This window comes from Gymnogyps californianus, chromosome 1 (assembly GCF_018139145.2).
Source record: "Gymnogyps californianus isolate 813 chromosome 1, ASM1813914v2, whole genome shotgun sequence".
In the NCBI taxonomy this organism is placed as follows: Eukaryota; Metazoa; Chordata; class Aves; order Accipitriformes; family Cathartidae; genus Gymnogyps; species Gymnogyps californianus.
Genome location: NC_059471.1, coordinates 46,455,992 through 46,744,349, shown reverse-complemented (window position 1 = coordinate 46,744,349; position 288,358 = coordinate 46,455,992). Strand labels below are relative to the sequence as shown.

The 288,358-nt window shown below is 36.8% G+C and overlaps 1 protein-coding gene across 1 annotated transcript; it reads left to right on the top strand.

Moving 5' to 3' along the window:
- The first annotated feature begins 76,367 nt into the window (after positions 1-76,367).
- On the top strand, positions 76,368-285,488 carry MYCBP2 (MYC binding protein 2). The gene is made up of 85 exons (XM_050907348.1): positions 76,368-76,475; positions 104,518-104,593; positions 113,528-113,743; positions 118,643-118,796; positions 120,204-120,400; positions 120,622-120,864; positions 121,142-121,213; positions 124,155-124,251; positions 128,722-128,795; positions 129,965-130,103; positions 130,907-130,983; positions 132,561-132,765; positions 136,057-136,221; positions 136,941-137,099; positions 137,853-138,057; positions 138,768-138,913; positions 140,987-141,088; positions 159,462-159,581; positions 160,027-160,108; positions 166,296-166,413; positions 168,460-168,664; positions 169,020-169,173; positions 171,635-171,807; positions 172,932-173,057; positions 173,156-173,283; positions 175,042-175,133; positions 176,157-176,291; positions 176,378-176,461; positions 177,687-177,783; positions 179,656-179,848; positions 180,472-180,746; positions 181,686-181,907; positions 183,612-183,803; positions 184,966-185,172; positions 185,939-186,070; positions 186,616-186,794; positions 189,689-189,831; positions 190,656-190,756; positions 191,980-192,198; positions 193,619-193,844; positions 194,186-194,304; positions 197,369-197,456; positions 201,154-201,206; positions 202,487-202,659; positions 203,001-203,145; positions 205,119-205,331; positions 208,615-208,670; positions 209,113-209,228; positions 211,787-211,884; positions 216,067-216,183; positions 216,968-217,108; positions 223,342-223,416; positions 225,545-225,769; positions 226,683-226,815; positions 230,882-231,007; positions 234,212-234,397; positions 242,119-242,220; positions 244,992-246,635; positions 247,856-248,025; positions 248,811-249,055; positions 249,763-249,930; positions 251,640-251,797; positions 252,230-252,429; positions 253,653-253,802; positions 256,653-256,813; positions 257,432-257,588; positions 258,259-258,483; positions 259,126-259,191; positions 261,469-261,708; positions 261,847-261,945; positions 262,928-263,008; positions 264,226-264,492; positions 267,300-267,583; positions 267,900-267,996; positions 271,084-271,203; positions 272,982-273,083; positions 274,792-274,920; positions 277,422-277,554; positions 277,825-277,928; positions 279,072-279,260; positions 279,754-279,861; positions 280,888-281,097; positions 283,129-283,236; positions 283,442-283,607; positions 284,686-285,488. Exons 5-85 carry the CDS (start codon positions 120,251-120,253, stop codon positions 284,799-284,801), a joined length of 13,500 nt encoding a protein of 4,499 aa, XP_050763305.1. The 5' UTR covers positions 76,368-76,475; positions 104,518-104,593; positions 113,528-113,743; positions 118,643-118,796; positions 120,204-120,250; the 3' UTR covers positions 284,802-285,488.
- Positions 285,489-288,358: the final 2,870 nt, after the last annotated feature.

Below are 288,358 nucleotides of genomic sequence, written 5' to 3'. Positions count from 1 at the left end.
TTATTGCAGGGGTTTAGAGTCCTAAAGCATCTCATCTCTGGTATAAACCCACAGGCTATTGCAGGCAGAGACCTGTGGTAATATAGCACTAGGTAAGAGCAAAGTGCTTAAAAATGTGCTTAGACAAAAAGACATGTGTGAAAGGAAAATTATTTTGTAATGAAAAAGATTTAATTCCCACTGACATTTCAGTAATCAAACAGAACAAGAGATACATTTTTAGTTTTCAATTTGTCTTTATTCAGACCAATTCATATTGAAATAAAAGAGATACATTGAATTAGATAATTTCCCTTCAAAAGGACTAAATAGGACTGTGTAAGGATATACTCAAGGAGTTGGCCCAGAGCTTTGTAAAATGCAGTGTTGGGAAACTGAGCATCTGTGGTTTTATATTTCAGGGATGATGCAAGATTTTTCAACCTTTAAATTACAGCTTGTGCAAGCAGTACTCTGTTACTTAACTCTAACAGATTTGCAGATGTGTCCATCTCCAAGGTAATGGGCATTGCATTTCTGTCATTCAAAAGGCTGAGATTCAAAATAAATCAAAGAATGAATTAATCCTGTCCTCTCATTCTCTAAAAGCTTCTAAACACAACTTGGAGGGATTCTAGCAGAGATAATAATAGATTTTTATACAGATACTCTTTAAAGAGTTTACAGAAAAAGGTAAGAATTATTCATCTCTATTTTAGAAACAAAAGACACAAGAGGGCTTTACTTGAACCAGTTATACAGGCAATCACTGCCAAAGCTTAGTATAAATCTGGTCCAAGGTCCAGGCCTTGCTATTACACCCTTCCCCCTCTGCCCACCTCCTGAAAAAATCCAATATGAGAGGACAGACAGACAGAAAAAGGAAAGAAGGGAAGAAGGAAGGAAGGAAGGAAGGGAGGAAGAAAAAGGAAGATTGGTTCTGGAAAGTTAGAATTGATATTTTATGGCAAGGTTGATAGGTATTTTTCTTCGACTATTGAACATAAGACTTACAAAAAGCTGCATATGTTTATGACTGATAATATCTGCAGTGATGCAAGCTAAAATAACAGTTCTTTCTCAGGAATAAAGGCTGAGTTCAATGAAAGGACATAATGTTATGTGTGTACAACCACTGGGAAACACCGACTGGCATTTTCCCTTTTGACCTGACACAACAGTGTTACATTCCACTGGAAAACGTTGCCAAGTCTCAGTTCAGCATAAAAACAACATCGAGGAAAATATTCTGTAGCAAACAAACAGAACTAAAAATTGTTTCAATAAAAAAGAGTCATGCTTGGAGCCAACAGCATCTCTGAAAGTCTGTTTATTCTGTTGCCTCAAATCTGACAGGCCCATGATGAATTAAATGAACTACAATTAAAAGAAGTGTTTGGGGTGAACTAGAAACCCTTTGTTTTCTTTTTTCTCACTAGGACTCAGCTGACTTACATATCTCATCACAAGATGCAAGGATGTGACTCTGCCCTTCTTACTGTGTGACAAAACCTTTAAAAAAAAGGCCATGATAAAATTAGAAATAGAAATCTTGGAAGCTTAATATTATGCAAGCTATTCCTTAATACAGTAAAAAGATTTTTTTTACACTTCAGCTTCATGATTTGGAACTTGTGGCTGTCAGTTTACAGGAATAAATTGCAAAGGAGAGTCAGGTTCGTGTGGGGCTGAGATAAACTGCTGCCTCAGCTCTCTTAAGGACCTCTTTGCATTGGGTTAGAAAGATCTGGCTGTTAACCTGCTCTTTCTGAAATAAAGGAAGTAGTATCTCGTACTTGTAAACACGTAAGATTTTGCCAGATTTTCAAAGGTGTTAGTTGAATCTTCTGAAAATGAACCTCTCTGCAGTATTGTTTTCCCTGCTGAATAAAAATTTTCAGACTCTCCTCCGTAAAACTCTGACCCCTGAGAAATTTTTTATTTCCCAAAAAGGACAGACAATAAAACCACTGGCTGTAAAAAAGAAGCACCACTGTCCCTATACAGCAAAAGCCAGACTTCTCTCCCTTTTCCACAGACAGGACAAGGATACCGAAGAAGTGCTTTCTGAGGGGTCTCCTCCTCACTTGTACTGCCACTGCCTGGGCTGGGAGGAGAGAGATGAAGATTCCCCGCTTGGAGGTGCCCCACCAGCTCCAGAGAAGACTGTGGATCCAGAAGGAGATCCAGGAACATCCTTAAAAAGAAATCCGCCTGGCTATGTCTATATTGGCAAACTGACAGACAGACCCTGACACTGCTATTTTGCCATGTCTACTGTTAAAGAGCTGAAACAGGCCCTGGCCCTGACCAGCTAGCAAGTTCCCAAACAAACCCTCAGCATAGATCCAGAGTTAGAAAAGGCCAGGGACTGTTTCCCAATAGGTAGTGTGAATGCAGCAAGCTTGTTTACGAGACTTCGGTAGTATGAACAAGACTAGTCCGTGCCAGGTGACCAGAGGATCGGAGCATGGATCCTGGCACTGCTGAATTTACAAGTACAGGGGTGGCCCTTGTGTCTCGTGTGTTGATGAGACAAAAGCTGTTATGTTCACTGCTGGGAATGGGATGAAATCAAAATGACTCCTAACATTAATAACATTTCTGGAAGGGCCAGGAGACTTAGAGAGGTGAAAAAACAGCTTATATCCTGTAGATCGGTAAGGGCCAATGTTGATTTGAGTAGGGATGAAAGCAGGTGGAGGGAATGGATGTGCTGTTCTGAGGAGAGAGGGGAAACAGGCCCCCCCAGTGCATTTTGGACATTTAAAAGTCCAAGGATTTTTTTTTATCCCACAGTGTTTGCAGATGTGTTCAAAATTTTCAAGATTCAAGGGGGTTTTTTTGTTCCTTTGTATTTTGGTCAATTATTTTCCACGGCTTTGGGAGATGTTTGTATTATAGCAAGCCGAGGTGGGCTTTTCAAGTCATGGGCTTTTGTTATAAATTCAAAACGCTGAGTAAACTCCCCCAAATTTGCTAATTTTTTAGACAAACTATTGTAATGTATCAAGGGCTAATCAAGCAGAATGGAAAGGAGCAAACACACATCTACTATATCATCACTCTTTAAAATCCTTTAGAAAGGATTTACAATCTGTAGACAAAGTTGACCATCAAGTTCAGTAGCAAAAATAAACCCTCTTTAATAATTTGAATTTGCTGGAAAGGTTCACCTCCTCTGAAGCTGCAGTAAGAAGTCAAATGAAATCCCAAGCAGTCAGGCTGGCAAATTTTAATAATTGCTTTTTCTCCGAGGAGAAAGTGGTAATTTTATATCATTACACCTTTTTGAGATTATCCAATTGGCCAGGTTAAAAACCTGTTTCCATTCCCTTCACAATTACTTTGAAACAAATAAGGATTATTTCAATTGCACTTGTAAATGAAAAAAACCCATATTTAGACTCATTAATTTTAAATTCCTTCCCTCTATCATTCTTACCACAACTAAGTCAAAAGAGGCTATTAAACACTGCCCCTTCTTTAGGAATTCATTAAGATAGATGAAATGCTAGGTTTTGACTGTTTCTCTCATTTAATTAGAAGATAAATTTAGTTTTGGTACACACTGAATCACTAAAGCATATTAACAGCTATTTCAGCTAGGTGTTAATTTAAGCCCCAAAACAGAAAACATTTTGCATGTCCCTGAGCCAAAACTGATGTGGATATTTTCCTTTTAAATAGAGTGAGCTAAATTGAATGTTGATTTTATCCTACATCTACTTTCACTGAAGTTTCTTCATTTCCTGTACGAACCTGTTCTGCAATGGCATTTGCACTAATAAATAACACACTAGATTCTAATGAAAGATAAAAGATCTTAAAGCATTTCTTACTGCCGTATGAAATAATTGCTTCACCCATTACCTCCTCACCACATCTTGATTAAAATGCCACACCCATATAACAACTCATAACGACATGATATAGAATAGACAAATTTAGGGAATGTAGGTGCCCCTAAGCAGTTTTTGTTTCCAGCAGGAGTCACAAGAAATGGTCAATCTGATAGAGATATCTTGAATGTGGGTTTAAGATGGTCAGAGGAGAGAAAAATCTATGGCCTAATTTGCTGGTGCCACTTCACGTGGCACCTGCTGTCTTGGTGGCAGCACTGCTCTTGAACTCGGCTCTACAGGGACGCCTTCCCACTGCACCCCGGAGCAGAGCTAATCCTGACAAGTCTGAATCAACTAATGATTTCATACCCCAGGAAGCCAAGGTGTGGAATGACGGCAGACTACAAGGTGCCAAGTACCACAGATACACCAGAGACGTGTATGTGAAGCGAAAGATGAACAAAGAGACATCCTTCAGAATTTATCAGTTTTCTTTCTACCTAAAAGGGGTTGGAGTGGAAGCAGTATTATGACAGAGTGTGTGCCTCTGCACCCAACACTGCAACACCAAATCTTCTGCTTGACTGCCCTCCACCCCTAAAGTCACGTAGACTCACCAGTCACCTTCTTGTTTGGTTTTAACGTCCTTTATATGGGTTCACCTTCCATACATATCCCAAGTGTCACACCAACTATAACCTGATACCTTTCATCTGCTTCACCTCCCCAAAGGCCCCAATCCAGTATTTGGTCTGAAAATAAGACTAACTGCAATAAAGTGAGGTTCCATAAAAACAGCAAGTGAACCTTGTAATTTTTCTTCATGTACCCTCCAAAGGCAAAGATCATGATGGAGTTACCCACTCTGTGTCAAATTATATAAAAATTAGGGCACTCACCAGGACTTGGGACATAGTTCCACCTCTCTCCTGAGCCTGATGGAGGCTCAAATCCACATGTCCCATCTCTGAATAGGTAATCTAACCATTGGGCTACAAGTCATGCAGAGAAATGAACAACTGGTAGCGTTGCACAGTAGCACAGCTCCAAAAAACAGGAGCAAGGAGCATCTGAACCCAGAGTAGCCTGGTAGTGAAAGGATTTATCTAGGAGGTGGAGAAGGTGGGTTTGACCTCTGACTCCCTCAGACCTAAAGCAGAGGAGGGATCTGAATCTCAGTTTCTCAATGCTTGGGCATGTGTTGAAATGATAAAAAAGCAAAGAGAACACCTCCATGTTATGATTTCAACCTTTAAAATGAAGAGTGTGTCCACTCTGAAGCAAATACTCTATCTTCAGGAGGTGAAGTTTAGTGGTGGATCACAAGTAGGTAGAGATACTTATTCCACACAGGATATACCCCACATGGGAGGACTTCAGACTTGCTTCTATGCCAGCAGTGTCTCTGCTGTCTGCTCCCTGCTCAGGCCACTGACTCCTCTGGATCCCATACCAAGGCATTTCACTGTTTAGATAGATTATGCATGTAACATTAAATCCAGCAGTGTGCCTGAAATGCAGGTATTTTGCTGTCTTCATGTCTGGTTCCTAAGACCTGGATTCACCTTATGTCTCTGGGCATTTGAGTGATATGCCTAGCGGGTTTTGGTAGCCTATTAAGAGACCCAGCTCTAGGGAGCGTCTCAAATCTGAATTACTGTCTGGAGGCACCCCTGGGAATCCATTAGAGTTCCCAGACTTAGGTGCATGCCCAACCTCACACATCCCATCTCTAAGACAAGCAAGACATCCAAGCGACTGTCTGCCTTGGTTTGCAGATGAATGAGATACAGGTGCAGAAGCCAGAAGGGAACCACCATGAGCTCCAGCAGCTCTCCCCTATCTGGGCAATCAGGGACACTGGACTGCAGGGCACGCTAACTTATCTCCCACTACTGATTAGGTTGCTGACAGCACCTGGTTCCTGATTTAAGTACTTGTAAGAGGCCAAAGGGAAACGGGATGAATAGGTGCCTTTTAGTTTTTATCAGATTTAGTCCTCTACTGGATTGTATCACTCAATTCTGTATCACTGGAGAATTTTCTGTATTTCCCTGCCTGGTACATGAACAAACATTTCAAGCTGCTGGAAGGACTGTGTTTTGTTCTTTTGCTTATTTAAAATGTAATAATTTATGTATATACATAGATGTGAGTCAGGAATCCATTCTTCTGCTTACAAGCTACAACGTGATTCAAAAAAAAGCATTAATTTCTTTTTCATTATTACGTTCTTGAGCTGAAAGACAAAGGATGAATGAACAAAAAATATTCACTGATTATACGTGACATTAAAAGCGATAGGTTGCAAGCAAGGTTACAGAAATATGCTGCTAACACCTCATTTTTCATTGTTCTTTAAATTCTTATGGGTGGGAAGAGGACTTTCTTAGAAAATAGTTTCTCAATGGTTGAATCATGATGTTCTTGATGTATTACCAGTTTTGAATTGAAGATTCCAGAAGTTATTGCCTTACTAACAGAGAGCTACATTTTGGCCAAAGTTTTGGAAAAATTAAAGAGGTCATCAGCAAGACTTCATCTTACAAAAATTAATTGTAAGGACTTGTTCAAAGATGTAAACTCCGACCAGTTGGATGACCCAAGCCTGCAAATTAAATGACATTCCTGAAAAGCAATTCACTTGCAAAGTTCAGAATGACAAGGAAGCCTAAATAAATATCAGATATCCTACAGTGGCACTAGTGAGAATTTCAGAATTGTAATCAGGTACATTAATGAGGTTGCTGAAATATATGGTGATACGAATAAGACCACAGTGACATGAAAGGCCTTGCACTGCCTCTTTTGTTTTTTAATTTCATGGGAGTATTGTTGAGACTTGTGATTCTGCAGAGAGAAAAAAAATAATAAAACAGGCTTTGCAAAAAGAAGCAAGACACAAAAAGACTCAAAGACCACTTGCTCTGCCAAATCAGATAATGTACTTGGCCTGGTGGTGTCATATCATGAAGTACTAGTCAGTCTTGCTTTAAATGCTTGCTCAATGCAGAACCACTATTACCCTTAGGAAAGTAATGTAAAACCTACAACACCTCAGTTGTCTAGGTAGAGACCTTTGCACAGCTGCCAAAGCATCAAGGATCTCTTGAACTGCAGTGCACAGAGGGATGTTTTTAGTCCATCCTTTGCTTTATGCTCCCTCCTACATTTCCTCCAGCTGAGGCACAAAGAAGGTCCAGAGCCTTGTTCTGCCCCTCACATCTACCTTGACAAACCGTCTGGTGGGCACTTGGGGAACTTGTCCAAGCCACAATGCATGCTGACACTGCAAAGTGTTCTCACCACTCATTTCATTTTTTTCCTTATCTAATTTCATCCCAGAAATTCTGCCTTTTAAAGCATAGATATAATGCCATTGGACAATAAGATAAGGAATATTAATAGCTATTTATTTTTATACTGATATTAAAAAGGCATGTCCTGGGTCTGAATCTTATTAAATGATTTCTCTACAAGTTTGGTGTTTACATATTTAAATTCCATAAGCACGTGGGAAAACATTGTAAATATTTCTGGTCCCTTGGACGAGGAGACCTGGAAATTAGCAGAAAGAAGGTTTCCAGTATTGCAATGAAGACTGTGAACCCTTGCTTTCCTAGATGAAATGTGCTTATTTTCACTTTGAACGCTTGCCAGGTGGTAAGAGTGAGTTAAAGTACCTGGCAAACACAAGTTCTGGGTACATCTGAGCTCTCAGTTGGGCTTGCTCGTATTGCCCATGTGCACATGCTGGATCCTTCATGGGGTGGAACAAGTTGGTATCCGCCCAGCTAAAACCTGGAACTGACTCAATGACAAAACCATCTCAGGGCCTGCTCCAATAAGCATTACGGGTGGAAGCAAGCCAACTCTTACCACCTCCACCTGGCCCAGCCTTCGAACACTGTCCTACCAGGCGGTGAGCTGTCATAATATATAACTCCTTATGCAAACACGCCCTTGGCATCACACATAAATACACCAGAGTTAGAGATGCCTGTGAGTAAGTGGCTGCAAGAGATAGCTGCTGCACCCGTGATATCCAAGTGCTACAGATGGGGCCAGGCTGCTCAAGGGGGAGTGCAGCAAGTTGTAGGGCACAATTCACTGGTTGGAGAACTGGGAATCCATCCCTGGAGCAGGTAGTGGTACCAGCACAGACATAGTCATCCTTTCCCCACTGGATCCTTACAGACAGAGGTTGTGCACAAGCCAACCCCAGAGAACCTGCAACTGAGAGAAGTCTGGTGACGCCAACTACTGAAGTTTATTTGAAGCTCATTTTCTCTTAAGTCTTAGCTTGAGAACTAGTATTAGCTGGTCATGCACTGAATGCCCTGCTTACTTTGCTTACTTGCTTTTTTTGTTTTTTGTTTTGTTTTTATTTTAATCACTGAGATGGCCTGTGCTGAATGCTGTAGATCAGGTTTGGTTAACCATCATTGCTCCAGGGCTTCATGCTGTGTACAGATTCCTGCACTGCACAGCCTACTTCTTCTTGTTTGGTGACTCCTCCCTAATACTTGGTCCACTTTCACCCCAATGCCTGTTTCTATTTTCTGTGCATTTTGTGTTTTTGTCCAAATGCCTTATTACCTGCATTTTCTAGGATCTGAAAACAATTTTGTTATTTTTATCTACTCTTATTTCTAACTGTATTGTGCTCTTCTTTATGTCAGCTCTGTGATTACCTGCAACATCCTATTTCATAAGAACACAAATCTATTGTTCAAGGGTTGGGGTTTTCTTTAGATCATTAACAGCTATGATTAGATGATAACACTGAACTCTACAGAAGACTAGTAGACATCATCTAAATTCAATACATTGCTCAAAACTGGTACTCTTTGTAGTTTTATGAGATTTTTTTCAACCTATGTGACAGAATTTATTGCAAATTGCATTTGGAATACATATTTAAAATAATAATGGATAATTACTCAAATAGTTTATTAAAATCCACATAAGAACTGTGCCACTTTCTTCCTTTCACCCAGTAATTTGTTCCAGCAAACTTTTTCTTGAATCATTAGTGTAATGTAAACTCACTGTGTGCAATACTTTTATTCTCTTTTATCTGTATAATTTTTTCTATATACTAGTTCTATTAGTAATGGAGGTTAAAACAGAATTAATTGAAATTATTTTCAAAATGTCTTGCATCTTTATTTTTTACTGAAAAGTAATTTTTTCTGATTTTGTTAATGAGATGGCTTACCCTTTTGGCCTTTTAATTTAACCCAAATTTATAAGCCCTTCCTGCTTTTACAATATTTGTAAATTTTGGGGGTTTATTTGGAGGCTTTGAGGCAGTCTTTGCCTCTGCCTCAAAACTCTGAGCAGCTCTCTCTAAACTTTTTTGGTTGTCTTTGCCATTTTACTTTGTAGTCCCTGATCTTGGATTTAATGAAGAACTCTTCCAATCACATGCCTTGTGTTGTCTTCCAGAGGAATTGCTTGTGGTTTTTTTTTAATTGGCAATATTTTTCTCCACTCATAAAACCAATTAAGTCCCTGACTTACATATTGCTCACCATATTTCTTTGTTCTGCAGACATATCTGTCTCAAAATTTGATGGCCTTCTAATATCATAGTTGGTAAACTCTTTTCTTCTTATATTATTAAATATAAGCATTTTGCTATAACTGGATACAATTTTTTTCATTTTTTTTTCACTCATTAGCACTATCATAAAGAAGCAGATGAAGATCTTAAGCAGTCAATGGATATTTTATTATCAGTATTCCAGAACTGTTTTCTAATCTGTCTTACAAAGCCCATCCATGATGGTTTGTTATCCGGTGGTGGCCAAATTACCTGAGATTCTCCCACAAGAAAATGATTTTGTTACTAAATCTTTCTTGCTCCTTATGTGCTATAGTCAGTGTCTACTGAAACTTCTCTCATTTCTCATTCATTTTATCTTTCCCAAGACAACTTCCCAGACAGGCTTTACTTTCACTTCACATTTCATCGGTACTGCACATGACCCTGCTATTCTTTCTACCTTGCACCATCTCCTTTCTCTTACATTGTTTAGCCAACTGTAATAAAATGTGAAAGTCCTGGAGTGACAGCAAGCTATTGATGACTTTCTGTATCAGTGGGTTCAAAACTAGGCATTAGTGTTATTAGTTGTGAGCTACACATAAGCCAGTAGTGCACCTTGGCAAAAGATGCCAAAGATGGCCAACAGTATCTGGAGCTGTATTAACAGGAGAACAGCCAGCATTTGTTAGACCACATGAATAATACTGTGTCCAGTTTTGGGCCCCCAGTACAGGAGGCATCAATAGCCTGGGACGAGTTCAGCAAGGGCCACCAGGATGGCTGGGGCTGGAGCTCCATGAAGAGAAGCTGACAGACTGGGGTTTGTTCAGCCTAGAGAAGAGATGGCTCTGGGGGCACCTGACAGCAGTCCCCGGTACCTACAGGGATGTCAGCAAGGAGATGGAGCCAGGTGTTTCACAGTGGTGCGTGGTGGGAGAATGAGAGGCAGCAGGCATAAGTTGATACAAGAGTGGTTCAGGCAGGATATGAGGAAAACCTTTCCTCCCCATGAGGGCAGTCAGGCAGTGGAGCAGGCTGTCCAGAGAGGTTGTGCCATCTCTGTTCATGAAGCAGATGACTGGATAAAGCCCTGAGCATCCTGGTCTGACCTCAAAGCTGGTCATGCTTTGAGCAGGAGGATCGACTAGAGACCTCCCAAGGTCCTTCCCATCTGAATTATACTGTAATTCTATGGTTACAAAGATTGCCCACAGAGCAGCATTAAATATCACATAATATCATTCTCATAAATCCTCTTATTAAAATTGTTCAGATTTACCGTTTACCTGGTTAGCACAAAGACTAAATTTCATCACTTGTAATAGGAATAGCTGATGGTAAGATCTGTAGCTCCGGTTCGTTTCATATACTCTTTGCTATTGTGTAGAGACACTAGAGCACATTCATGCTCTTGTTCTTTGCCTTCCGTCTCCTAGCAACTCCATCTGCTGCCTTATTTTGTATGTTGGAAGTACAAGTCACATTTATTTTTTTTTAGTTAGGGAAAAGCTGCTCCTTCCCTGCTTCCAACCTAGCCTAGCACACAGTTTTATATTTGAGATGCTGGAATGCCTTTTGCACAAGTGAAGTTCATTTCATCCTGCACTCTGTCATGACCAGACCCTCGTTTCCACAGATCTAGGCCAGTTCTTTACCCATGGGTTCTTGGCCACATAGGAATTTCAGAGACAATTGTCAATTGTCTCCAAGACTCATTACTCCACCTTTGGTTTGAGGGAATGTTTCTGTTGTTTTTTACCTTTATTGTTTGGTCTTTCATGAGCTATAATTAGACATCCTCTGGCATCCATAATTCACACAAATCTCTATTACTCATTCCCTGGCACATGACATATTTCCTTGCCAATATTTGTGGAGCTCACTGTGAACTGAGTGGCACTGAGAAGTACGTAATAAAAAGTGCTTATCCTGTACATGCCTGTCAGCTACACACACGTTAAATTTAACTCATCCAGCTCCACTGTGATATTTGTATCCTTGACTACAAGTGATCAACCATCACAGCAACATAATCTTTTATCCATCCAATGGATAAAACATCATAGCATTGGGTGATGGGTAGAAAAAAGGAGGGAAAAATCAGTCTGCACTTGGAGGATGTGAGAGTGCCTCAAAAGAGCACCGAAATATTATGAAACATTTCACCTTTCTTAAAATATTTGATTATTTATACATGGAGGGGTGACTTTTATCTACAAAGTAACAGACTAAAACCTAAGCCTTCTTTGTAGCCTACAGAAAAATCATGATGACTTGCATGTATTTTCAATAGAATTAGAGCTGAACCTTTTGTTTTAGAGGTCACTGGTTCCTTAGTCTAAGTATTCCCCCCTTCAATATCTTCAGTCTTTTTCACAGCATGTAATTTTCATGTTATTTAGTCATCTCTCCAAAGCTCCCACGTTGATCTTTGTCACTGCTTCAGGCATTGTCTTTTCTGATATCAGCAAAAAATATTGTTGGGCTGCTCATTTCTGGAGTGGAGTCTGTGCCTAAAATTTGAAAAGGTGGATTGAGAGGGAAAAATAGTCTGTCTTTATTGCATCCAGGTTAGGTTGTACCCTAAACCAGAATCTAAATGAGGAAAGCAGCAAATGCAACAGCTAGAAAGAATTTTTTTGGTGAACATTCATGAATTTTCAGCTTTACCAATCATCATTCCTAGGACTCTCTCTTTTAAGCTATAGGACTGAGTTGTGACACTGAAGCTAAATTGGTGTATGGATTATAGCAGTTTTAGACCAGATTAGAAGAAAATGCAAACTTCAAAGTGCATAACAATATAGGAAGCTTCCCTTATACCACATACAGACAGTTTAGCTGTAGTCTAGCCAAAATATTTATTTTGACTTCTTTATATATGACTCCTTACAAGAAAGGGCGAATTTCAAGAAAACCCAAATACTAGTGGTGTCCAGGATTTTTATTTTTAAAACATTCCTAAGCAATAGCTAATGGCCAATGGTTAACAATACAAGTGGTCGCTAGGTTGGTATATAGGTGATGTAGTCAACTATAAAAACCCACCTCATTCCAAAATTCCCATGTGGAGATAAGCTAGAATATAGCCCATTGGCCCTTATGTCTTCCTGGGGTCCACTGAGGCTGTCATGTACAGAACCAATAATCCCCTAATTTAACAGAGCAAAATTATGACAATGAGTTAATTCTTCCAAGTGCTTTGCCCATGACACAGTAACAACTAGAAAACAAGCATGGAATACACGGGCTGTTTGTGTTTACTCCTTTTGTGGTTGCCACTGGCAACAACAAATTAACATGTAAAAAAAATATAATAAAATATATATTGATTTTAATTGACAAATAATATATCATTTTGAAAATAAACAAACCTAGCAGGAAAAAAGATGTAATGAAAAATATGACCTTCTTAAGATTTCTTTTTTAATTTGCACAGTTGCAGTCTTCTATCATAGTGAACTAAAAGAACAGTAAATACTAGGCAGCTGACACTTAAATCATTACATATCTTCTAGTTTTCAGCTCAGCATCTGCTGCATCATTTCTCAGACTTCAGTGTCTGGGAAGGGAGACCAAGGATAAGAAAAATGCATCTTTTCAACTGAAAGCATATATTTTTCAATGACAAAGGACTACAGGCCATACTCCATTGCTATTACACAACAGAAGGGCACTCTGAAACTCTCATTTTAGTTTAAAGAAAAAGCTACCTCTACAATAGCAATTTGGAGGGAGAGGGTGGTTATAGGAAAAAGAAACTCGACTAAAACATGCCGAGTTTTCACGTTCAATGAAAAAGATCGTGTCCGTTTTTCCAAAAGAAGTAACGTTGTAGTGCAGACAAGCTGTTTCCGAGTGGGATAACACCCTCAGGTACCTCCAGAAACCAGTTCAGGGAAGTGGTTGTCTTTCCTGTGCTGCACTGATTTTCAGTGCCAGAGGAGAGTTCTGATTTCAAGGATCTCCTCCTTAAAATGGAAGGGTCTGATTCTTCTCTTACACCTATGGAAATCAAGGGAGAAAGACAATAGAGTAATACCAGCATTAAAGCAAGGAGAGGATAAGAGACAAGAGCTTCAATATTGCTTTATTTATCATCCCTTTCATTAAAAGGAATTAGAGTTAATTAGCCCAGCTTGTAGTGAAATTAAGACGTTCCATGCATATCCTATTTAACCTTTCTATTATCTTTCTCTAGGTTTTCTCTATATTTGTCAGAGCTTCTATGAAGGAGCATATTAGATGACTTTGTCCCACATCATTAGAAAAATCAATACGTTTTAGTTTAGAATCAGATCAAAACACTGTAGCTCAAAAAAATCACAACTGTAAAGCCTTATTTAAAGCCTTTCCTCTGTTAGGGGAAGTTATACAATTTTTAAAGCACTTCTTAGAAGCTTCAGTACTATATTTTAAAAAGACTAAAGAACTAAAATCCTATTAAAGCCACACTGCTGACGACTAGACCCCAGCTGTTCGCACTGCCTAAGCTGTGCCTACTCCCTGTCTCTGTTTTGGACGGATTTAGCCAAAACCGTTTTGCCATAGAGACAGCTAACCCTAAGCAGCATGGATTTCAGCCAGTCCGTGCCATTTGAGCCCAAGGCCAGCAATAAATCCCCAAAGCCAGCAATAGGTACTTCACAAAACAGACATATTCAGAGAGACCAGAACTTAGAGACCGGCACTCAGCCCCAAAATGGGATCAAGTGGTGTGATTCCCTTCCTACACAAGTGCTCATGGGCTAAGCATGGGCATGCTGTCAAGCCCTAACTAGTCTGATGTGGTCAGAGTACCAGTTTTCATGGAGTTTTAGGAAAAACTGATGAAGCTACCGAGGCAAAAGAATGGGGATGCTTTTTCTTCCTCCAAACTGCCCGTGAAGAAGGAGAAAGATACCCTTGTGTGGCTGTTCTTCCAGCCAGACAAGGAGAGGTTTGGTCACAGCTGGAGCAAGTGCCTCTCTCCAGTCAGAATTCATCACCGGGAAGCATTTACTGATTCCTACAAATTAAAAGCATATCTCAAAAGTCATTCTTGTTTCTCAAAATATAGCTGGAGGGTAATGAAGCCATGTTAGGTGATTTCGGCTGCATTCTCCATGTTCCTCAAAACCATTTCCATTTTTTAGACAGTAAGAAGGTTGTCCTGGAAAGAGGGAATACCCTCAATCCTTCCTGAATATTTTCTACCTTGAATAAAAGAATTAAAATGTGACAGGGAGTGGCAGACAGCACACAAATGAAGTCTGGTCTCCACTTACTTACATTAATTACTCTGGATCCTAGTTTAATGCAAGTACTTCATGTAACCCCAGGTTAAATTACTGTCTTTTTTAAGATGCCTTTCCCCCTGTATTTCTTACTGACGAGCTATAGTAGCTCTTTATTTGGCTGGCTGGGGTTTTATGCTCCCCATTCATAAGCCCTAATTCTACACGCACATGCACACATACATGCACACACAAACACATACACACATAAATACCTCTCCTGCTGTGCATGGTACTCTCATCCAATGGTGCTATGGAGGGATTTCACTAGGCAGCAATGTCCTTGCAAGGCACATATCGTAACAGCACATTTTTCTGTGAATCTAGCCCTGGTGTAGGAAGCTAGTTAGGTGCTTTTCAAAATGTTAGTCATGTTGCCTGGTTACAACACACAATATTTAAGAACTTGGACACAATAGACCTAAGTAACTTGGTGCGAGAAATCATCTAAAAAAGAAAATCCAGTCCAGCCTACCACAGAACCCGTTCTGGACAAATACTGGCTAAATTCTACAGAAGATGGTATTTTTGCCATTAACTTCAGTAAAACAAGCTTTTCATGTTACACCCTTGTTGACAATTCACCCAGTTTGAACAGTAAACATGAAAAATCATTTCTGAAAAAGGTTAATTTGCACATTGATTTGAAAATTGTGAAGCACGAAGTCCTTTCCAAAAACATCTGAGGGTTTTTGTCCCAGTGTGGCAAGACTTACTATTCCATTTTTCGTGATCTGTCTTCTGCCATTAAAAAAGATGCCTGGGAATCAGAATTCACCCTTGCAGTGCTAAATAAATACCAGTAATAAGGAATCTAAGATCCTCAGTTTTGACAGCTTACTTTTATAGCATTAATTTACTAGGTTTTCCTTATGAAACATCAATATACTACGCACTTAACAAGAATGTTCATAATCATTCAAATATTGATACAAACCTCTGTCTGTTGCTATGATACTGCACTCATTTTATGTTCCCATTTAGGTTATAAGAACATTTGCTCTGTTGTTTACTACAAAAAAGGTAAGACAAAAAAAGGCTAGTTTTATTTCCTCTCCTATTTAAGAAGAACTTAAACTGACTCATTATACCCCTCACACTGCCTTTTGTTAGAATTACAGGGCTGGGACATCACATTGGAACTCAGCATTGGGTGTGCCAGCTTATTGTTTTTAACCTAGTTACTATAACATTGAAAATTAATAAAAAATTTTACATGTAGGCTCATATGATGAGGTATACACGTGCGATAGGGAAACAGCCCAGAAACAGTTAATGATGGTTCTAATTTCCTCTTCCACCTGTGCCCAACCTCACAATCAAAAGCAGCTGGTAGAGGGAAGAGTCATGGGGATGGTATCTGTGAAGTTTGTCTTAGAGATACTTTGTTGGCCTTGCAGATTAAGAGGAAAAAATAATACGGGGAAAATGACTGAGTAGGGAAGCTAAATAAGGGTCAGATAAGGTGCTGCACTTCTTCTTCTTTTCCTTTTTCTTTTTTTTACCGTTTCATTTGGAGTTCTTCCCCTCTGGTTTGAAGTAGGTTCTGGGACTGGCTCTCCTATATATTATCCTGCAGCTATTTTAAGGCAAGATGGACTGTTTTGCCTGTTCCTGAGCTGGTGATGGAGCTGGTTTAGCCTGAAAAAGTGGGTCTCTCCCCATACAGTCTTCTGTTCCTCCTGAGGAGGAAATGTGTATAGGATCATCTACAGCTATATGGTGTAGCTCTGGCTTTGCTGTGCTTTACCTCCTTTCCTTCTTCAATGGGGTAGCCTTGCCTCTTTTGCTCTTTTCTACAATTTGAGAAACTCTGGAGGGTGAAAAGCAGTAAGCAAAATGCTTGTCCAGATCACCACAGGAATGAGAAAGGTCTGAAAGGGAGCAGTGGCCTTGGAGAGGAATGAGGGAGTCTTGCCTTTTCACAGCATCTCAGATCCCTTTTTTCTTGGTATCTATAGGCTCTATCTGTAGCTTCCTTAGAGCCCTACAGATCTTCCCCACCCTCACTTACCCCATGGGATCCCACCAGCTTCCTAGAAACCTGCTTCTCCGCAAAAATTGTCTGCACTGCCAAAAACATTTGAGTTGTTAGTTCTGGTCCTTAGCCAGAAGGGAAGCGGTAGCTTTGGAGATAAGGGAGCAAAGGGCTAACATGCATCACAGTGGAGAGAGGTCAAGGCTGACCATATAATTGCCCAGATTATATGGTGGGCATATGCAACTCCAAATTCCCTGTTGGATGGGGATTAATCCCTGAATCATATTGACAGGAGGCGTTGTGGGTGCCTGTGATAAACCCATCTAGAGGAGATCTCGTGGAGATTGTTGGAGCTCTTTGTGTAAATATAAAATTGAGTATTTCTTCAATAAGAGCACCAGGGGGACACTTAAACTACATAGGAAATAATCCTGGGCAGTGAGGACTTCTGTAGGCATAGCAGTGCAGCCACCTGCCATATGATCATACTTTCAGAACAAAGCTGCTGTCTAAAATGGAGAAATTTATGGTGTAACTATTCTGGCATAACAGTATTAGCAATGGGTTGTTACACTGGTCTGATTATATGCTACTAAAAATGCACTAGTGAATTTTCCTGTGCAAACAAGCCTTATAGAGGAAAGTGCAGTATCTTTTATTGTTCCCTGATGAAAGACTGAAATGTAAAAAGAACAGCGTGCACAATCTGTCCTTTGAAAGGAAAAACAGCAGTTCTGAGTGTCCCTCTTCCTTCTCAGGCAGACACAAAGGACTTGAAGGCAAGCCTGTTGTATGACTGCTTTAGTGCTCTCTGCCCCTCATTTTAATTAATGCATAGCAGTGAGGAGGAACTAAATCCTGCTTGTTTTACTCAAGCAAGTGATCCCATTGACTTGCATTAAGCTACCTGCAGGATTAGAAGTAGAAGGATTAAGACCTCAGTGTAGCAAATTCATTTCACTCTTTTTCAAATGCAAATAGTCGTCTCTCAATTGTCAGCTTGATTCGTCTGTTGGTCTAGCACAATGAGGCCCTGATTCTGCTCCCTGATTGTGTCTCCTAGGCTGCTCTGTACCACAAACATACTCAGCCTCCACAGAATAATTGGGATGGAAGTGGAACAATAGGTGCTCTAACAATTCTTTAATTTTTTTTTTTTTTTGATATATGAACGTATCTCAAAGAAGACAGAAAAACTTTTTCATAGGGAATTTGTTCCATTAATTAGTTGAATCTCTGAGCTTCCAGTTTGTGATGTGGTTTTATATCTATTTTCCCTTTTATGTAGACAAGCTTTTGCTCACCTCTCTACCCCACTGTGATGCTGAGGGAGAGATACTGATACTTGGTATGCAGCATGGGAAGTCTCACGTTATTTTACAACTGATACAACTATCTTGTGAAACCACTTTGTAGCTGCTTTCATTAGAATGTCTTCACTGAGTTACATAAATTACTCAATGTTAACTCAGCTGTAACCAAGAACATATTTTGATCTGAAATGTCATTTTAATTGGTAACCTATCATTTTAACATAGTTAATAGTTATTTTGGGTGGGGACAGCATTGGCAGTTTATTGTTGTTGTTATTTAAATTATTTGAAAAATCCAGTACAAGACAATGTTACTATGTTTATCAGAAGTCTCATAGTGTCTTGAAACTCTGCCAAATTATTCCTAATTGTATGATGCATATCTTTTCTTTACCTTTACAGCAATGCTGAATCTTTCCAGAGCTTCTCTTTGATCATTTATTTGATCTGCCACTAAAGCTAAGTTTTACCTTTCTACTGAAAAAAACCCAAACATTAAGAATTCTCATGAGGTCAATGTTATAACTTTAATTTTTTCAAAAAATATTTAAAATTGATGTTATGTATCACTGAAAATTACTGCAAAAGGAGAACAGTGATATGTTGTGAGGTTATATATCATACCAAGGGGTTGAGTTCCAAAGAGAAACTAAAAAAACAAGGAAAACCAAGAAAAAATGCAACTTAGCAGAGCACAAATAAATGTTGAAACTGTTTCTAAGAAAATATAGTCTGTTGTCATTTAGAGTGTCTCAATTATATTTTTAAATAACATGCTCTATTTTAAGCACTTCTGGCTTTGTAGCTAATATCACTGGATGAGTATCTACTGCCTATATTAAAATGTTCAGCCTTCTGAACCTAGAAATTATTTGAAAAATGGATCTTATTAGAAGCAGCATATTTTGTGTAACCCTCAGAAACTGTAAGTGCTCTGCTGAGTGTTTGGATGTCAGGATTACAGCTGTGTTTGTCTACTCTGATCCTCCAAAAGTCAGTACCCCTGGGTATATGCCATCTATACCTACACAATTCTAACTGAAGAGTAAGAAGTCAAAAGTTGGTATGCTTGCCTGAATCAATACTTCAGGTCTTCTTTCTTGAAGCTTTAATGTTGTTGGTTTTTTTACTGCCTTGCCAGTACAACCCTCCTGGCTTTGGGTTTATCATTGCGTTGTCCTGATTTGGCAGTAAGACTCATTTGAGGGAACGGAGCCAGTGCACCCCTTAGAAGATAGGAATCTAGGATGCCAAATCCTCAGCAAGTTTAATAAAGAATAGGAAAGAACCAATAAATTATCTAGCAACTCTGACTTTGCAGCAAGGAAGATCCTGGAAAAATTTATGGGTCAATTACAAAGTCAAAAATATGATCTGGCTTAAAAAAGTCAGAAGCTCCTGTAAGGAGACAACAAATATGATGAAATCTGCAGTTTAGTGGTGTATTTAACATATCAACCTTTAGAAAGATGTTTGACATAGTAATACAGCAGATTAATAAATAGTCAGGGACAAATTGGACACTTGATATTACTCTTCAAAGCACTGCTTGGACTGAGGCCAGACAGCAGTTAACCACGGTTATTACAAGGTCATGGTGCAGACAAAGGCTTGCAAATGGGGTAATACAGTTAAGAGAAAAATAAATTATCATCCTGTTGATATTTCACCAGGAATGTCACAAATTGCTTGCTAAAAGAATAACATCCTTCCTAGTAAGTCTGTAAGATACCCAAGCAAGTCTTTACTGTATTGTAATAAACATTTTACAGGTAAAATGCACTGTAAATTAAACATTAATTTAAATGCGTTAGTTCTTTAGTCGTAGGACTGCTAGAGATCTGGCATGGCTCAGAGGATTAAAAAAGGTGCTGGGCTTAAATGATACTCAATATTGGCTCAGGCAATTGCCTTTACAAATCTATTGCCAACCTGCACTGCATTTGATAGTAACTAAAATTCTCTCCATTGGTTGTTGAGTGACCAACATAAGGCACATCTGACAGAGTTGTGGAGGACACGTTGGCCATGTTCTCAAACACTTAATGAGTATCATAAGCTCAGAAACCAAATATGTGTGAATAATGGGACAGAGCTTCCTCTGCTCACAAGTTCCTTTTCAGTAGAGAACAGAGCAGGAATAGGATTCATTGCTGAGGTCCTTCAATGATGCTTCATTTAGCCCAGAGCTCACCACCTCTGACAGCAGTGTGATTGCACCTCTGTTCAGCACAGGCTGTGTTGCCTTATAATAAAGCATAAGTGTATGTTTTTAGAAAAAGCTGGGATTTTGTTGCTTTAACTGCTTGTCAAATATAATGACAAAATATACTTGAAATATAATGGCAAATAGCAATATTGTTCCTTTCAGAACAATGCTTAACTTTCATTTTGCATAAAATCAGTCACATAAAAAGGTCAGAGAAGATCAATTTAAGACTAATCCAGAGAAAGAAGTTAGCTGCCTAAAAGTCATGTGAATAATAAAATGTCTCCTGAGAATGATCTGCATTGTCACTGTAAAGGGAGATATCTCAGGATGGAATTCAAAACAGCCAGCATGCTAAGCAGGCAAATGTCTAGACTTAACCAAAAGACGTCTGAAATCCCACCGCTCTCTAGAGCTCAGGGCCTTTTGATCTGCATAATGTTGTCTTGAAAATATAGGTTCACATCCTTTCTTTCAAAGAACTTTGTAGGACTGCAAGTGACTTCTTAAAAACTATTAGGTGATGTCACTACTCAAGAAGACTCATACTTACCTGATTGCTAAAAGTAAAATCGTGTCAGTCAGAGCACAGTAGTCAGATTTTGCATCTCCAGTGATTCTTCTGACCATTTATACATTTTAATGCTCCTTTCTCTGCTATTTTCTTGCTTCTCAATGCTTTGAACTGCTTTTGGGTTTGACTTGGGGCAGCATAGAGCCTGCTGTTAAGACACTGCCCTGAAAATCATAGATTTTAACTCCTTCAGACACGGCATTGAATCAGGGCCACACAGGTTGGGTGGATGGCATCCCTTCTGGATTATTGCAAAAAGAACCACTCCTTCTTCTAGCTCTCTTCTAGAGGAAGAGACATTTTCAGCTACATTTTCTGAGAAGCCTGATTAATTACGTTTGTTGGAACTGCTCCGAAAGCTCCTTTGGGATTTGAGTTCCTCAAAGGACTCAGATGCTGAGAGGAATGCCTAGTTTCTGGTACCCAGTCAGTCTTCAATGGAGGGAAGACGCTGAGCTGCTCAGAAAGGGCAGTTCTCACCAATGGATGAAATTGTGGTGCTTAAGCTTAAATTCTACTAGTACACATGGTATATTGCAACAATCACAGATCACATGCACAGACATTTCAGTTATAGCATGTTGTATTCTTCCACGCTGGTGCAAAAAGCTTTTTCAACATTCAAAGAGAGAAACATCTTTGCTGAAAACTTTTGAACGCTACCAGTGACAAATGTGACAAAGAAAGGAAGTAAATTTTTGGAGGGACAGATAGAGACACCAGAAGTCTACAAAGTCTTGTGTTAGTGGATATTCAAAGGACAAGAGGCCCCACTTTTTTAGGCCCTCTAAGTAAGGTAATAAATTCTGCTTGGTGTAATGCATGCTTAAGTTAAATGGAAACCATTTCTAATCAGCTGGTTTGAGGAAAGTCTAGGGAATAATAAAAAAATACGTGTGGGCATTTAGATATATGCGATAGTACACTTGCATTTTAAAAAAAAGTTGGAAGATTTTCCTTGAAATTGATTTATGGTGGAGGGGTGTGATACATATCTATCACCAAAACAACTAACAAGGTTTCAATTGTAGTTATTTCAGAACAGGGCATCATGAATGCGATGAGATACAAGAAAATTAGATGCAAATGAAAAGAAGAAAAAGGCAAGCACACAAATGTGTGTGTATTATTCTGTGTAGGGTGTATTTGTAGTTATGCTGCCCTAGTATTTGTCTAAATTAGAGTAAAAAATTATAAACATAACATATTTGCATTTATGTATATTTTTCCAGTTCATACCAAGAAAATATTCAATATTCATTCAATTAATTTTGCCACACTTCATGTTTCCTCATATTAGAGTACAAATACAAAGGCAGAGGAAATTAGAGTTTGATTTGAGACTATCAAGGTCAGATGGTTTAAAGTGCTCATGTTTTAAATCGTTTGTTGCTTTGAAAGGCTCCATTACAACTTTTAACATACTATATGGCTCAGTTTTTGTCACAGAACAGACTGGAGAGTTAGTCAGAATTTGAAAATGGGATAGTAATCAGAATGATTTTCTAAAAGTAAAATTTGTGTTGTAGCTATTAGTTCTCTCTTTTCTGTATCTCAAAGCTAATTAAACAAGTGACAATATATATTTTAGCATTGTCATTTTAAAAGACAAAGTTTACTGGCTATCCCTTTTTTCTTTTTTTTTTTTTTTAATTGCAGCAAGGATATGCATATGCAGTGTTTCCAGTTTTTAGAACACAATTTTGAAGACATGTTTTCCCTCAGAAAAAGAGAAGTTGATATTTAATGCCCAACCATCAGCATCTAGTGCCATTTTAGATGCTTTATGACATATGCTACATCCATGTTGGGTTGGTAGATGTGACGCAAGACTTCTGGGAGGCTGCTTCATTTTGAAATGCCTGCTGGAGGACAGCTTGAATGCATACTCTCAGTTTCATACTTTGAAAATGCAATCCTCCCATGGTTTCAGACCTTTTCAACTAAGAACAAAATAAACAACATGGAAAATGGTCATTTTTGTTTTGCGACCAAAGGGGCATCACATGTGACTCAGAGGAGGTGCTCGGTAGGGCTAGTTAGCTGTGGACATCTTCCTGGTTGACGTGGGTGATAACAGTTTTCACCATCATAACCACGAAGTGAGGTATTTTATGCCCATGTGTTTTCTGGGAGAGCATTTTCTGGACCAAGGGAGGAAAGCCAAGCAGTACCGGAGCTGTATTCAGTACAGTGCTGTCACATGCATGGTCAAGTTTCCAGAAATACCATACAGCAATTTCTTTGTTCAGCAGGTGGAAGAGCTGATGTTATGTGGCTGATCATTATTTCCTTCCTTGTGTTCACAGTAGTACATAGACACTATCAAGATTGTCAGCATTTACCAGCTGTGGGGAAAAAAATGCCAAATACCTGGATCATTATTTATTATAATTGTAATTTGTAATGATTTCTGTAATATTTGCAATTCAGAACTCTTGCCCCAGATTTCTGTTTCTTACGACATGAAATAAAGCTATCAATCATAGTATTTATATACCATTTTTCTGGAAGAAAGTCTTGGGACTGTAATATTATTAGCATTTATAACAATTATCATTTATAACAATTTCTGTGACAGATAAATATGAATTTATATTGACAGCATGAGTAGCAACCTGGGAGAATGACTGAGGCTTTCATAGTTAAATTCTAAAATAAATTCCCCAATTCCTGTGTCTTTTCCTGACCTGCTAATGTCAATAACCACTAAAACATTTTTTGTATGGATTATTATTTATAATATTTTATACAGGTATTCTCTGTGCTTTTGTGCTCATTTTTGCTTGAAACAGCACTTAATGTAGACACCTGCTATGATTCATCAGTTTACTCTGTTAAGAAAAGAATAAAGGCTAAGTAATTTTTATTACTTTAAAAATATATATGCTATAATTAACAAAACACAAGCAAAAAGCTTCATGTGATACTCCCTAGAAATTATCTATATTTTAAAATAACTTCAAATGAAAGTACAGAGACCATCTCATTTAACTTCACTGATTTGCAAACAGTCTTTAGGCATCGTGTTACATCCTACACATTAAATTGGTCTTTTAAAATATTCATAGATCTAAATTAAGTATTTGAAATAATTTCCATTCTGAGTCTTAATATGAATATTAAAATCCCAAGGCAACTCAGAAGTTGCATATTTAAAACATATTTTAAATTTACTGATAACTTCTTAAAAGCATGGTAATCTGTTGAGTTAGAGCTTAGAACTTAAAACATAAACAAAACCTGTTTAATAATATGACCTATAGCTTAGAAGAAAAATTATGGATAGATGGTTGATTGGCTTATAGATTAATCCTATGAATGTCCTTCTCTCCCAGTTACAATGACAAAGAAGTTCTGCGTCTGTCTTGCTTATTGTCTGCATTGAATTAAAAAAAAGGAAAATATTTATTGTATTTTACATAAGTTTTAAATTCAAATTACTAGCTGAAAATGAGGAGGAATCACTACGTGGGCTTTATCAAGGCCCACTGAAAACAGGAAAGACAGATCAAGCTACATGGACCAGTTATGGTACCAAACGCAAGTGCACAACAGACCACTTTTGTAAGAATGTCTACTTCAACTATGCAGTTCCACATAACCTCACAGGCCAAGCAGATTTTTAGTTCTATACAGAACATATCAGCTTAGGTTCAAAACTAGTTTTGGCAATCTCAGCAAGAAAATATTTTAAATTGAGCACTCAAATGCCTCGAACTTTTGCTGTAGGACAAAATGCAGAGCACTGACAGAAAGGTGGCTGCAAGTTTTGAAGAAGATGCTGAAAATAATACGGAAATTATTTGTATGTACCTTACCCACATGCCATCATAATTCAAGGTGATTTTCTTCCATAGACATCATGTCAGAAACTTCCCAGAAAAATCTGTTGTGCAGCATTTGTTTTGTTGCTAATGCTGGAAAACTTTGTAACAAACCCACAGGGCAAATTCTGACAAAGTAGATGAGATTAAGGTGACTTCATTTCCCTGAGTGATGGGCAGATGAGTTTTTAGACTGCAATACCTTTCATGAAGATGGATAAGAAAAAGATGTGGCAATTATCTATTTATTAAACTTTAAAAATATGCATATCCATGACTTCTGAAATTCATATCAGCTTTTTGCAGTTTATACCATAATTCTACAGCTATTTGTTGTGACTCTAAAAGGTTAAAGTAAACTTCAGCCTAGTGGCATACACTATACTACAGTTTTGCTGAATTCCACCTACAGTTACAGAAAACCTAAGGACAAGTAAAAAGATTAATAGATATTTCTTATGAGCACACCTGGGTGCTGTTCTGGGCATTGCAATCCTGGGTTCAAAAATAGTATGCAGTATAGTGAGACAGCATCAGTTTTGGCACCCTTTGCTCTAACCATCCTCCAATGCTATTCCAGTAGGTTTTGAACCCTTTTCTTCCCCTCCACTAACCTTTAGGACTCACCATGCCTACCTTAATTTCATTCCATTCAAACATCATGCTGTTGGGCCCCATCACAGCCTTCCCATTATCTCAGACACTTTCAATCAAAGTTGGATGCATTTGGCAGTATAGATGTGGTCATGAAGTCAAGTCTTGCAAACACAATGTGGCAATGAAGGTCAAGAAGAGGGAAGGCAATGGAACTATAACCAGCCGTACTTCACTGCTCCTTTCTCTACAACAGTTGCAAAGTGGTCTGCCTCTGCTCCTCTCTCACCTGTCATTTCCCGTCCCCCTTCAGCAATGCAGGGATAATTGAGCCTTCCCCTCAGTCGAGGCTCTGAAAAATTGGAGAGTCTATCTCTTGCTTAATGCTATAATTTTGCCTCTGCAAGCAGGAAGCCTGCTGCTGTAGGAACAGAAAGCTTTGAAGGACAACCTGCTTGCAAAGAAATGTGTTCTTAGACCAAATCAGCAGCTCTTTTGCTCTTCCAGCAAACAAAAATGTCTGCATATTTTGACCTTCCAGAAGTTAAATATCTGTTGTGTTTTCAGCCCAGCCAGCAACTAAGCACCACGCAGCTGCTCGCTCACTCCCCCCACCCAGTGGGATGGGGGACAGAACAAAAAAAAAAAAACCCAAAAAACTCATGGGTTGAGATAAAGACAGTTTAATAGGACAGAAAGGAAGAGAAATAATAATAATGACAATAATAATAATAAAATTACAATAATAATACTAAAAGAATTAGAATATACAAAACAAGTGATGCACAATGCAATTGCTCACCACTCACCGACCGATGCCCAGTTAGTTCCCGAGCAGTGATCCAATCCTCCCGGCCAACTACCCCCAGTTTATATACTGGGCATGATGTCATATGGAATGGAATATTCCTCTGGCCAGTTTGGGTCAGCTGTCCTGGCTGTGTCCCCTCACAACTTCTTGTGCCCCTCCAGCCTTCTTGCTGGCTGGCCATGAGAAGCTGAAAAATCCTTGATTTAGTATAAACACTACTTAGCAACAACTGAAAATATCAGTGTGTTATCAACATTATTCTCATACTAAATCCAAAACTTAACACTATACCAGCTACTAGGAAGAAAATTAACCCTATCCCAGCTGAAACCAGGACAATATCCCAGGATGGATTCAACAAAGATATGCCCTTTTGTTTTACTTTTTACCCAAAGATCTCATTCCTTGCATTCTTATAGTTTTTGATTGATTAGAATTTAGCAGGGGTCTTTGAAACATCTTGAAAATGTTTTGTAATAAATCTGACTGTAAAAAAGCATCTTGCTTTTTCATTATATCAGAATTACACATTTTCTTGCTCTTACGCTTGTTCTCTCAGCTCTGTCTAAGATGCTTAGCAGGGTGGCCTCTAGTTGCAAGCTTGAATAAAGCACAGATATAGCATGTGCTTATTTACTTATGTTCTAAACTTGAATGGACTGGCAATGAAGTAATTGCTGACAAATGAGCTCAGTATATAGGGATATGGGCATGCTCTCTCAGCTAATGTGGTCCACATTACATGGTCTCAAATAGCAGGGAGTAGTAGTGCTTGCAAATTTTACTTCTCACTCTGGCTGGGACAAGGAATTTTGCAGCAATAGTGCCTTCCCAGAGAAAACCACTGATGCTGCAATTTTTATTCATTTGTCTCCAGGATGCTTTCAGGAATCACCAAGGGAATCATTAACAGATTGCAGAAATCAGCCGTCACTTTAAAAGATCCTTCTTCCTCTTTTTCTCCTCTGTAGGGACCAATTCAGTGATTTCCATTAAAGAAGATCAGCTTTTAGCTGCACTTTATACAAAATTCTCACTAAAAATAAATGAACAGAAATAACATTCATGAACATAAGTTACTATTTGTTTCCTTTCCTTTTTTTCATTGGATTGGGGGATGCCACATGAAGCAATTCTTATTTCAATAACATGATTCTGCTTCTCTATTGAAACTTGGCATCAGATTTTCTGAGATTTGAAACATAACGTGTACCATTTTATGTATGTAATTTCTGCATTTTCTGCATTATTAATCTGTTTCCTAGAGGAAGGTACAAGCTACCCTGCTGCTAAGTCATTAAAGAAGTTCTGCTATCTAATTACTCAGAGGAAGTAGCTATGGGAATGCTGTCTCGTGAAGCTATAAAGGTATACTCTGAAACATGCTCTGTTCCTAAACTTTGGTGTTGGCATGAAACTCCTAATTCGAGTGCAAGTCATTAACCAGCAAGGTAATTCTGACCCAGTGTCAGGGGTTAGATGGCTATGATGGGATACAGATCTGCTCACATCTTCTAGATGGGTGTCGTGAGTCTTATCCTAAGAGGGGCGATGCAGGTTTGAACTCCCTGAGAGACCCTGCAAATCTCCTACCTCAGCACTTCAACACTTTCTCACCCCAGCTGGCTACCTAAGAGCTGCCTCCCACATGTTCTGCTTCTCACTGCCGATGCAGTGATTATTCCAGGAGAACTATTGATGTTATTACTTAACTGCTGATGTTCCTAGCCCAGCAGGAATATGCCCTGTACGTGGAATAACAAAACCCACATATGTTGAGGAGTGATAGTGAGTAACTGTATTCTTTTGTCTATTCAATCACAGTATGTTATAGGAAATAATTTATCTTAACGTTTTTGGATTCTAGTTTTCTTTAATATTTCCTTGTAGCTAGGAGTTATATAAATAAAAGGTGAAAGGGAATTATTTAGCAATATTTAGCACAACAAATTGTTAGGTATTAAGGACCACTCCCATATCTAATCAGAAAAGAGTAGAGAAAGAGCACACATCCAGCTGGATAGACACGTATTTTATAATTTGAGGCTTTCACAGGTAAACAGTAACTCATGAAAAAAATTATCTAGAAAAAAAAATATTTAACCAAAGTTTTAACTTTGCTCAGATCCCCAAAGATAGGCCTATCATCTAGTCCATTCATTCTAATCGGCTACTGAAGAACTGTCTCCTTGTGAGCTCCTTATTAAACTGTAGCCTTATTTACATTTTACAACATTTCTTGCAAATTAGATCTAGCAATGGATGCTTGGTTCAGTCAAATATTTTTCAGGCACCTAGAAGGTGCTTATCAACAGATGTTTTGCTCAGTCAGGCTTGCATCTCGTGGTTCAATGTTCATGATGCTTTTCATGAAGGATTTCTTATTAGAATGGATATTTGTACGTATGATGTCTTCTAATCACAAGTGCAGTAAAGCATGTGTGAGCAAACTAATTTGTGGGCAGCAACTACTTGTTACTTCCAATTTATAAATGTCTGAGACATTTAATTAGGAAACAAAAATGACACCTTATGATTTGAGTTGCCAATACCATAGACATTCATGAATAACAAGTCAGAAAATTTGGCAGTAGCTTGGCTAACCTTGACTGATACACATATGCAAATTATGATACTTACAAATAAGCAACAGAAAAAATTACTCAGTTCATCTAAAATTTAATTGCTAAATGAGAGTTTAAATAAATCTCATCCTAATCAACAATGATCAAGAATAATTAATAAAATAAAACCATTAGAAATAAAAAAGTTCTTTTGTTATGCAACAAAAAATGTTTAACTAAACATACAAACCTTTATTTATAGCAAACAGAAATATCAACTCATTTCACAGTGTGATACTTGGATCATCAGAAGATGTTAATCTGATATCAACATGGCACCTTTCTCCTAACAAACTTTACAAAGCACATATCACACCAGGAATGTGTAAATCTTTTCATGCCAAGAACACCCTGATATGCTATGTCCCATCTCGTAAAACCTTCATGGAAATTATTCTGAGAGTACTGCATGAGAGAATTCAAAGGAATTCAGTCTGGATAGAGACAGAATTATTGCAAATATCAACATATTTTTATGCATACAGTCTTGCAGTCTTTTACCTGCTGTAGTCTCCACAGGATCTTAAAAAATTCCACCTGCTTTGATCAGATTACAAGAGCCAATCAAGCCTCCTTTGCACTACATTCCAGTTAGAGTAACTCAATATCTTATCAACAGAATGTTTCATTTGAACTGATTAAAAACCGTAAGAAAACATCATTAATTTTAAAGGAAAGAAAGTAATGCACCTTCTAGAATACATTAACCATGATTATTTGGTATTACTGAATGATTCCACAAAAAGTTATCTTGTATTAACTAAAGCTAAAATTCCTCTTTCAAAACTGTAGAGGGGAGAATCAAAGGAAGGCATATAATGATAGAAGGTGGCAACATGCCACTACTCTTTTGTTGTCATTGGCAAGAACACAATCATGTGCCCTTTAATCATTGTTATTCAGCCTGCTGCTCATATGGATACCACAATCAACCACTTCTTTCAATCAAAGGAATAGGAACAGAATTGTCTGCATTGAGAGAGGCGCCAGGAATAGACTGAATTTGTGAAATCCAACTACTATGCATCCCAGACTAACATGCAGTTTTAAGCTGCAGAGATAAAAATATTCTGTACTTTGCTGTACACTTAATATCTTCTAGCACATCAAATTGCTTATGAATATGTTAAAACAGTGGAGCAATAGATTAAAATTTTGAGAGATAAAAGATTTCTTCATTTGACTGCTTAATTTAAAAGATATCTGTAGTGTGGCACAAATTAATTTCCTAGGCAATAGCTTTAACTTATTTTATTATTTTATTTCATACCTCACAAACATAGTGCACACATACTGCGTTATTAATAGTATTACTACAAATAGCAATATACTTGATAAATTCCATTTATTCAACTTTGTGGAATTTTTTTTTCTTTGTAGTTTTCCTAATGCTCAGTCCCATTTATGCCTGATGTCTATTTCAAGAGAGCTAAAAACACTTCCACTTCTAAATTCTAGGAAATGTTTTAAGATTCTTTGTCCCTTTTTTAACTCATCTGATTTTTTTTTTTTAAATAGTAACATCTGAGCAATTGATAACTGCCAATGTAAATCCTTGTCAACTTTTAAAAGGCAGTTAGAAATAGTTTCAGACAGTGGAGTGGCCTTGCTGATTCTGTGTTTTTACTATCTCTTTTTAATGTATGATTATATTATATCAGGAAAAGGGGATTAGGGCTAGATTCAGAGAAAGGACTTTGTAGAGCAGAGCCCAGAGCTCCATGCATGAAGAGCTACCTGAATTTAGAGCAGTGAGTAGGCTATCCTAAAAAGAAAGCTGCGTATTTTAAACCCTACTTTTTTGTGCATGAAATCCCATGCATCTGCATAGGATTCACAGTCCAGATCCTTACACTAACAGTGTGTCTCTCCACTCTATGTATTAGCCTCGCAGATGGAGCCTTTGCCTATGATGTGGAAGACCCATGTTTCCTTCCCTTGTGTGCCTGAGATCACAGATGCTTTGGCATGACAATGTCTAATAATTAAGCACCTTGATCTACTGGAATTTTTCAGGGTGCTAGAGGTGCGATGGGTGCTATGCAGCCAGTGGGGAGGTCTAGGTGTCTCTGGAGAGCAACCTACATGCTGAATAAGTAACTAGCCTGGAACAGGAGTGAAAAGACACTCATCTAAAGACACACACAAAAAAGATCCCTTTCACACTGCAGATTACATAGCTATAGCCACTAAGGACCTAGAATATCTGACTCTTCTTATGAAACAGGCAACTAATTAGGTAGGTTTTACTTTTAAAGTATGCCAGTGAAACTCCTCTTTTTCATAAGAACTTAATCAATACAGTTTCCTTTCGATAGGTCTTTGATTAAAAAATTGCACAGGTCCCTCCACATTCTCTCAGCTGAAAACCCCAATCACTAGATTACTGAGTTGTCATCTTCTAGACCTCCATTTTGCATTTTTGGCTGCAATGTATCCCAGTTTCAAGATGAAGAATGGAGACACCACTCCCCAGACAAACTAAGATACTCTGATAGTGGTGAAGGTGTTCTTATGAAAGGAGATCCGTGCATCTGAATCACCTCAGGCTGCAGAAGATATGAACTCAGGTTTCCCATTTCTTTCATACATGTTGCAGTGATGAGGCTACGGTGAAAAAAAAGGCACTGTTGTGCCCATCATGTTTTTTGAGAACGAAAACACTGACCTTTGTGCAGACCTCAGTGCAATTTGCATAGGTTAAGTCTGACTAAAATGCTTGGATGTTTAGGTCCCTCTGAGGGACTTAAGTATAGTTTAGCCACCTCACCATCCAGTATCTCGATTAAATAGTTATAGAGCTTAAAGGCAGAGACATCTTGTAAGTTCTAGGTAGCATGATCTTTAAACAGCTCTTGGATCATCTCTTGAGCCTAAATTTCACCCGATTCCTCTTAGAAGCTGGGCAAGTCATGGGACAATACACAGTCCTGATTGTCCTTGGCACTGATTATTACTTAAAAGTATTATATCTATACTCATAATAGTTATGTTTATATTAAGAATATTTTCCTTGTAAGGAAACCAAACTTATTTTCTCTTCAGACCTTTCACAAAATGCAGTGGCAGAAAGTTCATAAAGAACAAAAAAAACAGTCAATGGCCCATCATTTTTTGTATATGTCATATTCTAAAAATCAGAAGAGTCACTGATCTGTCAAATGCTGAACTTGTGCTTCAGAGACTTTACTAATGAAAGTAGTCTGTAGACCATTTGTCAGTTTTCTTGTTTTATTTTACTAGTTTCAAGTTTATAGGCAAGTGTCAGACAACACAAAAAAAATATTAGTAGCTATACATAGAAGTTAGGTATAAAAAAATGGCAGAATTAAGAGATTACTATGTTGTGCATATGATCCCACTTATGATGCCTTTATTTAAGCAAAGGTCTTGTTCATTTAAAAATCTGCCATTGGTAATTTAGCTAAGACAAATTTACAAAGAAAATCAATGGGACAAAACAGATTTCATGCATGCCATTCAATCATAGATACAAATGCAAATATTTTATACAATCACAATTCAGTATTGTTCCATTTGGATTAACTGTTAATACGAAATCAAGAAATAGTTCATTATTTCGATAGGCCAACCTTTATAGATCTTTATAATAGATCTTTATAACCTAAAAGCCTCAATAACAGCTAAAACAAAGTATAGTCCACCTCACTGAATCCTTGTCTAGACTATATTTTGTTTGAATATCCCCACACTGTCTACTATATCTTCCAATACTAAGGCAGTGCAAACATTTCTGAAAAGGGGTCAGTACAATTTCCCATAGCCTTGTATGAACATTTGTAATCAAGACGAATTATGTAAATACAATCTCTGCTCTAATTAAGAAAATGCGAATACCTCATACTTGCCTTAAAACAATTTAAATAATTTGTGTGCAGAGCACCTTCATATTTATGTCATTGTATACAGAGCTAATCATGCTCATACTAAATATTTCACACTCCCCAGGCTCTTGTGTGACTCACAGTGGAGTAATCTAATTTTTCCAGGAAGAAATCTCACTAGAACATCAACTCAAGGAGTAAAAACACTTACGACAGCAGAGGCCTCACATTTAAATACATAAGAGCATTCATAAGACCAGGCTTTTAATTTCAGAAATAGATAAAAATCTAGCTTTATTTTAAGTCTGCTCATCTGAGATCACAGGCACTCAGTCTTCTTCTGTGAAAGCTCATCTATAGTACAAAACCACTTCCATTCCTTTAACGACAGCTGGGTAACTTCATGGGTCCCTCATACCCTCTCACTAAAGAGTTTTGCCTTACATCTTTATATGTTACGGACTTAACACTGATACTTTCAACACTTCGCTAAAATGTTTTTATTAATACTCTGTCTAGCCTAATTTAAGAATGTCCACTATCTCTACAGTGCAACAGGTCTCGATCCCTAGGCATTTTTCTGGATAATCTTCTTAAATTTCATTAATTTGCTTAGAGTTGCTGAATAACTCTATAGATTTCAATCAGTTCAGATATTTAGAGATACCCAATTCCTTCATTTTGATCACTGCATATGCCACATATATGAAAATGTAAATACATGTATGTCTACAAATTGTACAAATATATAAATTATATGAATAATTACTTAGACATACAGATATTTATTTCTTTATACAAATATATTTTTAAGGGGGGTGGTCTGGAACTTTATATAGGGGTGGGCCCTGGAGCTGACCTCAAGCAACTGCCTAATCCTTTCCTGTGTCACAAGAAATAATCAGCTAAGCCTATTTCATTGCACTACATCTCTGACAAGGGAGTGGCCCCACTGTCCTGGAGACAGAAAGTGGTAATATTCATAGCAGTACTTCAGAAGTATCATCAGTTAAGCAGCCTGAGGATCAAGCAAATATGGTAGCCATCAACTGGAAATAAACACGGACTGAATTTCTGACGCATACTACCTTTCTTGGCTGCTGAAGAAGGGCCATCCAAGACTAAAAGATTTTGCTTCATAGTTTTGGAGAAAAGATAGCTGAAGTTTATGATACTCATCAGATGATAAAAGCCGAGATGGACCATCCACTGCTAAATGAGAAAATAGGTGCAAGGAGAAGAGGAGGTACATCTGACTAAAAGCCTGGGCACAGGAAGATACCTTTCTCCAACCATGGATATCACCCATCCATCCATTGCCTTAAAAATTAATGAACAGATAAAAAACAATTTTAAGTCACATTTGGTTTGTAATCAGGAAACCAGTTCCTTCATAGAAAAATTAAGGTCAAGCCAGCCTTCTCCATCATATACTTCTGCAGTTGATTTTTTCTTCCAATGTGTAAAACCTTTCACTTGTCATGATATAACTAAAATATAACTATTTCAGTCTGACTGACTCCTGTCAGTCAAGATCACTTTGAATTCAAATCCTGCCATCCTTAGTGCTTGTAGCCAGATTTATATTGCTTGCAAATGTAGTAAACATCCTCTCTGTCCTTGATACAGGACATTAATGGTAGCACTTAGTAGTGTCCAGCCTAGGATAGGCCTTTGTGCAACCCTTCTTGATATATCCCTACAGTTTGACAGCAAGCCATTGAAACCATTCTTCTGAGCTTTATTTTTGCACCTAGCTGTGCAGCCATCTTACAGCAGGATCATCTAGATCCCTAGCTTCTGCATTAAACTGTCATGTGAAATGGTGCCTCAAGCCTTTCAGTGGTCAAAATAAATCATATCTGCTGCTTCTTCTTTATCCATCAGCCTGTTACCCTGTCATAAAGAGAAATAATTTGGTTTGACATGATCTGTAATGGACAAATTGATGAAGGCTGTCATTTTTCATCTTGCTTTCAATGAGTTTATTTGTTACGGTACTTTTACAGGAATTTAAGTTAGGCTAAATTGTATATGGTTTCCTGGTCTACTTCCTTCCCCCTGGTTTTCAGGGATTAGTGCTATTTTTGCCCTTTTACAGTCTTTTGGAACTTCATCCATTCTGCATGAGTTCTCAGATATAAATGCTAACGGCTTTGAGATGTTCTCATTCAGTTTGTTGAATCTCCTACTGTGAATTTTACTTGGCTGAGCAGATTTGAAAACGCCTCATGAATCTCTTCCCTCTTCTTTTTCTTATACTACAATGATTCTTACCTCTATTTCCATATGTGTTAATTGTGTTAACCAATTAGGCTTTTTAGTGAAGAATGAAAAAAAAAAGACATTAAACACTCCAGAGTTCTCAGGATATTGCACTATTGGATGTCCTTTCCTTTTGTGTAGAGATCTTTCTTTACTCTTCTAAATACCAGTATGCTTACAGAATATTTTATGCCTCCTAGTAACTGTTTTTCATTTTTTACTTTTGTAGTTTTGTCTCTACAAGTTCATGCTATTCTTTTATATTCATCCTTAATAATTTCTGAGAAATTCCTTTTGGTGTTTGAGGTTGCTGAAGAGTTCATACTCCAGTTAAACTCATTGTTTAGTGTACTTCCTAGCCTTTCTTTGCACTGAGTTTTACATTTGTGACCCGAATATGGCTTTTAAGAATCTATCAGACTTTCTGGTCTTTATTCCTTTAAATCCACTTTCCATGGGTTCTCAATTATCACTTCTCTGAGTTCATTGAAGTCTGCTTTCCTGAAATCAATTCATATTAGTTGTTTTCTCTGTCTTAAGAGTAAAGAACTTTAAACCTCATTATTTCATATTAACCCTTATCCATCTACTTTCACTTTCTCAGTAAGGTCTTCCCAATTGGCCATAACCAAATCCAAAAGAATATTACTCTCCATCACCTTACCTTAACCCATCTGCTCTATTTCTTTGCAAGCTGATGACTGAAGAGCTGGAGGTTTTCCACTGACACAAATTCCTGTTTTCAATTGTTAGTTCCCCTTAAAAAGCCACAATATCTGACACTTACAGTTTTGTTTTCTACAGAGGACCCTGACCACAACAGTAAATAACCTTTTGTCGTTAGCCAAGTAAGTTCAATGTGTCTATCTATGACCATTTGTGCTGGTTTTGGCTGGGGTAGAGTTAATTGTCTTCATAGTAGCTAGCTATGGGGCTATGCTTTGGATTTGTGCTAGAAACGGTGTTGATAATACAGGGACGTTTTCCTTATTGCTGTGCAATGCTTACAGAGTCAAGGCCTTTTCTGCTTCTCACCCCACCCCACCAGCAAGTAGGCTGGGGGTGCGCAAGAAGCTGGGAGGGGACACAGCTGGGACAGCTGACCCCAACTGACCAAAGGGATATTCCATACCATGTGATGTCATGCTCAGCATATAAAGCTGGGGGAAGAAGAAGGAAGCGGGGGATGTTTGGCATTATGGCATTTGTCTTCCCAAGTAATGGTTAAGCGTGATGGAGCCCTGCTTTCCTGGAGATGGCTGAACACCTGCCTGCTGATGGGAAGTGGTGAATGAATTCCTTGTTTTGCTTTGCTTGCATGCGTGGCTTTTGCTTTACCTATTAAACTGTCTTTATCTCAACCCGTGAGTTTTCTCAGTTTACTCTTCCGATTCTCTCCCCCATCCCACTGCGGGGGAGTGAGCGAGCGGCTGTGTGGTGCTTAATTGCCGAGTGGGGTTAATCCACAACACCATTTTGGGGGCTTGAATGCCTTTCTATATATTTTTTATGTGAAAGGCAACATCTTCTTTCTTTTCCATTCACAATTAAACTGTACTTTCCTATATCAATATTCTAATCCTGTGAACCAAGTTTCTGTAATGCAAGTTAAATCATTATTTCACTTGTGTACTAAGACATCAAGCCCATCATTTGCATTACTCATCTAAGTCTAATCTACTGTATTAGATTATACACCTAAAATGTTTACTATACAGTTTTATTCTTTCTATCACCATTACGGTGTAGAAACTTTTCTCTTTTCTGTTTTAGGCCTTTAATGCTGACCTGTAAACTTATGCTGCCATCATTTGTTAATTGAATCTAAAATCCTCCTCTTCCATAGTATAGACAATGTTCCTTCATCTTCAGTATCACCTCATTGAAAACCCCAGTGGAAGAAATGAACCCTACCTCTGTTCAGTTGTCCTCCTTAGAACATTACCCATCGGCAATGAAGACAAAGTCACCGTGCTTACAAGTCTGCTGTCACATGTTTTTATTTAATTTATCTATACCTATCATCTGGACTGTTATCAATAGCTAGGGGCATGGAAGGGAACTCCAGCTGAGCTTCCACTTTTGCTTCAAGAGCTATGTAGTCACTTACCTGCCTAAGATCACTCCTGGCAGCATCCTTACAGCCTATGACCCATGGTAATCACAGTCACATGAGTGTCATAACCTTTTTCTTAGCTTCACAAGTTCTGTCTCCTGGAAGGCAACACACTTCATAGCTGTTAAGTCAACTGAGCAAATGGATACCTTCAGTATCTTCAAAAGTGTGTCACTGAATACCCCCAATATTTTTCCTCTTGAAAGTGGTAATCATTAACTTCTAAACCTTTTGGACATGCAGTTGGTCAGCATTCATGATTGAGGCTAGTTCCTCACTCATTCACAGGGCAGTGGATCAGTTTTTGATCTAGGAAAATGCCTAATTGGTTGCAGGGCAACACAGAGAGAACCAGCAGCCAGTTTCCACCCCAAAGTCATCCCAGTCCAACTATCTTGGTCAGCACTGCTACTATCCCTTCTATTCCTTTCTGTATTCTCCACCATTGGATGTTTCTATGGCTATCCCATTGATCAAGGCTTCACAATAGTGGATGCACCTTTATCTGCTTCCTAGCAGGTCTCCAAGCAGATGCATCCACCCTGGCTGCAAGTCCTGCAAATCAAGGCCAGGACCTTGGGTAAAGGAATTAATCTGCTTTCCCACCACTATTATTCTGTGGTTCCTGCACATTATCTTCTCCCTTCTCTCTTGCAAAAGCACTATTTCCTACTGAATTTGAAAAATTTTACCTACCTGACTGCTGCATCCCACTCTTAAGCACATTTATTCTCTTCATTTTATCTGATGCACATAAATGTACTCAGCATCCCAAATGGGATTTAACAACTTCCCTGTTCTGTTATGATTGTAACCACTCATAGTACATGATTTATTCAAGAACTCTTACCTCAAGATAGTGCCTCTTTTTCCCAGCTGATCAAAACTAGCCCTTGATTTTTTGTGACTTTCTTCCGTCAGAATTACTGGAGTGACATATACTCATTCAGATTTTCAGCTGATGTTCATCAGTCTTATTTCTTTAAAGTCTCTATTTTTAGAGTACTGTCTTGTTAATATCATTAGCAAACCCACAAAAAGCTCTCAGGATGACCACATAAATACTCAGTCCAAAGACTGTCATGGTTAGATTTTTGCATGATATATGTCCATAGCATTTTTCTTTCCAAATGCATTTCTGACAGATTCTATCCATTCATATAATGCTAACAGAAATGAATGAAAAAACCCACACTTAAACAAATTAGCATTTCTTGATTATAAGAATGGAAACATGTTTTTATAGAGTTTATTTGTCCAGCTCCTTTCAAAACATTTGTTTTTGTAGAGTTTATTTGTCCAACTCCTTGCATTAGCTTTCTCTGTTAGCAACTCAAACTCAAAGTATGCTTTTTTCCCTACTGTATTTTTAAAATAGCTCACTTCTCTTATGGTCACAATCATCCATGATCTTTTCACAAATTCAAGTCACTCTCAGAAATTATTTTGCACTATTTCACAATTATTTTACTTGGGTTTACACCTCTTACTATGTTATCCAGGTACATGTTTCCAAAGCTGCTGAGGTCAATAGAGGCATCAATCTTAAATAGCAGATCAGCAGCCTTATTAAAATATTTTTCTTGTTTCTCTGCTGCTGCAATATACTGTCATCTGAAAATTTTGTTAAGGAAGAGAGCAAAGAGGAAGATATAAACCAGCAATGGTTGTAGAGGAGGCACAAAAAGAAAACTAGATAGAAAATTAAGAATTAATGTGTGAAAAATAAAAATATTCAAGAGACGGATTTCTTTTCTCACATGGCTCAATTTATATTGAGTACATCCACACTAAGACACGTACGCAGTCACAGCTTCTAAGCTGTATACACATGAGCAATATTGACACCAAAAAGCAATCAGATACTTCTTGATAACTTGTTAAGAAACCGTAAGAAAAGGAAAATTAGAAAAAAATTAGGAAGGGATAAAGAAAGTGAATAATTTCAAAGCTAGTAACTTTTGTATATTCACCTTTTATATAGTTCCCTGCGAAATGTCAGTAAGCCCCCTCTAGAAGGTCATGCAAATTCAAAAGGTGCCTAAACAATTTTTTGTGTTAAGGAAAAAGCCCACTAAATGGTAACAAATTGAGCATATTTCCATTTGCAAGCATGATTAAGAAAAACAGCTGAAACTGAAGAGTAGCAGTGACAGTGAAAGTCATGAAAAACTCCTTGGTAGGAAATACATGTTGTCCTATTAATTTAATTGGTATTATATGTGTAAATAAAACAAGCAGTATCAGGCCCAATGAAATCTCTCAGACTATGAAATAATTCCCCAAGGGAGCCAGGTATAAGCTCCTTCACTTAACACACTAAAATGCTGCAACATAAAATACTAAAAAAATGTTCTAATGGACAGCAAACTATACTAGATGATTCATCATGAAAAGTCTTTTCCATCTCTAATTTCTATGAGTCAAGGATCTACAAAACTGATTCATTTCCAGGGGCTGTCACCCCCATTTTATTCACCAGTAATTTCTATTATCACTGCAAAAACAAAGTGACTAATAAAGACACCAGTGACATTTCACTAGTTATCTGTAATTAAAATGCAGATCTTTTATTCTAATGCTGCTATGACATAGAACATTTTCTGAAAAACACTGATTTGCATGTAATTTTATCTAAGTGAAAATGTGTTGCAATTTCCATGTTTGTCTGTAGAAATAAAAATAGAATTGAAAGTTAATACACTTTGATTATTTTATGTCTTATCCTCATCTAGTATGAGAATACAGACCTGATGCAATTCTATCGTATAATTAGATGATGGAAGACCAAACGTCTTCTGTTGCATTATTATAAAAACCCTAGGGAATATGTTAACTACCAATGGTTCAATGTCACGTTCCTGTGAATGGGCTTTATAGCTGCATCTACAGAATGAATGTAGAATTTGAAAGTAAAAAAAGAATTTGTAGTAAAAAAATGAAAACATGGAATATAAGTTTTTTTCAGGCACTTCGGTTGCTCTTAATTTTATCTAGTTTACTATATTTATCTAGTTAAAGGGGGTTTCTTTAGAGTTCTGCTTAAGTTCTGCACAACAACTTTATTCTTCTATTATCCATGAAAAGAACAAAAATACAGTAGTATGTCAACTTCCCACAAATTGTGAGGAAACAAAAGTATTAATTTAAAAATAAACCAAATCTTTGAGGCTGCAGGACACAGATATCTAAGTCTTACTTATGATAACATTATGACCTAGTTCCACTCAGAACATGGGTAGGCAAGTGAAAAAATAAGTGGGAACATCTATTATATTCCATACATAAAATCAGTATTTGTTAACTTGAATTTATCAACATGTGCACAAGATTTTGTGAGGCTTACTTAGATGTGAGAAAATATAAAGAATAAGATGAAACTGATGAAAACAGAGGCAATAGAAATGAAAAACTAATTTCCATGTGAAAGTTCAAAAAGATATGCTAACAATAAAACATCCATTTTAGGTGGTATTCCAATCGGAACTAGCATCTTGTAGAATACCAGTTATCAGAAACACACAATTAAAAAATAAGTATTAAAGAGGGGGAAATTTCCTTTTTTATATAACATAAAGGTTATGTAAGGTTTCTCATAATTCTCATGAATGCAAACTCTTTCAAGCAGGTCAAATTTTTGTCTAGCTTGACAAACTTTCAAATTAATTTTATGGCTGTGTATTAAATACATAAAATGTTCAATTCTATAGGTATCTCTTTAGGAATTATAAAAATGTAACAATAATTTAAAAAGTGACGAACAATATTTCTTTTCTGTAATGAAATTGCTGTTCTCTAGTTCTCACAGGAACACTTTCTTCTAATTATCTTTGCTGCACTAAACACCTTTTTTTTAAAAATATATCCTTCTACTGACTTAAAGAATGAGAAATGTGTATTTCACCTTCTGTTTTGTTTTGAGCTTGTTTTTTTTTCTTCTACCTTTCCCTGCTAGTGCTGCCGACCACACTCATTCATTGCTATTCTCAGCCACAAGTTTTATTCTGTACTTTCCCAGTGTCCCAGGTTGCCTGTGCTATTCTTTATATTTTTGATTGTAGGAACTGATCTTGCACATACCTAGGTCATCGGGAGTTTGGAACTGAACTGAGTAACAACAGAGTCAGGACCTTACTTAGAAAACTGGGCAATAGTCTTGCATTAAAAATGTTAAATGACACTAAAAGGTACTCTCATAAACTCATTTGGAGTTGAGGGGTTGGCAGGAAGACATACACGGTCAAAAATAGACTCTGAATGGGGAAATGAGACAAGTCAGAAACAGTAATGGAGAGCAAAAAGAAAAAAAATCACAAAGCAAGGAAGGAAAGGAAAGGAAAAAGAGAAAGTAAATAGAACTGCAGGGAAAAGGAGAAGAACGTATATAAAGCATTCTATTAAATGAGTTAACACTAAAAGTAAGCAAGCTGTTTTATTTATAACCAATGCATTTTTAATTTTTACATAATTTGGTTTAATTAAAATGTATGAATCCTAAACCAGCAGCTTTAATTAGTTCTGACCGATGAAGGAATTTTGAGAAAGAATTTTTTTGTTTCCTGCTTTTTTTAAAATCTGAAATACTGATATTGTTTGTATAAAATGTTCTGATTTGATAATGTTCAGAACCCAAAATTTAATATCAGTGAATTTAATACTGACCTTTAAACATATTTTATAATGAAGGCAAAGTTTCTTATCATATGGAATCTACAATTTTTTGTATTTTCTTTTGCTTTACCATGCATATTATTTATCTCTTTGTGACCTATGAAGAACTTAAAAAGAACTTGTTAATACTTTTATTCTGGAAAGTATGTTGATATTAGTACACAGTGTCGCCAAGGCAGCCAAGCTAGCTGTAACGAATGAATCAATCACATTGAATGAAAATTGAAGAAGGCAATTGTTCCAAATGAAAAAACTTAATTTGCCTAACACAAGGGTGGCTGTACAACCAAAGAAAAAGATCACTTTCCAATATCTGGATTAGGAGAGATGTTTTGAATAACTCTTTGATAGTACTCTTTGCTATTAACTGTTTGTTATGAATAATTCTTTGATAATAATGATGCAATAAAAGTTCACTGACTGTCAGGTGCAATCCTACAGGAAAAAATCCAATGGTTTAAGAAGTTACCACCTTCAGCTGTTACTTTAAGGCTATATGAAAATACACTTGAATTATAGTTTCTTGATTACTCGAGCTAGCCTGCCTTAGTTCACTTTAAGAAATCTTAGGAGAATACACTGCTGCTAACATGGCTCAGTACTAACTTTTTAAACTGCTTGAGTTCAATTCACAATAGGCTGTCTCTCCATACCTCTATCTTCAGTCTGAAAAAGTGAATAAAATAATGCTTTTTCTTAAGCAGTACCATCTCCCACCTCAGAAGACTATTAGACGTGCATAAACACCAAGGACTAGTCCATAGCTATTTAACACCCATAAGCAATTCAGTAACTGGAATACCAGTCTCTGCCCTCTGGGGTCCTAGCCAGTCTGCTAGGTTCAAAATCCCTCTTTAATTTATTTCTCAGCAGCATAATAAATCTTAAATTACTTTCTGCCAAGCAAACAGTGCAGCTTTGAAAGAGACGCTTTTTGCCACCATCCTCCTCACATCCTGACAGTGAGGTCACTCTTCAGAAATAGGAGCTCTTGGTTTGAATCAGTGAGTCAGTGAACATGAAATTTGAGACACCAGTACCAGCTAAGATAGTGAAATCTGATGATGATTCTTTAAGACAGACACGCCTATAACTTTTGCTCAGATGTGATAATACTAGCTTCTGAATGACTCACCTTCCTATCTGGTGGCAGATATATATCTCTCTCTCTCTAATGATATAAACATGTATTTGCAATACAACATATTTTATGTATTTCTTGGTGAAGAGATTTATCCTATAAGTCGAAAACTGAAAAATAGAGATGTAATGTACCATAAAGAAATATCATAATTTTCTATTTATGACAGTACATTATATGTACTATAAGGCCTTTGTAGTAAGATTCGGCCCCATTTCAAATCTCACCTATCTTTAATTAAGGTAAATGAGTTGCCAATTCTCCACCTAAAATTCATCTTAGCTTTCTTATCTCAACTAGCTTGGTTTTTAGCTTATAACATAGATGGTTTTTGACTCATTCTTTAGCAGTTCACTTCCATATGACTCCAAAGCAGCTTTGTTTTGCTGTAAGGTCAGTCCATGTTATCACTTCCAGATAAACTAAGAGATCATTTCTGATGACTGCAACCATTCATAGCACGCAGCACTTTCTATTTCAAAACGAGTGACTAACGAACAATCCTTTAACATCATTATTTTTCCCCCTAAATGGTAACGTTTACTTGATAATGAGCTTTTGCGGCCTCACTGACAACGGGAGGATCCTGCCACCCATCTCTTCCTTGCAACACTTTATGTTTTATATTTGCAAGTAGTTTATTTACCTTTCAACTTTCTCAACAGGTATTTTACCCTTGTTCAAGTTCCAACAGCATCCCGAATTGGAATATGACTGCAGATCCAGACAGCTCCCAGAAAAGCCTATCAGGAATCTAGAGTAACACTTGGACCTTCAGAAGTTGTATAAATTAAATGTCTTCTGCACTCATCTGAAATGGTATATACTCGCTCCTCCTTCTTTGGTTAGCCTCTTGGATATGACATATATGCTCAAAACCACAACAAAATACTATCATAAATTGCAAATAAACAAACAAAAAATCAGTATCATCTTGTAAGCAAGAACATGAATTGCTGTGCATGGATTATAGAAACTGTGCAACTGTGACAACAAAACTGGTACTGCAACATTTGGTTTTCATTTTGGTGGTCATTTCAAAACCCACGCAGTTTTACCATATTACACCATATATAAAAAGACACTAATTAAACTATGAAGATAAATCCATCCAACTTAAATCTTCCTGTTTCAGCTGGCCTTGGATATCATCCCAAATCATGGTTTAAAAGACAATAGAGTAAAATAATTCAGCCTACACCTCTTTTTAAATAGAACATGACTTTTACTTGATTGTTAGAAAAAAAAGATATAAACATTGTCTTTTACGTGGAATTCAAGCGTGTACACATCTAGCATAAGAAGACATTTCTATGCAGCCTGTGCAGGGCAGCAAAGCTTCAGAGAAGAGCAGAATTCAGATACATTTCTGAATTGTAATTTCTAAATGCCTTTTACTCTGTAGTGGCATGCTCCATGAAGTCAGATACACTGGTTCCCATTCTGAAGCTCCAAATTCCTTCCTTTCACAGCACAGGAAGTTCAGGTCACTAGCCCAGCTTTCTTGTACACCACTTATAGGCACAGATGCCTGAAAGCATCTAAGACCTCTAACTTTAAACAGCTAAGTTGTTTATTGCCTACAGCCTTTGCCTGTAACAGCATTTCCTTTCAAAGCCCATACAGCCTTAACATTGGAAGCTGTTTTGTGAGCTTCACATAATCCTGTTTTTGCCATTTTCTCCTTCAGGAACAGTGCCAAAATGCTTACTTTTCTGGAAACCAACTTGTCTAAGGAAATGCATGTTTTGATTTATAGCTTATGTTTTCTATTTTTGATTTATATCTTATGTGTTAACACTGATAATTAATAGGCTACGGCTGGTCCTTTCACACTCTCAGGGATTATAGAAAGTATATTAAATCTTGGAAGCTTCCAGAGGTTAGCAGCTCTTCCTCCTGTTACTGTCAGATCTGTTCATCCGAGAAATCAATAAAGGTTTGAAAAATGTATTTACCCTGAACATACACGTGAAAGTTTATGAATGAGAAACATCTCTAATTTAAAACTGTGGCTGCAGACAGATGCCATGGATTATTTTTAGTAGTTGTGATAACATCTTGGGCAGAGGCCTAAAAAGCACTTACACATATACTTGTACATATAAATCCAAAACTGAGATTCTCAAGATCTTCCCTCAGTTTCTGCGTAACTGTTTCAACTCTGCAGGTTCCTCACATGTTTTGAGTTTAAATGTGTGCCTAGAAGTGCAACAGTTTTAAACAGCTAAGTAATTTGGCCCAAGCCTGACTGTGATCAGCAATTAAGCACTCCTCTGCCTTTGTCCATGACAGGGTCAGTCTCATAGGCAGTGAAAGCTAGGTTCAGGCACAAAATGCAGGTGTGGCAATTCCTTTCTTCCTGTCAGTGGAAGTGGCAGGCTATCGGATGTTACATCAGGGAATAGCTAATTGATAAAAATACCTGCCCAGTGATAAATGATGGGATCAGGTTCCTCACAAAACGGAATGACATTTCTTGTAAAACAATCTAATGGTCATATGCTTCTCCCAGGAAGAAACTCAATTACCTTTTTATGGTGCAATAAACTTTGAAGTTCTTGCTGCAATAGCTGGCACCTGTCTGGGAAATGAGATGGAAAGCATCTGCTCTCAAAACAGACCATCCACTGTTTAGGCTGACTCTTTAGAGATATAGATTTGAATCCCTCAGGGAGAGGATGGTATTCAACCCAACCACCTATTTCTTTCCCAAATGCTCCAACATCTACGCTAGTGAGTGAAAGGGTAACATTGCATGGCACACTCTGCCAGAACAGTAAGGAAAGGCATCACTAACAACTCTCTGTCTCATTAAAGTCCTTCTATCGCACTTTGAGAAGGGGTTAATTCTACTCATGTGTGTTAGGCTTGCTCAGTGCAATTGTAATTGATTAGGCCAATGGGGACATTTAACATAAACACACCTGATGCACACAGGTGGGATTCAACCTGCCCAAGTCTAAGTTTCTGTAATGTAGATGGTCTACACGTAAGAGAAATTTGAGGGCTTCTATTACTTTAGTAGAGAGATAATTGGTCCAGTCAATGGACTCTAGAAAGCTATTAATCTCATCCTGGGGTGGACACCCACATTTCATCATCTGAATATCTCTCCAGCTCTGGATAGGTATTTATTATATCTAGCTCTAGATATAATATAGTTAGATCTATACCTGGTTCACACATAGACAACAGCCCTAAAATTAAGATAGGCTGTATCCTACCCTATCTGCATAAAAAAAATATGATGGAAAAGAGACATCTATACCCATGCAACTGGAGTCGCATGAGAACATGTTCAACATTTCCAGTTGAAAAATATCCTCAGCAGGCGTATACGTCTATAATGATAGAGGCAGAGTACAGAAGCCAGGGAATCAATCATACCTACTGAACAGACTCACTAGGTATAGATCCTGGAAAGGACAACCTTTGATTTCATAGAATGGTACAAGTTATGAGTCTGGCCCTATTATATTTGTTTAACGATTACTTTCTTGGCTTGGAGAATGGTCCCAAATTAAAGGCCAGCCTCTGATTCACCTGACACTGAATTTACTCTGATTGGAGTCAGATAAACCCAGAGCTGTTCACTGGCTTTACATCAATGCTTTCCAGCTCTCACTTTCTGTTTGTGAGAAAAAGGTTTTCAAGTTTTCCAGAAGATTGCTAACAACCCTTTTAAGACTTGAAAAACCAGTCAGTGAGTCAAGTTTGGTGTGATGCTAATTAGTAATGATAATTAGTGCTTTATATTGCCTTTTATCTTCAAAGTACTTAAGAAATGCTGACTTGGCGTTAATTCTCACAACATCTTCTCTAACCTTGCTGAGTATACTAACAATTGAGCAGCTGATTTAAAAAAAAAAAAGAGAGAGAGAGCAAACAATTTCTAGTGTTTAGTTTTAGTGTTTCAATTTCTAGTTTCTACCTGTGCTCTGTAATATTTACATAGACACACAGCTCCTGGAATAGGTTCCTACTGTGAACAAAGACTGTCCATATCAGAAGTTCAGAAAAAGGTAGATAAATTCCCTAAGCTTAAAAGCTGATACACCTCTCATGTACACATTTATGTTGTGTTTACATTTCACAGTGTCCATCCACACACTAATTTTTGTGACTCCCTTTCTTAGGTGCCTGAATACTCCAGAACTCCAGACAAAGCATAGGCACCTTATTCACAGGCATAAAATCCAGTACTTATCAAAGAACCCAACAGCTAGATGCTGCAAAACACAATTTATTTTTTATAGATACAGCTTTAAGAGATTCATAGAAGTAAAGCTCTGGAAAGAACCTCAAAGATCTCTCTTGTGCTCCTAGGGAAGATCAGATTTTATTTTTTAAACCAAAAACTTATTGACCAATTTGTCCTTCTAGAAGCATTAACAGCAGAGCGAACCTCAAAGTTAGATCAGGTTGTTCAGGAAAACTTCCAAGGATGGAAATTTCATTACTTCTTTTGGCAATCTGTTCCAGCACTTAACAATTTTCACCCTGAAATTTTATTCTTTATATTCAGTTACAATTTTCATTATTGCAACCTGTGACCAATACCTCTTGTCCTTTTGCTGTGCACCTCCTACAAGAGTCTGGCTCTATAAGGCCCTTTTAGGTCACTGAGGACAGCAATTTGATCCCCTTTTAACTTTCTCTTCTCCAGACCGAGCAAATCCAGTTCACTCAGCCTCATACATTATATGCTCCAGCCACTCAATCCTCTTAATGATGCTTTGCTGGACTAACTTTCTCTAGAACTGGGATGCACAAAGCTGGACACAATACACCAGATGTGGCCTTCAGAGTGCCAGGTAAAGGGGAATAAATACTTTCTTTGACCTGCTGGCTACACTCTTATTAATGTACCTTCGTATGAGATTGGCCTTCATGACCACCAGGGCACACTGGTGATGCGCATTCAATTGGTTGTCCACTCGCACCCCAAGGTCCTTTTCTGCACTGCTGCTATCTCAGCAGCCTGTTTTGCTGCATGTTGTTGTTCTCTCTCAGATGCAGGACTTTGCATTTGCCTTTGCTAAACTCCATGAGGTTCCTGTCAGTCCATTTCTCCAAGATGTCAAGGCTGCTCCAAATGGCAAGCCTTTCCCTCCAGTGTATTGACCAGTGTTGTCCGCCTCATTCGCTGCCCTCCCTGCCCCCTGCCCTTTTGGTGTCATTCATAAACTTGTACTGTTAAAGGCTTCATCATGCAGGTCATTGATGAAAGTATTAAGTAGAATCAATCCCAATACTGGCCCCTGAGGAATATCACTGCGAGTTAGACTTCAAGCTGTTGACCACTACCCATTAAGTCTGGTGTTCCAGACAGTTTTTCATCCAGTTTGAAGTCTATCCAGTCTGTATCTCCTCTTCCAGGCTACATGTTTCTTGTGGGAGACTATGTCAAAGGCCTTGCTTAATTCAAGGCAAATGACACATATCACTCGCTCCACCCGCTACAAAGAGTCAGTAATATCATAGAAGGCAATCAGTCAAGAATACTTTGGCCTTGGTAAATCCATGCTGCCTGTTCCCAAACATATTCTTGCCCTTCACATGCTTGAAAATGGCTTCCATGAGGTCTTTCTCCATAATCTTCCGAGAGACTGAAGGGAGGCTGACTGACCTACAGTTCACTGTATCATTCCTCCTGCCCTTTTTGAAATGGACATAACATCTGCTTCTTCCCGGTCATCAGGGACCTCCTTCAATCACCATGACCATTCAAAGATAACTAAGAGTGGCCTTACAGTGGTATCAGTAAGCTCTTCAACCTTTCCTCATAGATAAACTTTTCTAACCCTCTTATCATTCTTTTGATTTCTTCTGAATTCTTTCCAGTTCATCTAAAGCTTTAGAAGAACGTAGTGACCAAAACAGGACGTGGTGTTCCTACTACTACATACCAGTACACTCTAAAATGAAAAGCAACATTGCATTGTTGACAAATGCTCCATTTTTGATTCATGATAGCTCCCACACTAGCTAATTGGAGACTGCACTGAAGTCTGGTAAGGCAAAACAAAGATATTTCTGATTCATAATATAGAGCTCAGATTACCAGGCAATGCCTTTCTCTCAGGAGAGATTCAGGTTTCTAAGATATTGAGTTCAGTGAGATCTGATGATTTATAGCATCCATCATGATCAGAATTATAAGATTCAGTGTCCTTGACCAAGAATCTTGTGACACAGAATTACTACAGATGGGCTAATAAAAATAATTCACTTGTTATATTAGACTCATTATATATGTCTGCCCTACCATAAAATGTGAAAATATTCTACTTCTTCCCCAAATTAGGTCACAAAAGTATTTCAGCAGTTCTGTTCTAGTTAATTTTGCACCTGATGTTAAACACTTACTCTGAACTCCAAAGTCTCTCCATTTATTGAATATAAATTTTAAATGCTCAACACAAAACAAAACCATATCAATTAATTAATAATAATGATCCTTGGACAATAAAACAGAGAACACAACTAGCATTGACCATCATAATGATTGCTGAAATATGCATTTAAAAATAATTTGTTTTGATTCAAAACACTGTGGTGGGTTAACCTTGGCTAAGGGCCAAACACCCTCCCAGTTGCTCACTCACTCCCCCTCCTCAGTGGGACAGGGGGAGAAAGTGGAATGTGAGAACTCATGGGTCAAGAGAGAGACAGGGAGATCACTTACCAGTTACTGTCGTGGGTAAACCAGACTCAACCTGGGGAAAATTGCTTTCATTTATTGACAATTAAAATAGATTCAGGTAGTGAGAAACAAAGATAAACATTAAAGCTAAGCCCTTCCTCCTCCCTTTCTCAGGCCCAGCTTCACTTCCAACACCTCTACCTCCCCCCACCCCAAGCAGTGCAGGGGGTGTGGTGGGATGGTCAGTACATAGTGGTTTCTCTCTGCTACTACTTCCCCCTCACACATTTCCCCTGATCCAGTGTGGGCTCTCCATGGGCTGCAGTCCCTCAGGAATATCCACCTGCTCCATCACAGTCCCCACCACGGCTGAAGGGGGATCTCTGCTCCGGCGCCTGGAGCACCTCCTCCTCTCCTCTGAGCTTGGGTTCCCTCTGTTGCTTCTCACTCTTTTTGTTCCCTTCTCCACTCTCTGTCTTGTGTTCTTTTGCCTTTTCTTAAACACATTTTCCCTGGGGCACTACAATCTGGGCTGATGGGCTCAGCTGTGCCCTGCAGTGGGTCTGTTAGAGCTCGCTGGAACTGGCGGTGTCTGACACAGGGTTTCTTCTCACAGAGGCCACGCCTGTGATCACCCACTGCTGATACCTTGCCATGGACACCCAACACAAACTTGTACACATTCAGTTAGAAGGAACATTTAATCCTGTCCCATCACTCAGCAGGTGACTACTTCAGATGTTCATCTGACCATCTAGTTAAAACAGCATTTCAATTTCTCCCAGAAACATACTATCAATGACAATATATCCAAGAAATTATTTGACATGGTCTTTGTACAAGACAACTAAACAAGCAGGCCGTCATAATCTTCAGGAAAGGACCTCGAAAGATCACATGGTCCAACCTTTCATGGGAAAGGGAGCCTAAATGAAATTATCCAGAACCTTGTCCAATTGCATCTTGAAAACCTCCAGTGATGGGGACTTTACCACATCCCTGGAGAGGTTGTTCCAGTGAATGATTGTTCTCACTGTAAAAAATTTCTTTCCCATATCAAGATGAAACCTCTCCTGGTGCAACTTGTACCCATTACCCCTTGTCTTCTCCATGTGGCTCCTCATGAAGAGAGATCCTCCATCCTCTTTGTAGTCACCCTTTAGGTACTGGAATACTATGATGAGGTCCCCCCTGAGCCTTCTCTTCTCCAGGGTGAAAAGACCTAACTCCTTCAGTCTTTCCTCACAGGACAGGTTCTCCAACCCTTTGATCATCTTCATGGCCTTCCTTTGGACTCTCTCCAGTCTGTCCGCATCTTTCTTGAATTGTGGGGACCAGACCTGGACACAGTACTCCTGGTGGGGCCTAACACATGCTGAGTATAGTGGGGTGATCACATCTCTATCTCTGCTAGTAATACCCCTGCGGACGCAGCCCAGGACCTGATTTGCCTTTGGTGCTGCAGCAGTACACTGTTGACTTGCATTCAGCTCGCTGTCCACCAGGACCCCCAGGCCCCTTGCAGCAAGGCTGCTCCCCAGCCACACAGATCCTATCCTGCACTGGGCTCTGTTGTCATGCCATCCCAGGTGCAGGACTTTGCACTTTTCTTTGTTAAACTTCATACAGTTCTTGCTAGCCCACTCTCCCAGCTTGTCCAGGTCTCTCTGTCAGATGGCTCTCCCTTCTGACTTGTCCACCTCACCACCCAGTTCGGTGTCATCAGCGTACTTGGTGAGGGTGCTTTCAATCCCACCATCCAGATCATTTATGAAGATGTTGAACAGCGTGGGGCCCAGTATCAATCCCTAGGGGACCCCACTTGTGACAGGCTGCCAGCCTGAGTAAAAACCATTGATCACCACCGTCTGAATGCAGCCTGTTAGCCAGTTTCCTACTCATCTCACAGACCACCCATCCAATCTGTATCATCTTGCCAGTTTGTCTAGGAGAAGGCTGTGGGAAACAGTGTCAAATGCTTTGCATTTGTTGTCCAGGTAAACAACATCCACTCCTCTCCCCATGTCGACAGAAGATGTTATTTTGTTGTAGAAGGTGATCGGGTTAGTCTGGCATGATTCACCTTTGGTAAATCTGTGCTGACTTCTCCCAATCCCCTGCTTCATTTGGACAGTAATAGTTGCTAGGAGGACTAATTCCATTGTTTTCCCAGGGACTGAAGTAAGACTAATGGGCCTGTAGTTTCCTGGGTCTTCTCTTGGGCCGTTCCTGTAGATGGGTATGACAATGCATTTTAAAATGCTTACACTAAAATCAAACTTATACTGACAAATAAAAATTTTGATTTATCTTACACTTTCTAATATTATTGATTCTTCCCCAATTATGGCTACTGATAAGTGCTTTTTCATTGAATTCTTCTCTCCTTACCTGCCTCAAATGTTAAATTTGGGGAATTAGGTTTTGACTGTGTTTATTAGTTAGAAATTGTTTCACAAGCATTTATGAAGAAATTTCAGTGTTTTGACAGTTATTTTTAGTATGATCTACATTGTATTGTAATGAGTTTCATGCTAATGTCAGATATTAACACTTTCATGTTTATTTTTAAGTAATGAATTTATAAATGTACTACTGGTTGCAAACGAAAATGAAATTTAAACAGATCTTATTCAATAAAATGATCCTTATAAAATCTCTCTAAGATGTAGAAGCAAACTCTACAGTGGTTTATTCCTCCAACCTTCTACTCTCATACAGTTTCTAAGGCAGTAATATAAGAAATAATCGGTATCATATTTTGTGTGATATTGAAGTAGACTGATATGAGATCACCACTTTTTATCTATTCTCCCATTTGCAGGTGAGATAAACTTGATAAAGAGCTGCCATCTGAAGGATTGCCTGCACATTTGGATCATCCTGGGTCTATATCCTCCATAATCATATAAAAGCCCATCTAGAATTTTCAGAATTGTCTAAATAGTTAAAATGCTTTGAAAAATCTCAAACTTTAATTCTAAACAGTCTCTCCAATTACACACTATTGTATCTGTCTTTGATAACATCAGAAAGACCTCTAGTATCATCTTACCAGAAATTAGCAAGAACTGGAAACAGTTCTTTCACTATTCAATAGCAAATTGGCAAATCCTTTCACATATCCATAGCATAAGATTGGAACCTCTAAACTACAGGTAGATCAGTTTCTGAGGCAACTTAGATCAATTAAAATAGTTTCAAAAACATAGCTGGGTTTTGGTTTTTTTTTTTTTTCTAGGGCGTTCTTCATTTATACTAAATTATTTTTCAGCCATAGGTTTACAGTGGGAAGATTCAGGAGAAGAAACAACCATCTCTATAGCCACTGAGTTGACAATTTACACACCCCCTCTCCTGTACAGCACCAAAGTGTCTCTTTGGCTTCGCCAAAGCTGAGAAATAATTAAAAAAACCCAAAGTATTGCCATGCAGCTGCCAAGAACATATTTGTGGCATACACACATACCCTAGTCCTCTCTGTATCATAGGGTTGTTTCATTACTTTGATACGACAGAGAAACATGCCTGATGAGCAAAGTGGAGAGTGGCTGAGATCCCATTTACACGATGGATGCCTCTGCCCTGCTACACTGGTTTTTTTTAAAGTCATTTTCTCCTGAGCTCCAAATGAACTATCTTTATCATAAACTGATTTATTCTCTGTGTTTTTTTATTTCTAAACAATGAGTCACAGTGGAACCTGAAAAATTAAGTGATATTTCGTACTGCTTCATTATTCACAGCTACGCTCGGCCTTAATATTTAGAACAGTTAGTAATACTGTTTTTTTTGCTTGTAATGTAACTTTTGCTGTATTGAAAACAAATGTATTACTATTACTATTACTGGAAGCCTTTCCTGGCAGGGACTGAAGGCATCAGTCACAGGTAAGCAATAAAAAACGCATCTTTTTCAGACATAGAAAGGATTCCATTTCTTTGCTCTGTGAGAAAAAGTCAATACATTATCACCATAGCAATGCTTGCTCTGAGCTTAACTGTTTCTGTGAGGAGAGGAAATGCATGCAGTGGTTTGTTATGGACAAAAAATTATTTCAAATGGGTCCCCTAAGAAATTTAGCACCCAATGCTACATCTTTCCTTGTTCCTCATGATGTTAACCAGAGAATAGCAGATTGTTGAAACTTGCCAGGGTGCTAAAATTCACTGAAATCTTGTGCGTTATTTAAATATCTAAATACTACAGGTGATAAATTTTTCTTTCTCTTTTCATATATTTAGTTTCTCCTTTAACACAGATGGAGGAAAAATATCCCCCAGACAATGAATTCACTGAAGAACCTGTTCTTTAGGAATTTCTGTGTTCTTTTGTGCTGAATAGGAATGACATGAAGGTTATTTTAGCAAAAAGACAGCCATTTCCTTCATTCCACTACTATGCTCCAGTTCCAAAAGGGGAAAGACCTGCCGTTTTACCTAAGAACAAGTTTTCATTTTGTGCTCTTGGAACTATGGAAAGCAAAAACCCTTCCCAAAAGGAACATTCCTTCATGAAATTTTCTGAAAAACACTCACTGCAATTTTTAGATGTTCTGTTTAATTAAAACTCACTGGAATCTAGGGCATATAATGCATGTGAATAAAATTGGACTGTAATTAGGCAATGTTTGCAACAAATACTCCACTCCCATTGTTCATGATTATATGGATTACAAAAATACTCTGAAAACATGTTCCTGTTAACTGTTAACATTGTAGCATTGTCAGTGTTGTCTTTTCTAGTTATCAGACAACAATTTTCTTCATAACTGTTGGCAAGTATTATAGGATAGATATTACTCACTGATAAACCTAGTCTCTTAGCTATTTTGGACCCAAGTTGCTGAGTTCTGGACACAGTCTAAAGCTTCAAACTGAACACAAAGGCTGAAAAGGTTGTGATATTATGTGACATTATGTAACTCTTCACTGTAATAGTGAATTTTATGTGCAGGAAGCCCAGAGCTTTTGGGTCACTGAGACTGTGGGTTGACTTCCCATAGGGACTGAGATCCATCAAAGTCCTCCTCATTTTCCACCCAAGACATGAGACAAAGAGAAAGAAATCAAGAGACTATCACAGCAAGGGAAATGATAAATCAAGGGATTTTGAGGCTTAAGCAATATGTTCAAAACTCAAAGAATAAATTTTTAGTTAGCTAAACTGTTTCAGTAGGCTTAATATATTCTAGGAATAATTTGGGAAAAAAAAATCCACAAACTGCCAGTTCTATTAAAAGAAAGACATACAGCACCAGTGAAACACTCATTAAAGAAAATACAGAAACTATCCTGTGACTTGGACTGTGGTATTCTGCCATACAAGTGGGTGCCTTACACCTTACGCTTCAAAATTAAATATCCTTCTGCTATTTTTACTTGGCTTTTAAGAAAGAGGATGCTTTTCCTCTGTAATTTTGAAGAGTATCCCCATATCCTGTCTTTTGATATATTCTCCCGGGAAGTTTTGGTTTTCAGCCCTTTCAGCTAGAGGAGGTAATAGGATATAAGTCTCTCATTTCCTTGGCAACTGTGCTAACCATTAGGTTATTCTATGAAAGAAAAGTGTGAGCCCAGCTGAGTTCTCTAAGGAAGAGACTGTTGGTTCTTACTTTCAAGTAAAAGCTTTCTCAGGCACTCTGCGCTGCTCTGTAAGCTTTCAGTCTGCTAAATACATTTTGCTGCAAGTGGATAAGATGATAAGATAAAGGAATCCATAAAAAAAGCCACAAAATATATATAATGTATTTGGCCTGGTCACTAACAAACAGAAGAGCATTTAACACTGCTGTTAACAGCATTTAAATAAATATATTTAAACAATAACTTGGCCCATACTGTTAACCTACATAAAGGGCCAGGAATCCAAGGGCAAATGGCACTAACCACCTCGAATCTGCACTGCTTAGTGCTGGCCCCTTGATGAGCAGATATGTCTTGGATGGAGGTAATCCAACACAGAGACAGCGACTGAGCTAACATTTAAGTAGCATGCTCAAGATCACTCTACGGTCCTCTTTTATTTCACCACAGGTGTACAAGAACACAGATACATTAGTGCTTATGTTTTCTCAAAGTTTTCAAAATCTTATAAAGGCTTCAAAAAATATTTAGTTAAGAGTTAAAGTTAGAAATTTCTTAGATTTTACTTTAATCCTTGTCTTTTTAAATTTTGAATCCAGCAGTCCTACCTGGAATAAACTCAGAGCATTCTGGTTCATAAAAGGGCTTCACACTCAAAGGATGACCTTGTAACAGAATACAGCTACACCAAAGACAGTATCAGTTCAAATGTTGCCACAATGATAAGCTACAGTACTAGAGATGTGGTTTGCAACCTTTTCTACTTTTGGAAGCTTAGCCATTTTTCATTAGCATATAGAACAATTTAAGCTTACTGACAAATAATCATCCCGCCTTTTTTAATTACCTGGGGTTTTTTATTCTTTAGAAGGAATTTACAGTCCCCAGAAGTCTAGGTATCACAGGTTAAAACCCATTATGCTGGACAAACATCTCTACATCTCATCCTGCAGTCCTTTCTCATACACAATTTTCACTTGCCTTTCTTCTTGATTTAAATGAGACTTCTGCTTGATGTGGTTTGGGGTTCAGTTGGCCTCCTGTTTCCTAATTATTTTTTTTTACAGAGAAGGTGCTTCCTCACAGCTTGTTTCCAGATGGTGGCTGAATATTTGTCTCTTCTTTCCACGGCGAAAACTTTCCTAAAGTCTGTAAGAGGAAAGCCAACTGACAGATGTGTGTAAGATAAAAGCATTCTTCTCTCACAAACATAGCAAATTAAAATTATACAGGAACCTATACTCACCTAGATTCACTCCACCTATAAAATATTCTCTTTTGTATTTGATTTACTCTCAAGGTACCATAAAATTACAATTACATTTATTCTGAAAAGCAACTGAATAATGAGCTAATATGAACTACACTGAACTATCCCATGACACTTATTCCATCATTTTCACTAGTTTTAAATCTAATACAGTCTTCAGCATAACAATTTCTTCCCAGTCTTTTAAGAGCAAAAGCTGAGATTTTTCTATGGCTAAGGGATGTCACTTTTTCACAGGAAAAAAAAGTAATAGGCATAATAGAATATGAAATCTACCTGACAGTTCTTTTAGGGAACAAAGCTGTAGATAAATTTTAAAAATATGACCTGTTCTTCAAAAAAAAGTGACAGTGGTTGCTCATTTGTCTTTCTGGGAGGTATTACCAAGGAATCCAGTCATGAGGGAGATACATTCAGCAGCAGTGAGTTAATGAATCCTAAAGGGAAACAGGAAAAGGGCAAACTCCAAAGAACCTACCACCCTGAGAAACTTGTCCTAAATAAGTTTATCTTCCAATGAACAAGGGAAACTTTTTTTAAAGAATTCTTCTTCTCAGCCTGTAGGACATTTTTATTGTCTTTTTTGATCATGCACAGATTTTTTTTTGAAATTTATTACAAAGTATTGACTTGTAAAAGTCCTTGAAAAGTTATTTAATTTCTGGAGTTTAAACCAAATCAGAAGTACAGAGTCAACATTTGACTCCTCAGTGCAGAAAGAAGAGCCACCTACCAGGCTTCAAACTGTAATCTATGCATATCCTCTAAATTAAATATCCAAGTTTAGGCTCAGCTTCTGAATAGAGCTGAAGCCAAGCTAGAACCACAAAGACTGGACTTGCAAGGTGCTCACTTTCACAGAAATTGACATCAACTGCTCTTGTTTCCTATTTACATTCTTATGAAGAAATAGCTATTTGCGCCCAGCTCACTTCCAGCTATCTGGCTTTAATTCTGCCTTCCAAGTAGGGCACACAGAATAAGTGTATTGCACAACAGCAGTTTTAGTAGTTTCCTATAGTCTCTCTGCTCTTAACATTGCATGCAGAGCCCAAACCATTCCTTGCTCTCCTGTTTCAAATGCCCACATAGTCTAACAGCTGTCTCCAACAGTATGTGCAATTGTGTGTCCAATACTTGGTATGCTTCCAGTAGCAGTCCTAATACCACCTATTAATCTGGTCATTAATGTCCTAATTGCATTTGGTCATTTCAGGAAAGGGAGAGGTCATTTTGAATGAGAGTTTACATCTTCAGTGAATAATATTTTACCAATTTTGTTCCCATTTAATGGCTAAACACTCCTTCAGTAAATATTCTCCCATGGGAACAGCCTGGCTCACAAACAGATCGGGTGCCCTTCTCCATTAACCTTCTGGGATAACATGCGCTGTTCCCTATCTCTAAAGTGACTAAGACAAAACTAATCTGGAAAGCTATACACAGCTGTGGACAGAACAGTGTTTCAAAGGTTTCTAAGGCTTTGTTGCAGACTTCCCTCTATATTACTTGCCTGAAACCATCAAGGTCAGTCAAAGAAACAATGAGGATGTAAATACAACAATTTCTTTTATCAAGAGGTTAGTTATGTACTTTTCAAGTCTTTCAGAGAGATCTCCCTTAAGATATGAGCAGAACTGAAAAGTCCAGTGGGATGATTTGAACTTTACCACTGAGCTGAGCTTCATGGTGTTTGTCTGGGTTAGAGAGCAATGCAGATGATTGATTGCCAAGCCAGGAACAGTTGGCTTGCAGCAGTTGCAAGATGCATGACTTGCCACTGAGCATCCTGACTCAGCAGGAAAAGTAGAAACAGGACATGCATCCACGTGACCAAACTCAGCCTGGGGTTTTGTGGGGATGTGGAGTGAGAAGTCAGTGGTTCCCTTTCTTCTTTGCATTCCTGGACAGCTGTTGCACAATTTGAGCTGTGGTGAAATTATCAGATTGACCTTTTCAGCTTGCTAAGTGGAATGAAGATATTGAGTAAACTGCTTTCAGTCTACTAAACCCCACCACTGAGCAGTGCTGAGATGACTAGTTTCAGACAGCCCCAGGCAGAGTCTCAGAAACTCCGTGTTAAATTTGCGTGGGACTAGACAAAGACATTGCCCACAAAGGACTGTCATGAGTATCATTAGTATCCAAATAGTCTAACCTTTCAGTTTTTAACTGACCAAAATCCATTAAAACAGTCTGCTCTGGGACCATAGGCAACTTGTGTTTTTCTCTCAACTATGGAGCAACCCGCAGAGTATACAAGTTCATAAGTCCAATTACATTACTAAGGCCTCTTATCTCACGGTCTGTTATCACCTTTGGGATGACAGTTGCAGGGAGAATCACTTGAAGCATAGTTATCCCAGTGCCAGCCACTCAGCCAGACTTTTGCTTCCCCATCTCTGACGTATTCTGAATGATCTGCTGGGTCCAGAAAGCATTTCAAGAGACCATTTCTGCTTATGACAGAAATCTGCCACGTCAGCCCACTGATTTGAGATCCATCCTGAACATGTATTCATTTCAATGGTCAACATGGGCCTGATTCAGCTGCCTAAACAAAGGCACCAAGGGTACCGCCCTGCCTCCAGCTGCCATGGAAGAAAGGTGCAGGTCTCTCACAGAACTTGTGTCATAACCTGCTGGTCCTCTGTATAGGATATCAAAGGTATCCTGAATTCTCTAGGGCACCTCAAATGACACTTATCAGTTATGTTTGGGTGATCTGTTTCTGCCATGAGACCAGAGCCAGATAATTTCACTCCTAGCAAAGGCTGTCAGTTCTTTCAGTACTTCTGCAGCAGAAGGGCTGGTCTCCAGTCAGATCTTGAGCCAGTAGCATCTCAGGCTATCACTTGAAACATCTAAATTAAGATTAAAGCTGAAACCATGACAAAAGCCTGGAGAATATGTTATGAACAGGATACAGGACAATATGTGGAGCCAAGCACATTCATTGTTTTATAATTTTGCTGTTTCCTCTCATGTTTCTTACACAGGGGACACAGTTAGATGAACTCATCCCCTTCCCTCCAAATGGAGCATTAGGCACAAAAAATAGTGCTGGGGAGAATCTGGTCTTTACACCTCTATATGGGACTACAGAGTTCAGATCATAGGACTCTTTAGTGATGTAGCTGAATCCAGTTTATATACGGTGTGAGAAGCTGTATCCAGTTGCAACAATTATTGTGTGTTTCAGCAAGAATTCCCCATGTGTATAATCTGTTTCGGAAAATAGATTCATCATGCGGATTTCCTCATCAACTCAAACTCTGATTGGAAAGACAGGAAGAAACCTACTTTCATGGGAAGTATTCCAGCAAGATGATTTTTATTGTGATACTAATTGAAAGGCAGCCTCTCTTATCAGACTAAAATTTTATATTTCTACTGTTGAAAACTGAAGATCCTGTAGTCTGAATGACACCAGAAACAGTCTCTGGATTTACCCTATCTAATACCAGACTTGTAATTTACGTCATCATAGCCTCCATTTAAAGACATGGGAGAGGAGACAGAGGACTCATGCAAGTCCTCATGTACTCTCAATAGCAGCTCCAGATGGCAAACTAGCCCACCTATCATCTGAGTCACCCACTGACTGTTGAAAATCAAAGGCAATTACATTCCTGATGTTGGATCTTTGGTTATTTGCCTAAAATTAGTTTGGAAAAATCTGGACTCTAAAATGTTTCAATGTACTGGCTGATTAAACTACTGTTGACTCTTACAGAATGAACTGCAATCTGCAGAGCAGAAAGCAGAGTTGGAAAAAACCACAAATATCTATATTTCTTCTGTATAAGTAAACCAAATAGTCAGATGAAGCACTGTTTCAAGTTCAGCAGTCCTAAAAAAGTTTTCCATTCTTTTCATCACCATCAATCTTAGAATCTCAAAAATTTTTTTAAACAAAATTGCCTTAGATTTTGCTCAAAGCAGTTGAGCTAATCTAGTTTGCAACTAATTTCTTTGGTTAATTTTATCAGACTGACTGGCTGATCTCTCTTTAATTTGCTAATATTCTTAACATTTTACTAATCCGTTTCTCTATCCTTAATCATTGTTTCTGGTTGAGTGTCCTTGTTTCTTATTATCTCCTGATAGACTATGTTGCAAGACATGTTTTCATGCTTTCTAAAAAAATTCCCCCATGCCAGTATTTGTGAGCGCTAGCTGTATGATTGATACACAAATAAGTCACTTCCTGTTCCCTAAGCTTTCATAAACAAACAAGAGGGGGAAAGGGAGGGTGATGAAGGCTTGCTCTCCATCTGACATGAAGCTGGAATGCAGCTGGAGTTTGTAGCTGGACCCAGACATTGGGACACACGCCCATGTTCTACACTGTAGATTGCCTTAAGTGCAGAATTGCCTTAAGTATAGCAGAAAGGAAGTAAAATAAGAAAATAAAGAGTATAAATTTGTTTTTCTTATGAGGCTTCCTGTGACCTATCTTTCCAAAGTGTAGTAATGGCTGATCCATCTCCTCCCAGAACCAACGTTTAAAGCTCTAAAATTTTGGCTGTCTGTTCAGATTTTGACTAGATAGGGCTCAGTCAACACTTGTTTCTTTTGCTGCATTCATCCTGGACTAGTCACTTTAGGATTATTAAAGGAAGTTATAAGTTTAATTCAGTAGAAATCAAGAATCAAGGTTAAATTTATTTAATTACTAGAATCAAAGCTCCAGCCTGGTTGCTTGTTTACCTCTAAAATGACCTAACAGAAAGCATAGCTTCATGTTCATAAAAAATTATGGGGAAATCTTCAAAGAAATATGTTTCTTTTCCTTCATACCTTTTAGACTTCCTAAACTACCCAACATATTCATTTCCAAAGCATTTCTAAAACATTAGATTATCTACTGTTAGCTACACTCATTTAAACTGAATTTATATTAGCTTCTATTACCAAATCGCCATAGCTAAGCTACTAATATAACTTAACTTGGAACCTGAGTGCTTTCAAAAACAAATTACTAAGCATCCAAGACATTCTAACTTCATAAAGATATAGCTTTGTTTTCCTTACTTGACATCAAGAAAGATTTTTAAATGGTAACTAGAGTCCTTCTGCTAGTAAACTAACTTCTATTTATCAGCATGCCCATAATTCAGTTCATTTTATCCAAATAAAGCAAACTTCTTAAACCTAAATTTTCCCTCATTGCATTTCTGCAAAGCCAAATAGCCTTAGTAGCTTCATCATAATTCTTATACAGAGCTGTTGCTAAGTAAAAAAAATTCAGGACGCCTTGAATTTTTAAGAGCTACTCCTGGGCTGTTCTTTAATATTAGGGAAAAGTCTACTCCACGAGAGGGATCACCTTATCTTCGCATATATCTAAAAATTGCATGGGGCTATATGGCCTACAGCCTCAGCATAAACATGTTAACTGAGGTTCAGACAAGAATAAATTAAGTCTCAGTTTTCTATTTTTGTCAGAACATAGCAGAAGTAAAATTCTGGAAATTCATGAGCTAAAAAGATCTAGCAAAATCAAAATTATAAATTTGAGAAGCAAAGGAAACTTGTTGCAGAACTTCCTAAAACTGGGACAAGTTAAGGGATCAGCTGACCCAGCAACTTAAAGCAGCAGTCAAAAGCAGTTCCTATATAAAAAAAAAACAAGTGGCTTAAATGCAATGGAAAATTAATAAGATGAGCAGCAGCTAGGAGCTTTCTAATAATTAAGGTCTGAGGACTACACTGGCATATAGCTTTAGCTAAAGGTGAACTGGTGTGGAAAATAAAATGACAGTAGGTGGTTAGCAAGATTCTTGAACTTTGAAATACAACTTTTTCTGTTGTGGAGGTCAAGGAATGAGGTTGGTAGGGCTTGCTGGAAGACCTTCAGTGAAAATGACTAAGCAACAGTTTAAGAGCTAAAGAGAATGAATATATTTTGAATTTACTTGCTGTTACAACAGATCAGAGCTATAGCCAAAGGTAAATTGCATTCAATGCTCACCTATAATCAAAGTAAATGGCCTTCTAACAGCAGAAATCAAAAGCATGGCTCCATCACCCCATTCTAGAAAGACTTGCACCATAAGCCATATCTGCTTTCATATTTTGCTACTTTGCATTGCATCAAGATGAGCAAAAAAACTGGAAAAGCATCATAACTGCCTGATTAAAAGATGTCTAAAGCTTTTATGTACTATTTATCTGTTTCAAGCTCTAATTAAAATATGGTGGGCACCTCTGGAGGGCAATTCATTCCACCATAAAAACAGATGCCTAAGACAGGCGGGATGAATTGCTCTTTGGAGATACTTGTCTCTTTTCATTTACAATGGAAAGAGCTTGTCTAGTGTAGGCAACACAGCTAATACCTACATGGGTAGTTAAAATGAGTGAATCCTGCCTGGAGGATATTAATTATTAGCTGCTAGTGATAGACTGAGATATGTTATGTGCTTAGTTAAATTTCAAGCCAGATTAGTCTGAGATGCCTAACCTTTAGATGACTAAAATTAGATAAAATAAGCCTTCCCTTTTTATGACAAGAACGGCTACCCTAGAGAAGGGGTTGTAAGTCATCTTCCAGCTTATTCCAAGTGTGAATGTTGTGAGCAGGAAGTACTTGAAAATTTCATCAAAATGTAGCTAACTAAATTTATATTATACTTCATTGCTTTAAAATCATTATTCCAATAACTGTTTTGAATGGAGGGAGGTGCTAAGAGGCTTGTCAGGTTATCCTAAATTCAACAGTTACACATGGCGCTTCCAGATTATTTCTGAGCACTATGTTGCAAACAGTCCTAGTCTCACATCACCTGTAAGTGGCTCTGGAAGAAAGGAGTGGAGATAGTCCATCTGTATATTACTACTTATTTCGTATGTTTCTCCAAATACCTGTATCTGTATGGCTTTATACAGACATAAGGATATAGCATTCACAAAGCTGATGACTCATTTCTGGGTAAAACTTCACTGAATATCATTCTTGTATTTCTGTTCTTTGGGGGTTTTTTAGTTGGTAAATGTGCTACACCAGTTTTAAAAAAGGAGAGCATTCAAAATTCAAAATTAAACCAATTAGCTAATAATCTACCTGCTCTATAGGTACTCAGTAGTCAATCAATCATAAATTAAGAAGTTAGTTTAAAAAAATATAGAAGAGGAATATACCAATATTAAACTTTATAACATAAAAATTCATTCTACTTTTTGCTCTGTAGACTATAAAAATATAGGGTATGTAAACAGATACAGATGTAACCCAAATAGATACATTTCTACTTAAAAAGCATGGCTGCTCCTTCACCTGATGTCTAATGATTTCTACAACACAGAATATTAGCCTGGCATTAAATTTATATAACAAGAATGTAATTTAGTGAACACTTTTTCACAGAATATTTGAGAAGTCATCATCTTTGATTCCTAATTGCGTTAATGCAACAAACATTATAATGTAGTTTACGCACTTATTACTTTAAAAGTTGTTATTTTTAAAACCTTAAATTTTGTGACCAGAGCTTATAGTTGCCCATATTGATGCTTGCTGATGAATCATTTGTTTCTAAATACTTCTTTAATGTCTTCATCAAAAACATATAAAATATATACACAAATAGTGTTTTTGATATACTGACAAATACACAATATTATAGTCTTCACTGATCTTTGGGGTACGGACAATGGATAGGATCAGATGTATTCCTTGTTCCAGCTAAGTACCTTTCTATTGCAACCTGAAAGATGTTTATATCTTGCTAGCAGGTATCCAAACTTTTTTCTGGCAATCTAAACTCAGTAAGGAGTACTTCTACTAAGTGCAATAGCAGGAGGAATAGGTATAACTCAACAACATGGTATACAAAGACAGAATCGCTTCACTTCTCCTCTTCACTTCTCCATTCTGTAATCAAGGATTACATTAAGTCCTTTTCGATAGAACACTGTGCTTAGATGTTATGGTAACAGAGTATGGATTCTTTAAGCACTTAGGAAAATAGCCTGCCTGCCTTTGTGAAAAAAATAATACACAGCTGTGAATCAGCTAAGGTATATGATTCCCAGCTAATAACCTTAAAGGCAGTCCAAGCTCAGAGAGAATGATGTTATTGGGGGTGAGAAGAGGAAGGAAAAGAAGGTGATAGATGGTGTGTGAAATGAAGGCTAGCAGTAGGCTTTTTGTCTGTTTGATGTGACTGAATAATACTTTCTTTTTGAGTTTGTTTGAAAAATAAAGCCTGTATGTTTAATTGCAGCAGATGTACAGGGCTGGAAGCTATCACAACTATGCTACTTTTGTGGTCTTGTTTCTCTTTTTTAAAAAAAAAAAAGTGTAACAGAGGTAATTTTTTTTTTTTAATATTGGTATTGAAATGCATATTCTTTTGGGGAAAAAAACCCTACTAAATAACTTGATTGTAAAAATGAAAACATTATGTAGCTTTGTGGGGCTTTTTTGGTTGTTTTTTCTTTTTTTTCTACAGCACTAATTTTTGAGTTACTGTATAGCATAAGAGTGGAATTGGAATCTAGTCAATGGTAGAAGCATTCTTTGTGGTAGAAGTAAATGCTATTAAAGGATAAATCACATATACTGATACATTTTAAGAAGTACTTGTTAATTAGCTAGTTAATAATGTATTTATTTTATGGTTATTATATGGTGTTGATGTCTGAGTTGGAATGTTGTGCAGTACTAACCTGGAAGCCTATACCTGCAGTTCTGTCAAAGAGAGAAAGAAGATTTATTTAATGAGACCTACTTTTATATAAGAGCATAACTAATGCTATTTCATCTCTGGTTGTCTAGCACTGCAGTCCTTTCTGTTACCGAAGGAGTGACATTAAAATAATTACAGAGTAATTATTGTTGTCATTCTGTTTGTACTTGTGATACTAGCACAAATTTAGTATTCTAGTTCTCTTCTTTTAAAAAATCTTTAAGGACCAGGACAGTTCGGGGCGGGGGGGAGGAAATCTTTGAATCTTGAGCCAGGGCTTTTAGCGTTCTCATTGTGGCTCATCTCTATGATCAGTTATTTTTAAAAAGCTTAGTCTTGTAGATCTTCCTAACATCTGTTTTAAGTGTTAATGGAATGAAAAGTGCCTGGCTGCTTCAAGGTAATGCAAGTACTCCAAGAAAATAACTTTATGTAGGTGGGTCAGTGGCATCTGAGTCATAAGTAAGAAATGTTGATGGATGCAGACATTTTTTTGAGTGTATGTATATGTATACCATCATGCTCTGGTGTGACCTTACTTTTTCTTGCTTGTCATAGCTCTGTGTACTGTACTATCATTTATTCCTTGTGATTTTTATCCATTTGTAGGAATGTTGGTTTTTCTTTTCCTGTGTCATCCCTCTCTTGGTCAGTTTCTTGTTTTTTCCATCTTCAGGTGTTCCTCCCTCTAAAACAGAAGCTATTTCAAAAGGAATAGCAAAATTGAGGACTGTTTAGCAGGTTGTAACTGTTGTTAGGGCACTTTTTCAAGAAGTTGCATTTAGTTCTCAGACATCCAAATTACGATGAATGTTTCCAAAGATTGATCATGTTACCTCTGTGCTTTCATAATTATTCTTTATCTTAAAACTCTTAATGACATTTGAAATACACATTAAAATGTCCATTAGAATTAAGCATGTGTTCCATTCATATTCAGAGTAAAATTTCAGTCACTGGCTGTAGCTGTTTCTTGAACAAGCCACTTTTAATTTTTTCTATAGCTACAACTCTGGTCCAAAGAGGATTTTAGTATGTTCTAAGAAGATGCATGGTTTGTTTAGGGCATTGTCTAAATTTCTTCAATGTGGTTTTTGGTTCTCCCAAATGCAGAGGCTCTGTTCAAATGCAGAATGGTTCACAGGTCTGCTTCTTCTCACACTATATGCTCTACTTCTTGCAAAGGTGTTTCTGTTTGTATTTTTTACTCTTGGTGTACGAATTTCGCTTAATCCCTGCACGTATCTTTGTAGTTTGCTAGCTAGGTCTGCTGTGATATCACTTTATTTTCTTGTCAGAGCTTGTAATCTAAGATATAGATGTGCTTGGGTAACTGAAGTCCATGCTTTCCCTAAGTCTGATGGAGAATCCTGACAGTTTTCTTCTCTGTTTGTTGGTTTTTCATTCATATTACAATCTGGTCCCAAATTAGAGATTTCATGGTCCTCCAAAAGCATATCTCTGGCTGAACTCTCATTTCTTAAATAAATGCTTCAAAAAAATTCTCCTTTGGGTTTCTCATATGAATCTAGTAACTTTCAAAAGCAGCTTTTCTTAAAACATGACACTATTCAAATAATTATCCTGTTCTTCCTCATGAGCAATTGAAGTTGAATGCTTCAGATTGTACAGTTTTACATCAAAACTGACAAAAAAATCCAACTATTCTTTTGATCCTTGGGGTTTGGGGTATTTTTTTGTTTGGGTTGGGTGTTTTTAGTGTTTTTTTCTTGTTGTTTTATTAGTGTGATACCTATATGAAGGTGAATGTAACTAGATTCTTGTTTGAATCTCTCCTGTTGTAGTAAGTTTTAGGAGAATTCTAGTTAGACCGGGTTCCTGAACTACTGTCTTCTCAATCCCTCCTCCCTTTTTAAATTTTTTTCCTCCCCTGTTACAGTACACACCCTTCATATCCTTGTGTTTCTTCCTTTTCTTATATTGCCACAGAGAACTTTTTTTGAAGGAACTAATGAGATGATAGATGTTTGGCAGGTTTTTGGGGGTGGGAAGGCAGAGGTGGTTTCTTTGTTTGCTCATCTGTTGTTCTAAACTCCTTTGGGGTTAGAAGGAAAGAAACACATCTTAGTCTATTAACTCTACCTCTGCAAATGATTTCACTAGTCACACTACAACATGCTGAAATACGGTGTACCTAGAATTAGCTCAGTGTAAATGTTCCTTCATTACAGATCCACTAGCCTAGTGATTATAGCATTCTTCCAAATATGAAATACTGAAGGACACGGAAATTCACTCTGATTCAAATCCTCAATTTTAACCAAGAGCTTATATTTCTTGTATTTCTTCAAGCAGGTGAATGAAGAGGCTGTGGAAGTTTGGTATTTTTTTTTTATTTTTTTTTTTTTTTTAATATCCTGCCCTCTCACATCTCAGGCATGGCTATACATTTAAATAGTCCATGAAAAAATAGAACAAATTCAGCAACAAATCAGAGGAAAAAACAAACAAACATGAAGATAACCTTTCATTTAACACAATCAGAACAATTTCCTGGAAAGTGGAAGGTGTGGCATAGGATGCAATGATCTATTCTCAAGTTCATCCACAGGGAGCACGAGCATTAAACTAATCTTGCGAAGCAGTACCAGTTTCTTTGTAGGCTGCTACAAATGACTGGATAACAAAACATTATTTTTTAGTTGAGAACATATGGGGTTTTTTTCCACCCCTTATAGAGGTAAGAGAACTTTAAAAATCACCTCCACCTAATGTGAGTGGACTTTACTCTTGCACAGCTTCTAAACTACAGAGCCACATAGCTCTGCTTTAACTCAGGTCTATGTGTGCGCATGCACGTGATGGAGGGAAGTAAGTGAAAGATCCTATCTATTTCACTCATTACTTGGTCCCTTCATTGGGCCTAATAAGTCACACAGGTCAATTTAGTTGTATTACCTAGGACTTCCCAATGGAGAGGAATTTTTCTTCAGTGGGCCTAAGCTGGTAGTAAAGAGAGAGAAGACACTTTCCCAGCATGGGCTTTAAAGTTAATGTGTTATTAAATGTGACAGTAGTCTTATCAGGGAGGATCTGTGCCCTGTTTGCTTTGTAAAAAGGCTAGCAAAGAAGATGAACAAGGAATGGTGGAGTTATGCTCCATCTCAGAGACAAAGAAACAGAAAACTCTGACTCGAGAAAACAAAGATGCAAGAAAACAGCACATTGCCATGCACTCAGATTGCTAGCTCTGAAATGCACCTCTTGCAGAGGAAAGGAGACTTTGCAGAAGTTTTCCTGACATCATTTGAGAGATCATGTAACACACTGGCTATGAGAATACCCACAGGTTTTTTCTCCTAATTTTTCAACTAAAGGAAGAGATCCTGATAATCTATCCATAGCAGATGCTACATGTTATAAACAGTTCATGGATCCTGCACCTGTAGATGTCAAATTACGCTAAACCATAAGATCTGAGATTTCAGAGTCTCCAGAAGTCTTGCCTCTTGTGGTGGGTTGACCCTGGCTGGATGCCAGGTGCCCACCAAGCCGCTCTATCACTCCTCTCCTCAGCTGGACAGGGGAGAGAAAATATAATGAAAGGCTCATGGGTCAAGATAAGGACAGGGAGAGATCACTCACCAATTACTGTCACGGGCAAAACAGACTCAACTTGGGGAAATCAGTTTAATTTATTACCAATCAAATCAGAGTAGAGTAATGAGAAATAAAACCAAATCTTAAAACACCTTCCCCCCACCCCTCCCTTCTTCCTGGGCTTAACTTTACTCTTGAATTCTCTGCTTCCTCCCCTCGAGTGGCGCAGGTGAATGGGGGTTGAGGTCAGTTCATGACACATTTTCTCTGCTGCTCCTTCCTCCTCCTCAGGGGGAGGACTCCTCACACTCTTCCCCCGCTCCAGCGTGGGGTCCCTCCCATGGGAGGCAGTCCTCCATGAACTTCTCCAGCATGGGTCCCTTCCACGGGGTGCAGTCCTTCAGGAACAGACTGCTCCAGCATGGGTCCCCCACCAGGTCACAAGTCCTGCCAGCAAACCTGCTCCAGCGTGGGTTCTTCTCTCTCCACAGGTCCACAGGTCCTGCCAGGAGCCTGCTCCACTGCAGGCTTCCCACGGGGTCACAGCCTCCTTCAGGCATCCACCTGCTCCATTGCGGGGTCCTCCATGGGCTGCAGGTGGATATCTGCTCCACCATTAACCTCCATGGGCTGCAGGGGGACAGCCTGCCTCACCATGGTCTTCACCACGGGCTGCAGGGGAATCTCTGCTCCGGTGCCTGGAGCACCTCCTCCCCCTCCTTCTTCCCTGACCTTGGTGTCTGCAGAGTTGGTTCTCACATATTCTCACTCCTCTCTCTGGCTGCAGTTGCCGTTGCCCAGGTTTTTTTTCCCCCTTCTTAAGTATGCTATCCCAGAGGTGCTACCACCGTCACTGATGGGCTCAGCCTTGGCCAGCAGTGGGTCCGTCTTGGAGCTGGCTGGTATTGACTCTATCGGACATAGGGGAAGCTTCTAGCAGCTTCTCACAGAAGCAACCTCTGCAGCCCCCCTGCTACCAAAACCTTGCCATGCAAACGCAATACACCTCTATATAAATCATCCTAAAGCTTTAAGACAAAGTAAATAAAAGGAAAGAAGGTAAAAACATACAACAGCAATAGGACTTGGATTAATCTATAGTAGATGGTGATCTGAGGGTAATGCTTCAAAACAAAGCCTTCAAAAAACGTTGTGGGCACCGCATCTGATGCTTCTAAATACAGGTGAGCAAAGCCACTTGTAGCACAAGAATTTGGGGGAGAAAAGAGAAGAATTAAATGAACTCCTAATTCAGAGTTAGAGGAATGGGAGCAGAAGGGAAAGCAAGGATTGAGGAAACCAGTTGGGTAAGATCAATTCCCTGTCTTATCAGGTCAGTCACAAGCCTCCAGAACAAACACCCAATTCCCAATATACTATAAGCATGTGACGAAACTGTGTGAGAAACTGCAGTATCTCACAGCAGACCAGCAAAATGCATACCTTCAGATGCAGAGTCTAGCATGGGAAGCAGTAGAGATGGAGGATGTCTCACAAATAATGGCCAAGTAGGCTTTGTCCAAATGCTTTGAAATACATTAAAATCTAAGTAGAATAATAAATTGTGGGTTGCCTGCTTGCCTCTTGGTTTAACCGTTTACTATATGCTCCTAGAAATATCAGGAACAGTGCATGTTCTCGGGACCAGTTGAAATGGGAAGTTCCTTTTGGCTGCCCTACTGATACATATTGGTAAGAACATCATCTGCCAAGTGACTAATGTAGTAGTCCTTAGTAATTATAAGTCTACAGGGAAAAAAAAAAAAAAAAATCCCGCAGGGAATAATGTGGCTAGCGCAGCAACAGGTATGTGCATAGACCTCAGAGTTCAGTAAATGCAATGTGATGATTCATGTGTAGAAAGTCTCTGTGTGCTTGAACTTACAGCTGAGAAAGTTCACTGAGCTATTAATTTAACTGAACCCTGGTACTCTTCATTCTAAAAACAACACAAAGCCTGAAATGGCTTAATTTAATTTACAGTTGCTCAAGAAAACTGTTTTAAGTAACTTACAGTTACTAAAAATATGTTCGTGGATAACTGTGTGGGTTGTTAAGCAGTTGCACCCTAGACTGCTTTTTTCTGTGATCACAGCACCATCCCTTCAGTTTCATAGCTAGACTTCCAAAGCTTTCACTGACAACACAATTGTCCTAAATATATCCCTGGCATCCTGCTCTGAGTCTGGAATTTGAATTTAAAATTGACCTGTTTTATCCATTTGAGAAGTCTCAATAATGTGATTTCAGTCTTGTGTGAAAACACAGTAGAAATGGAAACATAATCTCATCCCATTTTTCTTTTTGGGATACACAAGATTATTGCTTGCAGATTAGCATGTTTGAACTGCTACGGGTTTTTTTTTCTGCCAAGCCAATTTGGTTTCCAATAGAGTTCAGGTGTTTCATGCCTTGTAAAGGATGCAGGATTTATACTTCTCACGTATATTGCATCATTTCTGGCACAAGACTGGTCTTGATGACCCAAGTGGATTTTTCCAGTCCTGCATTTCTATGGTAGGACTTTTCAATGGGATAGCATCCTAGTCTGTATTTTATTTCTTCATCCTATGCGACAATCCAATAAACATTATTCCATATGTTATATTGGAGAGGACTTGAGGTTTCCAAGTTTCAGTCCAAGGTCTAGTTTCAAAGCTTACTGGCATATGTAGATTTGAATGTCAAACCACACTATATCTTCCTTTTAACCTATAGTATATTTTCAAAGCAATAATATCTTATAAAATATTGTTAATATATTTTCTTTGTGGGTTTCTAATACTTATTTTGGTTCTTTGAATTTTTTCTACTTCATTCACACACTACAGTGCTGTTGGTTAAAATGTTCCGGGTAACTTTTCTTGCTCTTCAGGATGATTGCAGATTATGCCCTGGTACTATTTCTTCAACTGTGTTTGTCTTCACGTAATGCATAGCTGGTTTAGACAAATATATGTAGAAAAAGTCTGAATTTCTATGTAAGGGGAAATCTGGTGGACTACGGTTAAATAATTAATTACTACAGTCTTTAAAGGAAAAAGTTACTCATGAATACCACATTTACTTGAATGTGTACCTATTTTTATTTATTCTAATGCCAGTCACATCACTTTGGTAGAAGTAAGTTGTTGGCGTTTTCTTTGTTGATCTCCCCACCTAAAAGAAGTCATTATCTTAACTTAAGAGCTGATATATATGGTTCAGCATTATGAAACGCTGGAGCTGTAAGCTTTTACTTTGCACAATTTTTTTTGGTGTGTACTAAGTGAGTTTTAAAGAAAGCATTTACAGGAGAAGACAACAGAGTTTGGCTAAGGTAGAATTAATTCTAAATTAATTAAGTCTAAACATCAGCACAATAGAAAGTATAAAGAAAAAAGTGGGTGAAGGGGTACACAGAGGGACCTTTTGGTTAGCCAGCTCTTTGGGATTTGTGACAGCTGGCATAAAAAATAAAGTGGGTTTTTTTGTTTGTTTTCCTTTAGCATGTCTCTACAATTAAGATTGGGAAAACGACTTGCAAAAAACATGACAAAGCAAATAAATTTGGAGAGTTGAATTTTTTCATTTTTTTAAAAATTATTTTTATTTTTTAAATATGTGAGCTTTGTTTTCCTTCATTTATGCTGTATATAGAAACTAAATGTGAGTAAGCATAAGTTGGTGTTGCTATTTGACCTGGAAAACAATTGGATAGGGAGGAACAAGCATCTCCATTGTAGGAATGGAGAAGGCGGCCTTGTCTCTAATATGGAGGTAGTATAGTGCCTGTCCTGTGCTTTTTATCATTAAAGAACTCTTTGTAATAGAAAAGCACAGGATTAGAATTATGTTGTAAAATTTTGTGGTTTTGGTCCCCCCCCAATAATAATGAAGTCTCAAAATAAATGCTGACAACTTAAAATAAAGATAGCTGTACATTACAGAGTAAGAACGCCAAAATAGACTTTAGCTTTGTTGGAACTCTATGATGAAAAATGGTCCCTTTAATCATATTAACAGCCTCACAACACATCTTGACAGTGACAGAAGCTTAGTGACCAAGAGATTATTAATTTTTTTCCCCCCATTATTACTGGTTTAAGTCCTATTTGTGGAGAAAATGTGATGGTAAGAGCTAGTTGCTTCAGGTGAACAAAGAACTCCTAACATGACCTGATGGTAGTAAATTGCAAGTTTTATTGCAGAAGTACTGAATTCTGTGGTTCATAACTCCTTGGCTGCAATTTGATACGTAAAATGTCTAGTTTACATATTTTGAAGTTATCTTATTCCAGACTCCCTGCTTGCTTGTGAAGAAATTACTACACTGGTTTGTATCATATTTTGAAAGCTTAAAAAAACAAGGCCTGGAAATATAATTGAAAACTATAAGGGTTAGGTTACAAAATCATGGAACTTTCTCCTTTATGTTCAGTCATGCAGGATATGGGAGCTTTCAAATCACCCGGTGGAAATTCTTGTTCTGCTGTGTTGAAACTCACGTTTGTACAATGCTGATCCATGTGAGCAGTGATAGTGAACAAGATAGACTGTCAGACTCTGATTCTGGATGACTTCTGAACAATTTGTTCCGCTAAAACTTATTTATAAAGGTGCCAAGTGAATGAACGCAACTGCTGAAAACCCCACCTTAAAGTAAAAGGGAGTGGCTGACTGGCAGAGTGCTTCATTCTGTAACGGCAAGCAGATGTTAGCAAACAGGAAAAGAATCGAATATTGTCAGAAGTAAGACACATTCTGGTTGCAAAGCACTTAATAGTAGCTTTCACTTGACTGAGTTTGTTTTGATGGTATAATAAATCCATCTTTCAAACATGTACTGCTAGATCAAAAACTGCAGCTACATAAAGCAAAGGGCTAATCTGGTGGGTGCAAACAGTCTCCAAAACTATGCTACCACTTTTTCCTTTTTTTTTTTTTTTTTAAAAATCCAACAAACAAAAAAAATTTGAACCTGTAATAATTTTATGCCAACTACAGGAGTATAGTCAATATCAGATCTAGCATAAGGCTGGTCCGGATGAAATGTGTACTCCTGAATGTTCTTACATGGCACAGTATTGGTATTATTGCTCAGAATCAGTCTCAGAGAAAGAATATGAAATATGAGTACCACAGTCATATTAAAAAAAACAAAAAGGAAAAAGGAAAGGTGGCTTCCTCTGAGGACCGAACAAGAAGTGAAAATACGGCTGTGAATGAGGACTGAACATCCAGCTCCCAACTGGTGCCATTAACAGCCTCACAAGTTGGACACTACTTTGTATTTTGAGTGAAGAGAAAGAGAGCTTGGAGGTGGACCATAAGAAGGTCCAGAGTTATTCTTGCTTGGCAAATCCTAATTACGTTGTCAAACACTATTGCTCATCACAGGCTGAAGCTTATGGAAGCTGGACTCTGCACTGTGGACGCTTAGCAAGATTACCCCCAAAAGCAAAAAGACTTGAGATAAAAAGAGATGCGGAGTAGCAGTTGCAGCTTGCAAAGAATAATGCTCACCACACTGTGTGTGGCTCTGTACAACACAAGCCCAGACAAATTCTAGAGTTTGGAGCAATATGCAAGAATTGCAATAAATTGCATCACTTTCATAAAAGTTTGCCAGCACTTAGCTTTTATGGCACGCACATTAAGATGGCTACAACGGCATTAGTGCAGAACAATAATCTTGAGATGTGACAATGTTAGACCAGAAGATAGCCCATTTGTCAGGCAGTGTGTGTTTGATGAAGGAACAATTACTATCTGGATATAAGGTAGCAGCTTACAACAAAACACAAAAATGAGCTAAAAAGGTGGGTTGTTTTTTGGTTGGTTTTTTTTTTTTTCCCCTGGTTCTTGCCTGTAGGAATGATTTTAGGTAATCCCTGAAAGAGGAGATAGATAGAAACACTTATTACTCTGATTCTCAGAGGGAATGCAATTTGGTGGTGGTTAGCACCATAAGACATGGCGCTTGTTTTCTTGTGGCTCCTTTTATCACTGCTGGCTTATCCTTTTCTTTTTCTTTTTTCCCCCCACCCACTACGGTATAAGAATTATAACTGAAAGCTTTTTATGTAGTTAGTATTTTAAATACTTCTTGGATGGTCTCTGGTGCTTCTAACTGCATTCAGAAAGTAGCTTTTTCTTCAGTGATGGCACTAATATGGCTGTCTTTCTGCTACCTGGACAGCTACCTTTGAGAAAACCTGTGTGAATTTACTGGTTTTGACATCTCCAGTTCTCTGCAAAAAAGTACTTGAAATTTGGCTTGAATGCTTAAGCATTGGTGGGCGATACACAAGCTTAAGAAAGATGACAGTTGCATAGTTCTATTTGCTGTTATGCAGAAAGAAATTGTTTGCAAAATTATTTATCTGTATTCAGAATCAGCAGAATTCCAGGCTTTATTCAGGCCCTCTTTTGGAAGGGAGAAGAAAAAAGAAGAAAATATGACAACAAACACGTTCTTTGGATGACAGTTTTCTGCAGACAGCAATCCAAGCCACATTTGGCATGCAGACTTCTTTTTTTTTAATAACGTACTCTGGTCCGTACACCTGAAGTTTGCCGCTGCGTAAAGCAGTCGGAAGTGTGGCAAAACTGCAGGACTAAATTCCAACAGATAAAAAGTAACAATTATGTAGGAGACATGAAAATAAGAAAGTAGTCTGGGTGAAAGGAGGTAATGTAACAAGATATACTCTAAGAGTGCCTACTGCCATGCCTCCCTTATCCTCTAAAAGCAAGTAAGGTATCCTGGAGCCAGCGAAAACAACTTAAGGAAATCTTGGCCTAATGTGGCAACTGGATTTAGTGAACTCTGCATTAAGTGAGAGAGAGAGGCTACTGCTCCTGGAAAAGATCCTGCCTAGCTAGCATTACAAAGCACAGAAACAGGGCGTGGGGCACTAGTGCATCGGGGCTCAGCTGCTGCAGTTGGTCACACCAGACTTCTTGCACCCAAGCCGTACGCTGAGGCTCTGGTGTGGGGCCTCAAGGCGATGCAACGAGGCTGCAACGCCTGTCCTCGTTAAAACCGGGAGTTTCTGCGTCTCGTCCAAATACAGCAGGACACCGAAACAAAATAAGGCAGGCAGAGACGCACTCTCAACAGGGCGAAGGACGAGCTCCATGCGAAGACCTACGGGGCCCGCGAAGCCCGACCCCACTGCTGGCGTGATTTCGGGGTTCTCCGCAGGTACCTGCGGGCCCCGGGACCCGCCCGCTCCCCCGCCGGCACCGCGCAGCAGGTGCGGCCACTCGCTCGGCCCCGGATTTCCCGGGGGCCGCGCGGGGGGGGGCGGGGCTGGGCGGCGCATGCGCCCGCCGGCCGGGCTGAGCCACGGGAGGGAGGTGGGGCCGGGGCGGCTGTGCGGAGAGAGGGCGGCGGCACCGCCGAAGAGAAACTCCGGAGGGGAAGCGGCAGCCGCCGGCCTCCACCCCCCACCGCCCCCCCCGCTTCTACCTTCCCACCCCGTAGCGGGAAGGGGGAAGCGAGCGGCCGGCCCTCCCCCCCCCCACGTCCCCGTCCCGGAGGCACACGGTCCTGCCCAGAGCTCGGCGCGCCCGCCGGCGGGAGGGCGCAGGGCGGGCAGCCGGGGCCCCGAGCCGCCGCTTGAGGGGAGGAGAGGGGTGTTCCCGCACCCCCGGCCCCGGCCCGGGTGGATGAGCAGCCTCGAGGGCGGCGGCGGCGGCTTTTGCGGCCTCTCCATGGCTGGGCCCCGGCGGTGAAGGCAGCGGGAGCCGCCTGTGTCCGCGTCGCGCCGGGAGGCAGCGCAGCCACCAGGGGGCGGGCGGGGAGGGGGATGAGCGCCGCAGCAGCCGCCGCCGCCTCTGCGGGAGCCGCCGTCGCCGCCTGCACCGGGGCCGAGGGCGGCTTCGTCTTCTTTTCCAGCGGCTCTGGTCCGGCGGGGCCCATGGGGCCCGAAGAGGGCTCAGCCGGCGGGCTGGGAGCCCTGCCTGGCGCCCTGGCGCCGCCGTCGGTGGGCTGCCGGAGTCGCTACCAGCTGCTGCTCTCCGGGAAGGCCCTGGCCGACAGATACCGGAAGATTTACACGGCGGCACTGAGCGACCGGGAGCTGGGGAGCCACCCGGGCAGGTAACGCGCGCCGAGCTCCCTTCTGGGCGAGACGGGTAGCCCCCGGCGGCAGCCGCCGCCGCCACCCCTCCCGTCGCCGGCTAGGAGCGGCCCTTCCCCCGGCGGCTCCCCCCGACCCCTTCCTCCCGGCAGCGGCACGCCTCTCCTCTCCCGGCCGCCGCCCTCCTCATCCACCCTCCTCGCCCCCTTGTCAGGCAGCGCGGTTGCCCCCGCTGTCTCTACCATGTGGCCGCCGCCGGGCCCCGGGGGATGGAGGGGGCGGTGATGTAACCCGGCGGCTGCCCAGGTGCCACCCCCTCCCCGCCGCCCGGGCCCTGCCGCTAGCTTGGCCGGCGTTACCGTGCAGATGGCGCTGCCACCCCCCTTTGCCGGGGCCCGGGCGGGGAGTTACCTGTGCCCGCTCCCCTCCCCCAGCGCGGAGGCCGGGGGCTCCGTCACGCCCTTGTGGCGGAGGGTAGCGGTGTAAAGCCCCGCTCCGCCCGTCCGTCCGCGGCCGCCTGGGGGGATGGAGCGTTTCCTCACGGTGTCCATGTTGAGACCTCGGGCAGACCTCGCTCCGGCCGGGGCCTGTCGTGCCACTGAAACGGGCTGAACCCCGCGGTTTCTCCCGAGACACGCCGCTGCCTGCTGTGCAGGGCATCCGCGGATCCCGCTGGCGGGGTCGCCCGAGCGAGGGACCTTGGTGCTTTGCCGTGTGTCGGAGCAGCCTTTAGCTGCCCTGCCTTATTTTTCCTCCTCCTCTTTCGGTGATCTCTTCCTCTGCCGCCTTGTAGGCGGCCTCGGTATCTGGAGGGAGGCTGCATCCGAGGCAGCGCTTTCCAGGGGGAGCCGGGGGGTTGGGAGGGGTGTGCCGCCCCCGCCCGGTTCCTGAGTCCCCCCGCCGGCGGATGGTGCCCCTCGGGGGCTTCCTTTCACTCCGGCAGCTGCCGGTCCTGCCAGCCGGCTCTCGGGCTCCGTCCCCGGCCCGCAGCAGGGTGCCTGTTGCTCCTGCCGCTTTTAGTCCGGGGTGCCTCGCCGCCCTCCCCTCAACCTGGGCGCGCACAGGCCGTGTGACAGGCGGGGCGGAGGGCACCGTACGGTGCCGGCTTGCCGGCGGGGAGGAGGAGGCTGCGGGCTGAGGCGATGAGGGGCCGCAGGGGAGGGAGGGGCGGCGGGCGTCGCGCGTGGCCGCCGCGGCCGTTACCCCGCAGCCCCGGCCTGGGCGGCCTCTCCGGCCGGCAGAGGCCGAGCGGCGGAGGCGAGGGCGGGGAGCCCGGCCGGAGCCCCGGCCTGGCGGCTGCTCTGTGTGAGGAGGGCGAGGGGCGGGCTCCCCTGTGGTGCCCGGGCGCTCCCCATTGTTTCCCTCCGGAGGTCGCTGAGGATGCGGATGACACGAAACCGGCACCTTCCTGTGTTCTCAGCCTCTGCTGGCCTTAAGCTGTGATGTGGGTGGCCTGGTCCTAAGGAGAGCTTTGAGTCACCGTTGTTTCAAGTTTGTAAACGGTTGTAAAGCACTAGGTGGTTGGCTTCTTCGGTTTGGGTTTTTTTTTCAGTCTGACTTGGAACAGCAGGGCTTATTCCTCCCCCACCCCACCCCCCCAAGGCTGTGTCTAGGACTGGAATTAACATAAGAAACTGAAAGAATAACATAACTTTCCCAATTTGCATATGGCAACTGCTGGAAACGTGGACTGTTAACATTGGCATTTGACATGTTTGCAATTACTGAGCTCTCTTCAGAGTGTATGACAGGGAAACTATAGTTCTTTTTTTCCCTGTGTAGACCTGTGAGTGTTTTCTTACCCCATATATTCATTAGTTCAGTGCTCATGCTTTTTCCTTTAAATCTAACCTTCCTGCTTTTGAGCTTTATATTGTTTAATCCTGGGACTGCAAGTGCTAAGTGTAAGGAAACTACTAAATGTAAGGAAATCAGCCATGCGATTGCTCCATGGTGTTCAGATATTTGTCTGAATTTTGCTTTAAGGTGTCTGTATTTTTTAAAGCTAGAGTTTTGAATTCGTTGTGTCCTCCATGTTTTTTGCTTTCATGATAATTCACCTGGTATATCTTGTACTCACAATTGTAGAAAATCCTAGCTTTAGGTGGGTGTAAATGTTAACGTTTCTTTTAATTGACCTTCTTAAAATAATTACTTTTAACTCCAAGATACCATAGATTGCATTCTTTTGGGTTCTATTTCTTATTAGCAGATTCTTATGAGAATGCCAGTTAAAAGAAACAGTGACATTTGCAATTACTGTATGTCTTTATTCTTGAAGGCTAGATTTAGTCATATATCTTTGCTACATTGTGTCATCTTAGGGCAAATCAAAGAAGCCAGACTCCTGGTGCAGAGGAAACAGGTTATGTTAAGCTATTGGTAAGTAACAGCTAGTTAGTACTGGTGAATACAGCCAATGTGTATTGCAGGACTTTTGAGAGGAGGAATATTTAATAATCAGCTAGTTGCCCGCTATCTCTTGGTGCTCACCCCCAACATCTCATGTAGCAGACTGATGGCAGCCAAGGTACTGCTCATGGTCTCCACCTTTACTCCATATTAGTGTCAAAATATTGCAATTTAAGGTTTGAGAACTTCAGCCACCTGGTAGTCTTAAACAGAAATGGTCGAAAATGCTTCTTTACAAAAATGGTGAAAATCCCAAACATTTTCTAAAGAGATGCTTTGAAGTGATTTGTGACTGCATCTAGTTGCTACAGTACATAACAGTGCCAGATAAATTAATTGGAGGTTAAGATAATATAGGTTATAACAAGAGTCTTAACTTGATTTTTGTCTATGTGGAAAATCTGAAGCCTCCTAATCTGTCAATAAGAGGGTTTGTGACTAGAAAAATATCTTGAAGTAGCTTAAAAACCGAAATAAGTTGGCTTATCAACAGTAATAAAATTCTTCCTGTGCTCCAAGAAGACTAATTTGAAGAATGATAGTGCAACCTACTTGCAGTATATCGACGTAGAATTTTTGCTTCAAGTCTGCAAAATTGTACTCTGCACTTCACATGGTGTGATCAACGCCTGCCTCAGTGAGTGCTTTTATTCCAAACCTGACTTTAATGTTTATGAAGAACTAGAAAGCAGTATGAAAATGCTTGTGCATAGATAAGGAAATTAAACATTGTGGAGATTATCTGAAAGTCACAGGTAAGATTAATATCACATTTGCAAGGTGTTTGTGCTGGCTGTCATCTGAAAATGAATATCATGTGTTGAGTAGGATGCGGTAATTGACTTTGAAGCAGAACTAGCAGTACTTTGCATTTCCTCATGTGATACTGGCTGCGGTGTCATGAACACTTCGGTCTCTAAAGGAGATGGTTCGGTCAGTGTGCTTGTTCCCCCTGCCATGTTGACATAATTATTTATACAGTCTCTTGCAGTAACAGATTAGAGACTCACTCTGGGTTAAAATTAACTTGGCAAAAATGGTTTGTTGTAATCCAGACTAATTCCCTGATCTGGCTCACCTTGTGATTGTGCTTGTGACAGCGTGAGGTGAAGGGTTGCACAAAGATCTATGTACAGAGTGGCAGTAGCAGAGAAACTGCTGGTTTTTTCACTAGTGCCAGCCTAATAATTTTATGAAAGGAAACAGAAAAAAGTATCTAATCCTGCAATTTAACGTACAACCGTCTTTGCTCAGATAACAATGTTGAGAATCTGTTACAGTACTACTAGCAGTGGGAAATTTACTTGTCAAGTCAAGATTGGTTTGAAAGATAAATCTACTCTGTGTGTGCCTAGTTTGTAGTCTCTGCTTTGTGGCTACTGAAAAATATGCAAATGACTAGTAATGGTATGATGGCTAGTGTAGCCATGAAAGTCTGTAAAACACTAGTAGGAAGTATGACCCTCTTCAGAGGGCAAGTAAAAACTTCATGTTGTTGGAGTGTTGTCTCATACGCTGGGTTCTGAGTGGATGAAACTGGAAGTCTGCTTTCTGTTACTGAAGTAATGTAAGTTGTTAACTGCTTTCAGTCCTGAAGGTTTTGCAAAGTAAGATATTTCTGATTTTTCACATTTTTGCTGTATTCAAATGTACAGTTTTTCTGTTGTATAACTTAATCCTAACAAACATCCCTATCCAGCTGAACTGCTGCTATTATCTCTTGTGCATCTCAGGACTTTCCCTGAACTGTCAGTCCCTTTACTCTTCTTTTACCTATGTATGTACTACCACAAGTATCAGGCTCAGTGTGTTCTTTGAGACTTTTTGTCAAATATGGATAGATGTACAAATTTGTAATGGCTTTAGTGTGGCCTGTTTTGTGATGAAAATGTTACTACGTAACTACTACAGTAGTAGTAAAATTTCTTCTTTGTATTTTATTTGTCCCTTGCGTAGACAACAGGCCCCTTTCTTTCCAAATGGCTCTGTGCACGTGTACCACTCCAAAGGCATATTTTGAATCTGTCCAGATGTTCACTCTTTTCCCTTTGCTTAATTCTAAAGCTAGAGTCAGAACAATCGGCTCTGCTTTCTGAGCTGAGGTTTTAGCAGGTAGGGCATGAGCTTCTGTCACTGATCTAACAGTGGTCACCGCATATCCAGATAATCTTGTCCCTTCTTTCACAAAACTACTGCTATCTGTATACAATTCCCAATCAGGATCTTGTAAAGGTGTATCCTTTAAATCAGGTCGGCTGGAATATGCTTCTTCAATCGTTTGTAAACAATCATGTTCAGGCTTTCCTTCTTCTTGCTGGGTTGAAAGAAACGTAGCTGGGTTGATGGCAGTGGTGGTTTTCAAGGTGATGTCATCTTGCTCAACTAACGTTACCTGGTACTTTAACATCCGGCTAGGAGACAACCAGTGTCCTCCTTTTTGTTCCAAAACTGTAGCAACCATATGGGGAACATAAACAGTAACTTTTTGTCCCAATGTGAACTTTTGAGCTTCTTGAATTAACAATACTGTGGCTGCTACTGCCCTTAAACATCCAGGCCATCCTTGGCTTACTGTGTCCAATTGTTTGGAGAAATAAGCAACTGCACGCTTATATTGTCTCAGTCTGTGTGTTAAGACTCCAAGAGGAAGTATTATGTTACTACATAATTGCTACATAATTTTGAATAACTTGAAATTTTAATATTACAATGACAATATACTCTAAAATGGCGGGAACTTCATACTCATGTCAAAGTGTTTTTCGTCTGTTTTACAGCTTATCAAGTGATCTTTACTAAAAAGATCATATCTTTTTTTTTTTTGTCTGTAGGACATCAACTCAGCAACTGTAAAAGTAACATCATGCAGATCCAAGAATAGTTTCTGAATAGGCTCTTCTTTGGTTCCATTTGCACTTTAAATTACTACTGAGGACTGTGTCTGGATTTCTGTAGTAACATTAGGTATCAGAGATGCAGCAGTATTTATTGAATAATATTCAGTATTGAAAATTTCTTATGCTCCTTACTAAAGGGAGACATCCTGCTGAGCTTGTCAGGTGCTTAATTTGTTTGCTGTATAAAGTTCAATATACACATTCTATCAGTTAGTTTAAAAACATTAACCATTTGAAAATACAAATGCTTTTTGAGGGTTACTTTTTTTGTCCGTTACTTAGTTGCTAAAGTTGCCTCTTTTAACAGATCCTTCAGAGGAGAAAAGCTTCTGTTTGTATTGTGGGGACAAAAACTCCAAAGTGGCTTGATTGAGATCAAGGAAAATTTCAGTGATGACTGGAATGTAAGATTTCTGCTATTAACCAGAAATCAGATGGCTGTTTTTCTGGCCATTTTGGCTGAAGAAGAGGCAGCCAACTTTCTTTCATTTTATGGTGATTCTTTCTACTGGATGATAAAAGAAATTTTTGGAAGTAGGCCAGCTCATCCACACTCATGGTTGTAAATTATATATCCTCTGGAGGAAGTTGATCATTAGGTTAGTCTTTAGGCTTTTCAAAGTTGACACAAAGTCTTCCCTTATGCCCCTTCTTATGTTCAGTAATGCAATGCTTATTTGGCCCTGGGATGTTTTAAGTATATATTTTTCAAAATTTATTGGAGAAACACTACTGAAACACTTCACCTTTGCACTGCCAAGTTATTAAAGAATTTGTAGAACCCATGTTTAGTAAATTTAGATATGTGAAATTTGTGTAACTTGATCATTGGTACACCAGAAACCCTTAATTTCTTCAGATCTAAAGCCTTTACAAAAGCTGTAAGCTGTTTTTCATTTGGGACTTTTTAAAAATGAAATTATAATTGCAGAAAGTATGGAAGCATTCATTTGATTGAAAAAATAAAAGTTATATACATAAAGACTAACAAAATGATAATGGTGTTTCTTGTGAAGTATTATGCATTACATATTACATTTTCCTGCTTATTCCTGTGAAAAGGTTTGCTCCATAGGTCCCTTCCAACTGAAATAGTCTAGTCTATTCTATTGTCCTCTGTTTTTCAATTCTTATGTTTTGTAAGTGTCATTTTACAAAAAAAAAAAAATGTTTAAGTCCTTATGTAAACTTAAAACTTTATTTCATTGGAAAATCAATATGCTGTTGAGTCTTATATTAAGCTAACCTGTGCATTAGAAAAGCTGATAAGAGTTCCTGTCTGCTGTAGGGTTTTTAGCTGCAATGTAGTAATGTTTTAATACTATATTGTGCTATTGGTTAATAGGGCTTAACTAATGACTAAAACCGTGTATTTTTACTTATCTTCTTTAGCTTATATTCTGATAAGGAAAACAGTTTTACATAGTAGCTTTTTTAAAAATCTGTAGTAGTTGCTTAGTCTAACGTGATTTGTGTTTGTGCAGTGTTAGCGTAGAAAACATAATAGAACCTGGAGAGAAGCTAATATTATGTTGAGAGACTTAAGATGTTTATTTTAATTGTGTATATATAAAAAATAATGTATCATAATTTCTATAAATGATTTGAAAAATTTAAAAAACTGGAATCCATGAGAATATTCAGGTTTTGTGGGCTGATAGAAATGCATTTCCTTTTCACAGAAATAGAGGCTGAAGCAGCCCTAGAAGTCTAGTGGTGCTAAAAGACACCTTTGTCTTTTGTAGTCATGCGTCCTTCTGCTTCTTCGTTTAGAAGGAAAGTGTGTAGTTTGGAAAGGAATTAGTGCATGTGATAGAATCACATTGTGTAATTTTTTTTTTCTTTTCCCTGTTATTTGTTTTGGATTACAAAATAATACTATGTGGAACCTTTTGCTCTTCAGCTAAAAGTTCAATTATAGGCCAAACTGGAATCGAACAGAAGTTACAAAAAACTGTTAAGCTATTTTTTTTTAGCTATGAGAGTGTGCTTGTGTGAGAGTGTGTCAAGTAGCAGCAGCTACAGTGTTTGTACTGTTAAATAGTGACATTCTGAATGTTCACCTGTGGAGGAGATAGACATGTTCTCCACATAATCAGTTTGTTACTGAATCATTTGTATTGGGGGCCTAACTATTTAGCTGTAATATTTCGGTCAGTATTGGTTAAGCCTTTTTAGTGTTCGTATGACCATTGTCTCAGGAAGTATCTTTTTAGTAAGGTAAATAATAATGACGGCAGATTATTGCCTCTTTTTCAATTCCCATTGCCTGCTCTTGGGTTTCAGCATTCTTGCAGATGCTTTTCAAGCATAGGTAAAGCCTTACATCATTTTCCTTTATTGCTACATTAATGCTTGATGTTTGGTGATCTCTTGATATTGTTGCCGCCTTTGAGGATCTTGGCTGCTCAGCCATGTTCCAAAATACCGTATTTAATGTGTTTTAAACTTTTAAAATAATTTATCCTTTCTGAATATCAGGTTGGGGATCACTGATGAGAATATTTGTGGGAACATGATTGTAGGTGTTGGTATCTATACAGTGGCAAAGTTCTTAACAGTGGCAACACGCCTGGCTCAAGTATTAGCATTATACTTTTAGTAATTAAATCCATATGAGCTCATTGCATGAATTTTGTGGGGTTTTTTTCCTGTGGATAATGAAGTCTCTTCCACTGTAAACCAGCAAACATTGCCTGAATATTCTGCTGAATTCACAAGAATTTGGAATTCTAATATGCAAACATAAGTAAATACAAATCCTAAGTGAGACAGGAGAGGAATCAGCATATTAGATTTGCAACGATTGTGGTTTAGTCTACTTAATATTTTAACCAGTGACTGATATTTTTTCTAATTTATTTCAAAATGGCTACAGCTGGCAATTCAAGAAATAATCAAGGAGTTATTTTTGCTTAACTGAAATTGGACTTAGCTTCCATTTTTTTTTGAAGACTTATGAGTTCTGTTGGCAATTTTCATATAAAGTCTGATTTCCTGTTCTCAGTAATCTTCAGACTTTCTAATCTGTGTCCCTCGGATTCTTACACCTACTGATTTGAAACCATCTGTGTGTATGTTGGTGTTTTTTTTTTTTCCTGTTATGTTGTTGGTTTGTGGTGGGGTTTTTGGGTGCCTTTTTTTTTGTTTTTAAACTGAGAGGAAATGCCAGTTAAAGTTTCAGTTTCAATTATGCTATCTGCTCTGGCATGCTGATGGTCTGTTAGGTGGCAAATATAAGCAGTTAAAGTTAGGCTGGAGCTGGAGCAATTTGTTACGTAAAAACTTGATGTTGAGTTTGTGTTTCTGCTATGTTAACCATCAGTTGTGGGGGTTTGGTTTTGTTTTTCCTCCCATCTTATGATCTTCCTCCTGGCCAAAATATTTTGAAGATGTTTCTTTAGTAAATTCTTCTCCTGACGTATGACTACGTATATTTCACCAAACCCATAATTTAAAGACTATTTGTGTCTTCCTATAAAGCACATATGACATACCAGTAATACAGTCTTTGGTAGTGAAGTACTTTGTGCAAACTGTTTTCCACATCCTTAGTTTACTTTGGAAACTTGATCCCTTGCAGCATCTCTTAAATACATCGTTGCATTTGTGTGTTTTTCTTTCTTACCTTGCTTGCCATAAACACTGCTTCACACTGAGGTGCTGATTGGAATAGTAGTTTTATAATTAACTAAAGTTTTTTATATTGTAAATATACTTTTTCACGGCTAATCTTTCCCAGTGGTCTTTCACAGCCAATTCCTACCATTGTGCCCCTCCAAAGGATTAATGCTAGAAATTGGCACAGGAGAATGGGCTCCTTGTGCCATAAGTGGCTACATTAAGGTATATGGTTTCTGTACATTTAGATTTAATGTTTCATATGTTATGAAGCATATTAATATGCTTAATAGCTTTTTTCTTAGTAGCAAGTATTTCGTAGTAAATAGCATGTTACAGCTCACTGCCTCCCTTCAGACTGATAAATATGTTGATGGACTTAATTAGTTTTTATTGTTATAACTGAATGATACTTCTTTCTTTGCATCTAGTATATCTATGACTACTTTGGCCTGAGAATACTGTGAGGATTTTTCTTTTGTTATTAATTTAATAAATCTAAATCTATACCAGTTGTACACCTCAGAAAAGAAACAAAAATTCAGCTTCCTTGTCCCCACATAAAACTGGAGCCCTGTGGTTACATTAGTGCCATTCCTTATTTTCATTTTCTTCCCTTAACTTTCCTTGATTTGTGTTCCCAAGCATAACTGTCTAAGGTAATGGATTTTGAACTGAGGTTTTTGAACTCTTGGAAAATACTTCATAGATTCTATGAAAAGGGTGTTGTGGTTTAACCCCAATAGGCAGCTAAGCACCACACAGCTGCTCAGTCACTCACCCTGCCCTGTCCTGTCCTGTGTCTGTCCATGCCCCCTTCCCCCCACCCCGTGGGATGTGGGAGACAGTTGGAGGGATAAAAGTGTGAAAACTCATGGGTTGAGATAAAGACAGTTTAATAGGTAAAGCAAAAGCTGTGTGCACAAGCAAAAAAAAAAAAAAAGAATTCATTCAGTGCTTCCCATTGGCAGGCCGATGTTTAGCCATCTCCAGGAAAGTAGGGCTCCATCACGTGTAATGGTTACTTGGGAAGACAAGCCCCATAACTGTGAATGTTCCCCCCTTCCTCCTTCTTCCCCCTGCCTTTTAATTGTTGGGCGTGACATCATAATGGTATGGAATATCCCTTTAGTCAGTTGGGGTCAGCTGTCCCGGCTGTGTCCCCTCCCAGCTTCTTGTGCACCCCCAGGCTATGCGCTGGTGGGGCAGTGTGAGAAACAAAAAAAGCCTTGACTCTGTGTAAGCACTGCTCAGCAACAGCTAAAGCATAGGTGTGTTGTCAACACTTTTCAGCACAAATCCAAAACACACAAGCACCATACAAGCTACTCTGAAGAAAATTAACTTTATCCTAGCTAAAGCCAATACAAAGAGAAAGTAAGATAAGGTCAGAAAGTATAAGCCTGTTGTTCATAGTTTAAATTCATTGGAATGATCCAAACCGCTACTGAAAAATTTTATAAGTTTGCAAATGAAAATAATTGGAAGCCTCTTCTCTAACTTGTGCTGCAGTGCCATAGTATTTAGATTATTTTGGTCATGATCTCTGTCAGTCTGGAAAGATGTCTAGCTAAGAGTTTTAACCTTAACAGGGTCAAACCCTGAACTCATTTTTTCTCCACTGTTCTCCTTGTTGCAGTTGATAACATCACTCATCTTTTTTATTGCTGAGCCTTTAAGCCAATGACTGTCTTTATACAGATCTACAGTCAGTCATTTACATTACATTGACATGAGCTTGTTCTTCAATGAATACCTTATTCTCCTGTTTTTATTATATCAGTCTCTTCTTTCTTATTTTGATTGTTTCACCATGAGTTACGTGTATTGTTACTTATGACTCACCTCTTACCTGGTTTTTGCCTTTCCTTTCTCTCCTACTAGCCAATGCATTGTTCTTTCTAACAGATGTGCTCATACATCTTCATTACACTTGTATGTTTTCAGAGTAGTCACATCTCTATTCCGTTTCTCTTCAAACCAATCAATTCTCTATCCCATTTTATTTCTAGAATATACTGTTATACAGGGCAGACCATTGACAGCTGTAAACTGGTGAGTTTTCAGTTGTTTGCACTAGGTGGTTGCGTCTTCTGCTATTCGGTGAAGACAATGTAGAATTTACTTGGTTTACTTGCGATAGTAATCACTTTAAGGATGTTATACTGTCATTAACCATTGGTACTGTGCTTTTTTCTTAATAAGTACAGTTCTTCCTAAACTTCATGGAGCATCTTCCCTAAATTAAAATTCTGCTAGTATGATTCTGTGTAAGATAGCTTTATATGCACTTTGGTGTTGGTGGTTGCGTTTAGATAGGAAAGTGGCCAAAGGTGCGGATATTGTCATCTTTGCTGTGGTTGAATGACTTTATTTATAAAAAAAAAAAAAAGTCTTAAAACTGTTTAAGGGTAAGAGATATAGAAGTATTTTCCTCTACACTGAAAAACTTGAGGTAGAATATTTTCCTTGCATGTGTTCTTACAGATCTAATTTCATAGATAACATTGCAGTGAAGAAAGAAAAATCAGATAATTACAGAAAAGAAACTACAACTGTCAGTGGTTGTACTGAGAGACCATTCTCTTTGTGTGGAGAACACTTTGTAGGGGTGCTTTCTTGTGTGTTTTCTTTGCTTATATGAGATAGATTTATGCTGTTTCAGAAGCCTTTTCAGTCATAAAAGGGATCCAGATACTGTTTTGTACTTTTGCACTTTTGTAATGGTTAAATGAAAATCAGATCCATTTTACTTGTGTAGTTGGGTTTTAATTTCATTTATAGAACCTGCAGTATTTATATTTCAGACTGGATTGGAGAGGCCTTAGAAAGGATATTCTAGCATCTGGAATAAGCCCTTTCTTTCTTAAGCCTCCAAAATTTTGGTTTTCAAAAAAAAAAAAAAAAGCTAGTTGTTTAAAAAATTAGTGCGATAGTAAAATAGTTCTGAGTTATGAAACTAAAGTCATGATTAAAAAGATGTGCGATTTCACAAACAGTAGCACACTGAAGTCCCAACTGAACAATCAAGTAGTAAGATGGCCTTTTTCTTCTGGATCAGAGTGTGCAGGGAGGAGTTCCAGACTATAGTAACTTGGCTATTGGTCTTACCCATCTTCTAGATGTTTGATGTCTTAACTATACATAGCTCTGTATTCCTCCCCAGGCAGTGTTCTCTCAAATCCATCAGTCTCCTTTTGTTTTGAGTTTTCTTAAGCTTTTCTTTTCAGATGCCTTAGAAGCCCAATATAGCCTGTCCTACTAGTCTGCCTCTGTTTTCCTCTAAGCCTGTCTTAATTGGATTGCAGTTGATGTTCCTTACCCTGATTTACAGACTTAGGTGACAGGATTTTGATGATTTTTCCATTTGTAGTTACACTGCTTAAGCCCTGACTTTCCTTTTGTATTGGCATGGATGAAAATTCATGTCAGAATGCTTGATTAATAGTTCAAAGAAGATAGCGCATAAGCTGGTAATGATTTGGAGGGCATACACATGGCTGTTAGAATGACAGTTGAGCTATTGGCCACTTTACTGAAAATTGGAGTTCCTCAAGCATTAGATCTTAGGCTTACTAAATGAAGATGATATCAATAATTTTAAATATTTGAGGTCATCTGAGGATAATATTGTCATTTTTGACAATCAAAGAATACCAAGCTTTTATTATTTGGGGAAAAAATTGATTGTTCTCTCTAGTGTTGTTTTGAGATCTGCCTATCAAGCTGAGCAGTTTTCCTCTTCAGTGATTCTCGCTGCTGAGTTCCTTAAAAAATCTGTAGCCCTTGAAAAGTAATAGTACTCCCAGTAGTTTTTGGTAACAGCAGCTAATCTACAGATACCTTCAGGGCAGGGGGAGCAGTGGACGTTCTTTACCTCAACTTGAGTAAGGCTTTTGACAGTCTCCCATAGCATTCCCCGGCTGACAAAGTATGGGTTAGATCTAAGTGGACAGTGAAGTAGATTGAGAACTGGCTGAATGACTGGGCCCGGAGGTTTGTGATCAGTGACGCAAAGTCCAGCTGGAGGCAAGTCATCAGTAGTGTACCCTAGGAGCTTATACTGGGGCCAGTACTGTTTAGCATCTTCCCTAATGACCTGGATGCTGGGACAGAGTGCAGCCCCAGCAAGTTCACAGATGGTACAAAACTGGGAGGAGTTGCTCATCCATCACGTGGTTGTGTTTCCATTCAGAGGGATCTGGACAGGCTGGAGAATTGGGCTGAGAGGAATCTCATGAAGTGCAACAAGGGGAGATGCAGAATCCTGCATCAGGGGAGGAATAACCCCAGGGGCACCAACCAGCTGGAAGACAGCTCTGCAGAGAAGTAGCTTGGCGTACTGGTGGACAACAATCTGACCACGCACCAGTAATGCACCGCCATGGCAAAGAAGGTAGGCAGCCTCCTGGGCTGGGTTAGGAAGAGTGTTGCCAGCAGGTTGAAGGAGGTGCTCTCTGCTCAGCACTGGTGAGGCTGCATCTGGAGTGTCCAGTTCTGGACTTCCCAGTACAGGAGAGACAGACATACTGGAGAGAGTCCAGTGCGGAAGCACAAAGGTGATTAAGGGTCTGGAGCATTTCTTCTATAAGGAAAAGGCTGAGAGAGCTGGGACTGTTCAGTCTGGAGAAGAGAAGGCTCAGGGGGGTCTTATCAATGTAGGGAGAGAATGAAGAAGAGGGAGCCAGACTATTCTCAGTAGTGTCCACTGACAGGACAAGGGGTAATGGGCACAAATTAAAAATCATGAGAATCAAGAAAGCAATTCTTCACTGTGGGAGAGGTCAAGCACTGGCACATGTTGTCCGGAGAGATTTAATATCTCCTTGGAGATACTAAGAATCCAGCTGCACGTGGTACTGGGCAACCTACTCTATCTGACCCGGCTTGAGCAGGAGGTTTTGTAGAATCAGTCACAGAATCACAGAATGGTTGAGATTGGAAGGGACTTCTGGACTTTATCTGGTCCACTGCCACTGCTCAAGCAGGGCCACCTGGAGCCAGTTGCCCAGGATCATGTCCAGATGGTTTTGAATATCGCCAAGGATGGAGACTCCACAATCTTGCTGTGCAGCCTGTGCCAGTGCTCAGTTACCCTCACAGTAAAAAAAGTGTTACCTCAAGAGATGCCTTCTAACCTGAATGATTCTGTGATTCTATAATTCTTAGGAAAATAGACCACAAGGAGAAAGGATCTATATGAGGTTTATCTGTCTGTCTTCTGACAGGAAGTGTCACAGGGAACAAACACACAGAGTGCTGAACAATCAGTTCTTGCAGCAGAGCTGTGTTGCAAGATGTGGTCTTCGTGTTACTGGAAACATAGAATCATAGAATCATTTAGGTTAGAAAAGACCTTTAAGATCATAGAGTCCAACCATAAACCTACCACTGCCAAGTCTACCACTAAACCATGTCCCTAAGTGCCATGTCTACATGTCTTTTAAATACCTCCAGGGATGGTGACTCAACCACTTCCCTGGGCAGCCTGTTCCAATGCTTGACAACCATTTCGGTGAAGAAATTTTTCCTAATATCCAATCTAAACCTCCCCTGGCGCAACTTCGAGGCTGTTTCCTCTTGTCCTATCACTTGTTACTTGGGAGAAGAGACTAACACCCACCTCGCTACAACCTCCTTTCAGGTAGTTGTAGAGAGCGATAAGGTCTCCCCTGAGCCTCCTTTTCTCCAGGCTGAACAACCCCAGTTCCCTCAGCCGCTCCTCATAAGATTTGTTCTCTAGACCCTTCACCAGCTTTGTTGCTCTTCTTTGGACACACTGCAGCACCTCAATGTCTTTCTTGTAGTGCGGGGCCCAAAACTGAACACAGTATTCAAGGTGCAACCTCACCAGTGCCCAGTACAGGGGGACAATCACTTCCCTAGTCCTGCTGGCCATGCTATTTCTGATACAAGCCAGGATGCTATTGGCCTTCTTGGCCACCTGGGCACACTGCTGGCTCATATTCAGCCAGCTGTTGACCAACACCCCCAGGTCCTTTTCCACCGGGCAGCTTTTCAGCCACTCTTCCCCAAGCCTGTCGTGTTGCATGGGGTTGTTGTAACCCAGGTGCAGGACCTGGCACTTAGCCTTGTTGAACCTCATACAGTTGGCCTCAGCCCATCGATCCAGCCTGTCCAGATCCCTGTGTAGAGCCTTCCTACCCTCAAGCAGATCAACACTCCTGCCCATCTTGGTGTTGTCTGCAAACCTACTGAGGGTGCACTCCATCCCCTGGTCCACATCATTGATAAAGATATTAAACAGAACTGGCCCCAGCACTGAGCCCTGGGGAATACTGCTTGTGACCGGCTGCCAACTGGTTTTAACTCCATTCACCACCACGCTTCAGGCCCAGACATCCAGCCAGTCTTTTACCCAGCGAAAAGAACACCCGTCCAAGCCATGAGCAGCCAGTTTCTCTGGGAGAATGCTGTGGGAAACAGTGTCAATAGCTTTACTAAAGTCTAGGTAGACAACATCCACAGCCTTTCCCTCATCCACTAAGCGTGACACCCTGTCATAGAAGGAGATCAGGTTAGTCAAGCAGGACCTGCCTTTCATAAACCCATGCTGACTGGGCCTGATCACCTGGTTGTCCTGTACATGCCGTGTGACAGCACTCAAAAGGATCTGCTTCATAACCTTCCCGGCACGGAGGTCAGACTGACAGGCCTGTAGTTCCCCAGATCCTCCTTCTGGCCCTTCTTGTAGACGGGCATCACATTTGCTAACCTCCAGTCAACTGGGACCTCCCCGGTTAGCCAGGACTGCTGATAAATGGTTGGAAGTGGCTTGGTGAGCACTTCCACCAGCTCCCTCTACCCTTGTGTAGATCCCATCCGGCCCCATACACTTGTGTGTGTCTAAGTGGTGTAACAGGTCATTAACTGTTTCCCCTTGGATTATGGAGGCTTCATTCGGCTCCCTGTCTTCCAGCTCAGGGGGCTGAGTACCCAGAGTACCCTTGTTAAAGACTGAGGCAAAGGCGGCACTAAGTACCTCAGCCTTTTCCTCAGCCTTTGTCACTATGTTTCCTCCCGCATCCAATAAGGGATGCAGATTCTCCTTAGCCCTCCTTTTGTTGTTAATGTATTTATAGAAACATGTATTGGACCTCCATGCTATAGCTCAATAGAAGTAAAGGGAATACGAGGGAAACTGAAAAGGTAGCAACAGTTGCAGTTTTAAATAAGTTAAAGCTACATATTTGTCCTAACATTCTGATAGAAAGAGCTGCATGGTAACAAGATCCAAATGTAAGTCATTTATTACTTAGAGTATTTTTAAGCTGTTTTAAGGTCTTTTGTGTATTAGAGTCTTGCTAGGGTATTGGGCAGGTGTCTAGTGGCAATTAGTTTGGGTATATTACTCCAAAAATCCAAACTTTCCTCTTCTGCAACCTGTCTTCCACTTTTTTTTTGTTTTGCTAGCAAATATCATATTCAAACTTCTAATGTGTCACAACAGGCAAAAATATGGTCTGCAAGCCAACTGCCATGCAACTGAGCTACTTTGGCTGTGATTTTGGCAGAAGCAGTAACTGTTATTTTACCTACCCTGCCTGCAACTGTGCAAAGAGGAAGGGAAGGTCAAGCAACCGCTTCATGGAGGTATTTTTCATGAACTACTTCACAGAGCAAGTGTTCCCTTGTCAGAGATATTCTCAAACCCAGGGATACTTACCAGTGTTAGCAAAAGGCATTTTTTCTGAAGAGTTCTGTAGATTTTGTTGCCAAGTTACAGTGAAAGGATTTAGATGAATGTATTTATTTCTTCAGAAATGTAAATTTTTTCCATTTTTTTCTATTTCTGTTTGTGATTTGTAAGGTAAAATTTTGGGTCAGTTTGTGATGAACGTATATGGCATAATATATACTCTGTGTGTGCATGGATATTTCATAAAGCTTGCTAATACTTAGTTTTTTATTACACTGAGAGAGTTTATGTGTATTTCTATGATACATATTTGTGTGCCAGGTTTCAGTTCATATATGTGTATTTTGTTCCCTGTCAACTATATTGTGGCAAGTCCTTTTGGAAACTTGATAGGTATTATTGTAGGTGATATGAAAGATGAAGCGTTAAAAAGCTTTTGGAACTATTGTTTGTAAGCAGACCTTTTGTTTATCAAGACAAGAACAGATTGGGTTTTTTGCATGGTATTTATTTTCCTTAATTCTTGCAGTCTACTGACACTGTCCCCATGGTTGAAAGCATATAAGATATTTCAGTAGAAGGAATGATTAGCTGTGGCTACTTAGTCATCGAAGGGAGGTATCTGCAAAAGCAAAAAGTAAAGCAGGGAAAGCCTTAGGAAAGTTCAGTTGTAGGGTACTTTAGGGCAATCTCTAAACATTTTGAAACATTTGGTGGGTCCAGTTGACTCGAACCACTTTCACACTAATTGGTAGATTTGTGTTGGAGGGAGTTAGATGGAGTAACCCACAAGCGAGCTAAGGACAGAATGAGGAGTTAAGTAGTATAGATTGGACCTAGTACTTGAGCCATTTTCTGAGCATCTCTCATTTTACAGTTATAGATGTAATCTTAAAGCACCTACCCTTAAGTGACACATTCTGTATGCCAACTTTGTAGAAGGTATATATCGTTTTGATTACACGAGTTGTTTATTTTGGGTTGCTTTATGGGGCGTGTTGTAAGGCAGTTTCTCATTGGAGATACTTAGGATTCTTGGCAGCTGAAACAACAGTAGTGCAGAGATCACATTGAGTTTGGAGAAATCAAAGGGGATTTTCATTGGAAGGACATTTAATGCATACCTAAATATGGGAGGTTTCGTACGTGGAGGCTCTTAAGAGAAGTAGTTGCTTTTAAGAAAAAGTATTCCTCCAGTTCATAGAAGTAAGGCTGCTGAAGATTCTAGCTTCTGTAAAGGTGGAGGGGTGCCAAAATAGGGAGCATGCAAGACAAGCAGCCACTTTGATATGTTTTACAACAATATTCAGTGCTTGCATTTTGTCACTGGTACCTCTTCATCTCCTTGCAAACATCCAGACTCCACATACTTGTCTTGCTATTTAGTTCTCTGGTCATAAAACCTCTTCTCCATCTATTGATTAGGCCATTAAAGCTCTGTCCACTTCCTTTGTTTTGTTTCTTATCATTGTCAACTCCCTTATGTGAGCCATTGCTTGTTTGTCCCGAACTTCTGTTGAACTTTCTCTTTCCTTTTTTTTTCCTTTGGCTTTGTTTGCCAGATGCTTTTCAGTTGTTAACAGCAAGTCTGGATGCCCTGTAAACTAAGATTAAAAAGCAACTTATTTCTTGCAATAAGGGAGGAAATATGGTCCCACAATTTTGAGATCTCTTCGGATCTTGTGATCAGCCTTGATAACTCTTTGTTCTTTAGCATTCCCTTTCCTATATTTTGAAGCCCTTATAGTTGAACTTCTGTAGCAACAAGACAGTGAATAGTAAGTTTCTTGCTGACAAGTGCACTGGTATTTATCAGCTGTGGTTCTCCATTATTGTATTTGATATTAAGATGCTTTGAAGCTAGATTAGAAATTAATGGCTGTTTTGGAGCACTTTGGAGGATGGAGTAAATGGCATGGGAGATGGGGAAGCCCAGCAGAGGCTGTGATTGCTTTCATGTCTCTCCATAATGGCTCTGCCCTTCATCTGTGTGATCACATGTCAGAGAGATTATCTGCTTACAGAAGATAAGGAAAAAAAACCTCAAAATGCACATTGTTGTAGTTCATCAGAAGAGTGTGATGAGTACCTGGTACCAAGAGTACCTTCTGGTTTTCTGTGTGGCTGAAAATTCTAATGCAGATCTGATAGAAAAAATATCTCTGCCTTGTAGTAAGTTAAAACAATTGCAATCAGCAATGAAGGCAAGAATAGAGAAAGAACAGGCTAGAAAGTAGTTAGGTATTTTCACAAGTATGATTGAAATTCCCCCTTAGAGTAGTTGGAAAAACTGGCTGAGGCAATTTCAGACCTAATTATTACCTTGGAGAATTTATAGAAGATATATAAGATTCTAGAAGACTAGAATAAAGTCTTATAAAGACTAGTATAAAGCAAATTGGTAAATAGTGCCTGACTAAAAATGGATAAAGAAAGACTCAAAGTACTCTAGTACAGTTTCTGTTGACTACATTTCTAAAAGTACTGGAAAAATTACATACTATATAAATGAAGGTGATAAATTAGACACAAAAAGGATTTATGATGAGCCCTGTCTGGGAAATTTAATACTTAGCCACTATTAACAGTTGTGTAAAACTAATTTTTCAAAAATTATGGAAAATAATTAGCATTTCATGAAAAGAAATCTTAATTTTAAGTGCTAAGCTTGTTCTAAAATCGGATGATGATTGAGTTTAGACCCACTGGCACATAGCCTGTATTTTAACTCAACTTGGTCTGAACTGAAGCAAACCTTAGAATATCTTGTTATAGCAGATCAGCTAGGAGTATACCAGAGCTCTGTTTCTAGCCTTGGGCCTAAACCAAGAAGCATGGGCTGATCTTCAAGCAGATGCAAGTGAGAAAAGCTGATGTTGCCCCTTTCGTCTCATTGGCTGGACTGTAGCCTTCCTCAAGTGGAATTTTTGGGTGTGTTGCCTTCCACCTGTCAATTTGGCTACCCCTGTTCTAGATGGAACTACTGTAAGGTGGATTTAAAACTACACAGAAGCCCACCCTGGAGAGGAGCTGCAGAATGGCTAGCTGTCAAGGGGAAAGCATGTGAGAAGAGGTAGTAGCTCTTGTCCTGCATCTGGATCTGTCCTAGGTCCTGAACTGTTCAGTCTCATCACTGGCAATTTCAGTGTTGGAATTGAGATTGTAGAGGAAAAAGTTCATAGGGGATGCAAAACTGGGAAGGATTACAGATATACGGAAGATAATAACCTCAGCAAATGCTTAGCTTCAAAAAAAAAAAAAAAAAACCCAAAACAAAACCAAACCAAAACACAACCAGTAAGCACAAATGTAAAACCAACAGTGAATAAAAGGTAAGGTAGAAGTTCGTCATGACAGGTTCTACACATTGTATAGAATTATAAAGTAAATGTGATTCAGCAGTGTCGTGCTGTTGGAGTGTTTCAGATTTTTTCCAAAATGCATGACAGAGATTCTTTTCTGTAGGACACTTGAAGTAATTCTTGACCTTTTCTTTGCACTTCAGGATTGTGGGGCTTATTTTGTCTCTTTTTATCTTTTTTTTTTAATTTCTTTTTTGTTTTCTCAACGAGAAGGACTAGTTACGAGTATGAGAGAATAGTGAAATTAGATGTCAGTGATATAAATGACTTGTGGTTTAGGCTGAAGGAACTGAGACTGCTTAATTGACAGAAGACTTATTTCTTCTCAGACTTGAAATAAATTCAAGCTAGCCATGGAAAAAGAGGAAAATAAACTGATTTTTCTACAATAAAGACATAAAAAAAATAGCATTTAATTGCCATAAGGGTGATTTAGAAAAGACGTCACGAAGAGCTTTCTAGTAGGATTACTTAGGACATGGTTGAAGTGTGGTCATTGGCAGTGTTCAGTATCTTCACAGGGAAAACACCTGTCAGGAATGAAGTGGAATTTGTCTAGTCCTGTGCTGGACCAGGGAATGGAAAGACTGACATTTCAGGGTCCTTTCCAGACACTGTTTTTAATGATTCTAGAGTACCTTCCACTTGTCAAATTATATTTTAGATTGCCTGGGGACATGCACAAGTTTTCTGTACCACTGAAGTTTGGAAAAGTCTTGTTAAAGATCATGTACATAGTGTCCATGTTGATCCATCTGCACAGAGAAACTCTTGATTGTTGCATGTAAGCATGTTCTTTTTCATGCACTTCTTAGTATACCCTTGGGCATCAGTTCTATCCAAGAAAGTGTGAATTGATTCAGGTGACTGGCTTGTCTTAATGCAGGCATATATTTTAAGTGTGGTAGAGTGGTTTTCATCCCTTGTTCTCTTGTTAGTTTTGCGTAGTGTTGTAGGTTTGATTATGCTGACTAATTCCCATAGAAGTCTGCTCTTATGCCTGAATTTGCTGTATGTTTGCTGATCCAGATGGTGAACAGATGAAAAGCTCAGTATGTCTCTACTTGGAAGCGTAATCAGAAACATGGCATGACACCAGGAAAAATGCTAAAGTCAGAATGAGCAAAAAATGTACTCTTTCCACAATGTACAAGCACATATATTGTGCAGTCAAATTTTACTTTAGTATGTAAAGAAACAGTGAGGATCACAGAATAGTTGAGATTAGAAGGGACCTCTGGAGACTGTCTAGTCCAACCTTCCTGCTCAAAGTAGGATCAACTAGAGCAGGTTGCTCTGGACATTGTCCAGTTGGATTTTGAATATCTTCAAGGATGGAGAATCTATAGCCTCTCAGGGCAACCTGTTCCAGTGTTTGAGCACTCTCACAGTTCTTATGTTTAAATGGAACTTCCTGTATTTCACTTTTGTCCACATTGTCTCTCGGCCTGTCACTGGATATTGCTCAGAAGAATCTGGCTCCGTCATCTTTACTCTCTCCCATCAGGTATATATCCACGTTGAGAAAATTCCACCCCCCCCCCCCCCCCCCCCCCCCCCCCCCCCCCCCAAGTTTTCTCTTTTCCCACCTGAACAATCTCTGGTTGCTTGATTTCTCCTCATATGACAGGTGCTCTGGTCCCGTAAGCATCTTAGTGGCCCTTCTCAGGACTCGCTCCAGTGAGTGAGTTTCTCTTGTACTGGGGAGCCCAAAACTGGTGACAGTACTCCAGATGTGATGTTGCCAGTGAGTAGAGCGTAAGAGCCAACTCCCTCAACCTGCTGGCAACACTTTTCCTAACCCAGCCCTGGAGGCTGTGTGCCTTCCTGGCTTCAGGACCTATAGGTCCTTTTCTGTAAAGCTACTTTCCAGTCAGTTGGCTGACGGTATGTATAGGTGCTTGGGGGTTGTTCCGCCCTGGAGGCTGTGTGCCTTCCTGGCTTCAGGACCTATAGGTCCTTTTCTGTAAAGCTACTTTCCAGTCAGTTGGCTGACAGTATGTATAGGTGCTTGGGGGTTGTTCCTCCCTGGATGCAGGATTTTGCATTTCCCTTTGTTAAACTTGATGAGATTACTGGTGGCTCATTTCTTCCGTCTGTTGAGGTCCCTTTGAATGGCAGCACAACCCTCTGGTTTATCAACCACTCCTACAAGTTTTGTGCTATCTGCAAACTGGCTTGAAGGTGCACTCTGTCCTATCATTCACAACCCTTTGACCCTAGCAATTTGGCCTGTTTTCAGTCCACGTTTATCTAGCTTGTACTTCATCAGTTTGTGTGTGTGGATGTTGTGACTGACAGTGTCAAAAGCCGTACTAAACTTGAAATAAACAAAATCTACTGCTCTCCAGTCACACACTAAGCCAGCCTTCTCATTGTAGAAGGCCACCAGGTTGGTCAAGCATGATTTCCTCTTCATAAATCCAAGCTGACTATTGGCTATCACCATCTTGTCCTTTGTATGTTTGGATCCCCCGATCTTCCCTCTTACCCTTCTTGAAGATAGGAGTGACATTTGTTTTCTTCCAGTTCTCAGGAACCTATGCTAATCGCTGTGACCTCTCAAAGACTGAGAGTGGCCTTGCAGTATCATCGGCCACCTCCCTCGGCACTTGCGGGTGCATTCTGTCAGGTCCCATTGACTTATTTAAATGTTCCGTGACCTGAACTTCCTTCACTGAGGGTAAGACATCATTACTCAGACTTTCCCTCTGGTCTCAGGGACATGGCATTGCTGAAGGCTAGTTTTACGAGTAAACATGTAGGTGACCAGTGTCCCTTGTGACCAGGCTCTTACTCATTCAGCATTGGGCTTAAATTTTTCCCTAGTCTTCATTTTGCTACTGATACACCTGTAGAAGCCAACCTTGTCCTTCATGTCCTTGCCAGATTGAACTCCAGGTGGGCTTTGGCTTTTATAACCCCATCCCTGAACACTCAGACAGTGTCTCTATATTTCTCCTCGGTGATGTGACCCTACTTCCACCTCTTGTATGCTTCCTTTTTATGCTTGGGCTTTGTCAGGAGCTCCTTGTTCATCCATGCAGGCCTCCTGTCTCTCTTGTTTCACTTTCTGCGTGTGTGAACAGACCATTTTTGAGCTTGGAAGTGATCCTTGAAAATCAGCCAGCTCTTCTGCACCCCTTTGTCTCCAGGGGACTGTATCCCATGAGACTCTTCAAAGTAGGTTGCTGAACAGGCCAAAGTTTGTTCTTCTGAAGTCTAGAGTTGTGATCCTGCTTTTGCCTTGCTCCCTTTCAGTTTCCTGAACTTCACCTGCATTGTCACTACATCCATGACTGCCCCAGCCTTCATGCACCCGACCGGTTCTTCCTTGTTTAAGTGTCAAGTCCAGCAAAGTGCCTTCCTTCATTGACTCCTTGATCACCTGTGTCGTGAAATTATCATCCATGCGCTCCAGAAACCTCCTGCATTGCTTGTGCCCTGCTGTGTTCCTTTCCAGCAGATATTGGGATAGTTAACATCCCCCCATAAGGACCACGGCCTGTGAATGTGAATTTTCTTGCAGGCCTCGTCTACTTCTTCCTGATCAGACTGTGTGTAACAGACACCCAAACCAATATTGGTCATATTGGTCTGCTCTCTAATCCTAACCTTTAAGCTCTCAATTGGCTCACCATCAACTGTTTCATCTTCTATCTGAATCACAGAAAGGACAAGGACAATCCAGTTGGTGTTCTGCAACAACTATGATAAAAGTTCTAGTGAAGCTTGGATGTGGGAAGGTAAAGGAAAACCATCAAACTGAATGGTGGAAAGTGAAAATTACTGTTTGCTACTTTCTTTGAAGTATAATTTCTATCTTCCAGAGACTAAAAGAAGAGAGTAATGAAGTCATTGCATTTTCTGGGCGGTCATTCTATGTTGATACGGCTTTATTTACTCAAAATAGTCTTTTCTTCCCCATCTCCCTTTTGTAAATAAGTCTGTAGTACTTCAGTTCTACAGCGGTGACTTAGGAGTAGTGGTGCCTCTGTGTGCTATTGGGTGATGGTAAAGAAAAGTCTTTGAAAAATTGTGGGAATCAGATGATGTAATACGCTTATTCAAAAAGAAAATCACAAAGGCATATAGACTTTTGCAAGTCAGATACTCCTCCGACAGTTTGTTGGGCAGGACTTAAGGTAGATAAGATAGGGCACTGTGGCTGATGTCTAACTGCTTTGGACCAATTAGTCTTCCTGTAGTCCCACTGCCTTCATGGCAAACATGATATTCCATCGTGTAGTGACAACCTCTGGATAATGTGTTTTGTAATTTGTAGGTCCTTTATGGCAGTAATATACCTGTACAAAGAAAGCTGCCAAACGGCACTAGTTATTATGTGATTTCTGCATCTAAAAATGAGTATTGCTGATATTGCACTGTTGTTATTCAGTATGGGGCAGCTGAGGGAAACAGTGGAGGAAACATCAGTTCATTACTTTTCAACCAGTGTCCACGTGTCGGTACTTGCATTTCACTGCCCTATAGTAAAGTGTGTTGGTAGATTTAGAGCTTTTTAAGGAACTCAATGCTGTGATGAAAGACCCTGAGACATGATGGTGACTACATGAGTGATAATAGCTTGCAGTTACGGGCTACTTGACAATTTCAGCTTGGGATTTCACTTTGGGCTGTTCAGAAGCAAATGCTTGCTGCTTCTTGTCCAACGAAATTGACCACCAGCAGTAATTCACCAAGTGGAGGGAACAAAAGAATTATTTGATATCACAGATCTGACAGTGTTTCATTTCAGTATTACTGAGTGGTTGCTGCCTCTTAAGAGCATTTCCGCTAGCCCTTGAATGCTTAAGCTAACTGCAGAGTAAGCACCTATGGAAGCAAAATAATACAGTATATTTGTCATTTGTCTGAGCACAGCATGACTTTGATAGACCTCTCCTGTCAACAGTGTACTTCTTCCTGAAGATGCTTAGCCATCGAACCAGAGCAAGCGAGTTTAGACAAATACAATGAGTGAAAGTCAGTTGGAAGTTTTAAAAATTTTAGCATGTGTTAGCACGCGCCTTACTAAATTCAGTCATTTTTCAAAAGTGTACTCAAAGATTTAATTAACAGTAGAATGACTGGGTCTAATGCTGTACTAGCTACCGTGACCTTTGGTAACACATTGCAGATAGAAGCAGAGGTTTTAGGTCAGACAGCAGTTGAATAACACATTTGTTGTTCCTGTTCTGCCTGAGCAGCAGACACAGAATAATATTTGTTCCACTCATCAGTGACATAAGGTTAACATAACATTAACTCATATTGAGTAATTCAGTAACAACATTGAATGGGGGGACACTCAACACATAAAGCTTCCTTCTCAAATTTAAGCTTATGAATTGCAATTCAGGACTATTGTGACTTTGAGGGAAGATGCTCTGTTTGCATTTTCTCAGCTCTTTTGAACAGAGTAAGAGCAATGGTGTTGAGACAACTGAAGAGCGTCCCCCTAATAATGCAGCAAATATTGCAAGTACTAGCTAATTCTACTTCTGGTTTGAAAACAAATAAACTAAGCATGGTTTTGCTTCCTTCTACTACAGGTGCCACAAAGCTGAATAGAAGTTGCAATCATGTCATTTAACAGCTATTTTACCTATTTTAAATTGTCCGGCAATTGGTTGTTGCCCACCCTCCCCTTTTTTTTTTCCCCCTTTGGTTTGAGACAATTGTTCCATATTCCAGGGTTGAACATTTTAGGTCTTCGCTTTTATTCTCAACAGATCTTTCTGTGAAGGCTCTAATAGCACCATTCACTTTTTCTTTGGGTCCGTTTGCCACAAGTATTTTCTTGTCAAGGTATCTTCATGTTCTGCACTCATTTGACTTGCACTTCCTTTGTGGTCCAATTCAAAACTGCTAACTTAGTCTTAAATGTTAAAATGGCTTGAAGCAGTTTGCAGAAAACCTGCCTAAGATTTGCTGATGATCAGTGTTTGGTTTGTGTGAACTAAACAGTATCGGCAGGTGAGTTAAAAGTTAAAGGCTAAAGGCCTTCTGCCACTGGAAGCAGATTGTCAGCATAGAGTTTCAGGACCTTTACAAATGACAGCTTACAGCAATTTACAATGGTTAATTAAAAACATAATTAATAATTTAGCTAAAAAATCCAACCAAGCCATATCAGGTCTTGTTAATCTTTAGGCAGTAGAAGAGTCAGGCTTATAATTAACGTATGTGGTTTCCAACAGGAAATTACTCGTAATCTGCTTAATGCTGTTTTTCATGAATGTACTTGCCCATATTCTATCATTTCTATCTGAATATTAAAACCTCTTGCCATAATGGTATATAACAGTAGAACTGTGGACAGTCATATATCTTTATATGTTATATGCAGATACATTATAACCATATCAGTATTATGCATAGCAATGATAGGTTGCTCAGAACTGTTTATAAAATTAGTGTTGATGAGGGGTTTTTTTGTTTTTTAATTAATCACTTACTAGTTCTGAAGTTTCGTTTGGATACAGGGGGGAAGTGTACTTCCCAACAAAAATGCTGGGATTTCAGTATCGTTGAGGTTTTGTTTTAAGAAAAAATAGGGAGATAAATGTGGATTCTCAACTTGGCATTTCTATAACCAAGTTGTTTCCAAGTAAAAAATTTTTCAGGCCTAAAACTTGCTGAAGATAATGACTGCTACAGTGGAGTGGCTAGGAGAAGTTCACTTGCAGCATCTTTAATGGTTGATGTAGGAACCTTAGGAGGTCATCTAGGTTCTCTTTATAAACTTTAATTTACTGGGGAGGGTGGGGGGTTTCCCCTCACTGAATCAGTTCTCTTAACTCCAGGATAATGGTGGTGGTTCCATATAAGAAAAGTGGTAAGCTGATTTGTTTCTGCAGGAAGTGCCTTGATGAGGAATGTATCTCCCTCTTTCTTAATAGGTGAAGATGGGAAAGGTGATGAAATTTCTAACAGGCAGCTTTCTTGGGATACTCTGTAGGGGTTCTTTGTTTGAGCTTGTGTTCTGACTGGTGGCCATTGGTCAGACTTTAGTTTCCAGCTTTTGACTGCTGGACCATGAGACTTGTATACTCTTGCAGTCTGAATGCTGTACAGGAGAGAATAGTAAGTAATATGTTTTTAGTCTCTCAAAATTTTTATTTAGAACAAAGTCGTTTGAATAAAATACTAAGATTCTCCTGATTCTCAGTCTCTTTCCAATTTGTTACCTGAAAGTGCAACTTCTTACTGCCTGTGATTTTCAGATTCCATAGTTTTATTTTTCCAACTAATCTGAACTGTAAACTGTTTGAGTAATGTTTAAGTGGCACAGAGGAATGGTAGTAGCTGTTGCTTAAAGTCCTGTATAGGATGAGCTGTATGCTGCACAGATAACATCCACCTTTTTTTGCAGAGGGCTTGTAATCTGAACAGACCAGAGAAATGTAGAGTAGGTTAAAAAGCATGCATCTCAGAGTAATCTCAGTGATGGTGACAAAACAATTGTGTGTGTGTATGATGTGGGTTTTTTCTTTTTTCTTCTTTTTTTTTTTTTTTTTTAACTGGGTAGTAAAATGGAGGAGAAAAAGAATGTGATAGGAATGAGGTGTGGGCAGAAGAGGATTAGAGGAGCATGTGTTACCTAGAGCTGTAATGTAAAGGGATGGAAATGAAAAGTCTGTAAGCTGAGGGTGGGAAAAGTCCAGACAAAAATTAAGAAAAGCTGTGTTCAAATGTTGCAGTTTCTTCCACCAACAGAATTTTCTGTCAAATGATACATTTTTAAAGCTTCCTTTTTGTCTTGGAAGGCTTGAATCTTTATCTGGTAAAGACTTCACAAAACATATGTGTTCTGTACTAACAATGTTACTGAGAATTGTCAATAATGCTTCTAGCATTGGTGTGGCACTAATAGGGTTGTAATAGAAACAGTAGGGTAAACCAGTATAAAATATAGGGATTTTTTGTCTGATTCATATTTTTAATTTATACTCTGAAATTCTGCCTGTCTTGGTTCCCTTTGCTTAGGAGAAAAAAATTTAGAGGACTTCTGACATTTTTTTCCTCTGCTGGTGCTGCTGTTTACCATGGGGTGTAGAAGGGAGTTTAATTCTTTTGTTCTCATGGCTTTTCTGCTCTTTTTCAGAAGTAAGAAACTTTTTAGCAAGAAAAAATTGAAAAGGAAACAGAAGACTAAATTGAAAGTAAAAACACGCAACAAGGTAAGTCTGTAACTAACTTTACAAAGTTCTGACTCAAAAATAAAAGTAATTTCAATTGAGAGAAATATAAGAAAAAATAAGTGTAAATAGCAACTTATTTGTTTAGAAAAGATAATAATAGGCTAGTATTGTTTGTCTGTTTACTGTATTCTACATGACTATGATACCAATGTTAACCTTATTCAACTGTGTTTGCTGCTAATGTTCAACATGAAATAATATGATCAGCATTTTTGGTTTTGCAGTTCCTAAACTGTAAATGTAGCTAAATGTTGGTCTTGTAGTTGAATTTTAAGAGATGCATGGCTAGCCAACATGATAGCTGCAAAGAGTTCTGTCCATATTGGCTAAAGGAGAAGGGGAGCATTCAGTGTCTAAGGAATCCAGTTACCTCTGAAAATTCCTCCATAATGGAATAGTTGATACTTATCTGTTTCTGTTAATGTTTTCTCCCCGTGTAACCCCTGCCCCCATCACTTTAAATGCATGGGAGCAGTACAGTGAACTTCATAAAAATGTTTACATGTTTACTTGTTGCAGAGAAGAAAACTAGGCAGAAGCAACAGTATTTTAAAATACTGCTCTGCTGCATTCTTTCTCTATTAGAGAGCTATTATTTCTCTGTTTAAACTAGAGTCTTGGAGGGATTTTCATGAAGGCTCACTGCAGGCATGGAGGCTTCTTCCGAGGTTCCCACTGTAGTCAGTAAAGTAGCTCGTTTCTGGAATGGTTCTGAAAGACAGAACCACTGAAGCATCCAGTGAAAACACTTCCTAGTCAGTTGAATGCCCTTATAGTACAAATACACTGTAGATCAAATTGGCCATCTTATCCCTATTTGCCAAACCTCATGTAGTTACTCTATCTCAAGACAGATGCCTTTGGGAGGGTGAAGTAAGCCCTATATCTCTTCATTTGGTATTGCCTTTTTGGATACTTACCAGATTGTTCTGCTTATCTCAAGTAGTGCAGCTTCAGACTATGGTATAGAAGGGGCTTATCTTCATTTCTGTTCTCAGTACTGTACAGTGAAATATTTCTGGTCCAAACTGAATTTTTCAGCCCTTTCTTCAGTTGCTATGATATTAGAAGTTTTAGCCGTGTTCCCTTCATGATTTTATCAGATCCACTGTCAGCACAGAAAACCAAGTTAGAAATTTGAAGAAGTTTTGCAGAATGTAGTTAGTCTGTGTGTGTTCTGCCTGGTGACAGAAACTTATGCTTTTAAAATAAGATAACTCTTTAGCTTTGATCATTGTTACTATATAAAGGGAACCTTGTCTTTCTGGATAGTGGTGCCCTAGTTGAACTGCCAAGTAGGAAGCTAAATCCAGAACTGCTGTTCTTCACAAGCTTGACAGTCAAATGTTCTTCTTGGATTTAGTTGCATTGGATAAATGGATTGGCAGGATCCCTTCTGAATGGCCAAAGACATTGTGAGCATATTAAAGGCTGTTTTTTGTCAGTAGTTATAGATTTGGCACTAACTGATCATCTCTGCACCTCATGCCTATGGAGAGTTGTTTTCAAGATTTTTCTTGGGTTTAAAACAGTGTATACTTGATGCATTAAGTGAGATTTATCTGCCTTTGAAAGGCATAATGGGTTTTTGCATGTCTTTTACTGATGCCTGTATTCTAGACAGTCTTTCAGGCAGGCCAGGGTTGACCGGCAGAGCATTGGTGTTCATTCTGAGTCACTGAGGTACAGAAAAGCACTCCAGCTTATTCCTGCATGATAGCAGGAAATTGTGTATTTCCTGAAAAATGTAGCTGAAAAGGGAAAGATAATATATGAGCTTCATATCTTTAGGTTATCAGACTTTGTTTACTGACAAAGTGGGGTGGTTTTGTTTTTTGGTTTTGGTTGTTTCCTTGGGTTTTTTTTGTTGATGGTCTGTTGTTGTTTGTTTGTCCATGTGTGTGTCCCATCCCCCGTCCCCCCCCCCCCCAATATGCTTTTCAATTCATCCCCATGCTTACTGGTGCAGAATAAGCACAATGATCATTTTTGCACTGGAATGTCTGAAAACAGATGTGTGTATTGTCAGGAAAATGTGAGTTTCCATTTGAAGCCTTTTAATAGGGCAGATGGAAAAGCCCATCACTACTGGACTTTCTGAGCAGGAGAGCTTGTGTGCGTCAGTATATTTTTAAGAATCAGGGTCTTTTAGTCTGAACAGAGATGGGAGCTTTCTCTTAATATGCTTGATAGAGGCAGGGAGGGTCTTAAATTAAGAATAAGCTGAAGGAACCCAAAAATTTGTTATTTACACTCTGCACTTACTAAAAATGATAACTGAGTTATTGAAGAGGAGAGAACATTAAAAAAAAATCATTGTTAAGCAACTGGAAGAAAATTATTTCCACCATGTAAGCATTAAATTTTATAACATTTTAAGTATAAAACATTAATTGGTGTTTAATGCAGCCCAGTAGTTTGAGCCTTATTCTGTTTCTAAGCTGGAGTCATGTTATGATCGCTTGTATTTGAACTACTGTTAACTTTTGGTTTTGTGGTATAGTATCTTTTTTTTTAAATGGAGGTATAAAAGTTTTCCATGTGGGTGCAGTGTATTTTGGCTTTAGAAATTCAGTGCTGAATAGAGTGACTTTTTTACATAGAAAACAAATATGTGATTATTAGATGTGGGTGTAGCACCTTGGATCCCTGGCCCCCCATTCCCCTCCCCCCTCTTCACCCCCTGGAGTTTTCCCACTTTACTGTTAACTCATGAAAGTGCTGCTTAGGACACTTAGCTGAGAGACTGGATGGAAAGCCAGAGTTCACCATCTTCTGTTCTCATAACGCTATTGGAAGAATACTGAAAAATTAGAGTCTGCCAGAGACAGAGAATGTACTTCCAATGATCGGCATCCACCTGTTCAGTTTATGCAGAAGTTTTAAACTATGACTTGTTTAGCTTTATACAAATGGAAGATATAAAACCTTGGGAAAGGACGGTTCATGTAGTAGATAAATTTTATTGTAAGCTAATGATTAGATGTATAAGGTGGATCAACTGGGATAAATACGTGTCTCATGAAAAACACACATAGCTTCTCAAATAATTTGGCAGTGTTTTCAATGGCTTTTGTATTATGTGGTGTTTCAACCTCAAGAGGGCATCCCTTTCTAAGAGATGTTTGAACTGTTCAAAGAAGAATTTGGTGAGGTTCTATTCTCTGTGTTATGCAGAGGTTAGATCAGATGGTTATTATAACCTTACCTATCTTTAACAACAGATTAGCTTTCCTCTCCTGGATTCTAGTCTATTTCTATCACATCTGAGAAGAACCAGATGACTGCAATAATGGTTTAAAGAGGAAGGAAATAAATTGGTCGAAAATAAGCTATGTATGGATTTCATCTTTTGGGAAATCAGTTTGTTTAGGTGTGAGACAAGTGTAAAGGAGACCAGAGGGTTTTGTTTTTCCCACTTCTTTCCGTGAGTGTACTGGAACATTACAAAAAGTTAACTGAGAAGAGCACTTGTGAGTCTGGTTGCTCTATTTTGTGAACCAAACCTGTGCTGTTTAACCTCTCCTACATAATGCATCCTTCTATTTAGCAGGGACTATATGTTTACAAGGACAAGTCACACATCTGGGTATGGGCATCTGTGCTTCAGTTTCTCTCTCATAAGATAGCCTCTTACCTTTTAGGAAAAAAAATAGCACACAAGAAATAAAATTTTATCTTCATGTATTAAAACTATGTTCATGATTCTTTACTTACACTGGCAAGAGAAAGGCTTTTCTAATTTGGAGAACATCATCTGCTTCTGTTTTGTCTACCTAAAGTACAGAAAACTTTTGTGAGGGATTTAATTAGGTTTATTGCCTTTACAGATTCTCTATCTATTCTTCTTGACAAAGATGCCTTAGTCCTTCTGACCATTGAAATGACACCTTTCATCACTGCTACCTCACCTTGTATGGTTTCAGTTGAGAATCTCCTTTTTGAAGTTTAATATTGCACATTTTGTAAGAATGACATCAGGTTTAAAAATTGCTCTTCCTTTCCACCAGAATTTAATTTTAGATGTTCTGTCTAGCACAAATAATTTTTTTCAGCACTCAAGACAGAAGATGTGATGAATACTGGGTATCTGTTAAGTTTTATGATGTATCGTGTATCTTGATTTAAGAAGGTGCATTTTCAATTTATGATGATACCAAATGAAACAATAAAGATTTCAGAATGTCCCACTTTCTTACAGCTCATCCAAAAATCACTAAATCAAAAAGCATAATTCTGTTTTCCAGTCTTGAAGCTCTGTTCTTTTTGAAGGTGATAGCAATTTCATATTCCGAGAAACCAATTGGGAGAAAAAAAATGTAGAACCTATCATCTCATCTTCTATCAGACATCCTAGAAGCTGGGCTTGTAGTCATTCTTATACTTAGTGAGTGCTTTGGATTGCAGTATTCCAGTAGCCATTGAGGAAAGGACATTTAGAGGTGCAGAAAAAGTGATTGTTGCTCTTCACATCCACAGAGTCATGAAAAGATGTTTCATACATCTGTGGATCTCGATACACTTAACACCAAGAAAACAAGCTATTAGGGTCAGTTTTTTTCTTGAAATAAAGTATCCCATAGCTCAAGAGCAGTCTGATTGGATTGTTAATAATCCTAGATCTGCACAAAATTAGTAAGTTGCTTCACTGAGTTCTTAGAAGTTGATTAACGTTTTGGCTTAATGTTCCTTGGCAATGTAGAAGTATTTTGTGTCAACATGAAATGCAGTATCATTAAGAGAATTGTTGTAAATTAAAATAGACTTTGTTAGTTTGATATAAGAATTACTAAGTGTGGTTCTGTAGGCACAGTTAGTGGTTAGATTTTCATAGTAATCTGTTCTACCTCAAAATCTATGAGCCAGTAGCAAGATTGTACAGGTGGTAACACAAATCTCATACTATCGGGGAAGTTTGTACGGCTGTGTAGAAGAGCGACCCAATGCCACGGCTCTCATTAGTTGCAGAAAAGGAAACTTCCAGTTGATGATGGGATGAACTTAAATCCCAGTTTCCTAACTTGATCAGTTCATCTGACCTCAGTGAAGTTAGGAATCTGTCATATTCTGGAAAGAAAAAAACTTGTCTCATATGGAAAAAAACTCCTGAATGTCTGTTTTGAATACTTTCCACTACCACTGTTGAAGAAAAGAAAAAAGGGAATTGAAAAGAAAAAAAAAAAGCTGCTCACTGAATGAGCATTTGCATCAGAGGGGCAGGAAGTTTTCCTGTTTCTTTTTTTTTTTATCACTTCCATCTGTGCCTTTTGTAAAAGAAATCTAAGTGATCTTTATACAACCTGCTCATATACCTCCACTTTTGAACAGATGTTTGTTTTGAAGACCTGAAAACTATAGATATTATAGTTAAAGCCCCTCAGAGACTTGAGCAAATTGATCACGAATAAATCGTCAGTGGTTTTTACTTTATGGTTAAGTTTGGGGGGGGGGGGGGGGGGGGGGGGCGGGAAGAGAGAGAGAATAAGGTGATGATCAGAAGTTCTCTTCCGACTCTTCAACCAGAAACAATTTGTCTTGTCATTCAGCACCTTTCTTTTCCCTTGAGACTTGCTAAGCATTTGTATGCTTATACATTTAATGTTAATTCAATTGAGGGTTTTTTTCCCCTCAAATGAAAGACAGGAAAGAATGCAAGTCATAATTATCCTTAAGTTTTAACCTGTTTTTACAACCCAATAACTTATTGTTCAAAAAAGGATTTATTTAGTACAATCATAAGGCCAGTGTTTTTAAACGGACAAAACCAGGTAGTGAATTTCAAAATTATTCTTAAGGGACATTGTTAGGATTGCTACTATATTTGTCAAGTGTATAACAGAATGGAGTATAAGATACTTCTAGTTTCAAACTATTTACAGTTCTCAGAGGTAAGGTATTGTGAAGGGAAAATGGAGGTATGAACTAAGAAATGTAAACAGTGGGTTAACATTACAGCTAGGAATTAAACTCTAGTTCTGAGTTGTATATTCTAGTGCTACACTGTTCAGATAGAGCAGGGTTTTCTGGAGAATGTTGTGCTATAGTGAAGTCTGGGTAGGAAATTATTGTATATAGTTTGTGCACTGTTGTAGAAGAGTGAGACACTAAACAGAGAATGGTTAAAGTGCTTACTGTTTAAAAGCTAAAGCATTAGGTAAGGGACGACTTAATAGTTGCAAAGTATTGAGAATAAGGAAGGAGTTTATTTCTGAAAATTAGTCAGCTTATTAATAGGCAAGAAAACATACATTGATATTTCATCTAGCACTGCAATGTCTAAAATTATCTGTGCTGGCTAAACAATTTGGCCAGCCTATTTCAAAAGAGGCTACATGAGCTACAGAACTTAGGCGGTTCTGGAACAAAGACTAAGCTGAGCTCCTGACAAGAAAGAACTGGAATGGAAACTCTTCACAGAAGTTATAATTACAATACATGGTACTGATTAGATAAGTGAACTTCAGATAGAGATATTTCAGAGGATCCAGATATTTTTCTCTTCCTGTAAGTGTCAGTAAACTAGGAAATGCATAGTAAATTTACTAAATAATTTTTTTAACCTGTGCAGTTCAACTGAGTTAGCTTTCAAGCTGAAAGCTGATATTGTGTGTTTGTCTTAACAGCAGCTGCAAAAACTCTTGGGGTATGTGTATGGATATGTGACATACAGAAGGGTCATATGTTATAACCGTTTAGTTTTCTGGTGCCAAATACATTTTAAAGTATGTAGTAGCTCATTATCATTGGTGTCAGTCCAAATCTATTTTGATGCAGTTGGATACTGGAATAATATACAAAGTTGTATCTTGAGTTCTTGCACTGATTAATATTGTGGGTTTTTAACAGCAGCTTATTATTTCAAAGATATTCATATTGAACAAGGACTAAACTTATGTTGTCTTTCAGTCTCTAATGGCAGAAGTTCTGTTGTGCTAAAAAAAAAAAAAAGGAAAAAAACCCAGACTTTCAATATGTATGTAGGGAACTTTTTCCAGCTTTGCTTTTTTGTTTTTTTAATTATCTTTGTATTTTTGTGCTTACTGCTAACACTGATGTGGGTAAGAAAAACTACTAACACACTGTGTTGGACAAAATAGGCTACAGAGTAAGCTATTGCTTCTTAATGTTTTAGCTTGCAGTAATTTTGTACTAATAATGGAAAGGAAGGATATGCAAATATGTACCAGTACAGTTAGAATAATACTGTAGTCAAAAATAAAAGGAAATATGTAAACCATGAAATATTTTGAAGTTATTTTGAATTTTTTTGTTGAGTTTTGTAACATATGGTATTAAATGGTCTAATTTAGAAGTCTGTGTTATTTCTGGTAATAATAAAAAGATAAGTGCAGATAAAAATATGTTGTGAACCATTGCTGTGTTTTGATGTAGAAAGTTGTGGCTACCATATTGCAGAAAAATAAATCACCCCATTAAAACATTATCCAGTTCACTGGTTCTCATACTTCTTTTCCTCTCTTCTCTGCTAGTTTAAAGTCCCCTTTCCCATTGCTGCTGTCACAGATGTATGAGTGTTTCCACTCTGATCTGTTCCAAATCACTGTAATATAATTCACTGTGTACTCTCCTGCCAAACGAACGTGGTCATTCACAGTATCTATCCCCCTTAAATAAAAAGAAAGAAAAAGACAAAAAGCCTCCACCCTCACCGCCCACCAAGAATACAAGAAACAAACCACAATGACCTTGTGAAGTTAGTTAGACCCTGACTTAGTCTAGCCTAATGCTCCTCCAAATTTTGCCTTGCATGTTCAAGAAAATTTGTCCTGCGCTCTTAACCTAGGCCTTCTCTCCTTATGTAGTCTCTGTGCCCTCTGTCTACACCGAGATATTATAGGGAATTGCTTCCTCCCATATGCCTGAAGTCCAGTTTTTCATATCCTGTGCTCAGACCAGCCTAGTCTTTGGTAGTACACAACCGAAGAGAAAGTATAACCCTGCCTGGGGATTTTTTTTTGTTGTGGGATTTTGTTTGTTTGTTAAATTTTACGTCTGTCATTCCTGTCCAATCTTACTGTTGCAGAAAGAGAGAGTATGGGGCAGAATTTAAAAGATGTTTTTTTCAAAAAATGTTTTTTCTTAATATTTTTCCAAGTCTAATGACAGCCTCATGAAGGCTCTTCTGTGTCTTGGCAGTGGCTGACATACATCAGTCATATCTGTAGTCATATCAGATACATCAGTAATATATTAGTAGTAGATACCAAGGAAAGGGTGGGGCAGGGTAGTGGTAGTTTCTCAGAACAGTTTTCCAACTCTTACTTTGTGGCTCAGGGCTTCTGAAAACAAGATGGTGTCCTGTTACTTCATAGGCCTTAATAGATTTTTGTATTCAGTAGTTTGTCCATTAGGTTTTTATTATCCACAGCATCCTGCTGGGGGAGTTTTTGAACTTGCCATCTGTTTTCATTTAATGACAAAACAACTAATGGTATTTTTAATTTCTAATATATATTTAGCTTAAATTTTTATTATTTACCAATAGATTAAAATTAACAATTAGAATAACAAATAATGCATTTTAAAATCCAATAATAATAATTTTTAAAAAAACAACTGACCCCTGTTAAGAAGATAAATCCTGAATTCTGCTAGTCTTTTGACTGTGGCACAGGTTTGGACCATTCTGTAGCCTGAGCTACTTTCATTTTCCGTCCCAGTGTCCTCATCAAGTTACGAGAGGTAGAGGCTAAAGCTAGGTGGAATATATTGAAATTTATTCCTCTTCCTCCTTTCTTCTCTGCCTGAAATATAATTGGTACTTCAACAGGAAAGTTCAGTCTCCAGTTTGAGGATCATTTGATCGGCCAAAATTATTGAGACTGTTGAGATTACTTGTATTTAACAAAGCTTGAAACTTCTAATAAACTTAAAACTAATCTTGTTTTTCAGACTGAAAACCTAGAGAGTACAATAACCATACCAGATATCAGATTACATAGCAACCCTTCAGCTTTTAATGTTTACTGCAATGTCCGCCATTGTGTGTTGGAGTGGCAAAAAAAGGAAGCATCTGTATCTTTGGCTTCAAAGAACAGTGTACAGAGTGGGGATTCAGACAGTGATGAAGAAGAGGAATCCAAAGAGCCACCTATTAAACTTCCAAAGGCAAGTAACTGTATACTGTTTAAAGTATGCCAAGTATGTGATCTAAAGTTGCTGTGTTCTTTGTGGGGAATAAAGAACAGCATTAAAGCCAGCTGCTCGGAAAATAGCTATAGTTTTATCTGTAGTCCATCTAGTTTAGAATCATCTGATTTGATGAATTAGGAAGATCTATGTGCCTGCCCAATAATTAATTTTAAAGTCAATTAAATGTCAAGTGAACATTCAACTTGCACTCCTTTTTAAGTACCGGTACTTGAAAATATCTACAGCCTCAAAAGTCTACGCAAAATGCAAATAAGACAGCTCTTGTATATGTCAGAGGCTACTAGCTGGTAGTGATACAGGGTACTTTCTCTTGCTTTACCCCCAAAAGAGAATAAATCTTTTTGCTATTGGAATTCAGTTGGTGGAGTGTTTTCTAAGATGGTTTGCCAGGTATACGTGTAATTGCAGTAACTGTCAATTACTCTTACTATCTTAGTTTTTTAATCTTTCCTTTTTTTGGCTTTAGTGCCTTTTGGCACTGATAACTGTAGGTAGTTAGTAATGCACATTAAGATTTTGGACACTGTAGTTCAACAGTTAGGGTAAGTTTTTTACTATTTATTACTTCTATGCTTGTAGTAGGCTTAATGGTGAAAAGTCAGACATCATCTATATAGGAGTTACTAATTTTTTTCTTAATTTTTTTAATTTGCTGATTCACTTGTTTTGTACTACGTAACTTCTGTGGATTCAGTTGTGTTCATTGCTAGCTTACTGAGTCTAAAAACCATATTCAGAGTAACTTTCCTTGTTTGTATTTGCTCTAAAAACAATGCAAATACTGAATTTAAAAGGTTGTTGCAGCAGTGATTATGTAGAATGTTCTAGGTGCTTAGAAAATTAGAATTTTATGGATGATTGTGTTTAGGTAGTATTATCTGAAGAGCAAAGTTGGCACTGGAAAATAGTGGTAGAGAATTGCAGAGCAACATAACCAAGCAGGTAACTGCAACTCGGTAACTGAAATTTCACGGTTGATAGTTGCAAAATAATGCGTGGTCAGTAGAAATAAAGTTAGCGTTGTTTATGAACTGCATCTGACTCCTTGTGGATTATATTAAATGAATCGGCAAGTTCTTGTAGATGCTTAATTTGAAATTTTAAGTAAAAGGCAATGTAGCTATTAGCATTTATAAAGAACGGAATGGAGTTTTAAAGAGATTTTGAAATTAAAAGAGGTTCCAAGAAGGATGAGATTTACCAGTGATATGGACAGACCACTTGCATGTGGAAACTAAAACATTGGTATTGTTAAAGGTGTTGGAGAGTTTATCAAAAAGAGACTTGGAAAAGTGGTGCAGTTTTAAAAAGATGGTGTCTTAGAAAAAATGGTAGAGAAACTGTAGGTAGGAAAGTTTACTTTTCCTTTCTCAAAACAAAAAATCAGTGAGCTATTTTGTTACATTTAATACAGCAAATATAAAATTGATGAAAATCAGTATACTTTCAAACTATTCATTTTTAGCAAATAATCTACAAAATATCAAAGAATTCAAGAATTTTTACTGATTCAACAATGGCTTAGATGCTTGGTACAACCTCAGTATTTTTAGTAATTATATAGCTAATATTGGGTTGTTTAGGTCACTCTGAGGTGAGACACTTTTTATTATTATTTTCGCTTGCATCCATGCATTTGAAAAAGACATCCACTTGGAGCTGTCTCACAAGTAGTAAAACTTTTAGAGGCTAACTATGTAAATGTCTTTGTATCCTGAATATAGGTGTCTGTCTCATGCTTTGAGTATATTATTGTCTGGTTCTTATGTACAATGAACAATATTGGGTAGGGCTTAGTTTGTTAAACATAAAGAAGAAAGTTTATTGATGTTTCTCAGGTTTACAATATTTACTAGACTAGTTTCTGAAAGTAATTATTAAAAAGAATACTGATGTATTTTGAGTTTGACAGTGAGGTGAAAGTCAGATTCAAAAAAAAGTGTAGCCAGGATTTGTGCTTTTCCAGATTCCCCAGAGTTAAACTGGTGAAGTTAGTCCTTGGTGATTTTTTTTTTCTTCCCCCTTTGTTTGTGAAAATTCTTTGTTTAATTGAGAATAAGTTGAAAACATTTTACTTTTTATGCAGCTTAGGTTGATTTAAGGTGTTCTATTGAAGTATCTTTTTTTTTTTTTAAATCTTAAACTTGAGGAAGTCAGGTTTGTTAGAGCTTTTATTTAGAATACATTTCAGAATTAGAAGTTGTCCTGTGCAATTTCTATAATAAGATTGAGAACAATTGTTTTTAACAATTGTTAAAAGAGGCAGAGAGACACAATTTGCTGATCTTCAGATACTAGCACAATAAAGTTTGTGTTTTGGTTGTGTTTGGACAGTTTAGTAACTTGCTTTGATAGCTTTAAGTTTTTGGATTTACAAGAAATATTTGCCTTTGCCTGACTTATTTATTTAGTACCTTAATGATGATGGGGAATTCCCTCTACTTGAAATAGGGCAGATTCAGCTCTACTGATTTGATTTGTAATTGTTAGAGTTAAAAGGAGGTGCTTCCCCCCCAGTATTAAACTTCACGCTGGGTTATGGATGATCCACAAAAGCCCTGTACTAAAAGGAACAAATGCTGGATTAAGGTGATTAAGGTGGAATTAACTGACTTAAATATTCTTTGTTCCTGCAGTGGCATACATTGTGCTGTTTAGCTAATAAGCAAAAATGAAAATTTTCAAGTTGTAACAAAAAATAAAAGAAAAATAATTACTCTCTTCAGAAACTGACTTTAAGTCTCTTAAAATTCATTAGGAGAATGTGTTACCTGTGTAAAGTATTGTTTTTGTATGTATATAATATACATATAAATTAATGCAGAGTATTAAATTTACAGAGTATTATGTATTCTTAAATAAACATAGAAATGCGAGTATTGGGCGGTTATGAGAGAGGGAAGACAAAGGAAATAAAACAATAGTGTAGATAAGACTTCTTGGGGTTTTTTTAGGAATTAATTATGGGTCATAAAATCTGCATCCAGGCGAGAATTTTGTGTACCCTTCATAAGGTGGGCTTATGCTTTTGATCTGAAGTCTCAAAGATATTGCAAAGGGAACAGGAGGATGGCTGTGTGGAGAGCATCAGTAAGAGCTGGCAGGCTGTCACACAGAGCGTGAGGCTGCAGCAGTGCTTGTTTTGGCTTAGAGACCCTTCAGAAAGCAGCGAGAACAAGCTTAAGATGTCTTGAAAACAACTGTTTATTCTGTCCTTCAGTGCACAGTTTGGAGGAGTTGAGAGAGATACACACATTATATATATGTATATATAATATACATACATTTATTAAGATGAAGAGACCTGTTTTAAGAAGCCTACCCAGTCTTTTGATCTCAGAGACTAAAAAAACCAACCCAAAACCTGTGCAGATCAGGCAAAATCCCAGCAGAACTATCCATTGTTGATCCCTACTGTAGTGGAAGTTCATCAAATTATTTTCTCCACTGTGTTAGGTTCTCAGCTTTCTCCAGCTGCCTCTGTCAGCTGCTAGATGACGTCTTCTGTCTGAAAACTGGGAAAAATACAATCAACTTCTCAGTTTCTCTCAAAGATACTATCACTGAAAAGACAGGGTATTTCTGAAAATGTACTACAGTGTATTTTATTCTTTAGCTTGCAAGATGATACTGAGTTTTGGATCCTGGAAAAACCATCTGTGCTGTGATTTTGTTGACAGTTTTTCCCTGTAGATTCCATGCATGTGTTTTCCCCCACTCCGTTGAAGATACGAAATGTAAGGTGTAATTTGCAGGAAAATTGCTGTTGCACTTTGAAGACTTGGTTTGATTATGTTTCTATTCTTCCTCCAAAAATCAAACAGGTGGTAAAATAACTTCTGAAAGACAGGAATAGAAATAAATTGAATGACAGCAAAGACAGTTACAAGGCATCCAGTAGAACTTACAGCTGTCCGTCAGAATAGATCTGTTTTAATCATGAGTGGCAGTTCCGTTAACAATTTTATTTATTTTCACATTTCAGTCTTTTTCCTTAGATTTTACTCACGGGTGAATCTATATTGAACACTCTAAACATTGGGGCTCTGCTCCTGACAGAAACACATAGTGAAGTTCTGAAGATATGGTTGCTTATTTGTAATGAGTTAACCCTGCTGACTTTTCTTTCATTCTCATCATTATTACATACTGAGTTTGAGAAGAAAGTGAAAGGGAACAGTCAGTGGAGAGAAGCATAATTGTTATCTCAGAATATTCAGGAATTCTAAAAGGGAAAGTTAGGAATGGCTGTAAGCACTCTTACAGATGTTGTATTAGTTGGCATAATGTATGTCTGTGATGAGTACACAGTTAGTAGAGTTTTAGTGGCAAGCAATTAATCTTTATTTTTTGTATTGTCACAAAAACAATCTCAGAGGCTTTGGAGGGGAAAATACTAGTGCTGCCATGTTCAGCTGTCAAATGTGTCATTACACAAGATGGGAAGTCAGGTTGCAAGCCAATTCTACCTTGCTGGTTCATGTTAATGAGCAAGGAAAAAGGAAAAAGAGGTCTGTCAAAGTGTGAACTTGATAGAAATTAGAAGGGCTCAGAGGCACAGTTTGTCTTACATTGTTAAAAAAATTTTAAGTGTCCTTATTTTTTCAGGGAACTATGACTCTGCTTAGATATGCTCTTTCATATAATGACATTACTTCTGTGTAATATTTGCTAGTACAGTTGTGTACATGGGTTCTTGATATTGATTCTCTTTTGAATTACCATTGTTTTCTGTATTACATTTTTGTTATTCGAGTAACTGTCTTGTTCTGTGAACATTGGGATATACCTTTATTGATGAAGATCCAAAAATATTGTATTAACAGATTTTCTGAAATATCTGTACTTCTTTAGATCATTGAAGTTGGATTATGTGAAGTCTTTGAACTGATAAAGGAGACGAGATTTTCTCATCCATCCTTGTGTCTCAGGAGTCTACAAGCCCTACTTAATGTGCTCCAGGGCCAGCAACCAGAAGGCCTGCAATCAGAGCCTCCTGAAGTCCTAGGTAATATCTCATCTGTTACTGTATTTGTATTAACATACATCTGTTATTGTGTTGGACAGAAGAAAATGGTTACTAGCAAGTATTTGTGAGATAGTAACATGCTTGTTCTCAACTGACTGACTTTATTCTGGAGTGTAAACTCCTTATGGTGTATGTAACCAGTGCTTTCTCAGCATTCATCTTTTGTAGAACAGGAATTTTGGCATGTAAAGGTGTGTGTGTGTGTGTGTATATATATAAAGTCATGTTTTGTTGCTGTGTAAAGCAGAGTTTCACTGAAACACAGTGAACTTTACAACCTTACAAATTGTGATTCATTTGTCTTACTGAAGCTATAAAATGCTTGGTCTTATTGGAAAGAAGATAGTTCTACAGTGAACTTCTCTTGCGATCTGCTGTTGTAATCTATAGCTTAGCTATTTAATGTTGTAATTTATATGAAGCTGCTAAACAAAGTGTCAGAATTCTTGCTTTTATTTCCTCTGGCCATCCAAAAGCTTCCCTGAAAATTAATTTTACTTTTAATGACATTGAAAATAAAAGTTGAACTCCTGATGGCTTTGAGTGTATGAATGAGTATGTCCTTTAAGTTAAAATCCAATTATCTTTTGTTAATTCATAGTTTTTACTGGTTTATAGAAATGCAAGGAAGGGTAGGCTGTAGCATCTGTTGTTTCAAAATAAATAAAATATATCTTCAGACTTTCTATGTATGTTTTCCTGTGTTATGGCTCAACAGTATTCCATTTCCAAAGATGATAGTAATTTGCTACAGAAAGCTTTTATTTTGTGTTGATGCACAGAGTATTAAAAAGCTACAAAGAAGGCTTTGTTTTGATTACTGCCTTAGTGATTATTTGTGTATACTATCAAAAAAATTGAGGTGGATTTCTGTTCACACCTTGATTGTTACAGATGCTCGGCCGCTAAATAGTGCTTGAAAAGAGGCACATGATCAAAGTAATTTTCAAGCTTTGATTTGAAATGCTGGTTTCTGAGAAATGGGATGTGCTTCAACATGGGTAATGGTCATAAAGATTAGACAAGTTTGGTCAAGACCTACACATCATCTCAGTGATGAGGTAGACTGAATAGGCAGGTAAAGTAACTCCTTCTGGCCCATTTCTTATTAGTGTTCCACTGTAACAGAAGGACTTAGTTTTTCTTGTTCTGTGGCCATTGTGATTATCAAGACTCGACATTTTCTGGCTGAAAAAGAAAGAAAAGTTAAGGATGTTTTAGGCCTATTTAAACGGGATGCTTTCTTTTCTGTCTGGAAAGAGGGCTAAACTTAATGGCTGAGGAAAGATGTGTCATGTATTTTGTAAGTTTATTTTCCCATTGACTGGCAAATTGCTTGGTATGATTTTGTGACTTGTCTATGTAATTACTGTGTTTTATCTGCAGAATCCCTGTTCCAGCTTCTTCTGGAGATAACTGTCCGTAGCACGGGAATGAATGACAGTACAGGACAGTCCTTGACAGCACTTTCCTGCGCTTGCCTCTTCAGTTTGGTAGCTGCATGGGGAGAGACAGGAAGAACGTTGCAAGCAATCTCTGCTATCCTCACCAATAATGGCAGCCATGCTTGTCAGACTATTCAGGTCTTGCACTAAAACTTCTCTGTATCTGGGAATTTATGTAAATGATGTGTACATGAGTTCTGAGAAGATCTATTGTGTAAATTCAGTTAACTGTTTTCCCCTCACTATTTTTGAGATAAGAGTAGGTATTTCTTTGTCTCTTTTGAGTTGGAGGTAGAACAGAAAATACAACATTTGAAAAATAGTCATGTTTTTCACTTGCTATTTCTTTTGCTGTTCAGGTGCCAACCATTTTAAACTCTCTTCAGCGGAGTGTACAGGCAGTTCTGGTGGGCAAAATCCAAATCCAAGACTGGTTCAGTAATGGGATAAAGAAGGCAGCCTTGATGCACAAATGGCCATTGAAAGAAATATCTGTAGATGAAGATGACCAGTGCCTACTTCAGAGCGATGGTTTTTTCCTGTATCTCTTATGTAAAGATGGACTTTACAAAATCGGCTCTGGATATAGCGGGACAGTGAGGGTAATGTGATTTCTTCTTGTCTGATGAATGATAGTTAATATTTTAACTTAACTTTTATGATGTCCTGTTTCCATTGAGGATCTTTTGTAGCTTACTAATGATCAGTTCTTTTACAGTTTGTCTAAATTTTTCTAATGATTTCTATGAGAATTTTACAGCATTTTCTTACAATTTTCACTTCTCAGTATGGTTGAAGACGTTATTTAGGTGGTAAATGATTATGTGTAAAATTGTCACTCTGGTATTCGTTAAATGATTGGAGTTTTTTGCTTTTCAGGGCCATATATACAATTCTACATCCCGCATCAAAAACAGAAAGGAAAAAAAGTCTTGGTTAGGCTATGCTCAGGTAGGTGAATACTTAAAACATAAAATGTGCACCCCATCCCTCATGAGTAATTTAAGTAGACCTTGGCTTAGAGTAAGCTTACATGGATATTGTATTGTTCCTTTGGCTTTAGTTATAAAAATTGTTTTTTTAGTACTGACTTCTAAATTGTGGAAGATGAGGAACATCTGATGGTACTGGCATATAGAAAGGAGTGATGAAAAGTGTCATTGATTTGTGTTGTCACTGTAAAGACTTTCTCAAGATATGATGGTTTAACACATAAATTTATGAATTGTACAGTCAATGGATGTGTGCTTCTTTAATAAAGAAGTCAGTGGATGTAAAAATGTACTGTTGCAACCAAGTAGTGTAAAAAAATACTTGAAATACCTGTTTATGAAAATAAATTGATTGTAAAACATTTGCAGAAAAATAAGGAGGTGCTGTTTTGGTTGGGGGAGGATTGAGGGTGTGTAAACCGTAAGTAGAGATAATTGCTGACGTTGCCACTGCAGAGTTAACTATATTTGGATGTTTTGGTTTTTTAGAGTTAGTCAGTTTCTGGAATACCAACCACCTTTTCTTATACCTTTGCCATTCATTATAAAAATAGTGCATCCTGTTATTACTACTGAGTGCGTGCGCTCTCTCTCTCAAAAAAAACAAAAACAAAACAACCCAAAAGCAAACCCCCACAACAAATCAAAAATTAAATTTCAGAGAACAATGAATTTACTTCATTTTTTAACTACTGAGCAATTTTTATTGTATATTTACTATTAACTGCGTGATCTCATTGTCCCAGCGTGAAATTAAGTGTACTCCTTGCCACGCTTTTGAAGTGAAATTGTTCATTACAAATATATATTCTATTATTACAGTTATATATATATGTGAAATCTAGTTTTGTTTAGTATTAAATCATCACCAAAAGGTATACTGGCGCAATACAAATGTGTGCGGATGCATTCATTCAGGAGCCTGTTTTATCACTTTGGAAAGGAATAGGATCCGTACAGTTTCACTATATAGAGTTACACATTTGGACATTCTCTACATAGCTATAAATATATTTGATGTTCTTATTTGAGTGTTTGTACAGGTGTATGCACTCATACAGTGACTGTACCCAAAGGCACCGCTAGTTGAAAAAATGTCACTCTAGGGCTATATTTATAAGAAAGTGTAAGTTGCACTTATTGCTAAGTATGTGTCCCTAAAAGAGGTAAGATGTGCCCTCAGTCTCATTTCCCTTCAGGTGCTTGGTTAAGTCAGCTCAAATTCAAGTGATTTTTCTTATTTCATCATATAAGTTATTTTAGACTGAAACTTTTCTATCTACTTTAATGGTCTTTACTTATTTTTCCTAGTTTGTGTGGGTTTGTTTTTCCTCATTTCACAGAGATTGATTCATCCAGGAGAATTCAGGTAGTTTAGATGGAAGGAAAAGGGTCAGTTGGATTTTTCTGTTGTTGTTAGATGATTGTAATTAGGGTCTGTGACTCTTTGACAGATGAAGATATTCTGGGTTAAGCCTTAGCGACCTTCATGTGAAACGCATCCATTCTTAAATGTGTAGGATCCCCACCTGAGGCCAATCATGCGTCAAGCCAAGTGCAAGCCATTGTCATATCTCTTGCTATGACACTGCTGTTGTCAGAATCATTACTTAGTCATTATTCATATTGGCCTCTGCAATCCTCCTGTAGGTGAATACTACTTTGCTTGGCCTCAGTCACCTTGAATGAGTATGTTCATAAGTGCCCTTAAGTAATCTTTTTCCTTTCATGTAGCTGCTTTTATAGCAGAAGTGCTTTCTAAGTGTAAATTCCCTAACTGTGTTTCTACCCTGCTCCCTCAAAATTTTTGAAGGGTTCACAGGCATTGTAGAATCGAAAAAGATACGAGAGCAAGGTTGCCATATTGCCTCTCTTAAGGATCTGTGCACATTATGCAAAGGTGGGGGCTTGTGCAACCTTTCTAGTTTAAGCTAAAGCAAAACTTATTTGACTGTGTTTGTTTAAAAGTGCACTCAAAGTTACAGGTATAAACAATAAACCTCAAATGTGAGTTTTAGGTAGGCAAATCTTTTTACAGAGAAACCTTCTAAACTGGGGGCTGAATCAAACCTTTAAAAAATATGTACATATGAACAGAGAGAAGATACTATTTTGGTATACCAAAGGAGACTTCTTGATGCGGGCTGCTGACCAGAATAGGTAATTTTGGGGAAATAAAGGTATTCTGCACATGGAGAAACAGAAAGAGGAAATCGTTAGTCCTGAATATCTCCCTTCCCCTAGGTCTGGTTTGGAGTTGGGAGGTGAGCAGTATAAGACCTCATTGTATATAACCTTGTGTCATGGCTGCTGTCACCAAAGTCACCATATCCTTTGCAGGAATTTCTTTGATGAGGAGCTCAGAAAGAATAAATACATGGAATCTTGTTGGTGTGGGAGTCGAAGTAGTTAATTAACATTTTTGAAAAATTCTCTGGTTTTTAATGCACATATTAATATCCATTAATAATCACTCTTCTATATAGGGCAACATATGTATCTCCTTTCTGGAATTCCTGTGAATCTTTCGTTGATTTGGAAAGTGGGGACAGGAACATTCATTTTTACTGTGGCTGTGGCTTTTAACTGTAATTGTATATACGTATGAACAGAATTACTACATGTGGCTTCAAAAGCTGTATAAGACCTTCAGCACGCTGATCTACAGCATGCAGAAAGTGTGGAGGAAGGGGGTCAAATTTCCAGTTTTTATTGTAGGATTTTATTAGTGGAAAAAAGTTGATTGTCAAAATGAAGCACATTTGATGTAAAACTAAAAGATTTCCAAAATTTTTACACAATACCTAAAATAATGATTGCATTTTTTTCACTTCTGACAATATCCTTTGATGTATTTAAGAATATTTTCATACCAATATATATATTCTTACTCTTACCAGGGTTATTTATTATATAGAGATGCAAATAATCACAGTATGACAGCCATAAGAATAAACCCTGAAACTTTGGAACAAGACGGTACAGTTGCTTTGCCAGGTAAGAACCTCCAGATATTTGAAGATGGTTATAGTTTACTGTTTACATGCGATGTGTTTTCAGGTAAGCAGAAGAGAAATTGAGACAGATTTTGAGATCACAAAGAGACTACTTTTTTTATGACTTTGGTTTGCTGCATTAGACCAGCTGCAGTGTTTCATTCAGAGGTCTTGCATCTTACTCCAACTACTGGAAGAATATTGCAATATTTTAGAATGTATGATCATCTTAATTTAAAGACTCCAAGACCTTAACTTCCTTCTTAAAGAATTTTTATTTCTTCCTTGTTTGAACTTCGAGCATTTGGCTCAGATATGACTTTGTTTCCAGTACCTCTTATGTGTAGGTAGTTACAAACTATGACCAAAACCATTTGGTTTTTAATATAGGTAGAAATGTATCAAAAAAACAAAGGAGGCTAATGAACACTGATGGACCATGCTTCTGATGTTTAAATTGGTGGTAGGTTTTTGTTTATTTGTTCTGGGAAATTTTTTTGTAGTTTTGTTTTTGTTTGGGTGTTTTTGTTTGTTTTTTTGCAGAGGAGCCTCATAATTTGGGTCTCTGTTTAGAAAATGAGGATGTTCCAGGAACATGCTTTAATGGCCTCCTGGTGAAACACATCTGTTCTTAGCCACTCATGTAAACAGTAGAAGGGTGCAAGAATATCTTTCGATCGAACAATGACAGGCTTATTCTATAGATCAGAAGAAAGATTTTGTGTTGCATCCTGACATAAATAAGAAGGCACTGACTGAATCCTCAGAAAAATTCTCTAAGCTTTTTGTATTTCAAACACAAACAGTAATTTTGTGTAACTCAAACACAAGTTGAAAGTAATTCAACAAACCATGAATGTAGAATCTAGTCTATGCAACTTTCTGCAAGTCTTTAAAATGTGGATGTCTATTTAAGCTGTTTGGTCTTTGTGGGGCTGTATGAGAAATTTGAGTAAGAGCACATTCAAGGACCTGACAAATTGCCTTGTAGGATTGTTTTTCCACTTTCTTCCCCTCAAGGCAGCTTCTTCAACCGGTAGGGTCCTTTGAGGTCCTTAATTATGTTACCATTGGTAAACAAATTGGTGATCTTTATGCAAGTCTTGAGAGACACTGGAGCACAAAGTCTACACCTCTGAGCTGTTAGCTTTCTTTTGCAAATCTTAGAGACAAGTGTTGTTCTGCAAGACAGCCTTGTGTTTATACTATAAAAAGGCACAAGTTAAACAAGAGTATGCCTTCTAAAGAAAAATGTATTAATCTTTTAGTGCAAAAGCAAATCTTATATCTGTGGGAATAAGTCCCTCAAACTATTTCACACAATTGCATTTCGTATGGTTTGTGATGGTGCCAAAGTGGATGCTGGATGTTCATCATAACTCCTACCCTTTGTATTTTAGCCCTTGAACTTTGCTGTTTTACTTTCTGCACTTCTACACATTTCTCTGTGTTATATTGTGAGCAGATATGGCCTTGTTCTTTTGGCTAGGACAAATTCAAAGGGGTCCACTTCTGGTTATTTCTATTTCCCATTAGAAGGAAAGAAATGAAGGTGAGGGGAGGGTATGCGACCTATCCTGAGGAAGCCTGAGTAGGTACATGACTCTAAATAGTAATGACTGCCCCACTGTAATCTTAATAATGACTTGCAGCACATTGTAGTTCTGAAAAGCCACACCGGATAGAACTAGAGAGCAGTAACCTTGCTAACAGCTGAACACTGATATGACTCCAACTATTTGCTCCTAATTGGTATGGTATTCAGACATGGTTCTGTCTGGAGTTAATCTCTTTCAAATGCCTGGGTTGGTGATAATGCATTTAAATAAGGTATTCATATTTATTCGTACAGGGATGCATAGGAGATTAGGAGTTCATTAGGAGATGTGATTAGGAGTTGATCCTAGCTAGAAGTCATGTGACCATAGAAAACTCAGTGAACTATGGAACATTATCTTCTCCTTTCCTAGACAGTAGGATCCACCAGCTTCTTGAAACCGTCAACTTCTATTTCAAAGGGCAGCCTTTCCACTCTGATAGATGGTCTAGCAAATCTGACAATGTATCAGACTGTGTGTCAACATTCTTGTCTCTAATGCCTTTGCCAGGCTTCATACACTGTCCTTGAGCTGTGGATCTGTCTTCCCAGTCCAAATATCATAAAAGAATCCCTGAGTTCTATGAGATTTTCTGGGTGATTGGACCTGAATTTACAGAGGAGGTTTTCGTCTTGACCGTTTCTTTAACAGTAATGCTTACTACGTACCTTAGAGAAAAGTTGCTATGTTCAGCTGACAAAGTTGAAGTTATATGGTACATGGTTTCATTGTTCTTTGAAATTACACATTAATATCTTGGAGCTCAGGACTATTCACTTAGTCTGAAAAGTACTGCTAACTGAGGGTAGCCTGGAGGAGCTCGAGTACTTATTAGCATGCACAGGATGCACTATATAAATACAGAAGGTGTTGCTAGGCAGTCATCTTCTATTGAATCCTCAAAGGAGGCTGTGATTAACAGATGTCTGTAGTTATGTCCTTTAAGTAAAACATAAGCCCTTTCTGTTACAGTAATCTCCAGACAGAAACCTTGGATATCTTCGTCCCCAGACTAATTTCCAAAGTCAGATTGAATAAGACTACAATTGATCATAAGAGCTCCTTGCTAGCTGAGACACTATACTATCCTACTTTTTGCAGATATTCCATTTGCCTTCCATTTTCTACTCTCCCCATTAATTTGATATTTAATGCTGGGCCTGGATGTTATCTAATCAAGCGCTAATTTTTAGGAAGTGTTCTGAAGAACATATATTAAAAAAAAAAGCATCCCTGTTCCAGATTTCCTGTATGAACACACCTACCAAACATATAAACAACCCTAAAAAACGTTTACTGGGAGGCTCGCCTCTTCTTGAAATTACTCAAGAAATAGGCCAAACAGTGTAATATGGACCCACTGGTGGCCAGAATATCCTGTTTCCTTGACTGTTATGCTTATGTAAGCATGTAATTTTCAGCCATTCAAGGGATCTTAATACTTACCAACTTCCTATAACCTTTCAGAAATGTCATTTAGATTATTTTTGGAACTTCTCTTCAAGTTATTGACAACTCTTTGTTTTATAACTTATATCACTTTGCAGCATAGAGAATTAGTAACATGAACTGAATTTGGTCATTAAATCAGAGATTGTTTTTGAGAGCAATATTTCAAACTTCAGTGTATCTGCCATTCTTCATCCTGCTTGCTGCTTACTCTCTTTGTGATTCATACCTGTGTGTGCTCTTAAGGGGGAGGTTGTCTACTTTAGGTCTGTTACTTCAAGATGTGAGAATTAGAGAATGCCACCTAATGCATATTCTCTTCCTGGTAAGATACCGTATTGGACTGGGCAGTACAGCAGGAGAAAGTAAACACATTTATGGGTTTGTGAATACTGTGGGTTTTTTTCAGTTGTATTATTTTTAATAAAAAACTCCAGCTAGCTAGCAAAAAATAGCAAACTTTCTGGTTATGCCAGAAGGATATTATATGTGCTTCATTTAGCATTAAATTTGTTAGATAAAATGACTGACACTGGATTTTTGTTCCAGTGTTATGAAGCAGATATTTAGAGTGTAAAGTAGCTCTCCTGTAGTATTTTTGGAAGAGGTCTCTTTCCTGTGTGTAATCAATGAAACAAGCATCTCACAAGCCATATAATATCATTCTCTTTGTTAGTAGCTCCATCAGCAGAGCAGGAAGGGAAGAAGAGATGGTGTAGGGTCATACTTTTAAACTTGTAGAGGAAGCAGTCTTTTTCTTTTTTCCCCTAATATGGGCAGAATTCTTTCCCTACCTTTTTTTCTTGGAAATAGCTGGCCTGTTTTCAATAAATGTATGATGCATTCAAGTATATGCTTTATAGTTTTAAAAAAACCCTAGATTTTCAGTTAATAGTTTGGCAAAATCTATAAACAGTCGAAAAATGAGATGAATAATGAAAAGTTTGATTCTGTTTAATTTATTTCTGTAGGTTTTATATGCTGGACTGAGGAAACTTTTCTTTAAAGATAATGGCCCTTATTTTAAAAAAAAAAAAAAAAAAAAAGAAAAAAGAAGTCTTTGGGGAAGGAGAAAGACTAACACTCCCAGAAAATTAGAATTTAGTTGTGTTATAATAGTTAGAATGCCCCTCACAGGTGAATACTAAATGCTTTTGCAGTTAAATATTGGGGTAACCCCTTACATTTCATACAATGGAAAGTGCTTTAATACCTCTTAAAGGGACAAAGGACTATAATATGTTTTTGGTGAAAGAGGGAGATCCTAGCGTAAAATAACATGTTATCAGAACAGTATGATCTCTCTTTAGACAAACTAGAACTCTTGTAGTCTGATTGTAGTGAGAATGAATTAGACAGAAGCAGAGAACAGTGTGTGTATGTTAATATAAACTGATGCAGTGCACTTTGTCTTTCTTTCACAGATTGTCATACTGAAGGACAGAATATCCTTTTCACTGATGGAGAATACATTAATCAAATAGCAGCATCTAGAGATGTAAGTGTTACATATGATGGGTAAACTATTTTTCTCTCAACTGAATTGTTTTATTTTACAATACTTATAGCTTCCTTTTTGCTTAATGTTTGGCTTTTTCTTCGTTAACACAGCTAAGGAAGAAATTCATGTAACTAGAGATAATGAGAAACTGCCATATTTGTGCATAAAGGAGCGGTATTTTGGTATTTATCCACACAATTTTGATTTGTGATGGATTTTTCAGATGTTTTTGATTTTTCAGATAAGTTTTAAGAAAAACTTTGTTGCTCTTTCTGAGAAAAAAATCTTATACATGGAAAATGGCTTTTTAACATGTTATTCTACAGGGTCTCTGTGGGATAAGCTTCTTAGAGCTTAATTATAATTTTGTTTCTAATTTAATTTCCTGTTATTGCTTTGGTACTTTTTGGGGAATTTCAGTCAGATTTAATGGAAGGGGTATGAAAGATACTACATTCCAATAGATTTTTATATGAAAATTGCCTATTGGCTAAAGCTGTGGAAACCCACTTAAGTGTGTCTACTAGGGGCAAAACAGTTTTAGCTGTTCTATGTTTTGTTTGGCAGACAGTTATTACATTCTTAGTTCTGGACTGGTTACTGTTTTTTGACAGTGAGAAAGCTGTAAAACAGGGATGGGGCAGGGGTGGGGTGAGACAGGGTTGGCAAGAGATGCCAGATACGCAACTATAAGAAAACCAGGATTAATGCATTTCCCTGTTAACAGAACAACTTGTTTTTTAACGTGGCCAGATGAAGATACGTCATCTGCACTTGTAAACAGAAACCTGTTTGAGCTACTCTTTAAAGCAGTCACTCTTAAACTGCATGCAGAATTTTGGGTTCTAAATCAGGAGAAGTGGAGGGCTTAAAAGATAGATGTAAACAGCTATAAAAGCAAGATTTCTATAGTGAGATTCAGAGTTAATTATTTCTATAGCAATTCACTATTTTCATAGTCTTCATAGTGTTTTCATAGAATTCAATATATGTTTAAGGTCTGTCAGATGCTTATCTTCTTTTCTCCTCTATAATAAACGTTACTTTATCAATGTGTCCTCTGATAATTTACTCTGAAATAGTATTATACTGATGTACTTAGGTCATGAAAAGTAAATTAATGCATTTATTATACAGTATAAAGTAGATTTTTTTATTTATTGCAGGACGGCTTTGTAGTGCGAATATTTGCAACAAGTACTGAGCCAGTACTGCAACAAGAACTGCAGCTTAAGCTTGCAAGAAAATGCTTACATGCCTGTGGCATCTCATTGTTTGATCTGGAGAAAGACTTGCACATTATCAGTAAGTCCTCCTCTTTGAAGGTTAATAACAAGCCTAGTAATTCAAATAATAAAACTGAAACACTGCCCTTCCCTTTGTTTGCCTTTATTATGTGCAGGAAGGTATAGCTCCATTATAAACACGTGGAGAAGTACAAGGGTTTTGAAACTGCTTTAAGCATTATTTAACTCACAATAATCGCATACATTCATTTTGAATCACCTTTCTGTCTATAGCACTACCCATGGTTTTCCAGCATTTTCCTCTAGCTGTATGATAAATATATAATTGTTTGAAGCTTGGACTTCATAATAGTGCTCATATAACATGTAGTTAAGCTATAGAACTCCTTGCTGTGGGTCAAAGTCAACAAAAGTTTAAAGGGCTGCTGGCTGGATTAATGGAAAAGAAATGCATTGAAAGATACTAAATATTTGGAAAGCACCTTTGCATGAGAATTTGAGATGCAAAATTGTTGGTGTCTACAAAGATATTTTAGAGAAATATCACTTGGCCTTTGCTTTAGGTTTTTTTGCTCTGTTAGATGTCTGGTTTTGCAGCTGTCAGAACAAAAGCATATTTGCCTCCATGGACCTTTTGTCTGACCAAGTGCAGTTGCTCTTATGCTAGTGCTTTTTTCCTCTTTGAACAACTCTGCCAGGTCTAGCCCAGTAAGCCTTCCTGTGGCAGCAAAACTGTGTTTCACTTGTAACTTTCGCAGAACCTTTGTTACGACAAACTCTCCCTGGCAGAGTTAGGTCCGTAAACCGGTCTGTGAAACTGCCTGGTTAAACTGTCCAGTTAATGCAATCTTACTTGCGCAGGTACAGGGTTTGATGAGGAATCAGCTGTCCTTGGTGCTGGAAGAGAGTTTGCACTGATGAAAACTGCTAGTGGAAAGGTACTGAAAGTGTTCTGTAGTAAATAGCAAATTGCATCAATGTATTTCGACATGTTTTTAATTTAACTATTATTTTCCACGATTCCTTTTTGCCTTTTTAGTATGTTAGAATGAATTTATATGACTGTATTTAAATACATTTTCAGAGCACACTTTAAAGGGAAAAAGGCAAATGGTTATTTGAAAACATAAACAAAACAGATGGTGCTGGAACCATTGAGAAATCTGTGGCTTGAATTTATAGGAATTTCTATAGTTAATCTTACTTAGAGACAGCGTGGGGCTTTGTTTTAGATTTAGGGGACAAAATTACCTTTTGTCTATAAACTATGTATTAGCACATTTGCAAAATTTTTTACCACATAACTTTTCATAAACAGTCTGACCGTAGTAATTTATTAAAATCCCAGCCTGATTTTTCTGATCCTTCAGAGAATTATTGACTCCCCCTATGCAAAGTTTTCAATTGATTTCTTTAAACCTGTTTTTAATGATTTGATATGTTTGTTCTGCTCAGTGGAGACTGTTTTTCAGAGGCATTTGCGTATTCATTGAAATGTAGAAATAATTTTGCATACTGTCAGTATGACTTTTTACATTATTTACTGTGTTTCTGTTTCAGTTTGGGAAACTAATATTATTTTACTCGTATAAGCATAGTTGTTTGTTTTCCTGTGTTCAGAATTGTGTTGCTTTATTGTAATGAAGGCCTTGCTCTGCTGCTATCAAAACAGTGAGATAGGTGAAAATGTTCATAAATAAACTTAACTATTTTTTCCTAATAAAATTTAATAGTACGAAGCAGAATTTGATCAAGCAGAACTCTTCAGACATTAGAAAAGACAGATTAATTTGATCTTCAGACTAACAAATGCCTCTTCGATATAAAATTAACAGATTTCCTAGTTTTGGTCTCTGAAGTTGTGTGTTTAGGTATGAAATACACTGTATAAGACAATGAAAGATAGCTTTAGGTGCCCACATAGGTTAACACACCCATTTTGTAGTACTGTTGAGTAGCATGGTTCTAGAAGAAACTTTTTAGTCCATTTCAGTAGTTTTGTGTTTGTTCATGTGAAATATTTTATTCTATGTTATTTATGTACTCAGTAGCCACTGTGCATTTACTGAAAATAAGTTTTAAAAATATATTGAAAAACATTAAAATTTATAGTAATTTGGTATTTTTAATTATTTTCTTTGTTATACCATCTTGTTTTTACACAGAGCAGACATTTCTCTTAAGTGTTTTAAATGTTTAGTTTCCTCCGAGTAGTTTCTTCTGAACAGTTCTTTCTTGTGTATTCAACTTATCTAGCCAAACAATTATATATGAAAACTAACTCTGTGGCACAGTAGAAAGCACATTTCAAAACAAGCAGAATCTAATCAGATTGTTTCCCCCATTGAGTCAAAATTCATGGGTTTAGGGTAGAGATATTGAAATAGTGTAAACAATGTCAGGCAAAGTTCTGTATGGTTTGAAATGACAGGATTTAAAAACAATGCAACTTTAAAAATGATGCAAGTTTAAAGTGCTGTGGCATAACTGAAAATGATAAAATGTTTTCTTCCAGATTTATTATACTGGCAAATATCAGAGCCTTGGAATCAAACAAGGTGGTCCTTCAGCAGGAAAATGGGTTGAACTCCCAATCACAAAATCTCCAAAGATTATTCAGTTCTCTGTTGGACATGATGGCTCACATGCCTTACTTGTTGCTGAGGATGGAAGCATATTCTTCACAGGTTCTGCTAGTAAAGGAGAGGATGGCGAATCAAGTACGTATTATGCTTGCTTGACCAATGGTTGATAAAAGCCTGTTAACGACCTTTTAATTTGAAAAGAAGAGTTTTAACATTTTCCAAGAACATGTAAGCATGCCATTGGGTTTGAGTTTTATGCCAGCCACAGGTCTTGACAACCAGTGCCACCACCTCTCCCGGCTAGAGATGTTGATCTCAGTTTTACCACAGTTTGGATTGTGTGGTGGGAGTGCTATTTTAGAGTTGTTCTGAGAAAAGGCAGTCATAAGCTTGGTCACAAGGCCATGCTGTCTTCCTGGGACTTTGTCTGAAAAACTGAAGAGCCAAACTTTTGCCTCTTCACTGTTGTTTTAGAGAACTTTGGAAACGGGTGTTTTGCCAGCTAACGCCTCTCCATAATGGAGAGGTACATTGATTAGAAATTGTGGAAGCATGGTGTTCTGTGCTTGATCAAGCAGAACTCTTCAGACATTAGAGAAGACAGATTAATTTGATCTTGAGACTAACAAATGCCTCTTCAATATAAAATTAACAAATTTCCTAGGTTTGGTCTCTGAAGTTGTGTGTTTAGGTTGAAATATGCTTTATAAGGCAATGAAAGATAGCTTTAGGTGCCCTAAAGCTGTGATCTGCTGTGATATTACATTAAATATTTCACTTTAGGAAACAGACTGTTCTGTTACGTTGTGTTAGATTACTTAAAAAAAAGTAAAGAATGTGTTTTGAAAAATACCTAGCTCCTGAGGATCTTAAAGCTGATATTTTTGAGTTGTTAGCCTCACGATGTGTACATTTTAATAGGATAAAGTTATATATATTTCATAGATAGCATTTTCATATAGTATTGAAGCCTAACTCAAATTCAAATTAATCTCTCAATAACGTTCTGTTTTAATAGTGTAGTTTGACGTTACCATTAAAATTAATATATTTTTCACAAAGCAGGTTTGTGGAAAAGTTCGGTCTGCTAGCCAAGGAATTTGAACGCAGATTTAATAAGCCTGAAATTTTTGTGCCTCAGTGCAGTCAGTTAGAAATATGATAAATAACACTCAAATATTGGTGTAAAATTCAAGACTTCAGGTAGTAGTAGATGGTTAGAATTTAAAAATTGATTTAAAATAGAATTTGAAAATCTTGATAAACAGCAGCAGTAGAGTCCAGCTTTGTCTCAATCAACTGTGTAGGAATTTTACCTTTCAAGGAAGTTGTTAACAAAAACTCAGTGGGCTGCATATGTGAGGTATGGCATAGCTCATGCAGAAACAAATCATATTTAACTTATTGTTCCTGTGAAAGATTAACTACACTAACAGTGTTCCCCAAGGATGTGTGGGTTTTCCCATGTAATATAACTAAAATACAGGCAAGAACATATTTTAAGGTTTGATAATGCATATAGAGTGGATTCTTGCATGCGTTCAGGGGAGAGGAAGTTAATAGTAGTACTCCTGTGTAAAAGTCTTTGGATAACAAATTTGGTATGTGCTATAGTAACTTTGTAGAGTCTTCTTAAATGCAAATCTACTGAAAACTGTGTGGGACAAAATCATACTACTTTCTCCAGTAAATGTAGAGTAAATTTAAGATATTCAAACAAAAATATTTCGGGAAATACATTTAAAATCACAAATTTCAAGATTTCTTTGCGCAGTTATTGGGAAGTTATCCAAAATACAATTAAACTGATGCTTTTTGTTGTATATTTAATTAATCTACAATTTCAGATGAAACAGAAGTTTAGTACTTTGAAGTAAATTGCTGTCACTGCTCTTGTTTAAACGAGCAAAATTTAGGTGAGAAGATTTAGGTGAGAAGATTTAGTGCTTACTAGATCTTCTTACTGAAGAATCTGCTCAAGGACCTGATCAAGGTCTTTCTGAGTTCTTTTAAAAGAAGTTGTTCAACTCTCTTCTGACTCATCTGGTTCTCTTTGTCACACTCTAATTTGGCTCAGAGTGGATATGCACAAGTTTTAATTTTTTCCTGTATTGGGTCTAGCTGAGATGGAGTTAATTTTCCCCACAGCAGCCCTCGTAGTGCTGTGCTCTGTATCGGTAGCTAGAACAGTGTTGATAACACACCAGTGTTTTGGCTACTGCTGAGCAGTGCTCACACAGCATCAAGGCTGTCTCTCCAACATTGCCCCCCCCACCAGTAGGCTGGGGGTGGGCAAGATCTTGGGAGGGGACATAGCCAGGACAGCTGACCCAAACTGACCAAAGGGATATTCCATACCATATGACGTCTGCTCAGTATAAAAGCTAGGGGGAGGAGGAGGAAGTGGGGGGCATTAGTTTGTTTACGTTTGTCTTCCGGAGCAACCACTACGCGTACTGAAGCCCTGCTTCCCAGGAAGTGGCCAAACATCGCCTGCTGATGGGAAGTAGAGAATAAAATCTTTTGTTTTCCTTTGCTTTCATGCGCGACCTTTGATTCTGCTTTATTAAACTGCCCTTATCTCGACCTGCGAGCCTTTCGTTTTATTTTCTCCCCCTGTCCAGTTGAGGAGGGGGAGTGATAGAGCGGCTTTGGTGGGCACCTGGCATCTGGCCAGGGTCAACCCACTACATTTCCCCTGATTTCTTTTAAACCTGGGCAGGGAGACTGGGTTTCTGTCAGCAGAGTGTGTGTGTGTGTTCTTTGTACAAAGTTGGTAAATGTCAGCAAGTGAAAGTAGCTGGCAGTTCTCTGACTTGGGCAAAAATTCACAGGCAGTAATGGTAGCTGTTAGTTGTTTTATCCAGTCTTTAGCTATGTTGTTACTGTTTTGTTTGAGGCCAGATTGCAAACAATGATTTTGAGGTGGGGGTTTTTTAGTACTTTTTCTTCCCTTTTTCCTCTTGTGGGAATCTGTTGTGACTCAAAGGTTTTCTAAACATGGTTTTAATAAATAGAGAATTTAATATTTTTCTTAAAAAAAAAAAAGAACTTGTGTAACGTTTCTCTGTGAACTTATTGTGCATATATTGTCATATATATTCTTCTCAAATGGTAATGAGGACTTTTTTTACTCTGTGCTGCTTTGTAAAGTTCATAAAGTTAGTTCAGTATATATATAAAAGAAAAACTTGAAGAATCATTCCTGAAAGATAGCTATCTAATCATGGCTTTGCTTGCCATTGAATTTTTTGAGAGAAACCGGTGTATTCCAATAAAAATTAGACCAGGAGATCACGCAGATGGATTTTTTTTTTTTTCAGTAGCAGTCTGAAAACTAACCTGTAATTATAAAACAAATGTTATTGTGCCTTTGAAGGTTTTTTGGTAGAATGAGTTGCAATTTATTTATTTATTTATTTAAAGCTAAAAGCAGACGGCAGTCAAAACCATATAAACCTAAAAAGATTATTAAAATGGAAGGAAAGATTGTCATATCTACAGCGTGCAATAATGGAAGCAGTTCTGTAATTTCAAAAGATGGAGAACTCTACATGTTTGGAAAAGATGCCATTTACTCTGATAGTACAAGTAAGTTAATATTTGTCTTTTAAGTGATTTCTCAACTAGAATAGTTGAAATTAGTCTGGAAGTTTTTAGCCTGTGGAAGTGATGTTTGTGTGTTTCTTACTCTCCTAATAGATTTCTGAATTTCTGCTGATTCAGCCAAATATGACAGAGGGATAGAAAGAGAAGACAGTTGCCTTAAGTTCTGTAAAAATATATAGCAGCACTGGTGACAAATACCTGAATGAATGCTTCCACTAAGGAGGAAAAAAATCATTTGTTGTATTAGTCTGACACTAGAAGGCCACACAGGGAAAAGTCACAGAAATGAGACATGTTTTGTTATGAACAAAGGCTGCAGGAAAATAGGCCTTATACGTTTCTCTGCTCACAAGACAGCCTGTTTTGAATTTGCAGGTGATCCAGTACATCTCAATTTAAATAAAATATTAAAGAAATAAACTCCAATGGTGTTACGACTCCTTTAGAATTGTTTTTCAGAACAAGTGATTTGCAGCAGAGTTTGGTTTGGTTTTGGTTTTCCTTTCTTGGCAGGACAAATGGCCTAGGCGTAATTCTCCTTTCACTTCTTATTCTAGCACTTGTTTTTTATATCTGCTGGTTTTCTCCCTTGCTGTTAATTTAAAAATTGTCAGTATCCACTGGCAATTTTGTTATATCACTGAAGTTTCCTTCTCAGGTGGAAAGTGCAATTTACCACTCAACTGTTTTATGCCTTACAGGTTTAGTAACAGATTTGAAAGGCCATTTTGTGACTCAAGTAGCCATGGGAAAAGCTCACACCTGTGTGTTAATGAAGAATGGAGAAGTTTGGACGTTTGGCGTAAATAATAAAGGACAGTGTGGCCGAGACACAGGCTCCATGAGCCAGGGAGGAAAAGGTGAGGGACCTAGATTTTTCCTTTTGTTTTGTGTGCTGGAAAATGTCACAAGTGAAAACATAGCTAAGCATTTTATTATAAAATATAATTCCGATACTAAAGCTTAAGTACATGCAACGTGCTCTAAAAAAAACTAGGTATGGATGCTTTCACTTCAACTGTCAGGTATTTGGTGTTCTGCGCATACTAACAAACTTAGTTATGTTAAAAAAAAAAATCTCAATTACTTTTCTTTTGTTGGTGAAAAACCTTTTCTTTAAAAGAAATGAATAAAACCAAACCTCATCACTCCTTGTCTTACTATGTGCCATTGTCCTAGTAAGAAAAAATTTTTTATCTTTCCTTGTTTGCATTCAGTCTTGAGGCTGTTGTTTGCCTAAACAGGGCATGAATGCAAGCCTACATCTTTCTACACACAACTGAATGTTTCCATTACTGCTGAATATAGGTATGAAAAATCATACCTATTCACCTTTGCTGGATTGGAATACTCTATAGGTGACAAGTAAATGACCTGTTCCTAGTATACTGAATATAAATGTTTCATTTGCCATTTAGTTGTGAAACCTAGCTCTATACCCCAGCCCATGCTCACAGAGGTTTCAGAAGTGTCATTGTGCTGGCTGAGCATGCAAATCAGGCATGCCTAGTAATTTCTTTTAAAATCTGATCTGCGAGTGTTCTTCAGAGCTTCCTCAGTAGCCACTGTTGGCCTCAGAAAACAGCTATTTCTTGTTTCAATATCTTAATTAGGTTTTGGAGTTGAGAACATGGCAACAGCAATGGATGAAGACCTAGAAGAGGAACTGGATGAAAAAGATGAGAAGTCCATGATGTGTCCTCCAGGCATGCATAAATGGAAGCTGGAGCAGTGTATGGTGTGCACTGTATGTGGCGATTGCACAGGCTATGGAGCTAGCTGTGTTAGTAGTGGGCGTCCTGACAGAGTACCTGGAGGGTAAGCAAATGTGTGGAAATATACTTGCTATAGTGTGTTAAATGGCTAAAGCATGTGTTGAATGTAAATTGAGATGATGTGTTCTTAAACTTTAATCTAAGGCAACATTGTATCTAAAAAGACTGTGCTTTTAAAATCAGAAGTAGGTTAAAATTTTTGTAAATAGCTTGCAATGGTTGCAGGTGATTTAGTTTTAAGTGCATTTTTTTACATTTCTTTACCGTATTGTTCTTTACTAGAAGCTGTTGAATTAATTAACTAATATAATCATTCTCTTGATGGAGCTGCTGGCTTTGGGATGACCTTTCTTCGTCTTATGATGGAAGTTTTTTTTATCTTGCTGTTCCAGTTGCTTTTATCTGTTACTTCAGGGTTGAGCTGCATAACGGGCTACTGCTTTACATATTGCCATTACTATTTCTGCAGCATTGCATGTACTCGTTTCCTTGTTCATGTTTTCATGTGGTGTATGTTTAATTAAATGAAGAAAAGTTAATGCTGAGAAGTCAGTTCAGATATGTACGGTCAGTGTATGCTCCCTGGCACCATGCAACAGCAGCTGGGCTTTAAACTAGCTATACTTTCTGTTTATCTCAGGAAAAATTACATGTCCGCAGATAGCACAAACTAATATTGTATGTTTTAATTACTAAGGCATCAATAATGCATGAAAATAAAAGATAGTGATGAAGCAACTCTGTTTGCTGCAGAATCTGTGGCTGTGGCTCAGGTGAGTCAGGCTGTGCTGTATGTGGCTGCTGCAAGGCGTGCGCTAGAGAACTGGATGGCCAGGAAGCAAGGCAAAGAGGAATCCTTGATGCTGTAAAAGAGATGATACCTTTAGATCTCTTGCTGGGTAAGTGATATGAAATTAGCAAGATGGCTTTTAATTTTCTTACTGCACCTTTTTTTTCCTCAGTATATCTGTTTACACTCTTTAATAAACTCAATCCCACTGCTGACTTTTGAAACTTGAACTGGAATAACAGGTTAGTTTAGAAATAGGTTTGTTCTTTTCAGTTAATATTTCAGTTAGTATTTTGATTCTTCTGTATGATAAAACTTTGTATCTTAAATAATGCAGTTCTTTCTTTCCAATCAAATTACTGAACTTTTAGACTTACAGGACAGTTTTAGTATAATATTGTTAAAATGGATAAAATGTTGCTTATTAGGCAGATTTATTTATCGGTGTATATAGCAAAGTGGGATCATTCTGGTAAGTGAAATATTTTAAACTTGCCCTTACTATAGACATGTGTGCCATTTTGACCTGTGCAGTTAAGATACTAATGCTGATACTACAAAGTTGTTCTTGTCCTTTTTTGATAGCCTGAAATTTTTTCTATAATCTTTTTATCAGGGTTTTTTGCAGTCACATAAAAGATGGGCAGTATTGTTTCTTGAAAACGTTTTTCTTTTCTCTCTTAGAAATTTTCAGAGAGAAAGAGCTGCCAGGAATGTAGAAATTACTTTTAAAAAAACCCAAAACACCTCCCATCCCACCACCCCCCAAAAACACCCACCTTAGGGGAAAAAATACCAACTGGTGTGATGATTGGAAAATATAGTTTGGGATCTTGTCTTGTAAGATCTGTTACCACAGCATTTTTAATATTGTATTCTCTGTACTTAAAACTGGGCAATTACAGGTTTTTGGAGTTCAGACTTTCCTTCCTTACTTTTTTTTTTTGTATTTAGATTTACATAGAGCCCTTAATCCTGCATGGATGTATGGATATAGTATCTGGTATAGAAAAGGACCATAAAATAATCAGATGCGTGACTTAAAATATTTATACATCTCACCAATTTGGGGGGGAGGGAATAGTAATGATAGAAAATTATATGCTATACTTTGAGTGTGGGATTTTTTTTTTCCCCAAGCAAAAGTTAAATAGAAAGTAGAAGTGGTTCTCTTTATAAGTAAACACTAAGGACCCCAAATAACCTCACTGTGCAGTCCTGATACTTCTATACAGATATTTCTAAATATAATTTGCTTGTATATGTCTATCACAGAAGTAGGTTTATACTGATGGTGAATGTGGCAATAGCAGCTCTGCTTCACAGCTTTATTCTCATGCATGACCAGGGAGGAGTTACGGTTTTTGTGCTAACCTCCACTTTGCTAACTCCTCTCCTAGCAGGATAGACAACAGCTCTTGGTCCTGTGTTGGGCTTGACATAGTTGGAGATGAGGGCATTGATCACATTTGTCTGGAGAAAAGTGACAGTGCTTCCAAGTGGAGTTTTTGTTTGATACTGGGAGCAAGGTATATTTTTTCTAGGTTGTTGCAGTTGGCTGAAAAAACATTGGAAAAAGGTAGTGCTTACAGTAGTTTTATTGTTACATTCATTGAAGTCATGTTTTCTGTTTTAAAAAGTGCTTATCAGTTTGTTTCAAATTCCTATTAAATTAGCTAGTTTGGTAAATAAGTCAGATTTACATACAGACATATATGTGCATTAAAGTAATTGCATGCTTCTTAGTAAGCACAGAGCATATAGTGGTAAAGCATTCTTAAACTAAAAAGTATCTAATCTATTTAAAACGTTTTTAAAATATAAGCAATTTTATGCTTGTTTTAATAATAATCCTTTCTGAAACTTTTTGGGGAAAATTTGAGATAACCGTGACAACACATAACTAAATATAAATATGTATGTGCTTAACAGAAAGAAAGTACTAAATAGTATTCAGTGATGTTGGAATTGTGGCAGATTCATGAAAACCAGGAAACTCAGCGATAAGGCCTAAAACTCTTCTCCAAATTTACTCAACTTCTTTTTTTATTTCTAAATATTGTGTCAGAGGCATATAAAGAGCAGGTAGTAAGTAGGCTCCAGTTTTCATTTACTTAACTTCTTCTGAGGGTTATTACCATCATAACAATTTTTACATATTTTATTTTCTTAATCTATGTAGCTGTTCCTGTTCCTGGAGTTAATATTGAAGAACACCTTCAGTTACGGCAAGAAGAAAAGCGGCAACGTGTAAATAGGAGACATAGATTGGAAGAAGGAAGAGGTAAGTGACTTTCTTATTGATGAGAGGCTTGAATAGTTTAAGCAAACTTCTTAGTCTGTTTTCTAAGAATGGAAGTTAATTAGTTTTGCTCCAGTGAGCCAATACAGTAACCAAGCAAAAATTGCAACCTAAATAGCTAGCTTATGTTATTTAGCGTGCTTTTGGAAAATTATGGAAAATCTGTATGTTTAACAAAGTCTACTCATAAGACTCAGAATTTAATGGTGAGGAGTAGCATTTTATATCACTTTCATATAGTCAATTTTCATTTGTTGCCGTTTCCTAGTTGAATAATAGTTTTTTAAAATGTAGATGCTAAAACTTTTTTTATATTAAGAGTTTATATGCCTTTTTATATGACGAGTTGAAATGACTGCAAGCCTGTCCAGTGCTAGTTACCTATAATATGAATTATTTATTATTATTATTATTATAAATTATTTAATTTCTGTTGTATAATAGTAAGCAGAATTTCTTGTTTTATAAAATGAACATTTCTATATTTGAATAGCATGAAAAAATTGACACACTGACTGAATTAAAAAACAAAACACTGCATCATTTCAAAATTTTCTTGCCTTGTGTATTATCTACCTTGGGAATTATTGTTGATTTTTCCACACAAACGATATGTACCTTAACAGATTTTCAGTACTCTTCTTGTTTTAAAATACCTCAGTGTCTTAATCTGGTAAATAATTAAAGTTGAGAGGTTTAGACTGATTTAAATCATAATATTTTAGTGAAGCATGATGATGTGGTTGGTAAGATTATTGTGTGTTGAGAAGAGGAACAACTTTATTGGAAAGTTTTGCTCTTCCCGTTCCTGCTGTGTTAGTGAATACCATTTTGATTCTCCTTTTAGGAATTAGGTACTGTTTTTACTCAGATACAAAATGCGCATTGTGATCAAGCTTAGTTCCTAGACTCCATGCCAGTGAACCTTGTGGGGCAAACTGTGGCTTTATTTCACTTGCATGTGAGAAGTTACTGGTCTTACCACAAATAAGGAGCAACAAGGAAGAGAAAGCTTCCTATGCGTGTGGAGAAGGATGGAATATTTATTTTTCTTTGAATCTTTGTGGTTAATTTTAGCTGTGAGGTGGAGAGAGGAAGGCTTTTTTCTTCCTTTGTCTAGGTCATGTTGGAGCTGTATTGCATACTGCTGGCAAATACTAGGTACAGCTAACAATCGTTTTTTCTTAAATCCTCATTGAATGCCCAGATATTATTGAAAGCTGCTGCTGTTCAGCCCAGAAGGGTAATGATGACAGAACTGGGAGGTGAATTTCAGTTGGGGGGGGGGGAAGAGCAGCAAAGAAACATTTCAGTTTGCTTCCATTCTGTGGTTAGAACTAGAACCAGAGCAGCTTATCCCTTTTGTATGCCATCTGTCTCTTAAAAAAAAAAAAAATGAAATAAAATGTTTCAGATCTAACAGAGTCTCAGGTGATCAATATCAGGAATGTGGTGTTATTGTTGGTTTGGTAGGTGTATAGGGACTGTAGCTAAAAAGATATTGCTGGCCAGCTTGTTGCACACATCCATATTGTATTCTGTATCAAAAGAACATTGAAATTCCATACCTGTGTGGCTACTGGAGGTAGTGGGTATGTCTGGCTGGAAGGGTTGGAGATTAGTCTCCTGTTTCAGTTCAGAATGACTTATGTGATAAAGCTGGGAATAGTGTTTCACAAATACTTAGAGATCTTAATTTACATAATCAGATATGAAAATTTGTTTTGATAATCAATCTTGATTTACATAATCAGATGAAAAAGTTGGAGTTTTTTTGCTTCTCCATCCAAATGCTGCAGTTTTCCATGAGTTGGTGGAAAGAATAGCACCATTCTTGAGAACTCTTATGATGCTGCTCTTTTCATGAGAGAGACCAAGAACATTTAAGTGATCTACTAGATTTTCATTTTGCTGTGCAAAAGGTTTTGCAGCCTGAAAAAACTTAGTTATGCTAATGTTAAAAAGAATAGGCAGACTGCTTAGTTTGCAAAAAAAGTCCTAGTATTTGTGCATACATAACTGAACAAATCCTTGCTAATGAAGTAGCTATTTAGAGATCCAAAGAAAGGTTTCAACCTTTCACTTCTCTGAAAACATTGCTTAGTCAGTTAAAGGCCAGATTAGCTATGTTAGGGTCTTTCCTTCATGTACACAGTGTTTTGTTTGTCGGGATTATGATTTCTGGGTTGTAGTGTGTTAATGTGTGCCTTTTGTTCTTTTATGCCTGATCAGTGAGAAACAAAGCATGTGTAATTTTTGATAGCCAAGAATAGGATCCATCACTGAATGTTACTGATCATTCTTTAGTTACAGTTAGTGACCTTTATTCAATACAAATATTTTCAGTAGATCTTGAATGTCTTATAAACAAGAGGACTACGAAAGCTTTTTAAGTAAATGTAGGAATATTTCATTCCTGAAACAAGCAAGCAAAAAAACCAAACCAAACCAAAAATCACAAAGAAACCTCTCACTCATTTGCCCACTGAATGTGTTGAAATAGGAGCAAATTTTAGGACAGAGGTGTAAGAGCACATCCAGAGCTGGACGTATACTGATTTCCACATTGCAGGTTTTTAAGTGGTCTAATTGTTTGTGCTTCTTTACCAAAGGTCCAGATTTAGTCCTGTTACAGTGGCCTCTGATTTAAAAATATGTTCCAGTGGTCCATTTGAATTAAGGGAGAAAGTGATGGTTATGTCTATAGGTATGACAATCATTTAACTCCTTCATGAAGTCAGTTGTGGTCTCTTGTATGGAAGAAGATGAGTATGCTCATCTTTATTTGCATTTTTCTGCAAATATAAAGTATGAATTTCAATATTCTGGGAAGAAGTAGTTGTCATTAATAGCTACAATATCAATGACCTAGTTAAATGTTACTATATTTTCAATCAAGAGCAGTTAACTCATCTCTCAAGCATCTTCCAAGTCAAAGTAGCCTGCTGCTGCTGTAAGGGACCTGTATGTACGCTGTTCAGCAGCACCATGCTGAGTGGTAAGTAACTTCAGAAATTTTAGGTGCTTATGCTGAAGATTTCTTTGTTTTTTATCTTGAAATGAGTCATAGCAGTTTAGATTATACTTGCTATGATCAAATTGTAACCAGTAAATAATTTTTACATTCAGAACCAGTTATTTGTGTTGCTTCACTCAACAAAGAAATTTTATTTTAGTGACGAATTAGATCCTTAAAATTAACAGTGGAAAAAAGTGTTTTGGTTTGGAATAATAAATCTATTATTTAAAAAAACTTAGAGTTTCTTAATATTGGCTATATTTCTTTGTTCTTTTCAGTGCAACAAGTATGTACCGTGTGTTCAGGTGACCAGTTTTGCTTCTCTTCTGTGACGGTGGTAGAGCTACTTCACTCAGCTGCTTCTTTCTGCTTCTAGCTTAATGGGTGTGACAAGAGCAATGGAGAGGGCTCAAAATCAATTCCACATTTTTGAGTCTGGTGTATGACCTTTTGAGAAATAAAGCCAGCTGTATTCATCACAGCTTTTATGCTAAATCATAATATCTCAGCATAACTATTGATGGATGTTTCTCAGCTTTTCAGTGTCCCTTTTGTTCTGGTGAGAAGTGAAGGAGCTGATCTACCATGTGAAAAGTTTGTTGGTTTTGAAACTGGTTTAGGGCTTGGTGGGAATGGTGGGAGGTTGAGCGTAGAAGTAGTTGTGCTTTATTGTTTTCTGTGGTAATGAGGAAGTTTTGTATGTTAGAATGTTCAGAACATGGTTAGATTATTTTTCCTTTCCTATAAAACACCGATTTTTTTAGTCTTGGGGGCATTAAATTATGCGTTAATGGATTACAGAAATCCCTGGGCCGCATTGTGCAATTAATGTAATGAACCTAAGATTACCATTTACTGAGTGAGCTAATCTTGAAAGCTGTTCCTGTGACTTTTTTGGATTGATATTTGAAATAACAGAATTTGGAAGTAGTCAAAGATTTCAATTTATCGCTTAAAGATAATTCTGCTTTTTTCAGAAGGCTGTGAGAACATGAAAATAGCTTTTTAAACAAACTGTATTTAACTAATAAGCTAAAAAATACAGAAATAGCTCTTAATATGGTGATAATAAACCGTCTCGTGCTTCACTGGTATTTCACTACTCTTTCTCAGCCTATGATGTAAAAACCTTTAGATGATCATTACTGAGATACAGATTTGGCGTGTAGTTAACCAGGGTTTAGCTTTTGATGCCCTTACGGAAAGGGAAAATTATTTTCCATCAGTCTTATTCTACTTGGAACAACAAAAGAACCTGCAGGAGATTGATTAATTTTAGTCAAAGCTGCTGTGTTTTGAGACAATATTACCTGAGGCTGCCTATATTTGGGCAATTTCTGATTTTTCTGAAGTGTAACTGATTCAGTTAATTTAGAAATTAGTTTTACTGTGGTAGGCTGAGTATCATATAAATCTGTTTAACATCTGCCCAAGCCACTATGAGCTTGGAATCAGTTTGTCAGTAACACTATTCTCGGTTCATTGCTGAACATATACCTAAATGTACAGCAGAACTATCTATTCAGATACAATATTTTTCATTAAATATTAGTGCAGCTTCTTTATATAGTTTTAGTTAAATATTTATTTTCATGTTTTCAGGACCTGGAGGTTATATTTATTTTAAAGTTCTTTAAACAAACCAAAACCAATCAAAAAACCCCCTTTTTACTTGAAACAATATCAAACCCGTATATGACTTTCTGTTTAAGAATGCTTTCAAGAGAAAGCTGTAGGTGTTTGTCCTTAATGACCAGCAGGTATGGTTCTGTGAAATTACATTGTTGTACTTGAGTTTGTGATTACTTTCTGAAGGAGGTCATTATTGTTAATAAAACTGATTTTTAAAGTAGAAATATTTATATTTCTGTTGTAGTTTTAGAACTCAGATTTGCGGTAGACTCAATGAGAACAGTTCTGGTTTATTTTTGCTGTTTTAATTTACCTTATGTGTTTATGTACAGAAATGCATCTTTCACATTTATTTAACAATATGTACAAAGTCAAGTATTCAGAAGGGAGAAAGTGTCAAAATTAAGATTATCATAAATCTTACTTCTATCTCATTCTCTCTCACCCCCAAATTGCCCTGCATGCTTGTATTGGCTAGACTGCATCTCTCTTTCCTCTATAAAAAGCCCTAATAATTTTTCTTCCACATCTGATTTATACAATTTAAGTGACAGTAGAAAAGAGCTTTAAGAACACAGGAAGAGGCATGTATCCTGTTTTTATTTTCAGTGTTTTGAACAAAAAAAGCAAACTGCAATTAACCTTAGTGCCTGCACAGCACAGTGACATTCTCAGTGAATATTTCTGCCATAATAATAAATTGCTACTCATAGTCTGAAAAATACAGTTTTAAAGAACATGCACCTTAACTATTTTCCCTGCCTCATAGGAATACTGAGTTTTGTTTCCCTTAAGGCTATAGAGGTAGGACGTTATTGCAGTATAATGTTTTCCACTTTTAGTGGAACTGAAACTAAGCATTTGTCCCCAATTTCATTTTCTGAAATATTTTTCTTTAAAATTTACCACCTGTTGACCTATTAGATAACTATTTTTCTATATGAGCATTTTGCCTACCTATTTTATTATTTTAAAAACCCACCAAAACCCTGTTTTTTCTCTTACAAGTATTCAAGAAGCCAAAAATAGGTTTTTACAACAGAAAGTGCCGTCCAACCTAGGACTTTCCTGTGCAACTTTAATTTATACTGCTTGTGTATATTCCTGATGATACAATCTTCAATTGTGTGGTCGTGTACTATTTTTTCAGGTAGCCTGCTACATTCAGTGCACTGGTGTAGAAGTCACCATTTGGGATGATTAATTTCAGTCTTATGTAATTACAGCTTGCCATATAGCGTTTGTTTAGGGAAAGGTACTAGAAGAAATCAAAATATGTGTAATATAAATTCAAATCAAATAGTAAACTCTTTGATAGTTCTGCCTAAGTGCTTAGATGGCCAAGAATGCAAAAGCACGCAAGTGCATGTGGGATGATATTAATTGTGTACGTTTTCATGTAGTCCACTGTGTTACTTAATAAATGCATTCTGTTTTGCTAGAAAATGAAAGGATTTCTGTGGATAAATATTTTTTCCTTTACACTCTTAATTCACTGCCAGACAAAGTCCATTTTGAAAGGCCTGGATCCTGCAGGACCAAGAAAGAAAAGCTAATCTTGACGTTTCCTAGGCCAGGGATGTTTAACCTCGCAGCTTAGCTATGGGAAAACATTCTATAAAAAAATAAAGGGAGAGAGTGAATGTCATTATGCATCATATAGCAACTGATTTAAAATAGCAGCACTACAGTCTACCAGTGACTCTCCTTTGCTTATCTCTCTGACTTGAGCTACTAAAATAGCTGAGAACAGTAATAGGTTGTTATTCCCCCTGTAGATCTATGTTAGAGGCTTCTAGAAGAGTTTTTCGAATAATACTCTGCAGGCATTTTTTAACAAAATAAAGGAAGTGTCTAATGCATGGCTGAATTGTTCCACCAGAATAATTCATAATACCTAAACTCTGCTCCCTTTGTACAGGCAACCTCAGATGTAAGCAGAGAGCAGATATGGTCTGTATGAATTGTTCTAGTGTTTTGTTTCCTGTGGTGTTATTTTGGAGGGAGAGGGGGTACTTTACATCTTGCCAGCACATGACTGAACATGCAGGCAGCACAATGTAATCAAAATGCAGATACTTCCTATCATATTGTGATCGTGTTACAGATTTAGCATGCATAAAAGCCAAAGAGGATGACAGACTTGCACGTCCTGTTACATGGATTGGATACAAATTATTATGAAACAGAGATATATTGCGTTTAACTTTATTTTGGATTCAAGTTCTTTGCATAACGGATGGGAACGTAGAGTATATAGGAATATCCAGAACAAAGATAAATCCTGCTTTGGTCAGAAGGTTAGAAACTGTTACAGAATTGTCATCTTGACTAGGGGAGTGTAATTCAGACAAGTAACTTGGCAGCTAAAGGCACCTGTGTGCTAGCACCATGCTGGAGCTGACAGCCTTTTATGCTTCCTAAACATTCTTTATCTCCCAAATCTCCTATAGTTCTTTTACTCTCCCTAATGTACTTCGCTTCCTTCTGTCCTCTTGAAATTCTCTCTTTTTTTGCCATCTTTGCTCTTAGCACTAAAATGCCAAAGGCTGCCTTTGGGGCTGTCTCTTGTCCTCTGGGTTGTTTGTTGTGCAGGCGTTTTCTGGAACTTCAGAATTTTTTGCCAAAGTTATCTAGATACCAGTTCTGTTTGGTCACCCACAAATATGTTAGATCCACACGCTTCAAGCTGCGCTCTTTGCAGTCCTTGCGTCTCTTTTTGCAACTTTTCTAATCTGAGTTTCACTTTTGTCATATTGTCCTGTCCATTCTCTATTTCTTGGGCTGTTCATTTCATTAGGAACTTCTCAGTAAGCAAGTCCCTTTACTTTTTTTTAAATTTTTTTCCCCTTATTTTCTCCTGTTCTTCATCCAGCTTTCCTCTGTATCTTTCATCCTTCAAACATTTTTAGCTTTCATAATCTGCTTGTCATTCGTCTCTCTCCCCTTTCTTGCCTTTTCCTGCTCTGCCTCGGTATACTTCTCAGTATCTCCCCTCCAACTTGGAAAGAGGGAAGGCATGGTATAATTTTTTGTGTAAGTCTAAACTCTGGGAAGTAAGATATTAAACACAGCAAGTGGCCTGGCAGAAAGTAATCTCTACCAAAAATGTATCTATTAAATGGAAGCTCCAATTGAGAGGAGACTGTGAAAAGTGGGAGCAATAGCAAGACAACTAAAGGAAGAATCTGCAAGATGAAGGTAAAGCAAAAGCAAATGATCTTCATCATTAGAAGGAGTTCTTAATTAACAAGGGGACCTATTCTGGGATAAAGAGAGTCCAGATAAATACAGTAGAACCAAAACAAAAAAATCTACGCTGTGTGTAGAAACATACATGATTAATGAGGTTTTGGGCCATTATATTAGCTAACACATGTATGAATCTCAAAGCTAGGGGGAAAGGCAGTAGTGGATTTTTAAAACATTTTTAATTTTCTTTTTTAAGTTAATGCTAAAATTTGGGAACTTCTGTGTGTGAAGACAAGTTTCTTCAGTTGAAGGTTCTAAGGCTAGGTAGATTTGGCCTAACTTCCACTTAAATTTCTTTCCGTACTGTTTACTGTTAGTGAAGGAACTGATGGACTAAAGCTGACAGCAGGAAACCTGAGACAATGGGCATTTATGAAAAGTTAGCCTACATTAGTTTGTTAATAAAGTTCAGCTAAGGAAATAGAGCATCAATGATTTTGGGAAGGAGGAGGAATACTTGTTTTCAACGTTTCGCATAAGCTGTTTATAACATGACACAAAGCCTGATTTGGGGTGATTTAGTTTTTTGGATTTGTTTTTTTTGTGTGTGTGTTTTGGGGTTTTTTTTGTTTGGGTTGTTTGTTTGTTTGTTTTTTGATTTTTTTTGAAAGTCCGTGTAAGACTGGTCTGGGAACCCGTGGAATGGCGAGAGTGGCACTTGGCAGAATTAGCTGCTCCTGATTCATGGTTTCCCTTGAATGTGAGACTTCTGGAAGAAGGAGATGCCTCCAAAGAAATTCTTAGTGGCATGCTTTACCTTTAAAATAGAGGAAAAATACAGATTTAAGGAAAAAAGTGCTGGTCCATGATCTACATATAATCAACCTCAATTAAGCTTAATACAGCACTGCTTGGGTCTAGATTTTAAAAAGAAAAAGTAGTCTGGAGAAAATTTTAAATACATACATCATTGCTTTCTTCAAATACAAATCTTTTTTTGAAGATCTTTACATAGATGGGAAATATTTTAAAAATAAATAGATTTCAAAATTAGTAAGTAAATAAGAAAAAAAATCATATGATTTGAATAATTTTCTTCATGGAACAGGTATTTTTGGGTAGCTATTTTCTTTATAAGTGATAACTCTGCATTTTAAATATGATAATTACGAACAGTTGAATGGTTATGTTTTTTAAATTTAGCATTGATATGATGATATTGTTCCAAATTAATATTTTGAATGTAATATTGTAGGATGTAAGGCATGATAATTAATCTTTTTAACTATTAAAGACAGTAATGGTAAAATTTGCTATCCAATTTTACTCCAGTGGAGTCTGTTTTATTTCCATTGCTTGGAGTACGGTTGCATACTTGAAAGTTCAGATAAAATTGTCACTATGGGATATTTATTGTTTCTTTGCATAATATTTTGGTCTTATTATCAAGAAATGGCAACTTTCTTTTATTTAGGGCCTTTTGAATTTAGGAAAACAAGATTACTATATAATTATTATTCTTTTTTTTTCATTGCTTTTAATTTGAATTTTAACGCACTGTTTCCATTTTGTGAGCTTTCCTATGCATGTGCAAAATGTTTCTCCTCAGGCCCCCTTGTATTTCCTGGTCCTATTTTTATGAACCATCGAGAACAGGCTCTAGCCAGAATCAGACCCCATCCAGCACAGCTAAAGCATAAACGGGACAAGCACAAAGGTATTTGGTCTTCCTTATCGGCTAGGGTGGAAATAAGCCCATCCTCCCAGTCACTTCTTCATGCGCTGAATCTGTCTTTTCAAAGAACTGCACAAAATGGGTTCTGCCTTTCTTCTTGTTAGTATCTTGTTACCTGAGGAGAAAGAAAATGCATTTAAATGTTGACCTTTTTTTAAAAGTGTAAATGTTTGGTAGTCTGCATCATCTTTGTTTTTCTTTCCTTTTTTTTTTGATGAAATATGGATTGTCTTTCTTTGTGTCTTTTCTCATTTCTAATGCTGTCTCATTCCTAAGGTTCTTTAATTTTACTGTAGGAAACTTTAACACCTTCCAGTGACTCAGACTGCTGCATTGCATTTGCATTGGTTTTTTGAACCTTTGTGTTTTATATCTGGGGTGATTGCTTTAACGTACCAATTTCAGACTTCTTAATTCTAGCATAAAATTTTTCATAGGTATGTTATCTTTAACAAACCTTTTTTAGAAATGAAATATTTAAAATAATGTAAACAACACTTTTTACTAGCTTTGAATGGGGAGAATACAAATCAAAGTAGAGGTTTTAGGCTGCAATATTCTTGAGTTAAATGTTCTTTTGCAGAATATAAGTAAGGAGGTGTCTTTGATATTTCTGATGTTTTTGTATGTCTGGAAAGCCAATTCATTAAACCTTGAATTTCTAAATGTGTAATTTGTTCAGACATAAGTGATTTATTTTTTTTTAGGAAGAGGTAGTGTATTACTAAAAGTTTCAACTGAATTTATTAAAGTTGAGCTGTATCAAATCTGATTGTAGTTTGTATATATCTGTATATAGATGTGTCTGTACATATGTATTTCTATATAAAGGATAAGTATGTAAAATGTAGATTACAGACCTGATCAAAGAAAGTAGAAAACTCCTGAAATGGTGAGGGCCCGGAATGCTTCAACTAGTTTCTAAAGAATAGCTAAATATGAAAAGAATTGTTAGAATGGCATTTCAGTTGAATTAATGGAAGTTAGTGATAGTATTTGGCATGTATGAAAACAAATTGTATGACAGTTTGAAGCCTTTTGGGATATGATTTCAGTGTGTGTGGGTGATAGGCCTACCTGGTTATAAACATACTGGATCATGAAATCATCTTAAGTTTATTTTACAGAAATGAAAGCAGAATCTGGTCCTTTGTATTTGTATAAGTTATATTCAATCTATTTGGAAAACATATCATCTGAGCTTTAAGTATTGATGGATTAAATAGAATAACCTATCATAACCTCCCTGGGAGAGATTGCATGCTGAAAGACAGAACATATAGAACCTAAATGCTGTCATTTGAGTGACAATTTGCTGATGACCAGTATTCTTGAGCTGCATACTACTGGTAGTTGTACTGCTTGCAAGCCCTTGGCCTCATAGGCAAGTACATAAAGGAGTATGCTCATCCTGCCTACATTTGTACTTTTTCGGCATGTGTTAGTAGTTGGAACTCACTTCAGCTCAAGTATCTCCTTACAAGAGGTATATTCATTAGTGTCAGTTTGAGGATTACATTGCTTCTTGGAGTTGTAAGAACAATGCAAAGGTCTGTATTGCGCTGAAAGATTTTGTCAGATATGCTCTGTAGAACTGAACATTTATTTTTCCTTGAGGAAGGCTATATGCGAAGAAACGTTCAGTTTCTTTTAGTTCTTTGTGTGTCATGCTAAACAGATAAGAAAGACTCTAACATCTTTACAAGTAAACTTTGAGACCCTTCTCTGCCTCAGAAGATTGCTTCTCAAAAGATGACCATAAATTCCACTAGAAACGCCCCTTAACCTCTGGAATAGCTTCCAAGGGAAAAAGAAAACTGGTGAAGAGGGTTGTTATCAAAGTAATGGGGAAGGTGGGAATGGTGAAAAAGATTATTAGTGTACCTCATTTTAAAAGGCATGCCTCTTTTACTGTACATAGAATGTAAAAGCAATAATCAAGCAATCTGAGGTAGGGATGTTGACTTCAGTAAAAGGACGCTATAACATTGAAATCAGCATGTTCTTTTATTTTACTTTTGAATGTGATACTTTCCAAAACGGCATTCTTACTTCAGATGTTTCTGCTAAAGTAGTCTTGTAACTCTTCACACCAACCAGACCTTCAAGATCTTCAGGCAAGGAAAATTTATTTTGACTGGTAGTACTGATAAGGCATGTACTAAACTTGCTGGTACCTGTTCCTGCTTCTCCGTTTGCAGCTGCAGAACTTGTCTTGATAAAGATATTTAAACTTGAATGTGAACAGCTTCTTCAGGACTGACAGTTATGGCCTAATTTAAAAAGTATATTTGATATGTACTTCTGCATATCAAATCTGCATGTTTTTCACTTGTGGAATTCTTCTGTTGAATTGCCCAGTTGAAAACTCCTTCAACTTCATCAAAATACCCTTTTTCTGGAAAGTTTGCCATTGTCACCTACTCATTTCACATTTATAGGATCTGCGTATCAAGATCCTTGTTATTACAAAAAATGCATATTAAGCATAATCATAATTTTTCTGATCTATGTCTGTGTCTCCATCACAAGTATAGATAGAAAGGAGTAGGTACCACCTTCTTGGTATTCATGGAGTACTTTGACACTAAGAAGAAAAATGAGCTTGTGTTTCATCCTTGTTCTTTAATGAGGTAGTGAGTTCCCAGTCTGCATCTCCAGTCTCTGTGGACTTCATCACTGGGGATCTGAGTAAAAAAGATTAATGAAAGTCTGTAGAATTTTCTCAACTGTAGAAATGAACTGAGTAGCAATTAAAAACAAAGTAAGCTCCTTGAGTCAGTTAAGATTCTGCAAGCAAATGCCACCTTTTTCCTGTATTTGGGAGTAGTGGCAATGAAAAAAAGTTCTAAACAATATGAAACAAAATACCCTCAAAAGGACAAAGGCTAGATGAAGCTGAACCTGCATGGATGGAACAAGCTATATATCAACCATTTTGCAAATGCTAATACAAAATTATGAGATGTTCAAGAAAATTTACTTGTAGTTTACTTTTTAACTGTAAAATACACCGTCTGAAGGGTAGTTTGAAGTACTCATTGGAGAAAGACAGCTGACAATGAAAATCTACATCTAAGACTTAATAGAAGTGAATGATACTGGAGTCTTTATATGTTCCGTATTGACATTTCCATACTCTGATAGTCTTGTTTTCATGCGCTAAGTGTTCCTAAAGAAGTTCAAAACACAACTGAAGACGTGTTGCTTAAGACTTTCGCTCTTTGCTTAAGAAGATAAAAGTTGCACCAAAAACGTTTCAGAGCCACTTTTTCTTTACTAGGTTTTTACACACTGCCATCAATAAGGCGACACTTCAGACAGGGACTTTCTTGGAATTTGAGGCTTGAAGAATGTGAGAGCATGTCAGTCCTCACAAGCATATATAATCAGCAGCTGTTGTCATGTGTTATCATGACAACAAATATTAATTTGTTAATAACAATTATTAATGACAAAGTTGACTTTCTTTGTAACATACCTATTATGAGTTCTGTCTCTCTATTCAGACTTCCTTATCATCTTTCATACCAGCCCCTCTCTTCACCATCATTCAGTAATTCTTTTTGCAGGGTTAAATTTCATTAGATGAAGTTGCCCAGAATTTTGAAGATGTTAGGAATAACTTTTCATGTCATATACTGCAAATGGGCACTTGTGCTTGTGAAACATTGCAAATCATAAACAAAACGGGACCAGCAGTGGCTGATAGAGGGAGAAGAAACTGCTGAAGAAATTCCCTCTATTGAATAGGCAGATGAGGTATAGCGTTGATATGAGCTTTGATTCATTCTTCAGAGTTTAGAAATTGTTGCTTCTTTGTTGTCTCTCGCAGAAACCCACCGCTTAAATTACTTACTCCAGAGGTTACACTTGTTAAATGATTTGAAAAGTTATTCTTGTCATTTTGTAAGATCCTTTTGGTATCTGTGGCGAATAAGGTAACTCATAAATGTATGCCTTTTTGTCCACCTGTGAATTAAAGCTGAATACCTAATTCAAGAAGCCAACATTGAAAGTAGCTTTCCTGGTTTCTGTCCTCCATTGGAAAGAGGATAGAGGTGAATCTTTACTCCTCCAAAGCATACATTTCTATTTGGCAAGCTATTCGGGTCATAGAAAATACCTAAGAATTCTCACTCTCAGTCAAATACACTTCTTTTGCTTTGTATTCATATAGCATAGAAAAATAAGTACATGGAGATGATGAATGTGCTTTGCCATTGCTCACTATTGCAGTTTCACTTGCATCCAGGTCAGATAGTGGAATAAATTACTTAGCCAGTAAATTCCTGTTTGCATTTACTTTTTGACTGAGCTGAACAGGTAAGCCAATACTGGTACAAAAATTCAGGACGCAGTTATTACTGAGTTTGTAATTAGAATGCAAGTTTATTATCACATTATCATAAGTGTTATGCACTTGTGATTTTGCATATCAGATTTCACCTGTAAGCTCAAGTAAGCTCTGTAGCAACCTCTCAAGCATCCAATGGACTTACTTTTTTTTCTGCCCTCGTAGGATGGATGATTTTCACAACCAGAGGTAGGTTGGTTTCCCCCCCTGCACTGTAGCTATAATATTGGTTACAGATATTTCAGCTGAAGCCTGTGGTGGACAGCCAAGAAACTGCAGTCACAGGCTGATTTGTTCAAGTAATGTCGTTGTATATAAAACCTATAGAAGATATTAAGGCATTCAGAATACCCTGTAAGGATTCAACATCACAGATGCTAACCAGTAACTTGGCTGATATGCTTTATTTGGGTTATCGCTGCTGAACTGAACAAAGATTTGTTGGCAAATGATGTGGTCTAAAGAGACAGTTGTTCTAAGATCTTTTTTTTTTTTGGGTACGGTCATATTGCATTAAAGCTTTTCATCTGTGGGGAGAAGAAATGCATTTAACATCTTTAGAAGCACTTTTTCCCTCCTCCAAAGATGGTCATGAGAAATGAAATATCATCACCCTTACTGCAGCTGGGGAGCACTGACAAAATGTTTTTCCTCGGGTCTGGACCAAGGGTCTGAGATGCCGTTCGGTAACAATGTTGGGGATTTTTTTGCCAGCAGAACTCTGATTTATAGCTTACGACTTCACTTGCTGTTGAGACTGAATGAGCATGTTCTTCGTTCCTGGAAAGTAGCTTTTTTTTGTGGTAGCAGTATCAGCCAAGAGAACTTTTGAGCATGTTTCACAGAGGGAAAAATTGTCTTCAGGAGTTAAGAATTTTCTAAGGAAAAAGGAGTGGTTGGGGGGGGGGTGTATTTCCAGTTATCTCGCTTTATTTCCCCAAGTGTATAAGATAACCAAGATGAAAACGCATAATTGTGAAGTTGTGCATGGAGCCCACCCCTCAGTGTTGACAGCAGGAAGCACTGTGGAGCTTTTCCTTGGTGCTTTCTTCTCTCTGAGAGAGATGAAAGAGTCAAAGTTTCTGTTCAGTGGTAGTTCAGTTGGATAACACTGGAAGTAGTAACTTGCTCTGCTTGCAAGGTTCCGTTCATTCAACTGGAAGAGTCTCTGCCTCAGTAGTCTTTGTGTCCTTCCCTTTTAGGAACAGGTGTTTTGATATTACTTCTAATGAACTGAATATGTGCACAATTGTTTGAAGAAAAGCAAGCTTGTGTCTCCATAGTTACAATTGTTCCTTGAGACACGTGCAAATAAGCTTTCTGCATCCACCTTTCACTGACATATCTAAAAAAATTTTGACTCTGTGAAAGTACTGAAAGGCAAAGGGATGACCCAGTTATTTGCAGCCTTATCTCTAAGTGTAAGAGCCCAAAAGTATTGCTCCAAAAGTAGTGATACTCTATATAGCTTTGTATATTTTAGTCAGAAGATTTTTTTTTTCCCTAAACAAGACTAGCTGAATCTTACTTTTTTTAGTTACAAAGGTTTTGTACTTACCACACATAAATTATTTTAGAGTGCTTATCAAGTTCTGAAGATCCAGCTGACTCAAAACTCATGAGACAGTTACTAACCACACAAAGAAGAGGAGTTCCATTTTCAGTTTGCAAATTTCACGCTTAAGCAAAGTAAGATATGTATGGAAGACAGTTGCTTCCATTCCTGCATTCTTAAAGGCTTTGAGAAGTTATCTTTGGAATTTGAAAATGCCAACTCTGTGAAACTTTTTCCTTTAAAAGGAAATTTTAAAATAAATTTCTTGGATAAGGAATTGCAGAATTAGTTTCATGTGAATGTACTTGTCTCTACATCTTGCACTGTAGTATTTAGCGTTTCCTTAAGGGTAACACAGTGTTATGATTTCATTTGCAACTTCGGGAAAAATGGGGTTATATCTAGAATCGTCTTTTATTTAAAGGCAGTATCACATATTTATCATTTGGGAAAACATCAGTCCTCAACTATTTACTAGTAGTTGTTGAAGCACTTAAGAGCAGTAGTTTTTCTTGCAATGAGGCAGGAAATGCACATGTACCTGTTCAGGTGGCTGCAGATCACTTCATATGCTACTGTTACATGACCAGAATACAACTTCTGCTAAATTTTGTTAATATGATTGTGCATAGGTGACATTGTTGCTGTGTGTCTAGTTCATTTCATTGTAGGAAGTGCATGCAGCCATGACACATACTTACTGGACATGTGCATTCCTGGCAGATGACTGTTCAAGTGCATTTGCGCAGTGGGAGAGCTTACATTTTTCATTACAGTCATCAATGATTGAGGGGATGAGGGGAGACAGGAGCCACAGGTAGACTGCCAGAGCAATTAGCTTTTTTCTGCTCCTGTCCGAAAAGCTTGTGTGAAAGAGTGAAGCAGTAAGTAGGCTGCTTGCTGAATAAATAATTCTGGTGGCAATATTAGTCCTTAGAACCATCTCTTGATTACTTTGGCGTGTAGAGTGTAATGTGAAAGTAGGCATAAAAAGTTCAAAGGTACTGTATTTGAGAAATAGCCAAATTGTTAACTAAAATACTAGAAGCATGTTAAGGCAGAATTACATGACTAGGAGGAAAAATTCTGTATTTTCAGGGGGTTTTGTTGTTGTTAAATAGGGGTTCTGTCTCTTTGTATTTGCTTTAGCTGTTAATACAAAAAAAGCTGCAGACAGACCTTCAGAAACATTTCTTCTGATGCACATGCAGTCTGGTAGTACACAACTGACACTGTTGGAAAACCCTCAAAAATCCCATGGCAATTTTGAGAGCCAGACAATTTCTTTACCATGTCTCCATTTCACACATATCCAACATGCAGTGCAAGTGTAATTCTTTTTGATGAAGGGCACCCACATTTTCAAAGGGATACTTCATCTATGCTATTAAACCTGGTTCTTCAAAAGCATTACTTAGTACCTATACGCACTGTTCCTTTACAGATGTAAACTACATGGAGATTCATATAATTTCTGTACTCAGTCATCACTAGAAAATAGCTTTATTTCCAGAACAGTAAGACTTTTTAAAACTGGTTTGTAATAAAAGTGCTGAAATGACTTTACTGTATCAGCAGTTTCCATGCAATAAAAAGGAAAGAAAGTTTGAGCAATATGTATAAATACAGAATTATATTTTAAAAGATTTGTAAGTCTGTAAGTGCTATGCTGCACACAGTGAATAATGAAGTCTCAGAGTTCAGACTTCCACTAATAATTATTCAGGAAAACGTGTAGAAATTATAAATATAGAACTAAATTAACAACACCTTGAATGCTTTGAGCAGCAATTGTTTCCCTGTATCAATTTTGTTAATAAAGCAGTAATCAGTCAGAATTATCACAGAAAGAATGTGGCATCTTCTTTGTGCAGTTATTTTTCACTTCATGTATTTTCTGTCATTTCTCTATGCTAGAGACAGTGTGACTAAAGTCATGTATGAAATTTTTCATTGTGAAAATGCACTTTCTTTAGAGCTTTTATTGCCCGCTTTCTACACAGGTATAGGAGTTTTAATGGTGATGAGCATGTTGTCTGTTTCTCTGTCATGTTGGGTTTGCTGCTAGTATTATGAAACCACCTTCCTTTGTGACCCTGTGACAATATAGTTTAATTATAGCGTAATTGTTAGATGACATAAACATTCTGATTTCTGGAGAAGATGGTGGCTTTCAAGATGTTTATAGATAATGCACTTATTTGTCACTTCAGTGCTTTTATGTGATGCAAGGGCAGTTTGACTTTAGGAACCAATAATGGACTTCATACTTACTAAAAGAAATCACAGAAACAATGTCTAAAAATGCATCTTAAACGGACGGGAAACAGATGTGCTAGTAGTGAGTATGTTGACATTGTTAGAAATGAGCTGCATAAGTAATTTTTATGTAAAACAAGGGCTATATGGCCAAGTTGGAGTCAAGTAAAGTCCTTAACAAGTAGTAATTGAAAAAACCAGACCAGGCTATGCCTATTGAGTTCAACTACAGTGCTTTCTGTCTACTTTATAATGCTATTTTGTTGAAGAATGAAAGTGATGGTTATTAAGCAAAACTTCTGAAGTTGTTTGAATTTCCTGTTTTGCTGGTCATTTTTGTCTGCTCTTTGGAAGTTTCTGCTTTAGAGGATGTGATATTTTCCAGTGTGTAACTTTGTATTAGGTTGTTTAGAAGTAGAGTTTCTGTCATCTTTTGCATCTACTTTGATGCCACATTTTGAGCTGTCTCTCTTACTATTCTGTGAGTTCTTTCTCCTACCTTTACAAATGGTGGGGTGGGGAGTTATTTACTATTCTTGTTCTATTCGTTCTTCTAATATAATTCTTTTAGAAGACATGGGATATAATTATAAGTTTTGTTTATAGATGGAAGTGGAGAAAGAGGTGAGAAGGATGCCAGCAAAATCACAACCTATCCACCAGGGGCTGTCCGCTTTGACTGTGAACTGCGAGCCGTACAAGTCAGTTGTGGATTTCACCATTCAGGTAAAAACAAATAAATCAATGTTAATTATAGTGTAGAATTTTTGTTGTTTTTTTCTTAATGTTGTCGTATGTGTTTTCACTGCTTTGTGTTTAATTTTCAATAAGGATGTACATGGAAGTGTTAAAGGTTGAAAAGGTTGCAGTATCATTTTGTAGCCTACTACACTGTCCTTCAACAGTGAAAAGGACTATAAGTGGCATATATTGAGTTACATCAGAGCTTGTAAGCAATTTTTGAGTCATTTGAAAACATCTGCATGGCACAGCTCTAGCCCTGCATAGGGATGCTAGCTGTGATTGGTTGTGGAATCTGGTATAGATCTTTTAGTGCTTCAGTAGGGATTGTTAACTGTGCTGCTCAGAAAGGCTAACCAGCACTGGTGCAGTACCATGTTAACATGTGCATACGTCAGAAAAATGTTCTTCTTTTTTGTTTGTTTTTCAGTGGTTTTGATGGAGAATGGTGATGTTTACACATTTGGATATGGGCAGCATGGGCAACTTGGACATGGTGATGTTAATTCCAGGTGAGCTGGTAATTAAAGGACGTGATTGTGTATTGCTGTACTGCTGCATAAAAAGTGGCTAAATTTCTGTTTCTCTGTAGCTAGCAAGTGTGAAAACTCAAGTATTGTCCAAATAAAGTTCATAAGCTCTTGTTCTGCACTTATTCCTCATAACCCCCTTGATATAGAGACAGTAACAATACTGGTTTACTGTATAAGTAATTTGTTTAATACACAAAGGCTTCTGTGCATAGTTATTAGCATAGCTTTGATAATTGAGTTTGAAATGCTTGTCCCTTCAATTCTCCCTACATATATGAGAGAATGACATTGAAATCTCATTAAGATTTCATTATTTCTGTAAAATACTACATATGCAATAATTCAAATAGTATGATGTTGTAAACCTAGATTAGCCTGTTTCTGTTACACCGTCGACAGTAGTTCAGTTATGATAAAATCTCATTTTTGTTTATTATTAATGTCCAAAATTAAGTCACTAAGCTTGGGTCTCAGCTGCATTTTGTAGACACTTATTTTGGAAGTCAGCATGAGAGTGATGTGTGCTTTCTTTGCGGTCAATGGAAATAGAGAAGTCAACAGAGTGTGGAGAGCTATTTGACTAACCACCCACTGCTTATCTACTTCCAGTATGCTGAGTAGCTCTGTAAACTTTATGGGCTTGATCTCCATTGACTACAGTGAGAGCATAGACAATTAAATATAGGTGTCTAATGTGAAGCTCAATCTCATCCTTAGTGTCTTACCTACTCACTAAGTAAAAAATCAGTGTCCTACCATAAAAGGAAATGTAATAATGTTATTCTTTGGGCATGTACATATACCATATAACATACAGGAGAGGGGATTTTGAATAGTAGGAATCATTGAGGCTTTGTGTATGTCCAGTAATGCCCAGTATCCTTATGTAAAAGGCATACAGAATGGAGCATCTATGACCTGTCTTCAGTTCTGTCATTTCTCTTGTAGCAGTGAGATGAAAATTACTGAACATCTATCCTCCTAATCTCTTTGGAGACTTCCAAATCGTTTCTTTTGTCAAGTTTCTGAAGAAATCTTCATCATCTTAAAACTTTCATTGGATTCACTAAACAAGAGGGGGAGAGGGAAGGAAGAAAGAACATTTACTGGAAGTGTTACTTTGTATTGGCTGCTGTGCCTAATGGTAGTCCCTAAACTGTTACCCCTACTCAGTTTGCACTGGACTGGTGAATGCAGTCTGTGTTTCTGCCTATGGTAGAGCCATATCACAGATAAGTACTCTATTTTTCATTCCTGGAAATTCTTGGATACTTGTTCGAAGCTACAACTGCTTTAGCTGGCAATTCAAGTCACTACTAGAATAAGGCCAATTTCTGTCTTAAAGACTGAAGAGGTACAAACAGCAGTGGCATTTGTACTGGTAACTTACTGTCTCCTATTTCCAACTTTGATGAAATCACTTGGCTTTTCTGAAGGCATCGGAGCTATCTGCTGTATCTGTCAGAATTTCAGGCAGTAAACCCCATATCTGTTGCTTATTTAGACAGAAACTGGATGGAGACCAAATGTAGTTCCAAGTGAGATCCTAGAAGAGAACATGAAACATCCTGTGCCAAAGGATAGTGCTTGACCAGGCCTAGAAGCTGAGGAGGTACAAGCAACTTGGCACTGACCTTTGTATCATTCTACAACAGACCCTAGAGAGTGTCTGGAAAAAGCCTTGAAGAAATTTGGAGTATGTCCTGTGCATGAGAACTGGCTATAGTACTATATTGCTGTTTAGCACCATCATTCAAATGATAATTTCCTCATTGATGTACTTCTTTTTCCAGCTTTAAGTAGAGATCTCTCCTCTGTCCTCACAGTAAGGGATTCAGAGAAGGAAACAGGGAATCCTTATGCAGAGTTCCACCTCAGTTGGGACGCAGTGGTGCTCAGATGGCCAGCTCCAGCCAGGTCAGTGGTATGTCAGTCATGCAGTGTGTCACATTGCCTGTATTGACCTCAGGAAGACCATCATCTTCTGAATCCAGGAACTGATACTCTACTGTGTTTCTGGGAGAGAGAGAGAGAGAGGGGAGGAAAAAAAAAGGAAGTAATATTTAGGCAGCCTAGCTAGTATATGTAAATATGGGGGCCCCTGAGAACAAGAACTGTCAGGGAAAATGTAGGAACTCTCATTTTCATCTGAGGGAGCCATCTTCATTGCCAGATGAAGCAATGATGGAAGTTCCTTGGCAGCGATTGATGACTTATCCTTTCAGAGACTTCTGTCTTGCAGTGTAAAGATTTAGTAGTGAGACAATATTTCAAAAGTCTTGAAAATGCTTAACTGTTTTGAATTCCATGCACCTGTCCAGACATGTCTTTCTCCTTAATTAAGGGGATTCTGGACTCCTCTGTTAGAGGACGGTAAACACCACAAATTCTTCTTCCTACTTCAGTAGGAATGAGGCATATTACATGCCCTAGAAAGACTTCAGACTATTTTTTATGCACACAAGCAAACAAAACAGCAGATGAACAGGACGATGTGATTCTCAGTAAATCATTAATAGAACTAGATGGTGTGGAGGAACAAGCAATATGCACAAGGTGGTGTTATTTTTTTCTCCAGCAAAGACTTCAGCCATTCACAGATGGACCTCTTAAAAGTGCAAGTAATCTGGTTCCTGGGAGGCCATTTTTTCCATGTCAGTATGCTGGAGCCATTAAACTAGCCTGCGTAGGCTTTCTGTTGTAAAATCTACAGTGGCAGATGTTGATGAGCTATTCACTACATGAAGGATTTATCAGTCTGCTTATATTCTCCTCAAATTAAATGCTGGTGGATAGAAACTCACTGGAAGCAAGAAATGCTTTGCAGAAAAATAAGCAAAGGCCTGTTTGTTGCTGATGCTTCTCTCAAGAAGCTGGGACTTAAAACTCCAGGATCTTTCTGTTACTGTTCAAAATTTGCCTGCATTTCTTGTACAAACTGTTGACTTCAGCACTATGTTAGCAAGCACATGATCTGGCAGTCAAGCTCCAGAAATGGAACGAGTGAAGTAGGACAATCCTCATGTGATTTTGCTTCCAAAGGTTCAACAATAACATGGAAGAAAACTGAGCAGACCTTCCATGGACAGTCAGCTGTGTTCTATTAGAAGACAAAGCGTAGAGACTATATCCTATTAATATTGCTAGGAAAAAAATGTGTTCCATCATCTCTTTTTGATAGGACCGTTTTTCTAGGTGCATTGTCTGATTATTTTATTTCAACCGTGGAGTGCTAGTCTTATTTACATCTCTTCACCAAACTTCCAGTTACCTCTAAAATCTAAAAATTTCCATTTTCTTTTTAACTCCATACTGTCCAACTCTGCCTGCAACTGAGAGAAGTTACTACTGGTTTCCTTTTACCCACTACACAGTAACAGCCCATGGTGAACCTGAATGTACAGCACCACGGTCAGCTGCCTCAAGTGACATCTTCCTGGACCTGGCAGCCAGCTGTTGGCTGGATAAGTACCACGGACAGCGACTGCTCAAACAGTTAATGCAGGACGAGTTTTCAAAGACCACATCTGCTCCCAGAAATGCTTACCCTTCAGGATGGAAGAGGGTTTCGGTGCGGACTGCCAAAATACATTTGAACCTTCCGCAGGATCCTGAGTTAGCTGATGCATGTATATCTGCTGCTTTTCATTCAGCAATCTTATGTTTTCCCAAGGGATCTCAGGTTACTTTCTGTATAGTTGAGGTTGATCTTTTGTGATTGACCTGTGTCAAGTACTTGTGTCATATCCAGAAGCCAAAGAATCTGTGAGTTTGACACCAATGTGTCCTTCAGCTCCATCCCAGAAGAATACTTCTTGCTTTCTCCCATTCAAATGGAGAAACCCTGGTTATCAAAACTTTGTCAAAGAGTCTCTCAGACTCTTAAGTGTCTATGCTGAGCTTTTCAGTATTGAGTTTCAGAGGGATAAGGAAATACTCAGTAGTATCACAGGTTTTACATTTCATATACATCAGTCAAACTAGCTTACTGTATTTTTCCAAATCCCTCCTTTTATGAAGTGAAAACTATTTTTCTGTGATTTTATTTTATTTTTTTGATGTAGTTAAGTGTCTTAAGCTTTTTCCTGTTCATTTCTTTAGTTGATACACTGTAGTTGGCCATTCCGAAAGCTGGGTGATCTTAATAAAAGAGCTATTTAAAAGGATACCGTATTACATCTCTACATTAGTTGCTTGTTCCGATTTTGCTCTGCTGCTGCCAAGGGAATATCATACACAGCATTCAGATAACATTGCTGGTAGATTCAGTTGGCAAAACAGAGAGATAAATAGTTTTGGTGATAATAGCTTAGCTTTTATGCATCAAAGAGATGAAACGTTCACTTTTTTTTGTACAAACATAGGATTGATAATTCCGTGCCAGCAGCTATCATAATTTTGAGGGAGAGAAAGAAAACTTTAATACAAATATTTCCCTTTAACAGGAATGCTTTTGGATTAGTTCTTAACTATGTTTTGTTTCTGCTTCAGTGCCTTTTCGAGCTTCCTTAAAGTTAATGGGAGGCAAATGTAATGTTTCTTCTGTTTTTAAAATGTTTCATCATTGGTGCTGCTAAACTTTGCTCTATGTGTCTGTGTATAGTCTTACTGATGTCCAAACCCATGTGCCTATAGACCAACAAAGGCTTCTAAATTTATGAATGTCAAGTTGTGCATCCTCTACCAAATTTTATGCTGCCCTTCAGTCTCTCCATCTCCACTAGAATCACCCACTGGAAGCTACATTCACCACAAAGGAATAATTTCTTTCTGTATACCTGTGTTCCCCCTCCTTCAGGTCATCAACCTATCTTCATGCTGCATTCCTCTGTTCCACATTTCCATATGTTCACATCTTCCCATCTACCCTTCCGCTTTCCCTACTGAACACAAGGTGCCTCTCCTTCCTCCTACTTTCTCAACTTCTGTTTTACCTGCAATTCAGCCAAAATCAGAACATGCAGACAACCCATCTTCTTGCACTACACAGCTGCTAAACAATCGCTAGGTAACTGTGGGCTGACACTTTTTTTTTTTTTTTAATTCTAGCATAAGACAACCTGTTCTTATTTTAGATTAACCTACTTTTGAAAGTACATGTTTAAAATTAAGTTTAAATAGTGCTGCTGTTCTCTGGGGTCAGAGTTCCCAACCATAGAATTATTTCGGAATAACTTGTTCTTCAAATTCACAGTCTTTCTAAGTCCACAATAAATTTGAAGTCTAGGTAGACATTCATTATGGGATTCAAAGTCTGGTACAGTTCTTGCAGGCTCCTGTTCAATTTGTTGGGATTGAGATAAAAATTTTAGTTTGAGTATCTCATACTTCTTTCTTTTTAACTTTTCTGATATTTCTATTCCAAGTCATCACTTAAAGTTTTCCTTTTTTGCTTCTTGATCATCCTGTTGGGGTTTTTTTCCTTCATTTTTACTGGAATAGGAAATTTATTTTCTTATACCTGTCCATATTTGGGAGGCACATGGATTAGACTTTTTCAGATCTTTCTGGAAAACAGTTAGCAGAGGTTTGTTCTTTCTTGAGTCTGTAAGTTTGATGGAGAGCAGTTTTTTATTGCCTTATTCTCCATAAGAAAGCTGATGGAGGTGGGTAGACCCTCTCTTTCTTTTATAATTCCTTAGACAGTGATCTCAGGAGGGCAGTATCAATATTGCTTCTGGTAATTGTACTAGGGTACCAACCATATAAGGCTTTGATTGCTTCATAATGCAAACAGGTTTTTTTAAGTGCTTAACCAGCATCCTTGCAACAGAATTTTTTTACTGCTACAGTTCATAGCAATATATTTTATATACATGCATATATACACACACATATTTATTAGTGTAACTACAGTAACATTAATGTAATCCTACAATTATACATTAAATTAACCATTTTTATTCTATGCTAATTTCTGAGTTTAACTGAAGAGAGAGTACTTGATCTGATCGCTGTAACAAGAGGGCATAAACTTAAATATCTGGTACAGTCTTTCAGACCTCTGTTCATTTAATATGTAAGATGTTGCTTGATTCTGATTCCATATAGTATGTGAACATAGTGAATATATTTCACTATGTGATTGAAATCCTTATAATACTAATGTATGTGTTAAATGTTGCATAAGCATATTTTGATACAAAATTAATTTATTTTGATATAGGGGATGTCCCACTTTGGTGCAAGCATTACCAGGTCCTAGTACACAAGTTACTGCTGGGAGCAACCATACAGCTATTCTCTTAATGGATGGCCAGGTTTTCACATTTGGAAGTTTCTCAGTAAGGAAATCATAATATTTACTTACAGGAATAAGCTAGTAGTTAATGTATTGTTCAAAGACCTTTCAGAACTTGTTATACTTGCTCATATAGAATTACTCATGACTTCTGCATGTCTTTTGTGTCTGCTATGTTTAAAAATGTGGCCTCTAATATTGTTGTGGTTAGAAAAGCATGATGCCAGAAATTCTTGATGGTTTTTATATTTTAATGAAGATGGTGATTTAAAACTGGGTTATTTTATAAGGTGCACCAGTTTTCTCAAACTTACTGTTATAAGCTCGGTTGCAAATAAGTACCTATTGCATATTCTATTACCTATCTGCATTCATTAGAAAAAATAAGTGTCCTGTTTTCTTTCATAGAAATGGCAATGAGTTGCAGAAGTTATGCTTATACTTGAGGGGAGATTATTGCTCAGTATAACACAGCATAACTCTGCTACTCTTCTTCAATATCTTCATGGCGTATATTCTCCTATGTCCATGTGGAATCCATTCTTATATTCACTGAATAAGCACTTCAACATCGTTTAGTTCCTCTTCATCCTGACTTTAGGCCTTTGTGCCTCCTTGTCTTTGCAAATACCCCGCTCACTGCAATCTCTCCAGAGTCATCTGTTGTTTGTGAGTTCCCACTAATGTCCTTTTGGCAAAAGCTAGAGTATAGGTATTGAGCTATTTTTATATGCTTTAAAAACTATGTACTGCCAAACACAACAGGAGAGAAATTGCACCTTTTGAAATCTTTTTACAAAAAATAAAAAAAAAAAAAGGCGAAGACTGAAATTTTAGAAGTGGAAAATCATGTTTTGAATTAAAAGTGTGCCACAAGATGGCTCTTCGATTAGGTAATATTTTGTTGTTTTTCAGACTTTTAAGAGCTTTGATGTCCATGTATTTGTCAAAAGTGACTTGGGCACATAAAAGTTTAAGCTTTGTTGACTTGCAGTGAAACTTGGCTCCTGAAAAAACAAGTTCACTCTTAGAAATAGGATTTAAAAGCCTGTCTGTTGACTGAGGTTTTTTTCTTTTTCTAAAAGAAAAAATAAATTTAGACCATATTTAGACCCACCTGTTCTATGCATCTGGTTTTAATATTGTAATGCTTGAAAGTTTGTTGAAAGCTTCGTAAAGTCAAGACAGGCTCAAAAGCAAGCATGTTTCTTGAAAATGTCTTCACTAAGTTTACTTAACATACAGTATTATGTAGAAAGAGAGATGAGTAACATGCTGGACAGAGGGTATTTGCTGTACATGCCTGTTTTTTGTCCCTTACCATTTTAAATAAAAAGTTACCTTGACTTCATTAGCCTGCAATGAATTTCCTTTGCCTGAGTGAGATAGATGCAGTCTGAACAGGTTTATTGCAGCAGTTCTTACTACATACTTAGGTACAGTATAAGAACTGTTGGTTCATCTCTCAGTAACCTAGTACATAGGAGATAAGGCTTAGGTCTCCAGGTCAGGTTGTTAATGAGCATATGCAGAGGTGCTTGCTTAGGCACTTTATGCTCTTTTTAGCTCAAGTTTGATGTGCTAATCGATTTCTAGGTACTTTTAAGAGGTATTTGCTCTGTAAGACTTACAGTCCATATAGGTTCAGAAATGAGTGGAATTTAGACTGTCTGAATCTGAACGTAGATCCTTCATCCCCGCCCCGCCCCCCCCCCCCTTAATTCATTCCTTGTTTAGCACTGAAGTTATTCGGATATTGAGTATTGAAGAGGAATAATACTTTTATATTTGATTCTGAAGATGGAAAGGAGGGTTATCCATCATGGAGAGTTTGAGTTGTGTTAAAAAAAAAAAAAAGTTCACTCAAAAACCTAACCGAATAGGGAGGAAAATATCTGTCAATAACTTGTTCCTTGTATTTAAATGTGTAATGCTTCACTTAGAGTAGCCATTGCTTTTTGAAGTTAATTTTGTGGTAAACTATCTCTTCCAGATTACTGATTTTGTATGTTGAAACTATCGAAGTAACTTGTTCATCTTTGAGACTTATTGTTACTGTTACTTACTAATTCTTGCATTCTCTCTATAGAAAGGTCAGCTTGGTAGACCAATTCTGGATATGCCCTACTGGAATGCAAAACCAGCACCTATGCCTAATATAGGCTCTAAATATGGACGCAAAGCAACATGGATTGGAGCGAGTGGAGACCAGACTTTTCTCCGGATCGATGAAGCTCTCATTAATTCTCATGTGCTTGCTACATCAGAGATATTTGCAAGCAGGCATATAATAGGCAAGAACTCTTCTATAATATTTTAAATGCTTATAGAAGTATTGGAGAAAAAATAGCTTTGGTAACGCGAACAATAGAGGAGCAACAAGTCAAAAATGTGAATGGAGGGAATTAAAATATTTTGACTTTCTAGTTATACTGCAGATGGTGATCCTAGCTCCTTTAGAAATTAACTTTATTAAAAATAAGAATGTAAAAGTCTAAATTTTTCTTGCACTTAAATCTTACTACGGTTTATTTTTTGCTGTAGCAGTATATCTGTTCTTCCCTACTACATTAATGCTTCATGCATAGAAAATGCTATGTAATGAGTGGAGTCTTCATGTTTTTCTGCTCTTTTTGCTCCTTGATCTAGGTTTGGTACCAGCTTCAATATCAGAACCTCCTCCTTTTAAATGTCTTCTGATAAACAAAGTAGATGGCAGTTGCAAAACATTCAATGATTCTGAGCAGGAAGACCTTCAAGGTTCTGGTGTGTGTCTGGATCCTGTCTATGATGTTATTTGGAGGCAAGTGTGGATTATAGATATTAAAGTCATAGTATAGAAATCTTTTTTAAAATATTTTGGGAGGCTGGAGATTTGATTATGCTCATTTCTCTCATAAATGAAAAACAATTTTTAGTCATCCATGTATCTTTTTTCACATTTTTTGGATGATTTCTTCAAGTAAGCCCAAAACAAACATTTCTTGCCCGATTTTTTTTAATTTCTTTTCTTTTTTGCATCATTCTCGTTCCAGTCTCATGATGTTTGGGGGACCCCAATCTATTCTGCTTATTTACTCTTTTTATCCTTCCCTTACTTTTCTCCATCTACTTAACACTTCATTGAATAATTTTCTTGCCATATCCAGCTTCCACAACCTTGTGTCTTAAATCTTCATCCTTCTCTCAGGTATTAGTGGTTAAGACTTGAATAGGAGAAGGGGTGGAGTATTCTTTTCAGTTCTCACATGTTGGGAGGTCAAAATAAAGATACTTATTTAGATGACAGACATTCAAATTACGGTTGTATTTATTTCACATTCCTTGGGTGGTTGCTTTCAGTGGAGTCTTTGAGCAGGCGTTCTAAAACAGAATCGTAACGTATAATTCTTCTATAATGATTTAAAAGCTATGTTAGCCAGGATTTGGGAGAGAAATTTGAACTGTCATGTGAGTGCAAGTGATGGATGATGTTTAAACTGTTTGAAGACTTAGGCAAAACAAGAATAATCACTTACAGTTAGAATAAAGCAGGGAACCAGCTAGTCTGCATTCATCTGGAAAGATAGTATCATGTAGGATCATATCTTTAAAAGATCATTGTGTCCATAGGCTACTTGCATCCTACTTTGAATGTCTTCATCCAAAATTGAGATTCAAGAACTTAATAGCCGCTTAACATTAAAGTATGCGTATTTGCTAGGCGTGTTCCTGTATGACGTCTGAAGTTCCTTGGATGGCTGTAGTTCTGCATTGTGCACATCCCCAGGATTGTTTGAGTCTCATTAGCTAGGTACCAGTTCTTACTTAAATTATGCCGAGATTTGAAATAAGGAGTACTAGCACCCACATCCCTTAAAGCTCTCGGTCATGTTATTATCAGCATGATTAAACACACTGAAAGACTCAATTTGTGAAAAATGCAGTTATCGATGGCCATGGGAAAGCAGCAAGTTGCAGGGGAGAAAAGGTGATGACACTCAAATTGAAGTAGCACGCTAAAATGGTTATTCAGCTTGAGGAATTTCAAAGTCACATGTTAAAGATATTGTTATGGGTAAAAATGGGTTGAGGAGTTTTATTGTCTTGCAAAATTTTGGGGACTGTAGAACTAAACCTAGAGCTTAAATACTTAACTGAAGAATGGATTCTTGGTGTCTTTGCAGATTTACTTCTGTATTCCATTCTTATATCCCATTCTTGTTTACTAGAAAATATTAAAACAGTCTAAAGAAGAGACATGTTAAAGAATATGCATATTAGTAGTGAAGTATTTGGTATATTAATTATTATTTCTGGGCATTTTTATTCATGCCTATTTAAATGAAGGGGGCAGTTTCTCTGTACAGAGAGACAGCGTTCTTGATTACATAGATTTTAAAAATTTTCTTCACAGCTTTGTGACTTTTTCAGGTAGTAGTGAAATTCAAGTGGTTAAATAATTTTGTGTGTGTGTGTATAAACTGGCACATTGCTAACTCGTTGAAATCCTGAATACATATGGTGTCCTAAAATATTTTTAGTTAAAACTATTTCTTTCTCTGTTAGTTAGACCATCTTAGCCCCATTTGGATTTTTAGTACAGTGTACCAAGTGAAAATTCCTTTTGTGCCTATTCAGGTCACTCCCATAGGCCTATGTCTTCTAACTGTTTCTTCCTTTCACATCGTAATATCAAAGACTTCATTTTGTTCGTTTTCTTTTTCTCCATGTTAATCTATAGTATAGAAGGTCTTTGTATTCCCTTGTTTATGCTGCCCTTTTCTATAATCCCTTAAAAACTCATAAGGTGATGTTATCCATTTTTAAAAGCCCAAACAAAATATGTTGGATTTCTCAAGATCTTTTTGCTCTTATTTGAAGGTGAGTAACCCTTTTACTTTCACTTGGCTTCTTTATAATTTTTGAGCACATCTGCCATTATATCTAGTACTTTGCTAGTTACTTCATGCTTCTTAATAGATTATACCGTTTTAATATTTATAGGCTTTGAAAAGTGTCTAACATTTTCTGAAATTTGTAAACCTATGACTGTTTGACTTGAAGTACAATATGAATGTTTTTGTATCTTTCCATTTGCTAGTGTGTTAAGCTAGTAAAGTTTATATGTATTTGGTGTAACGATGTTCAATTTTAAGAGTTTGTACTAGCAGATCTACATTTTACATTAAATAGCTTATAAAATTTAATTATCAGTTAGATTTTTGTATTTTTTTTAGTAGGTAAAAAGGTTTTTTTTTTTACTCTGTTTTGTCTTGCTCTAGGTTTCGACCAAATGCTAGGGAACTGTGGAGTTACAATGCAGTAGTTGCCGATTCCAGACTTCCCTCAGCTCCAGACATGCAATCCCGGTGTAGTATTTTGAGTCCAGAACTTGCTCTACCAACAGGTTCCAAAGCTCTAACCACCAGATCTCATGCAGCTTTGCACATTCTAGGTATACATTTATAGTTGATGAGTCAGAAGCTTAGATGAAATAAAGAAACATTACTTAATGTATAAATGAAATGTAATCTAACAGCTTTCTGACTTTTTTGAGTTAAAATTCTATTTTGTAATCTTTCACCATTGCTCTTAACACTTATGATCTGGCTGATATGCATTAATTTTAATCAAAATAGTTATCTTCTGCCATCTTAATGATGCTAGAGGATTTTAGAGTTCTGATGGAACCTGCTACTAGAGGTCAGCATAATAAAGTAAGAGACCTTCCTAGATGATCTTTTTGGACAGTCTGCAGAATAAAGTCAGTACTGTTAAGTTAACCTGGAGTCTCCAAAAGACAGGACAAAAGTGCTCTTAAATAAGCTATTTTTATTTTAAAGTAAATGCAATATCTAAAATTAGAATTTACTCTTTGCAGTTTTGTATAATGGAGCACTAAGAGTAATATGATTTCCTTTTGTACTCTAAAAAGCCTACCAAAACAAAAAATAATCCCACTGTGTTCATGTATAAACTGGCCATATGCAACTATACCCAATGCTTCAAAGCACAGCTTTGGAAGTTATTTTAGCTCGCTTACTCACTGATCGTGATGAGTGATCAGTTCCTTGTCCTGCTCCCTTCATTGTGTGTTAGAGATGTGATAAATTTTAACTTGAACGGTATTTTTTTGTGTCAGAGTAAGGCATGTTAGGTACCCATGTATGTGAAACAAAATGCCTTTTGTGAAGGCTCTCAAATCTGCGCATAATTCAGTTACTGCTTCAACTCTTTATTGGTAATACAGGAAATGTAAAAAGGGGAAAAAAAAAAAAAGGAAGGCGTTGATGGCAATTTATTTACCATTGGAAAAGTTGCAAAGCAGATTTAATCACATTTCTTGGTTATTCTGGAAAATGAATAAATTAAATGAAATCAATTTTCAATAGCGAACTTTGAGATTCTACAGCAGTGACCCCTGACCTAATCAAAGCTATAATGATATTCAATAGCGTGTGTGTGGTTTAGGGACAAGACAGGTTGCTTTGATCTTTTTAACTAGTATTCATTTCCATTTCACTGATTATAATCAACAGTAAGAAATTTTGAGTTCTTTTTGGTTTTGCTTTCTTTTAGGTTGTCTTGATACTTTGGCTGCTATGCAGGACTTAAAAATGGGCGTGGCGAATACAGAAGAAGAGACTCAAGCAGTAATGAAAGTTTATTCTAAAGAAGACTATAGTGTTGTTAACAGATTTGAAAGTATGTGCACAGTAAAATTTTATAGCACAAGCTGATCAGGCTTGTGGAATAACGACTAAGATAGATTAACTGTATTTTTGTTGGGTTTTTTTCTGCAGGTCATGGAGGAGGCTGGGGTTATTCAGCCCACTCAGTAGAAGCTATTCGCTTCTGTGCTGATACGGATATTTTGTTAGGTGGTCTTGGTCTTTTTGGAGGTAGGGGTGAATACACTGCTAAAATAAAGGTAAGTTTTTTGGTTTTGTTTTAAACAATGTTATGTCTCAAAATCAGAACTTTAGAAATGCCACCTAAAACCATGATTACTTTTATTTCTTGATGAATAAGTGGTTTACTGTATATTAAAAGCATTAGTAGTAGAACTAGAAGAAGGCTTCTCAGTCAGAAGTAATGAACCTTATGCAGGTAAGGTGGGTTAAGTACAGATCTGAGAATTACTACTCTGAATTGTCAAGAATTGGCCCATTCTTACCTTCACTAAATGCTATGCCATCTTACAGGTGTCTTGAGCAGATATGGTAGTGGGTCGAATGGTTCTGTGATCTATTTACGCAAAGCTCAGAGGTCCAGCTGCAGAAAGTTAGTGTTGTGGGCTTCAAGTTAGAATCACGTCCTGTGTCAGGATACGTGAGGGACTGCTTCTTAAAAACAGAAAAAGAGTGCTTATCAGTAGCTGGAATTCCTTTGGGACCAGCTGAGCAATTTACTTCCCACTGTCCCTGCTACTTCTTTCTCAGGCTGCTCTCTGGATAGCTTCTCAGCTGGGATTCTTCAGCTGAGAGTGAATGGCACCAAACATACTTAACTGCGCTTTGTGCCAAATGTAAGGATGGTTAGGGCTGGAGCCTGTGCGCTGATTTTGAATAAATAAATAAATAAACCTGGCTTTGGATAAAAAAGCTTACATAAACACACAGTGTGATGACAGAACTCTGGTTTCTGATAAGTAGCTTCTATTCCTGCATTTAATAAAGATTTCAGAAACTCCCTGAAAGACATTGTAAATGAAGGATCTAATATCTGTCTGAGATTTATGTTAGATGTGTATATTCGGAATATGTTATTGTTGTTACTTGTCATTTAGTGGGTTATTGAGTTTTCTTTTTCTATTTTCAGATAAGTAGGTATTAAGGTTTGTTTTAGGGAAATGGATGGCATGTGCTTAGCAGTAACATTTGCATAAGACAACAGGAGATCCAAAATAAGTAATTGTACTTTATTCTAGTTTAACACGACTGAGAATTGCAAATGATTAAGGAAAGCCAAGAAACTTAACAAAAAAAAAGCATGACTAATGTTTAAATACTAAAGGTAGTAACGCCATGAAAGCACTGTAGTGTAATTTTTTCAGTTTGTTTCTGGTTGTCTAGGATTAGCTTATAGCCAAGATAAGATTTGCCAGTCCTACCACAGATAAACTGTGTATTAAATAGGTGTTTGCAAGAGTCATAGACATGTATTGTAGTCCTTTTTCAAACTCATCAAACTGTAGAAATTATTTTTGACTGAGTAAGAAACCCAAGTTCTTTTGAAAAAGTTATCATCTGTCCTAGTCACCAAATGTTTATGACGCTATTGACTAGCTCTGCTAAACAGTCAAGCTGTCCCTTTCCAGAGAAGTTGAGTATATCTTCAGTGCATTTCGATCTGTGACAGAAAGTGTGCACCTTCTGCCCAACTTTGCCTTTTTAGATGGTCTGCATTTGACTTGCCTGCAAGATTTAGGGAGTTTCTCCACTTAAGAATATATCTGGGCATAAGGCTGGGAGGTCAGTGTCAATTGCTATTTTTTAACAGTTAATGATATTACAAAATCCTGATTTCCAGATGGGAATTTGCCTGTCAGTGGTAGTAACTAGCTATTATTTTTGGGAAGGGGAAAGAATAGTAATAGACAGTTTCCAGATTGCCAGGCAGGAAAAAGCGGTATTCTGAGGTTTCTGACACCTAAGACGTATTTTTACCTTTTTTCTTACTCCACCAGTTGTTTGAATTGGGTCCAGATGGGGGAGACCATGAGACTGATGGAGACCTTCTTGCTGAAACAGATGTCTTAGCATATGATTGTGCTGCTAGGTAAGATGTTTTCCTTACCTACTTCTTGATCTTTATTTTTACTTTCTTCATACACATTTTAAAATCACTTTACATATCAACAGAGATGATCTGCGTCATTAGAAGTTTGTAGCAAGTGATGTAAAACTTACACTCAAACAAAGTGTGTTGGATAAAGTAGTAAAACACCAAAGATCTCACCAAGCCATTATGGTACTAAATTAAAAGAAGGAAAAATCATCTCACACTTGCTCTTGTATAAATCAAGGACAAATCCCATATTCCTGAGATGAGAAGACAAAACGTTCAAGCAGCTCTTTTGAATACTTCTATACGAAGGATGCTTTCAAGCACAAATGGGTATTTGCATTAAACAACTCATCATTAAACTTATTGCAAAACGAAATTATCATAACCAAAAGAAGGGTTATTGTGCTTCAGCTTGTTAGAATACAAGCAGTTATTGCTTGAAAGATTTTGTACATATGGATGGGGTTAGACATGTTTTAGCTGCTTTTTCATTCCCTTTTATGAAATAATTTAGCATTCAAATCATCCATGACTAATTCTTTTAGGGTAAATTCTTATGTATCTATACCCCTAAATATATATTCTATTACTTTCTTAAATATTCCTGTGTAATTCTTAAGAATTTCTGCATAAGGTCTTGGCATTTACAAAAAATTTCTGAAATTGAGTTAAAAGAATATAATTAATATTTGCAGTATTTTGTATTAAATGTAATTGGGTTTGTGCATGTTAATTTAACTTAATCTATCCTTACTCTGTTTGGCATTTGATACCTGATTGTTTCAAAATGCAAGATCAAGCTAGACTTAGGCATTTGTAAGTCCTTCTGAATTATTTTCTTAATTACTACAATATTTTTCAATGAAATATTCTAAAATTTTGAATATAGATACTTGAGATTAATAATTTAATTCCATTAATTTTTTATTTTCTTTTATAAGCAGGGTGTAATTTGTTAAAGATTAATGTAAAAACTAATTCACACCTATCTTTTTCAAAATTTACTTCTCCCAGAGAGAAGTATGCAATGATGTTTGATGAACCAGTACTCCTACAAGCTGGCTGGTGGTATGTAGCCTGGGCAAGAGTGTCAGGACCTAGCAGTGATTGTGGATCTCATGGACAGGCCTCTATTACTACAGATGATGGGTATATTTTTTTTTTTCTGTATTTTTTTAATGCAAAAGAAGAGATCTAATATTACTTGAATAATAATTGGATTATTTCTCTTTCAGTGTTGTATTTCAGTTTAAAAGTTCCAAGAAATCAAATAATGGTACAGATGTTAATGCAGGGCAGATCCCGCAGTTACTATACAGGTAATATTTTGCCCTTTATTTGGAACAATTTATTGACATGTTTTTTAAACAGAAGCACTGTTGAAGTAAGCATATGTGTCATGAAATTATTATTGTATTAAGCTAAGGAAATCAGTACCTGAAAAATGTAGGGAAAACTTAGTGTCTTTGAAAAAAGTAATAAATCCATTATACCAACATTTATTTCTTTGCAGTTTTTCTTGCAGTCATTCTTCACATATTATGTTCTGAGACTCTCATTGAGTTCTGTAGAGCCTCATGATTTCATCTAACAAGCTTCATTTTTTTTTGCTAGTTGGGAAGTATTCTATTTACTTCCTCAGTTTAGGAGCAGTGTACTATCAAACAGATTATTTTAATGAAGAAAAAAACCACAACAAATTGTGCTTTACAATAAGTTACCATAAATTTATTATTCCCATGATAATTGTTATTTAACTGTTTTAAAAAGCAAGAACTCTTTCACTGTATTGCTAATATATTTTTCAGATTTCCTCAGATGTATACAAGATATGATTTTTATTTTTTTTAATATATATATATATTTCCCCCCCGCCCCCACGTTGATTCTGAAGCTTGGAATTTCTTCATACCAATTCTCTTGCTATGTCCTTTCTAAGCATGTCCTTTTCAGGGTCCCTTATTAGAACAGCTCCCTCATGCCGGTAAGCTTTGTGTCCATAGACCCCTATCTCTCCAGAGGAAGGTTTCACTTTGACTGATGCACATAAAGTCCTGGCATTAACCTGTTAATCGTTTGGGTGATTTCTATGGAGAGATAGCCAAAGACAAACAAGCCTTGGGGCCTCTGAAGGAAGGATATGGCTGAAGAACCATGAGTGGCACAAAAGGAGAGGTGCTGCAGTAACAGATGCTGCCTGTTTTTTACCTCCACAAAACTAGTGTTCTTTAAGGAATAACATTTCTAGTCTTAAAAATGTCATCTGACGAAATACAGTAAGTACTTGTAATAATTTCATATGTAATTAAATCTTGACTTTATTATCAATTGTTACAATTCGGGCAGTTGAACAGAGTTCAAGATATTTGATTACTGGTCTAGAATGATTAGGAACTGGAGGAAGTTATGCTGAAATTGAACATTTTTCGGATAATTACCTTAAACTTTTCTTCCGCTTTTGTTCCACTTGAACAATACAAACAGTAAAAACTGCTAAAAGTAAAAAGTGCAGATTTCAAGTCAGTTCTTAAATTGTTCTTCCAGGCTGCCAACAAGTGATGGCAGTGCATCCAAAGGAAAACAGCAAACCAGTGAACCTGTGCATATTTTAAAGAGATCTTTTGCCAGAACTGTCTCAGTGGTGAGTATTATCAAGAATCTTCTGTGTTTCCTGCAAGTTCACTCATACTTAGAAAACTGAAAGACATACATGTGGAAATAACTAATGATTTTTTTTTTCTGTCTGCTTTATCAAGCAGAAGTTAGGTGCACTGATATATAGAATATTGTATTTTTTTACTTTTTCTGAAGATTTCAGATGTAAACTTAAAGCTAAGCTAAGGTTGGTATTGACCTGAGGATGAGGGCCTAGAAATGCATTTGTTTACAAGGTTGAGCTACTTAGTTTTGGGATTTTTTAGGGGGGTGTGGGGTTGAGTTCGTACTTACTGGTTGTGTTCAACATACAAGCCTTAGTCCCTGACAAGAAATTAATATTAGCAGGCTTTTTAGAGTTTTGAGGGAGCTTTACTATATGCTCTCTTCCATGGCTTTTAAATTACTGTTCTTAATTAGTCATTGGTGAGATTCATCTTCCCCTTGGATGTATTCCAATATACATTGAGGACCAGATAGCATTTAATTAAACTTTGATAAGCTGAAGTAAGGAGTATTAATAGGCACAGTGAACTGCAACTATTAATAGAAGATACTCTGCAGTTCTTCACACTACAAGGAGATTAGTCAAATTTTGAGGAATACTGCATTAAGTTGAAATGCAATATTACCATGCAGGATAAGGCCAATTGCATCTTCATGTTTTTGAAGTACAGTCCCCTCCTTATCTGTTACAAGCAATGATTATTTTATTTTCAGTTCCGTCCTGGTTTATATTTTATACTGCATTACATGTACCATCAGTGTTCTCAACTGATAGTTACATTGAAGTTATTGCCTCCATATGGACACTGGCAGTCCAATTTTCTTTACCAGCTTGCTTTCTCTCATTTATGTATTCTCCATTTCTTCAGTATTCTCTAATGATCAGGATGATCTTCTCCTGTTCAGGTTTCTTCTAGAAATGTATTGTCTCCATGATTTGCATTTTTAGTAATCATATTATCAACGTATTAATAGCTACTCTTAATATATGTTTGCTTAAAAATACTTGTATTAAGCTATGAACTCCTATGGCTTTTAATATTTCACATTGTATCCTCCCTCTTTGTTATCTTGCTGCTGTTATCCCTCACCATGAATCTGAATTGGGATAAGAGGAGAGTTTTGGCTTTCTGGAGCATTAGGCATTTTATAACTAACTTTGAACAATCAGCTTGATTGTTGCAGCTTGAAGGTATACCTGCAGCTTGAAGGTATTTGATACCAAATACTTGTAGTTTGCCTTCTGAGGTGCAACTTTATGAAACTATCAACCACATTTAATAATAGTAGAAACAAATTTTTGGACAAACAAAACTTTTTAAATCCTCAAATTTCTTGTGGACTATTATGTGCTTCTGTTGAACTTTGAAATACTGTAAATGTGATATGGTTCCCATGATCTTGCAGATCATAACTGTTTAAAAACAAAGCAAAGACAGCCCTGATAAGTCTTGACTATTATGACATGAATGTATTCTGTTAAAAGTGTAGGTATTATGCTATTGATAAGCAGAGGAAGCAAGTAAAATTTACTGAAAAATCTGTATTACAGGTGAATACAGTTGTTTTTAAATAACTGAGGCTTCCACACACATAATATTATAACATATGTTATAAACTGCTTTTAGCATGGTATTACAGTGAAGTGTTCCCTAAATTCTCAGTGCTCTTTTTTATTCTCAAGCAAATAGGATTTGTGTGTTGTATGGTAGATGTGTATAGACATAAATATGTTTTCATAATAAACGTGGGTATGGATGCTATTTGCTTTTCATCTTATACTGATGCTGAAAGTTCATTTTTTGTTTCTAACACAAAATCTGTCTTCTGTATCCTTCATACCCTGAAATAGGAATGCTTTGAATCTTTATTGAGCATTCTTCACTGGAGCTGGACAACACTGGTGCTGGGAGTTGAAGAACTTCGTGGACTTAAAGGATTCCAATACACTGCTACTCTTTTGGATTTAGAAAGGTTACGTTTTGTGGGCACTTGCTGCCTGAGGTTGCTGAGGGTCTACACCTGTGAAATATATCCAATATCAGGTATTCCTCTTAATTCACTTGTTCCGTATTTATCAGCAAATAATAATCTACAGGACATTCAAAATTTGATTTAAGTATTCATGTAGGATATGCTGTAAGATGAAATTGTTTATACAGGTGGTTTTATTGGAGCAATTAAAAGACTTTCTGTCAGAAATGGGATATTTGCAATTATCTGCATAACCAAGCATCCAACACCACATGTTTACGCTGTAACTTGTGTGTATTTTAAAGTTAATCTCTTGTTTGGCTTGACAGTTGAGGAGTTCTGGACTATTTGTATCTTCTTTTTTCCCATTTCTGTACATAGTAGCTGCTTTGGTGTTGAGCACAATTTAAATTTGAAAGACAGTATCTGTTTCTCATGCCTGTAGTTTAACAACGCTCATATTAAAATGCAGTATATATTATGAAAGACCAGAAAATTGGAAGTTTCCTGATGTTCAGGTTTCTTCGCTGTAGTTTAACACCTTTCACTGTTTTCCTTTTGAAATTAACTTCTCTGAATATAGATGCATCAATGTTGCTAAATTCTAGTTGTTTTATTTGCATGTAAAATGTGCATTTTAATATGAAAATGTTCCATTTATTGTACATTTGACACTCCTCTTTGTGTAACCTAGCTACAGCTAAGGCAGTTGTAGAAGAAACCAGCAAACTAGCAGATTGCATTGGAAAAACTAGGACCTTGCTGAGAAAAATTTTATCTGAAGGAGTTGATCATTGCATGGTGAAGTTGGACAACGATCCACAAGGATATCTCAGTCAGCCTCTCAGTCTTTTAGAAGCTGTTCTTCAGGAGTGCCACAATACATTCACAGCTTGCTTTCATTCGTTTTATCCAACACCGGCTCTCCAGTGGGCATGTCTTTGTGACTTGCTGAATTGTTTGGACCAGGTACATTAAAATGGCACAAGTAAATATTACACCTTAGCTTGCCCTTTTGCTCAAAGAGAAGCCAAGCAGTATTTAAAACCTTTATTCCTTTTTTGTGTTTATCCTGGTTTGCAACTTGAATTCTGCTGTGGGTTGTTTTTTTTAATAATTGGGTTTTGGTTTAGTTGTTTTTTTTAAAAAGTGTCCAAGTTCAACAAGAGCCTAGGAACTTCTGTCTCTCTCTGGGACAGTGAAGAAAATGTGTGGTGCTGGTAACTGTCAGCACCTGCTTTTTCAGTGTTGAGGCCATGCCTTATATCTGATTACTCTTGCTGCACGTTGCTTAGGAGCATACATGTGGCATTTTTTGTACTCATCACTAATACTTGAGTAATTTCTCATTATTAAATATTACAACAGTGCTCTGATCCAGCAAAGTACATGGGAAACTGGCAATATTATTCTATAATCAACAACTTTCTTCTAAGTATCTTGCTTATTGTGAATGAGCATCCCACATCTAAACAGTGTAGTTGCTTGCTTTGATTGCAGTGAGATGTAAACAATTTGCTTCTTTGCATGAAAAGTCATTTAGCATATAAAAATTGAAAGAAGAATCAGTTCTTTACTATATAATTCTAATTAAATTGGTTGATTAATTATAATAAGTGCTTTGTCTTCAAAGGGTGCCATGATTTCAAAAGTAATTTTAAATGGGTTTATTATTTTAAAACATGTCAACCAACAAGATTTAATTACTCCAATTTAAAAGATCTAAATGGAAGCTCCTGAGAGAAGATAATGTAAAATTCACAGGAAAGCTAACAGTAAATGAAATTCTTTCTCTAAATTAATTTTATAATTACTATAAAACTGGAAAGTTCCTTTCAAAAGTAGTTTCTCCCTCATTTACTCTGAATGCAACGGTGCCATTCTATTAATTTCTTTTTATGTTTTTAGGACATTCAGGAAGCAAACTTCAAAACCTCCAGTAGCCGGCTTCTTGCTGCTGTTATGTCTGCTCTCTGCCATACTTCAGTAAAACTGACCTCTATCTTTCCGATTGCTTATGATGGAGAGGCGTTGCTGCGATCAATGGTTAAACAAGTCAGCACTGAGAATGACTCTGCTCTGGCCCATCGTTTTCCTCTTTTGGTTGCACACATGGAAAAACTTAGTCAGGTTAGGATATATTCTAAAAATCTCACAACTTGTTTTACTTTACAACAAAAAGCAGTTATGTAAGTTGAAGTTTTAGCTTTATAAGGATGTAGCTGAATTTGCCTGAGTGTTTTCTTTCTAAAAGGCTTTTTTCAGAAACTTATTATTTTATCCAGTTTTCATCTTTTGGTCTGAAATATTCCAATTATTTCTTGTTTGGAGAATGTCTGAGCAAAAGTTATTCTTATTTATTTTGGAATATTAAATTGGCAGAAATACAGTTTGGAATTGTCTTCCGTTGCATAGTGTTTCCTGCAACAGTTTTTCAGCTTTTCACATCATCACAAGAATGAACATGTGGATAGATTCAGTGTTTCAAGGAAGAGTCAACACAGCTTTGGTAATAAAAAGTCATGTCTCAAACTGGAGTTTTTAAAGGAGTCAACAAGCAGGTGGACAAGGGAAGCCTAGTTCATATAGTTCTATCAAAGGTTATTAAACAATTTCCTAATCAAGGGCTCTCAAATGCTGTGTTTTTGCAGTTCTGTTATTCCAGAATAGATTTACAGGAATGAAAAAGGTAAAGATGATAATCAAAGATATGGCACTACTAAACGGTATTCTTCACTTTAGAAGGCAAGAGGGGTATGATCTTATGAAATTATGAATGATGCATGAAAGGTAAATAAAGGATAATTGTTGAGTCTTCCAATACCAAAAGTTTTGAGCAACCAGAGACCTTGGCAAAAGGTAAGTTCAGCAATCAGAAGATTGCTGTTCTTCATAAAATACACAGTTAAGCTGTGCAACATATTCCTGCAGGCCATTATTATGCTAAAAGCTTTCACAGACTTAGAAAGCATCTGCACAAATCAATGAAGAAAAAAAATCACCAAAAGCTATTAAATGCAAAGATAATATTTCTGTCTTGGGTACAGCTGCCTCTTAACTGCTAAAGATAGAAAGAGTTCTGTGCAGGTATCTGTACAGGTTTGCTTGACCTGATTGTCTTCCCTATCTGTTCACTACTTGGATATTTTGGGGAGACAAAATGGTGAGAAAGACAACCCTTTGATTTGCATCAGTAGAGCTGATTTTATTTTTCCTTATTGGGAATGACTTTCAGTATGGATAACTGTTTTGAAAAATAGTGGGTGTCACTGCTAAGTAGAAGACACAGTAGATGTCTAAGCTTAGATTTGTTTCACAGTCTTCATTCAGTAAAGAACAACTGGTTTTATTAGAATCCCACCACTGGTTTTACCTTACCTGTTTGCATAGAAAATTCTCTTTGCTAACATGAAAGCCAAAAAGCTTCTGAGTTTCCTTTTAGACAACGGAGAAGAAAATGACCTGAAGAGTTCCATAGGTAGCTATATATCTGTTGTATTCTAACATATGCTTATAGATAGTATTGGCAAGGAGGGCTGTAAGAAAAGCTCTCTCCTTATAAGGATACCTATATATCATTCCAATGCAATAAACAAAGTCGATGCCACCTCATTCTGGAAATTAAAAATATTAATCAGGTTTTGACAAAGGAATATATACTATGATAGCTTTGAGAATTTTTAATTTTATTTTTTTTTACCCTCTAGACGTTTCTTATTTTTAAGAAGTCACAGATTTTTCAATTACCTAATGCTTATAATGTGTGAAAATCAATGTGGGGTTTTTTTTTAAGTAAGAACAATGTCATTTGTCATTTTTCTCTTCATAATGCAGAGCGAAGAAAATGTTTCAGGGATGACAAGCTTTCGGGAGGTGCTGGAAAAGATGTTGGTCATTGTTGTTTTACCAGTACGGAACAGCCTTAGAAGAGAAAATGAACTTTTCTCTTCACATCTGGTTTCTAATACCTGTGGGTTGCTTGCTAGTATTGTGAGTGAGCTTACAGCATCGGCATTAGGATCTGAGGTAAAGCTTCTGTCATTACTAGAAGTCTTTCAGGACAAGTATATTATGAATGTGATAGAGGCTGTGGCAGGAATTGTATAGGTGTGCAGATCTTTCACAGATGCTGGAATTCTCAGTCCTCAGTAGCTTTCAGATATTTAACATAAATTTAAAAGCATGTATTCACTGTATTAGGGAAGTACTGTTGATAATTAGCTACTTCATTATGGCTGCAGAATACTTCAAATTGTTTACAAAATGGCAATTTTTTTTGAGTGCTTCTCTTTTTCCATGCATGTCTCTGCATGTATACACTCAAAATATATTTGTTTGATGCTCACTGGAGGCAGGGCCACATACCTGAGCATCTCTGTGTCTCTCATGGTATCATGGGTGCCTCATGTTCTAATCCTATCTGCTTTTGATTATGGGTCAGAATTTATAACGTTTTTTGTTTATGCATTGTGTCTTCCTCCTTTATATGTAAGATAATCCTTACACATACCTTCCTTTATATATTCAATATTATATATGTACTATATTTGTCTATATCATTAGACTTTTTCCAGTTTATTTGCTTTGCATTTGAAATTCAGAGTGGTACTGCGTTCAACTTCTCAAAATCCAGAGATTCATAATCACACACAGAAGTTCCCTTTCATGAGGCTATAACATCGTTAAATGATGGAAATGTATTTGATTTTATTAAAGAGAAGTCACTGTCTCTGTACTATCAGCAGACTTTTTTCACAGAAAGAACTGAGCTTTTGATAGCATCTTGATTAAAGATGTTTTTACTATTACGTAAGATCTGTATCTGTCCTCTCTTACTCTTGACCTTACCTAAGGCAGAAATACCTAGCTCTTCTTGAAGCACAGTTAAGCTATATGTTGTGCTAATTCATCCTATAAAATATATATTTAAATACTTGAAAAAAATAGGAATCGGATTCCTAATTATTCCTAGTTAATTCCCAGTTACCAGAAATTATATTTACTTTTTTCTTTTTAGTTGATACTGAATAGAAGACCCAGTAGTGGCATCTTCTATGTTTTATCAGTTGACTTTTAAAATTTACCCAGTTGAAAATCTGGTAATTTAATTCACTTAACTTTAATTAAGCAAAGTTGTCTAACATTTAGCGGTTAATTTTTTCTGGTGATTGTATTTAACTTTCTACAGGTTGATGGGCTGAACTCTCTCCACTCTGTCAAATCCACTCCAAACCGATTCACTAAAACAAGTCAGGGAAGAAGCTGGAATACTGGGAATGGATCCCCTGATGCAATATGTTTCTCTGTCGACAAACCTGGTGTAGTTGTAGTAGGATTTTCTGTTTATGGTGGAGGAGGAATTCATGAATATGAGTTGGAGGTATTAGTTGATGATGTAAGTACTGCATTTGAGAAAACAATTTGAACAAAAGTAACCTCAGAGTTTTTCATAATATGTTTTACAAAGTAATATTGTAATATTGTTATAAAGTCCAGGCTACCAGTAAAACAGTGCACTGGTAGTAGGGTTTTTTGGTTTGCTTGTGGTGGTGATTTTTGTGGTATTGCAAGCTACATACCATATCCAGTAGTGTCCTTATCTTGGTTATGGTCTTGAAGTCTTACTTTATTACAAATAATATTTGAAGTATAGTGGGCTTTTCACTTCCTGGAGCTAAATAGTACCAGTTATCTCTCTGCAAACTGTGAAGGAAATAGTGAAATAAAGGAGACCAAGTTAAAACATTTTAAACCAAAAATTGAAGACAGAGGTAGCCTACCAGCGTGGTCAGGCTGTAGCTACAGATGTTTCATGTGTTGTTGAAGTACTCTCTTAGAAGAAGCATAAAACTGTATTGTGTGTTCTTGTAATGAATAAAAACCTCTGTTCTTTTACACCCAGTTGTTTACTTTAACCAACTGTTCTAATCCCTTCCAAAGGGCAAGCATAGGTTGCTATGGGAAATTAACCTCTCTGCTCACTAATTTCCTTTTTAGCAGAAAGGCTTTGCTGTTGACTCTGAACAGGTGTTTCAGCTTTGTTTTATTTGTAATGCTGTGTGTAACAATTTATGCAGGAAAACATAACTTGCACAATTGTGTGAATGTGTCATGTATTTACATTATAAATGTATTAAAATGACTTTGTTTCTTTGAATCAGAGTGATCATACTGGAGATTCAACTCATTCTCATAGATGGACATCTTTAGAGTTGGTTAAAGGGACTTACACCACAGATGATTCTCCCAGTGACATAGCTGAAATCAGACTTGACAAAGTCGTGCCACTGAAGGTAAATAAAAGAAGTGCACATCTGTAGGTTTCATATGACTTCTTTAGATAACAAAAATCAGAACGTTCAATGTAAATTGTTTTTTGTGTACACATTTACAAGTTGATCTTGATATGTTTGCTTTATAAAGTCTCAGTTTCACCCTGTAACTGAAAAGTTCAAATCCTGGCAGCAAAAAGAAATTAAATCTTAATTTTTGTAACAGCATAAGATAGATTGTGATTGCTTAGTAATTTTAGAATATTATTGAATGTGAAACGTTTTTGTGTGCAATTTGGTAGCTAATTTTCTTGGGTACCTGGTCACTCTTCAAGTAATTAGTAGTAATATTTTACTTAAGTTATGGTCCATAATTTGGGAATACGGAACAGCTTTGACTTTTGTTCAATGCTGGATCTTTTTCAGTTAATTTCTTTTGTAAAGTGTTTTGAAGGACTTTTCAGACTCTCCAGTATTAATGTAAAATAATAGCTTTCGTAATACCATGAAGCCTAACTTACAAACTTGTTTTATACTGTGTACTATTTTTGGCTCTCCTTTTTAAGGAAAATGTGAAATACGCAGTTCGTTTGAGGAATTATGGAAGCCGGACTGCCAATGGAGATGGAGGAATGACCACAGTTCAGTGTCCAGATGGTGTAACATTTACATTTAGTACATGTAGTCTGAGCAGTAATGGCACAAACCAAACGCGAGGACAAATTCCACAGATTCTTTATTACAGGTTCGTGTGTTGTCATGATCCATTTCTAAGAAAAGTGAATAAAACCCTCATAGTGCTATTATACCACATCTGTTTTTGAGAAGTAACAGAAATAAATACATCTGGAGTGTGTTTAAGGAAAGAGCTTCTTTAACAGTGGTATTGTGTTCTTCCAGTGTAGTTTCAGACTTAAGTTGTTTAGTGAAGACAGTTTTTGGGACACCAGTTGTTACTGGTGCCTCCTCCAGTCTTGTTTTAGGTTCTCTTTCTTTTGACTTGGCAAATAATGTGATGGTTGACCTCTATTACAAGGTCCATTGTCTACTACTTTAAAGCTGTAATATGGGGGACTGGTAAGATGCACTACTTCAATCTCTGTTTTTTTCTATAACCTAAGAGATTTTTGAGAGACTACTCACTGGAATGTTTCTCTCTCTGATTTCGTTCAGTTCCTTCCTCTGCTGCCAGAAAGGATTGCATCATGTAGTGAAGCAAGGTCTGTTTATATAGGAACTGTCTCCTCTCTTACTGTAGAGTTCAAAGGTATAAAAAGAGAAATTGCAACTGCCCGAAGAAAATCAGCTGAAACATCTGACTGTCCTGCAGGGAAGCTTTATTTTAGCTTTTCAGGATGATAGTAGGAATTCACTTAAGGTAATGCTTTTGCAGAAAGCATTGCTTTCCTTTTTGAGGTGCTTACCCTGATATGTATGAAGACATGATTCTCAAAATGTGTCACGCCTTTTACTCAAATCTCAATTTTTGTCATAAAAGGCTGATCAACAGTAGATCCAAGGAATAAAAGGAGCAAGGAATAGTAATTTACTTTGATATTTAATTATGTGTGAGATATACCTACCTAATAAAAGATGAAGAGGATAAAATAAGTAATGCTACAACAAGTGATGTATTTTGGACTAATAGTCACAAGAACATGTTGCTCTTAAGAAAGTTTTAAAGGAGCTAAAATATGAAGAAATAAAGTTGCCAGCAAAATTATTGTAACAGTATATTTCAAGATACAGGCTAGTTCTAAACTTTTTTAAAACATGAGATTGGCTGTACTCGAAGACCCAGCTTGTCAGTAGTAACAGTAATTGTTTATCAAAGAATGGAATTACAGTGGTGCATATCATGATACTTTTGTTGATTTAGTCTCCTGGAATCTTGGACAACTGTGTTTAGGGAATTCCTCCAGCATTAGGAGGGATTTTATTATGAAGTGTCATAATCATGAAGTATCATATTATATAAAAAGGAGGAAAGAAGACAAGGAAGACATTTATTCCCACTCCTGTTTCTGCTTCTATATAAGCAAAAGAGGGAATAAAGGACAAATAACAATTTCTTTGATTTCAGAAAAGCAAAATACATAAAACTTCAGTAAATGGAAGCTGTAAGGCATTCTAACTTAATGATAAGCTAATGTATGGCAAAAAACCACACCAAAGTGCTGTCTTCAGATCCGAACAGTCTCAGTTTTTTTTGTTTCAACTGTGATAAAATTCTAAGAAGCTTTTGAAGGACCATAATGGCACAACTCAGAACTGCTACAGAATAAATTAAGTTTTGTTTGGAAAATTTGCAGACTGCTGCCTGTAATCACAATGTCTTTTGAAGTTTGCTTGGACAACAGAAACTTAAATGTTATCTGATGGATGACTATAGTTATGGACCTGGTCAATTTGAGGGTTCCCAGTTTGATATATAATGACTTCAGGTTTTGATTTGTCTACAGTAAAGGAACAAATGTTCAGTCAGCTATTATAGAACAGAGGTTGTAAGATTCACGCTCGATTTTGTTTGAAGAATGCTCAAATACAAGTAGAATTATTGCTTATGCAAATGCCAAGAAAGGCCATACCAAAAGAAGTGTGTTAATGCACTTCTGATAAGGGCAGAAATGTTTTGGAAGGATTTGTTGGAAAAGTACCCAGTTGCAATTGCACCCACTGTCAGTCATTAATAGATTCCAATTAAAAAGGCTTGAGGCTGACAGTAAAACTGCAATTCTAGGACACATTGACAAAAAAAAAAAAAAAAATCTTTTTGTAAGAGTGGTTAATTTAAGTCATAGAGAAGGATAGGTATCCTTGTTGTGCACTGAACTGCTCCCAGTAAAGTTTTTGAGCATTCTGAGGTGCCAGTTCTGGAATCTTAATGTTCTGGAATAATGTTTTGAAAGATCAGATCTTTCTGGACAAACATAAGAAATCCAGAAGAGGATGGGAAATTTTGTTTTACATGTAGACTAAGTGATTTCGGTTGTCTATGCCAAGGCTTAATCACCATCATATTGAGGGCTTGAATTAGTTTATAATTATCATTTGACTGCTTTGAAAAAGCAAATCAAACCAGAATTTTTATATACCTTATTGAAATAGTTTTGTGCATAATGTTGTTTAGGAGAACCTAATTTGACATACAGACTGGATTTCAAAGAAAAAATTGTTTGTCAAGGGTAAGTCTAAGATTGTATTTCAAAACCAAAATTAATCTTTAGAATAGGGAGGGAGAATATTTTTCCCTGTTATGATACAGCAGAAATATCCATTGAAAGAGTTTTACTTGTTTCTGTGACGCATTTAGTATTATTCTGTTTTTATCAAGATAGGTGATTGGGCTTGGAAGAGCATAGGAATTAATAACATTTCTGTGATTTGAAAGGCATCTAGTCAAAAGAAACGTTTCAGAAAAATGCTTTTCATATTTTCTACCAGATAAAAATAAAATGATTGCAAAGGGCTAACACTGAGACATTGCCTCCAAAATATCCTCTGTGGTTTCTTTGTTTCCTTTATTGCTGTATCATAAATTAATTGTTTTACTTATTCTATGCCAAAAATCAGTCGGTCATGTTTTTTGAATATAATTTTGTATTTTGTGAACTTATTTTGACTTAATCCACCATCCAGGAGTGAGTATGATGGAGATCTGCAATCACAGCTTTTGAACAAAGCTAATGAAGAAGATAAAAATTGTAGCAGGGCTCTTTCTGTCGTGAGCGCTGTTGTACGAGCAGCCAAAGACCTGTTGCACAGGGCTCTTGCTGTAGATGGTAAGGCTTTTGAAAAATTACTTTCAAAATTTACTTTTCAAAACTTCTTTCTTTGATAGCAAGCGATAATAGTATAATATCAGTGATACAAAAATTGTGATATTTCTCTTTTGCTTTCCAAAGAATATTTTTCTAACCTTTCATTCCTGTAGGTATCAAACTGTGAGTAACTTTCTAAGTCAGAGTTGCACTTGAGATATCATAGGCAGATACCTTGTATAAATTTGCTCATCAATTTAGCAAGTATCATATTAAAGCTGATAAGTTCTTTATTTCCAAAAGATATGCTATGATCGGTCAGTTCCAAATTTTATTGCATGTTTTGCACAGTGGTGGTAATCAGGAAGACTGGTGAATGTAATGCATTTATAAGCACTTAAACATCCATTTTTGAGAAATGTAGACATTAGCCTTAAAACTGAATGGTTTTAAGCTACCATCTTCAGCCATTTTAGTCAAAATGTCCAGAATATTACACAGTGCTATAGAAATTGATTTGGAGGGCCGGGAAGAGCTTGTTGTGCTAGCTTTTATACCATAGAAAGTATGAACACAGCTTCACAAAATGACAAAGAATGGAATAAAATTATGCTCTAAGAGGAGGAAATTTTTTAACAGAGAAGTGTATATAATGGCATGTTTATCTCAGGTGAACTTTGCACGTTTAGAATTTGACAATGCCTAGATAATGAAAATAATTCAAAGTAAAAACTAGTGTAGAAACTAGAAGTTTAACTCATAAGAAGCAAACCAGAAGAATAAGGTGTGTTTTGAACCATGGTGCATTTATTAATAATACCTGTGTTGTAATTATCTTTGTTTAGCTGAAGACATTCCAGAACTACTCAGCTCTTCCAGTCTGTTTTCAATGCTGCTTCCCCTCATAATAGCCTACATAGGACCAGTAGCAGCAGCTATTCCCAAGGTATGCTCCTCAACAGAAATTACTGAAGAAATTTAAGAATGTTATACAAGGAAAAGGTTTACTCTGAAAATCTGAACATCTTGATTTCTTATGATTTTATGAATTAGTGGTTTATATTTGACCACATGACCCATTATGAATTTTCCAAGAGTCAAAAATTCTAAAAACATGTCATGTTTTTAAAATTACTTTTTTTTTTTAACTTAAATTTAAGACATTATGAAAAAAATACCTTAAGGAAGCAGAGGGAAGGATGACAGGCTTTAACAGTAGGAAAAGACAAGAAGTTAGAAGGATCTGCATTTATGACTCATTGATGAATATTGGTGGGATGAAATGTTTTTTATACTACGTAAATTCTATTTTTACAGTAAACATCCAAAGCAGTGGTAGCTGCTCATTAAATTCAGATTATTTCTATCAAATTTAGAGATGGGAAGATGTCAGCTATAAATAAAAATAACCTTACTTTTCAGTGGCATAGCATTCTTCCATGTGCTTGGTCTGGAACACTCTTGAAATCTGTTATCAGATTTACAAATGTCACTAATCCGTAGGTAGTGGATGCTATTACCTTTTACTGCTTTTTCACGAACTGTAAGCTCTCTTCTGACTTCTCTTCCAAGGGGAAGTAAAGAGGAGTGGCCATTTAAAATCTAGCAGATTCATTTCATTAAAAATAGTTTCAAATTTCAGTTACCTTGTTACTGTGATTAACTGGTGTTTAGAACCAAGTGTTTTGCTTTAGAAGTGTTCCTCTCCTTTGAAAACATCATAAAGACTACAGGGAACAATGCGATGCTTAACACTACATGCATTAAAATATGTTGAATATTTGGAAACAACAATATTACTTTGTTTTATAACAACATTATAACTGGACTATGACTTCGGTATGGTATTTGCTTTCTGTAAACTCATGCTTATTGTTTGTTAATGTTACAGCTTTTTAGTAGAAGGTGTTTTAGTGCAGGTATCTCGCAGATGTGTACAGATTTTTGTTTCAGCTTTCGCAAGTCTCCAAGAGGAGTATTTGAGATTAATGTAGTGATGCTTTTTCTGTCAGGATTGTGTAGATGCAGAATTGGAAAATGAGTGAATGAATTGTAGTAGTGATATTCTGAGAATATCCAGAACGCCTATTGTAGAGAACTGTAAGTTTGTGAGTATTGTTTTCATCCAGTCATAAGTAATACTTTATTGCATGTGGTGTTATGTTACAGGTTGCTGTTGAGGTCTTTGGCCTAGTACAACAATTACTTCCTTCTGTGGCAGTTCTGAATCAGAAATATGCCCCTCCAGCTTTTAACCCAAATCAGTCTACAGACAGCACCACCGGAAACCAACCGGAGCAAGGGCTTTCAGCTTGTACTACCTCCAATCACTATGCTGTTGTAGAAAGTGAGCATCCCTATAAACCTGCCTGTGTTACGCACTATAAGGTAAGCACCATTTCTAAGTGTGCATGGAGTTTCTTAAAAGCTTTTGACATGTGGGTTTTGTTTCGTCAACATTTACTATCTGAAAAATTGTTGCTATGGATGACAATTCATATTGTCTAATATAGGAGACAGTTTCCTATATTATTACTGTACTGCTTTGTGGAGAAACCTCTGTTTGTCCAGTAAGTGTAGCGGAAACTAGTGTAATTTTAACCCTCTAATGCAGGTATGTACTGTAAGTCCCTAAATTTGCTCAGTCTTAGATTTTCCTACTGTCATGCACAGTTTCTTTGCTCCAACTTCTACAATCTGTACAGTTAGAAGTCTTTATGTTTACATTATCTAATCATATCTCAGACTTTCTTATCTAATGCTAAAACAATGCTTTGTAAAAATACCCAACGTCAATTCTAGTCAAATTAATATGCATTATAGTGTAGGGATCCCTATGCTGGCTATTGTTGGTCTGCCAATTTAAATTCTTCATTAATTACTTTCACTTGGACCATGATTTGGCATTGCAGAAGTCTCTGAAGTCTTAACTGTGTTAAGTCACTCTGAGTAGGATTTATTCCGCCTTACATGGATGACTATTGCAGTAAAACTAGATTTTCCTCAATGTCAATAGAGAAAGGGTGTTTTTTCTAGTTGAGTAGAGCGCTGAGGCATAAATGACATGCCTGAGAGATAAATCCCGTATTTCAGTTCTTGAAATAGTGAGTTCTGCAGTCTCATTGATTCCACGACTGTAAATCCAGAGGTAGCAAACCTGGAATCAAGTAAGAGCTGGAGTAGGTCATTAATTACTATTCCACTTGCTTGTCCTGTGAGACATCCACTGCAGAAAATGTAGTTGTCATATGATCTTCCTGATGCAATGATGCTTATTATTGTTCTAAAAGTTTATGGAGCTCATCTGAAGCCTTAGGCTTAGTTGTTACTGCTTTTGAATTTCTGTAGCTATATGCTACCATACTGCAGGCCATCTTCACAAGTGTGATTCAGCTGCTGTGTACTTTTCTAGGATTGCACAAAACAGATATTGAATGTGTTTGTTGAGGTTTGCATTTTAAAAGGTATTTGAAAGTTAAATGTTTGTAGTAGTCTGTGGTTGTTTTGTTTAATGATCCTGTGCAGAGTTCTTAAAAACAATCACAAATGGTATCGTAAGTGCACATATTTAATCTGAACATAAGTTATAATACATGTAAGGTGTAAAGCATTTCAGGTATATCTGAATTTCAAAGAATAAATTAGGTTAATGTTAATCTAAAGCATATCAAAACAACTGTACAGAATTACATAATTGAATCATTCATAGCCTAAAGAGTTAAAACCAAATAGAAATGAAGAAATAAATGTAAAAAAACCACAACAACCCCCAAAACTTGCACATAATTAGGCTATTGTTTTGTTTTAGGTGACTTTTCCTGAATGTGTCAGGTGGATAACAATAGAGTTTGACACTCAGTGTGGCACTGCTCAATCAGAGGATGTTCTTCGTTTACTAATTCCTGTCAGAATTGCACAGAGTCTGGGATTTGGACCAAAGCATACTTCTGTTCATGAAAACCTTAATTCATGGATAGAACTGAAAAAATTCTCTGGATCTTCAGGATGGCCTACCATGGTATTAGTATTGCCAGGTAATAAATAGATACTGCAATAATTTCTAGTGATGTGAATTATTACAATAATGAAAGAAAGTTTGAATTTTGTGCAAAATTATCTTAGAAAACAAAGTTGGAAAACTGTCTTCATCCAAGCTGTTAAGAGTTCATTATGAGCCATTGGTTGTATATCAATTGGTTATGTTTATATTAGGTTTCTTGTTTGAAGTGTTGATCTGTGTTATTCATGGTTTTACTTTATTTGTTACATATAAAGCCTGGGTTTCATATATGCTCATGTAGAAGAAATGTACAAAAATAGAAATATTAATTTTTTTTTTTTTTTTAAATTTATGTATCCTTTTACTTCCTATAAGGAAATGAAGCTCTTTTTTCTCTGGAGACTGCATCAGACTATGTGAAAGATGAAAAGGCTTGTTTTTATGGTTTCAAATGTTACGCAATTGGATATGAATTTAGTCCAGGATCTGATGAGGTAAGGAAAAACTGAAATGGCTACAATTGCTGCACTTATTAATTCTCTCCTATAAGGCCAGGTTTTTTGGTAAAAATATTTGTATTTCCACTGCTGACTAAATAACATTAGCAAAATATTTTTAAATTAATTTCATATAAGTTTTGAACATTTTTTGTTACAGACATTATTTGTTTGGAATTCTTTAATCTGAATATTATTGGAATGGCTTTTTGTTTGGTTTGGTTTTTTAATAACTGTGACAGTCTGCAAATACATAGTATGATTTTATCTAGTATGTCAGTGGGATATGAAATTTCCTAAAATTCTGACCTAGTCTTCCATCAGAAATCCAAAGGATTCGAGCTTTCAGATACACAGGGATTAGTATTTTACTGTCATGCCAATTATGGGATGGCAAACTTGCATTATTTTTCCAGTATTCACTCATACCAGAACTCTCAGACTCCCTGGAAATGCTGTGCTCATTTAGGCTACCTGTGATTTTGTGCAGTGGTCACCTCATCTTGCCTTTAACGACATGAGTCGTTTCCACCACTGTTTCTTTGTTGCAAAGGGAAGATAAAATTTCACGTCCTTGGGTCAGTGCTTTATTTTGGCTTATTTTAAGAGATTACTGAAAATACTTAGTATGCGTTATAATAATTCCAGAAAAATAGCCCTTCCCTGATCTTGGGAGTCTTTGGGCCTTTTGCTTCACATGAACTTCACAAGGTCTGCATCTTGCTTACACTACAACCCTCACAGAAGATTTACATCATCTTATTCCTGGATTCTGCTCAAGCTGAATCATGTCTTCAGGTTTTGAAAACGTGAGATTCTTTGGAATTTCGTAACATATCAGATAAGAAAACATACCATAAGATTATTAGCTATGATGGTCTCATTGGCTTGCAGCAAATCAGATTTATAAATCCTATAAATAATCTAACTAGTCGGTGTTTGAGTAACCGACTCAAAATTTATAATTATTTTATATATATTATATAATTATAATATATGATTATCAAATTAATAATAATTTTTGCTTAAGCAGAAAAAAAGATGCAGATTCATATATGTCATTCATTTTTTAAAAACATTTACAAACAAAGCTGCTGGCATGTTTTTAACACTCAGTGCTAAAACGTGCTAGCCGGTATGTTAACTATATCATCTAAAGAAAAGTTGCAAGTAATTGTTTTCAAACATACCTTTTCATAGCCCAAACACTCTAATTTAAAGTTCTACAAATAGAAAAGCAAGTTTTACGGTGTTTAAGCTACCTTGCATCTCAGGACTAAAGCCTCCATAAGTAACTTAAATTAAGTAGTTGGACGCACAATGCAAGTTTCTCATTCTTTTGGGAACTTTGTGATGACAGTTTTCTGAAGTGTTACCACTGGTAGAAGCAGCAGCGTATGTTCTGCTGACCACTGTGTTTTCTCTAGCTTAAAGGAACAAAGTATCAGTAAGACCTAATTTAAGTCAGTGGGATTAATTTTTGCACATCTAGTTCTCTCTCCTTCCAAAGGACAAGCTTCTGGTACTGTTACCTAACTATAGTATATTGCATGACATTCATTGTTAGGGAAGTCTCTGTAAAAACTGAAAGATATTGAGTGTGAGCAAGTGCATCAAGGAATCGGGTGTAGTTGAACTACTAAACTTTGTTTAAACCTAGAATTTTTGCAAAAATTGTGGTTATGCTTTGATGAATGAAAAGGAAGGCTTTTTGCTGGTCATTATTAAATCTACAAAATATATGCAAAAACTGCCATCTGCATAAAGGGTGTTCACACGGCAGGGAACTGTCCGGTGGGTTGATCCACATTTCACATCTTTACTTGCTTGCTATTTCAGAACCTGCTGTTTTGAGTTTATCAAGAGTTTAGTTTAAAATGCATTTTGGAGATTTTTCAGTCTGCTTGGGAGTCTCAGAGAATACAAGGCAAGTCTGGGGTTACTGATTTTGAAGGCTCTTTCCAAAAGAAGGATTTTTTTACCTACTTTATATATTGCCAGTTTCTCTAAGTCTGCCTAGAAGATCCATCAGATGGAGGTTTCCCATCTCCCCCACTGTTTTTTTGGTGATGAGTTGGGTTTGGTTTTTTTTTCCCCCTCCGTGAGAGGTATCTGTCAGAGGTATGCTGAACTACCCACAGATTTCTTTAAAGTTTAAAATTGATGTTAGTGTCAACACCTTTTTGTGAGCAAAGTTATAGAGGTTGTGCCTGCATGTAGCTGGGACAAGTTGAAGGGAAAATATCAGGTACATTTCTTTATGGTTTAAAAAGTAGCTACAACCTCCCTAGCCATACTGCTCTCCCCCCATTCCTTGCACCCAGCCCCCTTCCCTCCATGTATTTGAAAACCGTGTGGGTGGTGTGTTCTTTTTTTTTCTTGCGAACAAGGTTGAAAGATACTGATGGAGAGACTCGTGTTTTCAGTGACAAGTCTGGTGGGAGGGAGGGAGTCTTCTCATGCCCTAGAACAGCAATGTCAATGGGAAGAAGTAACTTCCAGTGCAAATAGAAGGGAGAAACTGTCAAGGGCATCTCCCAGGATTTATAATGGAGAAAGGGAAATTATGGAATCTTCTTCCCATCCTTGCCTCTCCAACTAGAGAAAGGGAAGAGGAAAAAAAGTTATGAACAGTACTACCTTTAAACAAGATGGGAATATGAGCTTGTGTAGTATGTATATATGTACATCTTAGAAGAGGTATTGCTTTGCAATTGGAATATGTATCGGTAAGTTCTTTGTATTAGGAAGTTTCCTTTCTCTTTAACATTACAGAAAAAAGACAATTATCATCTTCAGATGTTCTTACTAGGCTTCCAGAAGTGTGGTAACCCTTTTATTAATACTTACCTCGTTGAAATTGTTCTAAAAATTTTGGTACACTGGCCCATGTCACAGCAAAACATGACGGTAGCTGTATGGCAAGAAGTACATCACTGAGAAACTTCCAACTGGAACACACAATTAATATCTCTTAGGATAAAGCAGTGTCAGGGAAACGTATTCATTGTCCTATTTTCCAAGACGCTATTTTTGTTTTAAAATTTGTTTCAATTTGAAGGGTATTATTCAGCTGGAGAAAGAATTGGCAAATTTAGGAGGATCATGTGCAGCAGCTTTGATGAAGAAAGATCTAGCACTTCCTATTGGTAAGTCATACTCAAAGAACATACTTTGTTATTTCATCATTGTTTCGGGTTTTCTGAATTAATACTACCTTTAAGTCTTAATGTTGCTTTTAGCTAGAGATAATCATACGAAATTGATTCTTAAAACTGAATTAATCAAACAAGATAATAAAGTGGTGGTGTTTTCTGCTTACACTGTTCCCTTCATGTGTGTATGAGGGAGGAGGGAGATCTGGTCATTTAAATCTGAACTGACTCACCCCATCCACAGGTAGTGTATCAGTATACGAGCTATGTCCTACAGTTCCCTCGTGGTACTTCACAAATGTGCAGGTATCTTATTTGTATTTCTCTTTCACTGTTTTTTCTCCCTGCACTCCACACCTTTCTGAATGAAAAATACCTGCAGCATTGAATTGCAAGATTTAAAATTACTTGTTTAAAATTCAAAGTGACCATTGCATCTGTAGACCTTATAGCCTAAAATATTTCTGCTGTAGGTTTTTTTTTTTACAATTACAAAAAAAATTACATACTTTTACAGCAGATGTAGCAAATACAAGTTTATAGTAACCCAAATGCAATTTAAAATTAAAGGAAAAATATGAGTTTATGAAAATTAATGGATATGGAGATTGAATTAGAACTTCTAATGATGCAGCCATATTCTGTGTGATAGCATTTCTCCAAATTAACATTACTGTATAGGAAAAACAGGCTCATAATCTATAATAGGATATCTTTTTCATCATTTCAATTTAGAAGCACAAACAAGAGCTCAAATATTGCTAATGAGACTGAAAGCGTGTATTAATGAGCAGGAGGGCATTGATCAGTGTGCCGTTATAACCACAAAACCTAATTTGAATTTTTTAACCCAGTATCTTGCTTGTGTATTTGAATGTGCAAATTTCTTACTTTATGTTGTAAATAGGCACCTCAATTGCACTGGTAGATCTGTATTTCTCTCTCAAAAGTACAGGCAATTCGATAGTTTAAATAGTGCCCTCTTCTCTTGTCCTCCAAATGCCCCCATTAACTCCCTAGTTTTGTTGACTTCCCTAGCACCCATTTATCCTGTTGTTCTCCTATGCAAAAAAAAAGAAGCTGAAATTGAAATGCTTCAAACTTCATCTCCCAGGTTTTCTAATACTTCGTACTTGTCTCTAAAGAGGTTTTTTCGTTTGTTCTAATTTTGAATGTCTAAAACAAGAAGGGAAAGTAGGTGGTACATAGATTGGCTTTATATGTTTTCAGATAGAAGGAATTTGAAATAAAACATGCGGTTAAGTTACCTATGTAGTCTCAGCCACCTATAAAAGTGGTTGTGTATGATCTGCAAGAGAGGAGGGATAGGTGTATTGCCTGTAAAGAGTTTTCTGATTACTGACATAGTTGCAATTGATTCATCTGACTGTTTGCCTAACACCAACTCAAGGACTTCGGCCAAGTCTGTTAGTGTTGCTGATAACATTACAATGCTAATGACATACGTGTGTATTGTTTCTCTACAAGACCACTGGACCCTGTGAATAAACAAAACTGATGAATTACAGGCAGCAGTGGTCGTATTTGCAAATGGAAACCACTGTGCAGCCTTTTTAAGATGGTTTTCAGCTGTCTGTAATTTTGCTTTAAGTGTTTTGCTTGGTGTCTCAGAAAAACACTGTGGCAGAAAAAGAGGTAAAAATGTGGTTTTCTAGAGCAACATTTAAATGCCTTAGTATCAGACTATTTTTTCTTTTTCTACATTCTAGATTATGTATCTTCTACCTTTTGCTGCAAGTGAAATGGTGTCTTAAAAAATACTGTTATTACTGCCATTGCTCATCTGCAGAGCAGTATCATCTTATTCGTGGAATGGGGTGTCCTATAGAATAACCTATATAAAACGTATATAGTCATATAAAAGACTGTCTTGTAATGCATACACACAGGAAGGCCCTTTTTATTAGACTTTTCTTACTTTATTTTGTATTTTCTACAGTTTTACCTTTGTTCTGTGTATCAATGTATACAGGCTAAAGAAAGTAACCCAAGAAAAAGGCTCACTCCACAAAATAATTAGCAACTTAACTTAAATGCCTGAACTTTGGCATTTAGAAGTTAGACATCTATATCTAAGCTAGTAGCTCTAACCTTCTTTTAGAGTTAATTTAGACATCTTCAGAGAAAGGTGCATGTTGTCCTAAGATGAAGATATAAGAAAAATTAAATTCATCACCCAAAGGAGGAGCCTGTTTCTCCTCCATTTGCTATAAAGCTGTCTTGTAATGCCTAAGTCTGAGCTCATTATCTCATGCTTCACTGCCCAAAACTAGGTGAAGTAAATCCTGCTCCATTTCTCAGATACTCTTTAGACCTCTGGATCCAACTACATGCTCTTAAAACCTGGCGATTTTAATGAAGACAGTAAGAAACTTCATGAACTTTCTGTCAAGTAAAATAGGATGATTTAAATGACTTCAAATCAGAGTTACTAGTTGTTACTGGCATCCTTGTAGAACCCTTCCATCTTCAGCTTTATTTGCATGATTTATCTTGGTGTATTGACTTTAATGAGGTTGACCTTCACAAAGAGGTACCTTGCTTTTTAGTAACTGTTGTAGTGGGTATATTCTGTATACAAGTAGCCAAATACTTGTATAAGTATTCCTCTAGAGCCATTAGGAAAAAAAGTGTTTTGAAAGAACGTCAAAGAAGGTTTAGCCTTTTTTGCTCCAAAGCAAGATGGACCAGACAGTGATTCCTTCATGTATTAGGAAGACTTTATCTTTGAGAGTACACTCAAATACTGTTTGAGTTACCATGTTCAAAAGGTCACACTTCCTCCCTGCCAGTTCTCCAAGATTTAAATTTAAGATACTTCTTCCCAAGAGAGAGATCTGGTCTGTGACAAAGACCTAACTTAAACAGCAACGTGGAATTGATCGATGTATTTAACATTATTACTTACTTAATTGTTTCAAATTTGGTAGAAGTTATTTCTGAGAGCAGAGTTTTTATATATCTTTATTTCTTTGAATTTTAAAAATGCCTTAGGACTTGATTCTTCTCATTTCTCTTTCTCTCTTCTGACTAGTAGAATTGCCTGACATGTTTTTGAGAGAGAGAAGAAATATGGTAACCTTATCTGTTTTACTTTTCTGTTAAAAGACTGTATTTGGCAATTCTGGTCACCCTGGAATCAGACTTTTGAGTTGTATTTATGAGAAAGAAATATTGTATAATAGAACGTATTTGAGTTTTATGTTTTAGGAGGAATCATAATTTACAAAATTGTGCAGAGTTTATCAGGAGTAGCAAATACTGTTACTAGGGTAAGCTTTTAAAAGGGAGCAGCTGGTGCATACTCATAGGTACTGCTTCCCAGAAACCCTCTTGACCTCCCGAAATCTTTTTCTGAAAGTATCTACTCACATCCGAAGATTTGCCATACATACTGTCTTGGAGATAAGATAAGTACCAAATTTTTGTTTTGTGTAACGTATATTGTTTATTTGCTTGTGCACTGCACTACACAGAACTGCATGTTTACTATGTGACTTGAAAATATTAATCTTTCAGCTGCTGGTTAAACAATATTAGACATCATTATGCAAACTTAAATTTTGTAATATAAAAGGCTTCACTAAATAGAATTGAATTTCACATTCTAAAATATGTAGATAAATGTCAGTATTATTGTTATGAAAAATATGTGTTTATATTTTTACAGCAGGTAATGAATTTGAAGAAGATCTTGAGATACTTGAAGAGGCTGCCTTACAGGTATACTGCGGCTTCTTATCCATTGCAACATACTTAAGCACATAATTGCATTGAAACTTTTTGACTACTACAGAAGAAAATCACTTATAAGTTTTTTTTTGTAATAGAAGGGAATCCAGCTTGTTATAAAACAGTTTAAGAAAGTCTTACAGAAGTTTAGTATTTACATTAAATCTTTTTCATAATAAATCCGCTTAAAAAAAATGCATAAAATGTCACACAGGAAGTTAGATGACCAAGTATATTTCAAAATATCTAAGTGTTTGGCTTAAGTTGCACTATTTAGCAAATTTTAAATGTTACCAAAATTAATCCTTCACATGTCTTTGTAATTGCAGAAATAAAATCACTTTTTCAGTTGAGTGGTAACATTTATCAAATCCCAAATAATATGATTGCAGTTGTTCTGGTTTGATGATGATATTTTGTTTATTGTGATGGTAGCTAATGCTGGCCTGTAACTCCGTATTTATAGCCCCTAGTGAACAGTGAAAAAGGCGTTTTCACATTCTCTTTCTTTCCTAATTATCTTCAGAGCAACTGTTTTGAAATTCAGTTGTCACAGTACTTGCTGGAAAAACATCAGTGCTACAGTATGACACCATTGCATAGGCCTTAGATAACAGAATAGTAAACAGAAACTCTCTAGGAGGAATCAGATGTTCCTTGGAAGAAATATTTTTCAGCAATCTGTTCTTGGACCTACCGTGTTCTAATTCAAAATGTGAGCTAGGAGTGTGCATGCAAGTAATGGATTCATTTTTGCTTTTAGTCCTGTCTGTTCAGTATTTTATGCATCTTTCCACCTTCCATTTCTTTTACTTTGTCTCACCCAAAAGTATCTTCCTTTAAGAGATCTGCCTTTCTATAAGTTACATCTCTAGCCTTTTATTTTCTTTTGGAACATGCTCATTGGTCACGTTTTCAGAACGGCTTTCTTCATTCTTCTCTTGGTCGCAGTTCAGCAATTTAGGATACTCTTAACATGAAAGTTCATGTTACCTTATTCTTTCCTCCAGAAATTCTCCCTCAACTCAAGCTCATTTAATCTCTTTTGACATAAATTATTGTTTTATGGACTGAGCTGACTTTTTTTTTTTAAACTTTCATTAGAGTAAAGTTTATCCACTCTTCTCCTCCTTGAATGGTTTTCAATGCCCAAAATGTCTGTAGCAATTGTGTCATATTATGGGAAAGTGTCTACATGTAAGATACTGAAAAGCTGTTTTATGTCTCCATGCTTTCAACCTCATCTCAACCTCTGCAAAAAAAAAAAAAAGGTGTGCAAATCTCACTCCGGCATCCTTGGGAAAGGCTTGGCACTATCTCACTCACCAACCATTTTGGAAGCTCTCGAAGGAAATCTTCCACTGCAGGTACAAAGCAATGAGCAGTCATTTCTGGAGGATTTCATTGCTTGTGTACCAGGATCAAGTGGTGGACGACTTGCAAGGTAAAAGTTTGTGTGCTGCATGAATAAACCCTTTACTTCATAGTTGCAATGTTTAAGTTTTGCAGCAAAGTAGAACATGGTTAGTTATCTGCTAAATTTTAAAATCTGTGCACTGTTACTTGTCTATACAACTAGCTATAGAACTTTAATAGGTATATCAAATACTAGTTAAATAAAACTATTTGGCTGTATTGTTTCTATTAATATATTAGGTAAAAGCATTTATGTATTCAGACCTTCTGCATCCTTTCTTAGCTGGAAGACATGTTTGTACAGAGTAAGAATTTATCTTTTGAGGGGTTATAAGAGATTTTAATGTTGGGTGTTTTTCTTTGCTGTAGGTGGCTTCAGCCAGATTCATATGCTGATCCTCAAAAAACATCATTGATTTTGAATAAGGATGACATTCGATGTGGTTGGCCAACTGTTATTACAGTACAAACAAAAGACCAGTATGGGGATGTTGTTCATGTTCCTAATATGAAGGTAATTATTGTAATCTTGGCTGTTCTTGTACTTCATCGTACTGTCTTTTAGCACTTGTAGATATTCCACAGAATACTCTTGTATAGGGCAGAAAGTGGCATTCATAAATTCAGTGTAGTCAGACTTTCTTACCTCTAAATCCACAAAATTATCAAATTCTGTATTATGCCAATGCCATTTCATGCAATTTATTTCTTGTCTGTAATGAGCTACCCACGTGTAGTTGTGGAAATAATCAGTTGTAGGTGATGTTTGATGTGTAAGGTGATGATGTGTAAGGTGACAAGAATCCATTTTTCAACTTGTAAGCCAGAAAAGAGTATTATAAATTGTAGACCGAATAAATGTGATGGAAAAAAGAATTAGAAGCACATTGATGGACCATTTTATAGTCACTTTATTTTAGACTAGAACAGCATTTCCCCCTTTTCTGTTTCTAATATTTGGAAGTTCCTGTAGTGTTTGAAAGTAATAAAATAACTGGCAAGGTCTGGGATTCTTGGGTTTTGCTTCAGCCTCTTCAGTTAGTCTTTGTGGTTTTGTTTTGGTTTTTTGGTTGTTTTTTTTGGGGGGGGGGGGGGGGGGGGGGGGGGGGGGGGGGGGGGGGGGGGGGGGTCTTTTTTTGGTTCTTGAAGTACTGGAAAGGAAGTGTTCGTGACAGCCTCAGGCAGAATTAGAAAAACTATGCACACTTTGGAGTAAAACCTATGTGATATGTATGAAAGTGGGCTGCTTGATTTGAAGTAGTGAAGCATACAAATGAAACAAATTGAACACAAAATGGTTTTCACGTAGTTCTAATAAATAAGGTTACATCTATGTTTTAAAGCCCACTATTACTGTGGAGTAGTTGATTTTGTTCAAGCCCAAAAGTAGATGAAGTACCTTTTACAAAGGCATAACTCCTGTGATAAGAGCTCTCAGATCTATTCTTTGTATAGGATGTAATAATTGAGAGTTATCTTACAGTGAGCTGTAAACTCATTAATGAACAGCGAGTCTACAACAGTAACACAAGAATCAGCTTAGTCACAAACACAGCTTGAGTGAAATTTATGTGTGGTTACTGACTTAAATTTGTGACAGAGGAAGTAGAAAACTCTTTAAGTAGTGATTTTATTCTATCAATCAGGAAAAGAATATGTCAAAATATCATCAAAACTATTGCTGGATTTCTTATTTAATTATTGTTTTTCTTCACACATGTATTAAAGTAACAGAAATCTTAATTCAATTTAATCATTTTGTTGGACTCATTCAGTGTGCAATGCACTCATGTAACTTCCAGTAAATTAAGTCAAATTTTGATAAAACAGTACATGAAATCTGCAGTATTTAAACATACTTTATTGCAGATTTAGGATGAGTAATGCATGAACTTATCTTCCAGATAGTCTGTTCTCCTTCAGAAAACTGTGTACAGCTGACTGTTACCTGCACTAATGGAGGTCTGTGGTACCACTGGGGAAAAAAAAAAAATCAGTTAAAATATGCGTTAAAGAGCACAGTATAAACGTACAGTGCTGATGTAGTAGGGTGGCAGAGCTAGCCGAGATCCAATCTGGCCACTGCTGATCCAGATCTAGCAGGCCCTGATGATTCATTCTGAAATCTGTGCACTCATTTGGAAGGCTCTCTTCCTACTTCGTAGCATTTTCTGTTGTGGGAAAACTTAGCTAGGCATACCAGACTTCGTGCTGCTTCCCAGGGAGTGCTCTGGGACTGGCAGAACTAACACTGGCACTTACTGATCATGTGCCAAGTCAGTTGGGTGTTTCTCTCCTGTCCATTTACATTTTTCAGAGATGCTCTGCTTGGCTTTGCAAATTAAATGTAGACACATAGGTTTTTGACACAGCTGGATTTATAGTGAGTGCTTTAAGCACTTTGTCACTGTACCTTATCAGATCTAAAAGAACACATGTGTGTGTTTTCTCCTTAAATCATCTTCTGTATTCCACGTCTTACTGCAGGTAGAAGTCAAAGCTATTCCTGTTTCTCAGAAAAAAACATCTTTGCAACAAGAACAAGTTAAAAAGGTGCAACGGATACCAGGGAGTCCTGCAACAGCTGCTTCCCCTAGCAGTGATATGACCTTTGGAGGACTTCCTTCACCAAAGCTTGATTCTTCCTATGAGCCAATGATAGTAAAAGAAGCTCGATATATTGCTATTACAATGATGAAGGTAAATTACTGTCATTTTAGCAATATAGCTATAAAATTCAGCATTCAAAGTGTGTAAAGGTATGCAAAGGAGAAGGAAAAAAGTATATTTCAGTTTGGTCACAATCTAAAAATACATTAATTACAAATTACTTTGATTATATTTAAGTTCAGCGGAAAACTAGGTGCATCAAAAGGGCCAATTGCTTGATCTCTAAAGCAGTTATAAACTGGATTAGCATTTGAAAAGAAAAGTTGTCTTTGATTTTGATTACACTGATTAACAAACTAGTCGGAGTCACTCAGGAGAAATGAAAACAGCTATTGAAATGGTGGAGGGGAAGTCAAACCGATGTATCCATATAGAGTTGGAGTGGTGCAGTGAATCTATATTAAAAACTAGAACTGGTGAACATAGAAAACAAATCAAAGCTCAGCATAGTAAAAAGGTCATACATATGATTTGTGTATCAATGCCTAAATATTAAACAGCATCTGTTGAAATTAGCCATTGTGAGATGGACCAGCTCAGAGACTTTGCCAGGAACAGTTTTTAAAGAGGTGAAAACTGAGCAGTTAGTATTGATTTGAGTATATTTTAGCACCTGTGATAAATTTACGTGTATGTAATATATTGACCCAGTTAAGAGATGTGACATGATGTGTATAACTAGCGGTTGGACAACTTAATAAGACATGAATAATCAGGAGTTAGAGAAGGGTAATAGTGTAATCAGTATGGGTTTACGGAGGGGAAAAATCAGCAAACTAGCATCTTTTAGAGGGTACAGGGTTGTCTTCTGTAGAGGATAGTGCTAGAGTAGCTATGTGTAAATAGTGCAACTGGCTGCTAAATAGTGTCTTAATGGATCAATGAAAGAACTGTGAAATCAATATGGTGTACAATAAATGGTTTAAAAATCTTGTTAAATCATATGTCTGAAAAGATATTTACAACCAGGGAGTGTATATCAAGGAGACGAGTGTGATTGGCTTGTTTGGTTTTTTTTATTTGGGGTACTGCAAAGATCACTTCTTGGCTTGATGCTACTTGGTAATTTTACCAGTGACTTGAGCAGGAAAAAAAAATACGTTATTTATTCAAAGTTGGAACCCAGATGGGATTTCTGATAACCATTGTCCACAGGTACCTGCTGCTGCTTTTCCAGTAATAGGTGTCAAATCTACTCACACAACTGTTATGATGGCACATCTTGCAATGCATTAGATACTCTGGACTAAATGATGGTGGAGCAAGTGCAGGGTGTCCAGAAATTCATTTTTTAGATTTGGTGGACCCTTTGAGTGAGGAATGCTTGATGTTAGCTAGTTAATGTGTGTCATGGTTTAACCCCAGCCAGCAATTAAGCACCACATAGCTGCTCCCCCCTCTCAGTGGGATGGGGAGGAGAATCAGGAAAAAAAAATAAAACTCGTAGATTGAGACAAGAACAGTTTAATAACTAAAGTAAAATAAAATAAAATATAATATTAACTAATAATAATAATATAATAATAATTGTAATGAAAAGGAATATAACCAAAAAAAGAGAGAGAGAGAGAAATAAAACCCAAGAAAAGACAAGTGATGCACAATGCAGTTGCTCACCACACGCTGACCGATGCCCAAGCAGCGATCCTCACCTCCTGGCCAGCTCCCCCCTGTTTATCTACTGGGCATGACGTTCTGTGGTATAGAATATCCTTTTGGCTAGTTCAGGTCAGCTGTCCTGGCTATGCTCCCTCCCAGCTTCTTGCACACCTGCTTGCTGGCAGAGCATGGGAAACTGCAAAATCCTTAATTTAGGATAAGCGCTACTTAGCAACAACTAAAACATCAGAGTGTTATCCAACAGTATTCTCACACTAAATTCAGAACATAGCACTGTACCAGCTACTAAGAAGAAAATTAACTCTATCCCAGCCAAAACCAGGACAACGTGTAATCATTTTTTAATTGAATCAGGCTAAGATAAAACGAAAACACAAGTATTCATTTAAAGTCATCTTAGTAGATAAATAACAGTACAAATCTTCATAAAGATAAAAGTAAAAAAGTAAAAGACACACACCAAGGTAAAATACAAAAAGTGTCTCTCTCTTCTTATTGAAACATGCTTGACTTCTATATTTAACACCTTTCTGGGGAATCTTCCAGAAGTTCCTTTCAGATTAAGTCTTTTCCATCCAAAACTTTAATTTTTTTTTTTTTTTTTTTTTTTTTTTTTAATTCAGAAGAGAGCTGATATTTTGCTGCTTAAATTAAGGACTGTGTGACTTTCTGGAAAATGCAAAAGTGTTACCTGCTGTATTTGATTAGCTTATTAACAACTTTACTGATTCAAGAACGTGTAAATATTCTCTTCTACTTCCCTCCCTGCATTACTGAGCACACTCATTTCAGTGTAAAATGCACATGTCCCCTCTCCTTTTCATTTTATACCAGCCTGCATGTTGTATCAGTACTTGATAGAAACATACAAGTATGATTAGAAACTCTAGCTTCTCACTTCGTGACAATAAATTATGACATGTTTGGAGGACTGATACTTGAAAATATATCCTTGTATAGAGACCCCAAATGGCTGATCTGCATATATGTTCAAATGTTCTTATCCCACCTCTTCTCCCCCATTTTTGATTTAACATGGGAATCTGGTAACTCAGCAACCATTGCAGCCCAGAGGGATTCTTGCTGACGTACTTCGTGCAGTTCTAGGACTACCATTATTTACTACTTATGGGGCTTTTCAGTGCAGTGATTTCACAAGAAACTGTGAGAGGGAACCAGGGTTTTTTTGTAGTGGGAATCATTGGAAATATCACCTCAATACAGAGGGAATTTCTTCCTCACTTTGAGTAGAAAGAAAGAGGATCCAAAATTCCATTAATAAATCCACTGAGCTGGTTTGCAGTTTTTGACCTGCAACGTATTTGCTTTCTTATCTTCATATGGTCTTCAATGTACTACCTGCATTCAAAGGCTCTTTGTACAAGTGAGATTAGAAGAGATTCAAAGACCTGACTGTGAACAAAGGTTTTTGTTAGCAATAGCTATCTTTATTATCTAAATAATGGCAATTTAAAAAGAAAGTGAAGATACTTTTTTCATATGTGTATATATATGTCTCTGTTTCTCTTTCTGTGTTTTGGAATTTGTTTCTCGTTCCCTGATCAATGCTTCTGGTGAGTGTAAAGTTAGATTAGTGTGTTCGTTGAGAAAATACTCTGCTTTCTTTTATTCATGACTGTAATATAACTGATAAATGTTGATTTTATGTTTGTTGAATTTAATCTGTTTATAGGCATATGAAAGTTACTCTTTTGAAGAACTACGCTTTGCTTCACCAACACCAAAGAGGTAAACATAAAAAAAATTACTTTTTTATAGGAACTTAAATTAACGTGTCCTGTCACTTCTGCTTACACCCAGACTCACAAGCCTTGACTGCCAGGTAATCTTGTGTAAGGGTAGAAACACTACAAAAATCGCGTATTATTATATTTTTTTTCTTTAAATTTAGTGATTTTGTTTAAAATCCTTCATTCTTAATTGTTCTAATGTTGATTCCTTATTTGTATTATCTACTCTCTGAATGTGTTCTTTCATCATTTGCTATAAATAAATGTGGCATAGAGGGTCATAACTTCATAATAAATAATACGGGGTTAGTACATTGGACGGGAAAAATTGGTATTTAGATGATCTGATAAGAAAAAATAGTTTCCAAACTAAGTATTACAGATGATTTCCGAGAAGACAATAATTGTTTGATGGTTTCAATTGTTTTTTTTATGCCTAGACCCAGTGAAAACATGTTGATCAGAGTCAATAATGATGGTACATACTGTGCAAACTGGACTCCTGGAGCTGTTGGTCTCTATACCATTCATGTTACTATAGATGGCATTGAAATAGGTACTTAATTTTCGCTATACTTAAGCATAAATTTATATAATATCCACTTTGTATACTGATAACTGTATGTCTTCGTGCTCATAAGATTTATTATTACAGTTCATAGCAAAACTTAGCACCCAAGTTTTCGTTCAGAAGCCTTCTATCTAATTCACTCTTCTATCTCAAAAGAAAAAAAAGACTACAGGTATTCTCTCATGGAAATAGGGACATATGTGGCAAATTATGTATTTATAATGTGGTTAGACTACCAGATTAATAGAGTATTGTATTCTCTACTCTCAACATTGCAAGAAAAATGTCTTGTTTCAGCTGAGAGTGACAGAGATGTATAGTTAAAGGGAAAAAAAAAAAACCAAAACCCAACACTGAAGAACCTAAGGAAAGGCGAAACTGTTCCTGACCATGCAGGAGTAAATTATATCATTTCTTCCGTGGAAAATTGAGAAAGTGTGGTCTTAACTTGAGACTCTACCCTAAGTCTCAATTATTTTTACTAATTTTTAAATGCTTTGGGTTTCTTCCTTGCTGAAAATCTTTTAGTTGTCTTGCTGGTCCTAGGGACTATAGTATGAGATACTATAGCATGTGGTGGAAAGATTCCCCCTCCAAAAAAAGTCTTTATCTTGAATACTTCTTGTTAGTCTTACTGGTGGTATGGTGTGAAGATGGTAGTAGAGATATTGAAGGCATTGTAGTTAGGCCCAGATCTGAAAGGAGGGTTTAAGTGAGTTCGCCAGCACCAGCAATTCCTGTCTCCCAATATTGTACAGCACCTTTTGTAAATACATAAAGTGATACTCATAAATACAAATACACATAATTCACATAGGATTGGAATGAGACGCTCGGTTTTGTCTGTTACTTACAGAAGATAAGCTTTATGAAAGATCATTATTAATGGTTATCTTTGTTCCTCAAACAAGAACATTTTCCTTCATAGGAGCCTCCAGTGCACTCAGTTGTAATTCTTCCAGTCTGCCATCCTTGGAGACAGAATTTACACTACAGTTTAAGTCAGCTGCTGTTATATGTTTACATGGGTTCTACCATCCTCAGTCATTGTGTAGGGTTAACTTTTAGAAATGCTAGAATACAGTTGTTAACCTTGGTTATTAAACAGGTGTGAGTATACTCTAATAATTATCTATGCCATTTTTCTTCAATGTAACTTCTGTTCTGGTTCAATCATAATATCTTACCATCCCTTCTCAAGCTTTCATGTACCCATGCTTGACCCATGATTCTGTCAGCTTTTAACTGCTTAAGTACTGGTAGCACTTAGTTTCTTCACTGTTTCAAACGTTTTATGTTCTTGATACTTCTAGATTCCTTCTGTTACTTACACTCTTGTTTAAAAGAATGTTACTGAAACCAACAGTTTTATCACTAGGTCTGGCTGCTTCTTTTCAAGTTGTTGCTCTTCAAAGGGTTACCCTGTAAAATGAAGCAAAAAACCCCAAAAGATCTACTGAGGCCATTAATTTGTAGTTTGGCTTTAACAGTGATTGCTGAGACAATTTCTTTTAAGATTATTACTCAAGGTTATATCCATCTATTACTTAAGTTTGCACTGTTTCTTTACATGTATTTTTCTTCATAGTCAGAGAGTGTTACTGTGTTGAAATATTTTCCAGTGCTTTCTGATTTTATAACAGTGTTGGTAATTAAAGATGCTGGCTGTTTAGATTATAGGCCTGTTGTGCTTTAACCCCAGCCAGCAACTAAGCACCACTCAGCTGCTCACTCACTCCTCCCCCCTCCCAGTGGGATGGGGAGGGGAATTGAAAAAGAGAAGTAAAACTCGTGGGTTGAGATAAGAACGGTTTAATAACTAAAGTATAATAATAAAATAATAATAATAATTGTAATGAAAAGGAATATAACAAAAAAAAGAGAGAGAGAAATAAAACCCAAGAAAAGACAAGTGATGCACAATGCAGTTACTCACCACCCACTGACCCATGCCTGAGCAGTGATCCACCCCTCCCAGCCAACTCTCCCCAGTTTATATACTGAGCATGACGTTCCATGTATGGAGTACCCCTTTGGCTAGTTCAGGTCAGCTGCCCCGGCTATGCTCCCTCCCAGCTTCTTGCACACCTGCTTGCTGGCAGAGCATGGGAAACTGAAAAGTCCTTGGCTTAAGATAAGCGCTACTTAGCAACAACTAAAACATCAACATTATTCTCACACCAAATCCAAAACACAGCACTGTACCAGCTACTATGAAGAGAGTTAACTCTATCCCAGCTGAAACCAGGACACACTATTAGGATACAAAATTACCTAATAGTGCTGTGTACACAAGGTGTGACAGATATCTAATAACAACATGAAATTATATATCTGTAAATTTCCACATATGAAGATACAAATGTTGAGAAAGTAATACTTTGCACCATGAAGCAACTGCAAGTGTTGTTTATGGCAGACAGATAAGTGAGGGGTTATTTTGCCTACTCTGAGTTGTAGCACAGATAAACTGTAGTTACTGTTTGACTGATATATCCCCTTATATTTATTTCTTGTTAAACTTAGTCTTTGTTTGCTTATAGATGCTGGACTAGAAGTGAAAGTAAAGGATCCTCCAAAGGGAATGATACCTCCTGGAACCCAACTTATTAAACCAAAAGCAGAGCCTCAGCCAAACAAGGTTTGGAGAACTGAAAAAAAAAAAAACCCCAGATAGTTATATTTGGGTGGGATTTTATTGTTGTTTAATACATACTTTATCATGTTATAGTGGTGCAGAACTTCAGGATATTTGCAAATCACTTTAATGTGCTGAATGAAATGAAATGAATATACTGGATAAAATGAGAGATATTCATTCCATTTTCTTTGTGTCTATCCATTAATAAAACTGTTAGAAGCTCTGCAGATACTGCCTTAGTCTTGGCTTGTCACACAAACATTGTGCAACTGTTACGAAAGCCACCGACTGCATTCTGCACTTTTATTATTTCTTTTTCTTTGATATTGTGCTATGAAATTAATTGTACAAAGGGCTTTACAAAGATTTTGTTTCGTGATAAGGCTCTTTCTTCAGTCGATATAAAATTCAAAATAAGTTTCTTTAGTGTTATCTTCCTTTCTTAGAATATCATGACTTTATTTTTAAAAGTTATCCTTTCTGTAGCTTTTGACTTCCCCATTTCACCTTATCCTTCCACTCTGAAGGACTAAAGTAGACACAAATAATGGAGGAAGGCTGAAATGTGGTGTGGCAGTGCTATAAGGAAAATGCCCAGATGAGGGAACCATCTTCCACTTCGTCTTAGATGCAAAGGAAGGGATATTAAATGAGGCGCTGAATCTTTTTTTCATGGAATAAACGTGTATCAAAAGATGTGGAATTCTGAAATACCACAAGGTTATCCTTCCCTGTCTTACTACAACTGCAAAGGTGGCTAAGAAATACATGGTTACAAAAAGAATTAGGTGTTTGCCAACTTCTTACCTCTACAGCACGTCCTGATTTAGTTGTTTTCCAACTTTCTGAATAATCTAGAGAGAGTAACTTTGTTGTACAGTTCCCCAGTCTGTAAATGCATCCAGTGTCTGCTGCTGCCATTAACAAGATTCTTTTCCCTGCACCCACACCTCAAAATAAAAATAATAAATTTACCTTTAGTTTCCACACAATTTTTTATCCCTCGTTGCATTTTTTTTTTTTCCCCTTCAAAAAATACTTCTAGGCTTTCTCCCTTCTCTTGGAAGGAAGACTTCCTGGTTACTTCATTATCTTAATTAAAACTCCCAGTTCCTACTGGGTGAGATTCATCTCACAGAACTTAATGATATCTCCGTCCATACTGATCATCATATGTGTTGTTCGCTGTCACCAAAGTGAGAGACGCATCTGGCCTAAGATGAGATAAATTGCTGGATGGAAGTGCTGTTTTTCTTTTCAGTTATTACAGTGGAAATTGAGGTGACTGGTTCATACATAATAGCTACATTTTGTCAAGTAACAGTCTTCATGACAGTTAAAAATACTTGACAAAAGTTAGGACTCTGATGTCCTGAGGCATTACCTAGTGCTTAATCATCTCCCTCTGTTGTTCTGCTTGCATGCCTTGTTTCTTGTTCCAAGTTGTAGTCTCTTTGAAAGAGGAGCCATCTTTCTGTTGTGTATATAGTGTCTGTAGAGCTTGCTGCAAAAATAGCTTTCATGGTAAATCATTTTATCAGTCTTCTTTCTTCTGCGTTGTAATAAATCACATAACAAACCAGGTTAGAATAATTCTTTGTGTGTGAACAGCAGTATTATAAATAATACAGGAAGGTAATTACTGCACTGTGCTCCATGCTTCTGACGCCAAGAATGCAGATTAGATGTATCAGTCAGAGACAGTCCAATATACCGAGTCATGTTTCGCTGAGAGAAAGGGTTTAGTTGAGCTCTAGAAGCTTCTTCCTATTCTTTGTCAGCCCGAAATTTCAGATAGTTATAACCAAAGGACACTAACAGTGCATTCTCAGTGGTGATCTGTTCTCAACTAGAAACACCAAAATATTTTCATTGAGGCAGTGGAATATTCCAATTTTGTAGTCAAACCTTACTTGAATCGCAAGTTGAAAATGGGTACTGTATTATGATTTTGTATTGATTTCTTCATTCTCTGTTATTTGAAGTCAGATGAAAATCTGGTTTTCCTGTCCATCCAAGTTGGTAAAGGAGATTATCATAGTGATCTGTACTCAGCCTGGAGTATATGACCCATAAGTACTCCTGCCTCCGCATTGGCTGTGAACCTTAGATTAAGTGATTTGCAGGAAATTCTGTTCCACATCCTATTGGGGGAAACATTATCTTTCAAGCTATGTAATGTAATTCAGGGTAGTTGGAACTAGCTAGAAGAAAGCAGTCCTAATTTAGCTGAATTGGAAGGGGCAAGACTGGTACCAGAATGACTGGTCACCAACATGTTTTGACTCTTTCTACTGTCCTCACATGACTGAACAAGTAGCTAGCATCAATTGCAAAAAAACCCACCAAACCCAAAAGCTCTGAGTAGGGGGTGGTTTTTTGCATCCCTTCATGGAAGGTTAACCCCCTTGTTAAGGTTGCTTTATCTTATCCTATACAACACACCTTTCTGTGCTGCGAGGTGTACCTCTTTTCAGATTCACCAAACAAGAAGGCACAGCAGCAAAGCTCTTGAAAACTGCTGTGCACTGTAAGGGAGATGTACATGTTAATTGCTAAGCCTTTCTGCATTAGTCACTTCTTTTAGTAGGAATCCAGTTTGTGTATGCTCCATGGAAGAACTGACTATGGGGGTGTTACAAGACAGTTACTGAACTGTTGTGCCATAGAGCAGTATTCCAAGCAAAGAGGTGCTATAGCAGAATGAAGACTCAAGTTTTTCACGATGGTCAGAAATGAGCATAAGAGAACTTTTGTTTTATTGTCTGTCAGTGGATCTGATACCTGAACAGTTTGTAGTTACAGCTTCAAGTTTTCTGTTAACTGGTTAGCTACTGCAAAGGGGGAAAATGCTCTTTCCAGGCCTGTGCGTATCCAAATCTTGAGTGAGTTGTTCTTCCTCTAAATTCAAGTTTTTAATCCAAGTTCTAGCCAACTCGTCATATGATTTTCTGAAGTAACATTTTGAGGTAATGATGCAGGGACCCCTCATTTGCAAGGCTTTGTTTATAGGCTTGTCTATGCTGAGAATGCTGTCAGTAGTGATTCAGCCTTGTATTTTTACAATGACCTTGGAAGTCTTAGTTTTGCCTGTTGAGAGAAATCTAAATTCTTGGAGTAACAGGATTGTTAGTAAACAAAACCTTGCACATTTTGGAGTAAGTTACATTTGAAATTCTTTACATGCTTCTGTTTTTTTTTTTAATTAGCCTTAAAATAAATACCATTCCTTAAAATAAATAATTTCTTTAGGAAAAAGGAAAATTACTTCATGCACTTAGCTGTTACCTTTCATTACCTTTTCCTGAGTTTATTCTTTCCATATCATTCTGTGCTTTATGTTAAGTTTAAGATTGAGTCCATACTTCAGTTGATACTTTTTTCAGTTTTACGCGTGGAGTTTGAAAACCTTCCAAGAAAAAGGGTTTTTACCACGTGCATAGAATATATGCACTTCTTAAAACCAGACACCAAAAGGTTGGCTTATGTTTGTTCTCTATGGGATAGGTGCCTGATAATGTGTTCGAATGGTAAAAAATGATAGTGAATAACAACTGGGAGATTTTGGAGGCTGTAGTAAATCAAACTAGTAACAAGGAGCATCTGATCTAACCTCCTTGTGAAAAAGGGAGAAATTATTGAAATAGCTATTTGAAAAATACAATAAAAAAGTAGAAAGATCTGTTCTTTTTCTATTTTTAAATGGCTATTTAAACTCTTTAGCTAAGGAAAATACCCAGATTTTGGCCAAAAAGCTGACTAAACAGAATGACTAAATTTGCGATAGTGCAAATGAGAACCAGTAATCCCAGGTTGATCAGTTACTGGAAGTATTAAATTTGAAAAGGCAAACCCACTTGAAACTTGCAAGAATGAATAAAATGGAGGGGGGAGCAGTTAAAAGAATCAGAAGCTTGTACTGAATGTTGTGTGATATAACAGAGATGTTTCCAAGACTGAGTCAATGCACTTTTAGGGGTTTTTTGCACATTATGATTTTATTGGTTATAGTAAAAAAATGAAGTTATACACAGCAGCCATGGGAAACTCGCAACAAACTGTAACTCTAAGACTGCCATCTTGTCACTAGCATTTCAGAATCTGTTAAACCTGTTTCTTTTTACTCTTTGAGAGCTCTGTTCCAATTTTTTCTTCCTTACTGTCTTCCTTTGCTTCTCTTAGGTTCGCAAATTTGTGGCCAAGGACAGTGCAGGGCTTCGTATCCGTAGCCACCCTTCCCTTCAGAGTGAGCAAATAGGCATAGTGAAAGTCAATGGATCCATCACTTTCATTGACGAGGTAATTAATAAGACATTTCTGTTGAAAATTGGGCTAAGATGTGAAGTTAACTCATGCAAATAATGTTTTTTTTCATGTTTAGATGTTGACATATACAACTTCAGAACATAAGAGTATAAATTGCAAAAATCTAAATATTTACTAATTCAGTTTTTCAGGCTGTCATTTCCTTTTAATTTACTTACTTGAAAATCTGTGTAACAAACTCTTGAGACTCTGATATGAGGAAACAAAATTCCTAGAATTCATCTTATAATAATATCTCTTAAGGATTTAGCTGTTCATGACTTACTATTTCAACTCTACACAAAAATTCAGATGTAGGTGTCATTTTTCATTACATCTTTCACTTATACTTCTGAAAGATCACTAGTGTGTTAGACTACTATGCATGTATTTTTCTTAAAATATAACTTCATATAGAAGGAATATTTTTGCAATTTACTAAGTTATATCAGCAGTGGAAAAATGGAAAGTGGGGAACTTTTGAGGCTTATGAAGGCTTGGCTTTCTTTCCTCTTTTCTGTCAAAGCAACTCTTATTATTGCATGATCTGATTTAAATTTATCTTTGCACCTTGCCTTCTAAAAGGATATACCTCCCATTGCTTTGAAATTCTGATTTTGTTGATACTCCTCTTTACCTCTTCTTACATTCTGTCAGCATAGTGAAGATCATTACTTCCTTGCTACTATTGTCTGTTTGTCTGAAGTCTGTTAATCCTTACTAGCTACAGAACAGTTACAGGAGGGCATGGCTCGTTTTTGTTGCTTGTTTCCCATAGATCCACAATGATGATGGTGTTTGGCTGAGGCTGAATGATGAGACAATAAAGAAGTATGTTCCTAACATGAATGGTTACACTGAAGCCTGGTGTCTCTCTTTTAACCAACATCTTGGCAAGAGCCTTCTGGTACCTGTTGACGTAAGTAAAAGGTGCCTTTGAAAAATATCCAAAAGTACACTCTATCCTCATTACAAGACTTTCTTTAATTAAGGCTGCAAATGAGTCCTGAGGTAAACAATATTTTAATTACCAAATACTACCTTATATCTGTTTGCATTTTTGAGGGCTGTTGTGTAATGAGGGTGGAGTGTAGAAAGGTATGAGGCTTTTTATGTTGAAGCCTCTTCTCCTAGAAGAAAAACAGAAGTGCAAGGACCGCTGTAACGATGTACAAAAGTATAATCATATTAGATTATGGTCTGCACCAGGTGTTTCTGATGCAAGAAGTCATTCTCTGTAAAGTGGTCCACTGATGCCGTGATTTCAGAAGAGGCTTGGAGCCTCCAGTGAATCAATGTAATTGAGGCTTTTTTTAAAAACTTGAAAAGTTCTTTAGGCTCTGTTGGTTTTTGTGTATATTTTTTGTGAGTTTTACACCTGAATCCTTGAGTTATCCATTTATTAGCTAATCAAAGAATCCCAGAGCATTGAGACTGAGTAAAAAATTGAATTTATAATAACAGTAAGCATAATTTATCTGGATAACTTTAATGGTGATCACCATCACTACAATTCAAAGGTTACACCTTTTCTGGAAACAAGATACAGTTTAAAAAAAATTTAAAGAGACAGAAAGAAAAAAGTATATTAGCCTAACCAATGTTTCTCAAAAAATTTATGAAAGTGCAGGCCTTTCAGGCTCATCTGGTTTTGTGCATTCCCCAGAGTGGGCAGTACCTTGGTTTCTTCAGGGCAGAATGAGAACCAGATCTAATTGCAAATACTGCTATTTAGATTTGATTTGTTTTCTTATATGAGTGAGCTGCTGCTGCAGCTGAAGACAGTTAACAAATATTTGGCCAAATTAAACACCTGCAGCCAGTAATGTCATCCTGTTCATGTTTTCTGATCGTAGAAGAACTGAGATATTCCCAGTTCCAGTGAAACTGGGCTGTTTGCTAGTAGCCAAATCTGGCAATTCATAAATCCCTTGTGGCTGCAGCCCGTATTCTGACAAACACTGTAATATGGTGTGACTAGATTGTCTTCCTATTCACCTTCTCGTCTATAAATTATTTGTTGATATAATTCAATTTGGAGATTTCTTTCAATAAAATCATTATTTTGGGAATTACTTTAATACTGCATTTGCGAAGCAAATTATTTCTGTACTCAGTCATCAGTCACTCAAACGCTGTGATGACAGGCATATTTATGTAGTTTTTTGTAGAATATATGAAAACATGGAAAAAATTTAAGCCTTGCTTAAAATCTTGCTTGTATTTTTGGCATTAGAAATTGATACTCGTTAGAAAATTGCTATATTGTACTTTCATGAAACATTAATATTCATATGCAGCAGTTGAATTTTACCTGTTCACCCATGATAAAAGTGAATTCACCTGACTAAGTAGTTAACTTCAGTAAATATTGTAAGTCTGAATGGTTATTATATTGTTAGATTTTTGTTTGTTTGTTTTGGTTTCTAGTTTAACTATTTCTAATACTTTTTTACTTGCTGAAGGGAATAGTTTTGAGCTCAGCAGTCATGTATGTGGTTAGCAAGAACTTACTGGTTGGTATATTTCAAATGGCTCTAGCACACACTTATTTCTTGAGTAGAATATACCCTGTGCTCCCTGAGAAAAGCCTGAAAGGAAATGGCTGTCATAAATAAATAACTGAACATTCAATCTTGATAATATAATCTTGAGAATTCAAATTTCATTTGAATAAGTAGGTCAGGTATAATGAAATGTGAAAAACAGCATTTAATTATCATACATTTCATTCTCTGATTCTTAAAGTTCAGATAAAATATTATCTTTTTTTTTCCTTAAACAGTGCTGTGAATTAGTTTTGATACCATTTAGACTATTAGGAGCTGGTAGATATGCCTAATTTTCTTTCAAGTAACCAGTTACATTACCTCTTTAATGACACAACGTAAGCGTCGCATGCTTTCTTATCTTCTGATCAGTAAGCAGACAGTGGCCAACGTAGCAAAAGTCTTAAAAAAGCAACCATTATAACCATGTAACTATGTATAATAAGAGAAGTGTTTTGAGGTAGTTTCAGATGGAAGGTTTCTTTGCATCTCTCATATTTTCAGATTTTTGAAAGGACTTAGCATGTCCTGAAACTACTTAATTTCATTATGACCTTATTTAAGCATTAAGATTTGTTGGTTTGATTCATAATGATAAGAGGAAAAAGGAAAAAATGTTCTCTAACATTTTCTTTCTTTCTTAAAGGCCACAAAACAAAAGTCAAGGTTCAGTGGCCTACTTTTGAATGCCTTAGTCTTTACTGCATGCTATTCTAGCATTATGCACCACATAACTTGATGAAATTCAATAAACTCTTTTGTAAGCTCCTGATTTTTGTCACTCAGCTTAAAACACTTTTTCCTGCTAAATCTTGATCGCATAAAGTGATACTGCTTTCTTGGTAGAAAGTTTTAAAATAAAATCTCTTTTAAGGTGATTACTAATTTGAGAATATTCAAAAATATCTTTTTTCTCTGAATTGTCCAAGAAAAGAACTGTATTTGTAAGTTGTCAAATTTGATCAGTGCAGTCCTCTAGAGGTGAATGACTCATATGGCAAAAGATGTTCAATTAAGTAATAAATGCTAAAGGTTCTGTAGATTAAACTGTGAAACAATCCATATCTGCTCATCCTGTTCTATTGATTTGGGTAACTGAATGACATGATGAGCAGAATGTAGTAAAAAAATCTGTTAATATACAAGATTTTTGGAATCCAAAGCAGTTCTACCAGTATTGGTTTCAGAAGAAGGGAACGGACTGGAAAAGCTCTCTCATGTGACTAAAAATACAAATGGATAATCAAGTGGCTGAATTAGTCATTGTATTCCCTGTTCAAATTAATGTCACATTATTTTTATTAGACTCGGTTTTTATTCAGCTCATGAGTGTGCAGACTTGTCAACTCCAATTACATTACTTTGTCACATTTAAATATACCAGCTTTTTGTAATCATCCCTTAAGTAAATAAAATCTCTCAGTACATTTTGTAAAATATGTAAAAAGTGTATTTTTAAAAGAAAGCTTTAATTATTCTGTTTCATCACTGTATTAATTGAACAGTGAACAAAGAAAAACCAGAGTTTTTCAGCAGCGTTAGTTTTGGCCTCTTGTCCTCTTGACATATATATTGTATCTACATTTTATGTTTATTGACATTAACTAGATATTTTATGATAAAGCAGACATTGAGTATCTTAGATCTCCTAAATACAGTTTCTGTATATTTTGATCAAAGCTATTATATTTAAAGATAAATGATCATAGGAAAGCAGAGATCCGTTGTAGTTACCAGACTTTTATTTAGTTGAGCTGTGGTCATTTACCTTTTTAGAAAATCTGTGTAGTCGAATCTGTTCCTTTTGTTGCTCTTGTCCTTTCATGAGGAACTGCTGTGTAGCTATTGATCTAAAATTGTGCATCCAATCCATTGTAGGTAATATGATTATGAGACTATGAATTTAATAGATGGCGATTTTGTATAAGACTATGAGTCTTAATAGATTGCAAGTTTGGATAAGCTGCTTTCATCCCTGGTAGTTATTTTTCCTTCTGTCTTGTGACATTCAGTTAACTGTTTTTGAAAAAATACTTGTTAAGTTCCTTACACGAACAGTTATGTATTCATGCTTACACACAGTACTTAGTAGAAAGGTACATACGACATAAAACAGTACACAGTAGGAAGAAATAGAATTTCATCTTGGTTAAGCTCTGGAACTTGACTTTTTAAAAATCATATTCTAAATATGTTTTTGTTACTTCATTTTAAATTTAAAACTTTATTATAAGGAATATTGTACCCTGCTGCACAGTTATATTATTACATTCCCCAACAGCCATAGGCAAACAGGGTTGAGAAACTGCAAGTTTTTCAAACCAGTATTGCAGTGGAAGAAAGAACCAAAATTAGTACGTAGACTGCAGTGTTTGATCACAGAGCCTCAGAAAGCTGAATGTTCTGTGGAAACATTCAAGGACGTTCACAAGAGATTGCTACTGTCATTTTAGGCAGGATGGAAGGCAACTGTAGAGTAAGACTATTTTGGGTAAAATGTCAAGATGGTTTAAGATAAGCCTTAGCTTTGAAAAATAATATTAATTGAAATTTTAAATGCTTCTTAATGGTCTGCTAATTTTTGGTGGCAAAATGAAGTACTTTTTAAATTTTTATTTCTGAAACTTAAACTTTATTGGAAAAAAGTATGAATTCCTGAAATTATTTTTAGTTTTTGGAAGGGAAAGCTTGAAAGGAAAAAATGAACTAAATCTACAGATGGTAGCATAAGGACTAAATATAAAGCTTGGATTGTAGTAGTTTCTTCAGAATGAAAACTTAATTCTCAAATACATGCCTGATCTATTCATCTAAACTGGCATAGAGTGTGCTAATAGCCAGGAAGCATTAAAGCTCCCAGAGCAAAGGAGAGCTTCTAGTTTGATCTTCTCGGTGTTGCTAAGCCAGCATGGTCCCACTTCACTGCTGTTGGTTTCTTTTGTATGTTTTACACACATAGCTTTATAATGTACAAAAATAGATTTTTGAAAAGATACTTAAATATTTTAGGTACGGATAGTCCATGTTTCTCTGTACAGTAGAAGTCCATCACAAAATATGAGATATGCTGCAAAATAATAGAATCAGTCAGTTAAACTACGTTGGATGCCTATGAAGTACACTCTCATTAGGCAAATGTAGGCTTTTTATAGTTGTCATAGTTTTATGTCAAATTGATAAGCCTTTACTCTGCCAGTCTTCCTATCTAACACCCTCCCCACCTTCCCCAATGCCCCAAAACATATCTCACTAGTGCATTGGTACCTCTTTCAATTTTGGGTAGAGGTACTAAATTCTAAAGAAGTGCTGGTGTTTGACAATTTCCCTGTTTTTGTCAAAATTGCAAATCGTTTGTATTACTGAAACTTGATGTAAGCAGAAGTTTTGCAAACAGTATATAGTTAGATGATTTGCTTCTATCATGAGACAGAAGCATGGATTTACTTACTTTTAACATGTTAATGTTTTTTCAAGGAATACAGAGGAGGCATGCGCAAGAGTGTTTTGTACCTGTTTCTGCTTAAAGTAATTCATTGCCTTTTCTTTAACTACTGTTAAATTTTGATGTGACTGCTGTCCAGGGGTTTCACTTGATTCCCGTATCAGGATGGGGATAGGAAATAAGGTTTTGATACCTCTGTTCATATAGATAAAATGGTTGCTTTACCAAAGGGATTCTGTCATAAATACCGATTATTACTACTACTATATATGTACTATTAATTCTTTCATTTGACAGGAACAGTGAAAATTTCTTTGAAATGAGTAGAAACCAATTTATGGAGAAAAGATGGCTTCTTTTTCATGTTTTCCAGTGATTAAAAAAATGCTGTCCTAGCTGTTCTGTGGGAGGGAAAAATATACAGAACAGCAGTGCTCAGTTCTATAGTACAGGCAATTGGTTATAAAATTAGTGAAGTCTCTCTGGCAGCTCTATTTGGTTTATGGTAATTCATAACTAACTAGTAAATGCATTGTATATTTTATAAAACTAATGAAATCTTAGTGATCGTTCTCCTTACAGCACTCTGTGAAATTTTTGGCTCTGGTAAAGAGTACGATTTTGATTGCAAACTGGTGAAATCATTCTGTGCAAGTGAATTGCTTTCAACAATAGTGAGCTTAACCTTTCTGCATCTTTTCAGTTCTGACTTGGTGACTCAAAGTCCATGTGCAGTTGTCTTGCAGTAGTTGAAATTATCTTTCAGAACAGCAGACCATCTTGCTATAAAACTGTGGTTTGTAGTGGGACCAACTACTGTTTCATTGTAACAGAAGTGTGGGATTTTTCTGTACATGAAGTCTCAAGCTTTATAAGAAATGTCTGGCTCTTAATTTCAGTAAATGGCATGACACACTACATCCATTTCGAGCTTTTGACATACTAAACTGGTTTTGTTTAATGGATGATTTGCCATGGTGAGCAATGGACTCAGGTGACTTGACTAGGAAAACAAAACTTTCCCCTTTTGCAAAACATTCTACCAGTAAATATACTTGTGGAGAAAGTTTGCATTATAGTACCTCGAGCTTCTTCCTCCAATGTTTCTTTGTTCCCATTTCTTTGTTGATATATGTCTTTTTTTTAAACTTTGTTGCTCAGAATGTCTTTAATGCTAGCCAAGGAGTAAGGGATTTGGACTTTTTTTCATGGACTTCCAAAGCTTTACCCCCTAAGGTGAGTTAAATGACAGGAACAGTCACACTGTATCTCATGTTTTCAGATTGTACCTTATGACTCAACTTTATGCTAAATATTCTTTGACGTCCATTTTACTTTGAATTATTTTTACAGGAAATAGCAGATTTGCATAGTATGCTGTATCTGTGTCTCTTCCTTTAGGATGAGAAAAAAATACCACAGCAGATTATTGAATTTTCATTAATTCATAAGTAGCACTCTCTTTTTTTAACAAACCAAATTAGAAATTCAGGGTGATGGCTTTCATTCTCTTTTTGATGCAGAATGTACTAGTAAATTTCTTTCTGTTATTGGAGGGTACGCATTAAGTTGCAGCATCTAATAAGATGATATTTGTATGAGTAAAGCCACAAATATTTAATAAATACTCAGTCCATTCTTAATTTTTTTACAGTTATAGGAACAAGTTATGTTATGTACAGTTAAGCAGTTTAAATTATCTACAGAAGTGCTTGTCTAAATCTCTTTGCAGCCCTGTAGTGATTTTGAGATCGAGTTTTTTTCATATGAACTTGGTATTGAAGATGACACTCAGTGTTGTACATATTAGAGATTTAAAAACTTGTTTTTCCACTGAATCTTTTTCCCCAAAATAGCAAACTTCTTTATTATTATATCAAGATCTAGACAATGTTTAAACTATCTTTAAAATGTACAGATTTTTTTTTTCCTTGAACCAATTTACCTCAGTTTGCATTAAATTGCTTTGAAAGTTACGTATTTACAGAACAGATTCATTTTTGTATAAAGGCTTCTTGGAAAGACAGCTGTATTAGTCTGGACATAGTGCACAGGCTTCCATACCAAAAAGCTGAAAATATGATAATTAAAGACATCAGAGGAAACTGCATTAATTAAAAAGGAAAGAACATAAGCAGAAGTTTGGTTTAAAACTGATAAAGTATTCTTTTACAGAGCAGGAGGTGAACTCCTGGAAGGTGTTGTTACAGGAGATTGTGGAGGCAGAAAGTATCAGCACATTCAGAAGAAATTAAACAAATTTCTAGAAATCAGATTCATAAATAAACACTAAAGAAAAGAGGGTATACCCTCCAACATCCATAATAAAAAGATTTTAAATGCTGTTGGTATATAAGGGACAGACCACTAATAAAGACTTGTATGCTACTTCTAAAGAGCATCTCCTGTTGCCATTGCTGAACACAATATACTGGACTAGGTGAACCACTGGCTTCATCCCGTAAGGCATTACTCAGTTCTTAACTTTCAGGTGTTCTTTTAAAAGCACCTATGACTTGCATTATAAGCATAATAGAGCTCAGTCCTGCTTCTCACTTGCTTTCTTCTGATATAAATGTGCGTTATGTTACTCCCATCCCTCATATTTTTCTGTACAATAGCCTTTTTATTAAGCTATGGCTGGCTGAAAAATCTATGCTAATATTTCTGTTCTTTTAGAAACTACCAATTTTTCTTGGTAGGAAACTCAAAAAGTGTTTTCTCATTTCAGATTTGGGTATATATTTCATCTGTAATTGGTACCAAGTGAAATAAATTTGCAGGCCATTTTTATTGTCATAGGGAAAATAATAAATATGCACTAATATTTACATATGCATTTAAGAATCTATGGTGTTGCTGTTACTCTTTGTCATCATTTTACCTTTACTCTAAATTAACAATGTATTCTAAATGTGAAATCAAAAAAGAAGCATATCATTTGGAAAGAGACAATATTCAAATTCCCTTTACATAGCCCCACACTTTTTCACAGAATTTCACAAATACAGCAGGAGGAATGAGTGTGTATCCTGATAAATGTCAGTGTGAAACAAGGTTTAGTGAAAGCAGTTAGAGTAAATAATTTGTCTCTAATGGTAGATATGAGATACTCCTTTTGTATAAATGGTTACATTTATATCACTTTTGTTTCAAGAGTAATATGGTGACTTTTGAATTAATGTGCAATTTACTAGTAGTTTATCATTGCACGCTAAAATTAGCAATGTAACTAGTATCTCTTTTAGCTTTGAAATTTAGCTATTGTAGTCTTGAAATAAGTATTTCTTATCTAAAGAGTTCAAAGGTATTATTAATAGGTTTTATTCTGTTCTGTTTTGTTTGCCTTTTTTTAATTTCTCAGGAATCTAGGTCTAATACTGATGATTTTTTCAAAGACCTAAATTCACACTGCCCACAGGAAGCAGTGATGCAAGAACAAGATATGCCATTCCTTCGAGGTGGACCTGGAGTGTACAAGGTAGTGAAGACTGGCCCATCAGGTCACAACATCAGAAGCTGCCCTAACCTTAGAGGTATCCCAATTGGAATGTTAGTTCTGGGAAACAAAGTCAAGGCAGTGGGCGAGGTATGGATCCTTGTAGCTTCAGTTCATGTCTTCATAGATACCAGTATATAACAGTAGTAAACGCAACAAAAGAATCTGCCCCTCTACAGGTTTGCTTTTCCAACCCTTATGATAAATACTAACCTTTGAACTTGGTTTATATTATAAATGCTAATGCAATTATGTCTTCTGCCTTTTAGATGTGTGCATTGATTGGAATAATGTTAAAATTGTACTGCAGTTACATATGCTTGCTTATGTATTTCTGTTACAGTATTCCTTACAAAATTATGTTTCTTGTTCTACTTTTTTGTCATATTCTTTGAAAGAATTTTGTTTCATTGAAAAAATGTTTCTCTAGGACCTAACCAATTAACACATTATTCTGTTTCTCTGTATTGATTGTATTCATTTGTTCAGATGCTGAACTGTTATTACTGTTCCCAGTTGTCCAGCTGTGGTGTTTCATGGTTAAGAAGGGCTTAAGGATGAAGTGTGTCATGCTATTTCCTAAATATAATGTCAGGAACAAAATTAGTACTCATACAAACTTTTTGTATATAACTTGGTATTATAATTCTACTGTTGCAGCCACCAATCAAAAAGCATATTTTGGTGAATATCTCCTTCAAGTTTTTATTTAGGCTTGTTTGGATGTTCTAAAGTTGTGGTGTTGGTGTTTTGCTTCTTCTGAACGTAAACAGGTCTAAGACTTTTGGAAACACTCCTAACTGTAAATGTGCCATAAATAGTTTTGGTACTTCAATCTGCCTCAGTCTGTGGCCTTAATTTAAGAAACTTTTTTTCTTACATTTGCTTAATAATATAAAGATTGGAATGAGTGTGTTTTTCAGATACTATATAAGTTGCTGAATCATGCTACTGAATTATGTGAAAAGTCAATAAATTGTGCTTTTTTATGTGTGTGCATCAGGTGACTAATTCAGAAGGTACGTGGGTGCAAATGGATAAGAACAGCATGGTAGAGTTCTGTGAAAGTGATGAAGGCGAGGCATGGTCGTTAGCTAGAGACAGAGGTGGAAACCAGTACCTCCGACACGAAGATGGCAAGTTGTTGTTTTGTTTTGTTTTTTAAATTAACTTAGAAAAAAATTAAGCAATCTAAACAGGACAAATAAATAAAGAAGGAACTGAGTTTTAAACAGGTATACATTAATTTACTCTTTTTCATTTGAGTTACTTTACATAGTTGGACTTCAAAGTTGTCTATAAACATTCTTTAACTGTTTTTTAAAAGAACAGTTAAAGTATTTCCCCATGTTTTCTTCTGTACCAGTTATGGATGATAATTTTAACTGTCCTTCTTTTAGCTACGAGGATCACTTTTAAATAAGTAATTGTGCGTTTTTGTTAGCTTTCTTTGGTCTACTTTTTGTCTCTGTGAAAAGCAGAGCAGAATGAATTATTTACGTTCCTTTTGATTTTAAGTTTGTTAATTCTGTCATACAGCATCCTGTTAAAAACCTGTTCACATGTTTTTTAACACTGTATTTAAAATTAACATCAAATTAGTTAATTATTCTAGTTAGCAAAGTATGATTGCATTCTCCTAAAATGCAGAATTTCTGTCCTGATAATTCATGTTCAGATTGGGTAAGACCTAGAAATAATAAAAGAAAACATAAACAAAATGTTAGTACACAAAGTTTTTTATTGCCCTCCCCCCCCGCCCCAATCATCCTTCTTGTTGATCTCCTTCCAAACAGGCTATCATTGCTGATTTAAAATATCTTTTTTTCACCCTGAATGCTTCATATGAATACCTTGAGGTACTTGGAAACTGTTATTTCCTTAACAGATAGTCCCAGCCCATCTGGCTGAGTTCTCCCGTGCAAGATTATGGGCTACTTATATTCCCTTAAAAGACGAGACGGGGAGTGATCTGTCAGTATTTATACTTCTGGAGGAGATCATCTATCCAACCTTCCTGTCAGTGCAGATTCAGCTAGATCAGGGTGCTCAGGCCCTTGTCTAGTCAACTTCTAACTATCTCCAGCCTCTCTGGACAACCTATACCAGTGTTGACTCACCGTCATGGTGAAAAATTTTCCTAATACCTAATCAGTTTCCCATGCTGCAACTTTTTGTTTATTGTCTCTTGTCCTGTCACTGTGAACCTCTGAGATGAGTCTGGCTTCATCTTCCCTGAACCCTTCGATTAGGTCGTCAAAGGGAGCAACAAGATCTCGCCTTAGCTTTCTCTTTTTAAGATTGAACAAACCCAGATCTCTCAGCCTCTCCTTAGATACTGTGTACTCTACTGCCCTGACAGTCTTGGTGGCCTCCGCTGAACTCATTTCAGTCTGTCTTCTGATGGAGAGCCTGAAACTGGACACAGCACCCCAGCTGTCCAGTGTGTCCCTCTTGTCTTTCCAATGTCTAGTAAAAATTACTATGGATCTTCATTAGCATGATTTTGTTACGGGTGTTCTCAGAGAGAAACATTTAAGGTTCTCCTGTTGATAATAAAATTTTGGTAGAGTTCCCTAGAGGCTGGTTTGTTTCAACTCACTTGAAGAGTTAGTTTCTTCAAACCTTCTTTTTTTTTTTCTTCAACATATATTTCTCTGTTTTCTGAATAAATCTGGACATTCTCAATTTATAATCTTCCCACTCCGTTTATGGGATCTAATGCATCCATTTTCCAAAACACGTCTTCATGAAAAACTTCCACCTCAGCAGTCATATTCTGCTTCTGGTTTTAGGTAGTACTTATTGTCAGCCTTTTATTTGTTCATTATAACAGACTGTTTGCCCTTTTTCTGGTTTTGACATTTTGTGCTGGAAATTATTTCACACCTAGATACTCTGATAATTATCATCACGTTACCATATTAAAACAAAGTAATTCCTTGCTAATACGTATTTGTTGTAGGCTGTTGCTGCTTGACTTTAAGGTATAAAACATTCTGCAAAGAAGGGGAATAACCAAGAGTTTTTCATAGAATGTATAAATTGGGGGGGGGGAGTGTTTACTTAGCACAATATCTTTTTTGAAGTCATAGATTCTCCATTTTTAGTTATGTCTGATAATGTCAAGTTCTGAGGTGCTCCAAGAGCCCAAGTAGATTCTAGAAACTAAGTATTTGTGAATTGGAACAATACCTTACTGTTGAAAGCACACGTATTCAATAATAGGGTTAACTTCATCATTTTCTATCCTAATATGAGGCTGTTTGCTTTTCCAGTAGAAGATCATTTCTTTGACGTTAATAAATTAAGCAGTGTGCAAAAATTTCCATTCAAGAGTACTTATTTTGAGGAATAGATATAACCTACATTTAAGTCACTTGACAGTATTTTGCGTGTTTTAAGTAGTCTTTTCCAGTTTCAGTAATTTAGCTATCATTTCATCTTTTCTGTAATTTCTCAAGGTATATCTGTGCTTTAAGAAAGAATTCCCAATTTTGGAAGAATTTAAACAAGACCCTTGTTTGAAGGTTTATCTTCTGATTCTTGATACTTATGTACTGTTACTGAAGGATGTCTTCAAGTATATTGTTGTTCTCACAGAAAAACAGAAATGCAAGCTCCAGGCTTTGAGGACAAAACTCTGTAGTAGGATTTTTACAATCCAGTGCATAGGGATCCCATCTTAGAAAATTTCTGATGCGAGTCCTATGCCTTGACATGCCTGTTTTATTCTTTTCTAGATGAGTGTATGTTTTTATAAGTAGGGTGAAAATAGATGTCTCTTGTGCCTCTAGCTAAAGCAGTTTAATTAGTTATCAGTGCAATTACTGAGATATTTCAACCTATTCTATGTTCCTAGTCCATCTCAGTACCAAGTAAAACTAATGCACTTAAGCCACATCTGAAAATTATTTTAACTAATTGCTTTTATTTGCCATGAAATTAATTGGGAGTAGTCTTTGTCATCAGTTTCAATGCTTTTGCTGGAGGGAAATAATTAGGATTTGGAGGAGCTCCAACTAGATTTGCAACTCTCTGTATCTTTATCCATAAAGAATACCATCTTTCAGATTGCTTTTGTATTTTCATTATTTAATAAAATGATAATGAAATTCTCAGAAAGAAGTAGGATTTCTGTCAGAGACAAAGCGAAAGTCATACTGAATGCCCAAGTCTGTAGACAGGTATCCAGGTACTTTAGCTGAAACACTACAACAAGATCTAGAGTTGCCTCTAATTGAGAAAATTCTAGATCCTTTCTTTTTTAAACCGAGTTTAAATGTCCAACCTTCTCCCTGATAATTTTTTTTTTAAATTTGAATATGTGTGTTATGTAATAGTTTGTACTCTGAAATGCAGTTTTGGCCTGAAATGCACTTTTCTAAAAATGGCTCTTAGAAGAGTTGTATTTTTTTTTTAGTTGAATCCACATTAATTTTAGTCCATTTACAAGAGAAAAAGTTGTTCAAGGTGCCAACCTGAGCTTTTAACCTGCATTTGGGAGATTTCTTTTGAATTTTTTCTCATAGATAATCACTTGGAATGATACTTCCGACCACATTAAGTCAGTAATGTCTCCCTATATCTAAATAGTCAAGTGGATTCTGTCTCTCATTTATCTTGGCTCTTATGTTGTTATGGATATTCTGAAAGACCCCAGGTTTGTTTTGGTTGGAGGTTTTTTTAGTATCATACAGAAACCAAAACTGTGGTACTCAGTAACAGATATGAATAAATCTGTCAGGGGAAAAAATGTCATATGTCCAGTGAACTATTAGGGGGTAGCCAGGATTAACAGTTTATTGGCTGAGTTTGCCACTCTGAAAACTGTCCTTTCTCCACCCTGCTTTGTCAAATGAATTTAACAATTGCTGTCCAAAGAATAAACATTGAATGGTGTAATGTTACTGAAAAACAAAGTGTCAAGCCTGTTCCTAAGTTGGATATGACAGCAAAGCTGGCAGCAACTCAGTCAAACATAAAAACTGTCTGCATGGTATTAAGTCCTCTGTCTTTATATTTTTAGAGCATGAGCTCTAAAGAAGAGAGATGTGCTTTTCTTTTTGAAGAGAATTGAGTAGAGTGGAAGAGTGCTATCTGTGGAAAAAAAATATCACTCCTTTGCCTTGTGACTCATCTTTCCAATGTAAATCAGTTACTAAGAAGGTCTAATTCTGAAGTGATGTGTTTTTTTTACAGAGCAAGTTCTCCTAGATCAAAATGTTCAGACTCCTCCCCCAAGTCCTTTTTCAATACAAGCTTTCAGTAAGGGGACAAGCTGTAGTAATGGACAAGGGTTTGATTATGGCCTTGGAAATAACAAAGGTATGTTTTCACACTCACGTTTTTAAAAATTATATTTTCCTTAACTTTGCTTATATTTTTATTACTCATTTCCTACTCTTTTAGGCACCATCGAATGTTCTCCAAAAGATATAAGCAGTAGTGCAATGAATTGCAAGGTGTTTTACAAAATATGTAGTTAATGTTATAACTGCTTTTTTTCTCTGCTTTAATTTGACTCAGTCTAAGTACTCTGTATAAAAAAGATCATCAAAGATTTGTAAGTTACAGTTGAGGCTTTCTATAGTGGTAGGCACAAAACTATAATGCAGAAATGAAAAATACATACTTGTAAAAAAAGATATGAAAGTTATTGGATTTAGAAGGCATGTGTTTTAAAATGATCAGAAACATTTGTAAACACTTCTCACCTGTCTTGACATTTTTTAAGTGCCTTTAATGGTAACAAGGTAAAAGATACCATTTGAGATTTAAGTTGTAAAACTGAAGTTACCTTTCAATCACATAGATACCAGTTACAAATGCTGGGAAATAAATAAAACCTTGTTAATTTTACTGACATAAAATAATTGTTTCTTTTAACCATGGTTTATTTCGTTGGCAAGATGTAAATATATATAAGCCATCACAATAAACTCAAACTGCATGCCTTCTGTTCATTCATTGATTAGATCTAGAAGATTTAATAATACAGAAGGGACTTTTGCTGAGGCAGATGTCCTTGCGAAATATTACTGAAACAGAGCTTTGTCATTCTGCTCTTACATCACTGTACTCTGTCCATGCCACTGCAAACATGGGCCTAAGGTGTCCTATGTGTTTTTAACACCAGCATATATTCTTAGTGGTCTCCTAAATAAAATAACTTGATTTAAGACTTGTTTTAAAGGAGAAGAGATGAGGGAAAAAATTATTCCCAAATGCTCTAGTCTGTTATTTTCATAACATGAAATAATTTTATATCATTTCACAGTGTTTTACTGCATAAATAAGCAGTTCATACTTGTCCATGAATTGCTATAGGAAACCCTTTTTTTGGACAAAGGCTGGAAAAGTTGAAGCGTTCTCCTTTTGTTTTATAGGGCCTTCTATACAGAACTGCTTTTCCCAGTTCAGCCATACTCATTTCAAAGTAATGGTTGAATCACAAAAGTGGAAGTGTTTAAGATGTTCAGCGTGTGAGGCAGTATTACAGCTTGTCTGTCAGTGTCAATTGTGCAGTAGTGCAAAAGTATTATCTATTCTTTTTCTTCAGAAGCATATTAGGAAAGGATTTTTTTTTTCCCTGTGTTGTCCAAAGATAAAATCTTGGAGATCAATATGCTATATTAACAGGCATCCTAGTTTCTGAAGACATTGTGGTTCTTTTTACTATATCCTATCTTAAACAGTTTCTAAGGTGTTTCTTTGGGATATTACAGTTACAGAAAGTTTGGAAGCTACCCCTGGCATTGAATTCCATATCATTTTGTATGCATTATTCTCTCAACATACCCTCAAGCTGTGATGTTTAGTGTGAGTGCGCAACTCAGCCAGATGACTTTGTTCATTCCGTGTACTGTAATTCCTTCTGAATTGCCCAAGAGTGGAGAGTTGTTGGCAACTATATTGAAAGAATAATGATATTACTTTCCCAAAAATAGAATTCTTCAGCTGTATCATTACTTTATATACAGTCTTTTTGCATTCTCAGGTCTAAGAAGCTTTGAGTTTTGAGGAAAATAAAAAACTGAAGGCACAAGCACGATCTCTTAGGGGAATTTCTGAATAAAGCAGTTCTTTTGGAGGTGCTTGTTTGTTAAAAGAACTTCTGTAGGGATGCACTAGTTTCAATGAAAATTCAGTCACCATCTATGAGTGTTTCAAACTGCTGGTCAAATGTAAAGATACCCATGTAATAGGTCTGTGTTTACAATATTACCTGCGAGGCAGAAGACATAACTCCCACAATCATTGTGTTTGATTTAGCTATGTCTTCTCTATTCCAGCCTTCTCCATTGTAGGCAAGCCTTTAATATTTCTCGTGAATGGCCCTACCCACTTCCATATTTAATTAGTGTGGGCAGATGACTTTCAACCTCTTCTCAGATGTTCTTCCCTTTAAAATAATTACTCATTTTAGGAAATAGGCCTGTCGTATTTAAGAATAATAGTGGTTTGTCAAACATGTTAATCACTTCTGTGTTATTAAGGTAGGAATGATTGCTGCCACAGTACTGATTCCAATATTTTTTAGGTATACTACTTCCAAAACAGTGGAATAAAATTGATTTAGTGATACCTGTAGATGATTATTGAGAAAGGCATTCCAGCTATTTTCTGGTATTTTTGTTCTCTCAATTTTGAAACCAAAATATCAAGAAAATAAGTGCAAAATTTAATTTTGGAGTTCTTAGATAATACAGGGTTCCATACACCCACCGGTCTTTCTCTAATTCCATGAAAAGACAATGGTTCAGATCTGAGATGCTCTCAAACTCTTGGTATCTCCCAGCTCGTATTACTAAGTGTACTTCAGGTTATAACATCATGTGATAAACTCTGCCTTTGTACTGTAGGCTTCATGTATTTCTAATGCTCACATAGAGCTTTTTGAGAACTGGCATTCAGAAATTAAAACTCTATTTTTAACATGCTAGGTTTTTTTAAGGCCTTCGTTTGCCTCACAACAAATGTATGTAGTTCTTCAGAAAACCAGTTCCAGTTCCTAAGTGGTAGTTATTTCTTTAAAATTATCTTCAATCTGATCTTGAAAAACAGCATGACAGAATACTTTTAAAGATATTTGCAGAAACAAGCAAATATTTACCAAAGCCTTGGCACAGAAATACACTTGCCAAAGCCTAATTACATGTTATCTATCCCTTCTCATCAGTTTTTCTAATCTTTTTCTGCATGTTCTGTTGCATGTGTGTATTATTGTAAATGCTAGGGGTTTCTGTTTTTTCTTTGGCTGCTTTTCATTTTTTAGCAAGGCAAATGTAAATCTCTATTTTGAAATGTTTTAAATAATTGCAGTAAAATATCCATGATCCTTAAAAACCCTGCTTGTACTTTTCAGTAATTTTATTGCCATGCATGGGGTGAGATTTTTATGTTTAGCCACAACCAGAGTTGTATGTGGCTAAATAAGATTTATGAGCTTTCTCTATTATCATCATTTAAACTTTAATTGAGCACGATTTTACTCTGCCTTTCTGGAGAATGACAAGTAACAGGTTGTAGTTTTGACTGTTTTGCCCACTACAGGTGACCAACTGAGTGCCATACTGAATTCCATTCAGTCACGGCCAAATCTCCCAGCTCCTTCCATCTTTGATCAAGCTGCAAAACCTCCCTCTTCCCTAGTCCACAGTCCATTTGTGTTCGGACAGCCCCTTTCCTTCCAGCAGCCTCAGCCACAGCTTCAGAGTAAGTTTGTCAGCCTTACCTGCCTCATCAGTCCATTTCTGCAGCTTTGACATTGCTCTTCTCAGTTGCTTACCAGCTACTAATCATCCCTCAGTGCACCCTTCTGGTTTTGTTTTGTTAAGTTTTTCATGATTCAGAAGCATGTGAGGTAATGCTCCTAAAGAAGTATACTTGTTCAACTTTAATTTCTATATTGACAATATTTTGCTTTTGTATGTGTTCTGCAGTGTAGATAAGTCATGAAAGTGCATTTCCAATATTGTATGCAACTCTGGGTTTATAATTAAGGTAAATATTTTATATGGTACAAAATGTTGATAATTCTTTTAACATCAAAAATGGACTGCAGTAAATTCATAGGTATTAAATTTTCTTACCTCCTAAATTCGTATTTTTGTCATCACTGCTAACTTTAGGAATGTAGCTGGACAGTGCGAACAACTTGGCACTGCTCATAAGAAAGGCTTTGGTAGTCTTCTGTTGGGTGCTCGTAGGATTGGCACGGACATGAAAGTTTGCACCTAGAGGTGAATAGCAGTTAACCTGATTACTGATGGGAGGACAGGAAACTGTTTAGTTTTTGATTAATGAAAAATAAAAGCTCAGCATTTATGATGGACAGCAGATATTGCAGTAATTTCTTCCTTATGTAAAGAACAGGTATAGCATGGGTCACAGGAATACTAGTCTTCTCCTGTCTCACATAAACTGTCCTTCAGAAGTGCCTCAGTTCTTTCTTGTGGGACCCTGTCAGTCAGTTCAGTCTCTATGTCTATGTAGTCCTGGAGCTATCCAGCTCAGGTTATTGAAGTGGCAGTGAACTAGAGAAACTAGTGACAGTGAACAGAGAACTAGATTAAAATCTCTAATTCACTTTTATAAAGACTATCAGAAATATTCTGACAGTGATCTTCTGTAATTATGCTGGACTTAAACCAATATCCTGAAAGCAGAATATTCCAAAACCTACTCAGATAAAACAGCTGATTGCCAGTGGCATCAGCGCACCGTCATTGAGAATTTGTCAATTATATATTCTTTCCCATCACTTTTAGTTTTCTTCTCTTGTTCAGAGTAGTAAAGTCAGAGTTTCTTATTCAACTTTGCATCAAAAATAACCCTAATTGTCTTATTTCAAATTTCAGAAGATTTGTCCTTTAGCATTTTGTCGTGGTTTAACCCCAGCCAGCAATTAAGCACCACGCAGCCGCTCACTCACTCCTCCCCCCTCCCAGTGGGATGGGGAGGAGAATTGGGGAAGAAAAAAAAAAAAAAAAAGGTAAAACTCATGGGTTGAGATAAGAACAGTTTAATAACTAAAGTAAAATATAATACTAACAATAATAATAAAATATAATAATAATAATAATTGTAATGAAAAGGAATATAACCAAAAAACGGGGGGGGGGGGGAATAAAACCCAAGGAAAAAACAACAGTGATGCACAATGCAGTTACCACCCACTGGCCAATGCCCAAGCAGAGATCTGCCCCTCCCAGCCAACTCCCCCCAGTTTATATACTGGGCATGACACTCTATGGTATGGAATATCCCTTTGGCTAGTTCGGGTCAGCTGTCCTGGCTATGCTCCCTCCCAGCTTCTTGCACACCTGCTTGCTGGCAGAGCACGGGAAGCTGAAAAGTCCTTGGCTTAAGATAAGTGCTACTTAGCAACAACTAAAACATCGGAGTGTTATCAACATTATTCTCACACTAAATCCAAAACACAGCACTGTGCCAGCTACTAAGAAGAGAGTTAACTCTGTCCCAGCTGAAACCAGGACAGCATTTAGACATGTATTGTATGAAAAGAAAAGCTGTCAACATTTTTTATTGGCTGCCCAACACGATCTTGCTCAATGGATTTGCCTATCCAACAGATGTAGATAAACTGTGTTCAGTAAGCTACATCCATGGTTTGTGTTTTAATAAGGATCCCTGATTCAAAAGGAAGCCTTTTTTGTCAGATAGGGGGAGCACTGATAGTCTACCAAATAAAATAATAATGAAAATGGAAAAATTTTTCAAGTTTGTGTCTGATTTGGAATCTTAGCTTAGTATAAAATCTCAATCGAGATGGTTATGTGCCCTTCCAGCAGGGCAAAAATCATCAACCAGAACTGGTATGCTGTTGCACTAACTGTGATTTGATACAAGGACTTTCTTCCAGTTTATTATCTAATTTAAGATTTGATGCAGATAGTGTAAATTTTACATAAAGGAGAGAAATAGTAAAATTTTTGTTTTCACTATAAAATTTAAGTATGATATGGGGCAAAATTTCCTGTTTGAACTTCCTTAGTCTTTTGCAAATTTGCTAATCCTCCATTTACAAGTTCATCCAAATTCAGAATATTGTCAGGGAGGCCTGTAAGTCTGTGTTCATATACTTGTTCATTTAATAGTCAAGGAAATTATGAGGGATATAAGACTCTCTAGATTAAACATTTTATTTTAAGCAGTTACTCTATTATTACTATATTTCTTGAAACATTACATGTTAGAAAATAATGGATTAATTTGCAATATAAGATTAATTAGAATAGCAAGGCATATATGCAATAAAAATATTTACACAGAGAAGTTTTATTTGGGTCGAATTCTGCTGTGTGGTTTTTAATCTGTGTTCAATGCTGATGCAGCTGTAATACAACTGTAACAGAAACTCTTTTTAAGTGTGCAGTTTTCACTCATTATTTCCAAAGCACTTTATAGCCTCCTGTTATTGAACATGTAATTAAAAGTTAAATCCATTAAACAACATATCCCAAGGCTCCATATCAAGTTACTTGGATTTTTGCCCTAGACATGCTTAGTTTTAGTTTCAAATGATGTGCTCTGTCCTTAAGTGCTTCCTGCAGTAAAGTTAGATCTAAAAATTAAAATGAATATTTATAGTCAATAACTGCTATATTAAAGGGACTAATGATAGTCTAATAGTTGAAACAAGTTGTGCCAGCCTAGATTTCCGTGGCTGCAGCAGTTATATACTAAATACCGGTCTTGATTTGAAAGTCTGCCTAAATAGTTTAGTCTACCACTTATATTTTCTGTTCTTCCTCAGACATCTGTCCTCCTGGGGAGAAATTTTATTTGGAAGCATGATTCTGAGGAAAGTTAGGATCATGCTGAATGTCCTCTAGAATTATTTCCTTAATTTAGATTTTTATAATGGGAAGAAAAATGTTGGTCTGATTATAAAACATACTCTGTGCCAGTGACAGATTGTAGTTCTTCTTTAGAAGAGTTAGTAGCTAGCTGTTCTTTCTGAGGAATGGTTTCTGTGCTTGGGGTTTGGTTTGGTTTCCAAATTCATTTAAGGAAGAGGGAAAGGGCTTGTCACGACCTTTTATCTTCCGATACAGTGTCTGGGGTTTTTTTTGTGGAAATACTACAGTTTTGGACAACCAATTCCTCAGATATAATGCTTGAAAAAATGGAAAGTGTCTCTGTTATTCTTTTCACATCATAAATAGGTAAACTAACAGGAGTCCTGTGTGTTTTGTCAAAGAATTTGTTACAGAAGGCATATTATAAAAAAGAAGGGGGAACTGTGTTAGTCAGTTTTGTGTTATTTGCTAGAACTCTGAAGGGCTGATTGTTCTGTCCTACTTAATTCCTTTGCTAATTTTCACATATGGTTACACAAGGGAAAAAAGCTGAGAGATTGTTTTCTTTTTCACGAGGACAGGCAAAATTAAGATGCTCTTGTCATGTATTTTAATTCCTTGTCAGTCTTTTATGCAGCTAAAAGTCCAAAAAAGCTAGAAGAGATGGCATAACCTACCTGGAGTTCAGGAACAGCTGTATTGACATGGAATCTTAGCAAGGATTTTTTTTTTCCAGAAATAGCGCAAGTTTATGTATGTTTCTTCCTTGATTTTTTCAACAAAATAGTCTGTAATTACTCCAGCCTGCGTATGCTTGCTTCTGAGAAGTTTGTAAGATCATCAGTAACAGATTTGCTCAGGACTGCAACCTCCCATTGCTGCAAGATTACTACTGGTTGCTTGATTGTCTCTGAGCTTTGTAAAGAGCACAGAAGACTCAAATTTCTGCCTGAATTCTGAGTGTAGGTGAAGTGTGGAAACCTAGAGGGTCAAGGAAGATCTTGTTTCTCAACCTTCAGCAGTGTGTGCTGGGTCATAAAACTCTATAGACATGACGAGTCAGGGAAACGGGATCTTGCTATGCTGTCCAGCATCAGTTATCAAAATTTCGCAATTGGCTGTTGAGCTCTGAACTTGGGGAGGGAAGTGTGAGACCTAGCAGTCACCAGTGTTAGACCTTTATGCCATGTTTCCTCACATCTGAGTTGCTATTGCCAATGAAGAATGGATTTATGGGCTGAAGAGGCTTTGGACCCCTCATCTGTCACATTCTCCCTCTTCCACTGCAGCCCTGGCAGCTCACTGAGCAGCTGCACAGCACACCTACTGCTTCCTGACACATCTCAGTCCAGACAGAAGCTGCAGTGCTGAGCTGCTGTTCAGTACGTTCATAGTGTCCTGTCAGGCTGCTTCCTTGCCAATCCATGCTGCGGAGCTGCAGTCCAGCATATGGTCCCACCATATATGATCAGCCCCTACCATTCATGTCAGGAGTTCCTTGATACATCCCTTCAGTATTGTGCTACCGCTTTCATTTTGGTTTTGTTCCTTTCCTTTCTAGGCGCTAGTTACAGAGCATTTAGAACTACTGACTTTGCCTACAGTGCTTCTATCCACATTTCCTAAACTGTAGAGGGGGCACAAAAGACCAGCACGCATATGGAGCACATAACCCTTTTCGGTAGTGTTTCAGTAAAATGAAGGGAGAGAATATTCTCAACCAAGCACACTGATCTCCTCCATATCATGCTGAAATGACTTAATTGTCATGCGAAGCAGCCAGAGAGTATTGGTTTAACTGTTTTTTCAGATGTTGCGTATTGCCAAAGCATCATTCCTGAAAATTTGAGCTAATAAGTTAAATGGTTTCATACCCTAGGCTTTACAGATTTGATAATCAAAGATATGTATGAAGCATACGTTTGTCCAGGTCAATCCAAAACCATCCTTGGGGGACTGGTATGGTAAAGTTTGGAGGAAGAGCACAAATTGTGTCAAGCTTTATTTTAGAAATAAATTTGGCTTATCACATCTTCAAAAATTGTAGTTACAAATTATAAAATTATAGAAGCATTTTTATCTACCCTTCTAGTACAGGAATGCTTCTTTCAATTAATAAACTTAAGTGGCTCAAGTGTTGGTGCTCCAGACCCTACTTTTGGGTAAAAGAACATTGCTAATATTTTTCTAATGATACTGCGTTTCAGCTTTTGCTTTCATTCACTCACTCATTCCCCTACTATAACAGTATCTAATACGTTTTTGTCCCTTTTTAATATTTAATATTCAAACATTTGTTGACTTCACTATATTCTTTTACTCATGAAAAAAAAATGAGTCCTTGTCCAGCTGTCACTATGGCATTTGGCATTTTCAGGAAGTGAAAAAAGATACATTGAGTGCAGTGCTTGAGGAAATGCAGCTAACAGTCGTATTGTAGCTTCCATGTCAGTAGCAGCAACAGAAAGAGGAATGCATTCTTTTTGAAGAGGCATCCATTGCTTAGATGAAAGGGCAAAAGCAGGTCAGTGCTTTCCTTCATCATCATGCGGAAAAGCAGTGGCGTTTTGGAAGAAACTTTAGCTTATCTCCACTCGCCAGAGACATTTTACCAGTTTGTTTTAGAGTTTGTTTAAAAAAGACTCATGTGGACCAGTTGGTAGTATGTCATGCCTCCTGGATTGGTTTACGAGCGTTTCCTCAGAGGAAGCAGGCATGGCTGTTAGAAGACTGCATCCTGCCATAGGAATTGAACTGCCTCTTATGTCTCCATATTGTGTAGCTTTTCAAGCTGGAGCTATTTCCATGTTGAAGGAAAGAGCATGACTAAAGATACGCTGTCACATTAAAATGTGACGTGAGACAGACCTTGCCTACCTTGTATTTCAAGTCTTTATAGTCTTTGAGACAGAGACTCCTTTCCTAAAAAGAAGGAATCCTGACCAAAAAGCTGATCCCTGTGGCTGACCGGTTATCCTGGATAGACATATATTGTTTGCCAAGGCAGCAAGGAGATTATGTGGGAAACTCATTCTCTTCGACCCACAGTCCCCTTGAAATGATTGAGTAGTAGTACATTGTTCAACATAAACTAGATTACAACATTGTAAAATGTAAGTATTCTCAGACATAGAATGAAAGAATGAAGTGTAAATGTGCATTCATGAAAGTGGATTTAGTAAAGATTTTCATTTAATTATGCATAGAGTGGAATGCTAGTGTATCAAATTGACATTTTTAGGATTGCCTCTACTGCTACTTTGTGCTCCTAATGTGTTTTTCTGCATTTTACCTTTAAAAATTGGTGGACTGACCTCCTGTTACTCAGAAGCTATATAGTTAGTATTGGATCTCTCCAAATCATTTGTAGGTATCAAAGTAGATAATACTGTTCTTAAATCTATGCTAAAACTGGATTGAGAAAATAGAGATTATTTTCTTGTTTTAAAGAATGAAATTCTTACTTCAAACATGTGAACACCTTCTCATTGTAGAGTCTATACAACTATAGCTCATTGCATAAGATAGGGGTTTTAGTATATTTATGCATACAAGTTAGTAAATGTAGTACCAGGCAAAAAGATGTCTTAAGCAGTGTAAGAATTGAAATCACTTATTTTCAATACACTTATTCCATTTATACAAAAGGGTCTCTCTAAAACAGAGTATCTTCTAACATACAAATTCTCTTTAAAATTATTAATGCAGTAAGAGTTTGACTTATTTTTTTCTAAAGGAAGGAATAGGAATTGGAATTACAATTAAAAACAACATTATAGGAAAGTAAAATGATAGACTTGAAACTAAAAATCCCTGCTGTTATCTCCAAGTTTTATTTGAGGCTGTACCTCTAACAGATTTGGTGTCAGTAGACTCTCTACTGAAATTATCTTGGATTACATCAGAATTTAACTTTGTTTTTTTCTTAAGGCAAAATTATTTTTAAGGGTTGATACAGATTTGTTTTCATGTCTATACTGTTTGGTAGAAACTCTTCTACTGTTAGTTATGTTTCTTGATAGTGTTGAGAAACTACAGTTCACATTACATACATGAAGTTTTTCAAAACATTATTTTATTGAGGTGCATTCAGATTTGAAAACAAATAGTTTTGGTGAGTTTAATATATTTTTCTTCATTCTTTCCAGTGATTAGTGAGACTTTCCAACACAAACATCTAGATATGTTCTCTAATTTTCTCAAAAGAGTGTGAGAATTGGTCATCTAGAAGGCCATATTGCAGTTTTAAATAATTCATATCTGAATTTGCAGATTAAAAGTTCACATTTGAAACCAGAGTTCAGTTCAAAACTATATACTGCTGGTTTTTATAATAAACCATAAATCTCATTGGCTAGTCTACACATACTATATTGTTAGATCCTAGAAACTAATACTGAAATCACAGAAGATCTTTTATTCTTTTAAAATTTAGATCAGGAAAAACATTTTGAAGTAACTGTTTCTCATTTAAAACTAACGTAGGAGTCCAAACAATGAATTCAGAATATTTAACAAAGGAGATGCATATCATTTGAAATGCTTGTTTTTATCTTTACTGCTTTTTCCATTGAATCTGTGCTGCTTCTGTGCAACTGTTTTCCACTGTAGAAACTCCATCCTGCTGCCTTGCTTCTCGTGAGCGTATTTACAAAACTAGTGATGTAGCTGGGCCTGCCTCTGCTATTTCATCTCTCTCTCACAAACTGAAGGGTGGGTATGCATGCCAACATAGCAAGGTTATTCAGATTTTTACATTCAGAATGTCTTTTTTTCCTCCTTCCATTCATTTTCATTTCATTCGCTTTAATAAAATAAAGTTTTGAAAGTAAAAGTTCAGGTTTGGCATTTGTTGGGAGCTCATTTGATATGACCATTCAGTGTTGCCTTCCTGAGTTGCAGCAACTTCATGAGATGTGATCTAGCTATCTCTGCTTTGTAAACAGAAGGGTGACTGTTAATCTAATCTAATAACACCTGTTTTCAAACAATAGGCAACTGAAATATGGAAGAAGAAAGGGGAAAAATATATGAGGGGGTGTTTACAGATAAAGCAGTTTGCTACATGATTATGCAGTTTTTCATTTTGGGTTTTTTTTTTTTGCGTTGATAGTCTAGAATGCTAATTAGGATTATTTACCTGTATATGTGCAAGCCCAAACCTTTGTTTTTTTAAAAAATAAAGTGTTTTTTGTTGCTGGAAGCTACTGTTAAGCTATGCCTTTCATAAGCAGTTTTGTTCTAGAATGTTTTCCTGCTTGATATTCACTAGTCATGCATATACTTTGAATTTGATACATTGCTGAATGGCTTGCTGTGGTTTATGTCCTCTAAGAAGACTATTGTCATCTTTTCACTACTTTTTCCTTTAAGAGGAATTCTGTAAAAGGTTCTATCTAGAGTATTTTCTCATCTGGCAGACCTTAAATTCATCTTCTTATTTGTTTGTTTCTGGGAAAAGTGTGTATAAAGTAATTATAATTTACATTTCTGAATTCATATATCACAAAGTAGAGATCTCAAAATAGCTCATCAGTAGAACTGGTGAATAACTGAGCTGGCATAAGCAAAATGCTTGGACTGATATTTAAGAAACTTTTTAGTTTTTCCTTTTAGCAAGAACAATCATTTTATAAACCGTGATGTACCATGCTATTTCTTCCCTTCTTCTTCTTCCTCCCTACCCCCCCTCAAAAAAAAAAATAATTATAGAACTCATAAGAAAAAAGAATAAAGACAGATTAGACTCTCAAAATTTATTATGATGTTTGAGATGTTCTCATTATATTCTACTGTTTACATTTGGCATATTGTTCCTGAATACAGACAAAATATTTCTTCTCTTTCTGGTGAAGTATGAACTCGTACCATGTCCTGGGAAGCCAGGAGAGTACCCTAACCTTCAAGCTTGTTAAATATTCCAGTATAGGTATCCTTGACTTTTTCCTGTTGCTGTTTGTTTTATTATAAGCTACTTAAATATGGAGGTAACAAAATAATAAGAATTGTTTTGTAACCTGAGGGAAACGTCTGGGTTGCTAGACTTTGCTCCAAAAAATACATTTGTTTTTGTATTGTGAGAGGTAACAGTAGGAAAAACTGAGATCACTCCATGCTTCTATATATTTTCTAGCATAGGGATAAGGCTTCATGATTGAGAACTAGAAGAAGTTGGTTCAGATCCCATAATGCAGAAGGAAGTAAACAAGGATTTCCCACCTTCTAAGTAAATACTGAAGGTACTGGATAAAAGATGACTGCCCATGCTCTCTGTTCCCGTTAGAAATCAAGGTCCAAATTTGCAAATATTCTCTGATTAATTGAAACTTTTTTTTTTTAAATAATTGTTTCCCCAAAAATGTGCCCAGACGAGTGGAAATAACCTTTTAGTGTCTAGAAAAGTAAAATAATCCAAAGTACTGTGACCTAATTCGGTAAGCATTACTAGAGAAACTTCTTCATGTTTAACTTACGAAAACCCATTCAAATCAGAAGGACTTAACTATACATTCAAGACTTGCAGTGTAATGCTTTGTGGAGAGACAGTTACATTTAATTCACAACTGCTGCATTGCTTGCCAGTAATTTCAACATTGCTTGTCTTAATTTTCAAAATACAATTCTACAAGAAAGACTGAGTGTGTTCACAGAGTTATTAGAAGCAGATTGCTTTAATGAGCTACTTATTTGTGTATACTTGTTTTGTATGTATTTATATTAAGCTACCCATAGTTTTTATAGTTCTGTAGATTAATATACATACAAAGTCAATGTGCATAGGAACAACAAATCAGTGCGTCAAAATAAGAGGACATCATAGAACAGAGTTGATGGTTCAGCTTAGTGGTTGAACAAGGCGGGAGTTTTTTTAGTAGGTTGTGTTCTAGTAGCAGAACTTTGATAGTTTGTGGTCTTAAAAAGGTGGATACCTCACATTATCAATGTGAATCGTCCTAAGCATGTTTGTAAGCCTCTTACCCAATTTGCCTTATAGCTGTGTTTACTTCCTACGTTTCCTGACTTTTGAGCATTAAAGAAAATAAATCTGGTAATACATTTGATCTTTCTGCAGGTCTCTTGTTGCAGTCAGGCTGACACACATACAGATAATAAATAAATAATCCCTGGTTTCTGTTGCAACTGTGGTAAACTTAGCTAACTACTGGCATTTTACCTAAGGATGTAAATTGTGCTTCCTTTACTAGTGTTTTGTGGAAATAGTGAACTGTGCCTTTTGATACCTCCATAGTAGTCTTTTCTCTGTAAATATTTCCTGACACTTGTTTGTATGCATCTTTGGGAGAAGAAATGTATTGAAAATATTCTAGGGGAAAAAAATTCCCTGTATATTTCCTTTCATTTTGATGTGAACAGAAGCATGTGTTTGATTTTTATCTTGTGTTCAGGTCTTTAATCCTTGTTTTGTATTATTAAAGGTATCACTGTCAAAATATAATAATTTAATTATAAAATATACTAAACAGGTGACCGAATGAATTTCACAGGAGCTGCTAGACCAATTTCTCCAGCAGGAAAATCAGACATGTCATCAAAACACAGAGCTGATAGCAGGTCACCCAAGCTTGATGTGCGAATGAATAGAGCTGCTGCTGACCAGAAGAAACCTAGCAGTACAGAAGGCTTATCTGCCAGTGAGTCTCTTATGCTGAAATCAGATGCTGCAAAATTACGGTCAGACTCTCACAGCAGGTCTTTGTCTCCAAATCATAACACTTTGCAAACACTAAAAACCGATGGAAGAACACCTACTGGTCTGAGAGCTGAATCTCCAGGGCCAGGAACCCGGTCGTCTTCTCCAAAGACAAAGACACTTACAGCCGTTAGATCTGGTGCTAGCTCTCCACGATCCTCATCACCCCATGACAAAACTCTACCTCAGAAAGCTTCATCCCCTGTAAAAACAAAGCTTGATCCTCCTCGAGAACGCTCCAAATCAGATTCTTACACATTAGATCCAGACACCCTTCGCAAAAAGAAAGTACCACTAACAGAACCCTTAAGGGGGAGGTCCACTTCACCCAAACCAAAAATTATTTCAAAAGATGGAAAACCTGTTACAGAAACTGAAAATAGAGCTCCTTCCCCTCATGTCGTACAAGAAAATCTTCACAGTGAGGTAGTTGAAGTATGTACTTCAAGTACTTTAAAGACTAACAGCATTACAGATAGCACCTGTGAAGACAACACAGAATTCAGAAGTCTGGACGATGGTTCTAATAAAGTTCATTTCAGCATAGGAAAAGCACCACTGAAAGATGAGCAAGACATGAGAGCATCTCCAAAAGTGAGCCGTAAATGTGCTGGTAGGCACACAAGACCCAAAAAGGAAAAATCCAGCTTTCTTTTCAAAGGAGATGGCTCCAAGCCTGTAGAGCCTGCCAAGCAAGCAATGTCACCTTCTGTTGCAGAATGTGCTAGAGCTGTATTTGCTGCGTTTCTTTGGCATGAAGGAATAGTTCATGATGCTATGGCTTGTTCATCTTTTTTGAAGTTTAATCCAGAACTGTCCAAAGAACATGCACCAATACGAAGCAGTCTTACTCAACAACCTGCAGAGGAAAAAGAAACCAAGTTGAAAAATAGACATTCATTGGAAATATCATCTGCTCTTAACATGTTCAACATCTCACCTCATGGACCAGATATATCTAAAATGGGTAGCATCAATAAAAACAAAGTCCTCTCAATGTTAAAAGAACCACCTCTGCATGAAAAGTGTGAGGATGGAAAAACTGAAACTACCTCCTTTGAAACATCCAGTCATCACACAATGAAATCCAAGTCTCCTCTTCCATTAACGCTGCAGCACTTGGTAGCTTTCTGGGAAGATATTTCTTTAGCAACTATTAAAGCAGCTTCCCAAAACATGATTTTTCCAAGTCCTGGTTCTTGTGCAGTGTTAAAGAAGAAGGAAAGTGACAAAGATAACAAGAAAACCAAAAAAGAGAAAAAGAAAAAAGAAAAGGTTGAGACTAGGCCAAGGGGAAATCTTTTTGGCGAGATGGCCCAGCTTGCAGTGGGAGGACCTGAAAAAGACACCATCTGTGAGTTGTGTGGAGAATCCCATCCATATCCAGTGACTTACCACATGAGACAAGCTCACCCAGGTAAGATCACATATTTTTTAATTCCCATGTCCATCTGTAAAATACATTGCACACACACCTTTTGGTATTAGTTACTGTTATGAAAATATGTCAGGCTGTCTTGTCTAACATTTTAACACAGTTCATTATATAAGCTAAATTAAAACTTACACACACTTACTTACAAATTATTTACACGTTTGTGTACGTAATTTTAAGTAGTTATGGATCTAAGCTTTCAGATACTGAAGAAAATTGTTTGAAACAAGGCTAAAATAATGAGGTGACTTTACAGTAGCTCTTCAGAAACATGCCATTTTTTACACTTTAGAACTTGAAACTGCTGAGAAAATTGGAAATAAAATAAAAAATATGAGATTGGTTAATTAGAGTTTCTATGTTGCAAAAAGTTTTCTATTACTCTTCTACTGTGAATAGTAGAAAACTTTTATTTATCTGCTGTGTCAGCACTGGGTATCAGTGAGTTAATTTTTTTGGTTTAAAATGTATCTTAAAAAAAAAAAAAAAATCCAGTTCAAGTCTCTAGACAATTTGTATTATAAAATACAACCTGAGTCTGCTATTTTGTCTCTTTATGTGGGTCCCTGAATTTTTCAGGAGTTTGTTTAATTTTAGGAAAATGGGGTAAATCAGTGCTAGCTAGGCATCATCTTAGCTAGTCAACTGAGCTCAAAAGATACATAAGTTGTGTTTTCTTGAGAAAAGGGATCATTAATAGAAGGGATTAGCTACAATATAGCTAGTAATAAGTAGCCTTGTTAAAGGCAAAATGATTTCTGTGTTTTCTAGCAATTATCAATGCCCTGAATCTTTCTGAGAAACAGTAATCAGCAAAGGAATGCACTTCATTCCCTTTTAAGCTTTGTTAGACAAGGGGTAGGTTTTTTATGTTTGTTAAATTATAGATAATGTTGGCTAATATATAATACAGACCTTACCATCACTTAGCTGTCTGAATACGGAGCTGTTGATGCTTTGGACAAGTTCATAATAAAAGCTTGAAAACTACAGTGCATTTGGATTCTTTGGATACTGGTGGGACACCTGGACACGCACCTTGTTTTTTAATCGGTTTGGACATACAGAAAAGGAGAAAATTAGGCCAGGAAAAGACAAGAGTCTTCCTTCCCCCTCTCCATCCCTCTTTTACAGTAATAAATAATATAATGTTAATCCTTCTTTCGAAATAACTTTTTTTTCCATCTTTTTCGCTGATGTAGGTTGTGGCCGTTATGCAGGTGGCCAAGGTTATAATAGCATTGGGCACTTTTGTGGAGGATGGGCTGGTAATTGTGGCGATGGTGGTATTGGAGGAAGCACTTGGTATTTGGTTTGCGATCGATGCAGAGAAAAATATCTCCGTGAAAAGCAAGCAGCAGCAAGAGAGAAGGTATTTTCATCTGTTTCGCATACGTTTAGTGCTCTATCTGCTTAATAGTGCTGTGTTCACAACTTGACAATAAGGTAGGGCCAGTTTTAAAAATTTGGAATTTCAGAATTTTGGAAGGTTTTGGAATATCCACTTATGTCATTGATAGGTTTAAAATAATAAGATAGAAACTTTGCTGATTACTTCTGACCAGATTTCTTCCCTTCAGACGGTAAAGTAGTTTTATTTTTTTATCCCAACACAACTGCAGCATTGAATGTAGTACCTAATTTTTTAAAAGTGTCAGTTTGTTTAACTTTGAATTCTGTTTTATTTGTTTACTGAAATATGAGTACTGTTTTAACTTTATAGTTTCTTTAACGCTCTTAATCATCCAGATCATTGGATACAGATGCCAAACACTGGGCAAACTAGAGCAATTTTTAATGGGAATAGTATGAAAGGTGGTGTTCTTATATTGGTCTTCCATGACCAATTTCAAATTATTGCTTAAAGTATAAAAATATGTTGAGGTTTTAATATAAGCAGAACAATGCTGATTTAACTTTATTTTTGAAACTAAATTTGTTGAAACTTTTTGCACACAAAATTCATCTTGAGGCAAACATCAAAACTTTCAGCTGTTTATTAAAAGTTTGCAAAGTTATGAAAATAATAGAAGTGCCATTTTGTAATAGAAAACATTTTATAACAGGAAGAATCAAGCAACTTTAGTATAAGTGACATTGTCAGCTTTTCCTGTGATGAAGTGTAATTTAAATATACCTTTTTTGTAATTTCTGTAGATTAAACAATCTAGGAGAAAACCAATGCAAGTTAAGACTCCTCGTGCCTTGCCAACTATGGAAGCTCATCAAGTCATTAAAGCCAATGCACTATATTTACTGTCGCTGAGTAGTGCTGCTGAGCCCAGTATCCTCTGCTATCACCCTGCAAAAGCATTCCAGTCTCAACTTCCCAGTGTCAAAGAAGGAATTTCTGAAGACTTTCCCATTAAAATGCCATGTCTCTATCTACAGACTTTAGCAAGGTAATTAAAGGAAGTTTATGAATATTGATTTTAATACCTATCTATTTATAGTGTTGGATAAAAATACATGTATAAACTAAACTAAAACTTACATAGAAAAATACTTATTTTCCTAATTCGTTATGATCTTTGTTCTTCTTTCTCTTCTGTTTCCATGATGTTGTTCAATTTCTTAGATTGTATATGCTCCTAGGGTCAAATATGCCCTGAGTAGCTTTTGGATATTTTTTGAATATTTTTAAAATATTTTTTAACAACAGTTTAGTTTCTGTCCAAAGAATTTAGAATTTCCTGAAGAGTTTAACTTAGTGTGTTAGTAGCAGACATATGTGGTACTTTTCTCTCTTCACAGTTAAAAATAGTAAGAAGGAGACCAGAAGACTTCTGCTTACTTGGTATATCTAAGTCGATTTCACTGTAGTCTCTCATGTTTATGATGGATAGACATTTGGGCCTAAAATACATAACGGAAATACCTAATGAAAATACAAAAAGATAGCAAAGGGTGATCCTCACTCCCTGTTGATTGAAAATGCCATTATTTTTTCCAGTAACACTTGTAAGTTACAAGCAGCTTAAATGCATTAGGTAAGGAGTAAATGAATAGTGTTGGCTGGCTACATGTATTGGCAAAGGACTTTTGTGTATGTGTGTGTTTCAGGAACTTGTAATCCTTAATCCTAATTTAAAAATCTAATTTGATGTAGGCATCATCATGAAAATTTTGTTGGGTACCAGGATGACAACCTCTTCCAGGATGAGATGAGGTACCTGCGCTCAACTTCAGTACCTGCGCCGTACATCTCAGTTACTCCTGATGCAAGCCCTAATGTCTTTGAAGAGCCAGAGAGTAACATGAAATCTATGCCCCCAAGGTACTTCCTTGTAATTCCTAGGTACTACATACAAATGCTAAAACATTAGCATAACACCAATTTAAAAAAAACAAAACAAAACAAACAAAACCAAACAAACAAAAAAGGAAAACGTTGCTGTAGTTAAGTAGGTAAAGTATCAGATCAGCGCAGATCGGTCTCTGAAATGGCAGCAAAAAAGCTGTAGTTAGAAAAATATCTTCAATGAATCATGGCATATCAGGTATATTTTCAACCACTAGCAATGCAAGTTTGCAAATTGGATTTGAAACTTTTAACTGTAATGCAAACCAATTGTTTCTCTCTAGAAAGGTCTTGGTTTTACAACCTAAATATGAAAAAAAGTTTGTTCAGAAATTGATAAGGACTCTTAGCATACCTCAGGGAAATTTATCCATAGTCCTTACTCCGGGCCTGCTTATTTCCCCGTAGAGACAAATACAATTTTTCCAGAATCTCCAGAACTGCATAACTGAAGAAGTGATCTAAAGAGCAATGGTCCAAGGACCATAGCTGTTGTGAACTCGTTGAAAACGTAGCAATTTTTTCCCCCTGTATTTCTATTCTTTAACAAAACTGACTGTAGTGCAGATTAATGGCCTTTTTGAAAGGAGGTGGCTGTTATCCTCCTTTCAGGATTTCATTCAGAAGGGAAGTTTCAACAGGAAGGAATTTCATTACCTTACATTTTTCAAAGCAAATGTTGCTGCTTCTTTCTGTGGGAAGTTAAAATGTTACTGAAGAAATGACAACTTAATGCTATCTAGGACCAAGAGTGCTAGATGGTTTCTGTCAGGTTAAGCCAGTTTCTTATCTCATTAAGTTTACTATGATCTAATTCAAGCAATTACAGAATTTTTTGTTTTGCCAGGGAAAAAGAGGTTCTTACTGTTACTTAATAATAGTCCAGAATCAACTTAGATGCTCAGTGTTTTCAGATGTCAAACAGTGATTCCTCATATTATAATGAGGATGTAATGAAGAGAAAACTTGCTTTTAATCTGTTTTTATTTCAGTCTGTTATATTTTATACTGACTGCAAAAACAATTTATTCGAATACTACAATCTACAATGTAGTCTTTTCAGAAACAGAACTTTTCTAACAAAACTCCTTAAGAGTGCATCATATTGGTATATTCCTTTATTAAAACTGTGGATACCATGGTCTCCTGAGGCCTATAGGGACAGCATAAGCTGGGAGTTCTTCTGCAGACTGTAAAAAGTCCACTGGAGGTAAGGAGTAAAACATGTTAGAGGCGTAGCCGTAGCGATTGAAAATTGGCTTTAAGGCTAATGATGTTAGAAACTTTTATTTCACATAAAGTTTTAAATTTCAGTTGGCTTGCATATTAAAAATTCAATCCATAGATGTTTTCACATGCATTCTCAGGGCAAATTTGGTCTGAAACTTCAATTCAGGAACGATCTGAATGTTTATATTCTCTCTGAAAAATATAAATTCTTGGAACTTACCACGTACATCATTACATTTGTTTATAAAGCACTTGCATGCTTTTTCACCATGTGCAATTCTAATACGTGTTCCTTCTTTTCCAGCATTTAAACAGTTATTAAGTACATAAGACAAACTTTCATGCAGTAGTAGCATTGTCATTATGAAATGCATGTGTCTTTAACATTTATGTATAATTCAGGTATACTCTGTATATTCATTAATGGGTCTATAACTTCACTGATTTCTTTGTAGTTTGGAAACCAGTCCAATAACAGATACAGATCTTGCGAAGCGTACAGTCTTTCAAAGATCATATTCAGTTGTTGCATCAGAATATGATAAACAGCACTCAATTTTGCCAGCACGTGTAAAGGCAATCCCTAGGAGACGAGTCAACAGTGGAGATGCGGGTAAGAGCACAGACATCAGAAGCAGTGAAAAAATATTCAAGGATATGGCATTGGATTTGCAGTTCTTCTTGGAAACTGTAGACAAATATAATTTCCTATAAATACATGTAATGGCTTTTATTTCTATTTTTTAATAAACATTAGCTGTTTGTTAATCTGCACAGGATTAGCCTAAGAACAGCTCAGGAACTAGTGTGATTCTGAAGTTTGTGGTGCATCTTTTGTGCTTGACTTAAAAGTTAAAGTGGTATTTTCTTTTTCAGTTGAAGCATCGTTTTTCCACATTGCTTTTTTTAATGCATTTTTCTCATAGAAAAAATGAACAAAAATATCAATTCTAAATTTGCTCTATTGCTTTTTATTTTTACTGTGGCTATAAAATTAAAATGCACAAAGAATCTAATGTATGCATATTTTTATGCTTTTGAATAGAAGTGGGGTCCTCTCTCCTGAGACATCCATCTCCTGAACTTTCTCGGTTAATCTCCGCCCACAGCTCTCTTTCCAAAGGAGAGAGAAATTTCCAGTGGCCAGTATTGGCATTTGTAATCCAGCATCATGATCTGGAAGGACTTGAAATAGCAATGAAACAAGCCTTACGGAAATCAGCTTGCCGAGTCTTTGCCATGGAGGTATTAATGTACTAATGGATCTTGCATGATTAAAATAAGACATCTGTAAATTCTGTCTCAGAAATTTTTTTAAGAATTTTTATATAGATTGAAAAAACAAAAAATTATTTTGTGATGTGCAGTAAACCTATTCTAAAAGTTCACTTGAATTATTAACTCTAAAAGTTATGAATAGAGAAGTATTGCCTGTAAACCTTCTTCAACAGTATATCTGTTGTGTAGAAAATCTCTGATAAACAAGTAGTATTAAGGCTGCAAAGTCAATTATACAAATACTGTTTTCTCCTCATTTGCTCAACATCTTCCTGGTCTTACTTGCCATTCCTTTTTCAAATCTTGGACTGAGTATTGTTTCTTTAGAATTGTTTTGGTGCTGGTAATATGCAGATATTTCACAACTTCCTTCTGAGATGGGTGAATGCTGCCGCTGTTATGTAGATAGTGAATGAGCAACCAAAAGATCCATTAAAGATCAATTGCTTCAATAAAAGCTGCAAGAGGCATCCTCATTGAGGCCATTTTTTTTTTATTTCAGCTAAGCTTTAGTAAAGTTTCTTCTGAACTTGTATACAGCATGGGTATTTTTCAAGTATTTGTAATGTGAAAATATAGGTGGATTTTCTCAGATAAAGTAAAAAAACCACCTCTACTGTTAAGCACCACCCGTCAAATTTCCTAACATCAACGTGCAGAAGTATTGCAGCTTTTAGAAGACTATAAGAATGTTACAATTTTAAAAAACCTTTTTTTCCCCACTATGTTGATTTTTTTTTTTTTTTTTTGGAAGTGGCTGAATTGTTTTGATTAATTCAGTCAATGGCAGAGACCAAACAAGGAAACCAAATCTCAGCCTACAGAGTTCTAAATTAAAAAGGATCTTTACTTTGTTAACCAATTTGAATAGTAAGAACTGCTGCCACCTCATCCTGTAATAATCTCTGAAAATACATAAGAACTTTGCTTTTTCATCCTTAAAGCTTTTTTCAAAGAACGTATTTTGTGTATGGTGTTTGTGAATTACTTTGCTATGTCCTCAGTAATATAGTTATCATTTTAATAAACTGTTTTAGCTACAGAGCATTGTGTCTTACTTGCAGACCTCTGCATTATTATTTGCCTGTCCAAAAGCATCAGTGCACCTCCTTACATGAATCATTTAAGAAATGGTTTTACTCCCTATTTGCTTAACCTATTGATAACTCCTTGCGTCTATTTTATTTTAGGCTTTCAACTGGCTTCTTTGTAATGTCATTCAAACAACTTCTCTTCATGATATTTTATGGCATTTTGTGGCTTCCCTGACTCCTGCACCTGTAGAGCCTGAAGAAGAGGAGGATGAAGAAAATAAATCAAATAAAGAAAATGCAGAACAAGTAAGTGAGGTTCAGCATTCCTTTCGTAAATACAGTATCTCTGTTGATTTTATAGTCAATTTATTATGTGGGTGAAAAAGAAAAAAAACCCAACAAACCCCAAACAAACCCAAACAAACAAAAAAAACCCCTTAATCCTCTCTCTGTGAAACAGAACCTTAATTATGGAATGAAAATTCTTAGTCTTAAATTGTAGTTGAACTATTTTGATAGTCATAGATAAATTAATTTTTATTCTAAAATCACCAAATTTTGTGCGCTGATGAATTACAGTCTTTTAATGCATTATTTTTGTGTGTATTCATGGGAAAGAAGGAAAAAAAAAGCACAAGCACATTGCTAATCCAGTAACAAAAGAATTTACTGATTGCTTTTTATTCTTCCTTTACCCCCAAAAAGAGAGAAAAGAGAAAATATTTTTCCGAGAAGCTTTGTTGTTCGATCTGCTGTGTCTTTCAGTGCTTTAAGAAAAGTCCATGGTTAATTCTGAAAATCTATAGTTAATTTAAGTAATTCTATATATAATAGATCTATATATCTATATATCTCTCTCTATATAGATATCTGTATATCTATATATAATCTATAAATAATTATATATATAAGTAATTATATATACACTAGATGTAGTTAATTTAGTGATTTAAGAAAAATCTATAGTTCTGAAAATGTAGCATGTAAAACGGTATAGTCTAACATATCACTCTTCCAAAAGGTATCTTCAGACAATCTCTTCTAGATTTAGCTCTGATTGAAAACATTGCCATGTCCATAGTGACTAGCTCAAGAAATCATGCTAGTGCTGTTAGTAAGTCAGGGTAATTTTTATCACTTCAAATCTAATCCAGCTTTGAAATGAGAAGTTCTGAAACGAGTCTTTTCAGCATTGCCGCCCTGGTACGTTGCTACAGTAGTTTACAAAGCAACTGTAATCTTGTCCTAAATTTTATGTGGGATATCAACTTTTCCATGTTACTGTATCAACATGTAGATTTATAATTCTACTTATTTTCAAGTGTGCCAAATTCTTGTATGTACACATTAAAGCTGATTTCCAGTAGCTCTGTGTATTATATTCTGAATATTGTTTCTCTGCTTGGCTCCAGCAGTTTTCTGCCTTGTAATAATTTTAACTGCTACATCAAAAGCACTGCTAGAGTAAGGGAAATGTGTTCCCACTGGTCCTTATGCTGGTCAGCCTCCAAAATAAGAACCTTTACTATATAAAAGAATAAACAAATATTGTCTTAGCTGTAGTTTGGATAATTACTGACTGAAAGATAAAGGACATTAGAAAGGACTGTTAAAATATGCCACTTCTGCTCTGGTGGGAATGCTGCTTCTCTTTTGATATAATGAAGAGGGGACTTAAAAAATTCCCCTTGGTCACTTGGCTAGGATGAATAATTTTATGGCATACAAGAAACTGGCAACAGTTTTCAGCTAATTGTTAAATATCACTCAGGTGATGTACTTTCAAATCGCAACATCTTCCTTCAGTAGTCTGATCATATGATAAAAATACCCATGTAAATATGCGCACACAATGTAATAAATCCAAGGCAGTTTGGTGCTTTTCCACAACTGGCATTCATTTCCTTATGTGAAATATTTTTACATTTTCTTTTAATATACTGAGAAAGAGTGAGAAATCCCAGTGATGAATTCTGTAAAAATGGAAGATGGGAATCTAGAACCATAAACGGTTTAACGTATAAGATGTAGGTTCAAGGGCAATGTCCTTGCTAAAGCAAAACAAAATGCAAGAATTACTAAGCTGCAGAGGAGACGGGGGGAGCAGGATGCTATCTGTGTAGGTAGGATCTTGGGGGGGAAGGGGCATACCTAGGCTTTGAACTTTTCCTGAATAACTGATTATATTTAGTGTAGAGTTCAGTCTCATGCTTCCTACTTCATACACTGAGTACACTTTACCACATTACACCCTCCAGGAAAATACAGAGAAATGTCTGGTTTGATGATTCTTGTCTGGGTAAGCATGTGCCTAAAATTCATTTCAAATAATACCATAGCATTTCTAGGCATTCAAGCAGTCGAGATCCATGGGAAATCTACTTGCAAGAATATACATAGACAATTTAATGGGTTTAAAATAATAAGTTTGAATCTGGCTTTGGATGTCAGTACGTTGGGGGCATGCAGGTGGATTCCATGGTTCAAGCAGGATCAGATTTTCTTTTAAAAAAGAAGCAGAGGAAACAGTTTGTATCCTTCATAGATGAGTCTTTCCCTGCCTTCTGAAATAGGATATTGTGATCAGAACCTCCTCTCTTTCTTTGCTACTCTTCCGCATAACACACCTTGCTGGCCCCCACCCTCTTTGGTCCTCTCCCACTGCCCTTGTACCCACTGCCCAGGGGAACTTGGCTCCCAATGCACAGCCGTTCTGATGCTGACACACCTTAACTAAGAATCATTATTTTCACAGCTCTAATGAAATAAAGCAGCTGATAACTTTAGCTTAATTAGCAAGTTTGTTATGGCTGGTTTTTGCTGCTCAAAAAAGTTATTAACAGCTGGAATATGTTATTTTTTTCTAGTTTGTTTGCTTGTTTGTTTTCAGATTATTGCAATGTAATGTTTCACATCTTTAAATCATGAGAAATATGTTGTAGTATACAGTATACTTCCCGAATTCCTTGTTTGGTGTTCATGTATAACTTGCTATTGTAAAAATTCTCTGACAGGAGCTGCTTTGAAGTTCACATTCATTATAGGATTGTTGCAGTTATTCTTAAACCAAATATCATAAATGTTTTTATTTCTATTTATTTAACCTTTTTTTCTCTGAAAGTCTGTTAACAACATACAAATTGCTTTGCATCTTAGGAAAAAGACACAAGAGTATGTGAACATCCTCTGTCAGATATAGTGATTGCTGGCGAAGCAGCTCACCCATTACCCCACACTTTTCATCGCCTTCTCCAGACAATCTCTGATCTTATGATGTCTCTTCCCAGTGGTAGTGCATTACAGCAAATGGCCTTAAGGTAAGCACAAATTAAGAAAATTCCTAAAAGGCTGGAAACATTGTAACATTATAGATTAAGAGATTTTGCAATGTAGATAGGAAGTTTGAAACTACTTTATGTGCCTGTTTGAAAAGGAGCATGTCTATCCTTACGCATAGGAAAGATATATGTAAAAGATGTATGTATGTGTTTATACATATGAATAATAGTATAAAAGACTTTACAGAGAAAAATGTATTTGCTCTTAAATTCTGTACTGTATCCACTATGAAAAAAACCATATTATTGAATCATATGGTAGTATCTGTGTGTATGTGCATGGTAGCATGATACCTTTTGCTCAGAAATCCGTCATCTGAATACTATCCTTAAACTGTTTGAAATTTTTCCTGTGTATCTGTCTCAAAGATACAAATTGAATAATAATGATTCTATTCACTGTTAAAATTCGAAGAAAAGTTTACTCCTGCCTTCCTCAAAATGATGCATAGAAACACTTAAGATCCTGCAAAAATTTGAAGTTAAAGGTTTATAGAAAATATTTTGAGAAGCAAAAATGTGATTAATAGTTTCACTGGTAGGTTCTAGCTTTTAAACAGTATTCAGAATTTCAAAGTCCACTAAATATGTTTTCAGGTGCTGGAGTCTCAAATTCAAACAATCTGATCACCAGTTCCTGCACCAGAGCAATGTTTTTCATCATATCAACAATATTTTGTCTAAATCTGATGATGGAGATAGTGAAGAGAGTTTTAGTATCAGTGTTCAGTCTGGTTTTGAAGTCATGAATCAGGCAAGTATTACACCTCTTTCTCAGAAGCAGAGATCAGTTGTGAACACCTGTACTTCCTATGATCATTCTGTTTTAATTAAAACATTCTTTATTGCAATGTAGTATTTCCTTGAATGTAGCTTAGTTTGGGATCTTGTTGCTGATATTCAGGTTCTCATATTTAGCTTTAGAGGTTCAAGTATTGACCCTTAGCCTGTATATCACTCAAACCTAAATTTTGGAGCAGTGCTTGTAAGTGCTTGTTTGCAAGTAAAGTGTTTGGGGATCTCTTATAGTTCATTTAGTTAATTCATTTGGTTCATTGAGTTAGTTCATTTTTTAAATGTTGTGTACTTCCAGTTCTTACTTGCTTATATCTTTTTTTTTTCTTCTGTTATTGAGGAGCACAAATTAATACTCCTGATGAATATCTTCAGTGATAGTGAAGAAATGTTTTCTTCCATTTATTAATACATTTAGGCATTTACTAATATATTCAGCTGTTAGCTATTAATATTTCCTTTGGTTTAAAGGGCTGAATAATTTGAACCAGTAAATGACAAATTTCTTCTTTAATTCAGAGAGCATATTCCTCAGAACTGAAATGTCTGTATGGTTTTAAAAATTGTAAATAATGCCTGTATTTGGGCTTACTTTCAGATATTTTAAATATTTTCGTTTGTTTTCACAGGAACTGTGTATAGTGGTGTGTCTAAAAGACCTAACCAGCATTGTTGACATTAAAACATCAAGCCGACCTGCCATGATTGGTAGTTTAACAGATGGGTCTACAGAAACGTTCTGGGAGTCAGGAGATGAAGATAAAAACAAAACTAAAAACATCACAATTAACTGTGTAAAAGGAATCAATGCACGTTATGTGTGTGTTCATGTAGACAATTCCAGAGATCTTGGGGTAAGAGGAAGATGAAATTAAATGTCTCTCACTGAAGGTGCATAGTCAAAATTGTATACATTTATCAATCAAGAACCACTGTTTTCGTTGTCCAGTTCAGTTTTTAATTCTAATTCAGAAGCTCACATTTCAAAGTAAAGCTTCTAATTCCTGTGGTTTTGAAAGCAGTACCTGATATGATCAGACCAGTCCAACTAAATTTGCAGTTTGCATGAACCTAAGACTGGGAAACTTAATTCTCAGTGCCATGTTCAATTTCAGATGCATTTTCAAGCATTTAATTATTTCATAAGTTACTTTTCCTGCTCACGATTTCTGTAGAAGCATTCAAATAAAGGGTTTTCATAAAATCCAAACTATTTTCTAGAGTTACTACATTCATGTTTATTGATCTGTACAGTAATGTTACAAATATACCTTTATTTCAACTAGAGCTTTTAATACAAGGAGCAAATTGTTGTTGTTGGGGGTTTTTTTGAGCTGTGCTTTGGAATTCTTTGTCCTTGGTTTTGACCACTTTTTAAATTTTTTTTCGTAATGAAGCAACCTGTCTCTCTTTTATGTACGTAGTCTCTTAATACGAAAGAAATAGAATGGTCCTCAGTTGAAGTGTTTTGTTCTTATTTTGCTTGTCTGTTGCAGAACAAAGTGACTTCAATGACCTTTCTAACTGGCAAGGCAGTAGAAGATCTCTGCAGAATAAAGCAGGTAAACATTTTAACAGTTGACATTGAAAAATTTTTTGGCTGCATATAGCAGAGATTTTCCAAGCAAACAGTTTCCGTTTCTTATGGTAGATAAATTATTTTACAAATATTAGGCATCATAATATTCTTGGAAAATACTGTAGTGTTAATGGCAGAATTCAGTCACATATGCTGAATATTGATCAATCTTTTACTGAAACAGAACAGGTTGATATAAAATGTTCCTTAGATTTATTTTTAATTACTACAGCTGAAAGCATAAGGGATCATGTAGAAAGTTTCCAAAAAAGACTGTTTAGGTTATGTTTTATAAGGTCCAACAAGTTGTTTGATTTCTTTTGGGGTACTTATATCTGAATATACCTGAAATAATTGCATTAAGTAGTATTACACATTGTTAGATATTCTGATGCCTGGCTGCTTAGTGTTGGACTGTCATTGCCTTTTATCTGCTTCATGGAATCCTTTTTTATTAGAGAAATGCAGCTTAAGAGTTAGTAGAAGTAGAACACCATGAGAAAGGAGAAAATAAATCATTTACCCTCAACACAAGTTCTTCTAGTTACATGGTCTAATACACGCTTATAGCACACATTTTACCCTGCCATTTTAATTCTCAACTTCAGGTAGCTGAAGAGTTCTGTCCAGCGACTCAAGTTCAGAATGGTATTCAGTCTTTGTATTTCTGTTGCTAAGCCAAATCATAGATGCATGTTTTTTACACAGGCAACAATGTTTTGTATTTTGACACTGACATGACCCATCAAAGATATTTAAGGTTTCAAGCAGGCAGTTACCATTTGGGGCTCAAAACTTTGTTACTTGGATTATTGACAGTCAGTGGTAAAATTCTTCAGGAAGAAGCATTGTGTCTTATGGCAGAGAGATGGTTTGCTTTTCTCTACCTCTTATCCTCAGAGAGCATTTCAGGCAAAGATACAGCTCCAAAAGATGTTACAAATCTGAAGAAACAAAACTTTGGTACAGTGGGCTCGTACTAAACAGTGAAGTGTTGAGTGTGTGTATATACGTAGACAGATATAAAGTTTGTGTGTGTATTTCTCTGTGGGTCTATATATGTAGATACAAAATGTAGATGGACACACACACCCCTCTTCGAGAATTCTTTTTTTGTGAGAAGACTGACTTGGTATGTGTGGCTATCCAGCTAAATAAAAGAAGGCCACGGCAGAGCTCAGGCGCTGGACTCGTTCATACAGCTTCTTAGCTTGCTCCCTGGCCTTGTTTCTGTCTGCTCAAACACAGTGCCCAGGCATTTTTCCAGGGATGGTTCACTCCCAGAAGACAGACCGGACTTGATTCAGCTTTGCTCCCTCTTTGCTGAACAGTCCTCTGACACTTCTCCAACAGTTTTTTTAATCTTCAAACACACCCACATCCTATACCCTAACTCATGCATACCCTGTCTCATGCTATTTAAAAAAAAAAAAAAAAAAAAGTCAGTCATGTCTGCTGCAGTACAGTTCAATGCAGACACTGGGAATTAGCGTAGGAATGGGAAAGAACAAATATTAGCTTGATTATAAGTAAGCATATGCATATGAGAGGGCTCACTTGGCTCAGGGCCAAGCGTAATTTAGGCCCACTTGGGTTGCTCTGAGCAATGATGTGAGGCACTGCAGCCTGTCAGTTTTTGGCTTCCAGTAGAGACATCACAGTTTAAATCGTACAACATTATTTATGTTCTTTTTTTTTAAACCATATTTATTTTAAAATAAACTTAATTTGATACAGTTCAGCTGTCTTTTTTGCAATTTTTAAGTCCTGCATCTCTTGATAAGGATATCAAACATTGACTTCCACAGAGTTACAATTTCTTTGGCAGGGGTTTGTGAATAGGGATGAAATAACTTAACTACTGATAATTGTGTGTTATATTTTCAGTTAAATTATGGTGGCTTTTTTTTTTTTTAAATTAATAGTAGTGAGCAAATATTAGTTCAAAGTGTTTTTTTGAATATGTGAACTGTTGCTTAGAGGATAAAAGGGATAGATAGGCCACTATTTCTAATAGGCTTTAAAGACAAAAAATAAGTGGCTATATGTCTTTTTTTTTTTAAGTTTGAGAATTCTTTTTATCTGAATTCATGAGGTTGAATGTTTTTATAATTAAACATGATAGTCTTACTGCTCAGGATGAAAATTTCATAGCAAACACTGTGTTGGTTCCAGTGATATATGATGGGTTTGTTTTAGAGGTAGGTGACTTTTTGTTTGATGTAATGTCAGTTCCCATTTTTATATTCCTGTTTAATAGGTAGACTTGGATTCAAGACATATTGGCTGGGTAACAAGTGAACTTCCTGGGGGTGATAATCACATCATCAAAATTGAATTGAAGGGTCCAGAGAACACACTAAGAGTTCGACAAGTGAAAATTCTTGGATGGAAAGATGGTGAAAGCATTAAAATAGCAGGCCAGATTTCTGCAAGTGTAGCTCAACAAAGAAACTGTGAATCTGAGACGCTGCGAGTATTCCGACTTATTACATCCCAGGTGGGATTTTAATGATGCGTTATACGGTGAAAGTTACTACAAATCATAGACTTGCAGTGCTTTATGTTTTTATGTAAAATGTCACATCTGCACAAGTTTGTCTTTGAGATAAGCTAATTGTCACTATCTTTCTTCCAGGTATTTGGAAAACTCATCTCCGGAGATGCTGAGCCAACCCCAGAACAAGAAGAAAAAGCACTGTTGTCTTCCCCAGAAGGAGAAGAAAAAGTACACAATGTATTTATTTGTATTCTATCAATAATACTTTGCTGAAAAAATGATCCAGGATGATTTTCAGTATTTTTCCTATGTCTTATGCTACATAATTTTCAGATCAAAACAGAAGTAAAATGTCACAATTGCTTATTTTTTTTAAAATTAGCATTGATTTTTTTATTAGTAAATTGTAATTGGAGCACATGCGTTTAATGGAAACATCGTAGCAATGGTGGCACAATTTATGCCTACAATTACAGAAGTACTTAACACCTGCAGTAATGGTCAACCTGAGAGTCCTTCTTGCCTATTATCTTGTGCCTTAAGAGGGGCTCTGTTGATGTTTAGAGAAAAAGTATTAAGAAACCGCACTAGTGTCCTTTTACCTAGTATACTCTTCTGTCTTCCAGCAAGGATTAGTTTAAGAAGTGTTCCTGAAAAGGTCACTGTATCTGGACTGTCATGTTTAATAGCCAAAATAGGACTGTCCTCAATGAAAGTAATTTCGTTTTTCAGATGATATATGGTTTTGCTCTACCCAGGACCTTGTGGCATTAATTTCCATGACTGAATTATTCATTTTGTAGAAGTGTATTTTTCTCACACCTGCTGTGTAGTAACTTAATTCTGTGTTCCCTGTTTCTTTTATTGTGAAATATATAAACTGAAAAGTATATTCTGTGCACTGCTTTACAAAGACTTAATCAGTGATTGTATTAAGCTACATGAAGAGGCTGAATCTCAGATAATTATACTTCACTTGTTTTGCTTATTGATTATTTTATTTTATTTCATGCTCAAATTTCTTCTTAGAAAGAAAGTAAATACATCTAAGAGGTATTAACCATAGTTAAATTGATCTTGCTTATATATCTTATTTCTCTGTAGCAAAAAGCTACAAACTTTTAGAACAAAATTTGTTGATATTCCATGTTAATTGCTACAGTTATTAGGAAATGTTCTTGAAACTCTTGATCTAATATTAAATATGCTTTTTATGAAGGCAACATCAGATGCAGATCTGAAGGAGCACATGGTAGGGATCATATTCAGCCGGAGCAAACTGACAAATTTGCAGAAGCAGGTTTGTTCATTCTGAAATGCTTTGAGGATTAAATGTTTGTGTGTTGTAATAAATATGCTCATTTTCAGTGAATATAGTACTTTTTACTTGACACTTTCAGTTCTTCTGTTTTCTTTATAACCAAATTTTGGTTTACATTTTAAATAGTATGTGTGTGCATTTTATATGGAAAATCTGCTAAATTGACACTGAAAAAATCCATTTTAATGGGGTAAAAAAACCCTATCCTATTAGACTCAATTTAAAAAGAAAAGTTTTAGAATTAATTTGTAAATGGTACTTATTCGTCTTTGCTGATAACAGTAGCATAATAGTAGACCCTCTCAAATTTCTAGGAGAGGTTCAGTGACACAGTTTGGGTTCTTAGTTTTGCACATGTTTTCTCCCCATTTCTGTCATCAAGAAGTATTTAGGTTTGATAAAATTTAATCCTAAAAAGGTAATCAGTGCATAGATTCTTAAATTATTCTTTCCTGCAGTCAATGAAAGTTTGGGTTTGTGGTTTTCTTGCTTATCTTTGTTTTTCTGAACATAAAGCAGTAGTTAGAGTATGTTTTTTCTTTTGCTTCTGAATACTTGATTTTTTTAAATATACCAACTAAAGCATCTTTTATATTATCTTTATTACACCTATCATGAGACAAACATTGCCGCAAAGATTTTCACAGTAATACAAGAGGTATTAGATTCATTTTGAAGTTTGTTAGTGAGTCATGCAGAATCTACTTTTTTGTCACCCATCTTAGCAAACTTTAAAATCTCTTAAATATGCTTTTTAACATGCTATTGGTAAAATGAAAACATGGTTTCTAAAATTTTTTAAACTTCCTGAATAGTAAACTAAACAAGAGACTAAGTCTTTTAATAAGTCCTTTTCTTTTGTGGGTGTTGAGTAAATGTATTTCTTTGGGGTTTTTTGTGTGTGTTGTTTTTTAACGTGAATTCTATGTAAAAAAGCAAATGAAAAGGCAGGAACTACAATAAAAAAAGATTTCTTTCAATGAAATTTTCCAGACTGAAGATGAGCAAATTCAGTATTAAATTTAAATCTAAATTTTATTCTTCATTTGGATTTATGTTGAAAAGTAGTTTAAGCACAGGCCAAATTTCACAGGCTTTCCATTTTAGTCGTAGTTGTGAAGGTACATAAAACACAATCTCTTTCACTTTCTGAAAGTTTTTAATAGTTACTATGTATTTGGATTCTGTTTGGATAGGTATGTGCTCATATAGTCCAGGCCATACGAATGGAAGCAACCCGTGTGCGTGAAGAATGGGAGCATGCCATCTCTAGCAAAGAGAACGCCAACTCGCAGCCTAACGATGAAGATGCTTCTTCTGACGCTTATTGCTTTGAGCTGCTGTCAATGGTTCTGGCATTGAGTGGTTCCAATGTAGGCCGGCAGTATTTGGCTCAGCAGCTGACTCTGCTCCAGGATCTCTTCTCATTACTACACACTGCTTCTCCCAGGGTGCAGAGACAGGTGAGTACTAACTGTTCCTTGTCTATCTTGGTATTCCTAGCAAAAAGGCTTTAGAATCCTATAATTGTGTGCATGATAGTATAATATGTATGTGAACTTATTTTGTTGTGAAATGTAATTTTGTGTTTTCACTTCAGAAATGTTTTCCCAGTCATACTCAGATCATCCCTGTATTCCACATAGGGAATAACTGTAAATAAAGCAACTTATTTTGTTATTGCAGTCATGAGGGGAGGGCAAATAGAAATTTATGAACATTTAAAAACAAATTACACAATCTCTTTTTGGAATTTAAGTGTCAGGTTTTGGGGTTTTTTTCTCAGTTTTTGAATGGGGTTAAAATGATAAAGTTTTATGTGTTTGATATATAAATACATATACACTCCAGCACCACCACAATTTGACCGTATAAAACTATTTGTAGGAAGCACAAACAGTGTTGAAGACAATGAAGGCTACAGTTACAAAATTAAAACAAACTCACTTGTAAATAAGTTTGTAATGCTTTGTCTCCAAGAGGTAGAACTGAGGTGTAGGAGCCCAGAATTGCTTAATTAACACGTCATCATGAACCTAAATCAGCAAACTATTCTGAAATGCCTTTGAGTAACATCACTCTTCACCTTTCTTGTCCTTATTCTGAAGGATTTTGAATAGGGCAGGATAAATTGCTTTCTCAAACCATACATCAAAGGGTTGTACGGTTTGCTGGCAGGAGTTGTTGCTGAACTGAAGTAGGATGCACAAGAGCAATTAGTCATTTTGTGTGTCCTAATGGGAGTCTTCTACATAAGCACACGGCCTTCATTTTGGAGTGATGTTGCGAAGGATTCTTCAGTGAATCTGAACTTCACAGTATTCAGTGAACCTTACTTCACAGTAGCCCAATTGTTCATGTTTTCAACAGATTCATCCATGTCCTGTTATGTATGTTCAGTTTGTCAGGTATTTCCTTTCTGTTGCAATGACTAAGAATTCTCTTTTTTAAGATGAAAGTTCAGAGTCTGAAGTTGGCACTGCCTTGTGACTGGCAGTACTTAAATTTAGACCAGTGTTATGTATTACATTCCAAAAAAGAGACTTCTTAAAGTTCATGTATTACATTTGTCTATTTTATTTATAAAGAACAGCATCATCCAGAATTATTACATGTAATTGCAGAACCAGAGGTGCTGCTTTTAAATATCAGAGTTGTTAATTTCCCATTTCTCAAATGAATGAAGTTTAAAAGCTAGTTTATTTATTTATTGCAAATAAGAATTCTGTATAAAAAGCAGTTAAATTTTCAGGTGTGGAAGGAAGCTAGTGAGGTGACTGCTTATTTTTTAGTAAGCTCTCATGCCACTTCATTGAGGGGAAGGGGTCTGAGAGAGCTACACAGTTACCCCCCTTGTAGGGGTAATCACACTAATGTCTTGCCAAAACATCATAACAGATGAAGCAGAGGCTTCACTGGTTGAGATTAGACCTTGAATGAGTAGAGCATGCTTGAAATGTCTGTCAAATGGACAGGACCTAAAAATCCAGTGTTGTTTGGGTATTTCATATTATGCACATATAGTGCCCATATAGCCCATATAGGTAAGATGAGAGGTTTTTAATTAGTAGTGTCTGTTATTGATCTGGCATGAGTCCTTAGCATGTTCGTCTTACACTCAGGCTATGAGTGTAGGAGTGTGGAACTAGACAATTCCTTTCTAGTCTTGGTATCCTCAGGTAGAGTTTTAATATCTGTTCTTTCTGAACTTGAATGTTGTGTCTGAGTAGATGTGTATTTATATGCACATAATATAACAAATATATAGACATAAAATATTTGCTTTAGTACAGTTAATGCACTAGCTTGTTGTTACTAGCTGGTATGCCTTCTCTAGGTGGATTTTTAGTTCCTGTTTCAGAAGTTTTTATGTCTCATATTCTCTACTTTTCTTTTTCCAATTTTTTGAACTGTTACAGTGTCACATCTCAACTTGCCTGGAGGCAGATACTGCCCCACTTAGTAATTCTGATATATTGCAGATATGCAAAATACTGTTTTTTTCTTACATTTTTTCTTTACATTTTGTAAACAGTTTTTCAAGAGAACATTGAAGGCTTGAGAAATTAGATATGAAATGTTAACTCCTTAAGCTTTCATACATCCTGATTTGGACCAAACTTTGCATGATATAGCCAATTTCAACCCCAATTCCACCAGCTGGTGAGGTTGAAGCATATCATTTCAAGACAGCTCCTGTTAGATCCAGAGCAATTGGCACAGATTTCCTTTTCAAAAAATTCTAGTTAGAATATCACAAGGAAAACTAGAGGAGGGGGAAAAGAGTATCATGATTGTCAGTACCTCCAGGCAAGTACTCCTGTTTTCAGAAGTCTAAAGTGTCTCTAACGGTTCTACCACAGAGTTTCTGACATCTCAAGATTATATCTGAAGATATATATCTAAAGATTATATGCAAAGTGGGTAACATGTCTGTAACGTGCAAGCAAATCAGAGTTGTACAAACTTCTGTATCACTGTTATCGTAAGTCCAGTACCAAGCATATTTTTATTATTATATGAAGACTAAGTATTGTTTGAGTGAGATTGGTTCTGGACTCTTTGGCCTTGTCTCACTGAGTATATTAATAAACACTTCAAAGCAAGAAAGAAACCTTACAGAATTTCTTACAGGTGTGATTTAAGTACAGAAAGTAGATTCAATCCTTCTTACTGAAATAACTTGTGAAGAAGAAAGGCTTTATTTGATTTTGCTTGAAAACTTGAGCTGTCTTGGTAAGAATTGTGGTGTTCTGATTTTTTTCTCCAGGTAACATCATTACTAAGACGTGTTTTGCCCGAGGTAACCCCTAGTCGCCTGGCTAGTATTATAGGAGTGAAGTCTCTTCCACCAGCAGATATAAGTGATATCATTCACTCAACAGAAAAAGGAGATTGGAATAAACTAGGTATCTTAGACATGTTTTTGGGATGCATTGCCAAAGCTCTCACTGTACAGCTAAAAGCCAAAGGAACTACTATAACAGGGACAGCTGGCACTACTGCAGGCAAAGGAGTTACTACAGTCACACTTCCAATGATCTTCAATTCCAGGTTTGTTTAAAAATATGTATATATTCTCAAGCTAAAGGCACAAAATAATTACATTCTTTGAAGTCAGTTATGTTGTCTTTTATAATCTTTGTTTTATAAATGGAAAAAATGTATAACACTTCGACAGTATAAGTCATGTTACTAGTGAGTTTGATGTTAAAAAAAAAAAAAAAGCCCCCAAAAAACCCACAACCTACCATATGCTGAATATGTGCACTATTTGCTGAATATGTGCACTATTTCTTTGTGGTGGCTTTTGACAAATAGTAACTAATTACTTGGATTAATTTCATGTATTACCATATGTCCTTTGCAGCTACATTCGGCGAGGTGAAAGCCATTGGTGGATGAAGGGTTCAACACCTACACAGATTTCAGAGATCATTATTAAACTCATTAAAGACATGGCAGCAGTAAGTTTCTATCCTTTAAATGTGTGGAGGATATTCAAATATTTCTGATAATGAAGAGTACATTTTTTTCATTACGTTCTATTACAGTTAGTATTGGGTTGAGCTGTTAAATGTGAATTGGTCTCAAGAAGAAAAAGGTATAGTCTTCTGGGTGGAGTCTAGGCCCAGGAGTAGTAGGAACTGAGTTCTGATTCTGCTAAACAGAAATCCAGTATTGAAATAAGCTTTTAAATAAGTCACTTGTACCAGAAATTTAAGAAGTAAACAATAATTGTGTGTCATTTTGTACATTATTAACTTAGAAGCCTAATTTTTTAAGTCTTGAGCATTCAGAACTCCAACTGAAAAGTAAAAAGTGTATGTGGAGTAAGAGAATAGCCTTGTTTTCACGTAACTATATGTAGATTTTATATGTGGAGTTTCTGGTTAAGACTGCATGTTAAGATTGACTTCTTTCAGTCTTACTGAAATCTGCATTTATAGTAGTTTATTACTTTAACCATCTGGGCTGAAGTTTTCCATATCTGTGTCTGCTTCAGGCAAGTTTTTTGGCAGAAGAATTTGATGAAAAGTGATTCAGCTACTTCCCAGAAACAATATTGGCAAAAAAAAATAGGTTTTGTGTATGTTTAGGGGAAAGGAGTTTAGTTGGGAGGTTGTTTTTGTTTTCCTTAATTCTGTACCTATTTCAGTGAGATACTCTAAATGACCCAGATTTTCCTCTGTGATTACCCTTTGAAAGCTGTTTCAGTATGTTCAGCTTTGGAGTCCTATTTTCTAAACCATTCACTGTGCTTAGATTAAGGAGACCCTTTCTTGAAGTTGCTGATGTGGACAGGAATTCTCTGCAGTTGCTACTGTTGATTCTGACCACAAGATTTCAGAATCTCACAATTCAGCTTTAGTTAAGAGTTACAATTAAAGTGTGTCTCGTACCTCAGCAGTGCTGGCCCATGCATAAAATGATCACTTAGTCTTTGCTTCAGTTGCTCCAGTGACTAGAGGGGAAAGGTCTGTTGTAGGTACCACTGTGATTCCACATGATGGATTTTTGTTTCTGCTTACTTTATCAACATTTTAGGAAATTGCATGTAAAAACTAGGACCAAAAAAAAAATAGCAGATACAAAGACAAGTACGCAGAAGATAGTAAATACCAGGATTAACATGGTGCCTCCTGTATGTATATGTCCATATGTTTTTCTCAGGCACCCCACTTCTTTCAGTGTGTAAGATGCAACATATATTGGGAATGAATTGGGGGGGGGGGTAATTTGTTCAAGATTTTTTTTTTTTTTTTTTTTTTTTTTAAAGGGTTGTTGCCAGTATCATTTGTAGCCATTGTTGCTAGGTATGCTTTAGGTAAGTGGGAAAACATCAGGGAAATAGTGGATTCTCTTCTGCAGCATCTTTAAATAGTACTGGGCAAGTCTTTTGTAGCAAACTCTGTGGTCTTTGTTTTATGGGATTCTGGCTCCCATGATGATGGGAGAGCCTATCCCTTAATGAACAGCTGATTAAAACTAAGCTGAGCAGAGGCCTTTGCCAGGAATAAAAGACAGAGATTAGTAGGAACAGAAAATGGCTGGCTGACTAGAATCAGATGTTTGTATTTTTGTCTAAGCAGCTCCTCTAGCCATTCAGGACCTTCACCCATGCAACTGTTGCATTTGCTAATATCTGGTTCTCCAAAACCATTGCAGAAGTTAGTAGGAAAGTTCGTAAAGCTCTGGAGTCAGATATGGCAACTTGTATGCATATCCAGAGTATGCTAGGCTCCATCTCCCACATACCTGATAGTTTTCCAGTAGTGTTGGCTGTTGGGTATACTGGTGTGGGTCTTGAATTCTCTTGTTTAAGCCATTCTACTTGGAATGAATATGTAACTATTTATTAGAAAAAAGAAAGGGATCAAGTCAGTCAGATAAAGTGTAGTCCTCTCAGATGCGGATATAAATCCCCCTCTCAGTAGATTCTGAATTGCTTACTTAAAGTGTAGCAGCTTCTAAAGGAATGATTGGGACTGAGTTTACTCTAAAGTATTCAGGAACCAAACAATATCCTCCTCTCGTCTTGTATGAAGAAGAGATCTGAACTTTATTCCCTTTCATTCTAGATGAGGGAAACCTGACTGAGGCTGTTCAAGGGTGGGAGTAATAACATTTTTTGATTATGTTTTGTAAGGGACCTCTGTGGTTTAGGCATGCTCAAAACTTGTTCGGGAGTTCAGCCCTGTTACCCAAAAGAGGGTGGAGGAATAGAGAGGTCCTAGTTTAAAAACCTTTCTTTGAGGCTTTTTAGAGCTGCTAATTATCAGTAGGGTGACATCAGTCTTACTAGCCACTTTATAAGAATTACAAATGTGATTCCTTTCACTTTTTCAACATTTGCAATATGTAGGTATCTACATCTGAGTTAGTCACTGTAGCTTCCTTCTTAAAGTCCAGTGAGTCTCAATTATTTCTGTCACCTTTAGCATGAGGTGACATTCTAATTTTAGAAATTTAGAGATTACATTAAGAATTTAAGGCTTCAGCAGTCTCTGAATCGGGAACTTCAGGGTATGAGTCAGTGCCATAGGCTCAGAATCTTTAAGGTTGGTTTGGAAAGTATGCTATAGTTCTGATGTTTCCTATGTACTCCTCTTTTTTTCTTTCAAATGTAGAAACTGTGGAGAGTATTCAGGAAGGCCGAGCTAGGCGAGTGAAGTTGATTTCTCTAGGAACCCACTGTAATCTGTGTGTTCAGTCACTTATTTGTGCTCCAGCTCTGCATCTTTCTCCGGGGAAGGCTTTAGGAATATGCCCTTTCATTCTTCAAATCATATGCCCTCTACCTCTTCCAAGTTAGTTATTCCAATTGTTGCTCAAAGACTACCTCAGCCAGTCACCTGAGTACTTGAGGGCTAATTTTTACCAGATCTATCTGATTTGAAAACACCTGATTTGTCAAAGTCATCCCTGACTTCCTCTTTTTCTATTCTAACTTGAGATCCTAACCTGATGTTGCTTGTAGCAGCTCTAATTACAGTTTTAGTTGTTCTTAATATTAATAAAAGCTGTAATAAATTGAGTTTCCTCTTTAACAGGGTCATCTGTCGGAAGCTTGGTCCCGTGTGACAAAGAATGCTATTGCTGAAACCATCATAGCTCTGACCAAAATGGAAGAAGAATACAGATCACCAGTGAGGTGCATTGCAACAACCAGAGTAAGAACTTTACTAAACTTAACATTAATTCATCGTAAATGTGCAGTAGGAGCCCATCCAAGAGCCTTCCTATATTTTAGAAAAAACTTCCTTATACAGGTTGTTTCAGGAAACAATGCATACAGTGTACAGTTTATATTCTCCAAATCTAGCTGTGTGCATAATGGACAAGTATCCTAAGGCAATCACTGTTTGTCCTAATAAAAGTCTTGCTTTCTTTGTGTCACAGCGGATTGAGTTTTCTTCTTTGTGGCAGAAATACACCAGTAAAAACTGAATTTTGATTAAATATGTATCTTGGGTACCTCCCAAGTAATGCAGAATAAGTGTTATGCTTATACATTTGGGGTTTTATCCTTGAGGTAATTCTGCTTTAAGTTTGTGATACTTGCCTTTTACTAAATTTATGAGATCATCTGCATGGAAAATGGCACAATATGTATCAGCTGTCTTTTTCCAGCTCTCTGCACAATTATTTTAAGTGGTTTGACTTCTGGGTCATCAGCTGCCACATCTCAAGGCTATTATGAAAACACTCAATAACAAACATTCTCTAGGACAATTAAGCTAAGCTTCGTCTGTGTTTTAGTCTCAAAATGAAAAATCATTTGCTGAGCCCTTTGTTATTCACCTGGGTTGTTTTTTTTTTCTTTGTCTTTACTTCTTGCATGACTCTCTATAGAAACTTGGACTAACTTAACCTTAATAGATTGCTTGAAATACCATGAAAAGCATACTTGTAAATTATGATATTCCTACCATCTTAGGGAGTACAGATTTTGGCTTTTCAAGCATAATAATTACATGTAAAAGAAGAGGTTTGCAATGGTTACAAGCATTTGACACTCATGTTGTTTCCGTCTTAAAAGGCTGTGCCAGTTGTCCTTTTCATCCCCTTACTCATATATTCTCTGCATTTTGGAAGACAGAGTTTCAGAGTACCACTAGCTCCTGCTGTCACTGTGTTAGTTTAATCAGGTCTCAGAGCAGCCCTGAATGTCAGCCTAGCTCACCTTGTGAATGAACTTAGTTCTGTCGTGGAGGTGTGCATTTTTGGGGGGAGTCCAGCAGAATTTTTCAATTAAAGCCATTTTGTTCAAATCAAACCTTTGATCCAAAACTATTGCAAAATGCAGCTGTCAAGTGCATTTCAGTTTGGGTTGCAGGCCTACCGACAAATTATCCTCATGTAGCTTCTCTCTTTACGATTTCACTGCAGTCAATGGAGAGGAAGAGGGAAAAGTTTCCTCTGAAGAATAGTTAGCTCAGAACCCTTTTCTAGGTAATCTCAAATGCCCGTGCAGTGAGGAGAGAACATAGGGAAACCAATCTCATTGAGCTAAAGTTTTGTTGTTTTGGTGGTTTTTTATTAGTCTGTGTCCTTGAATTTCTTCTTCTCCCCCAAAGCCTGCCATGTTTGGGAGTGATATGCAAGTCTGTATTTGCCATATTTCTCTATAATATACTCTGGTTGATCTTTCTTCACTGTTTCTCTCTTGTGTGCTAACTAATGTATTTATGACCATAAAGTGACATACCTGAAAGAAACAAGGTAGCTCCCAAAAGTTCAATGAGTTTTATTGTGTGCTTGACTTCTTCTGGAAAAGAAAAAACTTGCATTGTATGGGCAGGCTTCAGCTAACGATGATACAGTTTGCAGGTAACAGTGACATTCTTGTCTGCCAAAGTTTATATTTTTGGTATTTGGGATTTTTTTTTTAATTTTTTTTTTTTTTTAGTATTTCTAAAACATTTAATTCTACCTTGCCTTTCAATAGCTATGGCTGGCCTTAGCATCCCTCTGTGTACTTGATCAGGATCATGTTGATAGACTATCCTCAGGAAGATGGATGGGAAAGGATGGACAACAGAAACAGATGGTGAGACTGAAAACCATATCTTCTTGTGTTTATTTTGATTTATGCAGTAGTCAAAGAATTTAGAATAATGATAGGGAAAGGTAGAGTTGGCCTAACTTTATTCCTCCCTATTGTCCCCAATGGAGATAGTACATACATGTTTGAAGTATTTGTGTTCTAGACAAGCACTACTTAGAAAACAAAAGTTCCAACTTAAAACAAGAAGGTAGCAATTCTGCTGGCATTCAGGATGGAGCAAGGCCTTCCTAACACCTGTAGCATGGATTTTTGAGAGCAGATTGACTCAGTTAATATGACACCCTCTATAAGAGCTTTTTTCTTTCTATCTGGATCTCTGTCACATAATAAAGTCAATTCTTTTGTGTTCCTCAATAACTTTTCCATAATTTAGCTTCCTTTTCCCCATGTCAGTAGACAGTGATTACCCCAAAGAGAAACAAACTCTTTCTAACTGAATTTAGTAAAGCTACCATTTACCCAGAGGATTTACAAATTTAATATGGAATATGATGGATTAATCGAGTTTCTGTCTATATTTTTTCAGTATCACAAAAAGCTTAAGATTTTTTTAATTCAAATCTGGAAAGAACAAAATAATGAAGCTGGTCTCTTTATAACTTGGTTAGGTGGGTCCCTGCGGGAGGCAAGGGAATATTGTTCCTTCCCGCTAGCAGCTGAGGATGCTTAGCGCAAAGAAGCCTCCAAAGCAGTTTAGTGTAGGCAAAAGGCAAATACAGGAGAGACAGAGCTGCAGCAGCAGCAGGGACTAAAACTCTACTGAGAGAAGGACACAGACACAAAGGTTTCTGAGGTAATTAAGAAAGTCAAGGGACTTTTGTAGAGCTTTGGAAATGTCAGAAGAGTAGCCAAGACATCATCAAGCAGGGATACAAGCTGCTGAACCCAGCACAAAACTCCCCAATCCTATTTTATACCAGGATATTCAAATGTTGAGGTGAACTGTGTGCCCCGCTACCCAGGACTGCTGTTGAAAGGATTCTGTTCTAAGTTGCATGAGCAATATCCTGGAAACCACATGTTCTGGGAGTACGATGGAAACTTGTTCTCAGGCATATGCATGTGCATAATCAAAGTCTGTCATTGAACTCTATTTGTACAGATATTTTGAACTGCAAAACAGAACTGTGTTGAATTTTTTAAAAAATTATATCAGTAGAGCAACTTAATTTTATGGTGGATTTTGAAGTTTGTTACTTCGACCGTATTCTCTCTGAGTTATAGATGACCTACAGCTTTGATTAGATGTTTGAGCAGAGTAAACATACCATATCAAAGTAATTAACGGTAAATATCGTGCATGTTGACTGACCTGAGTACTCATATCTCTGAACTTTTCTGTTAACGTTTCCATAACCCGTTGTTGCCACATAAATCTTTTCTCAGACTAGTTGAAAATGATGTCTCAACCATATTGTTGAAAAACACATTTTTGCTACATCATGCAAAATATAAGATGAAGAATATCAGAAGAACTGATATCGTAAATTGGGGCTTTTTGTGTCCAGGAGTAATTGTTTAGCTACTGATTATTCTAAAGATACAATTAATAGTCTAAACAAGCTCTTTATCCCTCCTTATTAATTTGGGGGGGGGAGGGTCACTGGGGGAGAATAAAAACAGATGCTGAAAGGAAATGAGGGATTTAATAAAGAGAGAATTATTTCATATTTTTTCTTAATTTTTTCAGCCAATGTGTGATAACCATGATGATGGTGAAACTGCCGCAATCATTTTATGTAATGTCTGTGGGAATTTGTGTACAGATTGTGACCGATTCCTTCATCTCCATCGGCGAACAAAAACTCATCAGAGACAGGTAGAGTATACATGACATCACGTTGTACGCACTGCATACACCGTGTGCATTTCCCCAATTAATATATAAGCAAAAGGCAGTAGCAAGAACCAAATCTGAAAAGGGGTTTTTTTTTTGTTTGAGATGGGATAGATAAGTTTCCATTCAATGCTTTTTAGTTGTTTTTAGTTAAATTCTCTTGTCCTTTATCTTTTGAAGAAGACTGGAAAATCATGTAGCAGTCCCTAATTCTAACTCTTATGCTACATCAGCTTTCTTCTCTATTGTTCTAACATTGTTTAGGAACATTTTTTAGGAAAATCTAGGAACTGTGTAGACTTTCTTAAGTATACGTTGGTTCTTTATTCCTGTGAAATGATATCTCCTTTACTACTTCTATCATATAAGTCAGTGCTTGTCAACCCCTTAATTTTTAATGTATATATGTTTTTTAATATCCAGGAAGACCACTTGACAGCAAATATTCCTACTGGTTCCCTTATGTCAGTCTTCTCTTACTTTTCAGTATTCCTCCAGCTCTCACTGTCTTTTCACAGAGAAATATGTTGTCATATCCATAAGCTTGAAAATTTCCTGATTTCTTTTGATTTTGTTTTTAGGATTGAAACATCTTTCCTCTTTGACTTACCTAGATGAGTTTTTACAAATTGCTTTTTACTCTGCTGATTAGTGTTCTTTCATGTTATTCTCTTACCTTCTTCATCTCTAAACCTGAAACTACATTGTCCTTGGAATACTTCTTTTTCTCCTTTAAATTAATGTTGAAGAGGCCTTTACTTCTGAAACTACTGAAGATTTCCTCTTTCTTGACGCTGTTTTTCTTTTATGTTTGTTGTGGTCTTTTATTTTCCCCTTTCCCTCTGACTACTTATGCTTGTACAAAGGCTAAAATAACACACCTCATTAATAAAGTTAATTCAATGGAAATTATTCCTCTTTTCCCTCTCCTAGAGTGCATCTACATTCGTTTTTTAGTTAGGATCAGGAATGGACTTTTGAATCAGATCTCCTTACCATGCTTTGATTTGTGTTATAGAGCAGCAGTGGAGTGCATGAACTGGATTGCTTTCAGGTGAAACTAAAAACAACAAAAAAAGATAGATGCAGGGACACACTGCTAACGGTCATTCAGTGCCAGGGATCAGCTAGCCTAGAGCAGGCGTGATGTAAACTTCAGATCACTGGCACTGAGTTTCACTCTACAGATCTCGTTCTTGGTGCCTCAGCATTTGCAGCATAGACTCAGCCTGGAAGTTCGACGTGGATCTGTTATCTTCTATTTCTTAGCCAGAATCTTTGCAATCCCCTTTGAAATTTTCCTGTTCTGTCATCCTAAGATGATGATTTTATATGTCTGCTCTTCTGTCATGGCACAGCACAGTCTAGTCTCATTTATTTTTCTGGTTTCTCCTATATAGCCTGTTCAGATTACAGTTGATAAAAAGTAAGTTCTTATCTCAGAAGTCCTCACATCTCTCCTTTGATCTGTCCAAAATAGCTACTTATCAGATTTCCTATTTACTTCTGAAAGCATGTTTAAGCTTTTACTCTTTATTCACCACCTTTACCTTTACATCTCTCATGTTAATCCCCTCAATCTAAATTTTAAGTTCTGTCATGTTCCCTGTCTCCTGTTTTCTGTTAGCTTCCTGGTTTTTGTCCAGCTTCGGTCATACATACCTCTTTAATGTATTTTCTCTCCTTCCAAGAAAGGACAGCCTGTAAGTTACTAACAACCTGCTTATGCGAATCCTTTGTGAAGCAATTAGGGGTTTTTTCCTGATTCTAATAAGAATTAAAACAAAGTTTAAATTGAGTGTATACATCCATACCCAGGAAAATTCTAACTTTTATTGCATTGCAGGTGAAATGAATGAAAACAGAACTGCCTTCAAAACTTAGGAAAGGAGAAACAGAAGAGACTGTATAAAGTCCACTAAGGATCTCATGCAGTTTTTTTTTTGCAAAAATGTTATATTTTCCTCATTGTAGCCAAAAGCATGCACTGTGTATTTATGTGAAAGCAAAACATATTAGTGTTACACACTTACATAATTGTTATTATATAGTACATATTATTAAGACCATAATTATCAATGTTGCTTTGATAAACTACTAGCATGGTTATGTGAAGATATTTCTAATGTTATCTTGTGCTTTTAATATACTGTGGCCTACTGGATGAGTTGAATAGTAGTTATGAAGGCCAAGCTCCGTATTTTTTAAATTAGAAAAAATGTTGTGCAGCTCTCTTCTTAGCATTGCTGCACTATTGTTTCCCAGACATGTTAGCTCAAGTGTTAATTTTATATATTTTTAAAAACTCAAAGCCTTTCTCTATCCATTCTGCAATACGTACAAATTATGGAATGCATTAAAAAAAAGTAGCTTGCAGTAGACAAACTCTGCAGAATCTGTAAAACATCTGATGAAAATCCAAAGAGACAGTGACAAAAATAACATAGAGATGCTATTTATTATCTGTTTGGTTAACCTGACAGGTATTCAAAGAAGAAGAAGAAGCTATCAAAGTTGATCTCCACGAGGGTTGTGGTAGGACCAAACTTTTCTGGCTGATGGCATTAGCAGATTCTAAAACTATGAAGGCTATGGTGGAGTTTCGAGAACAGACAGGTAAAACACGACTGTTATTACTTGCTCTTTATCCTGATTATTTTTACCTTTTACATGAGCATTTGTCCCAAAAAAAACCAGTTGGGGTTTTCACCTGCTTCAGGGCAATGCTTTTAATTGTTTGTTAATAAAAATAAAATAGTTTGACTGTGTAAGAATTGCTGTTTTTCTGGTTTTCTGTGATTGTTGTTTAGATGTCTGTTGTTAGAATATCAGTCCCTTATGTTTCATTACAACAATTTTCGTTTTTGTTTACTTTTGCGGACCTAGGCAAACCGACCACCAGCAGTTCTGAAGCATGTCGTTTCTGTGGTTGTAGGAGTGGAACAGAACTATCAGCAGTGGGAAGCGTTTGTTCTGATACAGATTGCCAGGTGCGTATTAACAAATATCAATGATCATGAATTACATGAATAGAAGGGACTGCGGGATCAAATTGATTCCTTATTTTGAGTAAACCTTGTTCATCCCAGTGGTCCATTTTAAATCGGACCTCTCATATGAAAAGGTTTGAGTATTGAATATTATATTGTAATTCAAATACTTCCGAGTTTGTAAATGTTTAGTTTAATTACAGGCTACAAACACCAATAGTCATCCAAAATACTGGATAGTTTCATTATTCTCTTCAAAAGTATCTCAAGTTTTCACAATAGTGTTCCAAGTATAAAGTAAAATATACACTGTCAACGTAAGCTCTAGTGTACTGAAAAGCTTGATAAAAGTACTTTGCTTAACAGCCTGTTTATTATGTGAGCACAGAACATTTAAGACTTGGCCAGGTTTGTCAACTGTATCCATGTGTCCTGAGTGTTTTTGTGCCCTACAGCACAGGTACAATTGGCAGAGGGCCAAATCCTAATCAGTTTCTTACCCCACCCTGTTTATTTCTGTTTATGTGTGGCAAATTTGTCTTCTCTTTTTCTCTCTCAGCCTATTGAATATATTATATTATTGTTATATTAATTCAGTTCAATTCATTGTTAGCTTCTGGGCAACTTGTATAAGTTTTCTACTTACTAGGGATAGGAATTAGAGGTAGTTAAAATACCATTTCCATATAAAAGTGCTTTATGCTGGTTAATGATCAGCTCATAATGTGTTCTTAAGAGTGGGTTACTTCATACCTTTCCTGAAGGACCTAAATCTGCAGATATCTTAAAGGCTGTTAATACAGGGCAAGCAACGTTTATGCAGGAGGCAGTTAATATACAAAATACACATGGAGGATTAAAGAATATTTCTCTTTATATTAAAATGAAAAGTTAAAATTTAAAAATTATGGCTTCATTATACCATTGCTATTCAGGAGTGACGTAAGTAAACGAAGGTATCCGTTCTACTTCAAGTACACAAAATGTGCAGTTTTTCCCAAGTACCTGCTGTAGCAGTAGGCAACATGAATCATGATTCTTTCGTCTTAGTTCATTGCACAAACCAGCAATCGTTCAAAAAGCAACACTATATCAAACCGTTCAGTGGAGGGGAAAAAAAGATTAATTATTTACTTTTAATAGGAGTATGCTAAAATTGCCTGCAGCAAGACACACCCCTGCGGTCATCCATGTGGAGGCGTTAAGAACGAAGAGCACTGTTTGCCATGCTTGCATGGCTGTGATAAGAACGCTACAACTCTTAAACAAGATGCTGATGACATGTGCATGATCTGCTTTACTGAAGCACTTTCAGCAGCACCAGCTATCCAGGTTTATCTTTTAAGAGATTAATATTATGGTTGTAATGTTAAGTGTAAAAGAAGTTAAAATATAAAGTCCTTCAAATTATACTCTTAAAAATTTCTGAACAGACACCGTAACAATATGCACATTACTTAAAAAGCTTTCTTCTTGTCTGGCATTACTGCTATTTCAAGAAAGCAGATTGTATCAATTTAGTTTGCTATGTCTACTTTATTAAAATATATGGTATTTTATAAATGAGAAAAACAACTGAGGTAATTAATGGATATACTTCATACACATTTCATAGAGCCACTGGTGGTCTTGGAGTGGAAAGGTTATGATTTTAACGACCATTTTATATTCTTTCTCTTTTTTAAGAAGAAAATAGGGGTCTTCTCGGCTTTTAAATAAATTAATTTTGGAATTGATATATGTTGCCACTTAAAAGCAAATAACTGCTTCTATTTTAGTGGTTAATGTAACTTCAGTGTTCACTTAGATGTATTCTTTTCTAAAGCTGGACTGCAGCCACGTTTTCCATTTGCAATGCTGTCAACGAGTACTAGAAAACAGATGGCTTGGGCCAAGGATAACTTTTGGTTTCATGTCCTGTCCTATTTGCAAGGTAAATGAGCTATGTGTTTACTGCCTAGGTCAAACAAGTTACCTAATACTGTCTTTGTTTTTCCTTTTTTTTTTTAATAATATATTGCTTGTGACAATATAAATTAGTTGTACGTCACTTGTTTCCTTAATTGCTCATGTCACTAAAGAAAGGGTATCACTGATGCATCGTTTTACCTTCCCCTACTGTTCCCTGAAGTAAGGGTCCTTTTAAAAAGACAGCATAATGCAGACATTATCTTAATGCGGTTTTATTCTTAGCACCATCAGCTTGTAAATTCTCAATATTTGGGGATGGCGGGGAGGGGAAGAAGTAATCTTAATGCACATTATCTGAAGCAGGAAACCTGGCTTCTCTATTTTACTAACCCCTTTTAAAGCTGCTTTGTTTTTCAGTATGAGGACAGAGCTGAAGAATATATGTACGTAGTTCAGCTTAAATTACTAAAAATTCCTCTTGTACTCTACGAAATCATAATTGCTGTAAGAAAAAGTGTATGATAGCTGCTGGGAAGGAGAGCACCTTAACACCCTAGGAATATGAAATTTGTGAATGGTCAGCCATTCTGCATGCTGTGTTTCTTCCTTCGTGCTGTATTTTGGTAATTTATGGCAATAGCTTTTGATCATTAAATGATAAAGAGCTGGCATAGAGGACTGTCAGTCATTATTCTTAATTGCTGAGCAGTAAGTCAAAAAGGACCAAAATTAGAGAAAACATACAGTCAGAATATTCCTGCGCTGTGTTGAATATTTCATGTACCCTTTACCATCCCTCTGTGGTTGTTACAGTCTGTTGTAAGGGCTGATGATTTCATATAACAAAAGGCCATACAAAAAGCATTCCTCGTTACTATTTTTGCAGCAAATAAAGTATATACTATATCAGCCATTTTTTGAAATGTCCACTGCCTGAGCTCTTAGGTTTTTATGACATCCATTACGCTATTTTTGTTTGACCATAATACAAATTATCCCAGCTATTGTAATAGACGCAAGACATTTTAATCAGTTTTTTTTATTTCAGAACAAAATCAATCATACAGTATTAAAGGATTTGCTTGATCCAATCAAAGAACTCTATGAAGATGTAAGGAGAAAAGCGCTAATGAGATTGGAGTATGAAGGGTTGCACAAGAGTGAGGCCATCACAACACCAGGTGTTAGATTTTACAATGACCCGGCTGGCTATGCTATGAACAGATATGCTTATTATGTTTGCTACAAGTGCAAAAAGGTATGACAATTAGTACTTTCTCAAACTAAATGTATGTTGTAGTTTCAAAAGTAATTTCTTAAAGAATGGAACATATATTTAATATATTGTGTATGGAGTAGGAAAGCAGGAAAAGAAATTGTTGTTAAATCATAATTTAAAAAAAAGTGTTGAGCAAATGAGATGTACATAGTGTTGTATCTTGTAAAGCTCAAAAGTATATACAGTTCAGAAACCAAAAGCATATTGAGGTGCTAGCCTTCTTAGAAGAATGTGCAGATGATACTGTGTTAGAACACCAACCATCCCTTTGTCCCACTTCCAACTCATACTTTACATGAACATTAGAATAGTATAAACATAGGTTTCATTCTAACTCTTTGATATGGAGAGTTCCTCGCTAAGATTCCACCTAAATATTACTTTTACCCAAGCTGGAGTTCATTGCAACTGCAGTAAACTGACTTTGGGGCAGAAGTGTTAGAAGAATGAAAAAGGAGTAGATGGAGGAAATGTGTGGTCTAGCCTGATGGACTCTGGATCATATATGTACAGTTTTCTTCAGGTAGAAAATATGAAATTTATCCAGAAGACAAAAATCGTATCCAAACAGCCCCTGGTTTCCCCACCAGTAGAGAAGAGACAAATAGTCTTTATCTATGGTTAGAGACTATGGTTAGAGAAATTTTGGATAACCACTGAACCCCCTCTTACTGCTTCTTTCATCTGAAGCTGATCTTAGTGCCTATCTTGATCACATCTTTTTCCTTTTTCCCTTAGAAAAGAATGGAATAAGGCAATTTCATGATAAAATTTTCAAGGGAAACCCCAATCATTTTTTTGTTAAATGGAAGTGCACAATTTGGAAATAAGAGGAGAAAGGATTAACTTCCATATGCTTGAGAAGAGCAGTAATGAATCCCTCTACCTCATAACTACACAGTTACTCAGTTCACTTTTGTTCCTGCCTCCCACAGTTAATCAATTTTCACTCCTCATCCTTTAGCAACTTGCCTACTGCCTTTTGTTCCTCCCTTACAAAAATAATATTTTTTCATCTTACTTCCTCCAGTTTTTAGCCTTGTCCCTGTTTTTCATCACACTTTCTTTCCATGATTTAATACTCAGTATTTCAATGTTTTCCTTATTGCCCTTTTTTTCCTTCCCTTGTATCTTGTTATCCTTTTCATACTGTGTCTATATGACTGAACAGCAACATTCAACTGTCTAATTTTTAACTTCTTTCCCTCCTCCAGCACCTGTTCACCCCAAACTACTACCTAATTCCCTGACATACATTCCATAGTACTCTCCCTTTTCTTTTTAGTCTGCAGATTTTGGGGGAAGGTGGGCTTCTTAAATTTTTCTTTCCTCATAGTTGCCCTGAGACCACCTTCCCTGTCCTTTTACAATCACTACAAAAAGGCGAGAGTTGCTGAGAGCAAGAATTTTGTGCATTGTCTAAGTAGTTAATAATATGGTAACAAAGGAAGTAAGGAAGTTACTCGTTGCCTTATCTCACTACTCCATGTGAAAACACTTTAGTATATGAGGAAATTCATCAGAGTTGGCAGTCTTACTTGGTGCATTTTTGTGCCCAGTGTGTCCTGGTAGAATAAGATGAGAAAGTAGAATGAATTTGTAGAAAATAGCAAAATTCTAATTATAAGGAATCCCACATGAGCATAACAACTGAGACTCCTTTAGGCTAGTAAAAAGCCCTCCTCGTAGAATATTTCTCTGCTGCCTTCAGCCTCAGTCCTGTCTTTCTTACATACAGTTCATAGAGCATCCAAATACTGTTTCAAAAGCCTTACAGTCACTTGCATAGACCAGAGTACGTTGCACAATTTTTGGTCTTGTTTATCCTGAGATTGAGAGACATTGTCTTAGTGCCTCAAAAACATGTATCTAGAGTCAGAGTCGAGAGTTACCAGAATAGTGGAGACTACAGTAATGGCCCTTATTCATCATTTTCCCCTTACAAATTGAATTTGTTAAAATAATAGTTGTCTCTGGTTTAACAACCAATCATTCCTGTATGAAATTTAGGCATATTTTGGTGGTGAAGCTCGTTGTGATGCTGAGGCTGGACAAGGCGATGACTATGATCCAAGAGAGCTTATTTGTGGTGCATGCTCTGATGTTTCAAGGGCTCAGGTAAGTAAAGAACTTGTATTCATGTTTTTGTTTCTTTCTGAAGCTCCGAGTACCTGAGCTGTACAATAATTCACAGTAATTTGTAATTATAGGTATTGTATAATATTGTATAATATTAATATATACTACAGAATGTAGAAATGTGTTGTTCGGATTGTTACAGCATGGCTACTTCATTTATTGGTGTTTGTTTTCTTTTGTTTAGATGTGTCCCAAACACGGTACAGATTTCTTAGAATACAAATGCCGCTACTGCTGTTCAGTTGCTGTTTTTTTCTGTTTTGGGACAACGCATTTTTGCAATGCTTGCCATGATGATTTCCAAAGAATGACAAGCATCCCTAAAGAAGAACTCCCACACTGTCCTGCAGGTAGTATTTTTATAAAGCAAATTTACCACACCGAATTCTGAGATTAGTAATCAGTTCTAATTGATATTCGTATCTTTTCTTGCTGATGATTTTTAGGAAAACCACAGGGCCAGTCATACAAATTTTAAATTCAGTATCTTGAATAATATTAGAATTGGTTTGTTCTAGGCATGCTTTTGATTTTTTGCTTTTCTGGCAATAAAACAGGCAATGTAATCACACTGATCCTTTAAACATTAGATACTTTGATACAGAAAGGCATTTCAATTTGCCTACACCAATTCAGACTCCAGGCGTGTAATGATGTGTTACAATTATATTGAAAAAATTGACACACTACTATTAAATGATATATCTGTAGTTAGGTACCTGTCATACCTGTCGTGCAAACTGTTGCCAGTGCCTTAGTTTCTAACTTCATGTGCCATTGACTTGATCTCAATAAATCACGTTATTTATCTTGCTGTTGGAAAAAAGTGAGATCTTTTTGATTAAGATATTTACATGAAAGAAGTAAAAAAAAAAAAAAAAAAAAAGACAATTCCTGATATAACCTTAGAATTATTTTTTTACTGCAGAGTATAAATTGTGTTCATATTTATTGATTTTGCTTTTAGATTGTGCTAATTGCTCCCACAGTATTAATGAGATGAAACTCATTTTGTGATTCTCCCTATAAGCTTTTTGCATTTTTTACTTTGAATTTGATTTATTTTAAATTACACAGCAGTTTGATTCCCCTCCCCGCCTCTTCACATACCGATTCAACATTTGACGTAACTGTTTTAAGGAGCCAACAGTTCTTGATCAAGTTTTGTCAGATCTAATTGAATGGTATTTTTTCCCTTGGCCTATTAAGCCTCTAGACTTCTTGCTTTAATTTGACTGTTTGAAAGCACCTTTCTATCTGCTGTTTCTTAAGCCTTCATTTTTGATGCCTTATAAGTTCATATTATAGACATATTACCTTCACTTAGTATGTGTTTTGAGGAAGTGTAATATATGTTTATTTACATCGAGTCTGCAAGCATTAATCTTCTCTTCTTTTCTTTTCCCCTCACCCTTAAATTCACTGTAGGTCCCAAAGGTAAACAACTTGAAGGAACAGAATGTCCACTTCATGTTGTCCATCCACCCACTGGTGAAGAATTTGCTCTGGGTTGTGGGGTTTGCAGAAATGCTCACACTTTTTAGACTAGCTTTTTTTTTTTACCAGAGCAAAACAGGTGCCCTCATCCCTCAAGTGTCCTGAAAATGAAGTCCAGCTGGGATGAGGACGGGACCATTTCATAACCCAGGTAAAAGGAGCAATTTACAGTGCAAGAAGGATGCCAAATACCATGTACATAATTCTTGCTGTGAGATATTGACATTTTTTGAACCGAGACATCAAAACTTGTGAGGTGTTTGCATGTGGCCATTACAGTCATCGGCTAGGAAACATTGGACATTTACAAATAAATAATTGCTATTAAAGGATCTGTGTGTCTGTGGACTATGAATGATGCTGGCTTTCAGGAGAAAGAAAAAAAATATTGATTATTGTATACTGACTTTTTGTAATCTTGTACAATTGTAACGCATCACAAGTGGGGATGGGAAAGAGGAATATTCTGGTTTATTTCCTAGACTGTTATTAAAAAAAAAATTGTGTTAGGAAGGCATAAATGTAACAGGTATCACGCTGTATATAAAGGTATCAATGTTTGTCCTGTATAAGAATTATTAAATTACAACAGCAGTTTCATTTAAACTTCTGGGTTATGTTTGAGCCTGAAATTTTAATGAAGTGCAATACTGAGTGTGCCTCATATCTTGCAGCTGTAAACATAATGGAATGTACATGTCAATAAAGCCACTGTACATTTTTATACAGTGAAAGTCTAATGAATGTGTAAGCCTCCATTTTCAGAAATGTTTTTTAAAATGGGGGGGCGGAGGAGGGGTGGTTCTTATAATTATTTCAGCAGGTTCTTTTAAAAAGTAGGAAAGCCTATTGGGTAAACTGGTGGCTATGGAAGTACTTAAGACATAAAGAGCACTGCTTAAATCTTTAAAAGAAAAGCTGGATAAACGTATGAGCATTCATATGAAGTATTGTACTTCCATTTCAGTTTCCAACAATGGTTTAAAACACAAAAGAAGACCCCATTTTAAATTATTTTTATCAGTTATTAAGACTCTTCAGTAAAATATCACCCCCACTTTTAGGACAAATAGCCTTTTGCCATGAATCCCAAAATGGTCATTTCGTAAGAGTCCCAAGTCCTCTGCTCCTCTACAGTGAAAAGCAAACTATAACTTCAAGTAAAGACATCTCACAGTTAAGATATTGGTAGATGGCATCCAGATAGGTCAGAGGACCTTGATCAGACTGGAACCATGGGATCCATCTGACCTAACTTCAGACATCTGTAATGTATATGTCTGTCTGCACTTTAGAATAGCTGGGGAAAAACACACCCCTCTGAAGTACAATTTATGTTATTCACAGTAGCAATGGGGGGGTAGGAGAGGTTGCAGGCATAGAGACAAAGGTTGTCAAACATAGGGCTTGGGCTAGACTTGCAAAGACATATGCCACATCATTTTTTTGAACAACTAACAGTCATCCAAACAACTGAACTTGTGACAGTGAGGAATTTTAACTAGTGGGTATCTATTTGGAAAGATATACATCAGGAGATAGGCTGCTTGGTAAGTTCTTTGGAATGTATTTGAAATAAATATGCTATATGAAGTAGAGAAAGCAACTAAAAGGCGGCTTTACTAGATTTGATTATGACTGAAAGGCAGTTTAGATGAAACCAACCATGAAGTGACAACATTCATGATTCTGAAAGGAGAGGAGAGAGAAAACAAGGTAAAGAAATTATATTTAGTAAATTGACAGAAGTCTTAGGTAAGATCCTGTAGGAATCGAGTGTAAAGAAAAAAATTATTTAGGGGAGTTGACGTTTTCTTTAGAACAACCAGCTATACTAAGATCACAGCCAGCAGCTATCCTAGTGCAAACAAAGGATATACCTTGTACTAAGTAGTCAGCTTGGCCAAGTCAGGAATTATATATTTAGAAAAAAAAAAGGAAACAAAATCAAATTACTACAGATGAATAGCAGGGGGGGAAAGGTACAAGACAAAACTTGTTTTTCTTTATGTCCATTGCAAATTAAGTAGGCAAGAGAAAGATTGGTCCTGTACCTGCAATGATGAAGCCCTTCATTCCCCAAAAAAATCACCCAACAATTTCAAATCACGTTAAACCCTCTATTTGAATGTTAAGAGGAAGCCAATGTGGTGGTTTTATTCAGCATCTTGAAGAGTCAAGATTCTTCCTACATTGTACTTCACTTACAGAAACAGTGTGACTCACCTGTCCAAATAATGTCCATACTATAGATGTTTACCTCAGATGTAGTCATCTTCAGTGGAGAGGGGCAGGCACTTCTGGGATGTGGTTCATTTCACCTCAATATAAAACACAAGAAGCCACTTGAATAGCTCAGATGTAGATGACTACAATATGCATTTTTAAATTTAAGTCACCACAACCTGCTCTGCAGTCTGAAGCCGAAGCAATGTTTTGGTCCCATGATACCACAACCTTCAGCACCAAGGCAGATTTTTTTTTCTTGAGAGGATGTCGAGATACAAAGAGTGAAAGGTCGAAGTTTGAAGTGTTCTTCCATGCTTGTGGCTCCATGTTCCCTGGTTAATGGGGGTTTTTCATAAACAGATCATCAGCCTTTCCTCTGGCGTAGCACTCCGCACATTCTGGTGGGTGAAGGGTAGACATTGAGGCCTGAGGTTTGACAGTTCGTCTTCTAATGTTGCCAGATACTTTCTGGAGACCTACTATGGACCTTAAAAAGACTAAGTGTCTTTATTTGAAAATGTAAGTTCCTTACTCAATACTTGACAATCCTGTATCTACAACCTGTGAACTCCTATTAGACACACCCTGAGTCACTTCAGAATGGTAGATGTAGAAGTAAAAAATGCAGAGTGATGTTCTAAGGACTCTTCTACTCATCATACAAGAAATGTGCTGTAGGGTTATCAGAACTAACATACTTATTAGTTGGGAGGTACTGCAGTAAATGATACATCTCTCCTTCACAACCCAGCCCCCTCTTCACTCCCTACTTCTCCTCTGCACTCAAAGCCTCAGTTCACTGCCCCCCTGCTCTTCGCCAGGAGTCTCAGGTGCTGATTTCTGTCCTAATCCACCACAGACATCAGGCTCTTGGGCACAACTCAGCTCCCACACGTAATGGTTGTGCCTCTGGTCCTACGCTGTGTCAGACATTCATGTCACCACATCTCCCACTGCACCGATCTCTATCGCTGATTATAGCCAGATGCCAGCACAGGCCACTAATCAGAGCAGTCCACAATAAGATTGCTGTATGCCTTTCCAGCAGCCTCATGTGCTTTTCTGTCAGCTGTTGATCCACAGCCCACACAATGGAAATACTCAGTTCTTGTTTGCACCACCCTGTTTGCCACAGCTCACCACACTTAGCTAATTCATACCAAACTCAGCTCCTGGCCCAGGCGAGGCCACAGTACTCCCACTCGGATTGTACATCATTAGTTTACAAATAGCTAAAACTTTCACAGGTGTATCCACCCACTGAGCTCAAAATGAACAGCAAAAGTTAATAAGGCACAGTCAATTAACCAGTGACCATCAGAGCCTGATAATCTTGGTCCTCACAAAACGATTTTCGTTAATCACATCATACTAA

Coding starts and splice junctions, on each gene's coding strand:
- MYCBP2 (XM_050907348.1), top strand. CDS start 120,251: ATGAATGACAGTACAGGACAGTCCTTGACAGCACTTTCCTGCGCTTGC. Junction 173,284..175,041: donor AATACACTGCTAAAATAAAG/GTAAGTTTTTTG, acceptor TTACTCCACCAG/TTGTTTGAATTGGGTCCAGA. Junction 217,109..223,341: donor GCCTTCTGGTACCTGTTGAC/GTAAGTAAAAGG, acceptor TTTGTTGCTCAG/AATGTCTTTAATGCTAGCCA.